Source organism: Pyrus communis, chromosome 8 (assembly GCF_041283825.1).
Source record: "Pyrus communis isolate YQ-2024b chromosome 8, ASM4128382v1, whole genome shotgun sequence".
NCBI lineage: Eukaryota > Viridiplantae > Streptophyta > Magnoliopsida > Rosales > Rosaceae > Pyrus > Pyrus communis.
Window position 1 is genome coordinate 16,204,356 of NC_142572.1, and position 226,398 is coordinate 16,430,753.

The 226,398-nt window shown below is 38.5% G+C and overlaps 28 protein-coding genes, 5 long non-coding RNA genes and 3 pseudogenes across 54 annotated transcripts; 21 read left to right on the forward strand and 15 right to left on the reverse strand.

Annotated features, from left to right (window-relative positions):
• The first annotated feature begins 5,607 nt into the window (after positions 1–5,607).
• Positions 5,608–9,212, forward strand: LOC137717230 (uncharacterized). Its single transcript, XM_068456521.2, has 2 exons — positions 5,608–8,326; positions 8,404–9,212. Exons 1-2 carry the CDS (start codon positions 5,710–5,712, stop codon positions 8,838–8,840), a joined length of 3,054 nt encoding a protein of 1,017 aa, XP_068312622.2. The 5' UTR covers positions 5,608–5,709; the 3' UTR covers positions 8,841–9,212.
• An 888-nt stretch (positions 9,213–10,100) lies between these two features.
• Positions 10,101–15,362, reverse strand: LOC137717232 (nuclear poly(A) polymerase 4). The gene is given in 12 exon segments (XM_068456523.2): positions 10,101–10,346; positions 10,349–10,375; positions 10,378–11,206; positions 11,288–11,452; positions 11,535–11,864; positions 11,967–12,029; positions 12,109–12,222; positions 12,524–12,685; positions 12,827–12,889; positions 13,946–14,053; positions 14,731–14,808; positions 14,918–15,362. Coding segments are annotated over 12 exon segments (2,298 nt in total). The 5' UTR covers positions 15,050–15,362; the 3' UTR covers positions 10,101–10,119.
• A 645-nt stretch (positions 15,363–16,007) lies between these two features.
• LOC137716985 (endoribonuclease YBEY, chloroplastic-like) lies at positions 16,008–20,110 on the forward strand (annotated as a pseudogene). The gene is made up of 12 exons (XR_015965106.1): positions 16,008–16,535; positions 16,638–16,889; positions 16,979–17,069; positions 17,291–17,467; positions 17,620–17,688; positions 17,796–17,896; positions 18,074–18,166; positions 18,655–18,726; positions 18,809–18,922; positions 19,026–19,076; positions 19,327–19,592; positions 19,789–20,110. The product of XR_015965106.1 is annotated as an endoribonuclease YBEY, chloroplastic-like (transcript).
• A 126-nt stretch (positions 20,111–20,236) lies between these two features.
• On the forward strand, positions 20,237–24,580 carry LOC137718293 (endoribonuclease YBEY, chloroplastic). 2 transcript variants are annotated; one of them, XM_068457811.2, is made up of 12 exons: positions 20,237–21,106; positions 21,192–21,443; positions 21,527–21,622; positions 21,723–21,900; positions 21,983–22,051; positions 22,141–22,241; positions 22,466–22,558; positions 22,992–23,063; positions 23,149–23,268; positions 23,371–23,421; positions 23,590–23,778; positions 24,064–24,580. In XM_068457811.2, the coding sequence occupies exons 1-12, from the start codon at positions 20,699–20,701 to the stop codon at positions 24,229–24,231; spliced, it is 1,797 nt and encodes a 598-aa protein (XP_068313912.2). In that variant the 5' UTR covers positions 20,237–20,698; the 3' UTR covers positions 24,232–24,580. The 2 variants fall into 2 exon arrangements, with proteins under 2 accessions (XP_068313912.2, XP_088554781.1); XM_088698655.1 differs by lacking the exons at positions 22,992–23,063; positions 23,149–23,268 and having other exon boundaries at positions 20,470–21,106.
• Positions 24,581–30,323: 5,743 nt separating this feature from the next.
• Positions 30,324–33,042, reverse strand: LOC137717531 (early nodulin-93). Its single transcript, XM_068456924.2, has 4 exons — positions 32,738–33,042; positions 31,848–31,909; positions 30,969–31,044; positions 30,324–30,806 (listed from the first exon to the last, which is right to left on the reverse strand). Exons 1-4 carry the CDS (start codon positions 32,847–32,849, stop codon positions 30,703–30,705), a joined length of 354 nt encoding a protein of 117 aa, XP_068313025.1. The 5' UTR covers positions 32,850–33,042; the 3' UTR covers positions 30,324–30,702.
• Positions 33,043–33,528: 486 nt separating this feature from the next.
• LOC148695194 (uncharacterized) lies at positions 33,529–34,618 on the reverse strand. Its single transcript, XR_015965695.1, has 2 exons — positions 34,486–34,618; positions 33,529–34,379 (listed from the first exon to the last, which is right to left on the reverse strand). It is a non-coding gene; the product is annotated as an uncharacterized LOC148695194 (long non-coding RNA).
• Positions 34,619–37,708: 3,090 nt separating this feature from the next.
• On the forward strand, positions 37,709–39,235 carry LOC137718656 (uncharacterized). Its single transcript, XM_068458207.2, has 4 exons — positions 37,709–37,937; positions 38,196–38,246; positions 38,474–38,676; positions 38,938–39,235. Exons 1-4 carry the CDS (start codon positions 37,892–37,894, stop codon positions 39,070–39,072), a joined length of 435 nt encoding a protein of 144 aa, XP_068314308.2. The 5' UTR covers positions 37,709–37,891; the 3' UTR covers positions 39,073–39,235.
• A 1,544-nt stretch (positions 39,236–40,779) lies between these two features.
• LOC148695195 (uncharacterized) lies at positions 40,780–42,792 on the reverse strand. 2 transcript variants are annotated; one of them, XR_015965331.1, is made up of 4 exons: positions 42,778–42,792; positions 41,892–42,613; positions 41,499–41,699; positions 40,780–41,127 (listed from the first exon to the last, which is right to left on the reverse strand). It is a non-coding gene; the product is annotated as an uncharacterized LOC148695195 (long non-coding RNA). The 2 variants fall into 2 exon arrangements; XR_015965330.1 differs by lacking the exon at positions 42,778–42,792 and having other exon boundaries at positions 41,892–42,713.
• Positions 42,793–46,611: 3,819 nt separating this feature from the next.
• LOC148695196 (uncharacterized) lies at positions 46,612–49,720 on the forward strand. Of its 2 annotated transcripts, none has more exons than XR_015965784.1 (2): positions 46,612–47,913; positions 48,473–49,720. It is a non-coding gene; the product is annotated as an uncharacterized LOC148695196 (long non-coding RNA). The 2 variants fall into 2 exon arrangements; XR_015965785.1 differs by having other exon boundaries at positions 46,612–47,908.
• Positions 49,721–51,164: 1,444 nt separating this feature from the next.
• LOC148695197 (calcineurin-binding protein 1-like) lies at positions 51,165–57,609 on the reverse strand (annotated as a pseudogene).
• A 776-nt stretch (positions 57,610–58,385) lies between these two features.
• Positions 58,386–59,912, forward strand: LOC137716835 (uncharacterized). The gene is made up of 4 exons (XM_088698182.1): positions 58,386–58,614; positions 58,873–58,923; positions 59,151–59,353; positions 59,615–59,912. Exons 1-4 carry the CDS (start codon positions 58,569–58,571, stop codon positions 59,747–59,749), a joined length of 435 nt encoding a protein of 144 aa, XP_088554308.1. The 5' UTR covers positions 58,386–58,568; the 3' UTR covers positions 59,750–59,912.
• A 1,544-nt stretch (positions 59,913–61,456) lies between these two features.
• Positions 61,457–67,478, reverse strand: LOC148695198 (profilin-like). Of its 2 annotated transcripts, XR_015965332.1 has the most exons (6): positions 67,271–67,478; positions 66,731–66,868; positions 66,340–66,482; positions 62,569–62,752; positions 62,176–62,376; positions 61,457–61,804 (listed from the first exon to the last, which is right to left on the reverse strand). XR_015965332.1 is itself a non-coding variant. In XM_088698595.1 (4 exons), exons 1-3 carry the CDS (start codon positions 67,391–67,393, stop codon positions 66,348–66,350), a joined length of 396 nt encoding a protein of 131 aa, XP_088554721.1. In that variant the 5' UTR covers positions 67,394–67,478; the 3' UTR covers positions 63,605–64,906; positions 66,340–66,347. The 2 variants fall into 2 exon arrangements, 1 of the variants encoding a protein (XP_088554721.1); XM_088698595.1 differs by lacking the exons at positions 61,457–61,804; positions 62,176–62,376; positions 62,569–62,752 and adding an exon at positions 63,605–64,906.
• Positions 67,479–69,935: 2,457 nt separating this feature from the next.
• Positions 69,936–71,779, reverse strand: LOC137717569 (profilin). 2 transcript variants are annotated; one of them, XM_068456976.2, is made up of 4 exons: positions 71,523–71,731; positions 70,987–71,124; positions 70,596–70,738; positions 69,936–70,121 (listed from the first exon to the last, which is right to left on the reverse strand). In XM_068456976.2, exons 1-3 carry the CDS (start codon positions 71,643–71,645, stop codon positions 70,604–70,606), a joined length of 396 nt encoding a protein of 131 aa, XP_068313077.2. In that variant the 5' UTR covers positions 71,646–71,731; the 3' UTR covers positions 69,936–70,121; positions 70,596–70,603. The 2 variants fall into 2 exon arrangements, with proteins under 2 accessions (XP_068313077.2, XP_068313076.2); XM_068456975.2 differs by lacking the exon at positions 69,936–70,121 and adding an exon at positions 70,178–70,491 and having other exon boundaries at positions 71,523–71,779.
• A 1,689-nt stretch (positions 71,780–73,468) lies between these two features.
• Positions 73,469–77,353, forward strand: LOC137717502 (ATP-dependent 6-phosphofructokinase 6). Its single transcript, XM_068456888.2, has 13 exons — positions 73,469–73,970; positions 74,076–74,122; positions 74,220–74,259; positions 74,486–74,548; positions 74,648–74,785; positions 74,947–75,105; positions 75,232–75,285; positions 75,511–75,579; positions 75,662–75,791; positions 75,964–76,229; positions 76,459–76,507; positions 76,610–76,764; positions 76,924–77,353. The coding sequence occupies exons 1-13, from the start codon at positions 73,839–73,841 to the stop codon at positions 77,125–77,127; spliced, it is 1,506 nt and encodes a 501-aa protein (XP_068312989.2). The 5' UTR covers positions 73,469–73,838; the 3' UTR covers positions 77,128–77,353.
• A 150-nt stretch (positions 77,354–77,503) lies between these two features.
• AUR1 (ataurora1) lies at positions 77,504–80,251 on the reverse strand. Its single transcript, XM_068456887.2, has 9 exons — positions 80,097–80,251; positions 79,621–79,737; positions 79,149–79,295; positions 78,953–79,048; positions 78,723–78,818; positions 78,534–78,630; positions 78,174–78,291; positions 77,892–77,964; positions 77,504–77,783 (listed from the first exon to the last, which is right to left on the reverse strand). The coding sequence occupies exons 1-9, from the start codon at positions 80,133–80,135 to the stop codon at positions 77,682–77,684; spliced, it is 885 nt and encodes a 294-aa protein (XP_068312988.1). The 5' UTR covers positions 80,136–80,251; the 3' UTR covers positions 77,504–77,681.
• Positions 80,252–81,244: 993 nt separating this feature from the next.
• Positions 81,245–81,726, forward strand: LOC137716983 (oleosin Ara h 15.0101-like). The gene is made up of 2 exons (XM_068456312.2): positions 81,245–81,608; positions 81,713–81,726. The coding sequence occupies exons 1-2, from the start codon at positions 81,245–81,247 to the stop codon at positions 81,724–81,726; spliced, it is 378 nt and encodes a 125-aa protein (XP_068312413.2).
• A 3,065-nt stretch (positions 81,727–84,791) lies between these two features.
• LOC148695199 (uncharacterized) lies at positions 84,792–85,885 on the forward strand. The gene has a single exon (XM_088698075.1). It carries the CDS (start codon positions 85,019–85,021, stop codon positions 85,601–85,603), a length of 585 nt encoding a protein of 194 aa, XP_088554201.1. The 5' UTR covers positions 84,792–85,018; the 3' UTR covers positions 85,604–85,885.
• A 7,735-nt stretch (positions 85,886–93,620) lies between these two features.
• LOC137716982 (oleosin Ara h 15.0101-like) lies at positions 93,621–94,019 on the forward strand. Its single transcript, XM_068456311.2, has one exon. It carries the CDS (start codon positions 93,621–93,623, stop codon positions 94,017–94,019), a length of 399 nt encoding a protein of 132 aa, XP_068312412.2.
• Positions 94,020–108,533: 14,514 nt separating this feature from the next.
• Positions 108,534–110,466, reverse strand: LOC137718494 (uncharacterized). Its single transcript, XM_068458056.2, has 6 exons — positions 110,260–110,466; positions 109,885–109,985; positions 109,642–109,780; positions 109,428–109,553; positions 109,234–109,324; positions 108,534–108,976 (listed from the first exon to the last, which is right to left on the reverse strand). Exons 2-6 carry the CDS (start codon positions 109,971–109,973, stop codon positions 108,825–108,827), a joined length of 597 nt encoding a protein of 198 aa, XP_068314157.2. The 5' UTR covers positions 109,974–109,985; positions 110,260–110,466; the 3' UTR covers positions 108,534–108,824.
• Positions 110,467–110,552: 86 nt separating this feature from the next.
• On the forward strand, positions 110,553–119,987 carry LOC137717714 (calcineurin-binding protein 1). 2 transcript variants are annotated; one of them, XM_068457164.2, is made up of 19 exons: positions 110,553–110,763; positions 110,872–110,946; positions 111,308–111,427; positions 111,521–111,561; positions 111,777–111,988; positions 112,122–113,992; positions 114,186–114,386; positions 114,491–115,153; positions 115,331–115,566; positions 115,690–115,900; positions 115,997–116,152; positions 116,483–116,640; positions 116,743–116,935; positions 117,054–117,433; positions 117,627–117,807; positions 117,964–118,193; positions 118,346–119,006; positions 119,284–119,362; positions 119,531–119,987. In XM_068457164.2, exons 1-19 carry the CDS (start codon positions 110,761–110,763, stop codon positions 119,761–119,763), a joined length of 5,904 nt encoding a protein of 1,967 aa, XP_068313265.2. In that variant the 5' UTR covers positions 110,553–110,760; the 3' UTR covers positions 119,764–119,987. The 2 variants fall into 2 exon arrangements, with proteins under 2 accessions (XP_068313265.2, XP_068313266.2); XM_068457165.2 differs by having other exon boundaries at positions 116,576–116,640.
• A 1,692-nt stretch (positions 119,988–121,679) lies between these two features.
• On the forward strand, positions 121,680–123,746 carry LOC137717888 (glutamyl-tRNA(Gln) amidotransferase subunit C). 3 transcript variants are annotated; one of them, XM_068457389.2, is made up of 6 exons: positions 121,680–122,004; positions 122,095–122,135; positions 122,232–122,287; positions 122,534–122,585; positions 122,685–122,775; positions 123,006–123,746. In XM_068457389.2, the coding sequence occupies exons 1-5, from the start codon at positions 121,798–121,800 to the stop codon at positions 122,758–122,760; spliced, it is 432 nt and encodes a 143-aa protein (XP_068313490.2). In that variant the 5' UTR covers positions 121,680–121,797; the 3' UTR covers positions 122,761–122,775; positions 123,006–123,746. The 3 variants fall into 3 exon arrangements, with proteins under 3 accessions (XP_068313490.2, XP_088554312.1, XP_068313489.2); XM_088698186.1 differs by having other exon boundaries at positions 123,069–123,746; XM_068457388.2 differs by lacking the exon at positions 123,006–123,746 and having other exon boundaries at positions 122,685–122,976.
• A 1,411-nt stretch (positions 123,747–125,157) lies between these two features.
• Positions 125,158–134,974, reverse strand: LOC137717737 (uncharacterized). 2 transcript variants are annotated; one of them, XM_068457198.2, is made up of 22 exons: positions 133,934–134,974; positions 132,364–132,479; positions 131,545–131,753; positions 131,186–131,305; positions 130,838–130,966; positions 130,637–130,762; positions 130,242–130,297; positions 129,998–130,097; positions 129,790–129,907; positions 129,497–129,706; positions 129,052–129,388; positions 128,848–128,941; positions 128,541–128,649; positions 128,097–128,368; positions 127,866–127,993; positions 127,451–127,685; positions 127,099–127,287; positions 126,716–127,002; positions 126,411–126,612; positions 126,085–126,327; positions 125,862–125,944; positions 125,158–125,747 (listed from the first exon to the last, which is right to left on the reverse strand). In XM_068457198.2, exons 1-22 carry the CDS (start codon positions 134,770–134,772, stop codon positions 125,600–125,602), a joined length of 4,350 nt encoding a protein of 1,449 aa, XP_068313299.2. In that variant the 5' UTR covers positions 134,773–134,974; the 3' UTR covers positions 125,158–125,599. The 2 variants fall into 2 exon arrangements, with proteins under 2 accessions (XP_068313299.2, XP_088554725.1); XM_088698599.1 differs by having other exon boundaries at positions 127,451–127,700; positions 133,934–134,951.
• Positions 134,975–137,129: 2,155 nt separating this feature from the next.
• Positions 137,130–141,212, reverse strand: LOC137718435 (RNA polymerase sigma factor sigC). The gene is made up of 7 exons (XM_068457984.2): positions 140,925–141,212; positions 139,764–139,921; positions 139,092–139,652; positions 138,768–138,998; positions 138,325–138,465; positions 138,037–138,237; positions 137,130–137,750 (listed from the first exon to the last, which is right to left on the reverse strand). The coding sequence occupies exons 1-7, from the start codon at positions 141,025–141,027 to the stop codon at positions 137,469–137,471; spliced, it is 1,677 nt and encodes a 558-aa protein (XP_068314085.2). The 5' UTR covers positions 141,028–141,212; the 3' UTR covers positions 137,130–137,468.
• A 1,705-nt stretch (positions 141,213–142,917) lies between these two features.
• Positions 142,918–152,183, forward strand: LOC137716981 (uncharacterized). Of its 2 annotated transcripts, XR_015965645.1 has the most exons (11): positions 142,918–143,456; positions 143,614–143,681; positions 143,851–143,921; positions 144,073–144,342; positions 144,732–144,892; positions 144,995–145,050; positions 145,253–145,305; positions 145,376–145,505; positions 145,967–146,064; positions 146,278–146,669; positions 151,575–152,183. XR_015965645.1 is itself a non-coding variant. In XM_068456310.2 (10 exons), exons 1-10 carry the CDS (start codon positions 143,152–143,154, stop codon positions 146,347–146,349), a joined length of 1,284 nt encoding a protein of 427 aa, XP_068312411.2. In that variant the 5' UTR covers positions 142,918–143,151; the 3' UTR covers positions 146,350–148,555. The 2 variants fall into 2 exon arrangements, 1 of the variants encoding a protein (XP_068312411.2); XM_068456310.2 differs by lacking the exon at positions 151,575–152,183 and having other exon boundaries at positions 146,278–148,555.
• Positions 149,118–150,775, forward strand: LOC137716979 (F-box/kelch-repeat protein At3g23880-like). The gene has a single exon (XM_068456308.2). It carries the CDS (start codon positions 149,286–149,288, stop codon positions 150,747–150,749), a length of 1,464 nt encoding a protein of 487 aa, XP_068312409.2. The 5' UTR covers positions 149,118–149,285; the 3' UTR covers positions 150,750–150,775.
• Positions 152,184–156,352: 4,169 nt separating the features above from the next.
• Positions 156,353–157,291, forward strand: LOC137716903 (EPIDERMAL PATTERNING FACTOR-like protein 2). Its single transcript, XM_068456255.2, has 2 exons — positions 156,353–156,760; positions 156,896–157,291. The coding sequence occupies exons 1-2, from the start codon at positions 156,655–156,657 to the stop codon at positions 157,207–157,209; spliced, it is 420 nt and encodes a 139-aa protein (XP_068312356.2). The 5' UTR covers positions 156,353–156,654; the 3' UTR covers positions 157,210–157,291.
• A 3,329-nt stretch (positions 157,292–160,620) lies between these two features.
• On the reverse strand, positions 160,621–166,203 carry LOC137717415 (uncharacterized). 2 transcript variants are annotated; one of them, XM_068456783.2, is made up of 7 exons: positions 165,846–166,203; positions 165,140–165,504; positions 164,811–164,996; positions 164,589–164,690; positions 164,432–164,503; positions 164,210–164,326; positions 160,621–162,075 (listed from the first exon to the last, which is right to left on the reverse strand). In XM_068456783.2, the coding sequence occupies exons 1-7, from the start codon at positions 166,072–166,074 to the stop codon at positions 160,846–160,848; spliced, it is 2,301 nt and encodes a 766-aa protein (XP_068312884.2). In that variant the 5' UTR covers positions 166,075–166,203; the 3' UTR covers positions 160,621–160,845. The 2 variants fall into 2 exon arrangements, with proteins under 2 accessions (XP_068312884.2, XP_068312883.2); XM_068456782.2 differs by having other exon boundaries at positions 164,429–164,503; positions 165,846–166,186.
• A 762-nt stretch (positions 166,204–166,965) lies between these two features.
• Positions 166,966–177,380, forward strand: LOC137717927 (phospholipase SGR2). Of its 8 annotated transcripts, none has more exons than XM_068457433.2 (22): positions 166,966–167,609; positions 167,718–167,818; positions 167,904–168,098; positions 168,438–168,590; positions 168,872–168,943; positions 169,025–169,177; positions 170,044–170,094; positions 170,841–171,011; positions 171,917–172,066; positions 172,202–172,267; positions 172,366–172,914; positions 173,010–173,088; positions 173,191–173,312; positions 173,427–173,499; positions 174,489–174,591; positions 174,906–174,999; positions 175,149–175,211; positions 175,703–175,751; positions 175,889–175,995; positions 176,256–176,302; positions 176,574–176,755; positions 176,844–177,380. In XM_068457433.2, the coding sequence occupies exons 1-22, from the start codon at positions 167,399–167,401 to the stop codon at positions 176,855–176,857; spliced, it is 2,805 nt and encodes a 934-aa protein (XP_068313534.1). In that variant the 5' UTR covers positions 166,966–167,398; the 3' UTR covers positions 176,858–177,380. The 8 variants fall into 8 exon arrangements, 7 of the variants coding, with proteins under 7 accessions (XP_068313534.1, XP_068313535.1, XP_068313536.1 ...); XM_068457434.2 differs by having other exon boundaries at positions 175,892–175,995; XM_068457435.2 differs by having other exon boundaries at positions 168,438–168,572.
• Positions 177,381–185,391: 8,011 nt separating this feature from the next.
• On the reverse strand, positions 185,392–187,080 carry LOC148695200 (uncharacterized). 2 transcript variants are annotated; one of them, XR_015965042.1, is made up of 5 exons: positions 186,764–187,080; positions 186,388–186,502; positions 186,109–186,271; positions 185,923–185,997; positions 185,392–185,686 (listed from the first exon to the last, which is right to left on the reverse strand). It is a non-coding gene; the product is annotated as an uncharacterized LOC148695200 (long non-coding RNA). The 2 variants fall into 2 exon arrangements; XR_015965041.1 differs by having other exon boundaries at positions 186,388–186,497; positions 186,764–187,072.
• A 3,979-nt stretch (positions 187,081–191,059) lies between these two features.
• Positions 191,060–192,041, forward strand: LOC137741373 (uncharacterized). The gene is made up of 3 exons (XR_015965177.1): positions 191,060–191,262; positions 191,610–191,729; positions 191,818–192,041. It is a non-coding gene; the product is annotated as an uncharacterized LOC137741373 (long non-coding RNA).
• A 945-nt stretch (positions 192,042–192,986) lies between these two features.
• LOC137717939 (wall-associated receptor kinase 2-like) lies at positions 192,987–194,990 on the forward strand. The gene is made up of 3 exons (XM_068457449.2): positions 192,987–193,952; positions 194,036–194,200; positions 194,395–194,990. The coding sequence occupies exons 1-3, from the start codon at positions 193,010–193,012 to the stop codon at positions 194,862–194,864; spliced, it is 1,578 nt and encodes a 525-aa protein (XP_068313550.2). The 5' UTR covers positions 192,987–193,009; the 3' UTR covers positions 194,865–194,990.
• A 2,859-nt stretch (positions 194,991–197,849) lies between these two features.
• LOC148695201 (uncharacterized) lies at positions 197,850–200,711 on the reverse strand. 2 transcript variants are annotated; one of them, XM_088699281.1, is made up of 2 exons: positions 198,539–200,711; positions 197,850–198,272 (listed from the first exon to the last, which is right to left on the reverse strand). In XM_088699281.1, exons 1-2 carry the CDS (start codon positions 199,947–199,949, stop codon positions 198,232–198,234), a joined length of 1,452 nt encoding a protein of 483 aa, XP_088555407.1. In that variant the 5' UTR covers positions 199,950–200,711; the 3' UTR covers positions 197,850–198,231. The 2 variants fall into 2 exon arrangements, with proteins under 2 accessions (XP_088555407.1, XP_088555406.1); XM_088699280.1 differs by having other exon boundaries at positions 198,452–200,451.
• Positions 200,698–201,462, forward strand: LOC148695202 (wall-associated receptor kinase 3 pseudogene; annotated as a pseudogene).
• Positions 201,463–210,198: 8,736 nt separating this feature from the next.
• On the reverse strand, positions 210,199–211,453 carry LOC137716973 (uncharacterized). The gene has a single exon (XM_068456305.2). It carries the CDS (start codon positions 211,451–211,453, stop codon positions 210,512–210,514), a length of 942 nt encoding a protein of 313 aa, XP_068312406.2. The 3' UTR covers positions 210,199–210,511.
• A 9,799-nt stretch (positions 211,454–221,252) lies between these two features.
• Positions 221,253–222,076, forward strand: LOC137716972 (uncharacterized). The gene has a single exon (XM_088699253.1). It carries the CDS (start codon positions 221,517–221,519, stop codon positions 221,877–221,879), a length of 363 nt encoding a protein of 120 aa, XP_088555379.1. The 5' UTR covers positions 221,253–221,516; the 3' UTR covers positions 221,880–222,076.
• A 1,804-nt stretch (positions 222,077–223,880) lies between these two features.
• Positions 223,881–224,861, forward strand: LOC137717328 (early nodulin-like protein 2). The gene is made up of 2 exons (XM_068456645.2): positions 223,881–224,100; positions 224,367–224,861. Exons 1-2 carry the CDS (start codon positions 223,926–223,928, stop codon positions 224,624–224,626), a joined length of 435 nt encoding a protein of 144 aa, XP_068312746.2. The 5' UTR covers positions 223,881–223,925; the 3' UTR covers positions 224,627–224,861.
• Positions 224,862–226,398: the final 1,537 nt, after the last annotated feature.

Consider the following 226,398-nt stretch of genomic DNA (forward strand, 5'->3'; position numbering starts at 1 on the left):
ATTTGCACATTCACGTCAACATGGTTTGTGGGGAGTGAGATTGAAACACTTGCTTTTCGTCTAAGTAATTTTTAATTTTTGTTCTAAGTAAAGTAGAGTTAGTTATTGTTATAAATAAAGTAATAATTGTTCTACTCGAGGCTTTGCCTTGTAACCGGGCTAGTCCTGCCTGATAAACAGTGGTTCTCACGTCAAACGGTAGAGTCTTGGCATAGGGTAGGATGGTTAGTTGGTTTCGTAGCATTTTCAGCTCGAGTTAATAAGTCCTTAGGGGTGTTCTACACCTAGTGCCCTAAAGCTTTTGTGGTTTGGGAGTCATTGACCTAAAGCTCGTTGGATCAAAAGCTTAAGTGAACTGACATTGCACGACCACTACTGTTACTGGAAAAAAAAAAAAAAAAAAAAAAAAAAAAGAAAAAATCGAAAAGAGAAATTTTTTTTATATAAAGTTAATATGAGTGAAATAAAGAAGGACGAGAGGTAAGGGTTTTAGTCGAGTCTCTTTAGCCATGTTGGTTCAGTTTACACCAAAGGAAGTTCATGAATTCTTTTCTAATTGATTCTAAATGGCTTAGACTCTGTGGTGGGATTCGTTGGAACTTTTGGAAAGATGTTTTAATTTTTAATGTTTTCTATGGATTGCAACTTGAAGATGAAAATTTTGTCTTAGTTGAGTTTTAATAAAGTTTGCTAGTTTGCTAGTTTTTATCTTTGTTTTTGAGTTTTGTTTTGCTTGAGGACAAGCAAAATGCTAAGTTTGGGGGTATTTTGATGAGTCAATATTTTACTATATATCTTACCATATTCTTAGTATTAATTTGTTGGTTATTTTGGTAGAATTTTAATACTTTGTAATGTATTTTCAATGTAAGATGTTCAAATTCCTCTGGAGCAAAAAGTGACCAAACGGATGAATTTTGGAGTGATTCCAATTGGAGGATGTTCGTGTGCCTTTCAAGATAATTGTATTAAAATTCCAGATTTTTCTACAAATCCGTTTGACCATGGTGATGAAATTAAGCCCCAGCGCGCAGCTTTCCCATATTGATGTTTTTGGACTCTTTAGGTATTTTGGAGGTCAAGATGGTGTATTTTAAGGAAGATTCCTTCTGAGAATTTGTAGGGGACGTCTTCAGATTTCAAAAGAGACCTTTTGGGACCAAATCGGAGTTGATTTGATCGGTCAAAAGTGTGATTTTCTGAGAACTCTGAATTCTAGTTCAAATAGGAAACTTTTTATTTTCAGTTTTATCATTTAATTATGTTTCCTAGTTTTATACTAAGACCTTTTCAAGGTAGGGTTTTATTTTCTAGTAGTATAAATAAGGCTTTTTAGAAATTAGAAGAGAGGGGGGGTGGAGAACGCAATACTTTGGCTTTAGAGAGCCTTGACGATTCAAGTTTATTTTCAAGGTGTTTTCTATCTATGTTTTTAATAATATTTTGTTTTATGATTGTTAGTAACTAGTTTCATTTGCTAGGGCGAGGCCATGAGTCTTAGCAAGAATATATAGTTTCTTTTCAATTTGCTTATGATATTATGCATGCGTACTTTGAATTATTAATCAATGTGCTTTTAAACTATCTAATTGTCTTGATGATTGGTCACCATTAGGATGCTTAGAAAAGTAATTTGATGCAATTTTGGCGGAGGGCTGTCCCTGAAATTGGCACTGGCTTCTTGTGGTTAATATGTGTAACTTCTTAGAATTGACAACACATCTTAAGGGTTATATGATTTTTCAAAAGGTTTTCATAAAACTTAATGAGTCTTGCATGTTCACATTCGATCGTCACGGACGGGTTGCATGTTAGATATACGTTCTATGTTGGAGGTTCCAAGTAGGGCATACTTTAGGAAAACCTAACCTTCGACATATGAATGTGTAATTCATAAGTAATTGAAAGAACTATTTAGAATTGTTAAGGTGACTGCGGAACCCTAGTGCTCAAATTGATATTCAAAACTATTTTCTTTTGTTTTCTTTACTTTCCCAATTTATTTAATTGTTTTTTTTATAATTAAATTCGTTTTTAATATTTTAGGTCATAAAATCAGCATTTTCCAAATTTTGTTTTCAAATAGTTAATTAAGATTTGGTGTTTACATAAATTATTCATTCAATCCCTGTGGAAAACGACCTTGCTTGAGCTGTTATACTACGACAATCTTGTACTCTTGCAAGTATTTTTAAGTGTTTTTATCCCTACTTTTGCAAGTGGTAAAATCCCCATCAAGTACATTCATGTTGGTTATTCTAATATTTTCAATTCTCCCCCAAAAAACATCAGCCTATGACAAAACAATGTTAGCAAGAAGTTCAATAGGATGTTGTATACTGCAACCAAATATATGTAATGTTAATATAGAAAGGAAACTTGTATGTGATGCAGACGATTTGTTTTTTTTTTTTTTTTTGTCAATGGCAAAGAACATCCATTATGCGAAATCAAAACGAACAGATTACAAACTATAAAATCCTAAAAATCGGGATACAAAAAAAAAACGTTACTTATGCAAACAAAGCACAACTCATAAAAAAAGCTTAGGTGAGAGATGACCCACCGCAGCTTCCCAAAAACCAGAAGCAGCCGACTACCCACACTGCCAATTCTCCACCACAAAATAATATTTGTTCACCCTCTATATTGTACCATATACAAACCTTCAAAAGCTCCAAATAATAAACAAAACTAAACCACAAACAAAATATGTGCATCATTCCTTCTAGATGCATGGACCATCAGTTTGTTCTTCACGCCGCCAACTAAATAAGTCCGTCATCCCTTCTAGATGCATGGCCCATCATGTTTCTCTAAAGCATATGCTTAAAATTCGACCGTTTTGCTCAAGAGATGCTCTATGGGTAGGGGACTTGGTTTTCCAAACCAACCGAAAACTACATATTCAGCCACCAAAAGTGCATATGTACATGCTCTATTTTCAAATCATTTTCTATCTTTCTCCGACTTACATAACATATTCACCGTTTATTATGTTATATATAATTTACTTGATATACATTATCGACTTATCTAGTATAAAAGGTCGGAGTTCAATTACTGCATCCCCTGAATGCTAAAGCTTTTAGGTTTTTTTTTTGTTGTGTAACATTTACTAGATCTATTTAGTTTCATTTTTCTTTCTTTTTAATCTATCGTCTTTTTTTGGTTCAAGCTTTTAGTCTTGTTAAGTGATTGGCTCTTTGATTTTTCCACTCAATTGATTGCTATAGGCGGCCGTGGCAATGAGTGTGCCCAAAAGTTGAGAGGTCTTCAATCTTTATGAAGTTCTTTTGAAAAAGGACATATTTTGACTATCATGCATATTAGTCAATGACCAGACCATATTGATTACAAAAGTTCAGTGAGAAAATTCTCAAATTAAAAAAAAATAAATTAAGAGAGTAATCAGCTAAAATTAAAGTTCGGAGGGAGGGGGAGGAGGGGGGGGAAATTGGCAATTGTATACAAATTCAAGGGGCAAATACAAATTAATACTACAAACAAATTATCTGAAAAGAAAAAAAAAAGTTGAGGTTCCATCATAAAAACAATTGCAATATGAAAAGATTTTATAAGGTCGTACGAGGAGCCGACCCTCAACGATGTGACTTCGTTATCTTCATATCCTCACATGCATTTTCATATGTGGAGAATTTTCAAGGCACATATATCGTCAACATAAACTGGATGATGTAGAGCACATGTGACTGTTAAACTTTACATGTAGGTCACTTACTCTAATACCATAAAAGAATTAAAATTTCATAACAAAACTAATTGGAAATATAAAGAATAACCCTACAAAAAAAAATAAAGAGTAACCCATGTACGAAATTTCCAGTCACCTGCCATTGTCCTTCTAGTTCGTGGAATTTGTACTCTTTTTGACTTGTGACACAAACTGAACGTAGACATTGAAGATCATTAATTTAAAAAAAATAAAATAAGATATAGGCTTAAAGGATATTGGAGAAAGAGATATTTACACATCATTTTTTACCTTGCATATATTTTTGGCTATTGAATTGAATGAATTAAAAAAATTAGAAGACAAAATTTAATAAAGGGTGTGCGAATAGCATCAACCTTGAAGAAATGCTTTATAACAAAAATAAAAAATAAAAAAATAAAAAAAATAAAAAATAAAGCAAAGGCCCATGTTCCTTTTCGTATTCACGCATATGCCTCTCAGTCACTTTTCGTAAGCTCGGGGATTATGGACGAAATATGCTACTCAGCTAATCACCGTCACATTGAAAAAATTTATCAAAATGTTAAATAAATATCTCTTTCAACATGTAAAAAAATGTATTTCTAATTTGTCTTCTCACGCTATATCAAAAGATTAGTAAAACTCACGTACGCAGCTTAACATAATCATTAGTATTAGAATATAAGCTTTGTTATCGATATTTCACAATCTACTAGTAACTGCATTACATCACCAAACTAATCAAACAATGAATTTTAATTGAAATATTCTTCAAGAATATTATATTATAATTAAATCTTACTAGATAGAGATTCGCAGCCCCTAGATTTTGCTTTATTACTTAATATTGCAAGCCCTTTATGCAAAGGGATCTTTAGATTAGGTGTGAGGTCTATATCACATCGAATTTCAACAATCCAAATGGTCTATTTTGTAAGCCTTGATTCATAGATCATCTTTACAAAAATTCAAATTCAATCCAAAATCATTTGCCTATTTAATTATCAAGATCAAATTTCATTGTTTCTTGTATAACAAAATATTCATTCATTTCTTTGAACCCAATTAGATGTCTTAAATATTTTCGATTTGTCTAATATATTTGCAAGGATGATCTATAAGGTGGAACTTGAAAAATAGATGGTTCGGATCGTTAAAGTTCGATGTGGTGTGGACCGTATAACTAATCCTCATTTAAAAAAAAAAAAAAAAAAAAAAAAAGAAGCCCTTCCCTTAAAGGTTTTCCTTAATATTGTTAAACGATCCATATTTTCCTTAAACAAGAGACAAGAAAATGAAAACAAGGCCATACCAAGTAATTGTTTTTCTCAATTTCTCCCTAAACATATGATTATTAGTAGGCTTGGAAATTTTTACACGATCTGTTGATTCGACACCAAATGACACAAAAATAATAGATTTCGAGTCAACTTGTTAACGATTCGCGTCATTATAGTGTGGCCCATTAAGAACTCATTCACAATTCGGGTCATTATTGGGTCACCCGTTAAGAACATGTTGAGATATTGTTTGTCAGATCTAGTCTTCTAGACATTAAACATGACAACTTATTGTACAACCCGTTAACCCGACATAAAATAACATGACGTGTTAACAGATCGGGTCTTTATCTGGTCACCTATTAATAACCAATTAAAATAACGAATTTGATACGACACAATACATTAAAATAACGGATATTACACAAAAACGAAACAAAACACAACTCGTTGTCAGGTTTACTTATTAGCTCCATTTGATGCGTGTCAAAATAAACCTCTAAGTTGACTAAAACGACACGATTATTATCATTAAATCAATGTCAGTGGCATAATGTAATTTTGGCCATTGTGGGTGGCATTTCTACACGGAGAAACGCATATAATCCCGCGGTCCAAGCCAACCAAGTTTAAATAGCTGCCGTTGCCTCTCGTCTCCCACATTTTCCCGGTAAAACACCCAACCGGAGCAAACGAACTAAGCCACATAAAATGTCGAAAACACCCCTGCCACTCCCATCCTCCCTTCTCCTCCTCCTCATCTCCCTACCCTTGATCGTAATTTCACAATCCACAGAGCAGTCAATCCTCCTCAAGATCAAAGCACAATGGGGAAATCCACCGTTCATCCAATCGTGGAACTCCTCCTCCTCACCGTGCGATTGGCCGGGGATCAACTGCACAAACGGCATGGTCACTGGGCTCTCCCTCCCCGATGTAAACATCACGGAGAGAATCCCGGAGGCCGTCTGCGAGCTCCCACGCCTAGCAGAGCTCCACCTCGCCTGGAATTACATTCCAGGCGAGTTCCCGAAATTTCTCTACAACTGCTCGAATCTCGAAGTCCTTGACCTCTCGCAGAACTACTTTGTCGGCCCAATTCCCCCCGATATCTACCGGATGTCGCCGTCTCTTAAGTACTTGGACCTCGGAGGAAACAATTTTTCCGGCAACATTCCTGCGGCCATCGGCCGGCTGACGGAGCTGAGGACACTCAAGCTTTATTCGAATCTGTTCAACGGGAGTGTTCCGCCGGAGATCGGGAACTTGTCAAATCTCGAAATATTCGAGATGCCTTATAACGGAAACTTGGCTGCGGCCAGCATCCCAACGGAGTTCGGGAATTTGAAGAAGCTGAAGAGCTTGTGGATGACGGACACGAACTTGATCGGAGAGATTCCGGAGAGTTTTTCAGGTCTCTCGAGCCTCGAGAACTTGAATCTTGCGAGGAACAATCTGGAAGGGAAGATTCCAGGTGGGTTGTTTTTGTTGAAGAATCTGAGCGACTTGTTACTCTTTAACAACAAATTTTCAGGGGAGATTCCACTGGCTGTCGAGGCGTTGAATTTATCTCAGATTGATCTGTCTACGAACAATTTGAGCGGCTCAATCCCACAAGATTTTGGGAAGATAAAGAATCTGACTGTTTTGAATCTTTTTTCGAATCAATTAACGGGTGGGATTCCGGAGAGTTTAGGCCTAATTCCGGCGATGAAGGTATTTCAGGTCTTTCAGAACATGTTGAACGGGACCTTGCCGCCGGAATTAGGCCTTCACTCGAAGCTCGAAGCTTTTGATGTCTCCGGGAATCAGCTGAGCGGCTCTCTGCCGGAACAATTATGCAGTGGAGGGGTTTTGCAAAGAGCTGTTGCGTTCTCTAATAATCTTACCGGAGAGTTGCCCAAAGGGCTTGGAAATTGTGATTCTTTGCGGACGCTGAAGGTCTACCACAACCGTTTTTCGGGTGAGGTTCCTTTCGGAGTTTGGACCGGACTAACTCTGTCGAGTTTGATGCTGAGTGACAATTTGTTTTCGGGTCAGCTTCCCGCCAGCAAGCTGGCTTGGAATCTGTCCAGGCTGGAAATCAGCAACAACAGATTTTCCAGTGAGATTCCGGTTCAAGTTTCGTCCTGGGAACGTTTGGTTGTTTTTAAGGCGAGCGGAAATCTGTTTTCGGGGAAAATCCCAGTTGAACTGACTAGTCTTTCTCAGCTGAACACTCTGCTGCTTGACGGGAATCAATTTTCGGGCGAATTACCATCTCAGATCATCTCATGGGAATCCTTGAATACTTTGAACCTCTCGAGAAATGCGTTTTCGGGCCACATTCCAGCAGCCATTGGTTCTTTGCCTAACCTGCTATACTTGGACTTGTCCGAGAACCAATTCACAGGCGAAATCCCAGCTGAGTTCGGCAACTTGATTCTCAGTTCTCTTAACTTGTCTTCCAACAAGCTTTCCGGCAAAATCCCAGATGTGTTTGATAATCTCGCGTATGAAAACAGTTTCTTGAACAATTCGAATCTTTGCGCCAATAGTCCAGTTCTTAACCTTCCCGGTTGTTACACCAAAGTCCGTGTCTCCCACAAGCTGTCCTCGAAAGTCCTTGCCATGATTCTAGTCCCCATTGCGGTGTTCCTTGTTACTGTTTTATTGACCTTTTTCGTGGTCAGAGACTACTGGAGGAGAAAGCGCGGTCAGGACTTGGCAACATGGAAGCTCACCTCATTCCACAGATTGAATCTCACAGAGTTCAACGTGTTGGCGAGTTTGACGGATACCAATCTCATTGGAAGTGGGGGTTCAGGGAATGTTTATCAGGTTAGCACCAACTGCCCGGGTGAATATGTCGCGGTGAAAAAGATTTGTAACACCAACAGATTGGATGAGAGGCTTGAGAAAGAATTCATTGCTGAGGTTGAGATACTGGGGACAATTCGCCATTCGAACATTGTTAAGTTGTGGTGCTGCATTTCAAGTGACAATTCAAAGCTTCTTGTGTACGAGTACATGGCAAATCAGAGCCTCGATAAGTGGCTACATGGGAAGACGAGAAGACCAGCATCAGGCCTGGGTGTGGCTAATCATATTGTTTTGGACTGGCCGACGAGGTTGCAGATTGCGATAGGGGCTGCACAAGGCTTGTGTTACATGCACCATGACTGCTCTCCGCCGATAATTCATCGTGATGTGAAGTCCAGCAATATCTTGTTGGATTCTGAATTCAAGGCTCGAATAGCAGATTTTGGACTAGCAAAGATTTTTTCCAAGGACGGAGATCATCACACAATGTCCGCTATTGCAGGCTCCTTCGGCTACATGGCACCAGGTAAGAGCTTAAATTGGTCTGTTTTGCATTCATATTTTTCGAACATTACTTACATTGTATGACATTTTGCTTCTCAGAGTATTCTTATACAACGAAAATCAACGAAAAGATAGATGTCTACAGCTTCGGGGTTGTACTCCTGGAACTAACAACCGGGAGAGAACCCAACCGCGGAGATGAGCATACAGGCCTAGCAGAATGGGTATGGCGGGAATACAGCGAGGGAAAGACCATAACTGATGCCCTCGATGGGGAGATCGCAAAACCGTGTTACTTGGAAGAGATGGGCACCGTGCTAAAACTAGGACTCATCTGCACCAGCACATTACCTTCAACCCGTCCTTCAATGAAGGAAGTTCTGCACATTCTTCGCGGCCATGGTCCGTCGGAAGGTTTTGAAGTGAGACAGGTGGGAAGTGACTTTGATGTTTCTCCCCTCCTCAGCACTGGCACGTACCTTTCCAGTTACAAACGCAGTAAGGCGCACGACGACAGCTTAGTTTACAGTGTGTAATGTACATAATAATTGGGAAGAAGTCTCGACGCGAATATATGCCAGCGGGAAAGCATCGGTACGGGGTTCCATGTCGAATTTCCAACTAGTTTCAACTTTCAAGATCAGTATAGCTTTATACATAAGAGACGGGAAGCATTGTAAACACTTTTAGTCATAAGCTTCTAATTCGCAGTTTTGCAGTAAATGTTCACTTGGTCTACTGTTTCGATATCGTGAGAAAATCGAGCTTTTGTTTCCAAAGAGAGAGAGAGAGAGAGAGAGAGAGAACTGCTAAAAATCTGTATTACAATGGCGGGTTGTACAGACTCCAGAAATTTGATGAGTGCATATATAGACAATAAGAAAGCAAAACCCCTCACAGCCTGCTCATTTCAGTTCTTGATGAACTCTTGCCCTGATAAAAGTGGCTTCCATACAAATCTATACAGCTCAAATAACAGGGTTCTTGGCGACTGCAACGACACGTTTTCATGAATTCATGGTGCTTAAACTTTAGCAGGCCACATTGAAGCCGAAGATCATACGCAGACGGACCAAGCCATGCGGAATTCTCTTTTGCACGGATGAAACTTCCACACTACTTTGGAAGGGCATCACACACCTTGAAAACGTAATGAAATCCACCAGTTAAAATGGCACTTACCCTTGTGCTACCTTTTTTTCCTTGGAAAAGTGAGATTCCATCAATGATTTCTTGCCGAAAGTTGAAAGGTCATTCCAATGACCTCAGACTTCACCTGTTGCAAAAGAGCCACCAAACAGGCCAGTATAAAGATATAATGGTTTGTTTAAAAAATATTATGAGTTTCAAATGCATGCCTTACTGTTGGCCTCTGAAAAGATCCTGACCTAGCTCCATCTTCAAAATTGATGGTACTCCCGATTGCTACAGCCGGCTCTACAATACAAGATCGAGAATAAAAAGACTTTTCAGGTTCCTAAAAATGTATTGGAGAAAAGAGATGAGATAAACACTACGGGTACACAAAACTTGAAAGGTATTAAGCACGGTTACTGGGAACAAATCACGTATAGTGGTGCAGAACCTGCCACCACAATTTGCACCAGTTAAAGACATTGTCTGTGCTAAAAAAAGGAAAATCGAGAAAACATGTATAAGAGAGTTTATGTTAAAACCTTAACCTCTTCTGACAAGGCATTTTGAAATACCCTATTCGCATTTATAAAGCGCCATTTCCCAAGCAACTCTGCCAATTCCAAAAGTGAATCATCCTGCAAATATCCCCTTCTCTCTTCTCCATAACTTTCAGTTTTCTCACTTCCATCTGGTACAATTCCTAATCCAGAGTTCACAAATCAAGTAACTCGCTTCACAATTGAGTTTGAGTGATAGAAGTGACCCCAATGCACATTCAGCATTCTCCACCCCCATCTTCCGACTACATGGTTTGACTAGTTCTTGGTCACCATCAATAGCATCTGCTGTCCAATTCAGCAGTCTTCCAGTAGAGTCAGCCTCCATATTCTGCACGTCAGCCAATGCACATTTCCAATTCTGTCCTTATTTAGGCCATCTCACATGTTTCCTTGGACTCTGAGATAGACGCTGCACACGGAATTACCAGCTCCTTCCAGGAAAGAGGTTTCTCCAACTGTTCAGATGGTTTTACCTCATAATCCTCTTGCGAAGGCTTGACCTCATTTCTGACTTTGGGAAATTCAGGAACATGCACAGATGTGCACTCATTTGTAGTATTGGATTCGTGCACAACATTATCAACCGTTCTCACGTCTCCAACACTTCCCCTTTCCCTCTCTAACTGTCCAACAGGCAATCTACTATCAGATTTCTTTTCTGCATCTCCAGTTGCCAGACACTCTAACCTAATGCTGTTACTGAAGCTGGTATCAGGTGCTCCACCTGTACTACTTTCTGGGGCCACAGACTCCATCAATTGTGAACTAACAGACGTCTGCTTCTCGAGTTTGATTGCCCTCACATCCTCTGTTTTATGATCAATTTTCCTCCTGGTATGTCTTTCCGCAGACCCAGAACTACAACCTGCAGAATCTTCATAAGTTCTTTCGTCCTGCTGACTTACATGCCTTGATAATCGAGGCCGCTTACACCCATTGGGGAAAACAAAGGGAGGAAGCTGCTTCCGGCGAACATGAGAAACATATATATCCATCCCGGGTTTCCAGAACATGTACATGTTTATTCCTTCCCTGAACTCATCGACTGTTCCACGTATATCAAATTGCTGACCTTCTTTACCTCTCACTCCCTCTTTCCTCTGCAAACCCATAAAGAAAGCACAGTGTGGGCATGGCTTGGATAGATCGACATATTCCTTAGGATATGGATGGCACTGCAGCATCCCTTTCGTGTCTCGCTCTATCTGCACGGAGATAAAATGCTAAACATTAAGAGGAAAACCACTATAAAAGCTTTCAAAACAACTCCAGAAGAAACCGTTTACCTTCAGGGTAAGCTGTCTAAACCTGGATTCCACCCATCCCTTCCACGTCAGCAAGTCATCAACATCAGCTGCAACTATGTCGACTTGTAGATAATTTTTGTACGCCTCAAAGAAGAGATAAGGTTCAAAGAGAGCACTCCACTGGGCCTTATTCAGCTCAATCTCCTGTAATAAAACCAAAGGGCAAAGGCAATCAATAATGAAATAAAACCAGCCAACGCAAAATATATTCAATTTATGCTCTCACCTCACATATCCTATTACCATGGTCGAACTGCTCTGCCATAACACGTAGAGTACTTACTGAGACATTGTAACTAGAGTTCATGCAAGGGTATGCAGGAGTTATTATTGGCATATGATGAAGGCGGTCCCGAGGGTTTCGACGAGGGTCCCATGTAGGGAACCCTAGTTCATTCTCTTCAATTGAACATAAAATTACAGGATTTGGCCAACGCCACTGAGTATACACTCTGAAAAATTTGGAAACCAACATGCTAGGAATTGCATTGGGATAAAGCTGGCATATCCGAGCAACTAAGATAGCCCAATTTACACCACCAAGGAATCCAGTAACCTACACACAATAGAACAAAAAATTACGACATTTCATAAGTGTAAAACTAATGAGTTATTAATAATGAAGATTCTGAACAGCTCTGCACACAGCAAAACTTACATTTGAATAAACACCACGTCTTTTAGCCCAAAACTTCAAACATCTGAGTGTCGTCCGGAAGTGCTACAGTTAAATACAGTGTCACACCTTGAGTCAATTAAACCACAAAATAAACCAGGGCAAGAGATAAGACGTGATCAACCTCAACATTGGGGACAAGTTTAAGAATTTGATCTGCAACCCTGCAGCCGTTCAGACTTCGAACAGTTTGCTCATCAACATCATATAGCACAGATCCATGTGAGATGTCTAGATCCTGTTGACAAGCATGTTCCAACACCACATCAATATCATAAAGAACACCAGGATCGCTCTTTGTTATCTCTATCATGGTAGCAGCGTATGCATCTTCAAATGTTAGTAATAAACCGATTTTCCACACTAGTACCAGAACCTTAGATGGCCCAGCTGACAAAACAAGTGAGGAAGGATGCAAGAGAAAATCACATTGGCTCGGAAATAGTTTTTTGTATATGGTCATATGGTCATGAAACACAATGAAATGGATAAACAGAACAAATAGCAATAGATTTTAAGAATAAGAGTTCTGTACTCACTTCTGGAACAACCAAAAAAGAGATGCTTGCATACAAAAGATCTATTGATATTCCCTGGAACTTGAATTTCATGACGGGGACATGAGCATCAGGAACTGGTTGAAGTTCAGTAACCTCTTCCAATTCAGCAAGGATATCATGCAATGTAATAAAGAAATCTTCCTGCAGAAATAGTCAAGTGTGAGGTAGAGCTGCAGGTAACAATTCTGATCGAACAAATTAAGAAAGAATCGGTCACAAGTCTGGTCAAACAAATTAAGAAAGAATCGGGACTATACATATGAATGTGTATGCATAAATCACCTCTCGATTCACATATGATGGCCCAACACACAAAGTGTCTATGTCAGCTCCTGGCCCATGAACCTGTCACAGAAATAAATACATTAATAATAATACAGGTACCATGGCCATAATGCTATGGGGCACAAGTAATGTAAAATGTTCCACACTCAGTAGTTGGACCACACAATCAAAGCAAGAACAAGGCTAGGTATATACTATAACATCTAATAAAGTAAAGTTGAGCAAACGATCACAACAACAGCAAATTCTAAAATAGGGAGTTTTAACGAAAAGCCCAAGGTACTGTTCACTTTAACGAAAAACCACATTTTTACACTAAAAAGTCAATCCTAGTACTATTCACTTTACCCTTTATTTTGTCCTTATCATTAAAACTCAAAGTTTTCAAGCCCTTTTCATTAGTTTTCCTTCTAAAATAAGACTGATCACATAGGAGTTGTTCATTGTTGTGGAACTAATTGTTCTCATAGATGCTTCTGATGATCCTCAGGTGTTTTAAATGTTCACATGATCACATCCACTGGCAATGGCATCAATTTCAATGAACTAATAAGACTGATCACATAGGAGTTGTTCACCTTTGTGGAACTAACTGTTCTCATAGACTGAAGCATTGATGATCCTCGGATGTTTTATATGTTTGCATAATCACATCCACTGGCAATGGCATCATTTTCAATGAACAAAATCCTAACAAAAGCTTGTTATTCTTATAAGGTTTCATCATAAATGTGAACCGTCCAATAGATTTTAATATTAGCATTATCCTTGGCTAATTGACATGTACCAGTTTTTTCATTACAAAGCATGGATCCTTGCTTACCACATCCAAGCATATGAGTGGCATATCAAATCACCAAAAACGGATAGCATACCATTCTGGATCATAACCCAAATCTGTTCGTGAAACTCCAGAGATGAAATTGTATCCCCCACCATATAAGAATAACATGAGTTACAAGGTATACTTGTAAACAGAGTTAAATAGAGGGAAAAATAATCAACTGTGGATCCACTACGAATTCAAACATAACATACCTATAAAAATGATTATACAAAGCAAAAGAAATTGATGGTGCACTACTACTAGAAGTAATCGTTGGAACTGATATTTACCCCAAGACGATAAGACCCAAAAGTAAAAATGACAGCATTCGTGTCCTCCACCATCTGATCCGTGTAGCCTCTTTGACTTGTCAACTGCTTCACCCAGCCTTTCACAATCTACCGTAAAAATAAACTCAGTATAACCATTGGTAACCTCATCGAACAAAAATACAATCCAACTGAAGCGAAATGCAAGCCTTCAAATCTATAGAAGTTTGATATACCACATGGTGTATCAATGACGACAGTAATGTTAAACATAAGCTAAGAATCCAAAGGGAACCAAATAATAAATTTTGGGCTCATTTGATGTCTAGGATTGGCTTGGACAATCAACTAGATTCAAAGAATGTTGAATAGAAATATAGATGTCAATTTGCATATTTTGTCCAAGTGGATATGATCGAGAAGTCATGAAGAAAACTTGTCCCTTTCAATCCTAACATTTTTGTAGGGATTAGGAGGGATAAGTATTCTTCATGATTTCTCCATCTTCTACCATCACTTGGACAAAATATGCAAGTTGGCATCCAAATTCTCATTCAACATTAACTGAATTTAGTCTATTGTCCAAGCCAAGCCAAGGCAATCCTAAGCATCAAATGAGGGCTTTAGGTCACACACAACTGACAGTATGCACAGAACAACCCTACACTGGTAATGCCTTAAATCGACCCGCCAATTGCGATAAAATTCTTAATCATTCCCAATATCATCAGAAAAAAAGACTTCCATTGTAACTATAAGGGTCGCATTACTGATATTAGCCAACAATAGAACAGTGAACTATATACCTGATCAATGCGGCCAAGAACCTCTTCTCTTTTCGCAGCCTCATCTTTGCTCTCGTAAAGTTCCGAATCAATCAAGTACTACCAAAATCAATAGAAAACAGATAAAATCAGCAACTTGCAAATCAATCCAACTAAAAATAACCCATCTTTAGCATCATAAAACAGATTTATGTACGCATCCATGTACCTTTTCGAGTTCGACATTTCGTTGAAGATCATACTCGGTAGGACCGGAAAGGAAGATTGGCTTGGTGGTGCCGTAGTGCTTTGGCGGCTGCTCAGCCGGGGAAGAGGCCACTGGATCCTCAGAACCCGCCATTTCAGCACTCGAGCTATCAAGATTGAGTATTTATGGAACCTAATTGAAGAAATTGTTTAGGAAGCTGGCGTTTAGAAGGCAATTCGAGTAGAGAGTGTGAGTTGCTGAAACAATCGGAACCCTAATTCGTCGGCGGAGGAGAATCGGAAATCTAATTGGTTGGTGGAGGAGACGGGAGAGAGTGAGAGCGATCTGAATTGGGCATTGAGAGAGAGGATTCAGAAGTGGCGGTGGAGACGGTTAGGGTTTGTTCGGATGCGGACTTGATTAAATTAAAGACCCTGCGCACGTTACGTCCAGCTAGTCTTCCCAAAAAATTTGATTTATTTCACTTCATAGATATTTTATTATTTTATCATAAATGGTTTCTGACCAAAAATAAAATAAAATTTATCAAAAGTAGTCCTTAAAGTTAAAATCCATCAATTTAATCTGTAAAGTTTACGATACATCAATTTACTCCTTCTCTTAAATTCTCCATTCTTCTTCCACCCTCGCTCCCTCCAATCTCTTCGTCTTCAACGGCTTCCATCTTCGGAGTCTCGCTTCAAATCGAGCAATTATCCACTACAAACTCGGGAAGTAATGAAGTGAATTGCCATTCAACATGCCACATTTGCTATTCTTACAAAACTTTGGTGAATAGGGTTGGATTAATACCATGAGTTACGGCTTTAAGATACCTTTTTTTTTAATTATTGTAATAATTTTGAATCTCTCTGCTTGGTAATAATAAATTTTTAAAAAAAAAAAGTTAGCCAAAAAATGATTCTAGTTATTCTAGTCACGAGAAATAACGAGAATGACTTTGCAACCAAACCATCGTAAAGTTTGGAAGATTCGACCAAAAAAAAGGTTTCGGAGGTTAATTGTGGAAGACAATCTTTTAGCTGCTAATTTCATACAAATGATAACATTTGGGTGACATTTCTATTTTAAAAAAAAGATTCAAAAGCTTCTATAAGAAAAAATTAGCTGATAACGTTACTATCGATGTATTCTCTGCGGATCCTTTTTGTTAGAATTTGGGAATTCAATTAATTATGTCCGTCGTCTTATCCCGTTTGCTATTCACAAAGCGGGAAGTGCCAACCAATCACCGCACTCACATTGCCTCAAGAGCTCCGGACGCCTACATGCTCCTCCACCCACCCTTCTACTCCCCCTCCTCCGCCGCTCTAATGGCGCATTACATCCCACGCGCCACCCTAATTTCCAGCTCATCGTTTCCATCTGCGCCGGGTTTAATCTCCCCTCCAAAAACACACCGCTTTGAGGCCTCCGTAACATCGGTATTAGTCTCCACGTGACGCACGGAGACAAATGGAGGTGTGCAGCCAGACCGCCACTGTTAAGGGGACGAATCTGCAGTTGGCAGAAAGGCGAAAGAAAGGTTCGGCGGCGGTCCCTGAAAAGCAAGGAGAAAGAGCTCGAGTTCGATGTCAGTATTTCTATCCAAGAAGCTTTGAACGATCCCGAAATCTTGGTATGCAACTATCAGTCTATCACCAACTGTTTGTATAAATGTCTCTTACGTAATACCAGTATAGCTGATTGGCTGAAGTGAAATGGAGTTTGAAGATTGCAGAGAATTGCGGAACTGCTCCGGCTGGATGCTCCGGTGGCAGTGAAACTAGTGTTTGATGGGCTGAAAGATTCTACGTATAAAAAAAGGGACAATGCTATAGGCGGTGTTGCGGGATATGAAAGCGTGGAGCTTTCGGTGCTTCTTTGCGATGACGAGTTTATCCGGAAACTTAATAAGGAGTGGAGAGGGGAGGACAATGCTACTGATGTAATTTCCATGTCCCAACATGCCCCTGATCTTAAGCTTCCGATGGTACTACTGTACTAGCTCGTTCGATAATTTATATCGTTTTCTTTGTTAGAGTGAAAGCATGCATTCTTAGTACATTGTATGGTTTGCAGCTTATGTTGGGGGACATTGTGATTTCTGTTGAGACAGCGGCAAGACAAGCGGAGCAAAGAGGCCATATGCTTCTTGACGAGATGCGCATTCTCACGGTTGGTATAAGAACATGATTATTAGTGTTTTATACGCTTCTTGAAGAGATACGTTCTCTAGGAGGAATGTGTGCCTATAATATGTGTAAACACTAAACACACAACAATAACAAGTGAAAAAGGCATATTAAATCGAATGTTTGGTCTTCAGATGTTAAAGAATTTGAATTTGTAACTTTCCATTGTAGTTTGATAACTATAATTACGAAACCCTCATGTACGTACATGGATTGTTACATCTGTTAGGATTTGATCACGAGGTTAGCGAAGACGCTGAAGTGGAAATGGAGGAGGAGGAGGATCTTCTCTTGAAGAGTCTTGGTTGGAAGGGAAAAGCATTAATTCAGAGAGCATATGATGGTGAGACCCATTCCAATGGGGTCAAACTAGATGGTATATCTTATAATTTTACAGCTTCACTTTTACGTCCTTCTTTTATGGACCTTATTTTAATTTGTTAATCATTTAAACTCTTCATTCAATCTGTAGCCACAATTCGCTTGGTTACTTTGTGATGAGATAATCTTACATCTGAGTTGTTAAAGACAGGAAGAAAGAAGGCAGCCCTCAATACTATAAGCAAAAGTTCAGATATATATTCTGTGATATGGATCGTAAGTTTGGGCTTATTGTGTTTTATGCCTATATTTTATTTTACTTAGCTTGTAGGTTTGTAGCCTTGTACTGACTGTTTTTATATTGTTTTTTCTTGATATACAAGGCACCTTTCTCAACAGCAAAAGCCAACTGAGCTCAACGAATCTCCAGGCTCTGAAAGAGGCCTCATCAAGGGGTGTGAAAATAGTGATAGCAACCGGAAAAGTAAGAATCTCTTTTTCTGTTCACTATCAGCAGGAGACATTATACTCAGAAATGTATTATAAATTTTACATATTCTTGTGTTCTACTGTTGGTCAGTGTTACTTGGCACGTGACTTCTTGATTATTGAATTGTGTTGATTAAAAAAATCTTCTAATGTTGACAGCTCTTTGGAACAGGCTCGGCCAGCTGTGATTCGCGTTTTTAAGGAGGTAGATTTAACTGGAAAAGATGGCATTGTTTCCGAATTTTCTCCAGGGTTTTTCTTGCAGGTTCTCTTTTTTCCTTTGAAAATTTCATCTCAAGCTTGTTGCCAAGTTACATGTGATGAACGTAGAACTGTCTTTAGTTGATAGATGCGTGCTTACTCTTCTGTCCAGAGAGCTGCTATCTTAACGTTTTAAGTTGCTTGTTATATCTCACACATGGAATAATTTTCTCACACTTATCTGCCCTCAGTCTACATGTGGTACTTCTTTTGTAAGCTTGATAAGGACGATAAAGGGAACCGCGATATCCATTCCTGTTCCCTCTTAAACATTTCCATACTCTTGTCTGTCACCAAACTTATATGTAAATTCCTACCACCTCAAGTGTCTTATGAATGACTTGATATCTGTAATGGTTGGTCAAGCTTTTAAGAAACAAAATTCTCATTGGTTGTTACATTTATCATCTCTCCCTCTTCGGACTATTTTTTGTCTGGCCGAGTTGATATTAATACATTTTGTCCTTATCTTCTGCCTCGACTTGATTCCAGGGATTGCTTGTTTATGGTACACAAGGTCGGGAAATTTTTAGAAGGAATTTGGATACAGATGTATGCAGAGAGGTAATAGTTTGGTGAGCCGTGCAGGAATATTTTATTCATTGGCTTGTAATGAAATAAAAGACCAGATGTTGTTTAAGTGCAGGCACGTCGTTACTCTCTGGAGAATGAGGTTCCTCTTATTGCATTCACCGAGGATCATTGCTTATCCCTTTATGATCACCCACTTGTTGATTCCATGCATACTGTAGAGCAAAAGGTGCCAAAAGTTTGTTTCATCATGGTCATAAATAATAGCTTACTGACTGAGGTTTCATTTTGCGCCGTTTTATATAACTTACATGGAAAGTATTTATTTACAGGCGGAGATCATGCCTTCAGTTGAGCATCTCATGGCTGCTGCTGGTATACAGGTACGGCCCTCAAGGAGGAACAATACTCTCCCCATCCTCTCTAACAAAGAGAAAAAAAAATATTAAGCTTAGGGTTTTGCTCTTAATTTCTATTGATTCATAGAAGATTGAGGTTTTAGTCAGAAATCCATTGTCTAGCGTCTCCAGTTCATACCACTTGGTCTCATTTGTAAAATTTTGATTGAATTAATATCCTGTAGATCTTGCTGCTTTCAGTTCTTGTAATGACGCATACCTTATTGATATACAGAAACTAGTCTTCATGGACACTGTTGAGGGAGTAACAACTGCTTTGAGGCCATACTGGTCAGAAGCAACTGGAGATAGTGCCAGAGTTGTTCAAACCGTGCCTGACATGCTTGAAATTGTCCCCCCCTGGAACCTCAAAAGGAAGTGGAGTGAGCATGCTGCTCGATCTCCTATCTCCTTGTTTTAGCGTTTTTCTTGTTTTAATGGGAGTTGTTCATGTTCCTCAACTTGACCGGCACAAGGATTATCACCACAGATTGAAAAGGGGTATTTGATATTTCCCTGCATCCTTCTTACTATGATAAGCAGTATGTGTTGTTCCAAGAATAGTTCAAACAGCATGTTTAACCAACCGAGACAAGTTGGCAATGTTGGTGGATGATAAGGCCACTGTCATTGACCTTATATACTTCTTGTTTGCATACAAATATCGTTGTCATTTCTGAGCGATTCTTTTAATTTGTTTTTCTGATCATGGCTATTGGCGATGGGGAAAATGATAACGAGATGTTTGAGTTGGCTTGTTTAGGCATTGCTCTTAGTAACGGAGCGGAGAAGACAAAGGCTGTGGCGAACGTAATTGGTCTCAGCAACGACGAAAACGGCGTAGCTGATGCAATATACCGGTATGCATTGTGAGCTTCTCTTCAAGACAGAGGAACCGGAATACAGACATGGCTTAATAATTGTGAGCTTCTCTGCCGATATCCAACCTGCGAAATTGCTACTGAGGTCAATTGTATTTGTATATGGAGTCATTCCTCCATCCACAACACTTGTCAATAATTTTTGCCAAAGATGGAAAAGAAAAGATTGTCATTCATGTTCGATGAATTGTAACTAAGAGGTTTTAGTCTGTTCGTGGAGTGTGAATTAGATAAGGGTGCGAATGTTTGTCTTCATTAAGTTTTACTGGATTGAACTAATAATGTAGTCTTGTGTTTGTTACCCAAAAAAACTAGCTTTAATGAGATTAGGAGGCACTCATCTCAACTAAGGCCTCGTTGGACGGTCTTAGTGAGACCCCTCGAAAACCAGAGAACTACTAAGACCGTCATCTTTTGCGATCTCGTCCTGCTCGAGTGTGTCATCTCTGACAACGATTCCTCGTCTTTAAGTCCCAGACCCCCTTCTCTGCCCTCTTCCACCTCGTCATTTCCTCCAAAAAGTCTCATCCGAATAGTCCAGTGAAACGAACGCACTTAGCATAATTATGTTACGTTGATACGTTGTGTAAATTCAGAAATATAAGAAAAGAGGCATTTAAGTTCGTGGCGTCTCCGTCAGATTGTCGCTCACTTACAACACAAGGCGCGATCGAAGTAGCCACTCGCACGCACTCCCTCGCGAGCTCCAAAAGCTTGTCCCCATAAATGCTCCTCCGCCTCCCTACTCTCCTCCGCACCCTCCACCCTCCCTCCCCGTCCTCCGCCACTCAAATGGCGCGTTACATTCCGCGCGCCACCCTAATATCCATCACCCCGCTTCCCATCCGACAAACCACCGCCTCATTTCGCGCGCTCATCCATTCAATCTCCCCTCCTGAAACCCACGGTTTCAACACCTCAAAAACCTCTCTATTCGGCCGGAGATTTCACTCTCTGTGCAGAGACGAACGGATACGAGCAGCCAGACCGCCAGTGCTACGGGGACCAATCTTCTTCTCACAGAGAGAGTACCGAAAGGTGAGACGGCGAGCCGCAAAAAGCAAGGAGAAGGAGATCGAGCTTGACGTCAGCATTTGCATCGAGGAAGGATTGCCAGACGATCCTGAAGTGCTGGTAATGTCGGGACCGCCCACCAGGTGTTTGTGTAAATGCCTCTTTATATAAGCTTGGTCTGATTATCTGAAGTTTGAACTTGCAGAGTATTGCGGAATTGCTTCGTCTGAATGTTCCAATGGCGATGAAGCTGGCGTTTGATGGGTTGAAAGGTTCAGTATATAAAACAAGGGACAATTCCATAAATGACGTTGGTGGATTCGAAAGCATAGAGCTTTCGGTGCTTCTCTGCAACGATGAGTTCATCCGAAAACTTAACAAGGAATGGAGAAATGAAGACCATGCCACCGATGTTCTCTCGCTGTCGCAGCATGTCCCAAATCTTAAGCTTCCCGTTGTACTAGCTCATCACTTTTTCTGTTTTTTGGTTCCATTTCTTTTTGCATAACTTGAATCACTGAAGCTTTGTATTGTATGCAGCTTATGTTGGGTGACATTGTGATTTCTGTTGAGACAGCGGCAAGGCAAGCAGAGGAAAGAGGCCACACGCTTATTGATGAGATACGTGTTCTCATGGTTAGTTGGTTTAAGGATTTTTTTCGTAGGAGAACCGATTAATTCAGAGCGATGGTTTTTAGTGTAGTTTGATGACTTTAATCACTGAATCCTCCTGCAGATACATGGGTTGTTACATTTACTAGGATTTGATCATGAGATTAGTGAAGAGGCCGAAGTGGAAATGGAGAAGGAGGAGGAGCTTCTTTTAAAGAGTCTTGGGTGGAAGGGGAAAGGATTAATTCAAAGTGCACATGATGCCGAAACCCAAACAAATTCCCATGAGGAAAAACCAGATGGTAATCTTTTACGGTTTCATTTTCACATCTTTGGTCACTGGAAGTTTTTAGTGGAGTAATCTTACTGGTGAATTGTTAAAAGACAGGAAGAGAGAAGGCAGCCTGCGATTTTATAAACCAAAGTTCAAATGCATTTTCTGTGATATGGATGGTAAGTTGGCGGTTACTGTAATCTTGTGCCTTCATTGTGCTATGTTAAGCTTAAAATGAACTTTATATATTATTCTCTTGATATTCAAGGCACCCTTCTCAACAGCAAAAGTCAAATTAGTTTAACAACTGCGAAAGCTCTCAAGGAGGTCTCATCAAGGGGTGTGAGAGTAGTGATAGCCACGGGAAAAGTAAGAACAACATTTTTTTCTTCATAATGATTATCAGCATATTATGCTCTAAAATGTGTTTTCATTATGTTTGCCAATACGATGTTTTGCTTATGATTGATTTGTTCAAAAACTTTTGGAATCTAATGTTTTACTGTTGCTCTAGCCTGCAGTGTTACTTTTTATGTCAGTTTATATATTATGTATGTGTTGGCTTCTAAATATCATAATTCACATTGAAACAGTCTCGTTCAGCTGTGATGAAAATTTTTAAGGAGGTAGAATTAGCTGGAGAAGATGGCATTGTTTCGGAATTTTCTCCTGGGGTTTTTTTGCAGGTTTATCTTTTCTTCCTTGCAAATTTCATTCTCACCATGTTGCAAGTGCATCTGATGACCGAACTATTCACTTGCTACATGCTTAGTCTTCTGTCGAATATGTTTCCATAATTTTCTCACTTGTATTTACCCAATAATCTTCTTAGACCTAGATGTTTTTTCTTCCTTTGGTAAGCTTGATGAGGACACTATACTGAACTGTGCTAACCATCCCTGCTCATCTTAAATGTTTTCATGTTCTTTGTCTGTCGCCATAGGTAACTCCCTGATGAGTTTTACTTACTGAATCTTGGCAATTGCCGGTCATACTTTTAGGAACAGAATGCCGTACTGACTATTGCTTATGCTAGTCTTTCTCAGAACTGTACTTGCTTCTGCCTTGGGTTGATATCCGTACATGCTGTCCTTATTGTCTGCCTCTACTTGATTACAGGGATTGCTTGTTTATGGTAGGCAAGGTCGGGAAATTTTTAGAAAAAACTTAGATACAAGTGTCTGCAGAGAGGTAATACCTTGGTGGGGATTTCTAGAATTTTGGGGTTTCACTGGAAATCTTTCTAAACAAAAGACTGTATGCTCTTTATTTGCAGGCGTGTCTCTACTCTTGGGAGAATAAGGTTCCTCTTATTGCATTCAGCAGGGACCGTTGCTTTTCTCTGTTTGAGCATCCATTACTTGACTCAGTTCATACATTGTATAATGAGCCAAAGGTGCTATAAAAAATCAATGTTTCATCATGATGATAAATATTCTTTATTGCCTGAGCTTCCCCCTCACCATCCCCTTTTTCATATATGGAACGATATTTACAGGTGGAAATCATGCCTTCAGTTGAGCACCTCTTGGCTGAAGCTGACATACAGGTGCGGATTTGACTGTATTATGAAAATATGCAAGCATCTAGCGCTCAGCTTTGATCTTAATTTTCCTTGAATCAACTCTTCTTGGGGATAACTAGAAGTTTCTTCGGTCTCAAACCAACTGCGACCCTAACATGAAACTAATTTATTGTTGGTCTTTTGCATATACAGAAAGTGCTCTTCATGGAGACCCCTGAGGTAGTGGCTACTACTTTGAGGCCATACTGGTCACAAGCAACTGGAGATCGTGCAACAGCTGTTCAAGCAGTGGAAGGGCACCTTGAAATTGTTCCTGCAGGAACCTCAAAAGGAAGTGGGGTAAACATGCTTCTTGATCATTTAGGAATCACTCCAAATCAGGTAGAGTTATCTTCTTGTTTTAGCGTTTATTGTTTTAATCGGAGTTAGTCGTATACCTATACGTGTTCCTCTTGTTCACATCACTAGATCATGCGAGTCATGAGAACATTCCTAACACACAGTATTCAGTGTTCCAACTTATATGGACAATTTAAATTTTTTGTTAGCCATCCAAAATCTTACGAACTGTGTTGGTGCTGATATCGTGTTTTACATGTTTCCTTATTTTAGTTATGTTCCAATTATGATTTCATTCCTGATTAGTTCTAATAATATATTGTTTAGATCATGGCTATTGGTGATGGAGAAAATGATGTCGAGATGCTTGAGCTGGCTTCTTTGGGCGTTGCTCTTAGTAATGGATCAGAGAAGACAAAAGCTGTGGCTAATGTAATTGGTGCAAGCAATGATGAAGATGGTGCGGCTGATGCCATTTACCGGTACGCATTTTGAGGTTCAGTTTTGACAAAGAAGAGTTAGCATAGACAATTCATAGCATATTGAGCGGATGCTCATGCAACCTGCCGGATTCTTCAGGACATGTCTTCCCGGTTAAAGTGATGGAAATTGTCATTTTTTACGTTTTGGAAGAATTTTTTGGTATTTGCATACTGAATCGCCCTCGGTCCAAAAGAAAAATACTTTGGTTAGTGTGATCTCCGACGAGTATTTCATCTATCAAATGTTAATTTCAGGCGCAATAGTAGTCTGGTGTATTAGGTTGAAATACTATTTCTTTCTCTTCTCCAAAACGGTGTTTTAAGCATTGAATTGATCAAGTAAAACAAGGCTCTCAACAAAAGAATTCATGTGTGCTGAAAGAAAAACACTCCCATATAAGAAAAGGATATGTGTGTTTCGCAAAGGTTCTAGTATCTCAATCTCATCAAACGATTCAGTGGCCATATCAAACGGCACTATGGCATCTTTGCAGAGCTTTTTAATCGAGGGGCAGAAGCCGGTGCACAGAACCATTGACGAAAACGTTCCTAGGACATGGATTGCTCTTACCGAGAACAGGCAAACCAGGAATAGAAACAGCAGGAGGAGCTGGAAGAGGACTAAGAATCCTCCAGGATCCCCTGGCTAAGGAGTAAACCTCAACGACATACGGGGTGTTACCGGCATGACCACAAGAAAACCTGTCCCGGAAAATTCTCAGCACCTTGCACTTACAGTCATTGGTGCGCGAATCATAGCAGAACGCAGACGCGGTCACAATACAAAATATCGGCAATGTATTTTTGTCTAGTTTTGGTCCAAGGGAAGGTACAAATGGTAGGAGGGAGGGGGCAAAGTCACAAACATTTTAACTGCAGGGTTGCCAAATTATTATGGGGCATGCGGGGGAGCAGTAGAGGTCATTAGCAGGGCAAAGTCACAAACATTAGGCTTCATTTGACACGTCGTAGAAGACCACTATAGAGCATTAATAAAATGGAACAGGTGTTTGGTAAGTTTTGTATTACATAAGCACCAGATTATTTAATTGGTTCCCACCTATTTTTTTAGTGTTTGTATATGCACCAGATTATTTAATCGGCCCCCACCTATTTTTTAGTGTTTATATATGGAGTCACCGTCTGTCCTAAAGAAAAAGTACTTCAATTAGGGTACTTAATTTGCAACTAATTATATTTGTGAAAGATAATTAAAACAAAAAAACAAGAAGATATATATATATATATATATATATATATATATATATATATATCATCAATACTTTTGTAATTCCAAATCCATACATTTGAAGGACATGTTAACTTACAAGTGAAAAGAAAGTGCTAACTAATTAAATCCATAAGACTACTTGTTGCTCGCTGCCGCTGCTTAGTAACAAGAATAAGCATCAGATTGGTCAAGTAAAATAAGGCTCTCTACAAAAGAATTCATGGACTCGTATTGGTACGATCGATCAACCCTAGAACATTTAACTTGTTTGCTCCTAAAATCCACTGTCTGCAGGTATGCAGATCGACCATCCTCAGCATGCATTTTAAACACTTGTTCGCCATTGCTTTTGAAAGCAAAGTGTTCCGGAGGAGAGTTCACCAACTTGTTCAAGGTTACGTTGTATAAATTCGTCCACGATTTCACCACACCGTACTGCTGCATGACCCATAACTCGACGTCATAAACATTAGCTCTTTCGCAATGCATCTTAACTAACGCAAGGGAATCCTTGTATACTGAAACAACAAGGTCGTTATAAGGTAAACCGGCACCTGGTGTTCTTCTCAAAGATTTCGGTATCTTAATCTCACCAAATGATTCAGTTGCCATATCAAACGACACTACAACATCTTCGCCAGAGTTTTGATCGCGGGGCAGAAGCCAGTGCACGGCACCATTGACGAAAACATTCCTAGGACATGGGTTGTTGTTATTACAGAAAGCATGGCAACCAGGAAAAGAAACAGCAGGTAAAGCTGGAGGAGGAGGACTAAGAATCTTCCAGGAACCTCTGGCTAAGGAGTAAACCTCAACCCCATACGGGGTGTTCCCGGCAGGATCAAAAGAATGTTCATTACTAAAAATGATTCTCAAAACCTTGTAGTCATTGGTGCGTGAATCGTAGCCGAACGAAGTAGAAATATAATATGGCAAGTTAACGTTTTCTTCTTCTTCGTTGGTCCAAGGGATGGTAATGGTAGAACGGGGCAAGGTCACGAATTTCCTAACCGAAGGGTTCCAAATTATTGAGGGGAAGTCCTCATCATTAGCAAGGCATATGAGTCCGTTGCAAGTCCCGGCCAGATCGTAACCAGAAGAAGTAATTTCGCCGTGAGTCGATCGGTAAGTGAAATTAGTTATAGTCTTGCTGTTGGTACTATCAAATCTAATGAAAGATGCAGAAACAGAAGCAGGCTTATCCCAATACAGCAAGTATCCCTTAAAATGGAAGGGTCCTTTTAGTAGATGGAGACTACCGACATCATCAGCAGCAGCAAGTTGGTTATCATCATTATCAGCAACTTGGTTTTGGTTTAGAAGGAGGCGGCGGCGGAGATGGGCGAAGATGAAGGACGGGCTTTCTATCAGATATTTCCAAGACTTACACACGGCGGTGCACTTGATTACAGATTTTACCGATGGCAACCTCACCAGGATTTCGCCTATGATTTCTTCGAGGAGTAATTTCCCATCAAATTTGGAGCAGTCGGTGGTTTTTACGTCGTGTAGATACTGAAGGGCGGCGTCGGTGGTGGCGGTCGGGTGGTTCTCCTCTACCGACGAAGACGACAACTTCCTCTTCTTCAAGGGAGGTGTTGGTGGTGAGCTGCTGGAGGCCATGTTTGTTTGGTGGTTTTGATTGAATTGAAAGTTGTGGAATGGGATCCCTATTTATAGTGCCAATAATCTGGAGTGGATTTGGTTACCGTAACGTGAAAGGAAACATGTAGTCCTCGAGTTGACTGGAGTTTATTCCTACGTTGACCAGGGAGCCAAATCTACATAGAAAACCAAATCCGAATTAGAAAACCAAATCTACGTTCACAATTTCAAGCTTTGAATCTAACAAGCAAAGAAGCACCGCGAGATGCTGCGGGTTTATAACTCTAGTTACACACAACTACAACGATACTTACAATTCCATTACTACATATATACAATCATATTTACAATCCTAGTTATACATAACACTAATCAGCATTTCTGAACTTCCTTGATCAACACGTCAGAATTCTTGTCTCTCATATGTATGTTTCTCTGTTACAAATTCAAAAGACAGTTGTTCTCTTGGTGCTCCATCAAACTTTGTTTTGCAAATGTAGGGCATTCAGGCAACACATACCCATCACCAGCATAAAAAATATTTTCATTAAACATTTCTATGCCATTTGAAATGCCAAAAGTATGAGCTTCTTGTATTATTAGATTTCTTTTGCTATTCCTAGTTATTTTCAGCATAATGTGCAAAAAAATTAAAACCTCAAGCAACAAATTGATAACTGGGAAGAAAAAATTTAACATGCTTAAATAAAATTTTAATTTTTCAATGACACATAAATTGTAAATAAATAAAGAAAATGAACACTAATCATACCACAAAAGTGCAAGTTTTCAACCCTACAATTTATAACTAATGTGCAATATTTTTTTAAAGAAATGAATATCAAACTAACCTATAATCAGAGCAGTTTGTATAAGATCACCTATCTAAGGGAGGAATGCTCATTGTGTTGATTTATGTTGATGATATCATTTATACTGGTAGTAGTATAGAAGATTTCAAGGCTGATATGATGCATAAGTATGAAATGACATATTTGGGTTTGCTGCACCATTTTCTTGGAATGGGGGTTATGCAAACTGAAAGTAGTATTTTCATTCATCAAAAGAAGTATGCTACTTCCCTACTTAAGAAATTTGGATTACAGGATTGTAAGCATCCCACTTGTTCCAGGTGATAAGCTGAGAACTGATGATGATAGTGGAGCTGTAGATGTAGCACAGTTCAGAAAAATTGTTGGCAGTTTGTTGTATCTTACTGCAACTAGGCCAAATATCATGTATGCTTATTGCTTATTAGCAAGGTTTATGCACTACTTAACTAATAAGCACTATGGAACTACTAAAAGGGTGCTGAGGTACATACAAGGAACCTTAGACTATGGTTTGGAGTACAAGAAAGGTCAAGGTGCAATGTTGTTTGGATTCTGTGACAGTGACTGGAGTGGATTCGAAGATGATACGAGAAGCACTTCAGGATATGCATTCACTTTCGGAAGTGGAGTATTTTTCTGGTCCTCAGTCAAGCAACATTGTGTTGCATTATCCACGACTGAAGCATACTACATCAGTGCAGCAGAAGCTACTGCACAAGCAACTTGGTTAAGGTTTGTGTTGGAGGATTTTGGTGAAACACAGACTGTGGCAACTCCTTTGAATTGTGATAGCACATCTGCTATTGCAATCACCAATAACCCCATTTTTCACCATTAAACTAAGCACATCAACCGAAGGTATCACTTTATCAAGGAGGCTTTGCAAAATGGAATCATTGATTTGGTGTACTGTCCAACCAAAGATCAGGTAACAGAAAGGCACTGGCCAAGGAGCAGTTTTGTCATCTCAGAGAGCAATTGGGAGTTAGTTCAGTTCACAATTTAGGGAGAGTGTTAATGTGTAAATTGATGAATTGATTAATGAGGATTACAAGTTTGATTAGTGTTGTGTCTTAGCTCATAGGCTAAGATTGAGTGATCAAATTGTAATGTGTTGGTTAAGTCTCATAGGGCTTGATAGTGGACAAGTGTCTTAATCCAATTAGAGTATGAAATAGATGGCTGAGATTGAATTGAGGATCCGTCTCTCTCCCTCTCTCTCCTCCAACAGTTATTTCGTTGATGTGTGAGCTCACATGCTCCGTGAGCACATTTCCCTGAATATATGGAAGAATTTGCAGAGTAACGTTCTCTAAATTTTTCTAATTGAAATTCTTTGCTTCTCTTCTTCTTCTTCTTGCCTAAGAGTTCTGCATTTCATTCCTAATCGCTAACATTTAGTAGATGGAGACTACCGACATCACCATCATCATAATCAGCAAGTTGGTCATCATCATTATCAGCAACTTGGTTTTGGTTAAGGAGGAGGCGGCGTCGGAGATGGGCGTCAATGATGGACGGGCTTTGGATCAGATATTTCCAAGACTTGCACACGGCGGTGCACTTGATCACAGATTTTACCGACGGCAACCTCGCTAGGATTTCGCCTATGATTTCTTCGACCCATCAATTTTGAAGTAGTCGGTGGTTTTTACGTCAAAAGGCGGCGTCGGTGTTGGTGTTCCGGTGTTTCTCCTCTACCAACGAAGACGACAACTTCCTCTTCTTCAGGCGAGGAGTTGATGGTGAGTTGCTGGTGGCCATGTTGTTTGTTGTTTTTGATTGAATTGAGAGTTGTGGAATGGGACATTGGGACCCCTATTTATAGTGCCAATAATCTGGAGTGGATTTGGTTACCGTAACGTGAAAGCAAACATATAGTCCTGTTGACTGGAGTTTATTCCGACGTTGACCGAGAAGCAAAATCTACTTAGAAAATCAAATCCGAATTAGAAAACCAAATCTACGTTCACAATTTCAAGCTTTGAAATTAATTTTTGCTCAGATTTCAACTTTCTCCGACTGACGCACACACCACCCTACTTCCGTCCATCTGCCCGCCGCATCCGCATGACAAAAATCATTTAATATGGTAGAAGATGATATTCGAGATATGGATAAAAATACAGATATAAAATATTTTGATTAGAGAATTCTCGAATTTTTTCTTAAAACGAAGGTCGATATTGAGACCTGGATCAATATTGATACTGACACTAACAGTAATAAATATACTAAGTGTAGGGATGAAATCAAACAATAATGGTCTTTTTTATCTCACACTTCAGCAAGATCAAAAAATCTGCTGCGCTTTTTTCACTACATAATTAGGCGCTTATTTAAGCTAAAGCATAAATAAAAGATAACCCAATTCAAGTCAACCAAGAGATGAACATGTTTTCAGCAATAAATGGCAGAAGTTTGTTTTCAATAAAATGAACAAAACACAGATCAGATTGCCAAACTGAGAGCCTTGTCATACATCATCATACAAATATGGCCGCAATACGAACCCACTGTACTTATTTTGAAGACATTCTTCCTTGGCCAAAGAAAAGAAACGGGGAAGACGGAAAACAGTACGTAATAACGAAAACAAAAACTCATCTACTAAGCAGCCAAGCTACACAGTCATGTGCCGTAACAAAAACAAATTATTGCGAATTGACGAGATTCATTGTAGCTCACCATAACGAATGATATGATAAGCCCATGAGGGGTTTATTGCGGGAGCGTTCACTATACCCATCAAATGCACATGATTTTTTCAAAGACGGGGCACCTTCGTATCGTTTTGAGCTACAATTGCATTATATTACTGCTCGCGCTGGCGTCTCAAGCTGTCTTGCAACAGGGCATTTTTTCTCGCACACGCCAAGATGGTTTTATCAACGGTGATGAAGTACGTAGAAATTGTTGCTGTTCATCAAATAAATTTGAAATGTCAAATTTTTCATGGCCTAGACAATTAAAGCTCTATGAGGAAGAATTAATACTTAAAAGCTCTATCTGGTAAGTAAATTGCCACAAAGCTAGAATCTCTGTAAGCCATGCAAAAAAAATTAAATAAATAAGTCATACCAGCACTGATGATGAGTGCTTGAGCGGTGTAGTTGAGGTTATACTTTGCCCAAGGTACCGTACGAACAGCACCCAACTGGGAATATGAAGAACAAGTAAATAGTAGTCATTAAAAAATAGGGAGTTTTAATGAAAAACCCACAGTACTGTTCACTTTAACAAAAAACCACATTTTTACATTAAAAAGTCAATCCTGGTACTATTCGCTTTACCCTTTATTTTGTCCTTATCATTAAAACTCAAAGTTTTCAAGCTCTTTTCTTTAGTCTGCCTTAAAAAATATACCAAGATAGCAAGATCTTCCTTGAACTCAGCATAAAAAACAGACTAGTAAAAGATATCCTAGACTCCTAGTGTAAGAGGCTCTCAATGCAAAATGGGCCAATCTGGAAAGGACACAACATACACAGCCATACCCATTATTCTCAAAGAGGGCTATTTCTATGACTCGAGACGACGACCACCCAAGTTTGGAGCAAGTCCACCAAGACACAGCCTCCAAACATATACAATCTGTGTGAACTATACTACAGAGTTACTACTGGCATAAATTTGTTAAAAACAAAGCTGCAAGACCATTTCCTTTTTCTCACAGACAACCATACAATTTTGTTAGCACTCCATTTTCAAGTTCACATGGAAACCCACGGACATTCAAAATTCATAGATGTTTGATGAATTTTACACTCAACTACGAAGGCAATACCAACAAGTTTAAGAGTATAACCCAAGAGGACATGAAGAATAAAAACAGGCAGTAGCAGAGAGTAAGAAACGAATAATAGGATTCAGTTTTGTTGTTCAAAGCAGTGGTTATACAGCCTACCAATTTCTAACAAACAAATAAAATTATGGAAAGTTGGGGAACGCTACACATACCGTAGCCACACTTGAGATAACAGCCGCAACGGCAGCATACTTGAATCCCTCCTGAACACCCTCTGCAGATAATGAAAATGTTAAGTGATATCGGACATTGTCCAAATGTCACATGCATTACCTATTATCACGTCTTAATCAATTAGCCATCAGTCTCTCTCTACAAATACGTTGCTGATGAATCGATCTACCGCACATACAATCTACTCAACTAGAGATGAACCTAAAACCAACTGGCAATGGGTAGCGATGCCTGAGATCAGTTAAAATATGAAACAAGGCTTTAACTATCCCATGTGGGATTCCCACTCTCAACACGCCCTCTCACATGCGGGGTCACTCAAACCAAACACGTGAACAACCCATGTTGAGTGATTGAACATGCATTCTACTCAATAGACATGAACCTAAAGGCTATAACCAATTGGCAATGGTGGGGATGCCCAAGATTAGTTAAACTATTAAGCACGGACTTAATAAACCGCTGTGGAATCTCACTCTCAACACGCTCCCTTACATGCTATCGCGTACGGCGGTTGGGCCTTACACGCAAATACACTACATGTACTACAGATAATGTAAGCATCCAACCTAACATCAGCAAGCAATGGACCCAAAGGTTTCCAACAAATTACGCAATAATTTACTTCCCCAATGTTAAATTCACACTCCCAATTCCCCAAACACAACATAGCTAGATTAAATTCACCTCAACTTAAACAAAAAGTTCCCAACTTTTACAAAACAACAGATCAAATTCTTGATTAACTTCAAATAATCAAAACATTAGAGATTAAAAAACCAATCTATATGCAACCTAGAACAATTTAAACAACCAGATGCTGCTGCTAATTGTAATTAATGGAAAGGATTAAGTAAAAAACGCAAACCGTCGATGCACTTCTTGGATCTCAGCAGCTTTGCCTCTTCAGCTGGGGAAGGAATCACCAGAGCATCCTTGCGGTTCACCCACATGTCCCTCAGTTCCGATGGAATCCCCATTTCTTCTCTGCTTCTGCAACTTCAATTATTTCAGATTTAGAGAGAGAGAAGGATGTAGCGGCGTGAGTAGAATGAGGATCCTCGAATGACGAGGCGAGAGCGCCTGCGATTCTGCCACGTTTTTTTCGTTTAATCTATGGGCTGCTTTACTTTCTTGTCTCTCTCTCCCTCCCCGCACATGTGATGGTGGCTTTTACTAAATTAATATATTAATTGTAGCTTTGGAAATGTATGTTGGATTCTATGTTTTTTTTTTTTTTTTGGATAATGTCTTATCGCACTACACATTGTATTTCCTGTTATTCTTTTAATTTTCTAACGCAAATTTAATCGTTAAATTTAGTAAAATATTGTATTTGTTTGATGTATTTTCTATTTTGAAAAGCTAATAGTTAAACTTTTTAATCAACCATTATAAATCTATACCCAATACTCTTTATTGGAGGATTACTATATTAGATATAAATATAAGGAATTGTTATTAGTATTTCAAAAATCTCATTTGGTACTTTAAACTTTCTATAATTAGAAAGAAAAATATACTTGTAAGGAGTGTAGAATGAGATTTTTGGAATGCTAATAACAATTTCCTAAATATATATGCTCGGGCTCGTTATTAGAGTCCTTGCAAACTTATTTCTCTAAATATATATGTTTTGACTATTAATTTGCACCAAAGTTGAGAGCATCCCTAGAGAATGAGTTTAAAAAGTCCAAATTGTAATAATAGTTAAAAAAAACAAGATTAGTATTTTTCAACCAATTCGAATGCAGAAAATGTTCCCGGCTGGTTCCAAAGTTGAGAGCATCCCTAGAGCATGAAAATGTTCCCGGCTGGTTCCAGACAACAGAATCTTTGGTATCAGTCTCAACAGCTTGAAGATAACATCGAAAAGCACTCTCATAATATGCTGAACCTTGTTAAAGGCTCCTCAGACCCAAAAGGAAGACTGCCATCGAAAAATGTTCGTTGAAGATCTTACGCTCACCTGCGCGTTTTCTATAAGAGGATCTTTTAGGACGGATTCTAACAGCTCGGCGGCCTTTTTGTATTCTTTGACTTGCAACTTGTGAAATCCTTCATGATATGTTTGTGAAAGACGGAATTCCTGCCATGACCAAACTAAACAGTATGAACTCTATCTAATCACTGATCAGAAAAGAAAACATCTTCAGCTGAGAAAATCTAAGCGCTTCTGAATCGGGCTACCATACAGAAAACCCGCATTCAATTCACATTTTCCGGCTCACTCATTTGTTGAAACAATGATAAGAAGTACAATAAATTTCCCAGATATTAAAGCTACACAGAAGTCAAATTTCTCTCCTCTGTTCTCATCAAGTTGACTTCTGCTAACAATGCTCGAAATTTACCTACAATAATACAATCCCATAAAATTCCAACACATTGAGCTAATCCAACAAAAAAATAGCTGAACTGTGAAAGAAAAAGTGTAGAGAGAGAGGGGGGCATGCCTGAGCTTCTTTGGGGGGAGGCTCCCATTTGACTTTGGTAGCTGCAATCGAGAACTGAAAAAGCATAGAAATTCAGAACACGAACACCGAAACAAAATCGAAAAAAACACTAAAAATTAAATAAGCTCGATCGAACGAAAGAGGCGTTCGAATTACTTACCAATTCGAATGCAGTTATACTAATTATATTTACTAAAAAGGGATTAGGGTTTTTTCTCTGCGAAATTAAGCCAAAAAAAAAAAAAAAACAATTTGATTAGAGCCGGCTGAGCAGCTCTCATCTAAACTAATATAAGGCTTTTTATATTAGCATTTCAAGATGTAAAGAGTGTAGGGTGTGGTGGTTGTGACATCCCGTTCCGAGATTATAAAAACATACTTGTAAATTGACCTTTTTACCCCTAGTTCGTTACATTTACGTTTAGTGTTGTTTTGTGTGGTGTGGCATGTGTTGGACCACACACACACACTCACACACACTGTCTCTATCTCTCCCGTGATTCCCTCTCCCTCTGTCTCTTCTCTGTCTCTCTCTCTCCCGAGCTCCATTCTTTCTTCTTCTTTCTTCAAACTCATACGGACAAACACCAAACTCACCCAAAACATCATAGATCGAGGGAACCAACTACACCATTGAACTCGTGAGGTTGAGAGGAGCACGACCATACTATTTTCAGGTGAGAAATCATTAGTTTTCACGTCGATTCGAAGTAATCCGTTTTGAGTACTATTCATGCAAACTTAGTCTAGCATGTTTTTGGACTTTTTAAGCTTGTAGATGTGTTGGTGAGGTCCCAAGGAGCTTGGGAGTGCTTCGTTGGGCGATTTTGGACGTTGGGATTGCCCTGTTCAAAGTTGGCCGGTTTTAGATTGTGTGGACAGGTATAATTCCTTGATTTTTAGGCCTTAAAAATAGTCTATCGTGATTCTACTAGTCCTAAGCTTCATTTTGGTATAAAGATCGTGAAAAATGGTTGAAAAACGAGTGAGATATCGAAGTTTGAAAATTTTCCAGTTTTCCGGCGAAGGCGCCGGAGTCTCGCCGGAGAAGGTGACGGAATATTCCGTCAGGATTCTGATGGAATATTCCTGACGCCGTTAACGGAATCTGTCAGTTTTGACGGAATATTCCTAACGGCGTCAGTTGACGCTGTCAGTGTGCATGGCACGTGGCCGCGCATGGGGGGCGCGTAGGTCCGTGCCTATTCTGGCGCGTGGGGGCTCGTGAGGGGTTCAAAAATTATTTTAAAAATATGGTTGTGATCTTGAGGTTGTGTAGAGCACGTTGGTATATTCATTTGTCCATTTTGAGCAATGTATGAGAAGTTATTACGAGAAGTTGGTTATGTGCTTTTAAATTGACGTTTTTGTAGTTGTTTCGCGTATAGGTGATACGTATCCCGAGGACGAGCGTGGTCACTCGAGGCTGGGGGGCTACGACCCTTCCACATATCAGTGAGTGGGCTTTTGGTTTTCCGTATATACCTATATGCAATTATATTCCCAGAAATTAAATAAAAAGGGTTATTTGTTTCATGCCATGCACCATATGTTTGTCGTTTATGTATCATCACATGCATTAGTAGTGGCATACATATATATATATATATATGCGTATTGGGTGCTGTGGACGCACAGGTAAGTGCCAGGTAAAGGTTATTCATATTTACATTCAGCAGTAGTTTGAGATGCTTAGCGAGCTCATAACCTGCACCCCCGGTGTTAGTGCTCCCGCCCTGAGCAGGGCACAGTCCTTCACGTGATGTTCACCTCCCGCACCACATGCTCAGCTTGGATCCAAGCTAGGTGCACAGTCCTATCGTACAGACCACATTAGGTGGTTCCGACTCGTAGGTGACCCGCGATTATTCGCACAGCCTTCACGTGATCGTAGCACTAAAGCGTATATATATACGTCACACCCAGGCCTGTTGTACAGACCACTTTAGGTGGTTCCGACTCGTGGGCAGGTTCAGTTGTTTAGTTGTTGAGATTGAGATTTGAGCTCTAGATTCAGCCGTACAGGTCACTTTAGGTGACTCCGGCTGCCAGTGATAAGGTATTGACATTGTTTATACCTGAGCACTTGCATATTATTATGAGGCTTTGAGCATGACGGCCTACCTTGAGCATATTTGGCATATTTATACCTACGTATATATGTTTATTTTCTGGGAAGTATAAAGGTTTTACGGCGAGGGGTTAGAATGTATTTTACTAAATGGTTTACAAAGAACTTTGTTTTTGCCCACTCACGCTTTTGTTTTTCGCCCCTCCAGGTTCTAGTAGCTTAGCGGGTTCGGTGGTTTTCCCAGAGGACGTCCCGGCATTTCTGACAGACACTCACCGATGTAGGGTCACCTTCGGGTGTACTATTGTCGTATCATTCTCTTTGGACTGCTGTAGTCTTGCTCTGAATTTAGCGTTTCACTTACGCTAGCACTTGTCTTAGTACTTTGTATGCTAGTTTTTTTTTAAATTATTCGTACTTTTACATTACTATCTCATTAGCTTCCGCACGTGCACATGGCTACATCACCTTCGTGTGACGGCCAGCACGCCCTGATCTTGGTCGGGGTGTGTCAGTGGTAGCATGGAAAAATATTGTTGGCTTATTGTTAATTCATTATGAGGTTTAACTTAGTCTCCTACTTTTCCACCTGTTTAGTATAGACAATATTATTTGTTCCAAGTATATGAGATGCATTAAGATAAACCTTGATTGAAAAAACAAATGTGGGGTGCATTAAGATAAACTTTGATTGAAAAGCTAAATGTGGGGTGTATTAAGTATGCGGGTTGTATTCAACAATACGTGAGATGTTAACAAGCCTTATTTAATAATCACAATTAAGTTGAAATGTTAAAATGGTCCCTGTGTTTTAGTCATTGAGTCAATTTAGTCCATATGTTTTCAATTGTCCAATTTGATCATTGTGTTTATCTCCTTTAGCCAATTAAGAATATCTTCATCTAATTTCTGTAAAAAAAAATTATAAATTATTATAAACTTATTTATTAAATTATTTATTTTATTTAAAATTAAAATTAAATTAAAATTAAAAGAAAAATTATTCTCCTTCCAACTCCCCAACCTCCTCCCTAACACTGCCCCCTCTTTTTTCTACGTCACAACCTTAATCATTTTTCAGATTAGAAGTTTTATCTCTTATATGTGTTATTTCTTATTGATTTTTATCTTTATGTAAAGAGAAAGGATAATTATATCTAGTATAATTTTTCATATAAATTTTTTAAAAGAGATGGAATGAAATGTTCATAATTAGCTAACATAGACAAACACGAGAATTAAATTAGTCAATTAAAAAATACGGCAACTAAGTTGACTATATGACTATAACACCGAGATCATTTTAATATTTAAGCCTCGCAATTCAGAATCACAGGTTAAAATAAAAAATAAAAAAATTGAGAATCACATGTCATAACAATTTCTCCACCCTGAGGAGACTGGAAGTGAACAAAGATACGAAAAGCTAAAACCCTAGAGCCGGCGCCCTCCGACGGTTGGGTTGTTTTGGGTTGTGTCCTCGTCAGTGAGCAAAATGGGTCGTGGCGGCGGCGGCGGCCGTTCTGGTTCCCGCTCCGGAGGTGAGAAAACACGGAAATTCGATCTGTTTATGTTTTATGTTGTTGATCCCAGCTGATTTCTCCATCTTATCTGTGGCTCGCAAGGTTTTGGTCGATCTTCCTTTAATAGCCGCCTTGGTTTTCCCTTCTTTTTTGGGATCCGTATATAAAACTATGGTTTGGTTTGGCTTGGTAGTTAATTATTCATTTGCATAATTTTGGGGGTTTTCCCAAAACCCTAACCTAACCTGATAAAAGAATTTCATGTTTAATCTGCAGGATTCAGATCCTCCCGCTTCCGTTCCCGTTCCTCTGGCACAAGTTTAAAGAGTACGTACGAATTTAGTTGTTTTCAATTTCGTTGCATGCTGCTGGGTGGGTGGGGCTTCAACACTTTGATATTATTAATCTTGATGATCCGCACTTCCCCGTCACGTTAATTAGGTTTATCTCGTAATTAATTGCCGGTATCATTTCATTTCGTGGTCTATCATCAGTTCTCTCTGTGTAATTACAAAACTATTATGTAATGATAATATCTAAATTAATTCTGTTAGGTCCTAGTGCCCCTGATGAGGTGGTGGTGAGATATTCGAACGGCGGCCCTGTTAGGGTTGTTCGTCCTTCAGACGTTGAAGGAGCTGCGTTTCAGAGTAATTTATATTCCGAGTATGATAAATACGGGACTCCTTCCGGATACTTGCCTTGTGAGGGATTTGAGCTTTGTGGCTGCAAAAAATTGCTTATGTCTGCGATTGAGGTATTTATACTTGTCTCGGTCTTCTTCTTCTTCTTCTAGTACCATATACAAGTTTCGTCTTGCACGTGGCTTATAGCTTTTACATGATCTCCATCAGTTTTCTGGAATCGGAAACCGAATGATATAACTAGAGCACTTGTTAATCAGTTCCTATGAATAAAATCAACTTCTGCGTGATATTGCGATTAAATAGAGAAATCAAGCCAATATTTTGAATGAAAACCTCTTCATGTTTATTTATTTTTATTGTTTTTATGCTAGACAACCCTATTTGATGGGTGTAACAGTCCCGTCGGTTTGTCTTGCCGCCTTTTCTTGGAACTTTATTGTGGTGTTGAGGTGGACATTGGTGCGTTAAAGAAAGGCTCGACTTGCAGTGGTCCGGTTCAAAAATGAACATCCTCAACAATGGCTTGCTCAAAGCTCTGGATATTGTGAAACCCTTTCTTATGTCTTATTTGTTGTTTTCATTGCTTTTTCATACATGGTTTGTAATCTCTTCATAATTCCAACGTGACATGAAATGCACTCTTAATTCCATATGCTTTTGTCGATGCAACGGAGTGGCTTAATTACTTTTGTGGTATCGAATTGGAGGTAGTCATAGATGTGGTATGCTTTTCCACGAGTTTTTATTCAATCTTCTTGTGGAAGATCGATGTAAACATTTATTTGTCGTCAAATTTAATCTCTGCTTACCGAACCGAGAGTTCTTCAAGTTGAAGATCCAGCAGAGGTTGGACTTCCAGGCTTCCTGAGATTAAGGGTGGATTTTGACGCATTACGGCCCTTAATTACATGTTGTTCGGTACCATGCCCAGCTAGGGGCTCCTATGTGATTCGATTCAAGTATGAAGGGTTGAGAATTTTCGGCTACCGTTGTGGGAGGTTAGGCCACTCGAGTGCGTGTCCTCGTCCAGCGCCACTGCTACCATCTGGCGAAACCCGAAAATTGCATCGACAACTCTCGAAAAATTATCTCGATATCAAACGACGTACTACTAGACTGCCTACGTATCCTTGATAAAATCAAAAGACCTAGTTCGTTAATGGTTTGAATTTTTGGGGCTTCTAGCAAGTGAATGACCTCACTAAAATTTGGTACTTCTGGATTTGTGCGGTTGCGTCTAGATTGAATTTCTAGATTACTTATGTATCCTTGACGGAATCAAACCGGCGTAGTTCTAGCGTGATTTGATTTTGATGGGTTTTGTACCATTTGGATTTTGGATTGGCTTTTTGCCATTTTAGAATGATTTTGTGTTACTTGAGAAATTTGGGACAACTCTATGCCGTTTGAGACTTAACACGGTTTCGTGCCGTTTGAGACTTGACATGGCTTCGTGCCATTTGAGACTTCACGTGGCTTGTGTCATTTTTGGCTTGATATGTGAATGACGGATTAATTTGAAAGGATTTGGGCCCTTTGTACGATTTCGAATTCAAGAACTTGATCGAGTGGGTGATTGGCGCATTGAAGACATTGATGGTTTTCGTACCATTAGAAAATTTGGAATTTGGAGTTGGGAGTTGTAGGCTTGATACCGTTTGGGTTTGGATAATTAATAGGTCAAAAGACCCATTAACTTGGAATTTGTGTGTGATGATTTGAAAGGAAAAGTTCGGCTAAATCACACAAAATGGGTAACCTAATTTGGTACCGAATTCGTCATCCATGAGATTTGAACCCAATACCTCTCACTCCCAAGCGAAAAGAAATACCACCAGACCGTAATACTGAATGACAAAATATCAAAGTTAGACAACTTCAAAAGTAGTGAATAAGGCATCTGGGAATTTTCGACTTTGAAGTGTTTCCTTTGTAACAATGATAAAATTCAAAGTGAATTTGACAAATGGCGCGGTTAATTCCGGACAAGCTCACCCAAATTTGACAAATGTGCAAATTTTGTTTATAATTTAGTATCCCTAGCATTACTCATGATAAAATTCACCACTTAAAACTCGAAAGTGGTGAATATCTTTAGACAAGCTCGCCCAACTCATGGTCTGGTAAACCAAACTACATAGTACAAACACCCGTTTCACGTAGGCATTCGGGAGATAACGACACCAATTACATATGTTTTCAAGTATAAGAAGGAAGAAAATAAACTTTGGGGATAATAATTGTAAAATTAAAAGACTATCATTCACAAAGACATTCCATATCCAGAGCATGAGTCGAAATTAAATAGTAACGGTCAAACAAAAGAAGGAATTCAACGTGAATTCCGGCCGATGCAAGCCAAGTCTCCAAAAACAGCAAATCACAGGAGGGGAAAGGGGAGATAATCAACTCTCACCGAAGCAATTAGAGACCCTGCTCGGTGAGGTAATCGCCCAGCCTCTCAACGACTTTGTTGCACTGCCCAGGAGTCACAGGCTCATCATATGCACCGATTAACAGGGCCTGGCTGATCGTCTTGATGGTAATTCCACCCGAACCCCCTGACATAGTAGACCCATCACGTCAATAGAAATATCACAGAGTTAAACAAAATCAAACATCTGCACCTATAAAGTAGCAGTACGTGGTTTCAAAATCTAAACAATGTGTTCTGAGCGTTTAGATTTACACTCGAATCTAAACAGTAATACAGTAAAAGTAAATCAAGCATCTGATTCAAATCAAGAACAATTACTCCGAGTTAATCAGATAAAAAACCACATAAACACTTTAATTAAGTTCATCATTTCTCTATCAAGTTCAAATCCTATGCATGTCATCGATCGGATTAGAAAAAGTTAAAGAGAACGTAACAAAAAAAATATTCGTGAGAGAGTTCGTTGTATGACCAACTTGAGTTGACAAGACTCACTTGAGTTTTAATATTTATCATGGCGTTGAGGTGCTGAATCTTGCAGAATGCGACGGAAGCTTCAATGAACCAACTTCTTTCGATTTGATCAGTATTTACCGGACCTGAGGACTTCTTAGAGAGGAATATGCTTGCAATGTTGTACACTACTGACAAGAGCAAGCATTGCATATCACCTGTGCTGCTCATCCGAATAGTGTCCTGCAAGCATATGATATAATTACATACTGCACAACACATGAAATTACAAAATATGTAGACTGATCCATAAAGTTATTGACTTGTGAAAACCTAATTCTTTGTTTGATCGGAAAAAATGTACCGAGTTTTACAGTTTGAGGTAAGCATGATCGAGCATGAAAGCTATTTATACATGAATATCGATTGACTTACAGAATCCCCAGATTGATCAATCCAGTTCTTCACTTGGGAAACACGTTGAGAAATAGCCTTCACTTCCTCGGCAACCAATAAATTCCAGCACTGCTTGCTTGAACTTTCTTGTGTGTCTATGTCAGAAGCATAGCGAGTAAGGATTTACAGGAATCAAGGCATTCACCAATCCCTGGCGCTGCCATAAGGATTTGCAATTTCCGCTGATGGCAATTCAAATAAACATCAACATCCATAGGTCTCTGATGCAAGAGACCTCTACTAGCAGCCTCCTCTAAAAGTAAATGAGCCACAGGGAAAGCACCATGGTTATTTGTTGTTGTTTTTTACTAAATCTGGACATATCACCATATTCGGTATCCCATGGATTGGATATGAAACAGAACTATCAGTAGAATCTTTGCTTCCCGATCTACCAGCAACAATAGCTTTGTAATAATATGACCGATGACTGATAAGAGAAGAACTTGAGCTTTTCACAGAGCTTTCCGATATAGTAAGCATTTGGCCAATCTTGCCTGATACAGAAGAAAGCAGAGACAGATTACCATTTGATTATGGCACATGAGGTGGCTGGTTTTTGTCTGGAAAAATGAAACTGGGTAGAATAGAGGGCGTCCATGCTGCATCCTTCACAGATACAACAGTTTGCTGATCATAAAATGGCGCCACTCTGATGGATATCATGGTACACCAATGCCAATAACTCGTGTATCTCAAGACTCAGCCACAAAATGAGAAAAAATCATCACATTGATCAATCACATCCCGAAGGTATTCTAATATCCAAAATCAAAGCCAAAAAAAAAGAAAAAAACTAGCTTTTTTTTCTTGTTTGCCTTAATGGCATGCTAATTGAAAAAAAATTAGGAAAATCCCGAAGGACCTGTATGGCCAACATGAGCAAGAAAGCGAAAAGACAATACCCTCCTCCTCACCAATACAATAATATATAGGAAAGAAAGGGGTCTAACCTGCTGAACTGATGTCTTTGCCGGAGCCAAACTCATTAATAGACACCGTCTACACCTCCTTCGACTTGTCTCAACTCTTTGAGGTAAAGTAGCATTCTTCCTCCATCCTGCCTCCATTTAGCAACAAGTCTACTTCCTGTAAACAGGATCATTATAAAATGAAACTTTTCGACACAAAAATCTTTTGGTTTCTGCAGATTTCACAAATCAGAATGATAAACAACAAACATGCATTTAAGGCATATGCATCCATATAATGTTCAGTTTCTTTTGGCAATTCGATACACTTCCTTCCTCCCATGTTCAATGGGATTGACCACTTCTATCCTTTAACTGCACAAAATTTCAAATTGTGGGTATATAACTATGTATGAATAGGCGAAGCTCCATAGCAAATATAGGAGGCTTATGAATTGGTCCAAAGGCATAAAGGAAAACAAAAGATGAAGAGCAAATATAGGAGGCTTATGAATTGGTCCAAAGGCATAATAAAAATATTCAACTGTCCCATAAGTCTCGAATAAGCAAAAGTCCCCCAAAAATTCAACAAAAAAAATTAGCCAAAATGTCCCATCATCCGTATTCCTGCAAATTCAACAAAAAAAATTAGCCAAAATGTTTCCCCCAAAAATTAGGCAAAATGAAAATAACAAGAAAATTTAATTAACAAAAAAATTAAAATTGCCTGCTCAGTCATCCCCGCCCGAAGAGACCTCGCTTTCTCCCCCCGATTGCTCCTCCTTGTTGGCCTCCCTCTTTCCGGCAGATTCCTTTTCCTTCTTCCCTCCCGCCGATTCCTCTCGTTTGTGTTCATTTGCCTCTCCACACAGTTTCCTTCTCATGTCCCTGCACATGCTATTTGTAAAATCATCTCTGGCGCGGTCCTGCTGTGTGTACCCCCTGGTCGGGTCCCATTTTTCACCCTCTTTTTTCACCAGGTAGTCCAGCGCTTGAAACGGAGTTAAAGTCTTCAGCGCTTCCCTTAGGGCAGGAAGAGCGAGAAGAATGTGGGACAGCTCTGCACCCACCGTGAGCTTGCACACCGCGTCAAAAATTCGCATTTTCGGCTTCTCCAAAGGGTCCATCCTGGAGAATTCGGACGCATTGTCCGGGTGCATGCGGAGTTCGACGACCCCCTTTGCCAGCTTGACGTCCTCCTTGACAATCACTCGAAAAATCTTGTCTTTGTGCTTCCCATGCCCGGAGGACATTTTGGACAACCGCCACGCAGCCACCGAGACACGAACCATGATGATTTTGGATTTTTTCTTGCGGGAGCAAACGGACAGTGAGCAACGCCGATATCACATGTTTTATAGTGGAGCAGATTGTACGGTAAATGAGAGAGAGAGAGAGAGAGAGGCGTGAGTATTGGTACGCTGCTGCAATAACCAGTCACCAATGTGAGAGAGAGGGTCGTGCGTCAAATAACCAGTCTCGAGTCGGTCATCACCCGACTCGCTGCAGTACAGCAACTCGCTCTCTCGTTTCTATTTTATTTTTGTTTTCAGTCAATAACCAGTCACAAGTTGGTCACATCACTCCACTAGCCTACAAAAAAATTATACACACCAGCTACTACCAGATACAAAGAGTTATATTTTGTGGGTTGTGGGAAAAAAGTCTAGTAAATAAACACTATCCAACCAACGATTAAGATCCGGAAACAAACATTCTTACTCTTGTTGTGAGCCATTAAATTACATGACATAAATATGAATTATGATGTGGAAGTTTTCTAATTATTGAGCCTGAAAAGGATGAACAAATAAAAAACTTCATCAAACGCTGATGATTATGTGACTAACATTCACTCTATGTTCTATAATTTGCATTTCAGGAGGAGAAATTTTTCAATGTGACATGAACACGGATAGTACACCACGCGTTATTATACAAATAGTGTGATATGTGTGTTAAAAAATTAAATTTTTCACTACTTATATAATAACATGTGGTGTACCACTCGGTGTTCCTGTCACAATGAAAATTTTCTCTTTCAGGAGAGGCGATACACCCATGACATTTGTGTAAGATTTATGTGGAGTTTGACGAATATCAATTGTTTACTTGGACGACAAGCAACCTATTTTTGCCAAGAATAAGGTGGCTGGAGATGAAGTGTGGACGTAATGAATGTATGGACAACAATGAGAGAGAGAGAGAGAGAGACGGGAGGGGGGGGTGGAAGAGGGAGGAATCGAAGATATGAAACCCATGAATTGTTGTTGTTTTTTTTCTTACTTTTCCTTTTTAAAATGTGTTATACAATGTTTGAAAATTTGAATTTTCTTTTGTTCTTCTTGTTTCAATCTATGTGATACCATTTGATTGAATATGTGAGCTTTATATTTGTGCTACATCGGTCATAAGTGGATCCTAATTAGGTCACATAAGCAAGCAGAATACAAGGAAATAAGTTAGAGTAAAGTGACGACTTTTTAGTTTTAAGAGGCAAAATAAGGTTGAAAATGAGGGTCCTGTCACCAATGTGAGAGTGAGGGTCCAGTCACCAATGTGAGAGAGAGGGTCGTGAGTCAAATAACCGGTCTCCAGTCGGTCATCACCCGACTCGCTGCAGTACAGCAACTCTCTCTCTCGTTTCAATTTTATTCTCGTTTCAATTTTATTTTTGTTTTCAGTTAATAACCAGTCACAAGTTGGTCACATCACTCCACTAGCCTACAAAAAAATTATACACACCAGCTACTACCAGATACAAAGAGTTATATTTTGTGGGTTGTGGAAAAAAAGTCTAGTAAATAAACACTATCCAACCAACGATTAAGATTCGGAAACAAACATTCTTATTCTTGTTGTGAGCCATTAAATTACATGACATAAATATGAATTATGATGTGGAAGTTTTCTAATTATTGAGCCTGAAAAGGATGAACAAATAAAAAACTTCATCAAATGCTGATGATTATGTGACTAACATTCACTCTATGTTCTATATTTTGCATTTCAGGAGGAGAAATTTTTCAATGTGACATGAACACGGGTGGTACACCACGCGTCATTATACAAATAGTGTGATATGTGCGTTAAAAAATTAAACTTTTCACTACTTATATAATAACATTTGGTGTACCACTCGATGTTCTTGTCACAATGAAAATTTTCTCTTTCAGGAGAGGCGATACACCCATGACATTTGTGTAAGATTTATGTGGAGTTTGACGAATATCAATTGTTTACTTGGACGACAAGCAGCCTATTTTTGGCAAGAGTAAGGTGGCTGGAGATGAATGGTAGAAGGAATGAATGTATGGACAACAATGAGAGAGAGAGAGAGAGGGGGGGGGGGTTGGAAGAGGGAGGAATGAAGATATGAAACCCATGAATTCTTGTTGTTTTTTTTCTTACTTTCCTTTTTAAAATGTGTTATACAATGTTTGAAAAATTGAATTTTCTTTTGTTCTTCTTGTTTCAATCTATGTGATACCATTTGATTGAATATGTGAGCTTTATACTTGTGCCACATCGGTCATAAATGGGTCCTAATTAAGCCACATAAGCAAGCAGAATACAAGAAAATAAGTTAGAGTAAAATGACGATTTTTGAGTTTTAAGAGGCAAAGTAAGGCTGAAAATCGAGTTTCAAGAAGCAAAGTGACGTTTTTTGAGTTTGAGGGAGAAAAGCGCAATCAAAATCGAATTTTCGGATATAAAGTGACGAATTTTGAGTTTTAAGAAGTAAATTAATATCAATTTCGAGAAAAAAAAAAAAAAAAAAACACTCTGCCACCATTCTCTCCCCTCACTGATGTCAGAACGTCATTCCATCAGTCCATCAGTGCAGCTGCCTCGGTGGCAGAAAGTCATTCCATCAGTCTCGTAACTCTCATCCCCCGGTGGCGGAATGCCTTTACTCTTTTCTCACTGCCAAATTTCTTGCCTCCGCCACGCGCCAAGAACCAGTAAACGGCGTCGTTCTTCAACATCGGAGAGTGCCTGAAACGTCAGCGTGAGATCCATCTGACTGTGTGATCACCTGCTCTCAACCCTACGAAACACTAACCCGGATCACCAATTCTGGTGGGTCGGTCACAAAAGACTCGTACACAAAAACCAATGGTCGCCTTGCACGAATAAGGTTTATGTGGTACCTGATGCAGCTTATCATTTCCTCTAACCTCCCCAACCTTCCCAAAACTCAATGGATTTTCTCTTCCCCACCCCTTCCCCCCTCTCTCTCATCGTTGCAGAAGCGATTTCTAGGGTTGCCGGTGGGATTCTTCAGGCCGATTCACACAGCAAAACGCAAAACTTTACACGCTGAATTCTGCGTTTTAATCGTATTCGAAAATCCCTAATTCCAATTTGCCTAAAAGAATTCCCAATTCAATCTGATGAGTTATGACTCCCACCACCAGTGAACGCTTCCGCCCTCCCACTCTCCTCCTCGCATTCCTCTCCGCCCTGATTTCCCTAACCCCCTCCTCCTCGCGTCCGAAGACGATGAGTTTTGGATAACCGATTCGTCCGACTCCGATTCCCATCTCTTCCACCAAGACTACTCGCCGCCGTCTCCTGCACCTCCACCGCCGCTCCCGCCGTCGGTCTCTTGCACCGACGACCTCGGCGGCGTCGGCTCTCTGGACGCCACGTGTCAGATAGTCCCCGATTCGAACCTCACCAGCGACGTGTACGTAACAGGGAAGGGCAACTTTTATGTTCTGCCCCGGGTGACATTCGGCTGCGCGATAATTATTGACATTACCGGTAACTTTTGCTTGGGCAGTAACGCGTCGCTTTTGGCTGGGGCTTTCGAGCTCACGGGCGTGCAATGCCAGATTTCTCGACGGCTTGGCGTTGAACACAACCGATTTGGCGCGGAAGCCGCACGAGTGGGACTCCGCAGGGGATAGATGGGGCGGGTGGGGCGTGTTGTTTGGCTGACAAGACGAAGCTTCCGGAGGTTTAGGGGGAGGGAGGGTGAGGTGAATGAATTTCTGGTAGTGGAGGGGAGTGTTTTGGCTGAAGGGGAATGCGGAGGGAATAGAGGTGGCGGTGGTTCTGGTGGCAGTATCATAAATTGTAAGGTTAAACACCAATTCTCCTATATTTTTCTTAATTTAAAGTTCTGTACTGGTTTTCTCTGTTAAATGATTTTATGGTGTTTTGATTCATATGTCGATGATATGTAGGAGAAAGTAGATATAAGTGTTCTAAAACTCTTGTGTAGTTTACTTCCACTCCCTTGTCTTTTGGAATGGAGATTTTGTGGATAACTAAAGTGAATGAAGTTTGATCTTAAATTTTGATCTTATGTGTGAGTTTGTGTTTTTATTATTGTTTTCTACGCCGGTGACAAAAATGCTAGAAAGGTTACGACTGGGGTATGTGGTAATTCTGTAGTTGTGCATCAAAACGTGCTCATTTTACTTATTATTCAAGTGTGATTCTTATGTGTGCATAGGTGTTTGTGAATGTGCCACCATGCTTCTTGTCGTTGTTCTCATTTCCCAGGTCCATGTGACTGCTGGTGTGATTGTGCTTTACATCTGCATCAAGTTGTATCAATACGGATATTACTATACGTGAATCTTATGCAGGGCGACCTGTATGCCTACTAAAGAATTCTGTTGTTATGAAGTGCAGAACAGGTAGTGGCAGGATAAGTGCTTGTGGTGGTGATGGTTGCGCTGGTGGAAGAGTGTCAGTTGATGTCTATAGCAGGCGGGATGACCCCAAAATAAAATTTGTGTGCTTGCTGAGACACCATGTGTTTGCCTGACATGGCTAATTGTACTGTCATTTCTTATAAAAGTTATGGACAAATTTTATGTTCAATTCAATGTTTGAGATTTTCTTGACCTGTGTATTAGCGTTCTCTAATAATCTCTCAGTAGTTTCTCTGGTTTCGTAACCTGCTGTTCTGATTTCAATATTAAATTTCTTTGAAGAGTAATTTTAGTGTTCAAAATTGTTCCACCGGTCACGTTGTTTACTTTACTTGTTAAAGGCTGATTCTCTTCAAGTAACTCAATCCAGTTTAGCTTTTATTCTTGAAATGTTGGGTCATCTATCAGAAGATAAATTATTACTTATTTTCATATTATTAAAGTTATGCAATTCTGAAAATTGAAATGTGTCGGCTTTTATGAAAGCCTCTTGGAGGAGTTCCAAAAAATTGTTTAGGTGGTGCTTACTTCTTGATGTGGAATGAGGGGATGTGACATTAATTATCTCATTTTCAGGAGGAAATAGCTATGCTTGTCCGGAAAATGCGGGCGGGGCTAGTACTGTATGTGATGCAGTTCCTCGAAGCCTTATTGTTAGCAACCATAACAAGTCAACAGACGGTACAGAATCACTTCTCATGGAGTTTCCTTATCAACCTCTTTGGACAAATGTTTATATTCAAAATAAGGCAAGGGCCACTGTCCCATTGCTTCGGAGTCGTATCCAGGTTTGTGGAACTCAAAATGTGTAACCTATAGTGTTTCTTCCTTCTCGCCACATTCTCAGCTTTTTGTATGGATTATGTAAAAACACTTTCTTGTTAGATAAAAGGTGTTTTCTGTTTAATATCCCTTGTCCTACTTTGATATAGATTTTGGTCTAGTTAGAAAAGAGAATACTGGTGTCAATACCATAGAGAATTTAAAATTTGAGGGAAAGATTCAGTCATCCATTGTTTATGCACTGTATAGGTGCAAGGACATATAAGCCTTATGAGTGACGGTATGTGAAGCTTTGGAGTTCACTTCATCAGAGTTGTTGATGAGTGACTCTGTAATCAAGGCAAGTTGCAAATTTGTGGATTTCATTGTATGCAGTTCCTTGTTATATCAAGATACACTATTGTTCTTCACAATTCAAGTGTGATTCAATGTTTTGGACAAATCTTATGTTCAATTCAATGTTTGAGATTTTCTTGACCTGTGTTTTAGCGTTTTATAACATTCTCAATCTCTCAGTAGTTTCTCTCGTTTCGTAACCTGCTGTTCTGATTTCAATGTTAAATTTCTTCGAAGAGTAATTTTAGCGTTCACAATTGTTCCACTGATCACGTTGTTTACTTTACCCGTTAAGGACTGATTCTCTTCTAGTAACTCAATTCAGTTTTTAGCTTTTACTCTTGAAATGTTGGGTCATCTATCAGAAGATAAATTATTACTTATTTTTATATTATTTAGCTTTCACTTCTTCTTGTTGTTGTATGCAATTCTGAAAATTGAAATATGTCAGCTTTTATGAAAGCCCTCTTGGAGGAGTTAAAAAACAATTGTTTTGGTGGTGATTACTTCTTGATCTTGGAATGAGGGGATGTGACATTAATAATGTTCTTGTTGGGCTTGGACTTGGGTCCCGCAACACTTTTCATTCCCATAAGTAAACAAGGAGTTTACCAGGAACGAGAATGACCCACATTCTCCACATTCCCATTTTCCTTGTGTAAACACACCCTTAATGCTAGGCCTGATAATTTCTAACACGATTCATTAATCCGACACGCTAAGACATAAAATTAATTGGTCTTCAGGATAATCCGATAAGTATCTGTGCAGATAACGAGTCCGTTCAGGTATGCATGTGGGTAACCCGTTACACGAGAAGAAAAATATTAATTTAATAATCTTTTACCATGGAAAAGAAATACTATAATTAAAAACATTAAGATTTAATCTGGAACCGAATAGAAAAGTGTGTGTATATATATATATATATATTTTTTATTTTTTTATTTTTTTTTCCCTCATAACGAGTCAAATTTAGAAGGGAAAAAAAAAACAAAATTTCTTAAAAGGTTGGGTAAAATGACTCGACCTGTTAAGAACCCATTAAGATGATGGGTGTGACACAACACGACCAGACCTGTTAAGATAACAGGTGTTACACGAACACGACAAACACTACCCGTTTGCCATGCCTACTTAATGCATTCGAATGGAAGCAATTCGCGACTAGATCTCAATAAATCGTGACAACAATACTACTTTACCACTTGAAAGGCCCCGTTATTTAGCGGCCGGACTGGAATTTAGTAGAGTGAATTAGATGATCTCAAACAACATTAAACCTTGAAATGCGTTCTGATGTGCGGATTTGGAGTTTAGATTTTAGCACTTTTGGATTTGAGGTTCGGATTTAGGCCATTAGGAGTATTTTGCACTTTTGGCGTTTTGGGGGTAAAGATTTTGGCAACATACAACTTAGGGCATGTGTTTTGGGGTTTGAATTTGTAGATTTTGGGCTTTTGAGGTTTTGAAAATACAACTACAATGCTAATTCTCCAAATATCTTAACACTTCAAGGTATCTTACGTTGCTTTCAGTTGGGTATCACATTAGCCTGGTGAGATTAACAAGGAGAACATATTTAAAACACTGACACAATCAGTTACATGTAATTCACTTATGTCCGAACCTCTTCCATCTGCTGTTGTATTGTTCCTCTCTGTAATGCTGTTGTTGCATCGCTGCAGTAAGGGAGAAACAAATAAACCCGCTTGATGCACGCTGGAAGGTGGTGGATTGACACATTGCATGGAGTTCTCAGGAAATGGGGTGGATGCTATGGTTTTCACCGGAGCCGCCTCTGCGTCACTGGTTCCAGTATGGTCGGCTCCATCTCTCGCATAACCTGCAGCCGGTAATGTAGCTACAACCATCAGTGGGTGCGTGAGTGAAAATGTTACATCTACAAAACCCATTTAAGGCGAGCACCCTGCGTTCAACATGAAATACGCACGGAAGAAGAATAACCTGTGTGCAGAGTGCCTGTGTTGGGTATCCTTTGTGTTCGGGGACACTGACGAGGCTCCAGCTCCTTTTTTAGTTTAGACTGCAAAGCACAACCACAATAAACTTGTCACGGGTTACTCCAATTCATTTCCTTAATTACCTCAAACTTGTATCGAAGTTGTTCTTGCTTTTATGTGAACATATTCTAAATGACATTATGTTTGGGTTTCTTAACGTAAAAGAACTACGAGAAAACAAATTTAATGGTGTCATCGGGCCCTTCTGATTGTTTTCAGACTGCTGCAAGTCAAGTTTAAACCCAAAAAGAGAAGGATCTAGCTACCACAGAATTTAGATGTTTTGACGCGTGAGTTTCCATACCTTTGCATTTTCTTCACGGTGCTTTACAACAAAAGGGATGTTTGTGTAACAGCCACGCAGTAATGTGTAAGCCCGCAAGAGAAGCTTTCTCGGAATGCTATGGTCAATGATTTCAGCGCCATCCATGGTTGGCCTCAACTGTGTATCCTTTGCTAACCAAGATGGAACCAAATACATGTTGACACCAGATGAGGGAATCACACAGGAGCTCTCACGATAAAAATTACAAGAAGATCAAAGCAGAGCCCGCGACCTCCAAATTCTCATCTGAAGCTTTCTTAACTATCAAATTCTTTATTTTAGACGAAATAGGATTTTGTTTTCTGCACGAATTTTGAAATAGGCTGGGTCCTTGAACGCTGAACTCCATGATTCATCTGTTTGTAGATCAACACAAAGCGGCTGGCTATTTTCCGGCATACCTGATGGCTTAAGGACCTGAATTTCCCTGGTGATTTCAGACTCTGGGAGTGATCTGCGCCAAGCCTAGTATAAGAGTTCGTTACCAAGCAATGGAAGCATGCCTACAAACTTTTGCACAGTTCCTGTTTAACAATTTTGGATTCTTAAACCTCTTCCGCATCTTCTAGTTTATGGCTTCAAGAATGTCCAGCTTGCCATTTTTCTCCAATGTTGTTATATGTTCATGAACAAATCTGCAGAAGTACGAGGAGATCATTAGACTCTGGAAGGAGAACCATCTTGTTTAAAATAATAACGTAAACGGATCGAGGCTTAAAAGCAGTTAAGATTCAACTTACCCATGTAAACTGCTTTCCGACGTTTCAGTGGCCTTAACCTCAGGCAAAGCACATATTTCTGGCCATAAGTTCCCCCACTTCGTGAACAAAACAAACACTTCAACCTCAGGCAAAGCACATATTTCTGGCCATAAGTTCCCCCGCTCCGTGAACAAAACAAACACTTTCTCCAACATGTGCTCAGAATTACTTGTCGCACCAGAGCCAACAGTCTTAGCTCGACGTATGGATGAAATCAGGGCCTTAACATGCCTCCCTAGTGCAACGGGAACACGATCTTCAATGCATTTAAATTAATTGAGAAAAAAGTACATCAGAAACAGAACAAGAACAGCTTGATGAGGGATGCTGTTTTAGCAGTAACGATGACATAATTGAACGACTAAACGGTAGAGGTCAAATTATTACCCTCTTATCAGCTCAAAGAGACATATAAGCACGGTCAAGAGTACAGATGTCTCCAGTCTTCTCCAACGGTTCCAAATAGAACAGATAATTCTGAATGCAAAGTAATAAATTTTCGAGAAATTTCGGGGGTAAGTTGACTTCAAGGGACTTTTTACTCCCAGAAACCAGGAGTTTTCCGCCCGATAAACAGAGAAGATATATCCCATCAGGTCTATATGAATCATAATTTCAAGCTACTTAACAACATGGATAACAAACAAACATGGACAACAAACTGAACTGTTGAAATTGGGTTTTCCTTGTAACATTTGAAATAATATACAGGAAGGATTTTCCCTTAAATGGTTTTGTTTTAAACTACTGAAATGAGATTTACGTATTAACATTCGAAAAACATTAACTGTTGCACAGAATTACAGTTGTACCTTCCTTTTTTGGCTGTGCTATCAGTCTCCCACATATTTATTGTAAATGATGAGCGAAATGATTTGACGCAAAGGGAGAGTTCATCCTTTGCCCTCTCCAATGCACCACTTTCCCCCCTTCTAAACAGACCTTGAGCAAGCATATATCTAGCCTTATGGAAATGTTTAAGCTAAGCTCCCATTCAACACAAGTTTCAAGGGCAGAAAGACAGTCGCTATAATGCATGTTCCACACCTCTAAATTGAGTAAATCTTCATTCTCCCCAGTGTTTTCTTGTGTGCTTTTATCCTTGGGCGAAAATGAATTTTCAGACCCCATGTTACCTAAGATCTCATGATAGAATCCTTTCTTGATTGACTAAAGGCATATGTTGAAAGAACATGAAGGGGCCAAAGATTAATTTCAAAACATATAAAATAGTAGGATATAAAGTCTCCAAGTCCACAAACTATTTCAATGAAATCAGTCGAGTAGACATCACTAAGAAGAAAAAACCTTTAAAGCGTCTAGAATTTGTTTTCGGCACGCACAAAGTATCTTCAAAAGCGAAGCATGCATCTGGTAGACTGGATCTACAGCTGTTGGATTTAGAGCAATAGCTTTATCATAAGATGACAACGATGTCTCACAAGAGAACTTGAGCTTTTCACAGAGCTTTCCGATATAGTAAGCATGTGACCGATCTTGCCTGACACAGAAGAAAGCACAGACAGATCACCATTTGATTATGGCACATGAGGTGGTTGGTTTCTGTCTGGAAAAGTGAAACTACATAGAAAAGAGGGCATACTTACGAGCAAAAGCTTTTTTAAAATGTCCCATTGGGTTCTCACAAAACATCGTCCATGCTGAATCCTTCACAGGTGAAACAGTTCGCTGATCATAAAATGGCACCACACTTTGAAGGCTATCATAGTACACCAATGCCAATAACTCGTGTATCTCAGACTGAGCCACAAAATGAGGTAAAAGTAGCATTCTTCCTCCATCCTGCCACATTGATGTGCTTAATGCCATCATTTAGCAACAAGTCTACTTCCTGTAAAAAGGATCATTATAAAATGAAACACTACCTCATCGTAGATATTTCCGAGTCTTTGCCAACTTTGAAAACGTAGAGGATTGTAAAGTAAATCATATTTGAAGAGCTTTGCATTATGCTGCACAAATTCTTCCCCTTTGTTGGTAAGCACAAAGCCGGGCCATTTATCAGTAGCATTCATTTCCTCGGACAGGGCAAGGAAATAATACAAGTTGCAACAGACATCCAGATACGGCTCCGAGCTGCAAATATTCAATAATACAAGCAGACAGATCATTCTATGAATTACGAAATTTATGAATTAACGTTCATCTGAGAGATCAATTACATTCTTAAAATACAAACTAGAAAATTTATTTATGTATACCTCCCAGCTGGTGATGTCTTTTGTCATTTAAGGTCTCTCGCATCTGGAGTATAATCATTGTTACGGTTTCAAGAAAGACATCAGACCCAGCCTTTTCTGAGAGCTTATCTTCACACAAAATGAGGGTCATCTAAGAACCTATCTGTTGCATTTCCAGCCAATACATCCTCTCGTGGTTGTGGAAAATGTTTGCGTGTGGCTCTGAGTACTCGTCGAACTTTAACTAGTCCTGTCCTCTGCAACATACATGTATATAAGTAGCCAAATAAAGGTTGGGGAAACTAAAAAGCTGTGGGTGCTACAACGCCCTGTCATTGGAACCCTTGGGATAAATTGTAATGATGAGCATAGAGGCACAGGCAACATATGCATACACATGGAATAAAATATAGGGAGGGAGAGGGGAGGAGCTCACGGAAGAAGCCTTTGTATAAGGGAGTATGTACTGAAAAACATCAGCACACTGTTCCTTTGTCTGATAATCACCTGGGCTAGTATTTTTCTGCACAACTAACTCATCTTCATAGGATGAATCAGATCTAATATTTAGATCATATAAGCAGAAGAAGCACTGATCCCATGCATAATCAATTTTTAACTCAAGTTCCTCACTGTCATCTTCAATGAGCTCATCTCGGCTTCATTTAATTGATCACTTTCTTCTTCAGATCTGTTGAACTTGTCACCAGATCCATCTACATGTCGCTTTCCACCTTCCAGTCCCATGCTGTCTTTATCTATGGCATTATCAAGTGAAGTGATTTTGGAAGGTATCCCTTCAGAAGCACCCTTTCCTGCAGCACTGGTCTAATCTATTCCAGTGTGCACCATTTCCAAATCAGTATCTGATTTTGATTCATTTAGAGACATTTTGGTAGGACAATTTAGGCAAAGCTGCTCACTGGATTGAGTTGTTTCCTGGTTTGATGAGTTAACGTTAGATTTAAACTTCATATCCAAGGCCAACAGATGCTTAATTGCGAACTTAAGAAAATTTCCTTCCTCCACTTCACCACCCTGCCCGGCACAGCAAAGCCCATACTCAGCGAGTAAATCATGCAGTGTCACAATTAAGTCCACCTACGAGGCAAAGTCTGAAAATTTAGAAAAAGTTAAAGAGGACGTAACAAAAAAAAAAAAATATTCGTGAGAGAATTCGTTGTATGACCAACTTGAGCTGACAAGACTCACTTGAGTTTTAACATTTATCATGGTGTTGAGGTGCTGAATCTTGCAGAATGCGATGGAAGCTTCAATGAACCAACTCCTTTCAATTTGATCAGTATTTACCAGACCAGAGGACTTCTTAGGGACGAATATGCTTGCAATGTTGTACACTACTGACAAGAGCAAGCATTGCATATCACCTGTGCTGCTCATCCGAATAGTGCCCTGCAAGCATAAGATATAATTACATACTGCACAAAACATGAAATTACAAAATCTCTAGACTGATCAATAAAGTTATTGACTTGTGAAAACCTAATTCTTTGTTTGATTGGAAAAAATGTTCGGAGTTTTACAGTTTGAGGTAAGCATGATCGAGTATCAAAGCTATTTATACATGAATATCGATTGACTTACAGAATCCCCAGATTGATCAATCCAGTTCTTCACTCATGAAACACATTGAGAAATAGCCTTCACTTCCTCGGCAACAAATAAATTCCAGCACTGCTTGCTTGAACTTTCTTGTGTGTCTTTGTCAGAAAGAAGCATAGTAAGTGTTTGATCCTGATTTCAGCATTCATCAATCTCTGCAGCTGCCATAAGGATTTGCAATTTCCGCTGATGGCAATTCAAATAAACATCAACACTCATAGCCTTTTCTGAGAGCTTATCTTCACACAAAATGAGGGTCATCCTTGTGTTCTCGCCTTGTGTTCTCGTATGCCTTGATTAAAATGTTGAGTGCTGATGGTTCAACAGAAGTAATTTCCTCTCCGCCTTTATCCGCTATGCGCAAGGGTAATGCATCAGGGGGAACATTAAGTCTTCTCCATGCATTAAGAAATCAACCTTTAAAATGTTAATTTCATGGAGAATTCTGTAAATGATTTAACTCTTTAACAACCTTGCAATATGGAAGGCGGATCACACATTGGGAATCATTCGTATTTTCCTTCTTTTCCAAAAGAGACAAGGAAATATAGAATTCTTGGTGGGCTTTTTCCTTGTTGCCATCCAAAATAGATACCGTCCACCAAACCAGAAAAATCAAACCCAGAAGGAAGTGTTACTTGTTAAAGGAGAACCATCTAATGATACATCCTGGCAAACAGAGGTGTTCACGGATATTCCATCAGTACCAAAGAATCTCTCAAGCCTAAAAATAATTTCATCTTCCACGGCTACTGATTCAATAATTTTACAAAGATGATAAGATGCCTAGACATGAATTCAGATAGCCTGGAAACATCGGAAGACAATGACCCAAGATTATAATAAAGTTCAGCAAGAAAGAGGCAACATTTGGTGCTCATATCCTTCCCCCAATTCCTTGTAATCCCTTCCAACCCCAAGAACTTAACAAATGCATCCTGAGACAAAATACCTCTACTAGCAGCCTCCTCTAAAAGCAAATGAGCCACAGGGAAAGCACCATGGTTATTTGATGTTTTTTTTCTAATAAATCTGGACATCTCACCATATTGTTGGCTCATTGTTAGCTCATTATGAGGTTTAACTTAGTCTCTTATTTTTCCACCCGTTTAGTATAGATAATATTGTTTGTTCCAAGTATATGGGATGCATTAAGATAAACTTTGATTGAAAAAACAAATGTGGGGTGCATTAAGATAAACTTTGATTGAAAAGCCAAATGTGGGGTGTATTAAGTATGTAGATTGTATTCAACAATACGTGAGATGTTAACAAGCCTTATTTAATAATCACAATTAAGTTGAAATGTTAAAATGGTCCCTATGTTTTAGTCATTGAGTCAATTTAGTCCATATGTTTTCAATTTGGCCAATTTGATCATTGTGTTTATCTCCTTTAACCAATTAAGAATATTTTCATCTAATTTTTGTAAAAAAATATATAAATTATTATAAACTTATTTATTAAATTATTTATTCTATTGAAAATATTTAAAAATTAAATTAAATTAAAATTAAAAGAAAAATTGTTCCCCTTCCAACTCCCCAACCTCCTCCCTAACACTACCCCCTATTTTTTCTACGTCACAACCTTAATCATTTTTCAGATTAGAAGTTTTATCTCTTATATGTGTTATTTCTTATTGATTTTTATCTTTATGTAAAGAGAAAGGATAATTATATCTAGTATAATTTTTCATATAAATTTTTTAAAAGAGATGGAATGAAATGTTCATAATTAGCTAACATAGACAAACACGAGAATTAAATTAGTCAATTCAAAAATACGGCAACTAAGTTGACTATATGACTATAACACCGAGATCATTTTAATATTTAAGCCTCGCAATTCAGAATCACAGGTTAAAATAAAAAATAAAAAAATTGAGAATCACATGTCATAACAATTTCTCCACCCTGAGGAGACTGGAAGTGAACAAAGATACGAAAAGCTAAAACCCTAGAGCCGGCGCCCTCCGACGGTTGGGTTGTTTTGGGTTGTGTCCTCGTCAGTGAGCAAAATGGGTCGTGGCGGCGGCGGCGGCCGTTCTGGTTCCCGCTCCGGAGGTGAGAAAACACGGAAATTCGATCTGTTTATGTTTTATGTTGTTGATCCCAGCTGATTTCTCCATCTTATCTGTGGCTCGCAAGGTTTTGGTCGATCTTCCTTTAATAGCCGCCTTGGTTTTCCCTTCTTTTTTGGGATCCGTATATAAAACTATGGTTTGGTTTGGCTTGGTAGTTAATTATTCATTTGCATAATTTTGGGGGTTTTCCCAAAACCCTAACCTAACCTGATAAAAGAATTTCATGTTTAATCTGCAGGATTCAGATCCTCCCGCTTCCGTTCCCGTTCCTCTGGCACAAGTTTAAAGAGTACGTACGAATTTAGTTGTTTTCAATTTCGTTGCATGCTGCTGGGTGGGTGGGGCTTCAACACTTTGATATTATTAATCTTGATGATCCGCACTTCCCCGTCACGTTAATTAGGTTTATCTCGTAATTAATTGCCGGTATCATTTCATTTCGTGGTCTATCATCAGTTCTCTCTGTGTAATTACAAAACTATTATGTAATGATAATATCTAAATTAATTCTGTTAGGTCCTAGTGCCCCTGATGAGGTGGTGGTGAGATATTCGAACGGCGGCCCTGTTAGGGTTGTTCGTCCTTCAGACGTTGAAGGAGCTGCGTTTCAGAGTAATTTATATTCCGAGTATGATAAATACGGGACTCCTTCCGGATACTTGCCTTGTGAGGGATTTGAGCTTTGTGGCTGCAAAAAATTGCTTATGTCTGCGATTGAGGTATTTATACTTGTCTCGGTCTTCTTCTTCTTCTTCTAGTACCATATACAAGTTTCGTCTTGCACGTGGCTTATAGCTTTTACATGATCTCCATCAGTTTTCTGGAATCGGAAACCGAATGATATAACTAGAGCACTTGTTAATCAGTTCCTATGAATAAAATCAACTTCTGCGTGATATTGCGATTAAATAGAGAAATCAAGCCAATATTTTGAATGAAAACCTCTTCATGTTTATTTATTTTTATTGTTTTTATGCTAGACAACCCTATTTGATGGGTGTAACAGTCCCGTCGGTTTGTCTTGCCGCCTTTTCTTGGAACTTTATTGTGGTGTTGAGGTGGACATTGGTGCGTTAAAGAAAGGCTCGACTTGCAGTGGTCCGGTTCAAAAATGAACATCCTCAACAATGGCTTGCTCAAAGCTCTGGATATTGTGAAACCCTTTCTTATGTCTTATTTGTTGTTTTCATTGCTTTTTCATACATGGTTTGTAATCTCTTCATAATTCCAACGTGACATGAAATGCACTCTTAATTCCATATGCTTTTGTCGATGCAACGGAGTGGCTTAATTACTTTTGTGGTATCGAATTGGAGGTAGTCATAGATGTGGTATGCTTTTCCACGAGTTTTTATTCAATCTTCTTGTGGAAGATCGATGTAAACATTTATTTGTCGTCAAATTTAATCTCTGCTTACCGAACCGAGAGTTCTTCAAGTTGAAGATCCAGCAGAGGTTGGACTTCCAGGCTTCCTGAGATTAAGGGTGGATTTTGACGCATTACGGCCCTTAATTACATGTTGTTCGGTACCATGCCCAGCTAGGGGCTCCTATGTGATTCGATTCAAGTATGAAGGGTTGAGAATTTTCGGCTACCGTTGTGGGAGGTTAGGCCACTCGAGTGCGTGTCCTCGTCCAGCGCCACTGCTACCATCTGGCGAAACCCGAAAATTGCATCGACAACTCTCGAAAAATTATCTCGATATCAAACGACGTACTACTAGACTGCCTACGTATCCTTGATAAAATCAAAAGACCTAGTTCGTTAATGGTTTGAATTTTTGGGGCTTCTAGCAAGTGAATGACCTCACTAAAATTTGGTACTTCTGGATTTGTGCGGTTGCGTCTAGATTGAATTTCTAGATTACTTATGTATCCTTGACGGAATCAAACCGGCGTAGTTCTAGCGTGATTTGATTTTGATGGGTTTTGTACCATTTGGATTTTGGATTGGCTTTTTGCCATTTTAGAATGATTTTGTGTTACTTGAGAAATTTGGGACAACTCTATGCCGTTTGAGACTTAACACGGTTTCGTGCCGTTTGAGACTTGACATGGCTTCGTGCCATTTGAGACTTCACGTGGCTTGTGTCATTTTTGGCTTGATATTTGAATGACGGATTAATTTGAAAGGATTTGGGCCCTTTGTACGATTTCGAATTCAAGAACTTGATCGAGTGGGTGATTGGCGCATTGAAGACATTGATGGTTTTCGTACCATTAGAAAATTTGGAATTTGGAGTTGGGAGTTGTAGGCTTGATACCGTTTGGGTTTGGATAATTAATAGGTCAAAAGACCCATTAACTTGGAATTTGTGTGTGATGATTTGAAAGGAAAAGTTCGGCTAAATCACACAAAATGGGTAACCTAATTTGGTACCGAATTCGTCATCCATGAGATTTGAACCCAATACCTCTCACTCCCAAGCGAAAAGAAATACCACCAGACCGTAATACTGAATGACAAAATATCAAAGTTAGACAACTTCAAAAGTAGTGAATAAGGCATCTGGGAATTTTCGACTTTGAAGTGTTTCCTTTGTAACAATGATAAAATTCAAAGTGAATTTGACAAATGGCGCGGTTAATTCCGGACAAGCTCACCCAAATTTGACAAATGTGCAAATTTTGTTTATAATTTAGTGTCCCTAGCATTACTCATGATAAAATTCACCACTTAAAACTCGAAAGTGGTGAATATCTTTAGACAAGCTCGCCCAACTCATGGTCTGGTAAACCAAACTACATAGTACAAACACCCGTTTCACGTAGGCATTCGGGAGATAACGACACCAATTACATATGTTTTCAAGTATAAGAAGGAAGAAAATAAACTTTGGGGATAATAATTGTAAAATTAAAAGACTATCATTCACAAAGACATTCCATATCCAGAGCATGAGTCGAAATTAAATAGTAACGGTCAAACAAAAGAAGGAATTCAACGTGAATTCCGGCCGATGCAAGCCAAGTCTCCAAAAACAGCAAATCACAGGAGGGGAAAGGGGAGATAATCAACTCTCACCGAAGCAATTAGAGACCCTGCTCGGTGAGGTAATCGCCCAGCCTCTCAACGACTTTGTTGCACTGCCCAGGAGTCACAGGCTCATCATATGCACCGATTAACAGGGCCTGGCTGATCGTCTTGATGGTAATTCCACCCGAACCCCCTGACATAGTAGACCCATCACGTCAATAGAAATATCACAGAGTTAAACAAAATCAAACATCTGCACCTATAAAGTAGCAGTACGTGGTTTCAAAATCTAAACAATGTGTTCTGAGCGTTTAGATTTACACTCGAATCTAAACAGTAATACAGTAAAAGTAAATCAAGCATCTGATTCAAATCAAGAACAATTACTCCGAGTTAATCAGATAAAAAACCACATAAACACTTTAATTAAGTTCATCATTTCTCTATCAAGTTCAAATCCTATGCATGTCATCGATCGGATTAGAAAAAGTTAAAGAGAACGTAACAAAAAAAATATTCGTGAGAGAGTTCGTTGTATGACCAACTTGAGTTGACAAGACTCACTTGAGTTTTAATATTTATCATGGCGTTGAGGTGCTGAATCTTGCAGAATGCGACGGAAGCTTCAATGAACCAACTTCTTTCGATTTGATCAGTATTTACCGGACCTGAGGACTTCTTAGAGAGGAATATGCTTGCAATGTTGTACACTACTGACAAGAGCAAGCATTGCATATCACCTGTGCTGCTCATCCGAATAGTGTCCTGCAAGCATATGATATAATTACATACTGCACAACACATGAAATTACAAAATATGTAGACTGATCCATAAAGTTATTGACTTGTGAAAACCTAATTCTTTGTTTGATCGGAAAAAATGTACCGAGTTTTACAGTTTGAGGTAAGCATGATCGAGCATGAAAGCTATTTATACATGAATATCGATTGACTTACAGAATCCCCAGATTGATCAATCCAGTTCTTCACTTGGGAAACACGTTGAGAAATAGCCTTCACTTCCTCGGCAACCAATAAATTCCAGCACTGCTTGCTTGAACTTTCTTTTGGGTCGGTCACAAAAGACTCGTACACAAAAACCAATGGTTGCCTTGCCTTTCAAATCCAACAAGTCTACTTCCTGTAAACAGGATCATTACAAAATGAAACTTTTCGAGACAAAAATCTTTTGGTTTCTGCAGAATTCACAAATCAGAATGATAGACAACAAACATGCATTTGAGGCATATGCATCCATATAATGTTCAGTTTCTTTTGGCAATTCGATACACTTCCTTCCTCCCATGTTCAATGGGATTGATCAGTTCTATCCTTTAACTACACAAAATTTCAAATTGTGGGTATATAACTATGTATGAATAGGCGAAGCTCCATGGCAAATATAGGAGGCTTATGAATTGGTCCAATGGCATAAACGAAAACAAATGATGAAGAGCATAGGCAGATGCAAAAGATGACGGGCATAGGCTGATACATTTTTATTACACGAATCATACACATAGTCAAAACATTAGAGAATACTAGCAATAAAGTCTTATCATTCATTAGTCAATCAATCCAGCGAATAAAGAATGCTACAACGCCTTGTCATTAGAACCCTTGTGATAAATTGTAATGGTGAGCATAGGCACATGCAATGTATGCAAACACATGGAATTTTAGAAAAAAAAAAAAGGGAGAGAGAGGGGAGGAGCTCAAAGAAGAAGCCCTTGCATAAGGGAGTATGTACTGAAAAACATCAGCACACTGTTCCTTTGTCTGGTAATCACCGGGCCTCGTATTTTTGTGCCTACAGTACTCATCTTGATAGGATGAATCACATCTAATTTTTGGACCATATTTAACCCAATCATTGTGCAAAATTTGGACAATTAATAAAAAAGCAAGGCAACAAAATATAATAAACATATATATGAAGAAGGGAACTTTAACGAAAAGCTCTCAATACTATTCACTTTAACAAAAAACCATATTTGAACACAAAATTTTCAAACGATTTTCATTAGGTCTCCTTATGACAAATTCAACATCAAAGGCTAAGCTAGCATTCCCATCATTAATAAAAATATTCAACTGTTCCATCAAGTCTCAAATAAACAAACTTCAAATAGGAAAAGTCCAAACAAAATTTTAAACAAAGTCCTTCTGAAAATAGTATTTTTCCAGGGCTCGCCTTGATCATCCGTATTCCTGCAAATTTCAAAAAAACAAAAAAAGTTCTCCAAGATAGATCCATTGGAGAAACCCAAGATGTGCATTTTCGACGCCGTTTGCAAGCTCACCATGTTTGTGGAGCTCTCCCACATCCTTATGGCTCTTCCTGTTCTGATAGAGACGCTCAAGACGTTGACTCCGTATAAGGCCCTAGATTGCATGTTGAAGAAAGAGGGAGAGAAATGGGACCCGAGTAGGGGCTACAAACAACAAGACCGCTCTAGGGATGAGATGACAAATGGTTGGTGCAAGGAGATATGTGGAGAGGCAAAGGGACAGAAACCAGAGGAATCGGTCGGAGAAAGCAAATCCAAGAAGGAAAAGGAATCGGAAGGAGAGAGCGAATAAAATAAGGAAGAGGAATCGGTAAGAGAGAGCAAGGTATCTTCGGGCGGAGACGAATGACCGGGTAATACTAAACAAAAAAATTAGTATTACCCGTTCATTCGTCTCCGCCCAAAGATACCTTGCTCTCTCCTGCCGATTCCTTTTCCTTCTTGGATTTGCTTTCTCCATCTGATTCCTCTGGTTTCTCTCCATTTGCCTCTCCACGCACCATGTCCTTATCAACCTGCACCAGCCATTTGTCAACTCATCCGTCCCACTTCTCTCCCCCTTTCTTCAACATGTAATCCAAGGCCTCATACGGAGTCAACGTCTTGAGTGCCTCCCTCAGAGTAGGAAGAGCTAGAAGGATGTGGGAAAGCTTCGCAAACACGGTGAGCTTGCACACTGAGTCGAAAATGCGCATCTCGGGTTTCTCCAAATGATCTATCTTGGAGAATTCAGAGGCATTATCCGGATACATGTGGAGTTTGACAACTCATTGGCCATCTTGACACCCTCCTTCAGAATCACTCGAAAATCTTTGGCATTGTGTTTCCTATGTCTGAAGCACATCTTGGACAACCTCCATGCAGCCACGTTGCCGTTCAGATGAACCATGCTGATTTTGTTTGGATTTTTTCTTTCGGGAGCAAGAACGGATATCACATCTTTTATAGTGTACACCTAAGGTTGAAGGGAGTGGTTCATGCCCCCGGCCAGAATATGCTTATAGCTGTCGGCCAGATGGTACGGTAAATAATATTAAATAATATTAAATTTAAACAACATTAAAGAACACAATCTCCACTATAGTATTACTTGAAAAGATTGAATTGAAAAAGATAGTGGAGAGGACAAATTTGTAGGTGTATGAATTATAGCCCAATATCCACCCTATTTATGGACATTGGAAACTAAAGATAAGAAGTGTCATGTAGATAAAAATCCTATCTAAAATTTCCAGAACCAATTACATCTCGACACGTGGCACTCAAAATCCTATTTGAAAAATTATTAAGATTACATATCAACAAGAAATATGAAGAGTTGCTCATATATCGACACGTGTCACTTGAAATCGGTGAAGTAAAATTATTGACATTCCATATCGATAAGAAATCTGCATAGTTATTCACATATCGACACATGGCACTCGAAATCCGAGACGTAAAATTATTGAGATTCCATATCGACAACAAATCTGGAGAGTTACACACTTTAAAGGCACATGTCACTTTATTCGAAAAATTATTGAGATATCTCATTGTCCGTACGGTCGTTGAGGAGCTTGCCGATAGTGGCCCACTTATTTCCGTACTTCGCATACGCCTCGTCGGTGATCTGATCCTCCTCATGAGTGAAGGCCCATTGCTTCACCTCCGGCGAGAGGTAGTTGTACCACTGTTGCCGGCAGGACTTGCCTGATCGTCCTTAAACAAGCAAGTTGATGCCAGGACGATCAGGCAAGTCCTGCCGGCAACAGTGGTACAACTACCTCTCGCTGGAGGTGAAGCAACGGGCCTTCACTCATGAAGAGGATCAGATCACCGACGAGGCGCATGCCAAGTACGGAAATAAGTGGGCCACCATCGGCAGGATCCTCAACGACCGTATGGACAATGAGATATCTCAATAATTTTTCGAATAGAGTGACACGTTTCTTTAAAGTGTGTAACTTTCCAGATTTGTTGTCGATATGGAATCTCAATAATTTTACGTCTCGGATTTCGAGTGCCATGTGTCGATATGTGAGTAACTTTGCAGATTTCTTATCAATATGGAATCTCAATAATTTTACTTCTCCGATTTCAAGTGACACGTGTCGATATATGAGTAACTCTTCAGATTTCTTGTTGATATGTAATCTTAATAATTTTTCAAATAGGATTTTGAGTGCCACGTGTCGAGATGTAATTGGTTCTAGAAATTTTAGATAGGATTTTTATCTACATGACACTTCTTATCTTTAGTTTCCAATGTCCATAAATAGGGTGGATATTGGGCTATAATTCATACACCTACAACTTTGTCCTCTCCAATATCTTTTTCAATTAAACAGTAACTGTCAAACAAAAGAACGAAATCAACGCGAATTCCAGTTGATGCAAAAACCCAGAAATGAAAACAGCAAATCACAGGAGGCAATTGGGGAGATAATCAACTCACCGAAGCAATTAGAGACCCTGCTCGATCAGGTAATCGCCCAGCCTCTCAACAACTATGTTGCACTGCCCAGGAGTCACAGGCTCATCATATATACCGATTAACAGGGCCTGGCTGGTCTTCTTGATAGTAATTCCACCCGAACCCTGATACAGTAGACGCATCAAGTCAATAGAAATATCAAAGAGAAAAAAAAAATCAAACATCTGCACCTATAAAGTAGCATTATGTGGTTTCCAAATCTCCCCATCTTCGACGGAAACTCTAAGTAGCAACACTGAACCGCAATCAATCAAAACGACATTCATATGACAAAGGAGTTCTGTATTCCACAATCTCTGAATTTAAGCTAAAAGCAATGGCATCTGGTAAGAGCAGGATTCCAAAACCTCACCTTCTTTCCTCGAATGACAGCGCCGGCTTCACCCTGGATCACCATATACTTCGTCCCACCAAGGAATAATCCAGTTGGGGCAAGTGTTCCGGGTTGATCGAAATCTTTCAGAATTGCGGCAATCTCCTCAGGCTTAAACTATAACAACAATCAAACAACAAAATCACGCCGGCGAACAATATATTCGGCAACATACCCAAAAATAAATAAACCAACTTGTTCTGAGCATTTAGATTTACACTCTAATCCAAACAGGAATACAGTAAAAGTAAATCAAGCATCTGATTCAAATCAAGAACGATTACTCCGAATTAATCAGATCAAAAACCACATAAACACTTCAACTAAGTTCATCAATTATTTATCAAGTTTCAATAGTATGCACGTCACGATCGGATCAGAAACCGATCGACCGAACCAGTCAGTGATAAAGTTACTTTTCGAAATCAGATCCGATGAACGAAGTAAATCTAGAACTTAAACAGCGAAATAAACACGAATAAAAGAGAGAGAGAGAGAGAGAGAGAGAGAGAGTCGAACAGCAGGGAAAGTGGTGCTCTGAGCCCAAACGCTGCCGTCTTGGCCAAGGATAGCGGCGGCGGTGAGGCGGTTGCCGTCGATATCGCACATCAGGTGGTCGTCGACGTACTGCTGCCACGACATCGTTTCGGAATCCCGATTGATCTTCTTCTCTCTTCTGGCGTTGAATGCTTTTGCGGTGGAAAGGGGGGAAAGCTTCTGGAGCTCAACGGAAATGGGAGATAAATATCTCGGGTTGTCACAGGAGGTTACACGTGGCGCGACGTGAGTTGTCTGTTATTGTATTATATTGTTTTCTTACCGAATCCAGTGTGAATCGGGTCCATGCATTTTCTCTTGGGTTTACGACTCTATAATCTTAAGATTTGTCGGTCTAAATCTAATTATGTTCATGGGCCAAAATAATTAAATTTGGAGTTCTTAAAGTTTGACATCCATCATGGCCCTGAAGACGCTAAAGTCATAAGGAACTCTGGAGGATGTCATCTGTGAGGATGGGAAAGCTCTGAAGACGCTAGTGTCATACGAAGCTCTTTCTCTTTTAGGGATGACATAAACTAGAGCTTCGTATGGCATTAGCATCTTCAAGTCTCCCGGAGCGTCGGAAAAGCTAACATCAAATGGCAAAGTTCAGCAAAAACAATGGATTTACCCACAGTGGTAGAAACTCGGAGCTTTAACTTCTCCAGCAGGTCCAACTTGACGAAAGTGGCAGCATTCTCGGGTGCATAATGATCTCCACTACCCTTTTGGCGAGGAGAAGGAGAAAAAAATTTAAACCTTAAAATTCAGAGATCGGTTCCAATAGAGTCCACACTTATTTTTATTTATTTCATAATTTGGTGTTTCTTAAAACTCAAAAGTCGGCTCTGTGTTTAGAGTTCAAGCACACCACACACTTTTACATTTCTACACTCTCTCATATATAGAGAGGGGTGTGCTATCCATACATACCATTTTACTTCTCACACACCCTTGATAATTTCTGTCCGTTGATCTTCTTCAATTCATCCGATTCGACGATCGAAAATTAAAAATATATGTGAGAAGTAAAATAAGACCTCTTCTACACCAAGCATTTGTTTTGGTAATTTATATTAATATTAAAGGTAATTTACACTTCATTACTTTCAAGTATCATGGTTTTTAAATTTTCATATATCAAAATTTTTTTATCCCAATGTTATACTAAAGTTTGATATTTTTGTGATACTTTTATTCTTCCGTCATTGAAAAGATTATTTGCGTTTTTGAAATAGCGTTTTAATATCTTTATTTAATTGGTCTTCTCGTGCCAATTTCAAAATGAATAAAAGAAATGATTCCCCGCGCTTAGTTCTTATTTTACAACACAAATGATTGCCTTTTGCTCCATGACTTCATACATGTTAAATGCACATTTAATTCTGTCGATGTAATGATTCATAACAATGAATGTTCAACAAACTTGATAGCAGAAAATAATTATGTATATGTACTCTGGTACGAATTTTGCTCTCAATAAAAAAAAAATACCATTACAAAATTCTTTCATCACAATATTGAATCTTGGGAAGTTAATGGTCTTAACTTCAACTAAAGCCAAAATCCTCGCCTACATATAAGCACCTCTTAAGGCTTCCCATTCTCATAGTTAAGTATTATCATCACTTCCCATACGTGTTTCCTAATATCTACTTCAATTCTTGAAGTAAAACTTAAAATTTAAGTTTTAAACCTACTCAAATTTGCTCCAACCCTTGAAACAAATATAAGTTTTAACCCAAAACTTATTTATGAGGCAAATTTAGCCCAGGATTTCCCCTGGGTTAGTGAAGCTCCACCATATATATGTACTTTTTATAATTTTATATTTATAAATTCATAGAATCTAACGGTTAAAATTTAATATAGTCAAATCTAACGAAAAAAAAAAATTAACGATCTAAATTCAAATCCAACGACTAAAGTAATTAAACAAAAATATTTTATGTGTTTCATATTCTTCCATAATGTTCCACGAGTTTTCTAATGTTGGTTTAGAGATTTTTCAATATTTATCGAAATCTAAATATTTTTCAATTAAAATGTTTATAAAATTAAATTAGGATAATCTACACAATTTTTTTAAGAAAAGTTACTTAAAAAAAAAATCTTAAATTCATCCTTGAATATTCTCGGGCTAAAAATTTAAGCTTCATTGGATTGATAGTTCATGTGGTGATAGTATGGTCGGAAGGTACCCCTGTGATCAAAAAATTAGGATTTAAATTCTTGTAGTGAAGTCTACTAGGATTTAGATTCAAAATTGAAAGTTGACGAAATTTTCAATTTTGAACTTAAATCCTAATTTTTTTTTTTTTTTTTACCACAAAGGCTATCTTCCTATTACCCTATTACCACAAAATTTAACCTAGAAAGGTTGGAAAAAAAAAAAAAGAAGTTTCTCAGTTAAAAGTTTTAGGTTTTAACCCTAGTTAAAAAATCTAAAGAGTGCTATATAAGTGTACCTAGCTAGGGCGTTAGGGTTATGGGTGGGGCCCAAATATAGATCTCTCCACTTCAACTACGAAGGGAGGTGATGGTAAACCTCAGTCAAGAGTGCTGATGAGAAGCAGAGAACGGCTTCCAAAGCCGGATGTATGAGGGTATAGAATTAGTAGCCGCCTTCTTAAGCATCTGGGAATTTTCGACTTCTAAGTTTTTCCTTTGTAAGATGATAAATTTCACAATAAATACATATATAAAACACGTCGTTAGACGCATAACAGTAATAAAGATTGCTCAAATACCCTCACATCAACAAACTCAGCAAATGGCTCGGTGATTCGACCCCATTGGAAATCCACAAATTCCACTTGTTAATTGCATTCTGGAAATCCACAAACTTACTCAAAAACCCAAAAGTGAACATCTTCAGACAAGCAATGAAAAGGCAAAGCAAATAATGTTCCCCGTCTTTCGCCCAACTCATGTTCTGATAAACCAAACTACTTAGTACAAATACGCAAGGCATTCCGGAGATAACGACAGCAATTACATGCGTTTTCCAGTGAAAGGAACAAAATAAATTTTAGGGATGATAATTGTAAAATTAAGACACTCATTCACAACGACAATCCATATCCAGAGATCCCGGAATGCAAAGACAAACGGCTTTTACACATAATATCCATCACATCCCAAGCAGCAACAACTTTGTTTTCAAACCAAATTCACCAAGACTTCAAATTAAATAGTAACTGTCAAACAAAAGAACGAAATCAACGCGAATTCCAGTTGATGCAAAAACCCAGAAATGAAAACAGCAAATCACAGGAGGCCATTGGGGAGATAATCAACTCACCGACGCAATTAGAGACCCTGCTCGATCAGGTAATCGCCCAGCCTCTCAACAACTATGTTGCACTGCCCAGGAGTCACAGGCTCGTCATATATACCGATTAACAGGGCCTGGCTGGTCTTCTTGATAGTCATTCCACCCGAACCCTGATATAGTAGACGCATCACGTCAATAGAAATATCAAAGAGAAAAACAAAATCAAACATCTGCACCTATAAAGTAGCATTATGTGGTTTCCAAATCTCCCCATCTTCGACGCAAAATCTAAGTAGCAACACTGAACCGCAATCAATCAAAATGACATTCATACGACAAAGGAGTTCTGTATTCCACAAAATCTGAATTTAAGCTAGAAGCAATGGCATCTGGTAAGAGCAGGATTCCAAAACCTCACCTTCTTTCCTCGAATGACAGCGCCGGCTTCACCCTGGATCACCATATACTTCGTCCCACCAAGGAATAATCCAGTTGGGGCAAGTGTTCCGGGTTGATCGAAATCTTTCAGAATTGCGGCAATCTCCTCAGGCTTAAACTATAACAACAATCAAACAACAAAATCACGCCGGCGAACAATATATTCGGCAACATACCCAAAAATAAATAAACCAACTTGTTCTGAGCATTTAGATTTACACTCTAATCCAAACAGGAATACAGTAAAAGTAAATCAAGCATCTGATTCAAATCAAGAACGATTACTCCGAATTAATCAGATCAAAAACCACATAAACACTTCAACTAAGTTCATCAATTATTTATCAAGTTTCAATAGTATGCACGTCACGATCGGATCAGAAACCGATCGACCGAACCAGTCAGTGATAAAGTTACTTTTCGAAATCAGATCCGATGAACGAAGTAAATCTAGAACTTAAACAGCGAAATAAACACGAATAAAAGAGAGAGAGAGAGAGAGAGAGAGAGTCGAACAGCAGGGAAAGTGGTGCTCTGAGCCCAAACGCTGCCGTCTTGGCCAAGGATAGCGGCGGCGGTGAGGCGGTTGCCGTCGATATCGCACATCAGGTGGTCGTCGACGTACTGCTGCCACGACATCGTTTCGGAATCCCGATTGATCTTCTTCTCTCTTCTGGCGTTGAATGCTTTTGCGGTGGAAAGGGGGGAAAGCTTCTGGAGCTCAACGGAAATGGGAGATAAATATCTCGGGTTTGTCACAGGAGGTTACACGTGGCGCGACGTGAGTTGTCTGTTATTGTATTATATTGTTTTCTTACCGAATCACACTGTCCATGCCTTTTCTCTTGGGTTTACGACTCTATAATCTTAAGATTTGTCGGTCTAATTATGTTCATGGGCCAAAATAATTAAATTTGGAGTTCTTAAAGTTTGACATCCATCACCATCACCATCATCATCACCATCACTGTGACTCCACATCGAACTCAAGTATTTACCCGTTTTCAACCCTCTATCGCTAAGGATAAATGTTTTAGTGTGCTGAAAACGTGATTTGTTATACTAAATTTCATAATATAAATTATTAAAAATAATTTCAAGCATTTGACCATTTATATTATAATGTTTAGTTACTGTACCGGTTTACCAATATATTGAAAAATCTCTTATTGTTCAATTACATACTATGTACTGACTGTAAATTAACATGTTAGAAACAAGGTTCTAAAAGGTGGTACGCTCTAGTCGAGCAGCGGGTTGGGATTTAGTGTGACATCTCACATCATTCAAGGGAGTCAATCCTCTTAGCCTTATATGTATATTCTCATATCTACCTAGCATACGGTATTTTGGGAGCTCATTAGCTTTGAGTTCCATCGGAACTCCGAGGTTAAGTGAGTTTGCTCGAGAGCAATCCCAAGATAGATGATTCACTGGGAAGTTCTCGTGTGAGTTTCTAGAAACAAAACCGTGAGGGTGTGGTAGGGGCCCAAAGCGGATAATATCGTGCTACGGTGGAGTCGAGCCCGGTATGTGATGGGGGCCCAGGGTGAGATGTGACAATTTGGTATCAGAGCCAATCCCTGGACGGAAGTGTGCCGACGAGGACGTCGAGCCCCCAAGAAGGGTGGATTGTGACATCCCACATCTCCTAGGGGAGTGGATCATCTTAGCTTTATATGTATATTCTCATCTCTACCTAGCACGAGGCCTTTTGGGAGCTCACTGGTTTCGGGTTCCATTGGAACTCCGAAGTTAAAAGAGTTCGCGCAAGAGCAATCCTAGGAGTGGTGACCCACTGGGAAGTTCTTGTGTGAATTCCAAGAAACAAAACCGTGAGGGTGTGGTAGGGGCCCAACGCGGACAATATCGTGTTATGGTGGAGTCGAGCCCGAGATGTGGTGGGGGCTCGGGCTGGGATGTGACATTTAGCACGTAGACCACTAGATGGGGGCATATAGGCAGACTAGATTGATTTAAAAAAATTTATTATATATGATATAAATGAGTGTCTGTTTATACTTTAAAAACATAAATCATTAGATTGAGATATATAAATTGCAAAATAAAATAACATATAAATTATAAAGTATTAGAACATATTGAAAACATGGGAAACAAGCATAAAATGAGTGTTCATTCAAGTATTCGACAATTATTTTACATTTTATTGAAAAATTAAAATTCAAAATGAAAGTTATCGATGTTTTGTTTAAGTTAGGATCGCGACCTAACCGAATTTAGATGTGCTAGCAGGACGCTTCAACGTGTCTAAGCGCATTTTCTTGATTTTCAAACGCCTAAGAACTAATCGGAAGAGTTACCAAATGATATCTAAACAGAACATGGACGGTGCTAGACTAGCATTTTTAGAAAAGTGGTCAGAAACAAAAATTTCATTCGGCACTATGCAAAGCCACCCGGTTCAAAAAACAGATGCGAAGCCCATTAATTTACACACTATTTCAAAACCAGGTGCCTAAAGCGGACAATTACGACTAACTAAACCGGCCCCCTGATTTCCCTCACAAAACGAAAAGTCCTTTCCTTTTACCGCCACCGAAATCCCGCCACCTGTTTCCGCTTTCCAGAAACTCCCACCGCTCGAATTGACCATCCTCAATACGGCGTCGCTAACACATTCCCGATATTTGACTACGCGCTCCGTCCCTCGCGGGCCCAATCATTGCGGAATATAAATACCCTCCACATAATGCAATTTACCATATCAACTTCCCTCCTTCAACTATCCCTACACTCCGATATTTTTTCTGCTTCCTTCGAATTACATACATTTTTCTACAGAGAATAAAATTCGACAAATAACTACAGATGGGCGATTTGAAACCCGCCTCGAAGGCAATGTGTCCCGCCGGAAACGTGCAGATGAAGGTGGTCAAGGGCGACTTCGGCTACGTGCTCGAAGACGTCCCCCATCTCTCCGATTACTTGTCCGATCTTCCTGTAAATTTCCTCGCTTCCCTTTTTTTTCGATTTTTAAATCTGCATTTGCTTTTATTTTCTGAATTTAATCGATTTGTTTTGGGGGGTGTTTGGTTGCGGGTACAGACTTATCCCAATCCGTTGAGATCCAATCCTGCTTATTCAGTTGTAAAGTACGTAAATTTAATCCATACCCATGATTTCTGCTTTTGTTTGGTGTTTGATTCATTGCAAAAGACTGACTCTTTTGTGATCTTACTTTTTTTTTAGGCAGTATTTTGTTCACGTCGATGACACCGTTGCTCAAAAGGTAATTACCCTTTTCTTAATTTTATAAATTATTCAAAAATAATAATAATCAATGTATTAATCTAATTTCATATAGAGGGTAGATCACATTCTGTATTATTTTTGTATAATGTCAATTAAATTCTGTTTATTTAATATATATATATTTTAAAATTTAACAGTTTTTGGGATTGGTTGTTATTTGTAAATGTGAGCTTGAAATGCTATGGTTTTCCTCTGGCTTACAGATTGTTGTTCACACGGATAGTCCGAGGGGGACTCACTTCCGGCGAGCAGGACCACGTCAGAAGGTATCACATTTTTGCTCTCTAATTGCTACCAAAGTAACAATACTATGAAATGTGTTTGTATTTGAGTGACATGCATTCATGTGTTTTGGTTTGGTTCAGGTTTATTTCGACCCGGCTGAAGTTCACGCTTGTATTGTAACATGTGGTGGTTTGTGCCCGGGACTCAACACCGTGATCAGGGAAATTGTGTGTGGACTTTATCACATGTATGGTGTTTCGAAGGTTCTTGGGATAGACGTGAGTGTTTACATTAACATAATCTCGAGGTTCAATTTGGTTTTTGACATCGAAAAAGAAAATAGTCTGTTATTCCTTTTGTAAATTGGACATGAATGTATGTTGACATTTCTTGAGGTTCAGTTTGTCATACTAACAAATTATACAATTACATGTATTAGGGAGGATACAAGGGTTTCTATGCCCGAAACACCGTTACCTTGACACCCAAGGTTGTCAATGACATCCACAAACGTGGTGGTACTATCATTGGTACATCGCGAGGAGGACATGATACCGGAAAGATAGTTGACAGCATTCAGGATCGTGGAATTAATCAAGTAAGGATTTGTTCTTCTCAACTATTGTTCTGCGTCATATTAGCTATATATATCGTAAATTCAAACATAATATCTCACAGACAAGGCACGGAGACAAATTCTCATAGCATGCGTTTTGTGATACAGGTTTTCATAATCGGAGGTGATGGAACTCAAAAAGGAGCAGCTGTCATATATGAGGTAAAACTACTCTCCACGAAAATATGAAAGTTTGATACATTGGCATAAAGGTGCCACTCGTGGCTACTCTTACTAAAGAATAACTCCATGCTTAACTGTTTCTGACTTGTTTGATGATCTGTATGTTACAATCTCATTTGTTTATTTGCTATTGAAATTAGAATTTACTCGTCATTGTTCTAATGTCAGAACTATTTCTTTAGCAGTTTAGTTTTCATTGTGCAGGAAATTAGGCGGCGTGGCCTCAAAGTTTCTGTTGCAGGAATTCCGAAAACCATAGACAATGACATTCCGGTATTTCTTATACAGAACATATGATCTAATTTTGGTTTCTGCTTTCATTGTTTCGGGCAGTAATTTTATTTTCTTCATTCAGGTCATAGACAGATCTTTTGGCTTTGATACTGCGGTTGAGGAGGCTCAACGTGCCATTAATGCAGCTCATGTTGAAGCTGAAAGTATTGAGAACGGTATTGGTGTTGTGAAGCTAATGGGACGCTACAGTGGTAAGTATTCTCACAATGCGCCTAAACATGTTTAATGTCATAGACTCATGGAAATACGTGTCCTAATCGATGATATTTAATTAGGAAGAAATTGCAGAATTTTATTCGCACTAGTTATGTTTTGCTACCAGCCTTGTACAGCTTTCCGTTTAAACTGGAATTCCTGATGCAGGTTTCATAGCTATGTATGCTACACTTGCCAGCCGAGATGTGGACTGTTGTTTGATTCCAGAGTCTCCCTTCTATCTTGAAGGGAAAGGTGGACTTTTTGAGTACATTGAAAAAAGACTAAAAGAAAATGGGCATATGGTTATTGTGATAGCTGAGGGTGCAGGACAAGATCTACTGTCAGAGAGCTTGCAATCCATGAACCAGCAGGATGCCTCAGGAAACAAGCTACTTAAAGATGTTGGGCTATGGATTTCTCAGAGGATAAAGGTATCCCGTGCAATCTTTTCTCCCCGCTTTATTTTCAGCATATCATATCAATTTTCTCTTTATCTAAGAATCTACTGTCATAAAAGTTACAAGTTGTTCTTCTCCATTTGCAAGTAAAAATCTCATCTGCGACTGGCAACTGAGGAGTTGATAGCTGGTGCAGATATATTACTAAAGAATCTGTTTAAATTTCCTTTGTTTGATTAACGGTTGTTGGCTTATGTTTCAGAGTCACTTCGGAAGACAACAGAAGCTTGCCATTAATCTTAAGTATATAGGTCAGCAGCCGTAGATTTCTCTAATTGTTTCTGTTTCCCCATTCAAAAATTCACCAAAACTATGTATGGAATAGCATCTAACCAGTCAAATTGTTTTTCCAGATCCAACATACATGATCAGGGCTATTCCAAGCAATGCAGCCGACAATGTCTACTGCACACTCCTTGCTCAAAGTGCTGTTCATGGAGCAATGGCAGGGTACACAGGCTTCACATGTGGGCCTGTCAATGGAAGGCATTCTTATATTCCTTTCAATGTAGGTTCCCCATCTCTTACATGGTTATCGCTTCTTATTTTCGCCTTCAACTGCATCTTCTTCAATTTCATGAGATATATATCCCAATAGAAATGTTGATCCGAACAGTTTAAAATGAAGACCCATCAGTGATTGATCTGTTTGATTTTCGATATGCAGCATATTACAGAGAAGCAGAACAAGGTTGTGATTACTGATAGGATGTGGGCGCGACTCCTTTCTTCAACCAACCAACCGAGTTTCTTGAACCCTAAAGACGTCAAGGAAGTCCTAGAAGAGGAAGAGCCTCCAACCCAAATGTTGGAAGGGGAAAACTGTAAAGATAGCAAGTTCGCAACAAAAGACATCCCTACCATGTCATGAAAACATGCATGCGGCTCTTCTCTTTAGCACGTCTAAGTTATAATCCTTAGTCAGATGATGATTGATGTACCATCCCCAAATTGGGGATGATGGAAGATATAAGACCATTGATTGTTCGCCTGTATCTAAAGTTTTTTAATTAAGCAAGCTGTACGAAGATGTATCAGAACTTCACTCTGTTGGATCAGTGTTGTATTCAAATTTTATTTATTTTCATATCCAAAAATGGACCGAGTGGAGAATAACTTACCTGTAACCAGGGTGACCCCGTGATGGGAGGCGTAGAAATAGCGTGGTTGCGACCCCTTTACATGTAAGTTTTAGTGAGCAGTTTCAGGCTTTCAATGCGTAGTAATGATCTAACAAGGAACTCATGTTGTGCAAAACAAAGAATTTTTATTAACAAACAAATTTATATCAATAGATTCATACAAGGAAGTATTGCATCACAAAGTTGGCCGACTAGAAAAACAATGTTGAGATGCTCATAGAACATAAAAATCTACTGCCATTATCTCCTCCATTAGGAATTCGACGGTATCTGGCTTGGCGGATTATATCCTATATACGCCAGAGGGCTCGGCGTTCTGAACAATCCATGGATGTTCAAGAAGCTTGTGTAACGGCAGGCGTTGAGCAGAATCCTTGACAAGCATCTGCATTTAGAAGCGAAAAAATTCAGGCATTACTAATAACCCCTTTATTTTGAAGCGACAAAGATTACCGAATACTCGAATTTAAGTACACAAAATGAGGGCAAAAACCTGACTAATGAGGTCCTTTGCATGAGCAGAGACAATTGGTTTCGGAGGAAACTTCAGATCCACTTGCACAATCCTGTGAAGACAAATAGAAGAGCAGTATTAGCCATGTACCATATCCTGTTGGGAAAATTCGCATCTTAAGATTGGTGTTAGCGTAAAATGGATGTCACTCTATGCAGAATTCCTCACCACTCACTCATACAAGTTACATGGGGAATAGGACATTAGGTGATAACAAAAGCTATTTTGCGAACTTTAATCATTTTGTAGTCTACATTTTACCTTCTATATGTGTCTGAATGCTCCTTGGCCTCGAAAGGTGGGACTCCGTATAGGAACTCATAGCACAGGATGCCAAGGCTCCAGATATCCACACTAGCATCGTGCTCTACACTCTCCACTGTTTGATGACAAATTTCACAAGCCCAGAAGTGTTCGTAAGGTAGTAGATATAGTTGGGTTGTTTTTCACAGAATAATGCTATAAATGGTTTTCTATAAAAGTTACACAACGATAAGAAATGGATGCGAAAGATGATCAGTTTGGACAGGCACTGTTCCAAAAAAATGATACAGTTTATATGGTGAATAAAGACAAGTCCTTCTATCATTTGCATAAGAACAGTGTCTTCTATTAACATACCCATCTCAGGAGGGAGGTAATCAAGAGTGCCACACATGGTCCGCCTGCGGTTGAATGTGTGCACTGACCACCCAAAATCTGCTATCTTGAGTTCACCCTATCAAAGGAGATCCACATTGATTCAATGAACATCATATACGTATTGGAAAATGTAGAGAAACATATAAAAGCATGGATGGCAGTCAGTACCTGTGCACCAATGAGTAGGTTTTCTGGTTTGATATCTCTATGAATTACGTGCTTTCCATGGCAGTATATAAGGGCGCGGGCTAATGATGCAACATACTGCCAATACAACATACATACACACATCAGAATTCTAGCCCAATTTTAAAAGATAAATGACCTAACATGGTAAAGTATTTATGTCAAAGCACAAATGTAAATGAATTACGAAACACCACATGAAAACAACTTACAGTGGCAGCACGTCTTTCACCAAAGTATTTACACTTCTGTAGTTCCTTGTACAGTTCACCTTTAGCAGCATATTCTAATATCAAATAAACTCGTTTCTGCAATAAATACATTCCAAAGAAAGGGTAAAAAACCTTCCTTCCACTGAGTAATACAGGTTTAAGATGTTGAAAAATAAGTAGCTTAGGAGTAATATACCTGATCATAAAAGTAGCCGTAGAGGCGTAGGATATTGGGATGTCGAAGATGACTTTGTATCTCAACTTCACGACGAAGCTGATGTTCAACCTGAGACTGCTGCAGCTGGCTCTTAAAGAGGACTTTGAGTGCGACGATGTGATTGCTCTGTTCAAAGGATACATACAGATCAAATTGGGTACACAATTGAATCTAGGCAAACTTATAAGAATGCATATTGTAAACCAAAATCTTCATTAGATCTTCCTATTCATGCCAAACTTCACAACAACCAAAGAAACGACAGATCAAGAACGAAATACAAGTCGGAACCCATAAAAGATTAATTCCTTCACCAAAACAAACCAACCAAGATCGAAACACCTAATATCCATGAATTGAGCACAAGTACCAAACAAAAAAATAAATAGCAGCTGGAGAAAATCAAAATTTGCAAAATGCATGCCCATAAAAAAGAAGAAAAGGAACATACCCTCTTCTCTCTTGCCAAATAGACGTGACCAAACTTTCCTCGGCCGAGAGGCTTTCCGATATCGAAATCGTTGAGCGTCCATCTTCTTGTCTCCGTCGCCGAAACCTCCGAAGATGCCTGTTGAAAGTTAAAACCGAACCCATTTTTCAAAATCCACATAAAATAAAAAAATCAAGAAAGAAATAAATAAATAAAATTTTCACCAATGAGCATTTTAAATTCTCGAAAATTGAAGCTAATTGACCAACCCCAGATTCCTAAATCTTCGAATCAGAAAACCCTAGAGTCAAAATTCGAATTTTAAAAATGCAATCTCAAAATTCACATAAACCTAAAGAAACCATTATCTTCATAGGATCGAAAAGAAATGAAAACCCTAGAATTCGAATTGGGGGATTCAAAAACCCCTAACGCCTTGAAAAAAAAAAAAAAAAAAAAAAAAATTGAAACTTGGGGGGGGTTTCTTTAACTCTCACCTTCTCTTGGGGGACCTGGTTCTCCGCAGCAATCGCCATGAGAGAGAAGAGAGAGAGGGGGAGACAGATAGAGAAAGAATGACAGAGGGAGAAAGATTGAAGGAAAGGGAAATGCTAAAGAAGGGATTGAATAAGCACTTCGCAACGGTCGAATTCCCAGTTGTCGTCGCCACGTGGTCCTCCCGCTCTGGCTTTTGTCTAGGACTTTTCAAAATTTAGGAAGTAATTACCTGTTACCGTGTAGATTATAGTCCTGTGAATCTTGCGGGACTTACTAAAATCGACGGTGCCTGTTTCTTAATTCGGATGAGGAGCGTATTAGTATCGAGTCTTGCTAGCGTCACTGACTGTGAAAGTTAGAAGGTGACAATCACCCCAAGTAGGCTTCTTTTGGACAGATCGGAACGCTCGAGATTTTTGGAAGGTCGGAACTTGCATGTGTCGAAAATGGCTCCTAATTTGAATACGTAATTAGAAAGGGAATGACTCAAAATTGTGGACTTAGTTGATGATGTTCTTCATCATTGAACACCTTGATATATCTTTCATGTTATTAAAAGTTATTTTTCTCAATTGAAATGGTTATTTAGCATTTTGAAAATTGAACAGTCAAAATTTAAACATTAAGATCTAATTGTTATAAAAGGATTCAATATCACAAAATATAGTTTTTAATTAATAAAAAGATGATTAATTAGTGGTTTCGTCACAACAGTTTACTTTTTTGGGAGTCGAAAAGATTTATAAAGGCATTTCAACTTCCACTCACCATCATCATGTGATTCACTAGCAATCAAAAATCGAACCAGAACGTGACCTGTAAAATATGGATCTGAAATTCGTTTTCAATCATTAAGCAATATAATGGAATATTGTTGAAGTTAGTCATTGTGGGTAATCCAAGTTAAAACTATGGCTAGCCACACAAGAGAAAGCAAGGATGCCACGCATTACTTTCTTCAACCAACGAGTTTCACTCGTATGAATTCAAACTCATGCAACAAAACGACCTGGCATACAACACCAACCTCTTGTACGTACTGCCACATTTCCACGCATGATGCATCCACCTCCCTCTCTCCTCATATTTATTCGTCTCTCCGTCGACAGAACACTTCACATTCTGATAGATCACAACTGTGTTCACCATGGCCGATCAATCACGACAGCAACAGCTGACCAGAAAGCTCCACGACCAAGACCAGGACCAGTGGCAGCTCTTGGCCCCCTCCTTCTCCGCAGCCGGCCAGACTGGCAAGTTCCTGACCGCGGGCGCAGCTGGTATAACCCTCCTGATGTTATCCGGGTTAACTTTCACGGGGACAGTGATGACCCTCATCATGGCCACCCCGGTTCTGGTCCTGTTTAGTCCGGTTCTAGTACCGGCTGCGATTGTCCTGTTCCTGACGGCAGCTGGTCTTGTTTTCTCCGGCGGGTGCGGGATGGCAGCAATACCGGCATTTTCGTGGATGTATAAGAACGTGTCGAGTTATGTGGCTGCTAAGAAAAGGGGTAACCCGTATGGGCAGTTCGTACAAATTTGTTTGTAGATTTGATTGTGATTTTAGAGAGGTTATCTTTTTAAGTTTTACTTTCTATGTCATATGATGTGGCAGTTGATGTTAGATAAATGATGTTTAATGTCATTTCAGCCTTCTCTTTTCCATCAAATTCAATTCACTTGAACTCTAAGTCTACTATAATTTACGGCAATGTCCTGGCCTTCTAAATTTGGATTAAAATGATAATTTTAACCTTATGATGTGATAGTCATGTTTGTTTATTTAACAGAAAATTGGCAGAAGTTCAGGTTTGTACCCCCAACCTGAACCCCTAAATTGCGAACGATGTTCACCGCAAACCCTTAATTATTAGGTTTTTCACACGAGTTACACGTATGGGCAGTTCACACAATTAGGCATATAATGGTGGGAAGTGATGTTAGGGAGATTATGTAAGTCACAGGTGATTATAATATATATTTTAAAAGATCAGTCTAAATGTCATTTTATTTTTATTTGTAAGTGGTTTTTAGGGTTGAATTTATGAATCTCGAAAGGATTTGAGAGTATTTTAATAGATTTTGATAAGTGATGGATTTCATAGGATTATGTTGTTGGAAGTATGCTCACAAAGCCACTCATTTGATGCAATAGCTTTTGAAATACTTATTGTGTTAAATTTTTATATGTTTAACGAAGGGTAAAGCTTATTGTTGATCACTATTTATTGTATTATGTGTAGGAATAAGGGAATCAAATGAATGTATTTAATCTAAGAGAGAAGTGATCTAAGTAAGTTAGATTAACGAGACATTTCTTTTATGTTCATTCCTAAAATGTTCCTAGCCATAGGATTGCCAATTGGACATTGACAATCTGCTAAGGTTAGTATGTGTTATGTTAACTCAAGCATGAGTATGACTATTCTCAAGTTATTTGGTGTTGGACACTAAGACAAACACATAGGTGCTCAAAAGTTAATTGAGTACACTGAACCACGATCAAAAGCGAGTTTGAACATACATGTCATGTAAGAGCGCGTAAGTTGCAATATGCAAAGTAGTCCTTTGACCTAAGGCATCATAGATGTCTAATGGTTAGGTCCTTGATCTTTGATCATGTCAAAGGCATTCCATCGAGAGTGTCCACGACATTGTTGGGGTCAAGCTATCTAGTCATGTAGGCATATGAATGCACAACAAGGGATCTCTAACCTTCCATGGTGGAGGGAGAATACTCTGAGATATGATTCGGGAGTCTTTAGCCAAAGTATACGAATATGACTTAGGAAGTTTGCTCCAAATCATATTCAATTGAATCATTTAAGACAAGTATCACATTGAATAGTAGACAAAAAACAAACTATCACTCAAACAATGTGATTAAGAGTATTGTATTAGAGAATGATCATATTGCATTGTAATTGTAACTGGATAGGTTCTCCAACCACTTCTACTTAGCTTGGGTAGCCATGACATACTGTTAGATGTCACTCATGGTTTGTGGAAGCCCTGAAGATTAGCAAACATTAATCTTCATCAAAGGGAGAATTGAAATGTAGTTTCAATTCACAGTCGATCGTTAAGAGTAACAATCATCCACTGCCTTGCTAATTGGAACCTAATGGATCGCACACCGAGTGAGGATGAAAGTGAAGAAATATAAATGAGATGGATAAGCAATTAAATAGTTTAATTGAGAATGGTCAAGATTAATTAATTAGTTAATTAATCTTACGAAAGGTTCGTAATGGTTTTTAAGTTGGTTTTAGGTTTCGGGGCCCAAAAGGGTTTTTGGTCCACAAGGCCCATTGAGTTTAGGTTGTGTGACAACTAAAACTAAATGGAAATTAACCCAAAAACAAAGTCAAAACCGGGCAAGGGTAAGTGGTAGCAAACTTAGGTTAATTGCAAGTTTGCCACTCACATGTGAGGTAGTATAAAGTTATCTTTATAGCTTTTTCTCACTAGGGTTTTTTTGAGGCAAAGAAGAGAAACTTTTCTCCCTTTTTCTCTATAGAGGCCGGCCACTTAGGGAGACTTTTACTAGCATCTAAAATCTCTTTAAGTCATCCATCTTCTCTTCACACTACATCTTTGGTGTGGAGACTTAGAGGTACCAAACCTTTGGAACTTTTTGGAGTTCCTTTCCTCACATCCTCAAGGAGCAAAGGAGATTCAAAAGGAAGAAAAATCACAAGGAAGATTCAAGGAGCTAGGAGGTGACTTGAAGGCCCTCCGCTTAGGTGAATCCCTTGTGTAAACAAGGATGTGTTAGATTTTTTCCATGATGTGAGTAATAATAAAACCATAGTTTAGAGTATGTCAAGAAAACAAATGGACTTATATTAATATTGGACTTGTAGTAATATAATTATGATAAATTACAGAGGAGGGAAACAATAGAACTCAAACTTTTGAATTAGAGTTGGTTTCAAACTCTAAAAACTGACATGTAACTGCTGCCACGATAGGAGGGGCAGTTATCATTTTAGACAATAAATATAGCTTGGTCCCTCTTCTCAGATTACCATGTTCATATAGCACTAGTCCTATTGAAAGTGAGAACTATTACGAATCTAAGAGAAGAGAAGAACCTTGCTGCTAGTTTTTATGGCGAATCCTGCAAGTAAGCTTATTGTCTTGTACACTTAAATGAAATACTTTTACTGAGTAATACATGTTGATGTAGTTTATGGTTTGGTTGATGATGTTGATAAACAATGAATGTCTACATGTGGTATCAGAGCCGGTCAATCTGAAACAATAAACTCATACTGACAATGATATATTTCGATTTAATTCATGATCCGCTGCAAGATTATTAAATCTTTCCTTGTGTTTTATACTGCAACCAATATTACTGCAATCTGATGAATTAACTGCTACAATGAGCATTCTGTGTCATTATAATTTTTTCTAAATTGGTTGCTTGAGTTCTAATCAAATGAGAACAAATTGAAATTGTTCATTTGAGGGCAATATATAAATATTTATACTATCTGTTGATGAATCTGCAAAACGACATGAATGAGTCACCAAAGTGATATGCATACTATTAAGGTTTTACAGTTTCAATGTAGTAAAGTGGTTATAATTTGTATGCTTTATCAAGTAGAGAACTTTCCAAAGAAATAATCTACTGGGACTAGCTATGAATTATTGTACAGTGAAACATGGAACTTGCAAAGTCTGTAACCCTACTTGCCTAAAGGCATTGTATTTACATAACTTCCAGTGTTTATGTTTTGCTGTGCATGATTGGAAATTCATCTTTTGTATATATATATAGACAGTTTCTTGCTCAAAAGTGTGACTGGTTCTATAGTTGTTGGATGACAAAGAATATTAAGTTTCTTTTCTTTGTCACAAAACTCATGAATTTCGAATCAAATTTCTATAAAAAATTGTAGGTTTCAATATGCTCAACTTGATGAACATTGAGAAACTTAACGGCAATAACTTTAAGACTTGGAAGCAACAAATTGAAATGCATCTGGGGATGCTTGAATTCAACGTTGCTTTCTCCCAGCCTCAACCAACAGCCTTGACTGAAGATAGTACTGCTGCAGAAAAGGAGACATTTGCCAAATGGGAAAGGGCTAATCAAATGTCACTGTTAATCATGCAAAATGCAATGGAGGAGCATATTCGGGGTGGTATTCCAAAGTGTGACTTGGCCAAGTCGTACATGGCCCAGATTGAGGAAAAGTTTAAAAGGTCTGATAAGGCTGAGACTGGTGTTTATCTTTCAGAGTTAATCAATGCTAAGCATGATGGCGTTGGGAGTGTTAGAGAGCATTTGCTCAAACTTGTCAACCTCTCTAACAAACTGAATGCAATGGACATTGCCATAGCTGACCAATTCCTTGTTCATTTAGCTTTATTCTCACTGCCAAATGATTATGAGCAAATTAAGGTGAGCTATAATACTCAGAAGGAAACATGGAATATCACTGAACTGATTTCCATCTGCTGCCAAGAAGAAGAAAGAATGAAGAAGTAAAAAATTGACAGCGTCAATCTGATTCATGCTAGAAAAGGAAAGAATAAAGCTACTGGAACTTCTAAGTTTGACAAAGGGAAGTCGAATTACACAGGTTCCAAACCAAATGCTGCACAAGGGTCAAAGAAACATGGTTCAAATTCTGCAGGACCTAATAAAGGTGATACTCCTTCCACGAGTTCTAGTCTTAAGATAAATAAACCCCACTTCAAGAGGTGTCATCATTGCAATTCTTTCGAGCACTTAAGGAAGGATTGTGCAGGATTCAAAGCATGGCTCATTAAGAAAGGTATAAAACAAATAAATGTTTTTGTAACAGTAGAATCAAACATGGTTTTTATTCCTCAAAATTCTTGGTGGTTTGATACCGGCTGTTCCATGCATATAACCAATTCTTTACAGGGATTTCAAAGCCAAGAGAGCCAAAATAAGGAGCATTACAGTGTTTATGTTGGAAATGGAAGTCGTGTCAATGTTGAGTCTGTTGGTCAAGTTATGTTAAAACTCTCTTCGGGTTATGTTTTGGTGTTAAATAATGTCCTTTATGTACCTTCAATGAGAAGGAATTTGTTGTCAGCTACTAAGTTTGTACAAGATGGTTTTTCATATGTTGGTGATGACTTAAGTATTCGTTTTTATTTAAAGGATCAGTTGGATAATTTGTTGGGTTATGCTTCTCTTAATTCTGATCTTTGGCAGATCCAGTGTACCTATTTTCATGAATGTCATAATGTTAGTCATTCAGCCTCAAAGAGAATGCTCACTAATGATAATTCTTCTATGTTATGGCATAGGAGACTTGGGCATATATCTAAGGAGAGAATGATGAGATTGGTGAAATCAGGTTCATTGCCAAATCTAAGTTTTCACGACTTAGAAAATTGTATTGACTGTTATAAGGGTAAAACCACTTCATCAAATAACAAGTCAAATTCGAAGAGAAGCAATGATCTTTTAGAAATTATTCATACTGACGTTTGTGGTCCATTTCCAACTAGAACAATTTGTGGCAACTCTTATTTTATGCTTTTTATAGATGATTTCTCTCGGTATACATATCTTTATTTGATTTCTGAAAAAACACAGGTTTTGAATTGTTTTAAAATCTTTAAACTTGAAGTGGAAAAACAATTGGAAAAACACATTAAGGTTGTAAGATTAGACCGTGGAGGAGAATATTTTGGTAGGTTTACAGAAGCTGGCCAACAAAAGGGACCATTTGCCATGTATTTGCAACAAGAAGGCATAGTTGCTCAGTATACTACACCTAGTACGCCCTCCCAAAATGGAGTTGCAGAACGTAGAAATCGAACCTTAAAGGAGATGGTTAGGAGTATGTTTTCCCATTCACAACTCCCTGAGTTTCTTTGGGGAGAGGCTATAAGAGCAGCTAATTACATATTAAATCGTGTACCAAGTAAAGCTGTTTGTTCAACTCCTTTTGAACTTTGGACAGGAAGGACGCCCATTTTTTCACATTTCCATACCTGGGGTTGTCGATGTGAAGCTCGTTTATACAATCCCCATGAGAAGAAATTGGATATGAGGACTACAAGTTGTTACTTTGTAGGGTATCCTGAGAAATCCAAGGGCTATCGTTTTTATTGCCCTAATGCACACTCGTTTGGCAGAGAGCAACAATGCCAAGTTCATTGAAGATGGTGGAGCTTTGTACTCCCATTCAAGGAATAGTTATGTGTTTGAACAAATGGAAGAGAATAATCAGTCATCTACAAATGGTACGAGTGTTCTAACTTTGCCAACAACTATTCCATCAAATAGTGCACTTTCACAGGTCCGTGAGCAACTTACTCCAATGCATGAGCATCAAGATGTCGTTCACGACATTGACGAAATGTTGATCCCTCAAGCAATTTCAAGTCAACATGCAGCAACACCACCAATCTCAAGTGGACATGCAGAATCCTCTAATCCAACAACACTGATGCAGGCAGCTGTTCCTCTTAGGAAATCACAAAGAACCAGAAAGTCAGCATTATCAAATGATTATGTGACCTATTTGAACGAAGTAGAGTATGATTTTGGTGATGTTGATGATCCCACCACATATAATGCGGCCATAGAAAGTCCACAAGCCTCCTTATGGCATGCTGCCATGCAAGATGAGTTGAATTCCATGAAAGCAAATGGTGTCTGGAGCTTGGTTGAAGGAACAAATGATATAAAGCCAATCGGGAACAAATGGGTGTTTAAGACCAAAAAAGACAGCAATGGGAATATTGAACGACATAAGGCCAGGTTGGTGGCTAAAGGTTTTACACAGAAAGAGGGACTGGACTACACAGAAACATTTTCACCTATTTCCACCAAGGATTCCTTTAGAGTCATCATGGCTCTCACAGCTCACTTTGACCTTGTGTTGCATCAAATGGACATCAAAACTGCTTTTCTGAATGGCAATCTTGATGAAACCATTTATATGAAACATCCACAGGGATTCATTGAAAGGGGGAAATAGAGTTATGTATGCAAGCTCAATAAGTCGATCTATGGACTTAAGCAAGCCTCTAGACAATGGTACAAGAAATTTGATCAGGTAGTGACTTCACTTGGCTTTGTAGAAAATAAAATTGACAACTGTATATATATGAAGTTGATAAGATCAGATTTCATCTTCATTGTTTTATATGTTGATGACATACTTTTGGCTAGTTCAAGTGTTCAATTGCTTAATGAAACCAAAAGTATGTTATCTAACAGTTTTGACATGAAAGATTTGGGTGAAGCACACTTTGTTTTGGGCATTGAAATTGTGAGGAATAGGTCAAGGAGAACCATTGGTCTTTCTCAAAAGAACTATATTGACAAAGTTCTTAAGAGATTCAACATGGCAAATTGCAGCAATGGTGATGTACCTATAGGCAAAGGAGATAAACTTTCCTTGGCTCAGTGTCCAGTTACAAACCTTGAGATTGAAGACATGAAAAGTAAGCCTTATGCTTCATTAGTGGGAAGTGTGATGTATGCACAAGTATGCACTAGACCAGACTTGGCTTTTGCATTGAGTGTCTTAGGGAGATTTCAATCGAATCCCGGTGTGGCACACTGGAATGCAGGAAAGAAAGTTCTAAGGTACTTGAAGAAGACCCGAGATTATGTTTTGGGGTTTCATGTAGTAGAAAATTTGGAAGTGGTATGCTACACTGATGCCGACTTAGGTGGTTGTGTGGATGATAGGATGTCAACAAGTGGATATATTTTTATGATGTGTGGAGGTGCAGTCTCATGGAGGAGTAAGAAGCAAACTACAAAGGCTGTGTCAACAATGGAATCGGAATACATTGGTTGTTTCGAGGCAATGAAGCAAAGTAATTGGCTAAGAAACTTAATTCGTGAAATGGAGGTTGTAAGGAGCATTGAAAAGCCTTTGAAGATCTATTGTGACAATGCTGCAGCTGTTTTCTTTGCTAAAAACAATAGAAGATCAGAGGCATCAAGGCTCATGGACATCAAATATTTGAAAATACAAGACAAGGTCAGGGAGAAAGTAATTGAGATAGAACATATTGGAACTTTCAACATGATTGCAGACCCATTGACAAAGGCCTTACATGTGACAGCTTTCCAACGACATGTAACTAATATGGGTTTGCAAGGATGTCTTGATAATGTTTGAATGTGGGAGTAAGGTATGATAACTTTACTTATATTGATGATTTGATGTTTATAAAGCTATGTTGTTTGGTATAGCTTCAGACAACATTTCTTATATGCAATTTGCATTTTTGGTTATTTCATGTGCTTCATGGAATGTTACGTAATGCAGAAATAATGAAGGATACATAAAGGTATCAAGAGGACCAATCAAATGTGGGAGCAATACTGGTACCATTTAGCTCTCTACTGAAGCTCTCCAATTTTGCGATGCTTTCACTTGATTTGATCAGTTTGTAATTCTGGAGTACTCATATGATGTATTATGTATGAAGTTTTCTTGAGTTCAACTGATGAGTAATTGTGGATGATTGTAAAAGTCATTATGATTAATAAAAGTCGGTGATCACCTTCGTTTGCTTGAACATATATGTTCTGTATGGTTTAATTATATTCATGTGGGAGAATGTTAGATTTTTTCCATGATGTGAGTAATAATAAAATCATAGTTTAGAGTATGTCAAGAAAACAAATGGACTTATATTAATATTGGACTTGTAGTAATATAATTATGATAAATTACAGAGGAGGGAAACAATAGAACTCAAACTTTTGAATTAGAGTTGGTTTCAAACTCTAAAAACTGACATGTAACTGCTGCCACGATAGGAGGGGCAGTTATCATTTTAGACAATAAATATAGCTTGGTCCCTCTTCTCAGATTACCATGTTCATATAGCACTAGTCCTATTGAAAGTGAGAACTATTACGAATCTAAGAGAAGAGAAGAACCTTGTTGCTAGTTTTTATGGAGAATCCTGCAAGTAAGCTTATTGTCTTGTACACTTAAATGGAATACTTTTACTGAGTAATAATTTTATGTTGATGTAGTTTATGGTTTGGTTGATGATGATGATAAACAATGAATGTCTACAGGATGAGCTTCAAGGGTAATGAATCTCAAAAACTCTCTTCTCTTTAATGTTGTTAAAGAGTCTTGTGGTTTACCATTCACTGGGCTTTGAAAGTCATGGGTTTTAGAAATGCACACCTACTTTAATGTGTTAATAGTTTGCCTATGTGTTCAAATGTTCTCACATGTTCTTAGCTAAGAAAAAAAATTTCCTTCAATTTTCCTTCAAGTGGTATCAAAGCCTAAGTCTAGTGTATGGTGAATCATTTTGAGTTTTGTGTTTTTCATGGTTTGTGATTTAAATGTTGTAAATGTTACAAGCTTTGTTCTTGCTTTTTGAATATAAATTTTGCTTGAAAATTTAGCATCTCAAATGTTGTACATGTAGTTCATTTAAGCATGAATTTTGGAAGAACTATCTCGACAACTTGAGCACATCACTAGTTGAGAGGTAGGTGGCTTAAGAACTAACCAAGACATAGCAAATGTGAGCCACACAATGACCAACAAGTTGCTCGAGAATCTAATTTACGAGGTTTGAGAGAGTAGGCTTGCCAACAAACAGAATAGACCACCTCTTTAAAGAAAAATGCTCCCCTAGGAGGAGAAATGCCGCTACCAGTGCAGGCCGATGTAGAGTTTAACCGAATCAGAACAATTGATTTGGAAAAACCATATGGAGAAATTAATACTCGTTCGGTCGAGATCGACCGAGGATTAGAGTAACATCTATCGACGTGGATGAAGTTCAAAAGATGATTGATTTCGCCTTGAAGAAGGGGCTGAAAGTTATAAAATTTATCCATCCCCACTCGGCTTTTGTCGAAAGATTTGAGTATCCTGAAGATTCAAAATCCCATATTTCGGCCTTTTTGCTGGGGAATCATCCTTGTCCTCATTGGAACACTTGGCTAAATTCACTGCCCAATGCGAAGATGTCAACAACAATTCCCACAAAATGCAGTTGTTTAACTTCTCATTGATAGCCACGACATTTGCATGGTATATCAACCTTTCATCGAATTCAGCGCAAAACTGGGGGGAATTGGACAAGAAATTTCATGAGTAATTCTATCGACTATGGATGGAAGTGTCAGTATCATCCTTGGCCAAAATGGCTCAGGCATTTGATGAATCACCAATGGAATACCTTACCAAATTTAAATCGGCTAGGAATTGGTGTCGAGTACTCCTTCCTGAGGTCAAATACGTTCGGATTGCCCAAAACGGTCTAGACATGGAATACAAGAAGAAATTCCTGGGAGCAAACTTCCAAGATATGCAAGAGCTGGCCCAACATGTTGAGCAATATGATTATTTGCTCAAAGAAGAAAAAATCTCAAAGACACCAACTCGAGGAACAATGTACAAGAATCCGTCACTGAGCTATCCATCGTCTAGGGGGCGATGAGTCCCAATATATTAGTGTGGCTGCAGTCGAGATTGTGATTGACAAGCCTTATGTGACCACATGTGGCTTACATTAGAAGTAGCTACACGTGTGTACTGTGGCTACACGTAGCTTACATCAGAAGTGCCAGTATGCACTGATTGAATGAGCATTTTAGAGATTTTATTTTGGTGAGCGGGGACAATTTGTACAAAAAAAATTTGTATTAGAAAACTTTGCACTTTATCAAACTCTTGAAATCTAATTATTTTATATATTTTATTAATTATTTATATTTACAATTATTTTTTGTCTTTCAACTTACGTAGCCTACTATTTGATTTTATGCATAAAAAGAATTAATGTGAATAGTGAGAGAGAGGTTTCTAAATTTGTGGAGAGAGAAGGAGGTCCCAAATTTGAAAAAATGAAGTGACTTTAACACACATTTTTTCAGCCTTCACACACATCTTTATTTATGGTCATCAAATTAAATAAATTAAGCGAAATCAACGTCAGATTAAACAAGATGTGTGAGAAGTTAAAAAATAGAACAATACTTGGCTACTCAAAGAATGAGTAGACCTATGTATTTGCTGCAATAAATTAACTAAACGACCTTAGTTTTAGGGAAGTGTTATTGGCATTTTGGTGGATGCTTGATTATAGTGCTACTGGTGCTGGATACTTAGTCCCTTGATAATATTCTTAAGTGCATGTATCTAAATTTGTCGGTATACGTTTTTGTATATTTTTTATTTATAAATTTGTGAGTGTACTAAAGAGATCAAATGTATTATTTACCTCTTCAAGTTTCTGATATATATGTGTATATATTCTGATGCTCTTCTGGCTTTCCTTGGTTAAAATGAAGATCAATTATTGATGCTTTCCACTTTCTGTATGTGCTGAGTCACATTATGTTGATTACTCTGTTGAGTCAACAAATAGAGCAACACTGTGGAACTTAGCTAAAGTCAGCTATAAATTTTGTTAAAATCCTAATGAAACATACAGAGCACGACAATGAAATATACGGAGCAACATGATTTGGATTCAGGACTACCTTTATTTTCATTGTGTTAGAATGCTTATGTTATAATTGTGTTGAAGATGTTAAAATTTTAGATTTCAATTTTGTTTTCATTTTTCCAAAAAATAAAAATAAAAATAAAACGGAACATGGCCGAAACCAAACCGGAAAAAACCGAACCGAAAAAAATTGAACCGAACTGAATTGAACCGAAATTTTGGTTCGGTTTCGATTTTGGTAAAAAGCCGAACCGTTTCAAACCGAACCCAGCCCTAATAGTTCCTACTCATCCGTGAGTAACCAATCATTGTTCTAAAAACTATGTGTTAAAATCACTACCGTAGCGGGATCCAAATTCAACTTGCAGTTTTGAACCCAAGGACAATGACTATCTACTGTAAATAAGTTTTTCTTTCTAACCTGACTCGATGCCAAATGGCCCTCAACTCAAAATCGGAGAGATGCTCTCTTTTCATTAATTCAATAATTAGTGCGTTAAGTGTGATTAAGTGGGGATTACACTTGAGTAGGCTTAATTTAGGATAAAGATTAAACTTCTAATCTGAAAAAGAACGTGACATTCGTGAAACTCTTATTTGTAAATAATAACTACCAAGGGAAAGCCTTAACTAATTTGGTATATAATTTTGTGGGTGTTGTATTTTGATTAATTAAGAGAAGCTAAGATTCGAGCTTCTAATTTGTGTGAGATGGACCAACAAAATATAATAGTGAGGATCGCAAAATATGAATTGTAAGGTTTAGATTCGTGGCTCTGAACATAGATATCCGGTGAGAAATCTCAGTTCTTTTTCCTTCTCGAACTCACTAGTTGCCAGCTAGCCCTCGCCGCACACGAGAGCAAGGATGCCACGCATTACTTTCTTCAACCAACGTGTTTCACTCGTATGAATTCAAACCCATGCAACAAACCTCGTGGCATACAACACCAACCTCTTGTACTGCCGCGTGTCCACCCATGATGCATCCACCTCCCTCTCTCCTCATATTTATTCATCCGTCGATCAGAACAGTTACATTCTGAAAGATCACAACTGTGTTCACCATGGCCGATCAATCACGCCAGCAACAACTGACCCGAAAGCTCCACGACCAAGACCAGGACCAGTGGCAGCTGTTGGCCCCCTCCTCCTCCGCAGCCGGCCAGACTGGCAAGTTCCTGACCGCGGGCGCAGCTGGTATCACGCTCTTGATGTTATCCGGGTTAACTTTAACCGGGACAGTGATGGCCCTCATCATGGCCACCCCGGTTTTGGTCCTGTTTAGTCCGGTTCTAGTACCGGCTGCGATTGTCCTGTTCCTGACGGCAGCTGGTCTTGTTTTCTCCGGCGGGTGCGGCATGGCAGCAATACTGGCGTTTTCGTGGATGTATAAGAATGTGTCGAGTTACGTGGCTGCTACGAAAAGGGGTAACCCGTATGGGCAGTTCGCACAAATTGGTTAGTAGATTTGAATGTGATTTTAGAGGGACTATCTTTTAAGTTTTACTTTGTAGGCCACATGATGTGGCAGTTGATGTTAGATAAGTGATGTTTAATGTCGTTCCAGCCTCCTCTTTTCCGTCAAATTCAATTCACTTGAACCCTAAGTCTACTATAATTTACGGCAATATCCTGGCCTTCTACATTTGGATTAAAATGATGACTTTAACCTCGTGATGTGATAGTCAATGGTCACGTCTGTTTTATTTAACAGAAAATTGGTGGAAGTTCAGGTATATATTGCCAACGATGTTCGCCGCAATCCCTTAATTATTATGTTTTTCACACGAGGATCACATTGAAAATACCCTCTCACTTTGATCGAACCCATTTGCGAAAGGGAAAATGCAAGCCCCTCTTCCATCCCAACCCAAATTCAACCATTTCCCCAGCTATAAAAAGATATATAGTTGAGGTTGACCATTTCCCCAGCTTATAAAAAGATAGTTGGGGTTGATAAAAGGATACAGGTTTTACCGTTGGGGTTTTTTAAATTTAGGCCTTAGATTTTAACCTGGGTTTTCAAAATCTAATATAAGTTTTAAATAAAACTTATCATATTGAAGTAATTATAGCACATTATTATTATTTATAAACTTACTATTCGAAATTCTTTACTCAATTATAATTAATGTATATTTTTTGTGCTTCAATATGATACAAATTCATTCGAAATTCAAATTATTATATTCGTTCAAAATTCAAATTATTATTAATAAAAAATTCAACAACAAAACAAAAAATAATTTATATGCATAATTTTTGGTATTTTATTTTATTCTTAGGTATGGAAGTATCATTACATAAGTTTCGGTATTTCGGTACGAATATATCAGTACATAATTTATATGAATATATCAGTACATAATTTTAGGTACTTTATTTTACTTTTAGGTACAGAAGAAGTATCGATATGTAAGTTTCGGTACGAATGTATCGATACTTACGCTTTGGTACGAATGTATCTATACAAATGTGTAGGTAACTATAATCTCTAAACATATATTTATACGTAATATGCATATACATATATATATATATAGAGAAATTCATGCACAATAAAAAATATATAATAATATATGACTACATTTTTATTATTTATGGGAATCCATGTGACAGCCCGTCCCGAGAATTTAAAAAACGTACGCGTGAAAAGACAGTTTTACCCCTAGTGCGTTTCCTTTACGTTTTGTGGTTGTTTTGGGTTCCTTGTTGGCATGTTTTGGGCCACACACACTAACCTGCACCCACATCCTTTCCCTTGCCCTGTACCCCCTATCCTGAGTTCTCTTTCCCTTCCCATTTTCCATACAACGTACGGACACACCCACAAACCCATCAAACCTCCACAGATCGAAGAAACCTAGTACATATCCAGGCTCGTAGAAGTCCAACCATACCCATTTCAGGTAAGAATACCTTCGTTTTCACGTCGAACTCACGATGCTCGATTTTGGTACTGTTCATGCACACGTAATTTCTCACGTTTTTGGGAATTTCAAGCTTGTAGGAAGCTTGGTGAGGTCCCTAGGAGGCTCTGGGTGGTTCATTAGAAGGTTTTGGAAGTCGGGATCACGAGTTTCGAGGTTGGCCGGAGTTGGGGTGATTTTCCAGGTGAGATTTCGTGGATTTTAGCACTTGAAAGTGGTATGATTGTGTTCCTCTCGTTGTAAGCTTCATTTTGGTACCAATTTTGTGAAATTCGGTTGAAAAACGAAGAAGATAGGATGATTTGAAAATTTCCTGGTTTTCCAGCGCCGGAGGCTCGCCGGAGAAGACGACGGAATATTCCATCAAATCTGACGGAATATTCCGTCAAATCTGACGGAATATTCCTGACGCCGTTGACGGTTACCGTTAGGGATAACAGAATATTCCTAACGGCATCAACTGACCCCGTCAACGTGTCAGGCACGTGCCTGCGTGTGGCCGTGCCTTGGCTGGCGCGTAGGGGCGCGTGCGACGGTGAAAAATTATTTTAAAAATATGAGGATGTTCCTGAGGTTGAGTAGATCACGTTGGTGTATTCATACACCCCATTTAAGCATTGTATGAGAAGTTATTTCTAAAGGTTGGTTATGTGCTTTAAAATTAACGTTTTTGTAGTTGTTTCGCATATAGGTGATACCTATCCCGAGGACGAGCATGGTCACTCGAGGCAGGGGGGTTACGACCCTTCCACATACCAGTGAGTGGGCTTTTGATTTTCCGTATATACCTATATACTTATATTTTCCCAGAAATTGATTTAAATGTTTATTCGTTTATATGCCATGCATTATATTACCGTTGTTATGCATCGTTAGTTGCATTATTAATTGTTTATATATATATATGCATATTTGGTGTTGCGGACGCACAGGTAAGTGCCAGGTAAGTGTTATTCATGTTTACATTAAGTAGTGATTTGAGATGCTTAGAGAGCTCATAACCTGCACCCCCGGTGTTAGTGCTCCCGCCCAGAGTTGGGCACAGTCCTTCACATGATGTTCACCTCCCGCACCACACGCTCAGCTTGGATCCAAGTTAGGTGCACAGTCCTGTCGTATAGACCACTCTAGGTGGTTCTGACTCGTAGGTGACCCACGATTATTCGCCCAGCCTTCACGTGATCGTAGCACTTGAGCGTATATATATGTTACACCCAGGCCTGTCGTACAGACCACTTTAGGTGGTTCCGACTCGTGTGCAGGTCTAGTTAGTGAGATTGAGATTTGAGCTCTAGATTCAGCCGTACAGGTCACGTTAGGTGACTCCGGCTGCCAGATTATAATAGTGATATGATTATACCTGAGCACTTGCATTTCATTTTGAGATTTTGGCATGGCATATTCTTGAGCATGATTGACATATATATATATATATATATATATCTATTTTCTGGGAAGTATACAGGTTTTACGGCGAGGGGTTAAAACTCATTTATTAAATGGTTTTCGAAAAACTTTGTTTTTGCCCACTCACGCTTTTGTTTTGCGCCCCTCCAGGTTCTAGTTGACTAGCAGGTTTGGTGGTTTCCCAGAGGACTTTCCCGGCTTTTCTGACAGACGATCACCAGCGTAGGGCCACCTTCGGGTGTACCGTTGTTGCGTCTTTTTCATTTGGACTGCTTTAGGCTTTATGCTCTGGAATTAGCGTCGCACTTACATTGCACCTATTATTACTTTATGTAAAATCAGTTTTTAATTATTCGTACTATTTATATTATTATTTTATTAGTTTCCGCACTGTGCACATGGCTACGTCTGTAACATCCCGTCCCAAATTTCATTTTAACGTACTTGGAGAATTACGATTTTACCCCTAATCTATTCGTTTACGTGTAGTTTTGTGTAGTGTTGTGTTGTAGGACCACACACACACTCACACATCACTCTCACTCTCCCGGGATTCCCTCCCTCATTCCCTCACTTTCTGTCACTTTGTCTCTCTCTCTCCCTCCTCAAGCTCCATTATTCTTCTTCTTCCTCTACACACGGACACACATACAAGCATAATCAAACCTTCACCAATCAAGAAACTAAGACCACCATCGTGTTCGTGGAGCTGAGAGGAGTTCAAAGGTGCCATTTTCAGGTAAGAATATAGATGTTTTCACGTCGTTTCAACGAGGTCCGATTATTGCACTGTTCATGCAAACCTAAACTAGTGTGCTTTTGGAATTTCTAAGCTTGTAGATGTGTTTGTGAGGTCCCAAGGAGCCTTGGAGTAGTTCGTTGGGTGAATTTGGACGTCACGATCGTCCTGTGCAAAGTTGGCCGAGTTTTGACCTTGAAGACAGGTGAGATTTCATGGTTTTTAGGCCTTAAAACTAGTCTAACGTTGTTCTACTAGTCCTAGGCTTCATTTTGGTATAAAGAACGTGAAATTTGGTTGAAAAACGAAGGAGAAAACAAGGTTTGAAAAATTCCCAGTTTTCCGGCGACGGCGCCGGCGACGGCGACTAGCCGGAGAAGAAAGGAGAATATTCCTTTAAGTTTAACGGAATATTCCTAACGGCAGTGACGGCGTCAGTTAACGGCGTCAGTTAAGGTTAACGGAATATTCCGTCAGGTTAACGGAATATTCCTGACGGCGTCTGTTGACACCGTCAGTGTGCAGTGCACGTGACTGCGCGTGGGGGCGCGTGGGTCAGTGACTGTTCAGGCGCGTGGGGGCGCGTGCGTGGTCCAAAAATTATTTTAAAAATATGGGTGTGATCCTGAGGTTGTGTAGATCACATTGGTATATTCATTTGTCCAATTTGAGCAATGTATGAGAAGTTATTACGAGAAGTTGCTTAGGTGCTTTTAAATTAATGTTTTCGTAACTTTGTCGCGTATAGGTGATTCGTTTTCCGAGGACGAGCGTTCACACTCGAGGCAGGGGGGCTACGACCCTTCTAATTATCAGTGAGTGGGCTTTTGTTTTCCGTATATACCTATATACATTTAAATTCCCAGAAATAGATTAAAAAGAGTAATTGATTTATGTCATGCACTTTATTATTATCACTTATGCATCATCACATGCATTTGTAACGGCATACATTTATATATGTGTATTGGTGCTGTTGACGCACAGGTAAGTGCCAGGTAAGTGGTACTGTTGTTTGTATGCAGTAATAGTTTGAGATTGCTTAGAGAGCTCATAATCTGCACCCCCGGTGTTAGTGCTCCCGCCCAGTGAGGGGCATAGCCTTCACGTGTATGTTCACCCGCACCGCATGCTCGCCTTGGATCCAAGTTAGGTGCCTAGGCTTGTCGTACATACCACACTAGGTGGTTCCGACTCGTAGGTGACCCGCGATTTATCGCCCAGCTTCACGTGATCGTAGCACTAGAGCATACATATATATATTACACCAGCCTGTCGTACAAACCACGTTAGGTGGCTCCGACTCGTGTGCAGATTCAGATGTTGAGTTGAGATTGGAGCTCTATATGCAGCGGTACATGTCACGTTAGGTGACTCCCGGCTGCCAGTTTATATGTGATTGATGTGAATTATGCTTGAGTATTTATAGTTGATTATGAAATTCCGTTGTGGCATATTCTCAAGCATGAATGACATATTGTGAGCATGAATGGCATATGTGGAGCATGATTGACATACCTATACATACGTATATATGTTCATTTTCTGGGAAGTATACAGGTTTTACGGCGAGGGGTTAGAATGTATTTTGCTAAAGAGTTTTCAAAGAGCTTTGTTTTTGCCCACTCACGCTTTTGTTTTTGCGCCCCTCCAGGTTCTAGTGGTCTAGCAAGTTCGGTGGTTTATCCCAGAGGGCGTCCCGGCATTTCTGACAGACATTCACCATTGTAGGGTCACCTTCGGGTGTAAATACGTAGTATCTTTTCTTTTTGGACTGTTGTAGACTTGCTCTGTATTGTGTCTCACATACACTAGTACTTTGTATGCTTTTAGGTTTTTATTTATTCGTACTTTTATATTACTATCTTAATAGCTTCCGCACGCGCACATGGCTACGTCACCTTCGCGTGACGGCCAGCATGCCCTGATCTCGGTCGGGGTGTGTCAGTTTGGTATCAGAGCCTAGGTTTGGCAGTCCTGTGTCTTTGTGAGTATTCTAATAATTGGTGTCTTTTGTCAGAATCATGCCGCCTCGTCGGGAACCACGTCGCTCAGATGAGCCTAGTTTCCCTGATCTTACTCAGTTGGGGGAAGTGATTGCTACAGCCCTTCAAACAGTGATGCGCCCTCCCCAGAGGACTCCTCTGGAGACTATGTATAATTTGAAGTTGGATAAGTTTAAAGGTAACGAGGGTCATGAAGGTGCAGAACGTTGGTTGGAACACATAGAGAAGACTTTCCGTGTGTTACATAACCAGGGGAACCTTCCTATGGAGAGGTGGGTTGAGACAACCTCTTGGTTTCTGGAGATGGAGTCTGCAGCTTGGTGGGAGCAAGAACTTCGTATGTTGACTCCAGCCCAGAGGACCGATTGGAATGTTTTCAAGGATGTGTTTCAGAGGAGGTTTGTACCCCCTGAGTATATCGATCGTAAGAAACAGGAATTCACTGAGTTGAAACAGCGAAAGATGACGGCTAACGAGTATTATCGTAAGTTCACTGATTTGTCTCGTTACTATCCTGATGTCGCTGGTAATCCGGCGGAGATGCTTCGTCGTTTTCGCTTGGGCACTAAGAAGAGATGGCGTTCTATGGTAACTACTACTCACTGTGAGTCCTACCAGGAGTTCTATGAGATATTGTTGAGGGTAGAGGACTCTGAGAATATGTCAAGTGATAGTGACGAAGAGAAAAACGGCAATCAGAAGAAAGACGACAAAGGAAAAGGTCAAACATCGCTTGGGCCTCGCCAAACTCAGAACTTTAAAAGGGGAGGTGCAAGTTCAAGTTCGTCTAGTGGTGGTTTCAGTGCCTCTGGACAAGGACGTGGAGGTAGGTTTTATGGAGGTGCTCGAGGCCAGAGACAAGGTGATGGTGGCCGAAGCCGAATTCCATTTTGCCGTAGGTGTAATAACCGACATTTCGGCGAATGCAGACATGGCAGCGGTAGTTGTTTCACTTGTGGACAGGTGGGACATAAAGCAGTGAATTGTCCCCAGGGTCAGCAGCAGAAGTCGCAGCAGACCTTTATGCCGCCACCTGCACCGATTCGGCAAATCCAGGGTCCGAGTAATTATGGTCAAGTAGGTAGAGGTGGTGCCTATCACTATCAGGGTGATGCTGTTCCCTATGCCCCGGGACCGTATCAGTACCCCCAAGACCCGTATTCACAAGGTGGTTATCCCACGTATCCCAGCAACTACATGCCGTATCCTCCAGCTCCGATGGGTGGTTCTCAGTGGTACCAAGGAGGACAGTATCAACAGGGTGAGAATGCTACTAGTAGTGCAGGGTCTTCGAGACAGATGGGTCAGCCCAGTCAGGGGCGTGGAGCTCAAGGTCGCGGTGTTCAAGTGAGTAGAGGTCGTGGAGGACGACAGCAGGGCCAGGGGCGTATTCACAATATTTCCCTGCAGGATGCTCAAAACAACCCGGACTTGATAATGGGTACGTTAAATATTCTTGGTTATTTTGCTAGAGTCTTAATTGATTGTGGAGCTACACATTCCGTTATTTCTCATACATTTGCTCAAGTAACGCAACCTCGCCCCACACCTCTAGGGTACGATTTAGAATTCGCTATGCCTAGAGGAGAGAGATGTGTTGTAGATTGTATGTACCCAGGATGTCCAGTGATAGTAGAGGGTGTTGTTATGCCCGCGGATCTTATCCCATTAGATATTGTCGATTTTGATGTGATTTTGGGCACAGATTGGTTGCACTTCTATCGTGCCAACATTGATTGTTACGGGAAAGTAGTTATGTTTCACCGTCCTGGATTACCTGAGGTTACTTTTGTGGGTGAGCAGAGTGGAGTAAGACACGGCGTTATTTCGGCTTTGCGAGCAAAGAAATTGTTGACTAAAGGTTGTCAGGGGTATCTAGCTCATGTGGTGCTAGAGGAGACCGTTCCTAGCAGAATTGAGGATGTGAGAGTGGTTAGACACTTCCCTGATGTTTTTCCTGAGGATTTACCTGGTTTACCCCCAGATCGAGATGTGGATTTCACTGTTGAGTTGCTTCCAGGTACCAATCCTATTTCATTAACTCCTTATCGTATGGCTCCTGCTGAGCTAAGGGAATTGAAAGTGCAGTTGCAGGAATTAGTGGATAAGGGATTTATTCAGCCTAGTACTTCACCTTGGGGCGCTCCAGTGTTGTTTGTGAGAAAGAAAGATGGAACTTTGAGGCTGTGTATCGACTACAGACAATTGAATAGGGTGACGATTAAAAACCGTTATCCATTGCCTCGTATCGACGATTTGTTTGATCAGCTGAGAGGTGCTTGTGTATTTTCTAAGATAGACTTGAGGTCTGGGTACTATCAGCTGAAGATTAGTAGGGATGATGTTCCTAAGACGGCGTTCAGGACTCGTTACGGTCATTACGAGTTTCTGGTTGTGCCATTTGGGTTGACGAATGCACCAGCAGCTTTTATGGATTTGATGAACCGGGTATTCCAGCCTTACTTGGATAGATTTGTTATTGTCTTTATTGACGATATTCTGGTGTATTCTAAGTCCAAAGCAGAGCATGTCCGACATCTTACTTTGGTGTTGAAGAGGTTGAGGGAACACCAATTGTATGCTAAGTTTAGCAAGTGCCAGTTCTGGTTAGATCAAGTCGCATTTTTGGGGCACATCATTTCTGCTCAAGGTATTCTGGTTGATCCTCAAAAGGTTGCAGCTGTGGAGAGTTGGGAGCAACCACGAACCGTCACTGAGGTGAGAAGTTTTATTGGTTTGGCGGGATACTATCGGAGATTCGTTAAGGATTTTTCGGTAATTGCCTTGCCACTGACGAGGTTAACAAGGAAAGATGTTAAGTTTGAGTGGAATGATAAGTGTGAGCAAAGTTTCCAGCAATTGAAGCATTGTCTTACTAATGCACCTGTTTTGGCACTTCCGGACGATAGTGGTGATTTCGAGGTTTATAGCGATGCTTCCTTGAATGGTCTGGGATGTGTATTGATGCAGCATGGTAGGGTGATTGCTTATGCTTCGCGGCAGTTGAAACCCCATGAGATGAATTACCCTACACATGATTTGGAGTTGGCTGCTATCATCTTTGCGTTGAAGTTGTGGAGACATTATCTTTACGGGGAGAAGTGTAGGATCTTCACAGATCACAAGAGTCTTCAGTATCTCTTCACCCAGAAGGAACTTAATCTTCGTCAACGGAGATGGTTGGAGTTGCTCAGCGATTACGATTGCACGATTAATTATCACCCAGGTCGTGCGAACGTAGTAGCCGATGCACTTAGCAGGAAGTCACATGGCCGTATTAATGCGTTGTACGCTAGTCGTATTCCTCTTTTGGTAGACTTGCGTGCTACGGGAGTAAGGTTAGAAGCAGAAGATCGAGAAGTGGCGTTACTTGCTAATTTTCAAGTTAGGCCAATCCTAGTTGATCGGGTGCTTGAAGCTCAGGTAGCTGATGAACAGACTCAAGAACTAATTCGAGCTCGAGATCAAGGAAGGAGGCGAGATCTCAGGGTTCGTGATTCTGATGGCATGTTGATGTTAGAGGGTAGAATGTTCGTGCCTAGTAATGCAGATTTGAAGAAGGAAATTCTCGATGAAGCACATATCTCGGCTTATGCCATGCACCCAGGGGCAACTAAAATGTATCATACTATTCGACCATTTTACTATTGGCCGGGTATAAAAAGGGAGATAGCTGAGTATGTGAGCAATTGTGCTGTTTGCCAGCAGGTTAAAGCAGAAAGAAAGAAGCCGTTTGGATTGTTGCAGCCGCTTCCCGTTCCAGAGTAGAAATGGGAAAATATCACTATGGATTTTGTGTACAAGTTGCCGCGTACACATAATGGCTTTGATGGCATTTGGGTGATCGTTGATCGGCTCACTAAGTCGGCACATTTCATTCCAGTGAGAGAGAAGTACTCTTTGAGCCGGTTAGCAGAGTTGTTTATTTCAAAGGTTGTGAAGTACCATGGTGTCCCTGTAAGTATTGTCTCGGATCGTGATCCACGATTCACATCGAAGTTTTGGGTAGCTTTTCAAGAAGCTTTGGGTACGAGACTACTTTACAGTACGGCATATCATCCACAGACGAACGGACAGTCCGAGAGAACTATTCAGACCTTGGAAGATATGCTGCGAGCATCGGTGTTACAGTTCAGTGATGCTTGGCACCAGCGGTTAGATTTGATGGAATTTGCTTACAACAACAGTTTACATTCGAGCATTGGCATGGCGCCATTAGAAGCCTTGTATGGTAGATCTTGTCGCACTCCGTTGTGTTGGTCAGAGGTTGGCGAAAGAGTCTTGGTAGGTCCGGAAATTGTCGAGGAGACTACTCAAAATGTTCAGGTAATTAGGTTTAACCTGAAAGCAGCTCAAGACAGGCAGAAAAGTTTAGCAGATCGACATGCTACGGACAGAACGTATGAGGTCGGAGATTGGGTATTTTTGAAGCTTTCACCGTGGAGAGGTGTTGTGCGGTTTGGAAAGAAGGGGAAGTTGAGTCCCAGGTACATCGGACCGTACATAGTCACAGAAAGAGTTGGTGAGGTAGCTTACAGGTTGGAGTTGCCTCCGGAGTTGGCTAAAGTGCATAACGTTTTTCACGTGTCTATGCTCCGACATTACGTTGCTGATCCATTGCATGTGATACCTCCTCAACCGTTAGAGATAAATCCAGATTTGACGTACGACGAGGAACCGTTAACGATTTTGGATTGGAAAGAAAAGGTTCTGAGGAACAAGACGGTGAATTTGGTGAAAATCTTGTGGAGGAATCACTCGGTTGAAGAAGCTACTTGGGAGACAGAAGAACGGATGAGGGATTTGTATCCTAGATTGTTTTTCGATCACTAGGGGTTATATAAGGTTGTTTTGAATTTCGGGACGAAATTCTATTAAGGTGGGTAGGTTGTAACATCCCGTCCCAAATTTCATTTTAACGTACTTGGAGAATTACGATTTTACCCCTAATCTATTCGTTTACGTGTAGTTTTGTGTAGTGTTGTGTTGTAGGACCACACACACACTCACACATCACTCTCACTCTCCCGGGATTCCCTCCCTCATTCCCTCACTTTCTGTCACTTTGTCTCTCTCTCTCCCTCCCCAAGCTCCATTATTCTTCTTCTTCCTCTACACACGGACACACATACAAGCATAATCAAACCTTCACCAATCAAGAAACTAAGACCACCATCGTGTTCGTGGAGCTGAGAGGAGTTCAAAGGTGCCATTTTCAGGTAAGAATATAGATGTTTTCACGTCGTTTCAACGAGGTCCGATTATTGCACTGTTCATGCAAACCTAAACTAGTGTGTTTTTGGAATTTCTAAGCTTGTAGATGTGTTTGTGAGGTCCCAAGGAGCCTTGGAGTAGTTCGTTGGGTGAATTTGGACGTCACGATCGTCCTGTGCAAAGTTGGCCGAGTTTTGACCTTGAAGACAGGTGAGATTTCATGGTTTTTAGGCCTTAAAACTAGTCTAACGTTGTTCTACTAGTCCTAGGCTTCATTTTGGTATAAAGAACGTGAAATTTGGTTGAAAAACGAAGGAGAAAACAAGGTTTGAAAAATTCCCAGTTTTCCGGCGACGGCGACTGGCCGGAGAAGAAAGGAGAATATTCCGTTAAGTTTAACGGAATATTCCTAACGGCAGTGACGGCGTCAGTTAACAGCATCAGTTAAGGTTAACGGAATATTCCGTCAGGTTAACGGAATATTCCTGACGGCGTCTGTTGACACCGTCAGTGTGCAGTGCACGTGACTGCGCGTGGGGGCGCGTGGGTTAGTGACTGTTCAGGCGCGTGGGGGCGCGTGCGTGGTCCAAAAATTATTTTAAAAATATGGGTGTGATCCTGAGGTTGTGTAGATCACATTGGTATATTCATTTGTCCAATTTGAGCAATGTATGAGAAGTTATTACGAGAAGTTGCTTAGGTGCTTTTAAATTAATGTTTTCGTAACTTTGTCGCGTATAGGTGATTCGTTTTCCGAGGACGAGCGTTCACACTCGAGGCAGGGGGGCTACGACCCTTCTAATTATCAGTGAGTGGGCTTTTGTTTTCCGTATATACCTATATACATTTAAATTCCCAGAAATAGATTAAAAAGAGTAATTGATTTATGCCATGCACTTTATTATTATCACTTATGCATCATCACATGCATTTGTAACGGCATACATTTATATATGTGTATTGGTGCTGTTGACGCACAGGTAAGTGCCAGGTAAGTGGTACTGTTGTTTGTATGCAGTAATAGTTTGAGATTGCTTAGAGAGCTCATAATCTGCACCCCCGGTGTTAGTGCTCCCGCCCAGTGAGGGGCATAGCCTTCACGTGTATGTTCACCCGCACCGCATGCTCGCCTTGGATCCAAGTTAGGTGCCTAGGCTTGTCGTACATACCACACTAGGTGGTTCCGACTCGTAGGTGACCCGCGATTTATCGCCCAGCTTCACGTGATCGTAGCACTAGAGCATACATATATATATTACACCAGCCTGTCGTACAAACCACGTTAGGTGGCTCCGACTCGTGTGCAGATTCAGATGTTGAGTTGAGATTGGAGCTCTATATGCAGCGGTACATGTCACGTTAGGTGACTCCCGGCTGCCAGTTTATATGTGATTGATGTGAATTATGCTTGAGCATTTATAGTTGATTATGAAATTCCGTTGTGGCATATTCTCAAGCATGAATGACATATTGTGAGCATGAATGGCATATGTGGAGCATGATTGACATACCTATACATACGTATATATGTTCATTTTCTGGGAAGTATACAGGTTTTACAGCGAGGGGTTAGAATGTATTTTGCTAAAGAGTTTTCAAAGAGCTTTGTTTTTGCCCACTCACGCTTTTGTTTTTGCGCCCCTCCAGGTTCTAGTGGTCTAGCAAGTTCGGTGGTTTATCCCAGAGGGCGTCCCGGCATTTCTGACAGACATTCACCATTGTAGGGTCACCTTCGGGTGTAAATACGTAGTATCTTTTCTTTTTGGACTGTTGTAGACTTGCTCTGTATTGTGTCTCACATACACTAGTACTTTGTATGCTTTTAGGTTTTTATTTATTCGTACTTTTATATTACTATCTTAATAGCTTCCGCACGCGCACATGGCTACGTCACCTTCGCGTGACGGCCAGCATGCCCTGATCTCGGTCGGGGTGTGTCAACGTCACTTCCGCGTGACGGTCAGCATGCCCTGATCTCGATCGGGGTGTGTCAATCCATATATAACCTCCAAAAAAAAAAAAAAAACTCAATAATTATTACAACCTATTTAATATTTAAAAATTACAATTAAATGTCAAGGATTAAAATTAGTTTTTAATCTTAGACAAAATTTTATTCAAAAATTAATCTTAGACAAGGATTAAAATAGAATTTTTCGTTTCCCGTTTTAGTAGCCTGAGCTTAACTTTAGTGGTGAGTTAACTATATAGTGGACAGCTTAAACGATTCAGATTCGAACTACTGTGTAGTGGGCATACAGGCGACAGAACGAGTTTGCTGCCTTTATGCATGGCTTTGTATTAGTGTCCCGACACGTGCTGAGAGAGAATGGCGGAATATATTGTCTCTACTATTTCACCGTGTTTCATATCTATAAACTCCAAACGCATGCAACTCGCTACGTGTCACCAAAACACAAATTTATAAACCTCCTTCACAGATTCACTTTTTCACCAAGGGAGTCCGTGAGCAAAACATGGCTGATCAATCATGATAAACGAGCCAGAAGCTCTACGAGTCGGCCCCGGTCTCATACCGGGCCACCAAGTTCTTGATCGCGGTCACAATCGGTGCTGCGCTCTTAGTCTTGTCCTGCTTAACCTTGACCGGGACAGTGATGGCCCTGATCATGGTCACACCAGTTCTAGTGCTGTTTAGTCCGGTACTAGTCCCGGCTGGGATAGTCCTTTACCTCACAGCCTGGGCAATTCACGATGCTTGGTGTATAGTAATGGTGGCTGTGGTGTTTTAGTTTTGTATTAATAGATTATGTAGGTTTATGTGTTTTTGCAAATGAAGAGACTCCTCTTTTGTTCTTGTTTTCTCTGCTTTCATGTCCTGTGCTTGTGGAGTTAACTGTAGTCGTATTTGAGACACATGACGCGCTTATAAGTTGGTAACTTTATACTTTATATAATGTTAATACGCACTTCCTTTTGTTTGGCAAATTTTCATAAATTCTCTGACGTTTGAGACATTAAATTAAAACTATATCCGGTTTTTATTTTTAAGAAATTTTTTGAGTAAAAAATTTAATGATTCAAGGGCAGAGTGACAAACTTTCCACGAACTAGAATCTCACGGATCTTCCTGCATTACGTAATTGACCATTGTAGTTCCGACGGCGTCGTTCTTCACCTCACTGTTTAATTTGGCTTCACCCGGGACTTAACGACTCCAAAGTTGTAAGGATGGTCTGATTTCATGTTGGGGAGCCTTGCTGTGAACTAGAGGTTTATAGCTTAAACCCTAAAAGGTTGGAAAAGGATTGGTAATGAAAATCTTAGGGGTGTTAATGTAATGTTTCGAATGTGAGGAGTTTTGTGAAAACTCACTAAACTTCAGCGGTGTTAACATAATCAACTCAGTATGGATCTCGATTATGCTTTCCCTACAAAATAATCTCTTGATCCAAGAAGTCTTAATTGACATATTATTCTGGCAAAAGCTCACTTAGAACGGAAATCGGTTGGTTGATTATTAATGTATTATTATAAACATTCTGTTTGTTGTAACTTTGTATTTGTTCGATCTAGAGTGAGTTTTTACAAGAATAATCTTTCAATGACTTTAAAAATAATCCATCCAAATTATACCACATTGGTGTATTCATTCGATCCGAGAAAAATGAAACGACTATTTTGAAGTGTTGATAACAACTGTTTACTTTTGAGAAAAAATAAAGAAAAATAAGAATGTAAATTAAGGGACTGAATGTGCTATAAGTAGCTACAAGTGATTTCATTGTCCGAGTGCATGCCAAATTTGAGATAATGTGCTAAATCTTCCCAACAAGTAACAGAAAATTAAGAAGCACCACCATTCGAATTGTAAGCCAAACAAGAAGTGCTTCCTCCAAAAGTTGCTTCTGAATTCAAATCTCTATGCTTCAATCGCTGTAAAGTGGAAATGCAGGATGATACCGAAATACCAAAAGTTGACGACGCCAGCTGGTTTTGTGAGTCCGATGTTCAAGAATCTTTAGAAGCATTCTCATCCACCCGCGGCAGCAAAAACGGTGGAAGGAATGACGGTATGGTGAACGCCAAGGCCAAACACACCACTACAAAGCCTACAACCCACCAAGCTTTGTACGGAATCCCCAATAGTAGTTCATCACAAACTGCCACCAACATAAAAGAGATGAACTTTGTTACAAAAGCAAATTGGAACAGGAAAATCTACAGTAAAGAAGAGGGAGATTGATAAAGAAAAACATTTACATACGGGAGCTGTTATTGGCAAGCCGTGCAACTTAAAGTGCAGTTTGCAGATGGTTTTTCGAGTGCCAATAACAGCTCCTTTTTCGTACCAACTTCTCGCGCAAAGTTTACTGTAATTAGTGGCATGATGGCAGCTATTGATTGATATCTGCATTACCTATGTTGAATATGATGTGTTCCCTCTCTTGCACATTTGGTATTGCAACAACCCCCTCAGGCTCCACACTCACCAACACAGACATATCACCCTGAGCAGTCATCAGAGTCCAAAAACTTACAAGGCATCTCGGAAAATGCAAGTTATGGTGCAACAATGCATCCAATTCAAAGGGTTAGTGGAAAAAATCGAACCTGATCATCAGAGCCAAGACTCTCAGTCTTGAAAATAAGCTTTTCAGTATTTAGTAATCTTCGGTTCCCAGTCAGTGCCGATTCCAAGTCCCCTTTCTTGAGTTGCAAGGAAAAGCTAGCCGGTATCTATTAACACGCATCAATAGAAGTTATGGAACCCACAAGAGGATTGCTGAACAGCACAAAAAAATATTAAAAGTTGAGAAATACATACAGAAGCAGGATATGATATCTTCACTTCATACCAAGTATAAGGCTTGAGTCCATGAAGCCGGTAAAGGCATGAACCCGAATGCAGCGGTAGAGTCTCTCTCCACAGCTCTTCACCAACCTTCAAAACTTTGATGTCTGTCCTGTAAGAGGTGTAGAGCAGTGAATTGGGTTTAACCCATGCTCCTATAGAACGAAATCAGAAGCAGAAAAATTGCAAATTGGGTTTCATTCGGATAATACTAACGCGTTCGCCTCGCTTGAATTTGAGCAGGTGATGATGATGCAGATAATGCAGAGGCTGATCCAAAGATTATGAATACGTATGCGACGCATAGCTTCCCGAACCTGACCAACCAGAGTAACACATTTCAGTGGTTTTGTTTCTTCATTGGCGCATTTCATCAAACAGTTGGTGGGAAACAAAAACCGCAGAGTAATCAAGTTGACAAATTCATATCGAACAAGAAATAAACAACCGCACTGGAGCTCCACTAATCTACGAAGCAAAGATACTGTCATTTTGGTTGAAGAAAGATTAACAATTCCTTCAGCATTTTCATTTGATCATTCCAAGTCAAAAAACGACAGTTGTTTTTGCATTCAAGCTAGTCTTCCTTACCTTTCTGGGAAACGAAACAGAAGAATGATCGATCGGCGGCTGCAATTAGGGCTTACAGATTCCCGCAGGGCTAGATTGCATATTAATTTTCTCGCGAATCGATCAGTGAATATTTTCTCAGGAACCAATCAGTCAGCAACCAGCTCTAAACGCAGCGTTTAGAAAGCGGCACTATAGAAGAAGAAGAGAGTACTAAACGCAGCGTTTCGGTCGTTCTAAGTTTCTTATTACGAGTTAACAAAACAAAAAACAAAAAAGTTTCTTATTACTTCATAAAACCGCTAAAACGACGCACTCCGGTTGCCGTTAATCGTCTTCCTGCCGAAATCTCCCTCGCTCAATAACAATAACAGCTACTCAGCCAGCTCTGATCGAATTATATGTTTGGGGTTAATTTTGCAGAGCGAAAACCCTAATCCCCTTTTCAGTAGATAGAATTAGTATTAGCTGAACAGAGTCCCTCTCTGCAAATACTCCATTGCTGCATTCGAATTTTCGACTATGGTGAGTAATTCGAACGCTTCTTTCATTCGATCGAGTTTATTTTATTTAATTTAGTATTTTTCGATTTTGTTTTTGGTGTTCGGGTTCTGAATGTCTATGCTTTTTCAGTTCTCGATTGCAGCTATCAATGATACGGAGTCCAAAGGCAAATGGGAACCTTTAGCTCCCACCAAAGAAGCTCAGGCATGCCCCTCTCTCTCTCTCTACTTTTTCTGTTACAGTTCAGCTATTTTTGGGTTGAATTAGCTCAATGAGTTGGGATTTTCTGGGATAGTATATTAATTTCGAGCACTTTTAGCAGAAGTCAATTTATTGAGGACAAAGGAGAGAAATTTGAATTCTGTGTAGCATTAATATTTGGGAAGTTTATTGTACTTCTTATCATTGTTTCAATAAACTGAGTGAGCCGGAAAATGTGAGTTGGATGCGGGTTTTCTGTATGGTAGCCCGATTCAGAAGCGTTTAGATTTTCTCAGCTGAAGATGTTTTCTTTTTCTGATCTGTGATTAGATAGAGTTCATACTGTTTAGTTTGGTCATGGCAGGAATTCCATCTTTCACAAACATATCATGAAGGGCTTCACAAATTGCAAGTCAAGGAATACAAAAAGGCTGCCGAGCTGTTAGAATCGGTCCTAAAAGATCCTCTTATAGAAAATGTGCAGGTGAGCGTAGGACCTTCAGCAGACATTCTTTAGATGGCAGTCTTGTTGTTTGTCTATGAATAGGTAGTTATTCTTGTTTCTATTGCCATGCAGGTGGATGGTAGTGTTAGTGATTGCCATCTGTTGCAACTCAGGTTTGGATTTCTGCACTACTCCATAATATACTTTGTGCAATTCTTGGAGTTGGTGTACAATTTTCTAATTCACATAGATCTCGTGTAGAATTTTAGTTTTGTAACTTTTCTCTCACTAATATTTTTGTGAGAATAAAAAGGATAAAAAGAAAAAAAAAATGAACAAGATGTCCGTAAACATCTTTCTCCAATTATATTTTTCATGCTGACTGCAGATTTTTGGCTCTGAAGAACCTTGCCAATGTTTACCTTCAACAAGGTTCAGCATATTATGAGAACGCTTTACGATGTTATCTTCAAGCTGTAGAGATTGATACCAAAGATTCTGTTGTCTGGAACCAGCTGGGAACATTGTCATGCTCAATGGGTTCTCTCAGTATATCCCGTTGGGCATTTGAGCAAGGGCTTATATGTAGCCCTAATAATTGTGAGCAATTTATGATGTTTGAATTATTTTTCTCTAAATCCATACTAAAATACATGTCCTATATTCATAATGATGGGCTCAGCACCATATCTTGACAGAGTCATATTATGTCTTCTCTGAAATTTTTCTGCAGGGAACTGTATGGAGAAATTATTGGAAGTTCTTATTGCTATTGGTGATGAGGTTGCATGCCTTTCTGTGGCTGAGTTAATTTTGAGGCATTGGCCATCACATTCTCGTGCTTTGCATGTCAAGAGAACCATTGAAGAGTCCGAGCCAGTTCCATTTGCTCCTAGAGGTATAGATAAGCTAGAACCTAAACATGTCCGTCTAAAATTCATTGACAAGAGAAAAGCTACTGATGAAAATCTAGAGGAGGGCGCTGCATCCAAGAAGCTGAAGCAGATCATAGATCTAAACCTTGCAGAAGCTTCTTGGGCTGCTCTTGTTGATGCACTCTTGGATATCTTACTCCCATTGACTGGGTGTCAGTCTGAGATGGGGGATGCAAAATCATACCGATCTGGAGATGTCAGATTAATTTTGCATTTACCTCCTAGTTCAGAGAGTACCATAGGATTTGAGGAAAGGAAGGGGTTTAACTTATCCCCAATCAGTGGAAATGCTGTATTTGGTGATTGTAACACTGAACGAACAGGTGTTGTTATAGAAAAAGCAACAAATTTTCTAGATTTCCAACCACAGGAAAGGCGGAGTACTCGTCTTGAAAGGCTTAGAAGCCGTAAACCGGGGAAAGAAGATATTGAATTTGCTAATGGTAAGGATCAGGCCAAGGCTGTACTTCAATATCTAGAACCTTTTGTTGCTGGTAGATCAGGAAGCAAAGATTCTGGTCATAGTTCTGTTTCATGTCCTGATCAAGCTAATCCATGGGATACTGAATATGGTGATGTGTCCAGATTTATTAAAAAAACATCAAATAACTATGGTGCTTTCCATGTGGCTCATTTGCTTTTAGAGGAAGCTGCGAGTAGAGGTCTTTTGTATCAGGATGCATTTGTTAAGTTCTTGGAGTTGGAAAGAATTACAAGGAATTGGGGGAAGGATAGGAGCCCTGAATGTTGTCTTTTTCTTGCTGAACTTTATTATGATCTTGGGTCGTTGTCTTCCGATGTTTCCAGGCTATCTGAATTCATGTCTGAGGCATCTTATCATCTTTGTAAAATTATCGAATCAGTAGCCGTGGAAGATGAATGTATTTTTGGGCTTAAGAGATTCTTTGGTACTGATGGAATATCCGTGAACACCTCTGTTTGCCAGGATGTATCATCAGTTGGTTCTTTAACAAGTAACAGTTCCTTCTGGGTTCGTTTTTTCTGGTTAAGTGGACGGTTGTCTGTTTTGGATGGCAACAAGGAAAAAGCCCACCAAGAATTCTGTATCTCATTGTCTCTTTTGGAAAAGAAGGAAAATACGAATGATTCCCAATGTGTGATCCGCCTCCCATATTGCAAGGTTGTGAAAGAATTAACCATTTATAGAATTCTCCATGAAATTAACATTTTAAAGGTTGATTTCTTGATGGAGAAGACTTTGGGTGAGATGATTGAGAAAGAAATGTACATGGAGTGCATGTCCTTGCTTGTTCCACTTCTATTTGCAACAAAAAATGCTCCCCCTGATGCATTACCCTTGCGCTTAGTTGATAAGGGCGGAGAGGAAATTACTTCTGTTGAACTATCAGCACTGGACATTTTAATCAAAGCATGCGAGAAGACAAAGCCTATGGATGTTGCTGTTTATTTGAATTGCCATCAGCGGAAATTGCAAATCCTTATGGCAGCAGCAGGGATTGATGAATGCCTTGATTCCTGTAAATCCTTACTATTGAAATCAGGATCAAACACTCGCTATGCTTCTGACATAGACACCAAAGAAAGTGCAAGCAAGCAGTGCTGGAATTTATTGGTTGCTGAGGAAGTGAAGGCTATTTCTCATTGTGTGTCACAAGTGAAGAACTTGATTGATCAATCCGGGGCTTCTGTAAGTCAATCAATATTCATGTATAAATAGCTTTGATACTCGATCATGCTTACCTCAAACTGTAATATTCAGTACATTTTTTCCAATTAAACAAATAATTAGGTTTTCAAAAGTGAATTAACTTTATGGATCAGTCTAGAGATTTTGTAATTTCATGTTTTGTGCAGTATGTAATTATATCTTATGCTTGCAGGACACTATTCCAATGAGCAGCATAGGTGATATGCAATGCTTGCTCTTGTCAGTAATGTACAACGTTGCAAGCATATTCCTCTCTAAGAAGTCCTCTGATCTAGCAAATACTGATCAAATTGAAAGAAGTTGCTTCATAGAAGCTTCCATCGCTTTCTGCAAGATTCAGCACCTCAACGCTATGATAAATGTTAAAACTCAAGTGAGTCTTGTGAACTCAAGTTGCTCATACAATGAACTCTTTCAGCAACATTTTTTTGTTTCATTCTCTTTACCATTTTAAAATTTTCGGATTTTGCGTCGTAGGTAGACTTAATTGTGACAATGCATGATTTACTCGCTGAGTATGGGCTTTGCTGTGCCGGGAAGGGTGGTGAAGTGGAGGAAGGAACTTTTCTTAAGTTCGCAATTAAGCATCTGTTGGCCTTGGATATGAAGTTTAAATCTAACATTAACTCGTCAAACCAGGAAACAACTCAATCTAGTGAGCAGCTTTGCCTAAATTGTCCTGCCAAAATGTCTCTCAAGGAATCAAAATCAGATATTGATTTGGAAATGGTGCACACTGGAATGGATGATACAAGTGCTGTAGGAAGGGATGCTTCTGATGGGATACCTTCCAAAAGCACTTCACTTGACAATGCCGTAGATAAAGACAGCATGGAATTGGAAAGTGGAAAGCAACATGTAGATGGATCAGGTGGCAAGTTCAACAGATCCGAAGAAAGTGATCAATTAAATGAAGCTGGAGATGAGCTCATTGAAGATGAAAGGGAGGAACTTGAGTTAAAAATTGATTATGCATTGGATCAGTGTTTCTTCTGCTTGTATGGTCTAAATATTAGATCTGATTCATCCTATGAAGATGAGTTAGTTGTGCACAAAAATACTAGCCCCGGTGATTACCAGACAAAGGAACAGTGTGCTGATGTTTTTCAGTACATACTCCCTTATGCAAAGGCTTCTTCTGTGAGCTCCTCCCTTCTCTCTCCTTTTTTTTTATTCCATGTATATCCGTACATTGCATGTGCCTATCCTCATCATTACAATTTATCACAAGGGTTCTAATGACAAGGCCTTGGAGCACCCACAGCTATTTAGTTTCCCCAACCTTTATTTGGCTACTTGTATACATGTATGTTGCAGAGGACAGGATTAGTTAAAGTTCGACGAGTACTCAGAGCCATACGCAAACATTTTCCACAACCACCAGAAGATGTTTTAGCTGGAAATGCAATAGATAAGTTCTTAGATGATCCTCAATTGTGTGAAGATAAGCTCTCAGAAGAGGCTGGGTCTGATGGTTTTCTTGAAACCGTAACAAAGATTATACTCCCTGATGCGAGAAACCTTAAACAACAGAAGACATCACCAGTTGGGAGGTATACATAAATAGATTTCCTAATTTGTACTTGAAAATAATTGTTCTCTCTGTTGAGGGTTAATTCATAAATTTCATAATTCTTAGAAGTGATCTTTCTAGTTGTATTATTGAATAATTGCAGCTTGGAGCCGTATCTGGATGTCTATTGCAACTTGTATTATTTCCTTGCCCTGTCTGAGGAAATGAATGCTACTGATAAATGGCCTGGCTTTGTGCTTACGAAGGAAGGGGAAGAATTTGTACAACATAATGCAAAGCTCTTCAAATATGATTTACTTTACAATCCTCTACGTTTTGAAAGTTGGCAGAGACTCGGAAATATCTATGATGAGGTAGTGTTTGTTGTTTATCATTCTGATATGTGAATTCTGTAGAAACCAAAAGATTTTGGTGTGGGAAGTTTCATTTTATAATGATCATTTTTACAGGAAGTAGACTTGTTGCTAAATGATGGCAGTAAGCACATCAATGTGGCAGGATGGAGGAAGAATGCTACTTTACCGCAAAGAGTTGAGACAAGTCGAAGGAGGAGCAGACGGTGTCTATTAATGAGTTTGGCCTTGGCAAAGACACCAGTTCAGCAGGTAAGACCCCTTTCTTTCCTATATATTATTGTACTGGTGGGCAGTGGGGTCTTGTCTTTTCTCTTTCTTGGTCATGTTGGCCATACAGGTCCTTTGGGATTTTCCTTTTTTTTTTTTTCAATTTGCAGAATATAAAACCAAATAAAAAGTCTAAAATTGTTTTGATGGGGGCCATCTTGTGCTGGATCATGAATAGATTTTTTATATCTTAGCATGCCAATAAGGCAAACAAGAAAAAAAACAGCTAGTCCTTTTTGCTTGATTTTGGATATTAGAATACCCTTGGGATGTGTTTGATAAATGTAATGATTTTCTCATGTTGTGGCTCAGTCTGAGATACACGAGTTATTGGCATTGGTGTACTATGATAGCCTTCAAAGTGTGGTGCCATTTTATGATCAGCGAACTGTTCTACCTGTGAAGGATGCAGCATGGACGATGTTTTGTGAGAACTCAATGAGACATTTTAAAAAAGCTTTTGCTCATAAGTATGCCCTCTTTACTACATGGTTTCATTTTTCCAGACAAAAACTAACCACCGCATGTGCCATAGTCAAATGGTAATCTGTCTCTGCTTTCTTCTGTTTCAGGCAAGATTGGTCACATGCTTACTATATCGGAAAGCTTTGTGAAAAGCTCAAATTCTCTTATGAGACATCGTTGTCATATTATGACAAAGCTATTGCTCTAAATCCATCAGCTGTTGATCCAGTCTACAGGATGCATGCTTCACGCTTGAAGATACTATGTGCATGCGGAGAACAAAATCTAGACGCTTTAAAGGTTTTTTTCTTCTTAGAGATGTCTGCTCGACTGATTTCATTGAAATAATTTGTGTACTTGGAGACTTTTTATATCCTACTATTGTATATGTTTTGAAATTAATCTTTGGCCCTTTCAGGTTCTTTCAACATATGCCTTTAGTCAATCAAGAAAGGATTCTATCATGACAATTTTAGGTAACATGGATTCTGAAAATTCATATTCTCCTAAGGATAAAAGCACACAAGAAAACACTGGGGAGAAGAATGAAGATTTACTCAAATTAGAGGTGTGGAACATGCTTTACAGTGACTGCCTTTCTGCCCTTGAAACTTGTGTTGAAGGGGAGCTTAAACATTTTCATAAAGCCAGATATATGCTTGCTCAAGGTCTGTTTAGAAAGGGGGAAAGTGGTGCATTGGAGAGGGCAAGGGACGATCTCTCCTTTTGCTTCAAATCATCTCGCTCATCATTTACAATAAATATGTGGGAGATTGATAGCACGGCCAAAAAAGGAAGGTACAACTTTAATTCTGTGCAACAGTTATGTTTTTCGAATGTTATAGGAAAAACCCCATTTCAATAGTTTAAAACAAAACCATTAAGGGAAAATCCTTCCAGTTCAGTTCAGTTTGTTTGTTGTCCATGTTGTTAGGTAGCTTGAAATTATAATTCACATGAAACTAATGGGATATTCTTCTCTGTTTATCAGGCGGAAAACTCCTGGTGTTTCTGGGAGTAAAAAGTCCCTTGAAGTTAACTTACCTGAAAGTTCTCGAAAATTTATTACTTGCATTCGGAAATATCTGTTGTTCTATTTGGAACTGTTGGAGAAGACTGGAGACATCTGTACTCTTGAACGTGCTTATATATCTCTTCGAGCTGATAAGAGGGTAATAATTTAACCTCTAGTACATTAGTAGTTCAAATATATATGTCATAATTACTGCTAAAACAACATTGCCTCATCAAGCTGATCTTATTCTGTTTCTGATGTATTTTTTTTCTCTATTAATTTAAATGGGATCTGACTTGATTCGAAAATTCAGTTTTCACTATGCATTGAAGATCTTGTTCCAGTTGCACTAGGGAGGTACGTTAAGGCCCTGATTTCATCCATACGTCAAGCTAAGACTGTTGGCTCTGGTGCTACAAGTAATTCCGAGCACATACTGGAGAAAGTGTTTTGTTTGTTCATGGAGCAGGGGAACTTATGGCCAGAAATATGTGCTTTGCCTGAGATTAAAGTCACAGAGACGTCGGAAAGCAGTTTATATGGGTAAGTTGAATCTCAACTGCTTTCTAAGCCTCGATCCTCAAAGTCTAATTAAACTTGAGTGATTAACTTCAGGGTCCTGATCTATTTATGTTATTATTTTAAACAAGATGGTTCTCCTTCCAGATTCTAATGATCTCCTCGTACTTCTGCAGATTTCTCCATGAACATATAACAACATTGGAGAAAAATGGCAAGCTGGACACCCTTGAAGCCATAAATGAGAAGATACGGAAGAGGTTTAAGAATCCAAAATTGTCAAACAGTAACTGTGCAAAAGTTTGTAGGCATGCTTCCATTGCTTGGTGTCGATCTCTTATACTGAGCTTGGCACAGATCACTCCCACACAGTCTGAAATCACCAGTGAGATTCAGGTCCTTAAGCCATCAGATATGCTGGAAAATAGCCAGCTGCTTTGTGTTGATCTACAAACAGATGAATTATGGAGTTCAGCATTTGAGGACCCAGCCCATTTCAGAAGTCTCGAAGAAAAACGGAATCCTATTTTCTCTAAAAGAAAGAATTTGATGGTTAAGAAAGCTTCAGATGAGAATGTGGAGGTCGCCAGCTCTCTGCTTCGATCTTCTTATAATTTTTATCGTGAGAGCTCCTGTGTGATGCCCTCATCTGGTGTCAACTTGTATTTGGTTCTGTCTTGGTTAGCAAAGGATACACAATTGAGATCGACCATGGATGGCGCTGAAATCCTTGACCTTAGCATTCCAAGAAAGCTTCTCTTGTGGGCTTACACATTACTGCATGGCCGTTACACAAACATCTCTTTTGTTGTAAAGCATTGTGAAGAAAATGCAAAGGTATGGAAACTCAAACGCCAAAAATCTAATTTCTCTGGTAGCCAGATCTTTCTCTTTTTGGGTTTAAACTTGACTGCAGCAGTCTGAAAACATTCAGAAGAGCCCGATGACACCATAAAATGTGTTTCTCTTAGTTCTTTTATGTTAAGAAACCCGAACATAATGTCATTTAGAATATGTCCCAATAAAAGCAGAACAACTTCTATACAAGTTTGAGGTAATTAAGGAAATAAATTTGAGTAACCCGTGACAAGTTTATGGTGGTTGTGTTTTGCAGTCTAAATTGAAAAAAGGAGCTGGAACCTCATCAGTGTCCCCGAACACAAGCATACCCAACACTGGCATTATGCATACAGGTGATTCAACTTCTTTCTTCCATATTTCTTGTCGAACACAAAGTACTCGCGTTAAAAGTGTGCTTCTCAGCTGTCAGGGGTGAAAAAAGCACTGTTATCTTTAGATTGTTGGAGTTTCGTGGATGTAATATTTTCACTCACGCAACCACTGAACATTACTGGTTGCAGGTTATGCGAGAGATGGAGCCGACCATACTGGAACCAGTGACGCAGAGGCCACTCCAGTGAAAACCATAGCAGCCACCTCATTTCCCGAGGACTCCATTCAATCTGCCAATCCACCACCTTCCAGCGTACATCAAGCGGGTTTATTTACTTCTCCCTTACTGCAGCATTGCAACAGCAGCGTTACAGAGAGGAGCAATACAACAGCAGATGGAGGAGGTTCGGACATAAGTTGAATTGCAATCGGCGAATTACATGTAACTAATTGTATCAATGTTGTAGATATGTTCTCCATGTTAATCTCACTAGGCTAATGTGATACCCAACTGAAAGCAACGTAAAGGCTTTTGGAGAATTTGCAATGTACTTGTATTTTCAAATCCCCAAAAGGCCAAAACCTACAAATTCAAACCCCAGAACTCATGCCTAAATAGTAAGTTGTCTAATTTTATACCCAAAAGGTCAAAATTGCAAAATCTTATACTCCTAAGGCTATCTCCAACCTAAGGAAAATTCCAAATTTAGCTTCGTATTTTTCACTATTCATCTATATGTACGAGGTTTGGTAGTTGTTTCCTCCAACGGTAAGGGACTTATAATTTCCACCCCCAACTTTATAACTCTTTAAACTTTTGTATTTCGTTGATTTTTTTTATTTTTTATTTTTTGCTAATAATTTTGGAATTAGTTTTTGTATAATCTATCTTATTTTATTTTTACGAACAATTTGATGTAAAAAAATTCACATTCTGAACAAAAAAAAAATGTTGATAAATTGAAGTTTTTTTTATGGATTAATGAACAAATGACGTGTATTTATAGAGTTTTGAAGGAATTTTGGTGCCGGATATGATTTAGATTAATTAATAATAATATTTTGATCGGTGAATTAAAATTTGAGCTGTTGGATTTAAAAATAATGTAACTGGGCGCGCCACACTAGACCAAAACCCAAAAGGCGCGACAGCCATTAGATGGCAACGGTACGCCAACCTGGGCCGTAGAAACTGTGTTGCTAGTGCACTCGCCCACAACCAATACCTCCCCGCAATCAGCTGACTCACTCAGGCCTAAATGGGGTTGTCTTCACGTGGGCTGACATGCTGTTGTTGGTCTCACGTGGGTCTCTTAGCCCACTTACAACCTTATCCACTTGGGGTGGGAAGGAACCCCAAATTCTCACCCCTAGATCCAAAATCCCTAAATTCTCACCCCCAAAATACAACCTTGGAGAAGTTTTGGACTCAAATTTAGGAATTTTTTTGTTTCCCACCCCACCACCACCCCCAATTGGAGATGGCCTAATGGCCTAAATCCACACCTCAAATCCAAAAGTGCCAACTCTAAACTCCAAATTATTAAGGTGCATTGCTTCCATTCGAATGCACTAAGATGCATTAAGGTGTGTGTTTATATAAGGAAAATGAGAGTCATTCATGTTCCACATAAACCCAGTGTTTACCTATTCAATGGGAATGAAAAGTGTTGGGGATTCAATCTGAAATCAGGAATCACATTCATGACATTCAAGGAATTGAATTCCGAAGACAGGAGGTCCGATTGATAAAGGTGGAATAAGAATAAAAAAATTTATACCCAAACTACACTCACATTTTTTTTCTTTTCCTTTCAATTTCTTGTCTCTTTTCTTCATCTTCTTTTTCACTTCCTTTTTCAACCACCTTTATTTCATTCTATCAACTCTATCTTTTTAGAGTAACGTTGCATTTATTATATCAGCATTTGTACCATAAAGATATTGCCCACTAGCACATGTGTATCTTATATTTATTAGAAAGATAATATAAATGATTATACAAATATATAGTAAGAATAGCATTTTTTATCTTTTTATTCAACATACTTGTTTTTTTTTTCCTTACGTGGCATAATCTTGTGTTTTGGATCAACTTGTAAATGTATTTTTTTTAAACAAACGATAGTATCTACACTAAGAGGGTTGGAGATTAGGCTAAGCCTTACAATGCGCTTGCCATAATAATATGGTTCAACTGCATTTTTAACGAGAATCGAACCTACGATCTTCCTCTATGAATAAGAATATTTCTTAACCATAGTAATAAGTAACAACTTGTAAATGTTTTGAACGGCGGTGGATGAAGGGATGAGGGCGCAGGAGGGGGAGAGAGAGAAAGTATGCGCACCCAAGCGCTATTTTGTCAATTCATCAAACAGTAATAGGATGAGCCAAGCTCAGTTGCCAGTCGAGAGAGAAACCAGCGACTTTGAGGATACTACTACGAAGGAAAATGGGAAGCAGAGCTTTGCTTCTACTGAAGGGATTATCTTGTTCCTCGCTACCCAAGAAGCTGCTTTTCCCAAAAGTCCTTCCTCCTCGTAACATCAATTGGGTTCGAACAAATTGCTCGACACCCAAAAGCAGCGGCCTTCCTTTGGAGCCTCCGGACTTGCCACGCTTGGCCGAGACTGCTCGAATTACTCTGACCCCTCATGAGGTAAGGTATCAAACCCTTAATACTTTGCTTTGATTATTTCCATTCTTTTTGTTCAAATTTTAAATTTTAATTTAATTTCACTCTTATCAGGTAGAAGAATTTGCTCCCAAAATTGGGCAAGTCATAGATTGGTAAAAAGCTTCGTCTTTTTCTCTTTTAATCGATAGAAAATGTTGAAAGTTTGGAAGTATTTTTATGCATTTTTGTAATTGACATAATTTTTGCAGGTTTGGACAGCTTCAAGCTGTTGATCTTGAAACTGTGGAGCCCTCAATCAGAGCAGGTAATTGCTTCATAATTCACATTGTTGTTTTCGATTTGTGTTTTTTTGGGAAAATAAATTAATGAGACTCTAATCAAACCGCATTGCTTCAGCTGCAACGCTGTGCTCATAGTTTATTAATCTAAGGCAGGAGGTTGAGTTTTTGATATTTTCTTTGTTTTGATCAGTTGGATAACCAGAAGATGTATGGATAAAAGTCTTGCTGTATTTTCGCCTTGCGTTTGATTCTGTTTGTGGCAATTGCAGATACTGAAGGCGATAGTTTCCGTGAAGATATTCCTGAAACGTTTGAGAACAGGTGCGATGGTTGTTTCAGTATATTCATGTGTTCCAATTTGGGGTTCACATTTGTTTTCTTTGACAAAGCTATTGAAACTTGTTTTGTGGGGTTCAACAGGGAGGCCATGATTGCTGCCGTTCCAAACTATGAGGAGCCGTATATTAAAGTTCCCAAAGTCTTGAGCAAGGAGTAGCACTATTGCTATTAGGTAGTTTTTGCATTCTCTCTTAGAATCTCAAGGGATTTAGATGAAACCTATCGATTCAAACGTTTTGTTTATGTTTTCTGATTTTAGAAGTGTCCTTGTTCAGTCTTTTGTTTCAGTATCTGTTTTTTTCACATCAAAGATGTGAACTTGTGCTTTCCAACATTTCTCAAAAAGTGATCATGTTCTTCTGTGGTGTAAAAACGAGCTGGTTTTATCTTGTGTTGATTTAGGAAAGAGTTCGCTTCGCTTTGATCAGTCTCAGATCTTGTTTTTCGATGATGGTTGGTTATTAGGAATTTGAAGGTAGTTTTAGCTTGAGGACATATCAGGGAAGAAGCCTTTCGCCTTGAACTTTTCGTAATTTCAGGGAGTATGTGCTCAACCATCGTTTGCTGCTTACTAAGCGTTAGAGGATGCATTTTTAGACTTGAAAGATGAGATACCATCCAAGCATTTGCTTGTGGACACCGAGACAAGCAAGGAATTGAATTTCAAAGTAATGTTCAAAAGTATCCTTAACCACGACTGGTGCAGAACACCTCAGTAGGTCGAAGGTGGAAGACTGGTTGGGTTTACATGTTATGTGAAGCAGGAAGAGTCATTGATCACTTTTCAAGCTGATACATTGTTCTTGAATCTCGTTTGTGCGTGTGGAGCGCGGAAAGGCAACTGAACTTGGGAAGAGATTCAAGAACAGTATGCACCCGGTGATGGCTCCCGTGTACTGGACCTAGTCTAAGCCAATACTTTTGAGTTTTATTCAGTGATGAATTTTGATGCTATCTTCATTGCTTTGTTCATCACCGCACCTCAGAAACCATATGGTGTCTGTAAGGTTAGGTAACAAAGATGAATGTTAGGGTGTTCATGTCAAGGCAAAACTGAGCGAGCCGTATTATTATCTTGTTTTCTTCTATTGTTAGAGGACCTCAACTGAAATACAGGATCCACAACTTTTAATGTCCTTCAAATTATACGTGTTAGCTGAGCCCCGCCGGAGTAAGATGGGTTTAAAAATCCGGTAACCCATCCGGTCAGGCGGCTTGGTGTGGCTCGGCGGCTTTTAGTTGCAGCGCGTGCTAGGGTTTGAAAATCTCTCTTTTTCTTCTCTTATTCACACGTTCAATTCAACACAAATATGATGTAACGATAACTATTGCAAACGATAATTCAAGCCAAATTTAAATTTTGAAAACCGTGAAATTAGAGTTCATGCCTCATGGTGAATGTTTCATGCAATCAAGGTCTAGAAAGTATCAAAACTTGAATCCATGTTTTGAATTGGGTGATGAATATTGCGAACGAATTTGTAGAAGTTCATCCTCTAATGCCAGATTTTCATCTTAAATTTGTTGTATCTTGTCCAACATAAAGATTGAAAGGAGCAAATTGAATTAATAGCAAGTAGATAAATTCAATAAAAGATTCAAGTTTCAAATTCTCTTTATCTCCAAATAATAGTAAAAATTAAAATTAAAATTAAAATAAAAAAAAAAGAAAAAAAAAGAGAGATGGTAAAACTCCAAAATAATTCTTCTTTAACTTAGCATTAACTACCCTGAAGTTTATGGGTTTTCAACATTTGACAAATGAAGTTTTTTTTCATCCCAGAGTGGTACCTGAAGTCGTAATTTTAGGACACCTTCATACATCATTTAAAGATGTTAAATCAACCGTTAACTGGTGACGTGACATCCACATGTACAATGAATGAGTACCATGTGTCAATATGGGCCCACGTAAATATTAAAAAAAAAACTTGGGTTATTTCCTACCTCCCCGACCCTCCCTCCCTTCTCTCCTTTGCACCCTCACTCCTCTGATCCCTCCCTCTCCCTCCCCCGTCAGAACCCATGGGACGACACTAATGTCGAAGGATTAAAGCAGCAAGAACTGGAAGAGCAACCATGGCTACAGATCTGCATTTCTAGCAGCGCACGACGTCCTCGTGGTTGCCCAGTAGCTCATCAATTTCTCCGACGGTCAAGCCCAACAACCCTTCCGCCTTCCAAGGGCGTCAAGTTGGGGTTTTTGCTTTGAGGTTTTTTAATTTTAAATTGAATTGATATGAGGAAAGAGAAGGGAGGGGAGGTGAAGAGGGTGGAGGATAGGGAGGAAGTGGGTCGGGGAGGTGGAGGAGGGACCATGGGAGTGAGGGAGTGATGATGCAAAGGCAAGAAGGGAGAAAGGGTCGATTTTATAATTTTTTAATATTCATGTGGATCCATATTAACACGTGACGCCTATTCATTGTCCACGTGAACATCACGTCACCAGTTATCAACTGATTTAACAGCAACCTTAACGGATGTATGAAAGTGTTCCAAAATTATGACTTCAGGTATCACTCTAGAATGACAAAAAACTTAAATGTATCAAATGTTGAAAACCAATAAACTTTAGGGTAATAAATTGAGATTAACCCTAACTATTATTATTAAAATGGACCAAGTCAGTCCTGATTACACTTAAAAAGTTAGGGCTGAGGACCAATTAGCCTAGAAAGAGTGACCAATTACTATTTACAAATAAACTTGCTTCCCATTATTCATAACTCAAAAGTGGTTACATAAATCAATCCCTCTCCCTCTCTCTCTCTCCCCCTTCTCTCTCTTGTATTTCTTTCTTTTTACTTTCACGAGTGTTCATATTTCAGCACTCTTTTCTTCTCATTTTTTCTAACCTATGCCCTGTCAAATTGTCAATCACTCACCTACTGCCTACTGGCTACTGGCAACTGCCGAAATATAACGCGCAACAGAAACGTATCACGATAAGAGAACCGAAACAACTTGTTAATATCTTCTTGTTAAATACGATCACATCACGAATGCCAGAAGAGCTCAAAATCATTGCTGTACAACGAACGGTCTTGAATCTCCAGATTCGCAACGTGCCAATTGATCAGCTGGGATTGAAAAACTTTACAAAGCAGCAGACCAGCGGGAAAAATCCACCATTCACTTTCGTCCCTACACCCACCAGCCAGACAAACGAACACAACCGGTTAGTTGAGTATTGCGTCGAATATAACTTACCATCTCACATCTCAACTAATGAAGTTTTCAGCAGAGAGATCCCCTCACATGTTACTCCAGGGTTGAAACGCATGTTTTTTACTTGATGATTGAGTCAAATAATGAACATAACCGCAACCAAAAGCAACCGCCTGGAAAAAGAACACAAGACCAACAAATGATACAAATTAGTGAACCCGTACACGAGTAACCAGTCAACAAGCTTTACAGAGCCAAAGATGCTACTGGGAGAAGGAAGACTTGAAGTGGAGCGCCAAAAATAGAAACTTACAACATTAAACAAGGATGTAAGGTTCCACAAAGCATATAGACGTGCAAGCCCAGCAGAACGTCTAGGTCCATGACTGAATAGAGCATTGATACCAGCAGGAAACGGGAGAAGTATGCCAAGGGGTAAAATAAATAGAACCAGAAAGACGTCCACCAATGAAATCGAATACAGCTGGAGTAATGTAAGCAAAACTAAGCTCAAATCTCCTAAAAGAAGCATTGAAATGACTAAACCAACGAGATCCTGCAGTTCATAGAAATATATGTTTAGAAATCAGAGATCCCAAGTCCCCAGCTGAGACAAATTAATATAAGCACAAGAGATACCTGGTGTCCAACAGGTTTAGTATTATGAAGTATAAAAGAGAGAAGATAAAACATGTCTCTCTGTTCTTTAAGCGTTTGTAAGTTGTTAGCATCTATAATCCCTCCGTATTCTCTTTTTGGCCTCATAAAATTTTCACTTCTGAGAGACTGGTTTAGGAGCGATTCTCTCAAATGACCAGATGAATCTTCTCTGTAGTTTGCACTGAAAGTCAAGGGAAAGACAAAGTCAGACTCAAGGAAGGGGTCTAAATGAAAAGGACTAAATAGGTGTACTATTTCTAAACACAAACGTTAGAAGCCATTACCGTGATTCTTCAGTTCGTATGGCTCCATCAATGCTCCTAACAGAGGCAGGTTCACTGTCTTCTTCAAGAACATCCACCACGAGCCCATAATGACAATAACCACAAGATGTAGCCTGAAACCAGGCAAGATCAACACGTACACCATACATCTTCAAAGCAGGATTGGCATAATGTTCTAGCCACTGAAGGACAGGCTGAAGTGTAACTCTTAGCCGCCCACGGCAAACTAAGCGTAACTGTGCATTCAAACCAGCAACCATACGGTACCATGCGGTAGGCGGGACTGACTGCACAGTAAAAAGCATTGAGATTAATATTCTTTAGAAGCTAGAGCATCAAAATATCAGAGCTGGGTTTGGATTCGTCAGCATCAATCAACAAACCTGACTCATGAGGCTTGTAAGAATGTTATCACTGTGAAGTGAGAAAGGGGCCATGTAACTTCCATCACCTCCAAAAGGTAATGAAATAGGAAATCTTTGATGTAAACGAGGGGGAAGATCAGTTCTCTTTTCATCACCACCAAGAAAGAAGTCCATATATGCTAGCATTAAATCAGAAGTTGCAGCTACCTGACGGTATTACAGAAAAAGGTTACAGGATGGAAAACCAAGTCCACATAGTGCATGTAAATTAGTTTGAAGCACCCTACTATCATATGAATTGAATTAATCACAGGCAATGTATACATTTAATTCACGACCCTCAGTGCTGAACTTAGAATGAATTTCAAACCTTAATCCCTTCATATAAAGCACGCGAACGGCAAGACCGTAAGCAGGCATGATCATACTCCGATCGAACAAATTCACGCAGATGTTGCAATTTCAATCTTCGGCGCCACTGCTGCCATGACCATGCAAGGGGGTATGCAAGAACAGAAAGAATGATGTACATTGCTCCCTCCCACCATTGATAAGTGGCTATGGAATTAATCTCATCGACAAATGTATTGAATGGCCCCTCATATCTGCCAGAAGGAATGCTATATTTCAAACTATGATCTTTTAGATTTGTTGTAAGTTATAAGTTATAACGCAGACTAAGATCGATAATTAATATGAAGAAAGTCACCATAACTTTAAAGTCCTTAAAATTCCAAGTGGGATATTGAAATGAAAATATAAATGATATATAAAAGTCAACTCACACAATCTCTTTTATTTGTTCTGGAGGTGTGTGGGGCAAATGCCAAGGATCACCAAAAGTATTAGGACCCATAAAGTACATCCGGTGCACATGGCTCTGTGACTCCTCAGCCCTGTTTGTTTCTAAAACCTACAATATGAATACCACCTATTAATCTCAAAAGTGGGGGAAGAGAGAGAGATATATAGGGAGATAGAGGGAGATAGAGAGGTTCTATTATACAAGAACAAACCTCATTCAATGACTCTAGGAAAGGGAAAGAGTGGTCTATTTGTGAGCCATGTTGAGTGGGAGCAGGGCCTGGTAATTCATCAACCCCAACCAATTTCATACGCGCAACACTGAGTACCAAAGCCAACAAGATGAGGAGCCCGATCAGAAGAAGACCGAATAGCCAAGGCCCACCAAATGTGTAAATCAGTTCTTCAAGGGCTGTAAAACAGTTTGGCATGTGATATCTGTCTGAAATGCATTTGTAAGGACAAGGAATCTCAGCAACACCTCCTGATAAGAGAACAAGAAATGGTTTCATGTTTAGATACCAGAAGTGACTTAATATGGTACAGGAGACTAAACACAACAAACAACAAGTCAAAGGATGCAATACCACTAAAAACTCAAAGGCAGTAGGCCTGGCTCCTAATAAAGCAATAAATTACTAACGTTAGAGAAGTACCTCGGACAGAAATATAAATCGCACGAGCGGGAAGCTGAGTAGCAGGACAATGATGACAAAGTGCCATATCAGACCCAATAGCATTCTTATAAGTGCCAGCTGGACATGCCTGAGAATAAAAAATAAAAAAAATAAAAAAAAACAGAAAAGTTCAAGTAGCAATTATTAACATTCAAAGTTTTTCTTATAGACTTACAATGAGTGCATGTTCATGAGTGAGAGAGAGAGAGAGAGATCTTAGAAGTTAGAAAATAACTAGACGATTGCACATAGGAATACAAAGTATGTCCAAACAATGAATATGTACCTCACAAAAGGTCCCATAGAGACCTTTTGGGCAATCTGTACCCGTTAATGTTCCATTTTCTCCAGCACCACCCTGGTCTCCACCCACCCCTCCCCTGCAATATAGTTATAAACCAATAAATTATTTGTGCTTTTCCCTTTTTTTTCTCGGAAAATTAATCATAATAGTCCTTAAGTACATATAAGCAAATTAGACTACACAAACCCTGCAAGGATGCTTCCGTCCACACTTGCAATGGGCTGATACACATCTCCAGTGGGAATATCCGACCAATGAAAATGAATCCTTCCACCACCGCCTCCACCACTGCCGATGGAACTACCATATCCCCCAACACTTGAAAGAATGGCAGTCTCACCAAGAGCTAGTGTTCGCAAGAACAGAAGTATAGTTCCACCAGACCCACCCCCAGGCCCTCCAGTTGTGTTATCAACAAGGGCAAAATTTTCCTCCACAGCAGTCCCTTCAAAACTTTCACCATCAGCTGTCATCGCACCTTCAACAGACAAACTTGACAAGGGATGTTCTGAAGAACCCATTACTGTTTGGAAAATACAATGTATTAGAATGGGAAAAAGAATTGGAAATGGAAACTGTTAACTTTTAAGTCAATTAAAGTGTAAAATATACAAGTCAAAAATAAGCTTACTGATAATACCACCGCCAGCAGTTAAGCCAGCTGAAGGGTCATATCCACTTCCACTACCAAGTTCACAAGGCAACTTTGCATTCCCATATGAGATTCCACCCTCAACACAACTGCCATTATAACATGCCACCCCACCTTTACCTCCATGCCCGCCACCACTACCAATTCCATTTTTTAAAATGTTGCCACTGCCAATACCACCAGTACAACCTGCATGCATAAGCAGTAAAGCTTTGCTTAATGTATTCTGGGGTTGGAATTTGGATAGGAAGGTGGGATCCCAAAAATCTTACCCATTCCTGATGTACTTATTTCTCCAGAAGAATGGATAGCAATGGTCCTTGCCCGGTGAAAATTAACAACAGATCCTTTTATGAGGCCTTCAATAATGATATCCTCAACTCGACATACCTGACAAAGAAAAGTAACAGGACTGTAAAACTTGAATACAAAAATTTACTTTTTAGAGCCCCATTACTGCATCACTCAAATGATACGCACCTGAAGAGTAAAGGACAGGGATGAGTTCACATTGCAATCTTCAGGTGGATGAAGTAGCTCATAGGGGCAATGTTTGTTTTCACAATAAAGCTTTGGTGTTCTGTGGAAAATGAAAATCGAAAAATCTAGTTAACTAAAGGACCACACAAATCCCCCATTTATTTATTTTAGAGAGAAAAGAGAGGGGGGGGGGGGTGGGAAGGGGGGATAAGATTCAACAGCAATAACCCAAGGTCAAACGTACACAGAATCAGATGTGGCATTCTCTAAAGGACCACGCAAAACAGATCCCGGTCCAACCTTGATAAAGAAAAAAGAAGTCATAAATAATGACGAATTAGAGGAAAATGGGATTTGTTAGCATCATACAGCACATAAATCATCCAAGATAGCTTATCAAATCCCAGGATATATTTCAATTCAAAATGTCATGGTTAGAAATTTTAAACAACCAATTGATCAAAAACGAACGCAGTCCATTTCTACAGAAACAGTACGAGAAGAACAAGCACAATCCATAGGCTCTCGCATGACCAAAATTGCTAATAAATTTTCAGAATGAACGAATAAACAGTTAATGACATGCGTGTAAACAGAAGATTAGACATTGAGGCTATGACATCAAAGAAAACCACTCACATGAATACTGTAGAATAGCGATAAAACCAGACGCTGTGCTTGAATCCAATCTCCAGGTCCTGATAAGTTCAATAAACCTTGTCCATGAACTCCCAGATTTGCATTAGAGTGTATCACAGATGATCCCTATTATAAACAAAGATTACTTGTCATAAATGAAGACAAACTCTACATAATGCAAAGAGATAGTAAGCAACTTACCCTGAGAACCACCAAGTTGCTAGACTCGAGTAAGGATGTCTCAACAGCTTCTTCCCCTCCACCATCAATGAGCATCTTGGAATTCCACATCAAGAACATTTTTACGGTCATGCGTAAGGCCCCATACACCTGAAATTAGAAAAGGAGGGGAGGAAAGGCAACAAGTTCAAAAATTGGAATACCATAACATCATATCAAGTTCAAGATCAAAAGAAAAAAATAAATAAATGGCTTCGTACAATGTGAAATTTAATTATCTGAAGGAATTGAAACAAAAAATTGTCAACCAGATTGCATCTTAATATAATAAGGAACTGCATACAATGAAATCCAAAATTTGCCACTTACTTTGATTACAGAGTCGCTCATCAACAATTCTTCAGCCAATAACTCAAACTCTGATGAAGCATAATGTTGAAGTCCAAAGCTTAACACCCCATCACTCAAAAGGCTTATCTGTCCTTGCACCTATACAATGCATAAACAATGGATGACTGAATCTTTTTCTCAAATTTTAAATTCTTTATGGAAATGATACCCGTATTCTCTTTTCAAACTAGACCAAAATCTATATGAAAGTAAGACAAGGGATATAGAAAACACCTTTTATCCAACAAGAAAGTGTTTTTATATAAACCATACGAAAAGCTAAAAATTTACAGAGAATGAAGAAACACTATAGGTTACACATTTTGAGTTCCACAAACCTGGACACGACTCCAAAGTAATGGGACAGTCGCCCTCGCCTTATTTTGAATATAAACATTTGTCCAAAGAGGCTGATAAGGAAACTCCATAAGAAGTGATTCTGTATCTGTTGACCTGTTATGATTGCTAACAATAAGGCTTCGAGGAACTGCATCATATAAAGTCCCAGCCCCGCCTGCATTTTCTGGACAAGCATAGCTATTTCCTCCTGATAATGAGATAATTAATGTCACATCCCCTCGTTCCACATCAAGAAGTAATTACCACCAAAACAATTTTTCGAACTCCTCCAAGAGGGCTTTCATAAAAGCTGACACATTTCAATTTTCAGAATTGCATAACTTAAATATATAAAAATAGGAAAGTGTTGTTGGCACTCCAAAAATCTCATTCTACACTCCTCACAAATGTATTTTTCTTTCTAAATATAGAGAGTTTGGAGTGTAGAATGAGAATTTTGGAGTGCTAATAACAATTCCGTAAAAATAAATAATAATTTATCTTCTGATAGATGACATTTTAAGAATAAAAGCTAAACTGAATTGAGTTACTTGAAGAGAATCAGTCTTTAACAAGTAAAGTAAACAACAAGATCAGTGGAACGATCGTGAACACTAAAATTACTTTTCGAAGAAATTTAATATTGAAATCAGAACAGCAGATTACGAAACAAGAGAAACTAGTGAGAGAATATTATAAAATGCTAAAAAACAGGTCAAGAAAATCTCAAACATTGAATTGAACATAAGATTTGTCCAGAATTTTTATAAGAAATCACAATACAATTAGCCATGTCAGGCAAACACATGGTGTCTCACCATGCACAAAAATTTTGGGGTCATCGTGCCTGCTATAGACATCAACTGACACTCTTCCACCACCACCACCAGCGTAACCATCACCACCACAAGCACTTATCCTGCCACTACCAGTCCTGCACTTCATAGCAACAAAATTCTTTAGAAGGCATAAAGGTCACCCTGCATAAGATTCACATCCTGTTGATACAACTTGATGCAGATGTAAAGCACAATCGTACCAACAGTCACATGGACTTGGGAAATGAGAACAATGAGATGAAGCATAGTGGCATAAGAATCACATTTGAATAATAAGTAAAATGACCATGTTTTGATGCACAACTACAGAGTTACCACAGACCCCAGTTGTTACCTTTATAGCATTTTTGTCACCAGTGTAGAAACAACAATGAAAACACAGATTCAAACATAAAATCAAAATTTAAGATCAAACATCATTCGTTCACTTTACTTATCCACAAAAACTTGGATGTAAACTAAACAAGAGTTTTTAGAACACATCTCAAGACTCAAAAGTACAGCCAATTGTGACTGAAACAGAGCACAAATATCATCTCTGACATTCTATAAGAAAAATCTGGGTGAACACAACATAGAACTGTAAAATTTTATTCCAATTGATCAAAATTTATGTCATGTCAGTTCTTTCAGTGTTCCATTCTATTTGACTTGCCTCAACAACTTAAAACTCAACCAAACAAAGGGTTATAATCCAGGGAAGTCTCTGAGAATTCGAGGTCATGTGCGAAAATCTTAAATGGGGCCCTCCTTAATATAATCTTTTAGGAAAATACTAATATTTTTTAACATACTAATTTTTGTCTTGGACATTGTACAAGGAAAATGATAATAAACACACACCCTTTTTAACCTCTCAGACACCTATTTTTAATCTTGTCTGTTGTTTTTGTGTGATTTATTCAATTCGATGGCCAAAAATAAAAGTATCTGGGAAGCTTAAAATGGTGTGTGAAAATCAGTTGCCAATAAACAAATCTATTATTACAACTAACACAAACTTTAAAACTAAAACTCATAATCAATTAAGAATCACTCAAGTCAAATTCATAACATAAAACACCTAAATTTACTATGTCCATTCAATTAACAATCGTATTATAATATACATTAAATGCCTTACATGAATCAAATTGTTAGCTCTTCACTCCAAGTAAATGAACGATCTCATGTATTTGGGGATTTACTTAAGAGCAGTATTATGAGTTATGGACTTATGAGAGAGAAATAATCCAATATTATTTTCCCTATTAGGCTATTATATATTTATATACTATTGAAGAAATCATATTATATATATATATATGGGGGGTGCAGATACATCTGTGATGGAAACATTTCAGTTCCCTAGCATTTCTGTTAACTGAACAAATAAACTCAAACTCGCCATCTAACCGACAGTAAATTTATATCTACTTTCTCCTACATATCATCAACATATGCATCAAAAACACAAAAAAAGATCATTTAACAGAAAAAACCACTACAGAACATCTAATTATTAATTAAATTAAGAAAAAAAAATAGGAGAATTGATAATGAACATTACATTCTATGAGCCTTAATGTAGATACTGCCACCAGATCCACCGCCACCTCTATTCCCTCCGCCACCACCTTCAGCCAAAACACTTCCCTCCACAACCAGCAATTCCTTCACTTGGAGCCTCACCCTCCCTCCCCCTAAACCTCCATAATCCACCTCCTTACTCGTCGACCCGCCTCGGCTCCCAAAACTAGCCGGCCTCTGCAGCGTCGACCACGAGTATGCATCCCCTCCCCACACGTCCTCCGGAAGCTTCGTCTTGTCCACCAAACAACACGCCCCCCGCCCTCCGTGTCCTCCACCCGCCCCATCTATCCCCTGCGGAGTTCCACTCGTCTGCGGCGGCGGCTTCCCAGCCAAAGCCGTCGTGTTCAGCGCCGAGCCGTTGAGGAAGCTCGCATTGCACGCCGTGAGCTCAAAAGCCCCGGCCAAAAGCGACGCGTTGCTGCCTAAGCTAAAGTTACCACTAATGTTAATAATTATCGCGCAGCCATGAATCGCGCAGCCGAATCTCACCCCGGGCAGGATATAAAAGTTGCCCTTCCCTGTTATGTACACGTCGGCGGTGAGGTTCAAATCGGAGACTATCTGACACGTGGCGTCCAGAGAGCCGACGCCGCCGAGGTCATCGGTGCAAGAGACCGACGGCGGGAGCGGCGGAGGAGGTGGCGGAGCCGGCGGCGAGTAGTCTTGGTGGAAGAGATAGGAATCGGAATCGGAGGAATCGGTAAACGAAAAGTCCTCATCTTCGGACGCGAGGAGGAGGTGGCTAGGGTTTGCGGTTAGGGCAACAAGGGCGGAGAGGAATGCGAGGAGGAGAGTGGGAGTGCGGAAGCGAGCCATTCACTGGTGGCAAGAGTCATTACTCATCAGATTGAATTGGGAATTTGTTGAGGCAAATTGGAATTAGGGATTTTCGAATACTATCAAAACGCACAAATCAGGGTGCGAAGTTTTGCGTTTTGGTGTGTGAATTGTCCAGAAGAAATCCGACTGGCAACCCTAGAAATCGCTTCTGCAACAATGACGGAGAGAGAGGGGACACAGAAACTTCATCGAGTTTTGGGAAGGTTGAGGAGGTTAAAGGAAATCATCGCCTGCATCAGGTTCCACGTAAACCTTACTCGTGCAACGCAACTATTGGCTATTGTGTACGAGTATTGTGGGACCGTCCTACCAGGATTGGTGAACCGGGTTAGAGTTTCGTAGGATTGAGCGTAGGTTATCGCACAGTCAGATGGATCTCACGCTTCTATAGAGAGCGTTTCCGACACTCTGCGAGATAACGGGTACAGATGATGAAGAAGCGGGAAAACGACGACGTTTACTGTTTGTTGGCGCGTGGCGGAGGCAGGAAATTTGACAGCAAAAAAGTAACGGCTACTTCCCCGCGGGTGAGCTAATTACGTGACCGATGGATGAAGTTCTGCCAGCGAGGCAGCTCCCACGAAGTTTGACTTAATTCATCAACGGGAATCGGGGAATGGATTGGTCTGTGACATCTGTGAGGTGAGAGGAGGGTGACATGGTCGTTTTCTTAACAGAATGGGTTAGGTTGCTTTCTGGAGGATTAAAAGTAGGACACGTGTCCAAATTGGGGTGAAAGCGATTAAAGAAGCTTACTCACTCGCACAAACTTAAGGGCGTGTTTGGTTGCGGGGTTTTGCGTGGTTGGTTTGGTTGGGAGGTTTGGGATATTTTTTAACTAATTTATTTCCTTTTTTAATTACTTGGTTTTTGGATTACTAGGTTCTGAGAGTGTGCGAAAAAAGTTTGGAAAACCTCTGATTTGTTGACGAATGATTGGATTAATCAATAAAGTAGCGTGTTTGGTGGTTTGTCAGTTGATTTTTTTGGGGTAACGTCTCCTCACCGCCATAAATAGTAAGGGACTGGGATCCTCTTCGGATCCTCTTCGTAGGGATCCAAAGATCAATCAATTGTGTTCGTTTATCGTATATTATGTAGTTAGAAATTATTTTAAAATTTAAATTGAATATAAATAGTACCTAACGAAAACTGACAGTATAATGTACAATAAATGAACATGATTAATTGATCATCTGAATTCCCACAAAAAGTATCATATTTCAATAGTCAGATAGTGAAGTTTGAAGTCCATAGATTGTCGACTCCATACACTCATTTTACATTTTACATATTCTTTGTTATTTTATGTTATTTTGATTTTCTTTAATGTTTTTTATTCAATACTAGGAGGGATATGTGGAAATAAAAAAAAAAGAGCATGTGGATAACACACTTCTTATCGCAAACGCAAATTAAGATAGTGTTTTCGTATAATTATCTTTGAATTTTCTTCTTTTTAAATTATAATAGTTTATTATTTAGTATTCAGGTCTGGTATTTTTCTTGATTTGTAAGTCAGTGATCTTAATTTTAAATCTTAGAAATAATGAGTTTACAACTAATTTATTGCTCCACTTTTTTAGGATAAATATAATCGTTATATAAAAAACTATAAGATTTGTTATGTTGATTTGTAAAAATTGTATGCAGTTAGATTGTTATGTGATTGAGCAAGATTCATACACACTTTCTAAATGCATTATATTTAACAAAATTAACTTGAGCAAATTTTGAGTAGTAATCTTTCCATAAAATAGGTGCTCGTGGGAGGAACGAGAAACAATAAAGTTTATAATAAGAAGAAAAATTTAAGTAGAGTTACCTCATGCACCGCTTCAACAACAAAAAGCTAAACTTCTAGTCAAACCTCGTTGCGCGTGGTATTGCATGAGTCAACCCTATTGAATAATATCTTCTACCCCGAGAGGTGTAAAAGATATACCAAAAAGATGGAAGGGCGGCATCTCTATTAAGGCAAGAGGTGTAAATGAAATATCAGAAGGAAAAGTGACATCTCTCAGTACGGATGGTTTTGTAAGAAAAATATCTTAAAGAGTCATCAATGTACATCAAACTGTATAAAATTGTGTCATACATTTTCAAGGTCGACAGCGCGTTTTATGCGTTGTTTTCATGTTTTAGAGACAAAAAAATTGGTACCGGAAGTCGAACTAGTGAGGCGGATAAGTCCACGCTTTCTACGATACACGATACATCCTTAGCCAAAGAGATCAAGCTACTTTGTCCGCAGGGTCCACAAATGGGCTACGTAAGCATCATTGCGCGGAGGGTGAGCGGACAAGAGTTTGAGAGAGAACACACAGATGATCTGGAGGGAATCAATTTAGCATTCATCAAATAAGCTAGATTAACGGAGTTTAACCGCGTCATTAGAGCAATCACTTGTGTATAAACACCACCATTAGATCAAATATACAATACGCGCCATACGGCCGCCTCTATACTATACAATCCCACCAAGGGAAATGAAAGAATGCTAAGGATACAATACAACAGTATATGATCTTCACATGAGAGAACGGAAAAATTCCCATGGTAGTGTTGTGAGCTGAAATTTTGGCGGGGAACAAAACCGAAGGTCACCCATGATTCTGTGTAATCTCTACCAGAAAGAATGACTTGCTCTTTTTCGTATTACTCTGAATCTACTAGTTATTCAAGTAATGGCTTAAACTTCTGTGTGTTTCATTGTCCCTTAGCTTTGTGAGAGCTTTCTTTTCTATCTTCCGTATCCACTCCTTGCTCACATCGAAAAGCTTTCCAATCTCCTCAAGTGACTTGGGGTCGTAGTTGTTTAGTCCATATCGCAGCACCAACACTTGCCTCTCCTTCGAGTTCAAGCACTTCAGCAGATCATGAATGTCTTTTTTCATGTGTTGCCGCATTACAGTTTCTTCAGGGCTCTTTATTGACTTGTCCGCTGTAAATTCCTAGATCATTAACACAAAACAGGTTTTCTAATTAACAAGCTAATTACACTACAACTTTCGACGAGATTTTCCAGTTTATTGCACGTTTGCAGATTTTACATGTTTTACAAGGTTAGCATCCCAAACTATAAAAGCTTCGAAGTTGACATGTAAAGAATAAGATAATTCAAGTGTACAAACTAGCGAGACTAACGACATTGATCTTCATTTAGCACTTCCTAGAAACAAAAAAATATGTATTTAATGCGAATGCACGAGAGATGGAGAGGATTAGTTAGATCATTACCATAAATGTCCCAGCAGAGCTATCCCACATCTTGTCATCTATCGAACCCACAACTCTCAAGCATGTGCTAGCTGATCTGATTCTCACCAAAGAAAGACCTGTCATCTTTGCAATTTCATCATCGTTGGGGTATTTCATTTGGCTGTTGTAAGTGGCTTTGCGAGCTTTCTGTATCTGATTTATTGCCTTGCTTAGCATGAACTAAAATAAAAACAACTCAAGGATCAAATGCCATCGCTCACTGAGATGATATTGTATGAAGAGTATTTAAAATAGGGAGGAACATACAGGAATTTGGATCCCCCTAGCATGCCGTGCCACCAATCTTGACATTGATTTCTTTATCCAATACCTGACGTAGGTTGAGAATCTGTAACCCCTCGAGTGATCATACCTTTCTGCACCTTGCAGGAGACCCAAGTTTCCGGCCTGTGAAATAGGGGGAACTCAAGAGAGGGACTAATAAATTGAGAGTAAATATCATGGAAATACAAGAAGTAAGTTTCGAGAAAAAAAAAAAAAAAAAGAATTTATGCATTGAGTTTTGACGTCTGAGTCTAACAAAGCTGTTTTTTTCAGTGATCAATAACGAACTGTCTCGAACATAATCATATGTAAATTATTTCACGAAAAAGTTTACTGAGAAGTATCTTTTATAAACTAGACAAAAAAGTTAAATGTTATATTGCAACAAGCGGAACAATCACAAAATAGATAAAGGTTTCACAAACCTGCAGTAAATCATCCATGGCTACTCCTAGCCCTCTATAGCTTCTAGCTAGGTATAGGACTAAGGAGCGAGTGCTCCTTATAAGCTCATCCTGGCAATACCAACCAAAATGCAATTTCTGTAACAGCACCTTCTCGTGAACTCCAGCTGCTTCCGCCCAGCAACTTAAGGTAGCTACGGTACCAGTTTCCTTTTCCAAAGTTGCCTTAACTCTCTCCAAGTTGGCGATCACCTGTTATGATACAAAAGTAAAGCTGGTAAAGACATCCTTGAAGTAAGGAAGGAAAGCTTCATATTAATCTGTGTGTTGAAAGATAAGTACAACCTTAACCCCGGTTGACAGTTCTGCCTCATTTAGAACAATTGTAAGTCTTCTCCTTCGAGAATTTGATGCTCTTTTTGCTGATGAAATAGCAGGCGGCTTAAAACCTTCCCAAGTTGTTTTAGGAGGCAATAATTCAGAAGAAACTCTGGCATTATCTGATGCTCTTTTCCTTGATCTTCGTTCTTCCTTCTTCCCAGACCGAACAATAGTCTGACCTCTGTCATTATCTACTTTCTTATCCATCTTATCCTCTTCAATGGGTACCGTAGGTATGTCAGACAAACAAAAAAAACTTGATGATGTAACAGTTCTCGACAGATAGGCATTGAATAACTGTAGAGCTCCAAGCCTTCCTAACTGCAAAAGTATCTCATTTTCCAACTTTAACACATCCGAATTAGCAAAAGTCTCCTCCAAAGCATCAAGATTTTTCAGTAACAAACTAAAATGAGCTGCACTGCAAGCTTCTAAGCCTTTACTGGATCTAAAGTCACTGTCAGGCATCTGGTTATTCCCAATCGTATTTGATGAACTACTCTTTGGCACCCTCCTAAATCTTATCTGAGAGGCAAAAGTCCTGGGTAAGATTTTCATCTACAAAACAAGGAAAACATAGTGCCCCTAACACTCTGCAAATTTTATGCAACAATTCAATAAAAGGCAAACCATCACCTCTTCCAAATCTGAGAAGCCATCCCCTAAGATTTGTGGGGAAGCAGATGAGCAAGAGTAGATTTTCAGAGTATCTTTACCGGAAGTCTCACCTTCCTCGGAAATAATTGACAGAAATGACAGCCTTGCTGAGTTGAAAGAGCCCTCCCTGCCTCTAACTGTATCATTTTATATTGAACATCATAAATACAAAAATATTTGACAAAAAAATCAAGTCACTTATGTTAACAGATAAACAGGAAATTATAGTTGTACCTTGTAAAAAAATACTTCTTTTGTGGAATTAAACTTTCTCTTTCATTTAGGTTTAGAAAGAAATTTAATTATGATTATGTCCAAATAAGAAAATATGTCATGGTTGCAGGAGTCTATCCATCGCATATCGGCTTTAAGAATATCGTGACATAACCGTCCAGGCAAAGTAGAGACCTAAAAGATAGAATGGAATGATACATAGACAAGTATATAAATCCCTTATGAATTTTAAAGGACTCCTTTACTTTAATGTAAGGTGATTCATCATTCGAAAAGATGTAGACTACTCAAGAAGTTCACATTTCATCTGTTTTCTGTCAGAAACTGAATAAAGAATTCAGAAAATCTAATAAAATAACAAGAAGAATGAATCGATGAAATGTTGCTTGATCTTCTTTGAGAACTTGTGTAAGGAATAGTCGTGGTTTTATAGAATTTTAAAGTGGAAACCCCTCTCTTTATCTTTATTTGGCGTAACTACTTCAGCCGGATGAGATTGCAGATGGGAACTTATTAAACTCCAAATTGAATGAAAACCGTAAGACCCAATTCTTAAACATCCCTTCTGACCATCATGCAAATTCACTTTACTACTATTTTGTTTCTCTTTGTAGGTTAAGATTGCAAAAAGCAGAAAGCAAAACCAATGCTGCATAATTCAAGAAAATCTCAAAACTTTCAAGACCCAATTCTCAAACATGCATTTTGATCATCTTTCCAATTCACTTTAGCATGATTCTTTGTGGGTTTTACTTAGAATATACTACAAAGTTTTCAACTTGCAAATAACAGATGCAATGACAAACCAAAAGATCAAAATTTGAAAGCAAAAGAAACAGACTTTTTTTTCTGAAGCAGAAGCAGGAAATCAGCTGGGGAAAAAATGCCAATCAAAATTATACTCACCAGAAGCAGAAGAGAGCTTGGAATTAGAAGAAGCAGTTTGCCAGTGAGAACGCTGAGGGGGGAAGCCAGACTTGAGGAGGTTCAGCCTAAAACCAAACCCCATTGCCTTCTTTGGGTGTCTTTCTTCTTGGTAGCTAAAAGTGGTAGAGAAATAGGGTCCATTAAATCCTCATTCCTCATCAGCCACCAAAAAATCTTCATGGGTTTTGTTTCCTCGACAAGTAATAAATTCCCCTTCTTTTTTTTTTTTTTTTTTTTTGACTTGCTCTCCACCACCGATTCTTCATCTGTTTAAACGTTTGGGTGAACTCTGTTTTTCCACCTGTTTGTTTGTTTGGGCTGTCTCTATTGTTGGGCTTTTTTCTCACTCAACCTGTGATCGTGGACTGCAAGAAACATTAGGCCCAGGAGCTTGTGAATAAGAAAATAAAAAGCCCGGGAAGTTGTGGGACCGGTGGCCGTCTAATTAAGGAAAATTGTTGGTAATCCTCGAGCAATTAATTATTCAAGCCACTTAATTTTTTGAACCATATTATTGCTAACTCATTATGAGGTTAAGTTAATTCCGCTTCCTCCATTTTGTTCAAAAAATAAATAAAAATTATTTAACTAATAATCCAAAATAAAATCCTATATATAAAGAGCAGTAGTATCTGCACACTCAATTTACCATTCATGCACCCTCATCAATTTCAGACAATCGGATCAAATGAATTGAAGAAAATCAATAACAAAAAATTAACAAGGTTGTGTGGGAGATAAAAATGAATGTATTAGAAATAAAAATGAATGTGTAAATAACATTATCCTATATAAAATTTGGTATACGACCAATGAACTGCGTATTTGAGCAATCACAACTAAAATTGACATCACCCAACCTCATTATTGATCTCGCTCATGGAAAGAATCTCACATTACAGTCGAACATACATAAGAATTACTCCTAGAGGAGAAATACTTCATTGATATCACATGATAAATATCTATTGAATACTAAGAGTAATTTTTAAGAGAATTGTTATTAGTACTTCAAAAATCTCATTGTACACTCCTCACAGTGTGTATTTTTCTTTCTAATTATAAAAAGTTTAGAATGCCAAATGAAAATTTTGAAATACTAATAACAATTCCTATTTTTAAGTAAGTGATAAATATTCAATAAACCCGAACTTCACTAAGGCCATGCATTTGTTTCAAGACAGAATATTATCCTGGGTACAAACCAATGCATCATGATCCATGTCCAAAGGTTACACAAGAGTGCAAAAAATAAAAACAAATAAAAGGAATGAAGATTCTTTCCTGATCCTCTTTGTGAGGATTCCGAAAATTCTTGAATTGTGTTCATTCATCGTTACAATTAGTTTCTATCAGATACTGTTTGTGTTCATTCAAATAAAAGAATATGAAGTTCTTATTATGTTATTTATGGTATGTGTTGCATAATTAACCTAAAGACTTTCTAAAGATTCAATAATACAGAACCGGAACCCCTCTGAACCCAAAGGAGCTAAACCCACTCATCAAATAATCTGGACTATTGAAATTTGATCAAACGGTTACAAACATGGACCCCTCTAAAAGTTATAATAATTATGGTCGTTGAATCAAATTTCAATGATTCGAATCATTTGATCATTGAGCTCAGTTCCTTTGGGTCCGGAAGAGATCCGGTTCTCAATAATACAACATGGCAATTGGCCAACTTGCAACAAAGCGAAAACAAAAATAGATTAAGTAATACAAAAAGGGTAATTTTCTTTTAGTAAATGAAAGTGTTATTCACATTCTAAAAATCGCATTTTACACTTCTCACAATTGTATTTTTTCTTCTAAATATAGAAAATTTAAAACGTAAAATAAGAATTTTGGAGTGCTAATAACAATTGTTTTAAATAAATCATATAACACATGCAGGAGAATTACGTGTCAACCCGTCAAGGTCGCGAATCGTAGATGTAAATTACAAACGTTCTGGATACAAAAACCAGCGCAACATATGACATTTCCGTAATTAACTTCAAGACAAAGGGCCATTAACCACCAACTCCGTCAGCAATGGCAGTATGGCACGCACCAGTTCGCGGTACGGACCCATCTGCCCGACGTCGAAGGCGAAAGGTGAAAAAAAACCCACATTTCAAATTGCGATTCGCGAGCTCGTGCGACTTCTAAAATTCGACAACATCTCGCATTGACGGAAGATTCCGCGGATTTGCAGAGCATGGCGGGGATGGATGTGGAGATCGGCGGCGATGGAGTCGTGCGGACTGAGGAGCCGCCTCGGAACGAGATGAAGCACAGAGGGAGCAAGAAAAACGCGGGGAAAAAGAAAAGGAGCAAAACCAAGGTGACGATGACGACGAGCGGAAAAAAAGAAACGTTTTCTTACATGCCCAAATTTCGGTGTTTCAGATCGAAACCCGAAACGGATAAGAATGGGGGTTTCGATATGGAGGTGGAGGATCAAACGGGTGAAAAAATGAGTCCGACCCATTTGATTATTTTGGTGAATGGTCTCATCGGCAGGTAAGTGAAAAATGTACTCTGTTTTTTGAGTCTCGGTTTTGTTAATTTGAATGTGGGTTAGGCCAATTGGCGAGGGTGGTGGGCCCTCGAAAGAAAGAAAAAAATGAACGTGGGTTGCCTGAGGGTTGAGTTGATTTTGTACATTTTTATGGTGTAGTGCTGAGAATTGGAAATATGGAGCAAAGGAGTTTCTGAAGAGATACCCAGAAGATGTTGTTGCTCACTGTGAGTCCTTTTCTTATCAAAGTTACTTGCTTTGGCAATATTATTTTATTTATTTTTTAAATAAATTATTACACTTGATAAACCCATGAAATTAGACTGTACGAAATACGAATGGCATTTCCAAGCAATGAAGTGAGTTTGCTAATTAATTTGCAATTTTGCATTGCAGGCAGTGAATGCAATTCTTCAATGTTAACATTTGATGGTGTTGATGTGATGGGAGAGAGATTAGCGGAAGAGGTGGGTTTTTCTTTTGGATTTGTTCAGTTTGAACCTACTTGTTTATCATTTTTCATTTGAATGATGGGTTTTTGATCTCGTATTCGTTGGCTTGGTTCGTATGTGAAAGCATTATGGAGTTAATGGCTATTGTCATTGTTTGTTTTCTCAGGTTATTTCTGTGATAAAACGTCACCCGAGTGTACAGAAGATCTCGTTTGTTGGTCATTCGTTAGGTGGGCTTATAGCAAGATATGCCATTGGAAGGCTCTATGAACGAGACATCACCGGAGAACTATGTCAAGAAAATGGAGAATATAGGAGAGATGGAGTTGAGGATCCGTTGCTGAAACAAAAAGTCAAAGGCAAAATTGCTGGACTGGAGCCCATGAATTTTATAACGTCCGCAACTCCGCACCTTGGTTCCTGGGGGCATAATCAGGTGAACCAATTTGATTATGAACTTATGATAGTATGCTTGTTCTATGTTATATCATCAGTATTTTGTTTAGAAATTAAAGTTTACTTTTTTGGTGCCATTTTTGAACTATGAGATATTGTTTTAGTTGAATGAAGAATTAGGTATTTATTCACATATCTACCAACATCTTGAAAGATGATGAATAGTAATTGGGTTTTCTCCCCCAACTCGTGACATTCTTCTGGACTTCCAAGATTTTCGCGAGGGCAGAATTATATGAATTGCCTTAATCTAAACAATACGTGTAAAACTTGAAGCTTCAGAATTTCTTTAATGAGGAGAGAATTGGTTCAAGTGAATTGGTACAGAATTTCTATAGTTCTTGATAATGTGTTGGTTTAATATTTCAGGTTCCAGTGTTTTGTGGGGTAAAACCCCTTGAAAAGGTAGCGGCTCGTACTTCATGGTGTCTAGGTAGAAGTGGAAGACATCTGTTTTTAACTGATAGGAATGATGGAAAACCTCCCCTTCTTCTTCAGATGGTCCATGACACTGAAGATCTCAAATTCATGTGAGTCATCGATAACTACAGCTTCTTCTTTTTCGTAATATATGATTGGCTATTGTTGTTGATAATTCTAGAACTTGCCATCATATCTTCTTGTCTCTACAGATCAGCACTGCAGTCCTTCAAGCGCCGTGTTGCCTATGCAAATGTTCGATTTGATCGTATCCCTTTCATTTATTTGTGTTTTGTGTTTCTTTTTATGTTCTATTATTTGGTGTTGTTGAAGGTTGCATGTTTGGGAGATAATTTGGTGTCTTTAAATGTAGGTAAAAGTTTGAGTGAGTTGAACTTTCAATTTGAACTGACAAGTCTGTTTATTACTATGTCCATCATTTATTTTGAAGCACTTAACAACTCTTATAGACCTTGTGGGATGGAGTACATCATCTCTGCGGCGTAAGAAGGAGCTGCCAAAGGTATTTCTGAAGCTACTCACGGGTGCTTTTTTAGTGTCTGGAGTTAATCTAACATGAACTTTTCTATCAGCTTAAAAATTTATCCAGAGATGACAAATATCGACATATTGTAAATGTGGAGACAATTAAAAGTCCAAGTCCTCAAGAAGAATTACCGTTGGAAGCCATAGCCAGTGGGCGCAAGAAAATTGACTTTGAAGGTATTCTATTTGTGTATCTTGTTTGACTAAAAACTTATTCCCGGTGGTTCATTGCTCTCTGAAGCTTATTCCAGCTTTAGCATGAAGGAATTTTTACTCATAGGGTTCCATGTTCCCACGGGATTATACAGGTATAGGACATGCACTAGTTGTATATAAATTGAAAGAAAAGCGTTGGAAATTCTGAGTTCCTTAGCAGATTATTTTTAAATATGTGTGGGCCGATTAGTAGTTCTATGGGACTAAATTGATGATAATTGTAGTAATCATAAATTTGGAGGGAGAATAAGTTTATGTTGCAAGAGGCATCCAATGTAGATGGTTTTGTTTTGAATAAAACTAGTTGTTGCATTCATCTGATAACTCAATTTTATGATGTCAACCCCATGACTGCCTTATGATGAGGTTGTACTTCTTAGTTCCTTGACATTTTATTCACTAATTTCGCAACACGAATGCAGAAGAAATGATCAGAAACTTGACCAAAATGAGCTGGGAACGGGTGGATGTGAACTTCAGCGGAAGTAAACAGAGATACCTTGCACACAGTACCATTCAGGCAAGTCGATGCTTTCTTTTCCTTGAAATTCATTGTGTTTAACAAAAAAATCTTGTAATGTAGTTGGAAAGATTAGTCGAAAGGCTTCAGAAATTCACCATTGCCGTTATTTTTCTTATTCGTTTCACAATGCAAGCTGTTCCATCCTGAAAGCTACATAATTAGATTAGCAGGCCGAGTTTGACATGCGTTACGGTTTTTATTGTGTTGCAGGTGAAAAACACTTGTCTACACTCTGATGGGGCTGATGTGATCCAACACATGGTTGACAATTTTCTTGTGTGAAATGTGCCAATTCGTTATCAACTCAAACTCAAAGCCAGCGGAATTTGCATGCTCCACAACAACATTGGCTTCGGAAAGAGAAGCGAAGGATTGAGGTTGTGGGTCTTGCTTGGAGGGCGTGCTTGGAGGGAAGGAAGTGGACTGAGGGATTCGCTAGTACTGCGCTCACAGCAAGCCCATTTCTATGGCTCAATGCGCCAGCCATTGTCATCCGTTGATTGGCCCGTCTCCTTTTTATGGTTTAGTAATGCGCGTTCAACTATGGTTCGAACAGTAACTGTGTTGTGCGGCTCAGATTTCTTGACCATTACAGTTCAACGGTAAGTTTTGAATATTTTTTCAACGGTAACTTTTTAAATCCAAAAAACTCAAATTCAATTTAATCAATTTTAATGGTAATAAAAAAGATCCAACGGTTCAAATATGAATTCAACAATCAAAATAATATTATTAATTAATCTAAATTAGATTCAATGATAAAACTCCTCCAAAATTCTATAAATACCCATTAATTTGTTCACTAATCCATAAAACAAAAAATTCAATTTTCTCATATTTCAAGTGTTCAAGAAAGAATGGCAAATACCGAATCCAAACCGAACCTTCGGTTTTCTCAAAATTTGGTAATATCGAAATTATTTTGAGTTTTTAGTTCGGAATTGGGATCGGGATCGGTAATGACATACAAAGTTCAATAAAAGATACAGATAAACAATTGAATTTCAATTTCAAATACACCAATTCAATTTCAAAAACCCCAATTTCAGAAAACCTAATTTGAAACCCAAAACCCTAATTTTAAAAACTTCAATTTTAGAAATCCTAATTTGGAATGTGAATCATCATTTAAGAATCCCAATTTCAGAAAGAGGCGTTTTGATATAGACGTCTCGTTTTTAAATGATATAAACTAAACATCTATTCATTTTGCAAATTTGATTAAATATTTTCCCCAAAATTTTGGTGCTTAATTTTATTTCATTAGAAGTCTATTCACGTTAGCATTCCTTTTTTTCCTTCTATTTTTATGCATCTCTTATTATGATGATTTAAGATTTTTTTATTAAAATATTTATTTTAGTAAATTAAATAGAATGTAACAAAACTCGTTGTTAGGTACGTTTGGTTTATATCGGTATGTTTGATTATAATGGTACATTTGGTTACTTAGTACATTTGAATTTTTGGTCCAATTGACTTCTTGGTATATTTGAATTTTTGGTACATTTGCTTTCTTGGTACATTTGAATTTTTGGTACATTTTATTTTTGGTACATTTAAATTTTTGGTACGTTTGTTTTCAAAACATAAGTTTTATTACTTTTTGTCCTAATAATGAGGACTTACTTTAATTAATTATTTTTTTATAGAAAGAGTAGTTAACAATGTAAAAGTTTAAATTACTTAAATTATTTATTTTTTTATAGCAAGTGTCAATAAAAAGTAGGAGTTTAAAGGACCGGGAAAATAAAATTTCCTAAATTGTAGGCAATTAGTTACAAGGTGAAGTGAAGATGCCTTTAAACAAATTATATGTAATTTAAAAAATAGAAAAACGTTGGTGTGACAATTGGTCAAAGTCTCTTAATCAAATCTTAGAAAGGAACCAATGTTTGATCTAAAACGTATTGAAAAAATGCAGGGGATTCTAATTTTACCTTTCAGAAACCCTAATTCAATTTCAGCAATCCTAATTCGAAACCCTATTCCTCATATAAGAACCCCAATTTTAGAAACTCTAATCCAATAAAACCCTAATTTTTAGAAACCCTAATCCCAATTTTAGAATCCCAAATCGAAACCCTAATTAAACTCGACGAATTAAAGTGAAAATTTCTTGCTTTGAGCGAGATTCAATCAAGAGGGAAAGTTGGAGAGAGATGTTGAGAGAGAGACTGAGTGTTGCCGGAGTCAAGATCAGGTGGCAGAAATCAGGAAAGAGGATTGAAGATCTGAAGTACTGAAGTGAGGTTGATCGAGAGTGACTTGATGTTAATTCCACGGTTGAGATTAAATCTCAATCAAACCGACAACACTAATAATTTAGAATTTTATATATTATACATTTTAAATTAAATTTTTATTTATATTTAATTCGGTTCGAGTTAGTCTACCGAATAAACCCACATTTCGAACCGATTCTCGTACCGAAAATTTCGGTTTCGAGTACTGAATAATTCAATATTTTCGATTGGGTATTCCTTCAGTTTGGTTTTGGTCAGTTTCGATATTTTTGGTATTTTTCTCTACCTCTATATTTCACTATCAATTTCTTTGATCATTTCATTCGTCTTTTAAATTTAGCTCATCTGGTAGACAAAGAGAGCGTTAGAAATTCCGATTGGCTTCCTTCTTGTTTTTAGTATTTTATTGGAACAACATGCTTGAAGTATTCTTGCGTAATCTCTTTGTTATTCATGTAATGTTAAGAATTTTATGTAATGTCAATTTTATTTGTGTCCACATCATAGATATTGTGATATGCAATCCAGTGATCCAACTCTAATTTTTTTTTTTTTTTTTAATTTTGATTTTTTTACATCACAATGTTCATAAGAAATAAAACAAGATTATACAAACATTAATCCTAAAATTGTTAGAATAAAAATTTATAGACATACAAAAATTCAATAAATTATAAATTAGGGGTGTGAATTATAGGTCTCGTCATTGGAGGAAAAAACTGAAAACCTCATACGTGTAGATGAATAATTGAAAATAGGAGACTAAATTTTAGGATTTCCATTAGATTGAATTGGAGATAAGTCTTAGAAATCCGATACGTCCTACAGTTTGGATTAGAAATATGTCGTTGTGGTTTTGGATTCCTAGTCGAATACTCCTTGTCGACGTACACACACATATATATAAACACCAAGGGGAGGGAACTTTTGCTGGTATACCATTCGACAACTCTCAGTTCCAGCAAACCAAACATGTCCACCTCTTCTCTTGGAAGCGCCACCAACATCAATTCACCACCACGTCCTCCCTTGGAGGAGGGGAAGTTGTCGTCATCTTCTTCGGTGGAGGAGGCTCCAAGTGATCCTCGTCGCCGGTTCTCTGTCCTAGAGGAGAACCCTAAGACCACCACCTCCTATGCCGCCTTTCAATATCCACCTGATGTAAAAACCACCCGCATCATACCTCAAGAGGAATTTCAGTACTGCTGCGACTTACCCGAAGAAATCGTGCGTGAAATCCTGTTGAGGTCGTCCGTCAAATCTTTAGTTAAATGCTGCGCCGTAAGCAAGTCATGGAGATATATGATCCAAAGCTCATCCTTCATTGCCGCCCATCTCCGCCATAGCCAAAATCCAAATGCCGACGACAATGATATTGGTCGTCTCCATCTAGTATGGTCCTTTAATGATTATTTGTTGTATTGGGATAAGCCTGCTTCTGCTTCTGCTTCTTCCTTCAGCATTAATGCTACCAATACCAAGAAAATAGCCCCCTTGACTTACCAACCGGCTTACAAAGTAGGAAGAAGCAAAGTGCCTCCTTCAAGGTACGGTCTGGTTGGGACTTCCAACGGCCTCATATGCTTTGCTACTGACATCCCTAAATTCCCCATAATAATTTGGAACCCTTCGGTTAGAAAGTTTGTCACTTTGCCCCCTCCTTGCACGTATAAATGGGTTGTACCTACTTATGCGTTTGGCTACGATTTGAGCACCAATGACTATAAGGTTCTAACAATTTTTAGGAACGCTCGTGATCGTTCTAGTGGTCCTGCCGGGGACACCCCAATCGAAGTCAAGGTTTACTCCTTAGCCAGGGGCTCCTGGAAGGCTCTCAGTCCTCCTCCACCAGCTTCTGCTGCTGTTTCTCTTCAACGTTGGCATCATAACACTGTTTTCGTCCATGGTGCCGTGCATTGGATCCTACGCCGCGACCAAGACCGCAACAATTATGTCATTGCGTCGTTTGATATGGCCACTGAATCGTTCAGCGAGATTGAGTTGCCGAAATCATTGACGAGAAAAAGGTTGCTCCGTGGTGCCTCTCGTTTTGTTCTTTCGGAACACGGGAATTCCCTCGCCTTGGTTCAGATTCCTTGGCATTACTCGAGCTCACGAGTAAATACTTGCTACCTCAGTTTATGGGTGATGCAACAATATGGTGTGGTGGAATCGTGGACTAAATCATCCCGCGTGGTGCTGTCCGAGGGCCCTGTATCAGTCCCTTTCATCTTCCATGTTGCTTATGTTGGTTCTAAAGGCAATGGAGAAAAAGTCTTCCACATGAGCAGTAAGAATAGTATAAGACTGGTAACGGTGGATTTTAAGACCAAACGAGTTAAATATTCTGGAGAAGGAGAGGGAAAATACGAATCCATGCATGCTTTTGTAGAAAGTATTGTCTTACTGGACCAATTTAATGCTTATTCTTACTAAATGATAGATGATGGATTTTTTTTTTTAATAGTTTGATTTCTGAAGTGTTTTTTTTTTTCCGTAAAGAATCATGAGTCTCTACATTTAACTTTGATACATTTATTCGCATTCAGCACGATTTCAACCATTAGATTAATTTACTGAATTTCAATTTGTCCGCGTCAACGTAATTGTATTAAACCATTTACACAGTATCACTCACCCGTCTCTCCCTCCCTCAGTTTGCTTGTCCTTCTCAATCAGGTGCGATTGTTCCCATTATATCATGGGTTTTTTTTAGTAAAAAATAGTCTCTGAGACTGGTATAACTCCTCATTTTGTTCATTGAGATTGAAAATCGATATAAGTTGTTCTTGAGTTTGTCCACCGTCAATCATTTTGGTCATTGCTTGAAAATTTTTGGTTAAATTGAGGGTATCTTTGTCCAATCAATACACAAACTTAGGGACCAATTCCGTTGGTTTTCAACATCAAGGACCAAACTAATGAGTTGTGTTAATCTTAAAAACCATTTTAATAACAATCAAACCTGAAATCCCATAAACCTATGAATAAATTATGGCCTCCATTAGATTATAGTCCAAACCATTGAATAGTATTGGATAATCCCATAAATAATGGGATTTCATTGAATAGTCTTGCTCCTATTTTTTCAGTTCATCTATCTCACCCTTCCTTTTTTTAATCTTATCTCTCTTTGCAACAAAAATTATACATGGAGATAAAACTTAATTTGGTGTGCTTTATCTCTTTTTCCGAAATTATCCAATAAACTTGAAAAAGCTTTCAGACTCCAGATTTTTTTCTTAAATTCCGTTTGGGCAGATTTATTTCAGGGAAAAAAAAATGAAGCGGCACTTTTGGTTTGTCAGATGAGACATAGAAAAAGGAAAATTGCAGACGAGAAACATAGGAAACGGAATGTGAAAGAGAGACGGTTAAGTGATGATTCGGTGTAAATGGTGAGTTTTACTTTAATACAACTATTCTTTTTGGATTGATTGTCCTGAGCTCTGTCTCAATTCCTTGGGTTTTGTCTCAATTTCCTTGAATTTGTCTCAGATCGGGGCCTTTTATGCACTTCTCTTTTTTCAATTCTTCTTTTCGTTGTGTATCCTCAACTACCAACCAACGCTGCTACTCGGCTCGCGTGCTTCTCCTCGACAGCATCCTTGGGTTTTGAGTGGCTGTTAAAGTGCAATTAACACTATTTGGTAGGATTATGCGAGTGCTCATTGTGCTGTTGACTCGCTCACCTCCATTTTTCGTTGATCCAGTTGTTTTGTTTGGTTCATTCTCTTGGTGGCGGTGGCCTTGTGAGGGAGGCACGTTGGCTGACTTGGTGGCGGCTGCTGGTTTCCTCTCCATTTTTAGGGTTTTTTTGTTGTTTCTAATTTGGGTCCTTTTGGGCTTTCTATTATATTTTCTTTTTTATGTTGAGCTTGTATTTAGGTTGTGGACTATCTTTTGGACTTTCTTCTGCTTGTATTAGTTTTTTTATTTAAAGAATGTAACTTAGTTTGACCAAAAAAAAAAGAAAAAAAAAAGGAGGTTAAAATCTTGCTAATGCACAAGTGTACCGATGCTAAATATCACTAAGATAAATGGTTGTTAGGGAAATACACTAGTTAAAGAATTTTTCTTTTGGATCAAAGGCGATTTAATGTGCAAAGGATAATGCTTATATTCCTCCCATTGGGAAACCTACTTGTCCTCTCACTTACGATTAACGTATCTTAACCAAGCAAATATCATAATCAGAATCAAGATCATACATGCAAAAATCATTCAATTTGAAGATCTTTTAATCATCAATTCGTCTCAAACCAATCAATGATTTAGTGACTAAGTAATAAGTAATACCCCAGTATATATTTACTTGCATGTTACATATCACAAGTTATGGGTGATGCAAAAGCATGGTGCGGTGGAATCGTGTACTCAATCATACCGCGTGACGCTCCCCAAGCCAGTCTATCTTTCATGTTGGTTCCAAAAGCAACGGTGAACAAGTGTTCATAAGTGTTGATGGTGAATACACACACACACACACACACACACATATATATATATATATATATATATATATATTATATCATTTTTTTTGTATCATATAGTAAGTTCTCGAAACTATTGTAACCGAAAAGAAAATTTTTATCTCAAAACTCCTTTTTCATAGTCAAAGTACTTAAAAACACCGTTTTGGAGAGGATAGAATTTTTTCGAACTCAAATGTTAATGTACTTGACTATCATTACATCCAAATTAACAGTTGACAAATAATATAATTTTTTATAGTTTGATCTTTGAAGTGCTTTTCACTGAAATAATTTGTTGTAAGAGAATTAAGCACAATAGTTTAAAAGTTTTTTTTCTTTTCTTTTGGCAATAGATTAAACACCCACCCAACCGGCTGTGATTTATAATCCTACTGTGATCAACGGAAGGTATAAGATTAAATTTCTTGTGATGTCATTGGACAAATTCATCGTATCCATGCGATCGACGTGATGCAATTCAGAGATATGAGATTTGTTTGAAGTTTGGAACCAAAACTAGCTAGGCTGCATAATATATATATATATATATATATATATATATATGTTTATATATGTATATATTCATAATTCGAAGTATCCATGAGATGAGAGAAGGTGAGTAATAGTTCTTGTGCAGACAAAGAACGGAGAAGGACTTATATAAAATGGGTCCATCATCATCACCACCAGTGTGCGTCGTACTGATGGTATACAAATTATGTGAGAAAATGAATATGGTCACCACTCAACACGCAGAAACTCCTCTCGATTCTCAGATGCTTTTGGATTTTGGAAGCTGCCAGTTTTCACGGGGTTACAGTTTGTTTAGCACTTTTCCCACAATTTCCTTCAGACTTCTTCACCTGTGACTAAAGTTTCGTTACTATTCAGTGTATTCTTTCATGTATTATTGTATGTTTGAAAGGGCTCTAACATATTAATTTTCTGAACCAGCTAGGGACCAACACAAACTGTAGATGAGGCATCATTGTTTCAGATATACATTATAAGAGTCCTTTTTATCTGTACACATTCTGCGTTTACTGTGTCGAGTTCGGAAGATTCTTGATTTCGTTAAGATTTTTAATCATGTATTAATGAACAGATCGAGAATTTTATTAATTTGACATATATATGAAAGGGTTGTGAAACCAGGCAAACGTGAAGCACGTGCATGTAAGTTATGCTTTAAAAAACAATACCATGCACGGTTGAATCGATGAGTTGTAAGGGAAGAAATTTCTGCAAGTACTTTTTCATTTTCTACCCACTTCTTTTAGTTTTAACCGTTGATTCTCCTTTCATTTCAATAGTTAGAAAAAGAATAGAGTGAGAAATGTGTTTGAGGTGGAAAAATTAGTGTGCAAAAAGTATTTCCCAGAGCCCTGTATTGTATTTAGGCTAAATCACTTAAAAAAACAATAGAGGATTATTGAGCTCAACCCTCTAAACCACTTGAATCGAACATAGCCTGAATTTTCCTAAACGAACCAAAACATATCACTTAATAGTTGTTTGGTTTGTTCATTAACTTAAAGTAAAATAAATCAAATCAAACGCATACAAACTCTAATGTAAACCTTTTTTCAGTCATATTTTTAGAATGGTTTGTTTTCGGTAATCCCACCTATCAAATAGTCAACTTTTAAACAATTATAACCATTCGATTTCTTAAAATCAATCTTCACCTTCTATTTTTTAGTACTTTGTAATCCTAAACCACTGACGAAAATTAGTTTCGGATTGGAGCTTCGTATGAGTTGATTCCATGCGATGCATGATGTGAACTGAGGAATGTCGTAGCAAAGATGCGGTGAAAACTTGGAAACGCATTAATTGATAGTCTTGAAAGATGACAGCTTCTGTAAGGGTCCGATCCGGACCAGAGTTTTCCAACTCCAACTCTGTCCCTTCGATTTTTGGCCAAAAAACAAGCAACCGTCTGATTTGATGACGCAGCCTTCTTTTCCATACACGGTTGCTTGGGAACTTGAAGAATAACTAATCTCGTTATTATTGCGCACAAGGTACAAATCCAATTCCAATCCGACGGTCCGGATTCGATCAAGGACAAGTGTTGTCAGAATCTGATGGAAAGAAAGAAACTTGTCTGAGCAATTTTTGGGTGTCCCCAAAATCCAGTTTCCTCTATGCACACCCAGGAATAGTATCTTTCCCGGGAAATCTACGGAATCCAACGTCCATGGTACTCTTTTCGATAAATAAAGAAACAAACAGAGCACTCTCGCGTGTTGTGATGGAGCACCGCAGATTCTCACAATCCATAAAAACAAAAAACAAAAAATAACAACCAAATAAAGTTATAGTCCTTATATGTTAATTGGATTTCGATTTCGTGTTTCTTTTCTTGCATTTTCATCGTTGTAATTTCATTTTGTTTTCACTCTTAGTCAAATTCGACAAATGAGGCAAGTTCATTCCAAGTTGAGTTTTTCAAAAGGAGTGGAGGGACGGGCCTAAGACTGTTGAATCGATAAACTAGCCTAAAAAACCGTGTTGAATAAAAGTTAATTTTGGTTCAAAAGTTGAACTAAAGCGGTCTGAACCAATTTAATTTATAATTTTTTTCTTAAAATGGTTAAAGTCTAAAACCGACTAGGACCACCCTAACCAAAGTTGATTGGTTTGGTTTCCTTGACTAGTTTTGCTTTGAGCGAAACCTGACCAAACGGCTAAGGAGCTTAGATTTCATTTACATTTTTTCATGATCAAATGAGATCACGAGAAGATGTGCACTAAAATGGATTAAAAGATTACATTAGTTGAAGCGAAAACAAAATGAGACAATAAGGACGAAAATGCTAAAAAAAAAAAAAATTACAGACAGAAAAATGAAAACTCAAATAAACTACATGGATTATTAGTGCAATTTGAAATGGACACATAACACCAAAACTGAATAGAATAGAGACATACCAAACTTGGCTATTTTAGGTCCGAATTGGTTTAAATTCGTTCACCATTTCTGCATTGGGCTGGTCTGATGAGGAAACTCAACGTACTATTCATTAGGATAATTTAAGAAATGAGAGAATTTTAAATTTAGAAAGCATGAGTGAAACTCAAGACCTTATTCATTAAAATATTAGATCATGTACGAAACACTTAAAGATGAAAATGAAAAGTAATTCTTACAGAGACGAAAATGAAAACTCGAATAAACTACAGAAACTATATCTGTTATACAGACAAAGATTGTTTGCCCTTCCACTTCGGTGCCTTCCCGTTCGTGTGGTCACGGTTAAACCAAGTCAACATTTTATATTACTATTCATGTTTGTCTTATTATCTGTATAAAAAAATAATATAAAATATTAACGTAACTTAACTGTGACCACACAAAATAAAAAAATACGAAAAAACACCGAAAGTGGAAAGGCAGAAAATCCTTGCCCCTATTATACACCGAACATAGTGGGCTCCCTAGTAGCTATCCAAGATGCAAAAGTCATAAATGTTTCTGTTTTGCTTTAGAATCATAATTCATAAATTGTACTAATTAGTAATTACCTGGTTTTTTGGAGGCCCATCAAACGAGGCTGAGGTCCTTCCCTACTCGATTTGATCTCACCATTTTCCTCCTCTGCCTCCTCTGTCCTCCACGTCCACCATATACACTGTACACATACGTGTGTATGTGTATATATATATATATATATATGTCTATTCTGAAACACCCTATCTCTCCCTCTCTCTCTGAACTTTCAATTTTAATTGCATCCCCCTTGTCTCCTCCCATCAAGGTTTTTACTATTCACATTCTGAAACTTTCACTCTCTGCAAAAATCTGATCTTGTTTTTTTTCAACTTGTTCATATAATCATTTTCCAATCCTCTTCTGAGAAATGGGCAGCTCTCAAAATTTCATCTTTTGCCACAGAAATAGAATTCTTTGCGTTTCAATCCTGTTCTTGGTTTCGAGCTCGACCCATCTGATATTTATGGCTGAAGGTCAGTAAATTCTACTCCTTTTTTAAATTTATTGAAAAAAATAAATAAAAAACACCTCTTTCTTCCAAAGAAAAAGAAAAGCTCAGATGGGTTCTGTTTGTTTTTTTAATTAATTTATGGGTTTTGATTTTTCAGGTGGTAGAACAATTTCAGGCAAGCTTACTGAGGCTGCTCCGGCGAGAATTCTAGAGGAAAATAGAGCAGGAATGGCGGTCAACGCACGTCAAATAGGATCAGCGCCGCCGAGGTGCGAGCGGATTTGCAGCGCTTGCGGGCGTTGCGTGGCGGTTCAGGTTCCAGTTGCTCCTCAAGGCAATAAAATGAGAAGCCATGGCGGCAGCTCCTCTACTTCTCCCAAGAATGTAGCTTACTCCAGAGGAGATGACATTACGAATTATAAGCCAATGAGCTGGAAATGCAAGTGTGGGAATTTGCTCTTCAATCCTTGAATATTTTGATCAATTTTCCCATTATTTTGTAATTACTAATTAAAAAAAAAAATGAAATGAAACGAAAGCTCTTATTTGTACACTCTGTCGTTCTCAATGTTTTTTTTAATTTTATCGTATTTTGGTATTTTTGGTATGAATGTGGTATGTGCAGCATTAACAGTTGTTTATTTTTGCCCTTTTTGCAGAGTAATTTTCGGTGTGATGTGAAACATCAAGTATCATAATATAGAAGGTTAAAATTTGTTTAAGTATTTAATTATTTGTATTATAACACTTGATATACTTGATCGTATTTTCTGCCTACTTAAAAATCTCTTCTTTTTGCACGGCTGGCATTTTTTAGTTATGAATCTAAAGAAGAAATATATTTTAAAAGGGAGTGATGTAATAGCTAAATACCCACGGACTTCATCTTTATTGTCATTGGTATTATCTAATTAATAGAATTAGGAGAATTTTTCTTAATGCCTTAAGAGTACCGAATATTTCGAAAGTTTTACCTGTTATAGTCTTATTGGAGTTATTTAAACAAACGATATTATTTACATTAAAAGGAAAGGGATGGACTTAACCTCATAAGATCATCTCTAACTTTTGGCCTAAAACTTAAAATTTTAGCTCAAGGTTATAAAAGAATGAATTTAAGCTATTTTTTTAATTAGCTTAAAAAAATTATGTAGACAATCATAAATTAATTTTATGATCATTTTAATATAAAAATATTTAAATTCCGATAAACATTGAAAAATCACTAAATCGATACATGAAACTCATGAAACACTATGGAAGAATATGAAAAATCAAGATATAAGATTTAATAATAAACCACATAAACTTAATACAATCGAAAATTCATAAACTACATAAACTTAATAATGATATCGACTTGGGATATAGCCTTGAGATGAATCATCATCTTGAAATATATTCCTTGTGGCATGCCTTCGCAAAATTTCCTTTTGCTTAGCACGTAATAATTTCTTCCTCTCTGGAGTGTATTTGTTGAGGTCCTCCATCAAGAAATTACATTCGAACCTCTTGTGTGGATGTTTGAACAAATACATAGGTATTTATAGAGTTCTTGTGTGAATTTTGAGTTAAATAATTTTTTAAAATTATTTTAGCCGTTGGATTTAAATTTGAGCCGTTAGATTTTTTTTTTACTGTTACATTTGATTATATTCGATCTCAGCGGTTGAATTCAATGTATTTTAAAATTAGATTTAAAAAAAAAAAAATTTAATCCAAAGAAACCAACCGTCGAATTACAAGTAGAGCCGTTGGGCTCGTGATGGTGGCCGACAACTGCCTTGACAGTGGGCCCCCCATGCCGAGCGCTGAAGGCGTCAAATCGCGTGTTGAAAGTGCGGTGTGCTGGTGGGCTGAGATTGGGCTTGTTTATGGCGAGTTCACGTGCGCAGCTAGGCTCCATCAGTGCTTTTGGGCTAAATCCTCGTTGGTATTTGGTTTTGTTTTAGGTTTTGGGTCCAATTGGGGGGGAATAGAAGGGGAAAAATAGATTAGAGTCCAGGGTTGAAGTTGGTCTAATGAACTAATAATAATGTGATTCAAATTCTTATTAAAGTTATAATAAGCAAAATCTAACGAATATAAACATCAAAGCATAGGATACTCTCGAACAACATAAATACTTCATAAAACCATAAACATACAATAGGAAGAAAAATGATAGAAAGAGTACTACGACGATAAACACGTTTCACCAAAGTAAGCTATTGTCATTTAACTTCAACAATTAATAAACTACACGCCTAAATATTAAAAAGAAACAAAATTAGAGAATTCCCTCAAAACTACATGAACGTAAATCATAATTTAGCTTAAAACTCTGCGAATGGTGAGACTATAATTAACAAAATAAATTTGAAAGAAATAAGACTGAATAACAATAATAATAAAACCACTCGTATTTGGAAGAATATCCTCCTTCTTCTTATTAAGTGGTACAAAAAATAAATAAAAATAATGGTATCTCAGTCTGTCAAGATAAAGACATGAATTTATATATTCGATTTTATTTAATTTTTTGGTGGGAATTTGGTAGGGAGGAAGGAAGGAATGTGAAATTAGAGATGGAACCGGAGGGTGTCAAGTGACGACATGGAATAAGATAATAAAAGAGTTAGAAGAAGATGGCGACGTGTCAGTCTGCTCTCAGGATTCAGGCCACTTCTGCAACTTCTGTTGCGTATCCAACAAGATACTCTCTCTCTTTTTCTTTGCCCCATTTGCTTTCTCTTGCTTGCATTGCAGATTACGGCTTAGAGAGAGAGGGAGGGCGAAGAGAGGGACATTACAGTTTAGTTTAGATAGAGACGGAGGGAGAAGAGAGAGAGAGACATTATAGTTTAGAGAGAGACGGGGAGAGAGAGAGAGAGAGCTGAAAGCTGAAGGCCTCTGCCATTTGTTAGACGGTAGACAGCCCACCCACCACCACCTCGAATCGATAAACATTTAAACCCTACCTACGCCCTATTTCCAATTTTCTTTTCTTTTCTACCCACCACCATCACATGATCTCATATTTACTTGTGAGAAATGTTAAAAATTCTCAATAGTAGGATTTTTTATGAACTATTCATCTTTTATATTTTTGACAAAATTTTTATGTTAATATTATAAAATATTATATTAAAAATATGAAATGACAGAAAGTTTCATTGTATGTAAATCTCCTTAGTATTTCTCTTACTATATTAGTATATATATTTTTCTAAAATTAATTAAGTACACTATTACTGTAATATCCTGCACTAATAAAATATGTTTTTATACACACGACGTCACACCATTAAGAAAGAAAAGCTAATGGTGCATCCGTATTGTTTAAGTCGCTCTCTAAATTAGGGTGATTATGTAATCCATAAGACTTCATGGCTCGGTGCATGTTGCGTCGACTGTCGATTTCGATCCGTTGCAAAAACCTGAAACCCTCAAAACATTCACAAGGTCATGATTAATTAGTCTGCCAATCATAAAATAATTATCAGTATTTAGGAGACGTCAAAAGCATTTATCTTGTTTGAAATTGTTTCGGGAATAACTAAAATTAATTCTCAACCACTTAAAAATAATCTTTTGATTTTGTAACGTTTTCTGAAAATACACCTACAAGATGCATCATCAAGAAACACTCGAAAGCGCTTCTGGGCTTGTATCAAAATGGCTTATGAACTAGTGCTTTCAACAAGAGCAATCTCAAACAAGCCCTAAAAGCGCTCCCAAGCAAGGGGAATTCCTGATCGCAACGGGGTATTGTATGACACAATATCTCCACAAGCAGAATATGAGATGATTACACATTATACAACTACATGAAAAATAAATAAGAGCTGCTCCAACATATCATCCCCTCTGCCTCTGCTGGAGAAATCATAGGACTGAATATAATGACAAAAGAAATTCATATATATCAGAAGTTTTATATCATTCCCTTGTTAAGGTTCTCAATTTAATACAGCAGTAGGGCTTGCATTACATCGATATAAAAACACGGTAAGTGCGAATGTTCGGCGAACCAGTCAGATTGGGCCTAACAACTGGTAGGAAAATGAATCTGGCATCAAACAACAACATGAAACTCTGAAAAACGAAACTAGATTAGTCTAATATTCAGCGAGGTGCAGCAGCATACATTTGGCTCGAGTCATACTGGGGATAACCAGGCTGGGGGGACACCGTCTTTCCATAACCAGCTGATGCAGCTGGTGGTGCAGCTCCATAACCGGCAGACTGGGGGATCGACTGATCATAAGTTTGTTGAGCTGCTGGTTGTGCATAACCTGGCTGCGCAGCTGCTGGTGCACCATATGCTCCTGCAGAGGCTCCTCCATATCCAGGGTCTTGAGACCCCTGGTACCCATAACCTGCTGCGTTTGGAGCAGCCTGCTCAGCGTAACCTTGCTGAGAAGATGGGTATTGTGCGTACCCTGCAGTAGGAGCTGCCTGTCCATAGCCAGGTGCCTGCTGTGCACCAGGCTGACCATAACTAACAGGTTGTCCTCCTTGTTGTGGATAACCCGAGCCAGAAGCGGGTGGTGGCTGACTGTACCCATCAGCAGCTGGTGCAGAACCATACGCAGGATAGGTCTGCTGAGCAGGTCCACTGGATGCATATGGATATGGCTGTTGAGCCGGGACATTTGGACCATATGAATGAGGTGGTGCAGAACCCTGATAAACCGCGTCTCCAGGTTGACTAGCCCTAGGAGGGCCATAAGACTGAGGATTTGGAGCTTGTGATGGCATGCCATAAGGTGGTGGCTTGCTGTAAGTCTGCTGTGGACCATAACCTGGATGAGCTCCAGTTTGTGGATATTGCTGAGAAGGTGCTTGTCCTCCGTAGGGATACTGCATTGGAGCATGATTATCATATTTTGGTTCTTCGTATCCATGCCCATAGTTATGCTGAGGAGGTGCAGCCTGGGAATAAGTTGCCGGATGACCATAATTGTAATTTGCTTGGGAGGGTGCACCCATTGCAGGGTTAGGAGATGGTCCAGGTGCATGAGAAGGAACGGGAGCAGAATGTTGGGCAGATACTGGGGCATCTGCTCCTTGTCCACCATAGTAATCATAACCACCACCATGTGGCATGCTGGAAGGTGGCCTTTGCCCCCAACCAGAACCATAGCCACTTCTTGGACCCATATGTTGAGGATAACCCCCATACACAGGAGGGTACTGAGGATTATGGGATGGATAAGGTCCTCGTTGCGGATAATCATACGAATATGGCTGAGGTAGATGAGGTCCTCGCGGACCCCATTGAGGACCACCTGGTCCATGGGGACGATAACCCTGATGATTAAAACCACTGGAGAGAGGTGATGGCCTCACAGTCTATTCAAAGAAAATCACAAAATGAAATAATTAGTACATATAAACAACAAATCCATAAATAAATGAGAAACTAAATACAGAAGTTGCTGCTCTAGCCACATCTTGCGTTCTTAAAACTTGAGGGCTCCTGTGCAGTATCTTGACTGAATGTGATGAATGGATACAAGGAACAAGAGTTACTATAGCAAAAGATACAATGTGAAATTGCAATCAACAAACAATACAAGAAAATAATGTCCGAGACTACACATAGCAGACAACTGTTCACTAAATAGAAACAAACTAGTTTAAAGGGTTGCTAAAACAAATAGTAAGCCATCAAACAATTCATTGTAGAAGTATGTTCAACAAAACGTATACTCAGGGTAGTTCTATATTGTCTGGCTATCACAGTCCCCGTCTTATCAAACAAACAAAAAAAAGAATATGTTGACAGGTGCCTCTGTAAATGTCTAATAAGTTCAAACCCACTATAACCCCTTCAGCAAAGTCATCCATGTATCATTTCAGTGTCAAAAAGTAAACTACTAAGATACAATGCAAAGTTGATTTCTAATGCAATAGTCACAGATCTGGTTTTACATGCTTGCGTTTACCCTCCAAAGATCTTTCCAAACTCAAATAGCAGAGATAGCCAGGTGCTGCTAAAATTCTATCACTACTACACGAGTAATAATTGTCCTTTCTTTTTTTTGTTCTCTCAAGTCAACATGCAGTAAAGAAAATTAGTTGATGTTAATGACTCCAACTTTGACAGGCATCATCTCAAATGTTACAAAGAATTTCAAGCAAACCCACAACATTGAATTACAGGCACATCAGGATTTCAAAGTATCAAGCAAGAAACATCACATGTTGATTTCAACCCTTTGAGGACTATGATAATTCTGCTTAACGTATCTGTGGGGCATGCTTCAGAATTAGTTCAAGTCGATTCAAATGGGTAACAAGTAATAGATGTAAGATACTGTTATATTCTAGAATTGACCCTAGCCAAAGAAATGCCGGTGCCTTCATTGATACATATCAGAAGACATGTACACATAGTTTGAGAACATCAGTATATCATCATACACAAACACTTTGACTAATGGTTTCATACAAATTCTTTTGAATCAAGAAGTCACCAGGAATATCAATTTTTTCCATGGACGTGTCATGCATAGAATATTGGAAGTACTTATGAGCACTAAGGCTAATGAAATATAGTCTTACTAAATTAGGATTTTCAACTTCAGGTCTCAAAGCAATCTTACCAACTATTAACATCCTGCAATCGCGAGATTAAATGCCTGATACCTTTCTTCGGTGGATGAGAGTGAATAGTGGTTGTCTAGGCAATGCTGACCCCATGCAAAATGCAATAGCCAAATCTGCATTTTTAAAGCCAACCAATTCGAAATTGGCACCTTCAACACAAATAAATCATGGCAACCGGCATCTTTGATTGAATACATGATCTTCCTAACAGCAATTAAGCGACGTTGGCATCGTTCATTCATCAATATTGCAAACTCTTAGGAGCAAAAGGTCATGCTCTCATTCCCATGGCAAAATATGGTAACAATTCTTTCCTCAAATGGACCAAAAGTTGTCACAGGCATGCAAATACAGTTCTTGGACATCCAATCATACCATACTATGTAAGTGTACTTGTTTATCGGTGTCTCCAAAAACAATTGACAAGAATCAAAACATCCAAATACCTCAGTTCATTTTACTCAATATCTAAATAACAACACTTGACTATCTCTATCTTAAATCTTGATGAGCATAGGATATGGTTGACCACATTTCAGCTAAGCAGGAAAGCCATTATACAGGCACACTTCAAATAGAACTAAAATAGAAAAGCACAATGCTACACATAAAGCTCATGCTTTTACACAGTATCCAACCATTTGTAGCGTAAAACATGCCTAGCAGGTGTATGAGATCAGAAACAGGTACAAGAAACAAAAGAAATCAACCACCATACAGTGACAATGGTTCAATGCAGAAGAAACTACAGCAGCAACCACAATACCGCTCACAGAAAATAGAAAACCACAAACGTAACAACCTCTGTATAGGCAATCACAAATTAAAAATCCAAAAAAAAAAAAAAATTTCAAGGATTAGGTCAAATAGTAACCTGATTCATAACCTCCTTTATCAATTCTTTAGCAACTTCAATCTGCTTCTTATCACCAGTAACTCGGACGGTCCTTTCTTTAGATTCATCCCCCTCCGGAAGATGTTGGGGTATCAACTAAATGACAGGAAAAAGGTTAGGTCAGTAAGGACACGTTGCAGTAAGAAAAAAGAGTAACATTCTATTCCCATGCATAAAGGCAAGGCATACAATATCAACTACCTGGATGCGTGCCCCTGATGTGGTCTGCAGACCTTTAATGGTCTCCCCACCTCTGCCAATTATCAAACCGACCTAGCAGAAGAAAATTTTAGACTTTTATAAAGTATTATGGAATGTAAAGGCACAGATCATGTACACATGGAAGAAAATCAATCACCTTCTCATTCGGAACTTGAATCTGAATTTGTTCTGCAGCTGCAACAGCCTGTGCAGTAGCAACACCTCTAGCAACCAAAGAAGGAGAACCCCCTGCATCAGCCTGAAAAAAAGAGTACACCATATTCAGCATGAAAAAACTACAGATCTCCAATTGTGAAAACATATAAGAGGAACAAGATTCTTGGAAAGCAGAACAAGACAGAGTCAGAGAGAGCATAACCTCTGCAATAACGGCATTAATCAGTTTCTCTGCCTTGCTTATACTATCCAAAGTTCCTATTATCTCCACAGGCCTGGTTGCAGAATATGGGTCTGCATCGGAATCCCTTGTGATTTGAATCTTTGCTCCAGAATTGTATTGCAAGTACCGTATAGTATCCCCCGACTTTCCAATTAAAACCCCAACCTGCACATATATTTATACTTTAGGCCACTTTTTTTTCTTTCCAGCTAATATTTACAAATTAATTCCGCACAAGTTATAGGTGGAATTTGAACCAATAGGAGCTAAGAGCTCCCAGTTACATAATATGAATGTAAGCAGCAGACCTTATTATTAGGAACCTCCATTTTGTGTGTCAAAATCTCATTTGCAGAAGGCTGCTCTTGTTGCACAAAGTAAGCTCCACCTTGCTGTGGTTCCTCCGCGTAGTGTGGTTGAGACTCCCCTTGAGGGGGTTCCTCAGCTTTTTCCGCCACAGAATTCTCAGCAGGCTGCTGGGTGTCGCTCGGCTCACCATTCATGTCATTATGTTGTTCGTTAACTTCAGACTTTTGCTCGTCGGTCACTGCTTCAGTAACTTCCACAGATGTAGGCTGGGGGACCTCTGGGTCACCGCTATCAACATTTGGTTGATCCTCATTCTCTTTTTCGGGCTCATCTACCTCCTCCTCTTGGTGGCCATTCTCACTAGCTGTTACCATCAAAGAAGATGCCACATTAAAATTTAAAAAAAAAAAAAAATCCCTTATTTTTTTCATGCAAACCAATTCTTACGAACTAGTAAATTACCTAATCCTTTACAAAAAGGGCACAAAAAATATTTCTTTTATAACAAATTTAAGTACTTCTAATCAAGAATTACTTCATAATGCTAATCAATTCAAACAATTACAGGAAATCACTTCAAAAACATTCACAAGATTTTAGCAAATAAAACCGAAAAAAATACTCATGGAAGCTAAAAACAAGATAACCCGCAACTAGTTCACAGCCAAAAGGATGAGAAAAACCCTAGAATTCAAGCAAAAATACCTATTCCGTGGGGCTTGTCATCAAGACGAGGCTTCTTCGCCTCCGATTCATCTGAAGGCGGCACATCAACTTCTTCAGCGCATCCAGGCTCCGCATTCGCATCATCCGGCCCGTCGGAGTCGAGCTCAACTATTTCCGGTGCTGCTTTAGGCTCCAAATCCTCGAGCTTCCGCTTATGATCCGACGGCCTAGGGCTTTCCACGGCAACCACAACCTCCTCCTCCGCCATAGAGCACTCGATTAGGTCGGTGGGTTTTGGCGAATCTAGGGTTGAGAGTTGGAGTTTTGAGCGTGTGGGAGATATGGAGGGAGTTAATCTGAACGGACACGACAGCGTGTGAGTGATGAGAGGGTTTAAAGGCTTACATGGAGTGGGTCCCTTAGTTAATTTAATGTGACCCACCCAAAACAGTTTCTAGGGTTAGCCTTATTGGGCCAACGGGCCATTTTGAATTTTTTTTTCTATGGGCCGGTGGGCTGCATTGCTTAGGGTGAGTACGGTCTAGTTCGACCCGCTTCACTCAAACTAAAATCGGCACCAGATAATAGGATAGTGCTATCTATGCATCCATTCTTATTTTTCACACTTTCTTATCAATTGTTTTGTGGTTAGACCGAATAAATTGAAGAACAATAATGGTGAAAAACTAATAAAAGCGTGTAAGAGGTAAAAATGAGTGTGCGAATAATAACTTCCTTATCTTTTTGTTGGAGGAAGATTTGAGAGAAATAGAGAAGGCTTGCAACTGTAATTAGGTCTAAAGATAAAGTTAATGGTTGCCACTTAATACTACAGTAATTCTATTTATAGGATAACATCTATTGGGCCTATTTTGGATCCTGTCCGAGGTAAAGCCTCGGGATCCTCTTGACCAAACAACACAGGCTGTTAGATTTTGATCTATCGGCTATAATTATTATAACTTTAAAGAAACCTCATATTTGTAGCCGTTAGATCAAAATTCAACGGTCTGTATTCATGCGCCCTTGATTCTGTTTTACTTGGGCCTCATTGCCAGACGGGGAAACAACTTTTTTTATTTTTTTTATTTTTTATTTTATTTTATTTTGTCAGATGATTGATTTTATTATATTAGTTGTTGAAGAAATTCGAAATCACGTCATGGAAGCGCCCAAAAGAAACAATTTAAAAAATGAAAAAAGTACAAGAAAGAAAAAGAAAAGGCACGCAACCGCCAATTGCAACGGTGAATGCGAAGCCGACGTTGCAATCCACCTGCCATTCAACACCGACCGAGCTGTCATTCTTCTTCCGAACAACAATTCCCTCGCCCTTCCTCCACATCTCTTCCTTCTCGGTCATGATTTTTCCAGATTCCCTATCCGCAATTCCCGCAACCATTTGGGTTTTGCATTCCACTTCCTCGCGCTCCTCTCACAAATTCTCAAATTCCCAGTTCCACTATAAAATCCCGGCCCAATTCCATTGTTTCTGATGTTGTTTCCGGCGCCGGCGATTAGTGTTTTGGGATGAATTGAAAAGGAGGAGCTTTTGAGTTGGGGATTTGAAAAGGGAGGCAAGGAACTGGAGTATGGGCATGCCGGATTCGGAGGTGAAGCGTGTGGCGGAAGCGGAAGAAATGTTTCCGGATTTGCTGAAGAACTCGCCGAGTAATATCGCGAGATTGGAATATGAGATTGGGAAGTGTAAGGGCCACCAGAAGTACTTAGCTCAGACTAGAAGCCCGTCCGACGGCAGCGATGTCCGGTGGTACTTTTGCAAAGTTCCATTGGCGGAGAATGGTAACTCGAATCTCACTAAATTCAAATTCCAAGTTCTAGTGTGTGTTTCTACTTCTCAATTCACATTTGACTCACAATTGGTAATTTTCTGCTTCTGGGATTGTGCAGATATGGCTGCTTCAGTCCCAAAGAGTGAGATGGTGGGGAAAGGCGAATATTTTCGGTTCGGTATGAGGGACTCTTTGGCAATCGAGGCATCGTTTTTGCAGGTGGGTTTGGTTTGTTATGTAAAAATTTGTGTTTTTGTGTTTGAATTAGTCTTATTACGTGAGGGTTGGATTTGCTTGTATGTAGAGGGAGGAAGATTTGCTTTCTTGTTGGTGGAAGGAGTATGCAGAATGTAGCGAAGGCCCGAAAGAGCAGCCTGGTTCAAGTAAGAAGGTGGCTCAGCGGCAGAGTTCATTTTCTTTAGAAAGAGGCCGGTCAGTTGAGTTAAATCAAGTGGAAGAAGAGAGAGTTGGTGTCCCTGTTAAGGGAGGGCTTTATGAGGTCAGCCTTCTATTTCCAAGGTTTTCTGTGCCAGTGTAAAGAGTAGAGAAATGCCTGTGGACCTGAAAATGTAGCTATCCAGTACCAATCAACTCATTTGTATGCTCTGGCAAGTCTTTCGTGGTGTTCTCTTAAGTAGTAGTTGTTGATGAATCCAGTTAAGTTGATGCGAGGAAAGTTTTGTATGATTTTCAGCAAAACTCTCATGATGTTGTTTGCATGATTATATACGTATTGGTTTCTTAGTCTGAAGTGTATTGAGTGAAATGAACTGACTCCAACTATATTCTGGATGAAGGTGTGATTGATTGAGTTGACATAGTCATGTAATTGCTTCAGGTAGATTTAGTGAAGCGACGTTCTTTCCCTGTTTACTGGGATGGAGAAAACCGGCGTGTCTTAAGAGGTCACTGGTTTGCTCGTAAAGGGGCTGATTGGCTCCCATTGCGTGAAGATGTTTCTGAACAATTAGAGGTTGTATATCGTAGTCAGGTTAGCCGCAGTATTAAATTGGGTGAATTTAAACAATGACATGTTCTTCTCATTGTCTATTTGGTAACTTTTATCCTGATTCTATGTGTCATAAAGTGTGATAACTCCCTTAATTTAATTTGATTCAGGGTATTATTTTAAGTTCAAAACATACAAAAATTATGGAATGATTTTAAGACTGTTTCAGTCTGCCCCTTGTACAATGTGCTCTTCCATTTTTAGACTCATGTTCTGAATCTCATTTGGTATACTCGGTATAAATTGGAACTTTTCATCTCCAGGTTTGGCACCGGAGAACGTTTCAGCCCTCTGGACTTTTTGCAGCTCGAGTTGAATTGCAAGGCTCTACACCTGTATGTGTATTGCTATTTGGAAAAGACATTTTATTGTTTTATTGTTGTATTCTTAAACACATCCTGGGGATGCACTTTTAGGGACTCCATGCGCTTTTCACAGGAGAAGATAACACTTGGGAGGCTTGGCTAAATATAGATGCTTCTGGTTTTTCCAGTGTCATTTCTTTAGGTGGAAATGGAATGAAGTTAAGGCGTGGATATTCAGCATCTCACTCTCCGAAACCCACCAAGGTGTCTATTTTGGCCCTGATAAATTCTTTGATAGGATATGTTCTGACACTGCCTTCAATATTTTTTTTCAATGTTTTATCTTTTTGGGATATTTATATGAGTCAAATTCTTGAATTTATTTGAGCAATTTTGTAATTGATGCCAGATTTGTTGTTTCTTTTTGGTACTTGTGTAATTACACTTATTGCTGTGTGAACTTTTCTGTTATATCGTCTTAATTAGAAGGCGTCTATGCTTTGGATTCTAATGGACGTTTGAAGTTGGAAAAGTATGATCTGAATTTTGTTGGAAGTCTGGCATTCTATTCAGTAGCTGGTGTATTTGTAAAATTTCAGATAATCCTTAAAACTTTTAAACAGAAATTGAAAATTGCTTCTCAGATTTACTGAAACTATTTAAGCAAGGCACACATGGTATTTGCTCCTAGATTTTATCATAGTATTTTTGCTCCAAGAATGAAGCATTCATCTTCAGCTTTTATAAAAAACAGCCAGTATTCCAAAGCCTTTCTATATATTTTAGGTGTAAAATGTAATAATGGTAACAAGAGGAAAAGGAAAAGACAACAAAACAACTGGAAAAATTAGTTGCTACCATGATAATAGGTTTTATGTGTCATTGCATATCCTGATGGTAAGCGTTTGGTCAGGCAGTTACATTCATATCTCTAGTGGTAGCACATGAACAATTGCCATTGTTTCTTAACTGTATGTTTGCTTCACCCCAGCGTTGTCTTATTTTATCTTGTCAGTTCTGATTTTTGACATGAGAATTTCAACCATTTCCAGCAAAAGAAAATCTTCTTTGTGTTTTAAAAAAATTAAAACAAAAAACTTATCATTTTTCTCACAAACTTTCCATTATAGGATGAATTGCGCCAGCAGAAGGAGGAGGAAAGGGATGATTATTGCTCACAGGTATGCATTTTCACATATCAAATAATAATGTTGTTGTTAGGTTTGTTCTTATTCTTTTCGTATATTCTTTCCTTCATACAACTTGTACCAATAATATATGCGTGTTCTTCCCCAACCAATGTCTTCATACAGTTCTTAGTGATCTATAGTTACGAACACAGCTGGGAGAATGGATACCTTGCCTGCCTGACTTGGATTCTTGTTATGGATTCGAGGGTTTTTTGTTGTTGTGTTTACTGTGAAATCCTGGGTAGGTTGTGGTACTGAAGCTATCTACCAAAATCCTCGTCCAGGGAAATTGTCAGGCCAGGAAATAGTTTAGTTCACTAGTTGGTAACAAGTTCTTTATAGTGTCCCTGAACAATTTGAGCCATTCACGAACTAGAAGATCATGTGGCCCAAGCTTTTAGGATAAATCCTGCCTTTTGCCTATTATATTTTTTTTAAGGTTAAACCATATCCTCTTTGGTTGATACTTGGTTTCAAGGTGACAAGTGTGTGATAATAATTTTGCTAGGAAAGTGAAGGTTGGTTACTCTGATATATAACTGGCATAACTGGAACTTTAAATTTAATTCGCCTAAAAAGAAGGGTGCTCCTTCATTGAGTCTGTTGTGGTCTTTGTTTCTTATTCAATAATTTTTGTTTTTCTAGAACCGGCTGTTTGCAGCAGTAAGCTTTCATTTCATTTAAGTTTTCTTGGTTTTTTTGGAAAGTAATAAGGTTGATGTTGCATATTTAATTAGGTTCCTGTTCGACACCTTGTTTTCATGGTTCATGGAATTGGTCAAAGATTGGAGAACTCCAATTTAGTTGATGATGTAGCTAGTTTTCACCGTATAACAGCAAGTCTTGCTGAAACACACCTTACTTCACACCAACGTGACTCCCAAAGGGTTCTTTTTATCCCATGCCAGGTAAGCAATCTATTTTGTATGCTATTCAGCCCATTTAGTTCTACTTAATTTCTTTTTAATTATCACAAAACTCCTGTTTCGTACTATATGAAATAAAGTGAATCACCACTTCGGTGATGCTCGTGAAACTAGTTGTGTTTTTATAGTATATATAAACAGGGAGGTAAGAGAGCACCCATGGTGTTGTATGCGGTTGTCTATCATAATGTTGATCATCATTCTTCTCCTTAAAAATGAGTGAATATTTGTTTCCCAAAGTAAGAACATTTGATGGTCATTATTCTTCTCCTTAAATATGACTTATTAATCATCTCCCTGCATAAACGGTCTGGTCTATATAAATGAGTTCTATTTAAGAGCTCTGGTCTAGTAATTTATGTTTGTTCTTAGTTGGTGGATTCGTTATCCACTTTTTGTAAATCCTTCTGTTGTTTATAAAAATTGTTTCGTAAAAAATAAAAATAAAACTGAAATAAAATACTGTAAAATCTTCTGACATTGAAGCTTGTTAGTCTCCTCACACCCCTGGAAGGTATATTTTAAAACATCTTGGAGATTTTAGAATCATGAATTTGAATTTGGCTATCACTCTTTGGTACCATGATATAACAATATTTCTATACTTGAAGATGAAAATTAGTTAAGGTGACTGATTTGTTGTGGTATATGCTGCAACCTGTTCTGATATGTTGCATGCCTCTGTTTAATGTCATTTTGGATTTATATGGTACCTTTTCAAACTTCTAATCTGATTTAGTTTCTTCTTCATTTTCTCATTTTTATTCCTTATTTTTCGTTTGTGCCTTTTATATGCAATTCTATCCTCACTTTAGTTTCCTTTTTTTTTTTTTTTTTTTTGTTTCATTGTTTTTCAATACTCTAACTGATTGATCTTTTGATTTCAGTGGAGAAAAGGTTTGAAGCTAAGTGGTGAAACTGCAGTCGAAAAATGTACTTTAGATGGTGTTAAGGGTTTGCGTGTCATGCTGAGTGCAACTGTTCATGATGTGTTATACTACATGAGTCCCATCTATTGTCAGGACATCATTGACGCGGTAATGCATACTTAGATCGTTTAATTTCAGTGGTTAGATATTGTTAGGATGATATCATGTTTCACTTTTCTATTACTTTTGCCTGAATTTTTGGATGTGAATGGCATCTTAATTGCACACTTTTTTTCCCACCAGGTATCCAACCAATTAAATCGGTTATATTTGAAATTTCTTCGGAGAAATCCAGGTTATGATGGAAAGGTATGCGGTTAAAAAACATATCACTATATTCTGTTATCATGATTTGTCTATATAAGTTTGGATTTAAATTAAAGTGCTTTTGTCTCACATCCGTATAGGTTTCCATATTTGGTCATTCTTTGGGAAGTGTCCTCTCCTATGATATCCTTTGTCATCAGGAGAAATTTTCCTCCCTGTTTCCAATGGATTGGATGTTCAAAGAACATGCTAGAGACAGAGAACCTTCTCCTGATATCGACAATCAATCTACATACAACACTCCGAGTAATTTGGGAGATGCAATCACTTTTGTAAATAATCAAACTGATGACATTATGGGTTCAATTGATGATGGAAGTATGAATGCACAACCACCTCTATTGATACATGAGGATGGAAATGCTGAAGATGCCTCGATTGTTGTTGGTTGCAACACATCAGATTCCAATGAGGTCGTTGCATTGTCTGTGGACGCGAACCAACCACATGGTGATACATTTGTCAATGAATCAGTTTGCCAATCAAGCGACATGCTTAAATGGGATGGGTTGGATGAAACCAAAAGCATAAACTGTGGAGTCCCGGTTGTTGGTCCTGAGGATGTGGTTGAAGAAGTATGCAAAGAAACGAACAATAAAGACAAAGTAGTCAAATTGCTGAGGGAAGCGGTGAGATTATATAATTAGATAGGTTATTCTGCCTAGCCTTTCGTGGGCACCATTTATATGCAATGCATATATTCAATGAATTCTCTATTTTCCAGATTGATGCACTCAAATCCAAAATAGCAGAATTGGAAGCCAAATGTGGTGATAGAGGTCATAGTCCAGGGTTGCATCAAGGTGCTCTATGATATTTGGATTACTTATTGTTCATTTTTCATTTAATTTTTGCTTCTAGTGTATGAAAGGAGCTCTTAGCGTTCATATACATAATCTGAACAGAAAATGAAGAGGTTCTTGCAACTGTGGCAAAGCAACCCATTTCTGAGGAATCGCCTGTTGTGCCAGATGGCTCACCCAAGAATCATACCCCTTCTATCACATATACAAAACTTGAATTCAAGGTGCAAGAAAATTGTCCATTTATTGTATATCCCTCTTCCGTTTTGATAGTAGCATGTGCCAAATTTAAATTTTGAATTTCACCACTCATTAACTGTTAATTCTTCACATTTCAGGTTGATACATTCTTTGCAGTTGGATCACCCCTTGGGGTTTTTCTTGCCCTTCGTAATATTCGTATTGGGATTGGTAATGGTCGATGATTATGTCTTAATATGCTTTACATGTTGGTGCTTTTCTTTCCCAAATTATTGATTTCTTTTTGTGAAGGATGTTGGTGCTTTGCTTACCCAAGTTATATTGGGCTTCTTTCAAGAATATTTTATTTTTGTTACTGTGCCTATTGGTGCTTTTGTTGATGCACAAAATCGGTGAAGACTTTGGAACAATGTAAAGTGTCAAGTTTGTGACCTTCACTCGGTTGCTTTGGTCACTAGTGAGGATAAACATGTAAAGAGATAAAGATAGGGAAGCAAACACAAGATGTACGTGGTTCACCCTAAGTTTGGCTACATCACTTAATAGAGGAGTTCTCATTAATAGTGAAGGGTTTACACAAATACATAGGTTCAAGCGTAATCATCATTAGTGAGTTCTAATGACTAGTTTAAGTACAATAATGACATTAGGGATTCATTGTTGGAGAATGGTCTTCTTTTGTAGTTGAGGAGAGTCTCCAGCTTTTGTCCACGGTAGATGTGGGACTCTATGAGCTTTATTCTGACGTTGACATGTGTCATGCTGTGATTGGTTTCCTGATTGGAGGGAAACTCTTGTGCTTCGGCAAGGGTGCCTCAGCATGAACCCCTTAGTGGATCCTTGAAGGTATGAAGTTGACCGGTGCTTGGTAGTTTCGGGATTGGTCAAGTACGGTACAAACAGCTTTAACTTCTCAACGGTAGAAATTCAGATATTTGGTGACATCTATGTTGCTTCTACTGAGTGGGGTTTTTTCTGTGATTGAAATGGTGCATGCTATTTTCATGATGTCTAATGGTGGGATGGTGGTAACCCGTGTTTAAGGTTGTTTTGTTGCTTTGTGCATTGGCTTATTTCCCTTGTATATCTTTACTTAATAAATTGAAGATCTGCCAGGAGATATAACTTTGGATATGCTTGTCTGCTTTTGATTTGAGACCTGAATCTGAGATTTAATATACTGTATCATTTCATTTCAGGAAAGGGGAAAGAATATTGGGAAGAGGAAAATATAAGTGAGGAGATGCCAGCTTGTCGGCAAATATTCAATATATTTCACCCCTTTGATCCTGTTGCATATAGGTCTGTTACAATCCAGCTCTTGTGATGTTTGTATTTATTAATATGAAATCCAATTTAAGTTGAACCAGTACCAGATGTCGTTTTTCTTAGGGATATGGTTTGCAGTGCATGACATGAACCTTTTATTGAATATATTCCACTTAGTTAGCTGACAGTGCAAAAAAAATCTGATGATATCATCAGGAAGTTCTTGTATACACATAAAACAACTTTATGTTTATCGCTTATTTATTTTATTATTTTGGGTTCTCTTGTTTAATTGTACATGTTGATCTAGGAGCACATGATAGAACTTTTCTTATATTGAAATGCAGAATAGAACCACTTGTATGTAAAGAATACATCGGCAAGCGACCTGTTATCATACCCTATCACAAAGGTGGAAAGCGGTTGCATATTGGATTTCAGGTAAATAATTTTTAACATGTACATGATTGTGGATCGCCCACCTTAACTTCCCCCTTCCCCACGCATTCTCTCTCTCTCTCTCTCTCTCTCTCTCTCTCTCTCTCTCTCTCTCTCTCTCTCTCTCACTCGCACACTGCTTTGTGATGTAGGAATTTACTGAAGATTTAGCTGCTCATTCTCAAACAATAATGGATCGTCTAAACTTCGTAAAGGTAGGCGTGGTTAGACTTCTGGAAGTTGATATAACTTCTAATCTGTTATGGTCATACATCAGCCGTATGTATAGTAATTGTATTTATGTTATGATAGTCTCAGTAAACTAGGGTTTTGGACTTTGAATATGTGAATCCTCTCTCTCTCTCTCTACAAATTAGTTTACACAATATAGTACGGCTAACTTATAAGTTTGCACAAACTAAGTTTCAAGGTTGCGTGCCAACTGCCAACGTATAGGTGCCAGCACCAGTCTAAAACTATTCATCCTTGCATAGGTTCTTAATAGATTAATCATGCGACCAAAATATAAGGATTTCTTTATATGAGATTCTGCAAGTAAAACATATTGGGACTTAGGGTTTAATCAGTCCTTTTTTTTATTTTTATTTTTTACAAAATTGTGTTATTCAATTTACATCTATGATTTGGTTTCTATACTATGTTAGAAGTTGTTATAAAATCAAGGTTCTGTTATGTTTGAACACAGGTTAAAGTGCTGACAGTTTGCCAATCAAGAAGCTCGGACAGCCTAGAAGGTAGCAGATTTATTTATTTATTTATTTGCTTCTTCAATCTATATCTTCCTCTTTTTAATGATATTGACATCAAAGAATAAACTTTTAATAAAAGTGGCCTTCTGTAGTGATCTCGCTTTTATGTTTTGGTTATATAGCAGAAGAATCAGAAACAACCCAAGAAAAGGAAGCAAGATCATACGGTTCCCTTATGATGGAAAGAGTAACAGGAAGTGAAGAAGGCCGGATTGATCATGTGCTTCAAGTGCGTAGATATTCCCACCACCTCATTCAGTCTACAACTCTACATAGACATACAAACACAGACACACAAGAATTCACACTCGTTCTTGTGCATCCATTGATTCTCATTGATTTTTCTTTTCAGAAATATGCCTTCCATTTGATTGCCTTGTAGCTTTGTTGCTTTTCTTTATCTCAGTTAGACATAACAATTACTTCCCTTAAGTCATCAGTACCAGCTCATTTCTTTGATTCCTCAATGAGTCTTTGGTGATCATGCAGGATAAGACATTTCAACATCCGTATCTTGCTGCAATTGGAGCACATACGTATGTATTCACTTCAAATGTTTCCTCGTACATGCAATTGGGATTGTTGTTAATCTTTTCTTTTTATCGAGTGAACTACTGTATACTGTTGATGCATGTTTTCGTGTATCCCCAAGCCATGTTTGTTTATTTCCTTGCTGGGATTTTTTTTGGCAATTGGTGAACGGCCATATTAATTAAGATCTTGTTGCCTTTATCTGCTACCCGAATGTTCCTCGTATTCATTTAAAAGTATCAGTTCCTCATGTAATGGGTGAGTCTTGGTGTGCAGAAACTATTGGAGGGATTATGATACTGCACTTTTCATATTGAAACGCTTGTACCAAGGAATACACGATGAAAGGTTACGTGAAGAATCGAGTAGGCGAAATTCAAAAACTGAGAGTGGTTTCACAGGTTGGTCTGATCAAAGAGAGAAGGCAGAGGAGGAGCGTCCTTTGACATTGTCTGAAAGTACGGTCATAAATTTCTGAACGAAAGCTAACAAGTTTCCGAGAGCTCCTGGATTATAACACAGCTTTCCCTTCGTCTGTGGTTGCAGGAAGAAGACGCTAGATTAGGTGGTAGCAGCAGGGATTAAAACCGTTTGAAGTTGTACAACCGTAGCCTTTCTTTCTTCGACCAATTTCTTCACAGCAGGATGTCCAATCTGTTCCAGCTTCCATAAGACCGTGGCAGATTGGAACTACTTCAAAAACCTCAAGTTATGATACGAAGGATACTGTACTGGTAGCTTAGCTAGCTCCCTCCTTTGGTTAGATTGGCGGACGCCGGAGCGGAAGGTGCGTGAGGGTGTTAACGCGTAGGTGCACAGACTAGGTCTCTTCTTATATGCTGAATGAAATTAGTTATAGATTATCGGAGTCGAGAATGTCTGTAGAATACTTAGTCGAGAATTATGAGTAGAAAGAATTTAATTCATTGGATAGTTTAATTTAATCTCTCTTTATTCCGACACATAAATGAAGGGATCAAAGAGATTATGGCAGATCATGTTCACCAAGAAATAGACCCGAAATTTTATCTTGGTCCATTTGAGGTTGTTCCTTTTAATCGTAGTGAAAGACGTTTTCTCGTCTCTCGTTTATTTTCTGAACAAATCGAAGAACCTAATGAATCGAATTCATCATTGGCTAACATATACTTTTTTCCTTTGTCTATCATCTGATCCACAATAATTATGTATTCTTGCATTGCTTCTACTTGTGCTATTGCTTGGGAACTTCTCTTTCTAAAATCTCTCTTCCCACAGAAATGCTGCTTCTTGTAGTCCAATTACGTTCGACAATTCTTCCATATATAGTAGGAAGCATAGTTAGTAAAATAGAATACGTACGTGTATTATTCGGTAGCTCGGCTACAAAATAATCTGAAAACTTGGCCATTTTTTATATTTTAATAATTTTTTAGTTTTTAATTATTTTTCTTAAAAATATGTTCAAAATACATCTAAAATACATGGATTTTATGTGTATTATTATTGACCAAACATAGTATCAAGGGCCAAATATTTTGACATTGAATTTTCATCCAACGGCCTACCTGTTTTGATTTCTTAAAAGCTATAAAATAATTTGGCCGTTGGATGAAATTTCAAAGGCCCGGATCACTTGATCTGGTGGTCTTGGTGGAAGAGATTCGAAGATGATTTCTTTCCATAAATGATGAAGTGGGCTATAATTAATATAATAAATAAAGAAATAGAGATTAAAACTTAAAATGAATAAAACTGTTTTTATTTTCAAGGCAGACAAATAGTTTTGTACACCCGTGTTAAGATGTATTCACTGCATCAAAGACAAAGATGAATTTCGTCGACAGCATGTATTGCAGACCTTTTTGTTGTTGCAGAATTGCAAACCTAAACGGCAAATGAGAAAGATGGAGGTTGGATCTATTTTAACTTCACAAAATTTCTTTATCAAATTGTTTTATTTGAAGTTTAATTTTATTTCCATGTCATTGCCACATCATTTAGTAATCATCTTAACTTTTAATTAGAAGCGTTAAATATAAATAGATCCAAGATATAACAAAAAGTATAAAAATATTTGTCTAAATGTTTGTCATTTGATCCTATCTCTATTGACAAATGTGTTAAAATATATACATATACATACATATATATATATATATATATATTTTTTTTTGTTAAAAAAAGGTAAAAAGTATGTATGCACGTGTCTTATACATTAGAGTTTTAAAAAATGTGTAATTTTTTGAATGACTGAAATGTGCACGGAAAATTGAAGTGTTTTAAAATACGCTATGCTAGTACATATATTGTATAAAGAGTTTTAATGAAAAGAGTTTGAGCTAAATTTATTTTAATAAAAAAACCATCCTATAATTTTATTTAATGGAAATGGTTTAAACTTTAATGAAAATGACAAAAGTTAATATAATAAAAAATAAAATAGAAAAAAGTAATAAATCCTGCGTGTCAGTCACACACTACTTCTAAAACCGAACGCTACTACACTATTTTTGAAATTTAACACTATTTTTGAAACTTAATATTATTTCTGAAAACTGAACACTAATTAATTCTGAAACTAAACATGAGTACTACATTATTTCTGAAATTGAATATGAGTATTACACTAATTTCGAAATTGAACATAGACACTATTTTTGAAACTGTAATACAGGTTTATATGCACTAACTCTTTTTGAAACTGCACACGGGTTGGCGTATAATAGAAATATTTTAAAACTATCAAGCATCGCATGGATTAACCGCCATTATAGATTATTGTCAAACTCGTGATTTTTTTTTTAATTTTTTTTTCAATATGAACTTAAGAGCCTATTATATCAATTTATACCCAAGTTATCAACAAGGGACATGGATAATTCATCAATAAGGATGAATTGTATAAACTGAAAGGCAGGGCCCCAATTGGTAGAAAAAAACCCGCAACCCCTGGAGTTATCCTGCACTTGGAAGGAGTAGAAGGAATAAATATAGTGATAATTTGATTCTTCGTCGCCGTAGTAAATAGGTGAGAAATTAGAATTTGTTTCTTCGTCTTTACAAAAAATAAATAAAAAGAAAATTAGGAGTAATTAATTGTGACACGTTCACTAAAGTGGACAGCTAATGCGGTCCACTTATTGAACATGGTTCTATAGTCAGTCCGCGACCCCTGGATGCTGAAGGCTTCCTTGGGGTGATCTCGTAGTTCCTATGAGGTGAAGACAATAAGGTCGGTCCATGGATTTTTCTTCCTTATGCCGCATTTCTCTCAAAGGGTTGAAGGGAGATAGTGCATCAAGCTGTTTGCAAGGGCCAACTTGATCTTGCAATCAGTTTGATAATAATCGAGTGACATTGCTTCTTCGGCTCGAACCAAGGAGTCCTTTAAATATGATGCAAAATGGATCTTGTTCTATCGTTGGTCAGAGATTTCTCTATGAACAATATGAATCAGAGTTTGAAGAAGGTGAAGGAGTCCTCGACCCGCAACGGATAGAGGAGGATTTATTCAATCACATAGTTTGGGTTCCACCAAAAGCGGGGGTGATTGAGATTGTTTAAGCAACTCACATAATTCTTTGACATCTTGCCAATTGATTCTGAGAAGCTTTATCGAGATCAAAAACGAATTATGCAAAGTCTTCTAATTCTGCTAATTGTGCCAATTCCAATTTTGATTTGCCATCAACTTGTTTCATGGCTTTAATTTGAGCTGGGGATCCTACCCTGGAAACTGAAATACCTTATTATACTCTTGACTATGAAACCAAAGATACTGATATTTTGGTAGCATTTTGAGTAACTCCTCAACCTGGAGTTCCACCTGAGGAAGCAGGGGCCGCTGTAGCTGCTGAATCTTCTACTGGTACATGGACAACTGTATGGACTAACGCTAGTTGAAAACAATGGATACTAGGCGCTGTGCGTATCGACCTATGGAGTGCTGTAGCTAATGCGTTAAATATCCCGCCTGGGGAGTACGTTCGCAAGAATGAATATATATATATATATATATATATGATGTGGAGAAAAAAAAGAGAAAACGATTTCTATTTTGTTTTCGTTTTCTATAAACACCAGAAAACCAGAAAAACAGATATAACCAATACCCAAAGGAGATGATTTTTAATGTGACCGAAACACGGGATGGTGCACCACGTGTCATTATACAAATAGTGGGGTGTGTGTGTTAAAAAATTAATAACTTAAAAAATAAAGTTTTTTTACCACTTATATAAAAACACGTGATGCACCATCCCTGTTCCGGTCCCAATGAAAAATTTCTCTATGGAAGAGAGGAATTGGTCAGCAAATGGATTTGAGTTGGCAAGTGGGCTTAGAGGCGCTTTGTTAGAGCAATTCCACCCTTAAAGACTTTGCGCCAGCACCCCGCTCATTTATCCACTCAAGTAAACAGTAATAGACTCCAGTGTACAGTAATAGGCCAAAGCATCTCCACCTCTAAAACCAAATAGCCTAGTCAATTTTATTAAAATTTTATTAATTTTTATTATAAAATAATAATTTAACAAGATGAAGCGATATGAAACTTCCCCACCGCTCCCCTCCTCTGTCTCTGCCCAGAAGCTCCCCCACCATTCCCCTCCAATGTGCAGAAGAAAGAAACCCATTAACAAGATGAAGGGATATAGGAAGAACACAATGGAAGGGATCTCTCTCTCTCTAAACCTCAACCTCGAGGAGGGCGTCGAAGGCCCCCAAACCCCCATCCCTACCACCCTTTGCTCCGCCTGCAAATTGGCCTTCCTCAACCTCAACCTTGAGGAGCTTTGCACCAAGATCTCTCTGCGACGTGTTGATCGTGCGAGAGGTTGATAGCCCGGCTGACGTCAGATGGCCCGGCGTGTGGGTCTGTCGATTTTAGGCTGGTCTCTTGCCTGGCTTGGGTTGGGTGCCAGTCAAAATGCTAGGCTGGAGTGGATAGCCTGGGTACTGGGCTGGTTTTTTGGCTGGCTGCTGGCCTATCAGTTCCCTGGTGGAACAACTCTGAGGTGATTATTTGTTGTTATGTTTTTTTTTTCTCTTGTCCTTACCATTAAATAAAATTATTAGAAGGCTTTTAGTTAAAATTTAAAATTTTGAAATCATTTTTATTAGTTTCCCTAATTATATTATAAGTATGTAGACGAATTTACCAACTATGTTAGGAAGGGCCTCTCGTCTCATTAAATCGTCTCATGCATACCAAAAAGAAAAAGAAAAGAAATAGGGTTCCTCGTAGAAGAGCCGCAGTAACCCTAGCTAGGAAAAGCATTGAATCCCTATGTGTACATCGAATAGAATGGGGTTGTTCACCACATGTAGCCGGTCATCTCCCACCACTTCCTGGTGGTAATGGTATACTGTAATTCATCATGGCATCGTACCCGGAACTCGTATGTTCACCTCCTCCGTAGCTGCTACCATTTTCCGACGATATTCCACCGAGAAAATACTCGGGCTCTTGTAGATTAGATCCATCGTGAACCCACGGATGCATTACCTGCACTCTTCTCAGTCGCTTTAGTACCAATGTTCCATTGCCACTTCCTTCATGGTTGGCATCTCTTCTCCTTTTACTATCAAATACACCTCTTTGCAAGCCAAGAAACTTCCTTCACCTGCTCAACATTTGCCTCATTTACCATACAATCATCGAGAAGTTGTACTGAGCGATCCTGTCTCGATCCAGAAAGAAAAGCATTCTCTGAAAGAGTACGGTCTCTCAACCAAAGCTAACAAGTTTCCTAAAAATTCATGAGTTATAACATTGCCCTTGCTTCGTTCATGGTTGCAGGAAGAAGATGCTACTGTTGGTGCAGGGAGTTACACCCTTTGGAGTTATCGTTGGCAATTTTTACTTGACCAATTGCCTCACAAAAAAGAAGAGCTGATCAAACAAGAAAAACAAAAGTTGTAAAACTACATTTGTAAAGCAGTCTAAGCTTTATTGTAACGGGATAATCCGCCCTCACCAGGGTTGTGCCGTCACACTGAGCTAGTCACAACTAAGCAGCGAACTCATCATAATCTTGATTTCCTCGTGGGTCGAATTTTGGGGTGTTAGATCACATATATAGTAAAACCCTAATTTATGAGCAAGTCGTTAATCACATATATCAGAACTAGTGAGAAGTTAATCGATAACCATTACTTCAAGATGATGCGTATTAAAGGTATAAGGATGAACTGCCTACCTAAAGAAGCCATGGACGAAAACCAAAGAAGAGCTTCTACTCACACGAGAACCTTTTACTTTTACTGGTGAGTGGTAATAGGGCTTTTCTGTAAAGAACATATATATTTCTTGTGAGCAGGGACCTTCTTTACATCGATTTAAACCCTAACTGATTTCCACCTACACTACAAGAACACAAGACTTATGTGACAACATATATTCGTCATGGAAAACAAAAATGCGTCACATGTGATAATATGTGACGCTTTTACAACGTCACCTATGACGCATCATGGAAAGTATACGTGACGAATTTTAAAAGCGCCACATATTTTTAGTATATGTGACATTGCCTTTTCACTTAATATTGGTTTAAATTAATGAAAATAGGAGATTGTGACGGAGAAGGCGTCACAAAAGAATAAATTATGTGACATATAATTTGTCACTTATGAAATAGATAAGTGGCGCTGAAAGTGTCACATTTTCTTCTATTTGTGGCGTAGCCTGGGTCACTTATGTCAAAATAAAATACCTATTTTGGAAATATATGTGACAGACCAATACATATTCCCTATTTATAATCTGAAATTACAATTCCCTGTTTATAAAATGGAATTACAATTCATGTCAAATATAAGGTAATGCTTCGGTTAATTGCATTTTCATTAATAAACTACTTGGGCACATACATCAAGTACTTTCCCAAAAAAATCTAAATCTTGGCGTCCCATCTCAGCTCAATGGTAGTTTATCATGAAGGGCACCAACTCATCTATACATGTAGAGATGCTAACAAAAGAGAAATCTAAGACACTGAGGAGCTAACCAAAAAGTTCTACCATGTGCATGACTAAAACTAGATAACAGTAAAAGACTTTGTAATATAAATCAGTCTTCATCTGTACCAAGGTCTTCCATTTTAGCATATGCACCCTCGACATCTGAAAGATCATCATCAGTCCCTATAGAGTTGTTGATGCCTTGCCCCTTCTTTCCTAAAAGAGCCTTCACTTGTAATATGAGAATGTCATTCTTATTTTTCAACTCTTTATTCTCCTTTTCCAAGTTGATGAAACTAGTTGACAAAAGCTTTATTTGATCTTTCATCTCTGTTAACTCATAACTTGAAGGCATTGAAGAAACATAACTAGATGTATTCATATGAGGAAAAATACATACACCATTAATAGATTTTCCCTTCCTCCCAAGGTTCTCAGCCATGATGCCAAACTCATCATCCAATGGAACTTGTAGAGAATCTGGTGGAGTACCATTTGTGTTTCTTGAATCAATTTCTCCATAACTTCATCCTTTATTTTTTTTTCATCTTATCCTTACATAACAAATAGCACTAAGAATACTAAAAAAATGAAATCAATATTCATCAATTGCTAAATAAGTAATAAATAAACCATAGTAATATGTAAATAATTCAACTTCTTTTGGTGGTTTTGCCTTCTAGGGGAAAAGATGGAGCGTTAATTCCATTTCGGTTTGGGACTGAAATGTTCAACATTAGAGAGGGAGGATTTTCTGGTTCTGGAGCTCATGATTCAAATGTGGAACTGTAGTATGGGCTAGGCTAGGTGGTTCCAATTGCTTGAGTTGAAGAAAGAATGATGAAATTATGATTTTGTAGAGCATCTCATCTATGTTTTCGGGTAATTTGAGTTTTTTGGCAGTTTATGGGTTGTTTTATAACCAATTTGTTTTTTTTCCCCCCTTTTTTTTTTTAAGTTTTCACAATTTTTATTTTATTTTTTTTTAAAACACACAGTAGGGATAATGCTTGCGTTCTTATGCAGTTGGTATGAAGTTTGATTTCTGTCTAACCAAAAATATGTTTACTCCTAGCCCTTGGTGATAAGATACGACAACTTCTTCGACACGGCCGTCAAATAAGGTTCGAGGTGACCATGGTGTGCATACTATTAAGACTCCGAAAAGGCGATAACTGGGACAAAGATCAGATATGGTCAAGTATAACGAGAACTTGGACATTGTAAGTCTTTATATATACCAAATGAAATTAGGAATTTAATTAAACTCTCTATGCAATTGACGATTGCACTAAATGTCATCAGGTATGAAGGGATAAATGTGTGTGTTTGATTCTACTTATCAATATATCAGTAGAAGTTTTTTTTTTTCATTAAAACTTCAAATTTGACCTATTGATGACCTGCGTCATTTTTTTTTTTTCTAACGAGTTTTGGGGAAATGTACTCTTGCAGTCAAAAACATGGCTGTGTGGAAAATGGAGGGGAAGTAAATGGCACGGACGTATGGATGGACGAAATAAATTCATGTTGATGATTAAAAAGGCACAGTTGAGGCTTTAATTGTTTTCCTTTTTTATGACTTCAAATGAATTTGATCTCGCATATATTGGGTATTGTATTTTCTAATTGTAATGCATTATGTTGTTGCATAAGTACGTATAACGTAAATTGTGAATTTGACAGGCCAAAACATTTGAAAATTAAGAAAAAGCTTCTGCAACCATTTGAGTTAGGGCTGGGCACGGGCCGGGCCGGGCCCAATTTTGAAGGGACCGGACCGGACCTAGGTTCAAAGAGAACGGGGCGGGCCGGGCCGGGGATTACATTTTCTAATATAAGAACCGGACATTACCCGGCCCGGTTGAAACGGGCCGGTTCGAGCCGGGTCCACGGGTCCTTTATTTTTTATTTTTTATTTTTTTTTTTGGTTGTTTGAAAAATGGGATATATACGGATACTTCACTAACGGGTAATTATTTAAACTAAACCAAATAAAGCATTTCTATCTTCATCAAATAACATAACAAACAAAACTAGGAAAGAAATACAAGCGCTGCACATTTGTGATAGGTTCTCACTTCTCGCAAAGAGCGAGAGGGTGAAGAAACTAAGAGAGCCTCTCTTCAAATACTCGAAACCAATAAACTATGGTAATCAAATACTCTTAAATTTCTGCAAATTTAAATACCAAACAACTTAAAATCTACAATCTATAAGCAGATCCATAAAATTCAAAACCAATAAACAGTATTGGAAAAATCAACATTTAGAGTCCTCCAGGAATTAGAGGCAGGGGAAAGGGATACAAAGAGGTTTACCTCCATCTGTTTTCTAACACTCCTACTACATATGAAATTTTGAAATGCCTGCTTCTTGTGATAGCTATTCAACATGGATGTCATCTCAGATGCTTTTGCCTTACATTTCAGCTCAACAAACTCCTAAATACAGAGATGAAAGTAAAATTCAATGGGCACATTGATGAGAAAGAATAAACAAAACTAACTATTACGGTTTTAAATAGATCCAATTATTGTTGCTTCGTAAATTAATTCTCTCTAAGAAGTATATGATTTGTAAATTATATTAACATGAGAATTTTTTTTTTAAATGGTATGCAAACTACATAAAACAAGGATACTGTGAAGGAACAAAACTGAAACATATATTCAGTTACCATTTGTTAAAACAAAGCATCATATCCTCTGCATAAGATGGTCCATGGTAAGAGAGAATGTAAATTAAAGCTCATCTGCAGTATTCAACTAAAGATCTATTACCAGTTCACATTCATAAAGAAAAGCATAGATACACCAACTTGAAGATGATAATGGCATTGAAAGAAGATGAGATAGCAGGCTACCGTATTCAAACCACGCCCATATGACAAAGAAATATATCATCCCGGGGTTCCATCATCTTCCTTTAGAGGTGCATCATCTTCCAGCCAAAAATGCTTAGGAAATTGATGTGAGCTAACATCCGTTGCCTCAGACAATCGCTTCTTAAGTTCCACAATAAGGACTCTGCAGCAATTACGAATTTGTGTTTGTAAAGAAACTCATCCGCACCAACATAACAGCCACCATATAAAAACGAAATCAGAATGATTAAAAAAAAAAATCGTCCAAGGGTTACCTACATGATATATCTCTTGCACCAGCGTTAGCATCTGTTCCCTTGGGTAATTCTACTTTACAGTTCCACACCACAGTTAGCTCGCTGCCGCATCCACAAAGGCCATAAATGAGTCTGTCCTGTCACATTGTATTAACAGATACTTAGGATTGATTTTACAAGAGTCTTGATAACTAATGCTGATCCATAAAATTCTAAATGTTGATTTCTGCAAGTAATCAAATCGCAGCAGTCCATATAATCAATCAAAAAGCTTATGCAATCATAGCCCCAAAAACCCTAAATTCCCAAATCAAAAAGCCACGTAATTCCTAAATCAATTGAAAAGCTTATGCAAAAATCCTAAATTCCTAAATCAGAAACCCTAATTCATAAATTACCTAGGAATTTGTAGGATGATGGTAGTGTTCTCGACGGCGAGGTTGGTGTGGACCGTGTCGTGGTGGTCGGAACTCGCGATTGGGAGGATTGAAGGAGAGTCAGGAGACGATCCTGCGATGGTGATGGTGGCTACCTGAGGTCCTGATTTAATGTCGACAGTCACTAACTCACTATGAGTCTCAGGGAGTCGAGTCAGTAGGGGTCTAAGACGAGGGAGGAGAGGAGATTTGGGGAGTGGGGTCTGAGATGATCGAGCGAGGTCTGAGACGAGAGAGGAGAGGAGATTTGGGGAGTGGGGTGTCGACTGTAGGAATCTGGCAGGCAGAGTCTGAGACTCTTACTTGAGTGCGATCAGATTAAACCAACGGATCAGATTAAATCTCAAATTTTTGGAAGGTGGAAACGGTTCGGGTCGGGGACCCGTTTCCTCAGCAATTAAGACCCGTCCCGCCCCGCAAATGACATGGACCCGCTCCGCCCCGCCCCGTTTCAGGATTTTAAAAACAGGACCCGCCCCGTACCCGCCCCGAATCGCTCGGACCTGCCCCTACCCGCGGGTCCAGCCCCGTTTGCCCAGCCCTAATTTGAGTTCATGATTGGTCTACAACTTTTTCAATTATATTATGTTGTAAGCTTTCCATATAGTGTCAAGATGAAAAAATGACCAAGAGGCGTCGACATTCAATTTAAAGCTTTCCTCAACATGACAGCTGTAGGTAATTCCGGTTCCCTATAATATTGTCGTGTTTTTGGCTGAAAGCTCGCAAGTATCTCTAAAATTTATTCAGTTGGTTTCTTTTGGACTACAATGCAAGACTTATCAAGTCCTTTTTTTATGCAGAAGTTTATTTGATAGTAGGTGGGATCTATAGGATAAAAATGTCAAAGCAATGTGGAAGGAGATGTCAAATTAATTCAAAAGTTGTTTGTATCTCTTTAATTTAATAAGAGGTGTGCCCTTATTATGAATTATGTAAATGTGCAATTGTTGTTGAATTGAATCATAATACAGTAGTTTAATAAATTTCATATTTTATATTTTCAAAAAGTAAAAATCTGTATAAGAAAGAAAACAAATAATACAATACATCTTAAGGGACGCTTTGAAAAAAACCTCTCACATGTGCGTTAATTATAAATCAAGGTCATAATAATCGTTGTAACTCAACTGTAGAGATAAAAAATATCTTAAGGAGATGATTGGAAAAAGAAAATAATAAGAAACTGTTATGATGCGCGCATACGCACAATTTATAAAATAATCACTTAAAAAATATAAGAATATATAAAGCAACACATTTTTGAGGTGTGCAATGTCCGTGATGTAAAAATACCTCTCGCATGCGCATGAACACGTGCGAAAAGGCTAGTAATTAGTTAAGTCCAATTAGCTAGGTTCAAACATAAAGATCCTTCAATCAAGTGAAAACAACTACTAGACGAAAGACTTAATAAAGGTGACAGTTTGAATTCATCAAAACGAATGAAACACGATGATAAAACCCATCACAATTTACATTGGCTCAACAGAAAATTAATTACTTTGGTTGATCAGCCAGTACATATCAACTAGCATAATTGATTTCCAATCTTTTTTTTTTCCTTTTTTTTTTTTTTAATTTATTTTATCAAACGATAGATTTTGTTAGATCAGCAACTGACGGGGTTTGAAACCACACCATCATACAAAGGCTCAACACCTTTCCAGCACTTGTTGAGAGTTGATGTGTGGACAATTTGTCCCACATCGGTGAGGGAGTGACTTGGCTATGGGGTGTGGACAATTTGTCCCACATCGGTGAGGGAGTGACTTGGCTATGGGCTTATATTATCTTAGACTACTCCTCATATTGTCCATTGGTTTTTATGATGGAATCCTAATTTCATCATAGTATCAGAACGAGTTGTCCCTCATGTGAAAGCCCAAAAGGGCCACACGTGCTCGCGTCAACTAGTTGTTGTCCACATGTAGGCTTGAAAATCGGCCATAGTGCAGGGGCGTGTTGAAAGTTGATGATGTGTGGACCATTTGTCCCACATCGGTGGGGGATTGATTTAGCTATGGGCTTATATGGTCTTAGGTTACTCCTCATATTGCCAATTAGTTTTATGGTGGAATCCCAATTTCATCACCACTGTGGTAAATGGCCACTTGCTCCAATCTCTTATTCAAACTTTGTGACTAATTTATCTTTTACCTTCAACACATAGACAGTTTAATGTGTACATTCAGCTCTTCATTAAACATACTTCCAGTCTAGTGAGTATTCCAATCTGATACACCAAACGAAACCCTAACATTAGTAACGATTGCAACAGCTTTGGCAGGTATAGCTGACTAAACAGAGTCAACGAGTCATGTCTTTAAGCATGGATGGTGATTTTAATGAATGTTCTTATATTTTGACCTGGACAAACAGAAAGAAACTTATATCAGTAGGTCCTCTAAGACTCATAAACCTAGTTTTGAATAGTCACTGCCCCGAGGCATAAGTTAAAGTCATGGTGGACGCTTTCAACCACCTTAATTCAAGGTCATAATAATCGTTGTAACTCAACTGTAGAGATAAAAAATATCTTAAGGAGATGATTGAAAAAATAAAATAATAAGAAACTGTTATGATGTGCGCATACGCACAATTTATAAAATAATCACTTAAGAAATATAAGAATATATAAAGCAACACATTTTTGAGGTGTGCAATGTCCGTAATACAAAAATACCTCTCACATGCGCATGAGCGCATGCGAAGAGGCTAGTAATTAGTTAAGTCCAATTAGCTAGGTTCAAACATAGAGATCCTTCAATCAAGTGAAAACAACTACTAGACTAAAGACTTAATAAAGGTGACAGTTTGAATTCTTCAAATCGAATGAAACACGATGATAAAACCCATCACAATTTACATTGGCTCAACAGAAAATTAATTACTTTGGTTGATCAGCCAGTAAATATCAATTAGCATAATTGATTTCCAATCTCTTTTTTTTTTTTTCTCCTTTTTTTTTTTTAAATTTATTTTATCAAACGATAGATTTTGTTAGATTAGCCACCCACCGGGTTTGAACCCACACCGTCATGCAAGGGCTTTACACCTTTCCAGCACTTGTTGAGAGTTGATGATGTGTGGACAATTTGTACCACATCGGTGAGGGAGTGACTTAGCTATGGGCTTATATTATCTTAGACTACTCCTCATACTGCCAATTGGTTTTTATGGTGGAACCCCAATTTCATCATGGTATCAGAACGAGTTGTCTCTCGTGTGAAAGCCCAAAAGGGCCACACGTGCTCGCGTCACCTAGTTGTTGTCCACGTGTAGGCTTGAAAATCGGCCATACGTGCAGGTGTGTGTTGAAAGTTGATGATGTGTGGACAATTTGTCCCACATCGGTGGAGGATTGACTTAGCTATGGGCTTATATGGTCTTGAGTTACTCCTCATATTGTCAATTGATTTTATGGTGGAATCCCAATTTCATCACCACTGTGCTAATGGCCACCTGCTCCAATCTCTTATTCAAACATTGTGACTAATTCATCTTTTACCTTCAACACATAGACAGTTTAATGTGCACATTCAGCTCTTCATTAAACATACTTCCAGTCTAGTGAGTATTCCAATCTGATACACCAAACGAAACCCTAACATTAGTAACGATTGCAACAGCTTTGGCAGGTATAGCTGACTAAACAGAGTCAACGAGTCATGTCTTTAAGCATGGATGGTGATTTTAATGAATGTTCTGATATTTTGACCTGGACAAACAGAAAGAAACTTATATCAGTAGGTCCTCTAAGACTCATAAACCAAGTTTTGAATAGTCGCTGCCCCGAGGCATAAGTTAAAGTCATGGTGGACACTTTCAACTACCTTAATTCCCAGTAATGACTTGTAGAACTATGTTTTGTTTTGTTTCATTAACATGTATAGTTACAGATCCATCTGGAAGATACGTAAGTCCCAAGTTCCATAGAGAGGTTAGCATATACATAGATATAGTTAGTGTAGCATAGGTACTAGGTAATATTTTCTCGTTAGACTTAGGACCTGTTTGGGATTGAGGTGATTAAAAAAAAAAGCTACTATGAAAAAAAGCTATGAAAATTTTTGGTGTTTGGTAAACTTTGAAAAACAGCTTTGTTTCAAAGTTGAGGGTGAAAGCCCAAAACCAGGAGATGGCAAGAAGCTGCAATTTGCAGCTTCCAAAAGCAGCTTATTTTCACCCACACACGGATGAACAGTGTACCCATTTAATGAAATATGAATAACCCAAAACTGCCCTCCCTTTTCCTTCACCTACGCTCTCACCTTTCCAGACCTCTCTCGCACGCTCTTTACCTCAGGCACTTAAAATGACTCCCCATCTCCGATGACTCCCCATTTCTCTTCGCAACCACCTTCACCTCCCTCTAGTTTTCTCTTCCCTCCTTTTTCTCATTCGGATTCTTCTTTCGTTTCATCTTCTTCTTCCTCAATTAGTTTCTACGCACCCAGGTATTTCACCATCTTTCAATCATTGATTGTTTTCTGTTAATTTAGGATTAAATTATGGCTTAATTTTTGCTAATTGAGGTTTAAGAGTGCGGATTTCTTGAGAAAAATGCATTCGTGAGCGAGTTTTTATGATTTGCAGTCAGTCCTGCTTCCTTGTTTAGGGCAAACAAACATTTGAGCTTTGGGTGGCTAACTTCTAATTGACATTTAAATTAATACATTTTCCTAATCACAACAAGTTGTAATTTCCCAAATTTCAAGCTCTGAGCATGGAATTGTGCAGTTAATCTGTAACTTGAATATGCCATCCTTGTTTGCTTGTCTGACCCGTGTGCAACAATGTCTAGATCTCAACAACCGGGACCATGCTCTTAGGAAATGTGTGCTGATAATCAACTTGGAGGTGAAAGATAAACCACGAGGAGGCGGCTGTAGGAGCTCGTCTTACTTTAGATCTTTGCCAAGAGGTCTGTATTTATGGTTGCATCGACACCCCATAATCTGTAATGCAAAACAGTAATGTTGATGGGTACATTATCGTTAATTGTTTTCCAGATTGAAGCAGCCGATTCGTGGGAGGAATCAATTGATGATATTGTATCTGGTTTTGAGAAACAGCAGCGACGGAAGTTAATGTATAGCATCTCATTTTATTGAAACTGTAATAATAGTCTGTTAGGGAGATTTCGAAAAACCAAGACCCGGTGTTGCTGATAACTTATGTGCACCGACTGTTCTCCCCAAATGTAATTCTTGCTTAAGCAGTAGTTTCGATAATATCTTGATTAGAGCGACTCTCCTACCGTACAGTTACTAATAAGAATAACGTAGTCGTGACATCTCATGCCAAATTTATCTCGACCATCCAACATTAGTAAGTCAATGTATAAACGCATTTACTTTGGTTTCACCGACATTAGTAACTACATATGGAGGTATTCTGAACGTGATCGTCATTTTGATGACCCCAGGGACTTTTGCGAAGAAAGCGATAGTAGTGATGATGATGATGATAAATATCAAAATTATCAAGTTGAAGGATCACATGAGATAGAGGCATTAAGAAATAGAATAGCGACAAGTTTGATGAATGCATCTAATTAGACTACTTTCAAGTACATTAACAATATTGTACTAATGAATCCTAGCTATTCATTCTAAAATATTTCTATTAAAGTAGTTTGTCATACTAATTAATATTTAAGATAAAGTTTATAAATATTTTTCTTCTAAAAATAAAATATATTTAGTAATTCACTTTTATTTGTTAAGAAAATTAAATTAATAGCATATCTAGTATTATACCCTTTTTGGTCATTTCACACAGTCACAGCTGTTTTACAAAAAAGGTTACCAAATACTATCATACTGCTTTTTTTTTCCAAAAGCACTTTTACAAAAAAGTTTACCAAACACTTTGCTGCTTTATTTCACAGCCGCTTATTCTCACAGCACAATCGCTTATTCTCACAGCAGTTTTTTTTCAAAGCACAGCAATACCAAACCAGCCCTTACATTGTTTGATGATATTTATTTTGTCCGATTGTGAAAATGAACCACGTCCATGAAAGAATTAATAACACGTCAGATCTAAGTTATGGCAGGTATCCTTTCCAAGGTTTGCTCAATCAATTCACAAGTCTCCGCTCCAAGTCTTCCCCTCCAATTCTTCCTCTCCAAGTCTTCCTCCTCCCTAACAATAAAAGGACCAAAACATCTCATTTTTTTCAACAAAAACTTAGAAGCCATGACCATGAGCAAACAAAAAGTGCTTCTGCAACCTATCATCCTCATAATAGTAATAGAGGTACTATTAGCAGCAGCCACTTCAGCCCAAACACAATTAACCTCTCCACCTCTTCCTTCTCCTCCTCCTCCCGGTGAAGTAGAAGTCAAGCCGGGTTGTCAAGACAAATGTGGGAATGTTAGCATCTCATATCCATTTGGTACAAAAGAGGGCTGTTACTTAAATGAGGATTTCCTCATTACTTGTAATAGCACACATTATGACCCCCCAAAACCATTTCTTAGAAAGAGTGATTCGATTGAAGTCACAAACATATCCGTGGATGGGAAGCTTTACATTACCCTATACCCAGCCGTACAATGTTTCGAAAAATCAGGCCAGCTGACTAACGACTTCACCAATTCTGTCACTCTTTCCAAATTCTTCATATCAAACACCGACAACGTATTTGTTGCAGTTGGTTGTGACACATATGGGCACATTGAGGGAGACAAAAATGGAGACTACGGATACACTGGTGGGTGCAATACAGTGTGTGGCAGCATTGACTACGTTGCCAATGGTTCCTGCACTGGTATCGGCTGTTGTCAAACACGCATTGCTCAAGGAATGACTTCTTTCAAGGTAAGTGCATGGAGTTATGATAATCATACGGATGTGTACTCCTTTAATCCTTGCAGCTTTGCCTTCGTTGTGCAAGAGGGCAAGTTCAACTTCTTCTCCAATATGTTGTGGTCGGATTATTTGAAAAAAACAGAACTTCCGGTGGTACTTGATTGGTCAGTTGGGAATGAGACATGCTCTAACGTTGTTGAGAAGAAACGAGTGATGAATTACACATGTCAGGGCAACACCATGTGTTCTGATGTCGAGAACGGATCCGGGTATCGCTGCAAGTGCAAGGACGGTTACCAAGGGAATCCATACCTAAATGACTGCTATGGTAGTTCTATTTCACTTTATTAGTACTACTAATTAAATAACATGCTTAATTTCTGAGCATGGATTATATATGTTGTTTTTCAGACATTGATGAATGTAAGGTTCCGAAGCTCAATACATGCAAGCAAAAATGTATAAATACAGAGGGAAACCATACTTGTTCTTGCCACAAGGGGTACCATGGTGATGGCAGGAAAGACGGAGAAGGTTGCACCCCTGATCGGACCTTTGTTGTCCAAATTGTCGTTGGTAAGCATGTACATATATAGTAACAAGTGATTAACAATTGATTCAATGCTTCTCTACATGTTTTTAAAGAATCCAAACTTCGTTAGGGATGTGATAAAAAAACATGGTCGGTACATATGGTCTAGATAGCAATACATACTCATTCCATTTGGTTATAACTACCAGGGTTTACAATCAATTTGTTGGATATGTAGGAATCAGCGTAGGCCTCGTATCCCTGTTAATGTGCATCTCTTGGTTGTATTTGGGATACAAAAGATGGAAGCTCATGAAGCTGAAGGAGAAGTTCTTCAGGCAAAATGGAGGGATCTTGCTACAACAGCAACTTTCAGAACGGCAAGGATCTTCTCATGATACGGCAAAAATCTTCACAGCAGGAGAACTTGAGAAGGCCACTAAAAATTATCATGACACTAGAATCATTGGCAAAGGAGGGTTCAGTACAGTCTACAAAGGAATTTTAGCAGACGGCCAAGTAGTTGCAATCAAGAAGTCCAAAATAGTAGATCAAAACCAGATAGAGCAATTCATAAATGAAGTGGTCGTACTGTCCAAAATCAACCACAGGAATGTGGTCAAGCTTTTAGGTTGTTGTTTCGAAACCGAAGTCCCCCTACTAGTTTATGAATTTGACACCCATGAAACCCTATCTAAATACTATTAACCAATGAATGTATAATCCCCTAAATCTATTGAACAGAGATATGTAAACAGAAATGAAGAGAGAAGAGAAGTCGAGAGGTTTTGTATTTCTCAGAGTAAAGAAGATAAGAGTTTTCTCAGATACTAACATCACTTCTATATCAGCTATTTATACTAGCTAATATCACATTACACAATGACTCTATTACCCTTTCTAACAACTCCATTCTAACTAACTCAAACCAAGTAACTAACCAATGACACACTGCCATATGTCAACATGACTATATGGTTATTAGTCCCCCCACAAACTGAGCTGAGCTACGGAAGCTAAGTTTGCTGCAGAACCAACACCCAAGCCAAGAGACCTGCAATGTTTCTGAAAAATGGGACTATGCAAACCCTTTGTAAAGACATCAGCCACCTGATCATCTGTGGGAATATAATGAACCATAAGATCTCCTCGTTGAACCTTTTCACGCACAAAGTGATAGTCCGTGTCAAGATGCTTGATCTTGGAGTGAAAAACAGGATTTGAACTTAAAGCCAGGGCAGAAATGTTATCACAGTATATGAATGGGGGAACTGAGATGGATTGATGAAGATCCTTAAACACAGAACGAATCCAAAAAACATCAGCTGCACAATGAGCTAATGCCTTATACTCTGCCTCCGTGGAGCTTCGAGAGACTGTGGACTACTTTTTAGACTGCCAAGAGACAAGATTGTTACCCAAATAGACAACAAAACCTGTGATTGATCTTCTGGTGTTGATATCTGCTGCCCAATCGGAGTCAGAATAGGCAGTAATGTTGAATTCCTTGCATTTGGTATAGTGTAAGCCAGAACCAATTGTCCCCTGAATGTATCTTAAAATCCTTTTGACCAAAACCATGTGGACATCAGTTGGTTGTGCCATGAATTGGCAGACCATGTTCACTGAGTGGGCTATATCAGGACGAGTAAACGTAAGATACTGGAGAGCCCCAACAATGCTCCTATAGTGACTCGGATCAGACACCAAAGTTCCTTCACCAGCAAGAATTTGAGTATGAGGCTTATAGGGCGTAGATGTAGATTTGTAAGTATCCATTCCTGCCTTTTGTAACAAATCCTTGGCATATTTAGCTTGGGAGATAAACAATGAACCATCATCTCTATATTGGATATGCAATCCCAGAAAATATGTTAACCTCCCCATATCCTTGAGTTCAAATACACCAGCAAGATCATCAATAACAGATTGAATTTTAGTAGGATCTGATCCAGTAAGAATGATGTCATCAACATACAATAAGAGCAGAATTATATCACTACCATCAATCTTGACAAAAAGACTAGAATCAGAAGAGGAGGATTGAAAACCAACAGCTGGAAGATAGCTTGTGAACTTCGAGTTCCAAGTGCGAGGAGCCTGTTTTAACCCATAAAGGGATTTGACCAATTTGCAAACATATCCAGGACAGGTAGCATCCACAAACCCTTGTGGTTGTTTCATATAGACATCATTTTCCAAGTCACCATGAAGGAAAGCATTTTTGACATCGAGTTGTCTTAATGACCAACTGAACTGAGTAGCTAAAGCCAAGATAAGCCTTACAGTGGTATGTCGAACCACTGGACTAAAGGTCTCTGAATAATCCAAGCCTTGCTCCTGAGTATACCCTTGTGCTACCAAACGAGCTTTGAACCGAGATATGCTACCATCTGGATTTTTCTTAACCTTATACACCCATTTACTGCCAATAACAGACCTATGGGAAGGTGGTGGAACAAGTATCCAAGTACCTTGAGACTTCAATGCATTGAACTCCTCCTGCATGGCAGTTTGCCATTCTGATGACAAAGAAGCAGCTTTAAATGTCCTAGGTTCTTCACAAGTTGAAATGTCAGCAATAAAGGAAAATCCCCCAGATACAGGCACACTCAAGGTGGTAGATGAACCATCAGAGGAGACATCATCAAGTTGTAAAGAACACAACTGAGGTAGAGAAGCAAGACAACCCACAAAGCTTTTCCTGGAAATAGCACCAGTTCTTAACCTGGTTTGGATACACTCCCTATTGATAGGTGTGGGAACCAAATTAGTAGTATGAGGAGATGAGAGAGAGGGAATAACTTGTTGTTGGAGAACAGGTGCAATGACACGTAACACTGGAGTAGTAACTGGTGAAGAGGAGTGAACCAGAGATGTGTCAGACCCCTGAACTTCTGGCTCTGGGGATAAATGATCTTCTGATGGAGAAGTATTTGGAGAAAATAATTCGACACCTGACTGAGATAAAGACTGTTGATAACCTGCAGAAGTTGTATTGTGCTGTGAAAAAGACACTGGTAAAGTGACAAGCATAGGTACAGGCCTTGATTGTTCCTGATCCTCATGACAAGACATTCTGGCAGGGCTTGGATGTGAAACCATTCTGGCAGGAAACAGAGATTCATCAAAATAGACATGCCTGGAAATAACCAACCTCTTGGTTTGCAAGTTATAACAAATCACTCATTTGTATCCTTGGTAATAACCCAAAAATGCACACATCACTGATCTTGGTTGTAATTTGTTACTATTGTATGATCTGAGACATGGAAAAACAGCAGAACCAAAAATCTTAAGGAATTGGATATCTGGTAGCTTCTTATATAAAGACAAGTATGGAGAGCTGAAACACAGACTTTTGCAAGGCATGTTGTTAATAAGCCTAACTGAATGAGCACAAGCAAAGTACCAGAACACAGAAGGTAAGCCAGAAGCACTAAGAAGAGTGATTGCAGTGTCCAAAATATGCCTATGTTTTCGTTCAGCAACTCCATTCTGCTGAGGAGTATAAGGACAGGAAATGAGTTGCATAATTCCTTTGGCAGCAAAAAAGGAAGAAAACCTCTTGCTTGTATATTCACCTCCCCCATCTGTTTGCAAGGACTTAATTGGAATACTAAACTGAGTCAAGACAAACTGATAGAACTGAACAAAGATTGTAAACACATCCGATTTATTACTCATTGGGAATATCCAAACAAATCTCGTATATTCATCAACAAATGTTACATAATACCTATAGCCCTCTATAGATCTTACAGGTGCTGGTCCCCAGACATCAGTATATACTTTCTGAAAATGAGATGTACACCTATCAGTTCTAACAGGAAATGGAAGCCTAGACATTTTTCCTTGAATACAAGAGATACAAGTATTGTGATTATCATCTGTTTGAACTGGAATATTCGATTGTTTCAACATGAAAGACATTACATCATGAGCTGGATGTCCTAATCTCTGATGCCAGACATTGTTCTTCACTGCTTTTCCCAAATAAGCTGCTGGACACCTGGTGATATGCTGAGAACCCTTTGCACTTGTGACCACAGGAATCTGAAACAATTCATCAGGCCTACTCTTTCCCTGGTACACTATCTCCCTTGTCTTTTTGTCCTGCACAAAGAATGCAGACTCATCACATATAAACCAGCTGTTGTTATCTGCACATAACTATTTCACAGATAGTAAACTCCTAGCAATAGTAGGTACATGTAAAACTTTGTTAAGAATCAGGGAATGAGTAGGAGTCCGAAGCTTAGTAGATCCAATATGTTTAATTGGAAGACCAGTACCATTCCCAATTGTTATGTTCTCAGATCCCTCAAAGGGTTTTACTTGAGAAAGAGCACTAATGTCAGAAGTTATATGATGTGACGCACCAGAATCAACAATCCAGGTATCTTGAGGAAAAGAGTGAGGGGACTGTTGTGCATTCATTGCAGACAAAGATGAAGATGGAGGATGGCCTTGATAAGCATAGTTTCCCCTGTGATAGCAGTCCAAAGCTGAGTGACCTCTCTTCCCACATATCTGACACTCAACTGCAACACCTATGATTGGCATATTTGTATTCCTGCGAAAACAATTAACTGCAGTGTGACCTCTTTTGTTGCAGATCTGACACTCAATCACCACTGTAGTTCTGTTATCAACAATGCCTAACCAGGTATTAGGATTCCCAAGTTGTCTTGATCCCCCCAATTGCACTAAGTTATGCCCTCTTCCTCTAAAACCATTATTATGCCTGTAATTGTTAACACCCCTGTAGTTGTTATTACCCCTGTAATTATTCCCAAATGATCCAGATTGTTCATTTAAGGACTGTGATCTTGACACAGGTGGACCACTAGAATTTGCAGAAAAACCATATCCATATGACTCATTTGGAAACAAACCAGGTTGTGGAAAATAATATGGCTGCTGGAATTGAGGTTGTGAGGAAAAGTATGGCTGGGAACCTGGAGGTGGTGGTAAGGATGACAGTGAATCACATGGTACTGCTGTGATATTACCAGCAGTGACAGCTGGAATATGAGCATGACTGTGAGAATTTGAAGATGATGCAGACGAGTGAGACCCAGTGTTTGAACTAGAACCAGTCGCTGGATCAGACCTTGACCCGTGCACATACAAAGCAGACATATTCTGAGTAACTATATTCATGTCCCCCTCAATTTCCCTCTCAGTACCAAGTAACAATGCTCGGAACTCCTTCAACGTGAGTGTAGACTCCCTAGCCAATATAACAGTACGAATAACCCCAAATTCCTTTGGTAAACCAGCAAGACCAGCAATCATAACATCATTATCTGAAATAGTTTCACCTGCAGCACTTAGTTGTTCTCTAATATGCTTGAGCCTCAACAAATATTTATCAATTGTATCAGACCCTTTTTGAATCGTGTGTAGTTCAGTTTTCAAATGATTGATTCTAGATTTAGACACAGTGGCATATCGATCAACTAGATTAATCCAAGCCTCATATGCAGTACGACATCCAATCACATATTCCATAGCCTCATCAGTTAAAGTAGCAAGCAATAAACTCAATAACGCCATATCAACAATTTCCCATTCAGTGTATGCAACTGTGACCTCTCTTGTAACCCCATGTTCTGAATCAACAACAAACTTTGATGGACAAGGAGTAGTACCATCAAAATGACCAAACAACTTATACCCCCTTAGCACCGACTGAAACTGAAATGCCCATTTAGCAAAATTATCATCCCTAAGCTTAATGGTAAGCATTCCTAGAACACCTTCAACTTTAAATGAAGACGCATCCATGACAGAAAGATTGATATTTCCACAGATCAAGACAACTGTATGACCAAAACAAGACCAACTCCAGAGAATAACACTCTAAACAAATCAAGAAAGGCGAACCCTTTCTTGCAACAATGCGACCAAATTACAGTACTGCAATCAATACGTCAACTAACAAACAATTGCACAATTCATACACCAAAATTCATTCATCAAATCAGGAGAAAACATAAAAGAATCCCCAATTCACCAATTTAGCAATTCAGGAGACAACATAACAGAAGCCCCAATTTACGAGAAGCATGACAGAATCTCAAACGCCATTTTTGTACAGAACAAAATCAAGATCAAAGAAAACCCAGACAAAGAAACACGAACAATCTCACCAGATCAGCGACAAAAAACCTTTCCAAGAACCACCAAGAATCTGCATCAGAGTAGCGGAAGAAACCCCTGAGATCGAACACGGCCGTCAACCTTCACCGGCTCTGATACCATATTAACCAATGAATGTATAATCCCCTAAATCTATTGAACAGAGATATGTAAACAGAAATGAAGAGAGAAGAGAAGTCGAGAGGTTTTGTATTTCTCAGAGTAAAGAAGATACGAGTTTTCTCAGATACTAACATCACTTCTATATCAGCTATTTATACTAGCTAATATCACATTACACAATGACTCTATTACCCTTTCTAACAACTCCATTCTAACTAACTCAAACCAAGTAACTAACCAATGACACACTGCCATATGTCAACATGACTATATGGTTATTAAATACATCCATAACACAACCAAATCATCCAAATTCAACGCGCCTTGGGAAATTCGTCTACGGATAGCTACAGAAACTGTTGGTGTGCTATCATACTTGCACTCTGCAGCTTCTGTTCCTATCATTCACAGAGATGTCAAGTCTACAAACATACTCTTAGATGAGAATCTCACAGCCAAGGTGTCTGACTTTGGAGCCTCAAGATTAGTTCCATTGGATGAACCTCAGTTATCTACAATGGTGCAAGGAACTCTTGGGTATTTAGACCCGGAATACTTGCAGACAAGCCAATTGACTGAGAAAAGCGATGTCTATAGTTTCGGAGTTGTCCTCGTAGAGCTACTAACAAGAAAGAAGGCTCTTTCCTTTGACAAGCCGGAGGAAGAGAGAAATTTGGCAAACTATTTTCTTTCAGCACTGAAAGACAACCGCTTGCTGCAAGTTCTTGATGATTGTATTGTGACTGAGGCAAACGTTGAGCAGCTTAAGGAAGTTTCTAACCTTGCAAAGGGGTGCTTGAGAGTAAAAGGGGAAGAAAGACCAACAATGAAGGAAGTTGCAATGGAACTGGAGGGGCTGAGAAGGATGTTCATGCATCCATGGGTTAATGATAATTCCAATTTAGAAGAAACTGAATCCTTGCTTGGAGGAATATCAATGGAAACTATTAGTTTTGAAGGAGGTGGCGAATCAAGTTCGGGGTTTCATAATATGAGGAACCACGTTGTATTACCAGTTGGTCTTACAATAAGCTAACAATAATGTTATTTAAATACGCATTTTGCGATAATTGAACTTAAAACCTCTTACTTATAAGTAAAGAAAAATAATACTAGACCGTAGTACCAAGCGGCAATGCAGACTTAACTTATAAACGAATGATCAAAATCAAAATTTTGTGTAACACCAGGATTACTCTTAAACGAGCACCAAAAATTAACCGACTAAAATTTAAGGGTATTTAGCTATAAATTACTTAAAATTACTGATTAGGCATATATTTCTGATTTGAACTTATTTTTTATTAATTAGACGTGGATCAATAAGGAATGCTAAGATCAACTATATTATTCTTCACAAACTTATGCATGTCGTACCTCTTTATTGGTATCACATCGATCCGAGTCTGCTCACTCCACCCTCACGGTTCAGTCCTCATCTCTTGGGTTGCAATTCTTTTTTCTTTTAAGAAACCTCGTCAGTAGAATGTTGATACTATTCAATGTGGGCATATTCCCTCTTTTGTCCTTCATCCATGATTCCAAAGTTATACTATTCACTCTTGCAGTTCTTATACCATTCAATGTTGTCATTTTCTGTAATTCCTAATTTCTTGTACGAATTTTATTCAACCATATGATTTTGTGCGGTTTTTCTTATGAATCCAGATTTTTTTTTTGTGAGGATTCTAGAAATTCATGAATTGTGTCCGTTCATCGTACATCGTACAGTTAGAAATTATTTTAAAATTTGTTATTTAAAATTAAAAACAAACAACCCCTGATCAAAACTGATTGTACGATGAATAATGAACGAATACATCTATGAATCTCCAAGATGCTCATAAAGAAAATCCATAAAGAATCCTGTTGGTTTTTTTTTTTTTTTGGGGGGGGGGGGAGAACTGGAAATACATAAACCAAGGCAAGAGATGCCAAAGAGAACAACGAAAGCCAAACACCAGGCAAACAACCAAAAAACAGATAGGAAGTACAAGGGGGTAGAAAACCCGACACTTGAAGCCAAGCTCTAAGTGTCACCCCTTGCACCCCCAACACAAAATAAAGCTCTAAGTGTCACCCCTTGCACCCCCAACACTTCAATTCATCTGTTTTTATTTTACCCGGGCTTCATTTCATCTTCAAATGCCTTCTTCGATTTTATTGCACTTTGGTCACCGAAAATGATGAAAGGCTATAAAGTCTCTCAAGCAATTTCTTCATACTTGTTTTCGTATCAAGGATCTTGGGGATTGAGGTTTCCCGTTCAAAGAAAGGTATTTGCATTTCACAGAGGAAGTATACTCATGACAGTCTCAAAGATGGTGGTATATTCGGTGCTAGTCCGGTCTCATTTCTAATGAAGCAAGGAACCAAGCTCACTGACTGTGGAGGAATACTCAAGGATCCATCTCAATATAGGCGATTGGTTGGTCGTCTAATCTACCTCACTATCACAAGGCTTAATATTACATATATCATACATGATCTGAGCAGTTTATCCATGAGCCGGTAACCACACATGGAGGCAGCTTTACGTGCACTCAAATACCTAAAAAATGCACCTGCACAAAGATTTCTATTTTTAGCCGAAAACAACCTGAAGTTGAGTGCATTCTGGGACTCAGATTGGGTTGGCTGCCCGATTACTCGGAGGTCTACTACTGGGTATTGTGTGTTCTTTGGAAACTCTTTAATTTCATGGAGAACGAAGAGGCAAAAGACTGTCTCTCTTTCCTCAGCGAAAGCTGAATATAGAGCAATGATGGGGACATGTTGTGAGCTTACATGGTTGCGAAGCTTATTGCGTGATTTACAATTGCCACATCCTGAATATGCTCTACTTCACTGCGACAACCAGGCGGCTTTACATTGTCAATCCAGTCTTCCACGAGAGAATGCTGTTGAATAATTGGCCAAGTGGCCAAGTGGACAAATGTCCAAGAAAACTTTAGGTGATTAAACAAAACAAAAGAAAAAAAAATGGACAACACATTCCTTGTTTTGGGGAGGAAAATGGGTAAAGTTGTTTTGTTGTCTTCAACCCGTGAATGTTGGTTCAAAAAGGAGAAGAGAGGTTGCTTTTGAAATAGAAATAAGGAGAGTTGCAGATAGCTCATTTCGGTTGTGTGGGAGAGAGAGAGATAAGAGAGTTGCTGCCCTTTTGTTTTCAGAGGAGAAAAATAGAGTGAAAAATTCAAAGAGTTGTAGTCTTGCAGAGAGCCCAAAAAGAAGAACAAGTTGCTGCTTCAATTGGTTAGTAATTATCCGCCAAAGTAGCTGTTGTTGTAATAGCTTTGAGCTATATGTATAGAGGAGAAATTATTCATTATATTTCTTTCTCTATTTGTTTCTTTGGTGTGTGAGAGCTATTGGGTGTATTGGGCTTTTGGGTTGTGAGATTGCCAACACTTTGTAAACTCCCATTTGGTTGATAGTGGATTATTGGGTGAGCTCTTACTGCTCCGAGGACGTACTCCAGTTACACTAACTGTGGAGGAACCTCGTTAAAATCTTTGTGTCTTTTATATTTTGTTCTTGCATTTCCATTTGATAAATTTCTTGTGGGCTAGCTTGAGTTGGTTCCAAAAGATTTTGGTGTTATCCTAGCACAACAATTGGTATCAGAGCACTGGTTGCTCTTGGGTACTGTCTAGTTGTCAAAGATGTCAGACGGGCAAGATGAGAATCCTTTTGAAAGCAGCTCCGGATTTGCAAGAACTACGGTGCAAAATGCAAAGTTTGATGGCACAAACAACTTCGGGATGTGGCAATGTGAGGTTAAAGATGTGTTGGCTCAACAAGATCTTCTTGCCGCCTTGGGAGAGAAGCCTGAAGCTATGTCAAAACTGGAATGGGAGAAATTAAATTTGTGGGCTTGCTCTTCAATTCGGTTGTGCCTTGCAAAAACTCAGAAGTATTTTGTGATGCGGGAGACTTTGGCAAGTGTGTTGTGGCAAAAATTGGAAGACAAGTATATGACGAAGAGTGCAGAGAACCGGCTACACTTGAAGAAAAAGCTCTACCGCTTCCAATACAAAGAAGGTACAAAAATGATTAGACACCTTGATGCTTTTAATAAGTTGATTGCCGACTTGTTAAATTTAGATGAGGATATTAAGGATGAAGATAAGGCCTTAATATTGTTGAATTCCTTGCCGGACTCTTATGAGCATTTTGTTACCACTATTATGCATGGTAAAGAAACTGTGAAATTTGAAGATGTGTCAAATGCCTTGATGAATTATGAAATGAGGCATAGAGATAAAAATCATGATAGTACCTCTGAAGCTTTATTTGTTAGAGGTAGATCATCGGAGAGGAGATCCTCTTCTAGCAGGAAAAAATCACAGTCTCGACCTAGAGGAAACTCTAAAGGTAGAAAACCTTTGGAAAGGGATGAATGTGCCTTTTGTCGTAATAAGGGCCATTGGAAGAAAGATTGTCCTAGATTGAAGACCAAAGGCAAAGAAAGTTCTGAAGCTAATGTTGCTGAGGTTGAAACAGATTTTTCTGATTTTGCTTTAACCACTTCCTCATCATTTGATTGTGCTACTAAGTGGGTGTTGGATACGGGTTGTACTCATCATATGACTCCTCACAAGGATTGGTTTTCAAGCTTGAAAGAGTTTGATGGTGGTGTTGTGTTCATGAGAGATGACAATCCTTGCACAACAAAAGGGATTGGTACAGTTCGTTTGAAGTTGCATGATGGCATGGTTAAAGAGTTGACAGGTGTTCGGTATGTACCGAATTTGAAGAAAAATCTTATTTCTTTGGGAACTTTGGAAGCCAAGGGCTTCAGGTTTCATTCAGATGGGCAGACATTGAAGGTGACTTATGGTGCACTTGTTGTGATGAAAGCTCCTCGATGTGGCCATTTGTATTTATTGCAAGGAAGCACTGTGACAGGTGAAGCATCTGTAGTCTCAGAAAATATGGGCACATCCGATTCTGATACTACTAGACTGTGGCATATGAGATTAGGCCATGCCGGTGAGAAAGCTCTACAAGGGCTTGTGAAACAAGGTCTTCTAAAAGGTGCCACGACTTGTAAGCTTGATTTCTGTGAGCATTGTGTCTTGGGGAAGCAAACTAGAGTGAAGTTTGGTACTGCTGTACATCAGACGAAGGGCATTCTTGATTATGTGCATTCGGATGTTTGGGGTCCTACAAAGACTCCCTCTTTGAGTGGTAGACATTGGTTCGTGACCTTTGTTGATGATTATTCAAGAAGGTCTTGGGTCTACACTATGAAGCACAAGAGTGAGGTGTTCAGCATTTTCTTGGGTTGGAAGAAAATGGTTGAGAACCAGACTGGGAGAAAGATTAAGATTTTGAGATCGGATAATGGTGGTGAATACACATCCGACCCTTTCTTTAAAGTTTGCAAAGAGGAAGGGATTGTGAGAGATTTTAGTGTCCAGGGAACTCCACAATAAAATGGAGTTGCAGAAAGATTGAATCGAACCTTGCTTGAGAAGGTTAGATGCATGTTGTCTCAGTCGGGTTTGAGCAAGTCGTTTTGGGCAGAGGCAGTTACTTATGCATGTCACATCATCAACCGATTACCCTCAGCTGCTGTTCAGGGTAAGACGCCAATGGAGGTATGGTTTGGAAAACCCTCTTCTGATTATGACTATATTCGTATTTTTGGTTCACCTGCTTATTTTCATGTAACTGAAAATAAACTTGATCCTAGAGCCAAAAAGGCTATCTTTCTTGGTTTTAGTAGTGGTGTCAAAGGTTACAGGTTATGGTGCCCGGAGATGAAGAAACTTGTAATCAGCAGAGATGTGACATTTGATGAAGAAAATATGTTCAGAGACTCTGAAAAGAATGTGAAAGATGTCCAACAGGTGGAGCTTGAGAAAGTTGCCTCTAGTACTTCAAATCCTATTTCCGCTAATGTCGAAGCCACTACAAGTGAAGAAGTGGAAGACCATGAGGATGTTGAAGAAGTTGAACTTGAAGATTCTATTCAAGTTGAAGAGCAAGTTTCACCTCAAGAGTCTATTGCTAAGAACAGAGGAAAGAGAAATATTACCAAGCCAGCTCGGTATAGTGACTATGTTGCTTTTGCTCTTCCTATTATCACTGATGAGATTCTATCCAATTTTGAGGAAGCCATTGAGAGTGAGGAAAAGGAGAAGTGGTGCAATGTCATGGGTGACGAGATGAATTCTCTCATGAAAAACAAGACTTGGGAGTTAGCTAAATTGCCTAAGGGTAAGAAAGCTATTGGTTGCAAATGGGTGTATGCCAAGAAGGAAGATGCTGATGAGAAAAGCAATGTGAGATTCAAAGCAAGATTAGTTGCTAAAGGGTATGCACAAAAGGAGGGCATTGACTACAACGAAATATTTTCTCCAGTTGTGAAGCACTCCTCAATTCGTATTATGTTAGCTCTTGTTGCACAATATGATCTTGAGCTTGTGCAACTCGATGTGAAGACGGCTTTCCTACATGGTGATTTGAATGAAGAGATCTATATGTGTCAACCGGATGGGTATAAAGTGAAAGGGAAAGAGAATTTGTTTTGCAAGTTGAAGAAATCACTTTATGGCTTGAAGCAATCTCCAAGACAATGGTATTTGAGGTTTGATAAATTTATGAGAGGCCAAAATTATTCTAGAAGTCAATATGATCATTGTGTGTACTTCAAGAAGTTGCAAGATGGGTCTTTCATTTATTTATTGATATATGTTGATGATATGTTGATTGCCTCAAAGAATGTCGAAGAGATTGAGAAATTGAAGAAGCAAATGAAAAATGAGTTCGAGATGAAGGATCTTGGTGAAGCAAAGAAGATCCTTGGCATGGAGATCACTAGAGACAGAGAGAAATGTTTGGTATGCTTGAATCAAAGACACTACCTTGAGAAGTTGATTCAGAAGTTTGGAGTTCATGACTCAACCAAACCGGTTAGTACCCCTTTGGCTCATCATTTTAAATTGAGTTCTCTACAGTGTCCTAAAATTGATAAAGAGAAGCTGCAAATGAAAGATATACCATATGCAAATTTGTTTGGTAGTTTGATGTATGCAATGGTATGCTCTAGACCGGATATTGCTCATGCAGTTGGCATGGTGAGTCGATATATGCATAATCCAGGTAAAGACCATTGGCAAGCAGCTAAATGGATATTGAGATATCTCCATGGTACTCGAGACGTTGGTTTATGCTTTGAGAGAGATGACTCTGGTATTGGTCATTTTGCAGTTGGTTATGTTGATTCAGATTATGCAGGTGATCTGGATGGAAGGAAGTCTACTACAGGCTATGTGTTTACTATGGCTAAAGGGCCAGTTTGTTGGAGGTCCATTTTGCAGTCGTCTGTTGCTTTGTCAACTACAGAGGCTGAATATATGGCAGTTGCTGAAGCTATAAAGGAGGCCATTTGGATACATGGGCTGATTAGAGATTTGGGGGTTGATCAGAAGCAGGTGGAGGTGCATTGTGATAGTCAGAGTGCCATTTATTTGGCTAAGTATCAGGTTCATCATGCGAGGACCAAGCACATAGATGTGTGTTATCACTTTGTTCGTGAAGTTGTTGGTGAAGGAGAAATCATTCTCCAGAAGATTCCAACTAAAGACAACCCCGCTGATATGTTGACTAAGGTTGTTGGTGTAGCCAAGTTTGTTCATTGCTTGAACTTGGCTCACATTTTGCCTATATAAAGAAGGCGTTGAGCAGTAGGAGTTTTGGAGAATTGGCTCGGCATGAGTTGTTCTCTTGCTAGTGTTTGGGAGTGATTTTTTTGTGTCAATTGTGTTGGTTGGCTTATCATGGCGTTTTTGGAACTTGGCCAAGGTGGAGATTGTTGAATAATTGGCCAAGTGGCCAAGTGGACAAATGTCCAAGAAAACGTTAGGTGATTAAACAAAACAAAAGAAAAAAAAATGGACAACACATTCCTTGTTTTGGGGAGGAAAATGGGTAAAGTTGTTTTGTTGTCTTCAACCCGTGAATGTTGGTTCAAAAAGGAGAAGAGAGGTTGCTTTTGAAATAGAAATAAGGAGAGTTGCAGATAGCTCATTTCGGTTGTGTGGGAGAGAGAGAGAAGAGAGCTGCTGCCCTTTTGTTTTCAGAGGAGAAAAATAGAGAGAAAAATTCAGAGAGTTGTAGTCTTGCAGAGAGCCCAAAAAGAAGAACAAGTTGCTGCTTCAATTGGTTAGTAATTATCCACCAAAGTAGTTGTTGTTGTAATAGCTTTGAGCTATATGTATAGAGAAGAAATTATTCATTATATTTCTTTCTCTATTTGTTTCTTTGGTGTGTGAGAGCTATTGGGTGTATTGGGCTTTTGGGTTGTGAGATTGCCAACACTTTGTAAACTCCCATTTGGTTGATAGTGGATTATTGGGTGAGCTCCTACTGCTCCGAGGACGTACTCCAGTTACACTGACTGTGGAGGAACCTCGTTAAAATCTTTGTGTCTTTTATATTTTGTTCTTGCATTTCCATTTGATAAATTTCTTGTGGGCTAGCTTGAGTTGGTTCCAAAAGATTTTGGTGCTATCCTAGCACAACAAATGCGACATATTGAAATAGATTGTCATTTCATTCGAGACAAGATTCAAGATGGTTTAGTTAGTACTAAGATTTTACGAAGCCTTTGGGCAAAGATGACTTCTTGGTTATGTTACGCAAGTTGGGAGTTTTCAACATTCACTCTCCAACTTGAGGGAGAGTGTTAAAAGGCAATCTAAATCCTGATGATTGAGGGATTATATTGACAAATAGGTGTGTAATATGTAAATTGATTTGTATTATTTCTTCCCTTTCTTGTATAGGAGTTAGATGCTAGTTTATAGGAAGACTTCTGTATAAATCTCTCTCTGATATCAATACAATATTCATTCTGGCAAACATATTATTTACCAAGTTTTACAGACTTGACTTATAAACGAATGATTAAAATCAAAATTTTATATAACACCAGGGTTACTCTTAAATGAGTACTAATGATTAACTGATTAAAATTTAAGGTTATTTAGCTGTAAATCGATAAAATCTTTACTAATTAGTCATATAGAAATGATTAATTTCCGTTTGGACTTAAGTAATAATAATTAGATATAGATTTATGAGGAATGCTATATGGCGTTTGTTTATAATTGGGTAAGTGACTCCTCTACCCCTTGGCGAGAAGATCAGCAATATCCTTGTTCACAAACGTCTGCATGGGGCTGCTCCTTCTTGGTATCACATCGATCCGAGTCTTCTCGCCCCACCCTCACGGTTCAATCCCCATATCTTGGGCTGCCCCTTTTTTTTTTTTTGTTTAAGAAACTTCGACGGTACGGAAAAATTTTACACTATTTAATGTTGGCATATTCCATCTTTTTGTCGTTCATCCATGATTCCAAGTTGTTATAGTATTCAATGTTGTCATATTCCAATCATTGTTTTAAAAAATTTCGCCTAAGCGCTAAGCAACTGGCCACTGCCTTGATTGATCACTAGGCTTTTAAAAATTAAGAAAAAATGTCTAAACCTAGTTAAACGTCCTTCTAGCCCACGTGAACCCGCCTAGGCACCCTTATATTGCGACTCACTTAGACAAAAAATCTATAACTTTTATTTTGCATTTTAGTTTTTCAATAAAATGCAAGAGACGTTGAATACTTGAATAAACACTTAGTATATGTTTGTTCCCCATATTTTTAATATGATCTCTAATACAGATAAACAACTTTTTTCACTAAAAAAAACTCTAAATATCATTTTTTTTTCCTCCTATAAAAAGCTACCAAATATATCAATATTCATAAATTAAGACTCACAAATATGTTATATACACTATCTAATTTTTCTACAACATACTACGAATTCTTTCAATTCCCAAAAAACACGTCAACCCTTCCTCATATTACCTTTAAACCAAATAGTTAAATGAGGATACAAAAAAGTTAGAAAGCTATAAGTAAATTGTATAAAAACAAAAAAACAAACAAAATAAATAAATATACAGCAGCAGTATCGATTAGTTTGATGATCCAGTTGATCATTTCTACATTGCCAAACCATAAAGTGAATGAATTCACAGGACCACACACACACACACACAAAATACTAATCTACACGAAAATAAAACAATCAAGAGATAGTAAAGGGTTATCAATGTCCTCAGCAGGAAGTGAGTCCATATAGTCAACTACTGCTTCTCCAGCTGCAACCTCATCAATTTTAGATGTGATCCTGTGAATTCTCATCTCTGTTTCTCTGCTCTTCAAACACGGCCGAAGAAGCCGGCTCGAATTGTTGTAATTTATGTTGGGGTTGTGTGGCTCGATACGAGCTCTGGATGTGGATTTAGTTGCGCAACAATTTGAACCTGCACGCCTAACATTCAATGCATTATTAGGGCTCAAATGGCTTTCTTTGGGGGGGATTGGCATGTTGAACCTTCTACTTGGAGCGGGTGACCTCAAGGTTCTACTTGGATGTGAATATGCAGAGATCATTGGCCTCTCTGGCTCTTTTCGGAAGCTCTTTTGCCTTCCTAGAGAAGTAGGTGAGCTTGATCTCACTCTCTTCTGTGGTGTAACTGACACATTTCCCCTTTTTGGGCTCGGTGGCTGCTTCTTGTTCAGCTTCTTGTTCACCCATGTGGCCAAAACTGGCTTTTGTGGCAATGCCGATGAGGAAAACCTCGAAAAGCTTGCGTCTTTGATCGAGTTAATCCGAATGACATGCGGGTTTTCCTTGTAACACGACCACAAGAACTCGTTGGAGAAAGACCGGTCGATTTTCGAGCTGGAGACCGTAGAAGCACTTGACAAGGCTGAGCTCAATGAGGAAGCGCTTGAGTTGGAAGTGCTTGTGGTGCAAGTGATAGAGGAGGCAGAGGAACTGGAGTTGCAAGGGGATTGAGGACAAGGTGAGATTTTGCTGGAAGCAGAAATTGGAGGGATGGTGATCCTAGGAGGAGGTTGTGAAATCACCAACTTGTCTTGGACATTGTTAAATTCTTGTAGAAAGTGTTTTTTGGATGAGCATTTGCTAATGCAGGAACCCATTTCCTAGATTTTGAATTAATGTAGGAACATAATGGTTACACGATCTATATAGTGGTGGTAGTATTTTAATTAATTTGTGGAGAGATTTTTCAATGTGATCAGAACACGGGAGGGTACACTATGTGTCACTATACAAATAATGGGATATGTGTATTAAAAAGTTAATAACTTAAAAAATAAAATTTCCTACCACTTATATAAAAACACGTGATGCACCGTCCGTATTTTCATCATAACGAAAATTTTCTCTAATTTGTGGGAAGTGAGGAAAAAAGTGGCTTTTGCTTTTTCTTCTTCTGCTCTTCAGATGTTTGAATTTTGTTGCCGGGTATGAATTCCGTTGTGCAACGGTTGGGTTGACTGGGATGATTACAAATGGTGGCTACTTCATCATGCTTCTCCAGCTTCTTGAATGCATGTTGCAGCCAACTTTTTTGTATGATTTTAAGGGGATGTTATCCACCTTTTCAGTTGGACTTTTTTCCTTCACATTTTGCAATGTTATAGTCGGAGTCATATATTTTTTATGTTATTCATTAATTTTCATAGTATTTAATTTATAAAATTAATCTACATATTTAGTCTCTTTAACTGTACCCTTTATTGAATAATGTTTCGATGAATAAAAGGATTCAAATTTAGTTGATTTTTGCATAAGTGGTCTTCAAGGACAAATAAAACGTTTTGAATTATCGCGCAACGTATGGGATAAGAAGAAGAACATTTAATTAATTTCTTGTTACACTTAGATGGGCACGCCGAATTAGTCTGGGGTCCAATTGGTCGGCCCATTAAAACCCAATTTTTTTTCTTCTAGCTTTACGCTTTTAAATAAAAGGAACACAAGGCTTGCCACCGACCCTCTCCCCAGCCTGATGGTTGAGTGCGCTTGCATGAAACATCATGGTCTTGGTTCGACGGTTGGTGCTCTGCTGCTATAAACCTAAACAGCAACAACCCTAAACAACAAGCAAATTATGCTCCAAATGAGGTATTCTTAAATACCTCTGTTTTTATTTTTAGTCACTCAGTACTATGATACAGTAGTCTTCTTTTTTATTTGTAAGTAAGAAGTTTTAAGTTCGATTTTTTTAAAGACAAAATTGAACTACATATGGCAAAACCATTGTAAGACTTAGTTCACTACTCCATCCCTTTTAGTTTAGATACCATCATTTGTTTAAAAAAAATAAACACTACGCTTCCTAGGTGAATTATCTCAGGGTTTAGTTTTTGGTATGTTCGGCTCATAAAGTTTGTTTGCAATTTGTATTATTCAAGAGTCAAAATTGAGTAAACTCTACGATCTGTATTTGAGCCGAGTTTCAACACCTAGGTATTCATCTCGACTCAACTCATTTATGTAAATCTCATTTTTTTGGAAATCACACCATCGATACATTGTAACCAACAACTCAACCGTGTGTAACTATGGTGAAGGAAACTTTCTCATCCTAGTTTTAGAACAAATGTGAAATTTGACGCCCTACACTTCGACAAAAAAAGAAAAGAAAAACAAACTAATCTAAATTCACAAAAAAATTGAATACAATCAAGAAAATTGCCATTGCCACTTGAATTACCAAAAACAAAATCCAATTGCAAGAATCCCCATATCAAACAAGTCATGATCATGAACACTACTGACACTAACAAGGATCGTCGCCAAATATGATTTTGCAAATAGATCCATAAAAGTTCCAAGCCTAACTACAATTCCACCACCCAATGAGAGATTTCTTGGGGATATTTCACATAACTAGTTGGGCTCTAACGTGATGAGAATATAAATCAGTTAGTCAGAAACTTTTAACGAAGTCGGCCACAATCTTCTTGATAACACCTCCTCTAGGCTGCACAGGTGCTCTGCCCCCGCCTCCGTTTGCCGGGGCCTGGTGGGATGTACCTCCGCCGTTGGGTTCACTCATCTTCACAGCTTAGTTTTGGACGGAATTAGCCAGTCCCAATAGGAGACATGAACCAACAAACCCAAGAAAAATAATTTGGATGGTGCTATTTTATTATCCCACTCTAAATAATAAACATGCCAAAAAACTGACAAAATAACACGTCCTGGGCTAGCTGAATAATATTTCATCTTTTATCATGTTTTGTTGTAATCATATACGTAGATATTACAAAGTGGGCACTTGCATAATTTTACTGTGGAACAACCCATCTGCTTCACTCAAAATTTTGGTACACATCTTAGTGCAAATTCTACAACTATTGATTCTCTTTCTCTTAACAATTAATTATCTAATTCACTAACGATATCGTTCTACTAAAACACAAAAACAAAAACAAAAACAAAATTCTGCCCACACAAAGCAAGGTTTTGATTGGGATATTTTATACAATTTAATAATATTTTTTTTCACTTATAAATAATAATAAAAACTATTCGTTCTATAACAAATGAGCTCGATCCCACGTCGATTATGTTTGAACTTTACACCAATTTTACAATTTGTTTAAAGGGTATCTTAATCCAACAATAAAAACAGTTTTAAATTAGTTTAAAGAATACCTTATTCTAAATTTTTCTTTTTAACTTGATGTATCCATTAGCTCTCCTAGTTTGGATTATGACGTCGTTGTAAAAAATAACAAAAAAAAAAAAGGGCTTATTCGGACAAGGTGATGTTATTCGTTAAATCATAGAGATGGGAATAGGATCCTCTCCGGATCCTTTTTATAGGGATCCAGATGATCAATCAATCATGTCCGTTCATCGTACATTGTGTAATTAAAAATCATTTTAAATTTTAAATTTAAAACTAAATATAAATAGTATCTAATGAAAACTAACCGTATGTACAATGAATAGATACGATTCATTAATTTCCGAATCCCCATAAAGAGGATCGAGAGAAGATCCTTGTCCATAGAGATGGCTTACAACTGTAGCATGATCCTGCACACACGAACTCAATCTTCAGGCAGTGGCGTTACTCTGCTTACGTCAGCACCGCAGAAAAAAATCTGAGGCCTAGTACTTCTTGTCTACATACGACTTGTGCACGAAGCTAAGGGAATCTAAGGCCCAAAGAAACCAAACTCACAACAAATAAGCTTGGGCAAGTAACAAAATCAAAAGGAGTATTTAAACAATCGAAGCCCAATGGCAGGCCCAAAATCAAGAGCGACCCGTTTGTGTACGAAATTATGAATCCGATCAGTTCAAACTGAAAATCTTAATAAACCGAGTTGATTTAAATCGATCATTTGGGTCGGTTACGATTTGGCGCAATCAACATAACCGGTTCGGATTGTAGTTTAAGTCCTAAACCACTCCTCACTCACGATTGTCGGGTTTTAATAAAAGGTAATGCTATCCATACACATCGAGTTTTGAGACTCCATATCCCAGATCAGGGAATATAGATTTCCCAAGGGCATTTATATGTGTTTTGTCTTTTATACTAGTAGTTAGGATTTGGACTATTTGGTAATGGATTGAATGCTTGAGCCTTATAGTTGTGTGGATTAGGCTTGTGTAATATAGCTTAATATAATTAATATTAATTAATCAAGACAAGGGCCTTATGCCTTGGGAATCAGAGTTCATTAGTTATAATTTCGGATTAAGTTTTTAATTAACATATTAATTAAAAACTGTTTTGATTAAGAGACACAATTTTTAGAAAGAGTTGTGCACTCTCAAACACGTTCAACAGGTATTTGATAAGGTATGAAACAACCTATATATTTGTAATCTCAGTTTCCAACGGACCCAGAGAGTAAACACACAAAACAATTCGCCATAATTCTATAATCCAGTGCCGGTTATAGAATTAAATAGTTGTATTCTGGTCGAACAGATGTCGTAGAACCATAAACATAAGAATAAGACAGAAATACTGTTTGAAGGACTTAGGTTTTGCGCTAGCCTTTATCTGTGATTCAATCAAGTTAGTATCATTTTAATTCCTATAATTATTTTCTTTATTTCATTTTGTATTGCAAGTATTTTTCATTAATAAAGAATCAGTATTTATGTTATTTTTATTTATTTTCTGAATTGTTTTCTAATAATTTTTATTTCTCAAACATTCATCTTAATTTTTGAATTATCGGATCGAATAAATTGAAAAATATCAAACGATATAAATTAACAAAAAAATATGTAGAAAGTAAAAATAGTTGGAATAGCACCACCGATTTCGAAAATATCAAGTAGTTGCTGGACCAGATTGTGTCATGATTAGCAGCTCATGACATCATTTGAGTTATTCTTATTTCATGGGGGGAATTACATCAACTGACAGAATTTTATATCGCAAGGAGCATCATGGACCGTTGATCTTGTGACTTCAAACGCTCAATGGGGATTGAGAATTGGCTCTGGTATTTGTCATGATCAGTCCCTATCCCATAATATAGATGTTCACTGAGAATCTGAGGGTTTGAATTAATTTGAAAATGCAAGTTGGTCTAAATTTTGGAGAGCAGGATTTTCTTTCCTTTTTTTTTTTTTCCTTTCTTTTCTTTTCTTTTTATTTAAACGGTCACGGTTAAGTTACGTCAATATTTTATATTATATTTTTATAGAAAAAGAAAGACAAAATAGAGAATGTGAGAGAAGATGATGGAAAGAGGATGAGAGAGAATTCTAGTCCAAATTTTAGGGTTTCTACCGTCCTTTTCCTTGAGTTTTTTCTTTACGGGACGTAAAATAGGTATCCGAACTTGTTACAAGCAAGTTATTATTTAACATATTATAGAATTATTATGATTGTTTAAAAGTGCTTTTAAAATGATAGAAAACACTTTTGGTGAAAGTGTTTTTTAAACCAATCATTAGTAAAAATTCAAGTGGATCATAGAAAAACACTTTAAGTGCTTCTTGTAAGAAGCATTAGATAAGTTCAATATTTTTAAATACACTTCCAAACGAGCTCTTATATAATCACGAGTTGGTAAACATCACTTGAAAACATTTTTTTACATTACAATGTCATATGAACCCAATATACATATGTGTGTGTGTGTGTGTGTGTATGTTTATAAATGAATAATTGTTATAAACTTCTCTTTTAGATGTGATTGTGTAAATCCTAGGTTAGATTTTATTCTAGTTATTTTTTCCTATCTAGACATGTATTTCTTGGAGGAGATTGATTTCTTCTCTCTCTTATTACTATAAATAAAGGCACTACGTAGGGAGAATAACGCACGTTCCTCTACATAACCCTAGAAATATATCTCTCTCTATTTTCTCTCTTTGTGTAGCCAGCCCCCTTCCATTTTCAGATAAAATAGGCCACAACACGTTATCAGCACACTCCTACCGCTGCGCTTAAGAATCTAACGTGGAAGCTTTCTACATCAAACCAGTTAATCAATATCATCATGCAATCAGGTTCTTCCAAAACAACGATTTTTATCTCAATATTTTTGCAGCTCTGATAACATGAACATTCATCATAATGCATAACCCAACTTTACGTTTTTCGAATCTTAAATTCTACATAAATTGTGTATGCATTATATCCATAATTGTTGAATTATGTGAATTTGATATTTTCCATGAATTGCATCCTATATCTGGTCATGCATTAAATTAAATTATATGAATATGCATTGAATTAATATTGAAAAAAAAATTATAAAGGATTTTGTTTAGGGTTTCGTTGAAACCCATCCATGTCGATAGGCTACCCCAGTTTTTCCCACGAGCAAAGAACCCAACCCTGGAGCCATGACTCCAAGCCCAAAACCTAGACCCGACGCCCAGACGGCGTCGCGCACCTTGAAATCGTCGGCCAGTATGGCCTGGAACCATGCCCAGCCATCTCCACCTACTTTTCTTATGACCTGAAGTCATCCCCGACGAAGTTCTTATTTGAAATTCAATTTTTTTTTTCTTTGAAATTAAAATCGAAAATTTCTAAGGTTTTACAACGTTGAGAGTTTTTCACTCTCCGTTCGATTTTATGAGTTGCCGTTGAACCCATGGCCTTCCCCGTGATTTTTGCATCACAACATGACAACCTGAAGTGGTGGCGACAGTCTCCCTCTCCAGCAAATTCACCCAACTCACGTTAGGGTGTCTGGATTAAAGCAAACCCAAGCCCACTTGGGATTGGCCTGTTTCTTGGCAAGTATCAACCTTTTTGGGCTTTGACATTTTCCTTGGCCCGCATCACAGAGCCCAATTGGGCCTCTGTTGGACTCAGCCCACGACACTAGCCCATGTTTTTGGTGTCCCCCATGTCTCCGCTACAGTGGAACACAGCCTACGCTGTTGTTGTGCACCCCCTGCATTGCGATACACCAGGTCCCAACTTCGTTGGCGCATTTGTACCCACCGTACCTAATCAGCACCCTGTATAAGCTTATACTTTGGGCCCAACCTTCTTGTAGCTCATTTTCTGCATTGGGCCTGCTGCCCAAATTTATTCACCCGTTTGTGGATGTGATTACTTTTCGCTACCTTATCAAAGCTCATCTTGTTGCATAAGGCTTCTCACAACGTCCCGGGATTGACTATAACGAAACTTATTCACCCGTTTGTGGATGTGATTACTTTTCGCTACCTTATCAATTTGGTAGTTTCCGAAAACTGAGTATGCAGCTAATAAACGTAGTAACTGCGTATCTCTATGGGGATCTTGATACAAAAATTTATATGAAAGGTTTTGAATGACTTACATTGATTGGATCAAATATTTCCAAACCCCAGAACACTCTCTCAATTCGGCTGAGGCATTCACTTTACGGTTTGAAGCAATCCGGAAGAATGTGGTATAACCGTCTGGATGAGTATTTGACCAGTCAGGGATATGCAAACAACGAATTATACCCTTGTGTGTTCATTAAGAAGTCACATTCTGATTTTGCGATTGTTGCAGTATATGTCGATGACATGAACCTTATCAGAACTTATAAAGAGCTCGAGAGAACTGTTGCGCACCTAAAGTCAGAATTTGAGATGAAAGATCTAGGGAAGATTCGATACTGTCTCGGTCTCGAGATAGAGCACCGTTCAGATGAACTCTTAGTACATCAAACGAACTACACCCAGAAGGTGTTGCGCCGGTTTAATGAAGATAAAGCAAAGCCTTCGAGTACTCATATGGTTGTTCAATTGCTAGATGCAAAATGAGATCCTTTCCATCCAAATAAGGATGATGAAGAGATTTGGAGCCTGAAGTTCCTTATCTGAATGCGATAGGCGCTTTATTGTACTTAGCTCAATCCACTAGACCTGACATCTCCTTCGCTTCGCTGTTAATCTTTTGGCATAATACAGTAATGCACAAACACACAAACATTGGATTGGTGTTAAAGACATTTTCCGCTACCTTAAAGGTACTACGGACCTGGGCTTGTTCTATCCCTATGAATCCTCAAGTAATGCTGCACCCCCTTATCTCAAGTCGATTCTCGCCTTGTTGGTTATACCAACGCATGATACTTATCTGATCCGCACAAAGCGCACTCTCAAACGGGTTATGCCTTTACTGTTGGAGACACCGCAATCTCTTAGAGGTTAACTAAACAGACCTTAATTGCCACTTCGTCTAACCATGCTAAAATTTTAGCCTTACATGAAGCAACTCGAGAATGTTTTTGGTTAAGAGCAGTTGTGGGCCATATTCGAAGCTCCTGCAATCTTTACCTCATTGTTAATGTCCCAACGATGATCTATGAAGACAACGCAGCTTGCATCGAACAGCTCAAGAATGGTTACATCATAGAAGACAACACCAAGTATATTGTGCTGAAGTTCTTCTTCTCACATCAACAACAAGAGCATTAGAAAATTGAAGTCACGCAAATTAGTTTACAAGACAATATGGCCGACCTCTTCACCAAATCATTATCAAATGCGACGTTTCAGAAGCTTGTTCAAGGAATTGGTATACATAAACTTTCTGAGTTGTAACATTGCGAGTTCTCTTTGGAATTGTGTCAAACTCAGGGGGAGTATCCTAAATATACTTGCTTGATCTTAATGTACTCTTTTTCCCTACGATTAGGAGCATTTTTCCCACTAGGTTTCCACTACCTAACTAGGTTTTAACGAGGCACCCACCTTAGGTTGATCATATCCCTGATGATGTCTTGTAGACGTTTCATTTGACTTTGCATTTCTCATGCACTTTTCCTTAGACTATGGGTTTTGTCCCTACTTGAGTTTTTACCATAGCCATAGGGTTTTTTGTGAGACTTACTTCCTTATGCAAGTTCCTACCCTATTGAGAATAACGTGTTCCCATAATCAGTGTCGACGAGTTGACTTCCTCAACCTCTACATGATGCCGAATCTAATTGAGTATTTACACACTTAAGGGGGAATGTTATAAACTTCTTGTTTAGGTGTGATTGTATAAATCCTAGATTAGATTTGATTCTAGTTATTTTTTCCTATATGGACTTGTATTCCTTGGAGGAGAAGGATTTCTTCTCTCTTATTACTATAAATAAAGGCACTGCGTAGGGGGAAATACACTTTCCTTTACACAATCCTACAAACACATGTCTCTTTATTTTCTCTCTCTATGCCTTCGGCCCCCTTCCCTTGTCAGATAAAATAGGCCACAACAATAATCTCTATGTTGAAAGGGTTTTCAACTTTGAAATTCTAAAGATTGTTAGCATGATTTCTTCATACGGTGACAGAAAATGAGCTGAAAAGGCACAATGATGTTTTTCCGAAGTGCTTCTCTTGGAAAGTGTTTTTACGCTTCCAAGATTCCAACTTTTCCGGTTACTTTTTACTTTGCTTTTGTCCTGTTTTCCCCCTTCGGTTCCTCTAATTGAAAAATGACTGATTCTTTGTGCCCCTAATTTTTATTTTTAAACACCTTATTTCTTTGGACATTCACGATTATATACAATATATCAAAAACAGAAAATCTCAGTACTATCAAAATTGATGGAAAAAGGGTTGGAGTCTCTTACGGATGCTTGGGGTTCAAATTTTCGAGGGATTTGTGGGAATTCTCATGTTGCCGAGGATAGTTATGCTGCTTAGTTAACACAATTGTACTACAATCTAATCGTATTTTTATTCACTTCTAAAGTTATCTTCAGCCAAAGATTACAAGCCACATTTAGCACTAAATTTGACAAAAGCAATCTCTAATCAACGGGCTAAAAGGAATCAGGGTAAAAGAAATGACAAGAAGATATTGGAACATCAATTTAGAAAATATGATGGAAGTAGGAGTTAAGGATCAAAGCTAAGTTTGGCCTCAACGCAGTCAGTAGTCTCAGAGAGCACTAAATTTGGCCCAGAAGTAACAAAATATGAAGGCAAATAAAACATAGCCAAGGGCTGGATTTAGCCCTATATGACTGGAGATGGCCTAAATGAGAGATCTTAAGTTTAAATATTGGAAATTACGATTTCGCAACTAATATATTCTTCCATCCCTTTAGTGTAATATATTGTTGTATAAAAAAAAAAACACAAGTGTGATTCACCACATCTCTCTCTATAAGACAGTTGTTATCGAAGTTTCCCTTATCTCTGCTAGAGAATTTGCGTAAAGAATCTATGCCATGTCATCCATGAGAACTCTCACAAACATAGAATCATCAATATTTACTATGGAACCTGAACCACGTCACCTATGATAAATTCTCACAAACACAAGATCCCCGATATTTTGGTGCTACGTAACGCTACATTGATTTCACTAGATACGCAAACTGTTCTAATTAGACAACCTTACCAAAAATTTCTTCTCTCAAAAGGGGTAAAATAAAAAATCAATTGATGAGAATGTTCACGATATCTAAATGCTTCAACAGAATCTTTTAAGTTTACAATCTCTCTCTTCAGTGAGTCCACACTCTCTCTCTATAGGAGAATAAACTCTACTTCTGGCCTATTCTTCCAAACAAGTGAATAAATCCACCCTCCCAAGAACCAAATTCCAAAAAGGAAACCATGCATAACCCACCATAGGCCACAAAACCCTAAACCTATTCTGATTTCTTGAGCAACTCACAAAAAAGCTTCAGACTTTTGCAGCATTTGGGGAGCATTTCAAGGCACAAAGGAGAAGAAAACCCAGCATTTCCCTCATCTGGGTCAGCCTGAAAAATGTCAAGGCCATTGGATCAGACCCAGCAATCTCCACCAGACTTTGTGCTGCAGCAAAACACCAACAGTTCCCACACACCTCATGGCTCCATTGGAGCAGCTGTTGCTGTTCTTGTGGTGGTTGCGCTTTTGGGTCTGGTTGCTGCTGTGATTGGAAGGCTCTGCTCTGGGATGAGTATTTTGGGGTACGGACATTACGATTTGGAGAGCTGGGCAGAAGCGAAATGTTCATCCTGCATTGATGGAAGAATCAGCACTCAGATTCCAAGGCCTATTGTGTCTGCCACTTCCACTCCAACTGCAAACCCAGCACAAACCCAGCAAGAATCTGAGGTTCAACCCCCACAAACTGCAAATGTTTGATTTCTGGCTATTGGGTTTTGGATTTGGTTTTAGTAACAACTTTCCTATTATTTGCATTTTTAAAATTTTTAATCTTTGATGTTCTTCTGTTCTATGTTGTTGGGTACATTGTTAGCACAGGGAAGGCGTACATTTTGTGATGTTGGTGTCATTGATTCTGGGAGGATGGAAATGAATTTGGGAGACTTCTTATTGAATTTTTGAATTGCCTCTCTAACTTTGTTTAGTTGAAAAGGAAAAGGAGTTAAATTCAGCTAAGCTACATACATTACCAATCAGGCATTTTTGTGATGATCACTAAAACATGTCAAACTGTGATCAAATCATTTAACAAAAAAAGTAATTGTAGGTCGGATTTGCTCCATCCTACGCCCATTACTTCAATCTCGTTCCTCGCAGTTTAGATTAGTAATTTTTTTTGAAGTGGCAAATCCTGTAGAACTGGTTGTACTTTTGTCTGCAACTAAACTGAAAGCAAAGAAACAAATTTACCACCACTTGATATTCTGGAGATTTAACATTACTTCTGGAAGTTGTAAACTACCACCAGCTATGAGAATTAAAGCAAGTGTGGACCCTAAGTATTCATTCCTTTCCTGGGTTGGAAACGATGGGTTCTGGGACTTTTAAGCTTGTTATAGTATGTGGGATTTTTGAATTTCTAGCCATTTCCCACCAATTCAGTCAACGATAGTATCCAGCTGCTCTGCTAGCTGCTGAAGTTATTGTGATCAGTAAGACACAATGACCACTTTTGAAAATGTAGCATTAGTTTACAAGATAGGTCTCCTCTGCAAACCCCAATGGTGCGCATCATATGCGTTGGTGTGAGTGGGCGGGTTGACAAGAGCAATACAGCTAGTCGACCAGTCACTCATACTTACACTTAACGGTCATCATTAGGGTTTGGAGAAAGAATTTTTGGATGGTTGAGATTTTAAAAATGTGGACAATACTTGTATTTACCACTCGACCCACTCAAACTTGCACCTGATGCGTTATGTTAGGGTCCTAGAGGGAGAAAAGTTTCAGTTAGTTTATATTTTAAGAATATGGAATTGGATGGTACTTTTGTCTACTCGTGTTTGTCATGGGTGCACCTATTGTTGACCTAGTTATGATTAATATATTTTATTCGTGCAAAAGTCATATTTAGTTTCTTTTATTATTAATAAGATATCATTCCTGCACAATTTGAATTAAATTGGAGACTGTTTAGTGATTTTTATATAACACAAATCGATCTTTTGGTAACGAGTAATATCATCAAGATGAACTGTTTCATTTATTTGATGTATATGGATGATTAACAAACAAATTTATGATTTCTGTCTAGCTTAGTTGATAATTAAAATAATGCGCGATTTTGATTCGTCATTTGGACAAGAGCTTCTCTCGTGTCACTAACTTAACATGTGGAAATCGTCCATTAGAGATGTAATGGAATTTCTAAACACATTACAAGTGATTATTTGACAATAAACCATTGAAATTAAGACCTTGTTGAACAAGAGAATCCGTCTATATTTACGGTTAAAATGTTGACCTTGTACCCTCGTCTCTAAACAAACCCACGGTCCCACACCTACTCTCCGTTGCCGTAGCTGACCTCTGAACTGTTAATGCGCCACTAATCATTGCAATTACATGAAATTCTTGCTCTTAATGGATAATTACCAAATTTACGACGACCAAATCACTTGTCAACCAATCAGTTTTACTCTTTTACCCCTCCAGTTTACTGGTCGTGTTGTCACACAATCAACTAATGAGTAAAGTTATGCTGTAATACGAAGGTTGGCAATTCAGTAATTACCGAATGAGAAAAGGGTTTTGAAATTCAGCTTCTGGAAAATCTGAAAACTGTGAAAATGTTGAATTAATTGAATCAAAAGCCTCAAATTTTTACCAACCAAAGAGAAACAGGCAAATCTAATCACCTTTGATTTCCTATATAAACCCCATAACCCTCTCATGTTTTCTCATCACCTTCTCACACATTCAAGCGCATAGATTTTTTACAAGGACATTACTAGCGGAGCAACAATGGCTTTGAGTTCTAATGCACAAGGGTTCATCCTCCTCCTAGCTGCTGCCTCTCTGTTGGCAGTGACTGAGGCCAGAACCGTCGTCGTTGGAGGGTCTGAAGGCTGGCGTTTTGGCTACAACTACACTGACTGGGCTCTCCAAAACAGTCCCTTTTACATAAATGACCAACTAGGTTAGTAGCCTTTAACATCAAAATTCTCTGTGCATGACATCCCTTCTTGAATTTCAATAGACATAGTTATATTTATATTGCACGATAACATATTAACATGGCAGTTTGTTTGGTTTGTGACAACGATATCGACACATTATCAATGACAATACCGACAGTTAGTTGGACATCCAGATGTCCATTCCATAGCTCGATATTATTCCATGCATGCATACGTACGTCAACTATTTATGCTTATGTGTATGCTCTTGGTTTAACTTTTGCAGTGTTCAAGTACGATCCACCGAGCGATGCGAACTCCGGCTACAGCGTATACCAACTGCCGAACCTGGGGAGCTACATCACTTGCGACTTCAGCAAAGCCAAGCTGCTGGCGAGTCAGATGCAGGGAGGTGGCGACGGCTTCAAGGTGGAGCTGACTCAGTGGAGGCCATATTACTTTGCCAGTGGTGAAAAAGATGGCAAGAACTGCAAGGATGGGCTGATGAAGTTCTTTGCCGTCCCACTACCACGTTGGAATAATTAAACCCAGAGTTTGAAAGCACACAAATAAAACTTCCGGGAAGAAGAGACGGCAAACCAAATACATTATACACATACATAAACCAGATTGATACCATGTAGTTCAATAATTCTGGAGGGTTTTGAGTAAAAATAAAAAATTTCCCCAATGATACTTGTAGGTGGAAATTTGTTTAATAAATCTGTCCTTGTTTGTTGATTTTCATTTTCGCAATAAAGATGATTTGGTTTGTTTGAAATTTATCTTACGTTCTAGTAAAACAAAACAGAAAAAGAAAAGTTCAGCTCATGGAAAATGTTCTCTTGCTAGCTAGACCATTTGAATCTTTCAGATATTTATGTTGTCAGACTGTAAATCTGAATCATATCACATTAACTCTGGTCTAAATGATTAGTTCATATTTAACATATATGGTCCTCCGAGCATTACTCAATATGAGATTTCTAAGTGGAAGTTGAACCGTCTGTATCCGGCACTCTCTCGTTATGGTTGGGACTCATGCATCCTAGCCTCGTTTACATTGCGAGGCTCCATACTATAATTGTTATAAAATACTAATGTTCAAATCTGACTTGCTTCTTAAGCCAGTCAAACCAGATTTGGTTTGTTTCTATGATGAGTTAAGCTTCGACGATTCGAATACGAACCGAGTCGAATACTAACTCGAATTGTTTCTAATCGATTTACAACCCTAATCGCATCCGACAGTCTCTCATAATGGGTGGGCCTCCTGTATCGTTGTCTCGTATGCTTTCTGACGGGCTACCTTGTATTGTTGTTAGGCCTATGGTCTTATGGGCCTTTTTAACAGTCCAGAAACTTTTGTAACAATTTCTTTTAGTCACATGACACACATCACATTCAAGAAAGCCTTTTCTACGATGGAGGTTTGGCGTACACATTTAAAACATGCAGACCATGCACGCATGAATTGCTTATACAAATCCAAAAGTGCTTCTGTAGAGGCAGAAGTGGGGAACACGACTTTTCAATGCGAAGACAGTTTGTTTTCCCATCACACCGCGCCAAAACAGGGTTCCGCTATTCGATCGTACGTATGCTTTGTTAGCTTTTCCTCCAGTGGAAGAAAAGATGGTGAAAAAGTCCTTTCGTACTTGGGTTTCAAATATATTAAAGTCAGTGGTGGTGGGTGTTAAATCGTTTTTCAAAGAGTTTGAATTTGTTTTATTTGGAAACATGAAACGTATTGCAGTTTGATTCTGAATGGTACAAATCTCAACTCTTGAAGAAAAAAATCCTCGGTTCTCAGGTCATTTGTATTGATTTAATGGTTGCACGAGTTGTGGAACTGATCCGGGCAACCAGAATTGCGTGTTATTAATTTTGGTGCATACACACCAACCAGAATGTATCCGGAGTAGGAGGCGAGACTTTATTCTCGTTATCTAGAAAAAATCTAGTTACCATCATATTTTCTTGCTAATTAGAAAGGCCAAATTACGTAATTGATATTTTCAACCAATTTTCTCCACTCATGTATGATTGAAGATAAATAAATGATGTAAATCTTTACCCAATTTATTTATTAATTAAGATGTAACAAATAATATGCTCATTTTCCCATCAATATTCAGGTACGAAGTTGGTCACACTTAGTATTACGTTCTAATGATATTTCATTTTATCGGTAATTAAGTGAGAGGTCTTAAATTCAATTATCGCCAAAGAAAAATTTGAATCATATTATTACTAACTCATTGTGAGGCTTAACCCTTTAATGTAGATGATATTATTATGTTAAAAAAAAAAAAATT

What these genes read in the sequence shown, in the direction of transcription:
- LOC137716982 (XM_068456311.2), top strand. Translation starts at nt 93,621, where the DNA reads ATGGCCGATCAATCACGCCAGCAACAACTGACCCGAAAGCTCCACGAC.
- LOC137716835 (XM_088698182.1), top strand. Translation starts at nt 58,569, where the DNA reads ATGGGTCGTGGCGGCGGCGGCGGCCGTTCTGGTTCCCGCTCCGGAG. An exon ending in TTCTGGTTCCCGCTCCGGAG is followed by an intron (nt 58,615 to 58,872) that starts GTGAGAAAACAC and finishes TTTAATCTGCAG; the next exon opens with GATTCAGATCCTCCCGCTTC. An exon ending in CTCTGGCACAAGTTTAAAGA is followed by an intron (nt 58,924 to 59,150) that starts GTACGTACGAAT and finishes TAATTCTGTTAG; the next exon opens with GTCCTAGTGCCCCTGATGAG.
- LOC137717737 (XM_088698599.1), bottom strand. Translation starts at nt 134,772, where the DNA reads ATGGCTCGCTTCCGCACTCCCACTCTCCTCCTCGCATTCCTCTCCGCC. An exon ending in TACATTAAGGCTCATAGAAT is followed by an intron (nt 132,480 to 133,933) that starts GTAATGTTCATT and finishes TATGAAGTGCAG; the next exon opens with GACTGGTAGTGGCAGGATAA. An exon ending in CCCTGTCCTTTACTCTTCAG is followed by an intron (nt 129,908 to 129,997) that starts GTGCGTATCATT and finishes TTTCTTTGTCAG; the next exon opens with GTATGTCGAGTTGAGGATAT.
- LOC137716972 (XM_088699253.1), top strand. Translation starts at nt 221,517, where the DNA reads ATGTCAAGGCCATTGGATCAGACCCAGCAATCTCCACCAGACTTTGTG.
- LOC137717415 (XM_068456782.2), bottom strand. Translation starts at nt 166,074, where the DNA reads ATGGCGGAGGAGGAGGTTGTGGTTGCCGTGGAAAGCCCTAGGCCGTCG. An exon ending in TTAATGCCGTTATTGCAGAG is followed by an intron (nt 164,691 to 164,810) that starts GTTATGCTCTCT and finishes TCTTTTTTTCAG; the next exon opens with GCTGATGCAGGGGGTTCTCC. An exon ending in TAAAGGAGGTTATGAATCAG is followed by an intron (nt 162,076 to 164,209) that starts GTTACTATTTGA and finishes TTCTTTGAATAG; the next exon opens with ACTGTGAGGCCATCACCTCT.
- LOC148695201 (XM_088699280.1), bottom strand. Translation starts at nt 199,949, where the DNA reads ATGGATGCGTCTTCATTTAAAGTTGAAGGTGTTCTAGGAATGCTTACC. An exon ending in GAACATAACAATTGGGAATG is followed by an intron (nt 198,273 to 198,451) that starts GTACTGGTCTTC and finishes TTCTTTGTGCAG; the next exon opens with GACAAAAAGACAAGGGAGAT.
- LOC137718494 (XM_068458056.2), bottom strand. Translation starts at nt 109,973, where the DNA reads ATGCGTCGCATACGTATTCATAATCTTTGGATCAGCCTCTGCATTATC. An exon ending in AATTCAAGCGAGGCGAACGC is followed by an intron (nt 109,781 to 109,884) that starts GTTAGTATTATC and finishes CACCTCTTACAG; the next exon opens with GACAGACATCAAAGTTTTGA. An exon ending in ACACATCATATTCAACATAG is followed by an intron (nt 108,977 to 109,233) that starts GTAATGCAGATA and finishes TGTTGGTGGCAG; the next exon opens with TTTGTGATGAACTACTATTG.
- LOC137718656 (XM_068458207.2), top strand. Translation starts at nt 37,892, where the DNA reads ATGGGTCGTGGCGGCGGCGGCGGCCGTTCTGGTTCCCGCTCCGGAG. An exon ending in TTCTGGTTCCCGCTCCGGAG is followed by an intron (nt 37,938 to 38,195) that starts GTGAGAAAACAC and finishes TTTAATCTGCAG; the next exon opens with GATTCAGATCCTCCCGCTTC. An exon ending in TGCTTATGTCTGCGATTGAG is followed by an intron (nt 38,677 to 38,937) that starts GTATTTATACTT and finishes TTTTTATGCTAG; the next exon opens with ACAACCCTATTTGATGGGTG.
- LOC137717230 (XM_068456521.2), top strand. Translation starts at nt 5,710, where the DNA reads ATGTCGAAAACACCCCTGCCACTCCCATCCTCCCTTCTCCTCCTCCTC. An exon ending in CTTCGGCTACATGGCACCAG is followed by an intron (nt 8,327 to 8,403) that starts GTAAGAGCTTAA and finishes TTTGCTTCTCAG; the next exon opens with AGTATTCTTATACAACGAAA.
- LOC137717569 (XM_068456976.2), bottom strand. Translation starts at nt 71,645, where the DNA reads ATGTCGTGGCAGCAGTACGTCGACGACCACCTGATGTGCGATATCGAC. An exon ending in AGAGCACCACTTTCCCTGCT is followed by an intron (nt 71,125 to 71,522) that starts GTTCGACTCTCT and finishes TTGTTGTTATAG; the next exon opens with TTTAAGCCTGAGGAGATTGC. An exon ending in CTGTCATTCGAGGAAAGAAG is followed by an intron (nt 70,739 to 70,986) that starts GTGAGGTTTTGG and finishes CTACTATATCAG; the next exon opens with GGTTCGGGTGGAATGACTAT.
- LOC148695198 (XM_088698595.1), bottom strand. Translation starts at nt 67,393, where the DNA reads ATGTCGTGGCAGCAGTACGTCGACGACCACCTGATGTGCGATATCGAC. An exon ending in AGAGCACCACTTTCCCTGCT is followed by an intron (nt 66,869 to 67,270) that starts GTTCGACTCTCT and finishes TTGTTGTTATAG; the next exon opens with TTTAAGCCTGAGGAGATTGC. An exon ending in CTGTCATTCGAGGAAAGAAG is followed by an intron (nt 66,483 to 66,730) that starts GTGAGGTTTTGG and finishes CTACTGTATCAG; the next exon opens with GGTTCGGGTGGAATTACTAT.
- LOC137716973 (XM_068456305.2), bottom strand. Translation starts at nt 211,453, where the DNA reads ATGGGTTCCTGCATTAGCAAATGCTCATCCAAAAAACACTTTCTACAA.
- LOC137717328 (XM_068456645.2), top strand. Translation starts at nt 223,926, where the DNA reads ATGGCTTTGAGTTCTAATGCACAAGGGTTCATCCTCCTCCTAGCTGCT. An exon ending in TTACATAAATGACCAACTAG is followed by an intron (nt 224,101 to 224,366) that starts GTTAGTAGCCTT and finishes TAACTTTTGCAG; the next exon opens with TGTTCAAGTACGATCCACCG.
- LOC137717927 (XM_068457433.2), top strand. Translation starts at nt 167,399, where the DNA reads ATGGGCATGCCGGATTCGGAGGTGAAGCGTGTGGCGGAAGCGGAAGAA. An exon ending in GGGATGATTATTGCTCACAG is followed by an intron (nt 170,095 to 170,840) that starts GTATGCATTTTC and finishes ATATTTAATTAG; the next exon opens with GTTCCTGTTCGACACCTTGT. An exon ending in GCTGCAATTGGAGCACATAC is followed by an intron (nt 176,303 to 176,573) that starts GTATGTATTCAC and finishes CTTGGTGTGCAG; the next exon opens with AAACTATTGGAGGGATTATG.
- LOC137716981 (XM_068456310.2), top strand. Translation starts at nt 143,152, where the DNA reads ATGGCGGGGATGGATGTGGAGATCGGCGGCGATGGAGTCGTGCGGACT. An exon ending in TGCAAATGTTCGATTTGATC is followed by an intron (nt 145,051 to 145,252) that starts GTATCCCTTTCA and finishes CAACTCTTATAG; the next exon opens with ACCTTGTGGGATGGAGTACA. An exon ending in TTGCACACAGTACCATTCAG is followed by an intron (nt 146,065 to 146,277) that starts GCAAGTCGATGC and finishes ATTGTGTTGCAG; the next exon opens with GTGAAAAACACTTGTCTACA.
- LOC137716903 (XM_068456255.2), top strand. Translation starts at nt 156,655, where the DNA reads ATGGGCAGCTCTCAAAATTTCATCTTTTGCCACAGAAATAGAATTCTT. An exon ending in TCTGATATTTATGGCTGAAG is followed by an intron (nt 156,761 to 156,895) that starts GTCAGTAAATTC and finishes TTGATTTTTCAG; the next exon opens with GTGGTAGAACAATTTCAGGC.
- LOC137717531 (XM_068456924.2), bottom strand. Translation starts at nt 32,849, where the DNA reads ATGGGGATTCCATCGGAACTGAGGGACATGTGGGTGAACCGCAAGGAT. An exon ending in TTATCTCAAGTGTGGCTACG is followed by an intron (nt 31,045 to 31,847) that starts GTATGTGTAGCG and finishes TCATATTCCCAG; the next exon opens with TTGGGTGCTGTTCGTACGGT. An exon ending in AGCACTCATCATCAGTGCTG is followed by an intron (nt 30,807 to 30,968) that starts GTATGACTTATT and finishes TTTGATGAACAG; the next exon opens with CAACAATTTCTACGTACTTC.
- LOC137718293 (XM_068457811.2), top strand. Translation starts at nt 20,699, where the DNA reads ATGCTCCTCCGCCTCCCTACTCTCCTCCGCACCCTCCACCCTCCCTCC. An exon ending in CTCCTGGGGTTTTTTTGCAG is followed by an intron (nt 22,559 to 22,991) that starts GTTTATCTTTTC and finishes ACTTGATTACAG; the next exon opens with GGATTGCTTGTTTATGGTAG. An exon ending in ATACAAGTGTCTGCAGAGAG is followed by an intron (nt 23,064 to 23,148) that starts GTAATACCTTGG and finishes CTTTATTTGCAG; the next exon opens with GCGTGTCTCTACTCTTGGGA.
- LOC137717714 (XM_068457164.2), top strand. An exon ending in AAGACATCACCAGTTGGGAG is followed by an intron (nt 115,567 to 115,689) that starts GTATACATAAAT and finishes GAATAATTGCAG; the next exon opens with CTTGGAGCCGTATCTGGATG. An exon ending in CACTGGCATTATGCATACAG is followed by an intron (nt 119,363 to 119,530) that starts GTGATTCAACTT and finishes TACTGGTTGCAG; the next exon opens with GTTATGCGAGAGATGGAGCC.
- LOC137717502 (XM_068456888.2), top strand. Translation starts at nt 73,839, where the DNA reads ATGGGCGATTTGAAACCCGCCTCGAAGGCAATGTGTCCCGCCGGAAAC. An exon ending in GAGCAGGACCACGTCAGAAG is followed by an intron (nt 74,549 to 74,647) that starts GTATCACATTTT and finishes GGTTTGGTTCAG; the next exon opens with GTTTATTTCGACCCGGCTGA. An exon ending in ATTCTTATATTCCTTTCAAT is followed by an intron (nt 76,765 to 76,923) that starts GTAGGTTCCCCA and finishes TTCGATATGCAG; the next exon opens with CATATTACAGAGAAGCAGAA.
- AUR1 (XM_068456887.2), bottom strand. Translation starts at nt 80,135, where the DNA reads ATGGCGATTGCTGCGGAGAACCAGGTCCCCCAAGAGAAG. An exon ending in GTGAAAGACGTGCTGCCACT is followed by an intron (nt 78,819 to 78,952) that starts GTAAGTTGTTTT and finishes TTGTATTGGCAG; the next exon opens with TATGTTGCATCATTAGCCCG. An exon ending in ACCTACTCATTGGTGCACAG is followed by an intron (nt 78,631 to 78,722) that starts GTACTGACTGCC and finishes CTCCTTTGATAG; the next exon opens with GGTGAACTCAAGATAGCAGA.
- LOC137717939 (XM_068457449.2), top strand. Translation starts at nt 193,010, where the DNA reads ATGACCATGAGCAAACAAAAAGTGCTTCTGCAACCTATCATCCTCATA. An exon ending in ATACCTAAATGACTGCTATG is followed by an intron (nt 193,953 to 194,035) that starts GTAGTTCTATTT and finishes GTTGTTTTTCAG; the next exon opens with ACATTGATGAATGTAAGGTT. An exon ending in TGTTGTCCAAATTGTCGTTG is followed by an intron (nt 194,201 to 194,394) that starts GTAAGCATGTAC and finishes TTGGATATGTAG; the next exon opens with GAATCAGCGTAGGCCTCGTA.
- LOC137717888 (XM_068457389.2), top strand. Translation starts at nt 121,798, where the DNA reads ATGGGAAGCAGAGCTTTGCTTCTACTGAAGGGATTATCTTGTTCCTCG. An exon ending in ATTGGGCAAGTCATAGATTG is followed by an intron (nt 122,136 to 122,231) that starts GTAAAAAGCTTC and finishes TAATTTTTGCAG; the next exon opens with GTTTGGACAGCTTCAAGCTG. An exon ending in CCTGAAACGTTTGAGAACAG is followed by an intron (nt 122,586 to 122,684) that starts GTGCGATGGTTG and finishes GGGGTTCAACAG; the next exon opens with GGAGGCCATGATTGCTGCCG.
- LOC137716979 (XM_068456308.2), top strand. Translation starts at nt 149,286, where the DNA reads ATGTCCACCTCTTCTCTTGGAAGCGCCACCAACATCAATTCACCACCA.
- LOC137716983 (XM_068456312.2), top strand. Translation starts at nt 81,245, where the DNA reads ATGGCCGATCAATCACGACAGCAACAGCTGACCAGAAAGCTCCACGAC.
- LOC148695199 (XM_088698075.1), top strand. Translation starts at nt 85,019, where the DNA reads ATGCTCAACTTGATGAACATTGAGAAACTTAACGGCAATAACTTTAAG.
- LOC137718435 (XM_068457984.2), bottom strand. Translation starts at nt 141,027, where the DNA reads ATGGGGTTTGGTTTTAGGCTGAACCTCCTCAAGTCTGGCTTCCCCCCT. An exon ending in CAAGCTCTCTTCTGCTTCTG is followed by an intron (nt 139,922 to 140,924) that starts GTGAGTATAATT and finishes AAAATGATACAG; the next exon opens with TTAGAGGCAGGGAGGGCTCT. An exon ending in CCATGGATGATTTACTGCAG is followed by an intron (nt 138,466 to 138,767) that starts GTTTGTGAAACC and finishes CCTATTTCACAG; the next exon opens with GCCGGAAACTTGGGTCTCCT.